Source organism: Anabas testudineus, chromosome 14 (genome assembly GCF_900324465.2).
Source record: "Anabas testudineus chromosome 14, fAnaTes1.2, whole genome shotgun sequence".
In the NCBI taxonomy this organism is placed as follows: domain Eukaryota; kingdom Metazoa; phylum Chordata; class Actinopteri; order Anabantiformes; family Anabantidae; genus Anabas; species Anabas testudineus.
In genome coordinates, this window is record NC_046623.1 from 14,283,857 (window position 1) to 14,538,659 (window position 254,803).

Below are 254,803 nucleotides of genomic sequence, written 5' to 3' on the forward strand. Positions count from 1 at the left end.
AAATGAACAGTAGAAATGTCTCAGATTTGTACTTAAGATGATAATTTTAATAAATACAGAGCTACTTAGCTACTTTCCACCACTATTAAATAATACAGCAGTGTGCAAGATCAGGAAACGAATAGCCCCGCTTTCTTATTCTGAAAAACCGGACCGGAAGTCCTACTTCCTCTTCCGTTCCCAGCTTACCGTTAGTGTCGAGGCAGGATGACAGCTGAGCGGATCGTCCAGGTTCGGCAGCGGAGTCGGAAACATTAACCACGATCATCACAAACTCCCCCCTTCTTCAAACAAGGACTTTATGTTTTTTTTTAACCGTGTGACGCCTGTTTACACCCAACAGTTCACCAGAGGACGGTAACCGATCCCCTTGCGGATATTTTGGTTTGTTCTTTTCCAGCGAGATCCGCGTCCGGATGTGCCAGCAGTGTTGGGTTTTCGCATGGCGTAGGCAGCTTCTCTAAAGCAGGATATTCTTGGTGTTTGGAGGGTCGGAGGAGACCCTCGGGTCAACAGCCTGATAACATTAACTGTACCTAAATCGACCGATTAGCAGTGGAACCGAAATGCTTGTGCAGTAGAGAGGAAGACGCGTCCCGACTACCTCAGCGGCACCGGGGGTGACTTGTGTTTTCATTTCCTGCTCCAAACCCCCGACAACGACGTGTTTTTCGCAGCCTGTGAGGGTTTCTACAGGGGGGAACCTAAAGAGGGAATATTTCCGTCGGTGTCTTGTGTGTGTGTGTGTGAGTGTGAGGACCGGGAAACAGCTCCGGGATGACGAGCAGCACCCCAGCGGACATGGTGAGACAAAACACCCCATTTCCACTTCCACTTGTTCCCGCAGACGCAGACCACAAAAAAGCGGATCAGGTCGCTTGTAGCGGTTCTGCTTCCTGGTTTCATTAGGTGGACTGAGAGCTGTGCAGGCCCAGTGTGTGGGGAACCTGACACTGAGTGTGTCCACTTTTCACTGGGTCCTCCACACTTTGCTTTATTATGAATGCACTTGCTTGTGTTCTGTAATCCAACACACTGACCCTCAGTATTTCATCTATAGCCTGTTCCAGATTCCTAAATGTAGGGACATGCAGCTTTTCTATTGTTTCTGTTCAAAACCCACCACTTTGACCCCACTTGCCTCTCAGATCTGTCACTAGTTTGACTTTTTGTGGCCCAGAAAGAGATTGGCGTCTAGGACGTGCTCCTTCTGTTGATTATGACTGATAATATTGCTGCTAAGCCCCTGTTGTGTTGATGTAGTCGTGCCTTAAGAAATAAAAAAGATAACCTACGACCTTTAATCTGTGCTCATTATCCAGTGACTTTACGAGCATGCCCCCACACCCTCTAAATATTCCCTTCACATGGCTTTTATTCTTCTTTTACACCAGCTTACTGACTGTGGGCTATATTATGAACTCCTATCGTAAAGATTTATGGCAGCCTCCCGTGGGTAGGCTATTCCACAAATTAAAAGGCGTATAAAATGCATTCTACCCAGTCATAGACATAATATGTCCCCTCTGTCTGGCAGTTTTATGTCTGTCATCTTTGCTGCTTGTGTGTGGTGGCTCTAAGAATACCTCCTGGTCCTGGTCTATGTATAGAGAGGATAAACCACGTAATGTGCCCCTCCATGTAGAGATCAGCTATCCCAGCTGTGCCTGTACTCTCGCCTGTCCGAGTTCAGCTGATCCCCTGAACAGCAGGTCTAATATGTTGGCAGGATGTTGGGAGTGTACTGTGAGGAAGTTAGAGGTGAGTCAGCTTCTATGGTCCCGTCAGAGCGAAAGCTTTCGAATGCAGCTCATTGTAAGGAATTTCCATGGATTATGGAGATAATCACAAGCCAGATCTTTCATTTTCTGCCCCGTTAATGACTTTTAGCTAAATCTTCATAGAACTCAACATCCGTATGATAGGATGAGGCTTCATAGGAACCTCAAGTGCAGTGTTAAGGGTCATTTTGTGGGTTGTGTTTCTATGCATATCGGAAAAATACCTGTATTTATATATCTGTATTTATATATCCGCAGCCAAACAAATCCCTTATGGGACCTTTCCGTCTTGTTTTCTATTCCGTCTGTTTCGCCTGTTTGTCTGATTCTACAGGCAGCTGCAAAATTCAAGCTTGATGAGGTAAACAAACACTGAGCACATAAAACTGAGTGATGCTGTGGCTGACAACAAATAATGGCGGACTGGCTTCGGCATCCTGAAGTCAATTAGACTATTTAAACGTGTGTGTTTTGTGAGACGGTAAACACAGCCTTGTTGAAAAATGAATTAACCGCTCAAAGTGTTGAAGTAAGAACCTGGGTTATTTTAATAACTTTGCTGATAAGCGTTTGGCCTCAGCTTTGCATCAGTATTAATTCATAGTCGTTGAATTATAAAGTAGAATTGATTTATTTATTTATTTTTTGGCTTTGTGTTGTTTTTGTCTTTAACTGCTGCAGTAAAATGAGTGACGTCATAGTCGATGAATGTTTCACAACATTGACAAAATATGTGAACATCCCTGAAGTCCTTCAGTTTAGGTTTGATTATTAATTACTGTAGTTTATTAATGTCACAGTCTTTCTTGTGTGGGAATATTTAACTACAGATGAAATTGGCACTGACGTTCAGTGATAAATAAAACAGCACCTTTGAGATCAAAGCTGTATTTATTTGATCAGATCCTATTAAACTCTAATGCATCAGTATCATAGCTGTAGATTTGGTCTCCCGAAGTTTCGTAAAGCGACTCACCGTATCCCTGTCAGCTGGTTTATAGCTCAGCCTGATCTGTTTTGTGAGAATTTCCCTGTGGGGGAAGTATCACATTATTATCGCATCATTTTCCACCAGTGTCAGTTAATTTCTCACCGAGTAAAATAATATTCTTTTGTTTCAAGTGGGTTTTATTCAGGACAGTCCTGCTATCTTCAGGCTCGTGTTATTAACATGCCATCAAACTAGCTCCTTGTGTTCCCCAAGGAAACTTAGGGAAATATCAGCTATCTGTATTTAACTCATCCCGTGTTGTTGAAATCAGCAGCAGATGCACAATCTCTTCTCATTTTTCCCCGTTTTCCCCCTCAACACTCTCTCAGCCTATGGAACGAGCAAGTGTATGGACACACACTTATAAAGGCTGTGCAGAGTAGGAGTAAGAGTAGGAGGAGAGGAGATTGCTGGTGCCAAACATTGTGGGTGAATGAATCTGAGAGAAAGAAAAGGAGAAGGAACAGTCATGCCTTTCGAGAATGGAGGATGGGATTTTTTTCACAAGGAGAAAAAGAGGTGGGGTGGAAGGATGGGGAGGGGGGCAAATTACTTTGCTTCAGGCATACCTCAGAAGTGCTGACAGGGTTGAAATGGTCCCCATAGAAACATTGGGACGCTTGGATCCGAGGTCAGGCTTGGGGGTGTGTGTGTGTGTGTGTGTGTGTGTGTGTGTGTGAGTGTGTAAAAGATTGTGTCGCTGCAGGTATATAACAGTATAAAGGTTTAGAGAGCACCTGAGGTTCAGATAAGCCCAACTGAATGAATAAACTCCAGACAAGATTTCCCAGAGAGTGAGTTTCAAACACGAACGCTTTCGATATGTCCCGGCGCAGCAGACAAGGCGAGGAGATCCAGCTAAGCACAATAACACATACAGAGGATGCCACTTTCTACTGTAGTAAGGGCTTCTTAGGAATAAGTAATGCTTATGTTTAATTCATGATATACTAGTGCTAGGTGAAAGGTGAGAAGGGCATAATAATACTTTTTCAAATCGTAGCTGGACGTCTAATAGATCTAACTAAATTGTTAATTGAAGTGTGTTTAATTCTTATTTTTAGCAGTTTAGTAATGATTGATAATATACAGACACATACACATTTGGTCCTGATGCACTATGAAGAATTAAACAGCGTTACCACATGTACACACTCACAAGCACTCAGTGGGAAGTATAAACACCCCATCATTTGTGTAGTAGTGAGTACGTGTTAACTTGAGTTGGAGGTGATGATCACAGCCCTGACTCAACCAGACCAGGAGGTACGACAGAACGTATTAACCCTTCAAGTGAAAGCGTTCATCTGTAATAATAGCAGTTTTGTCTTGATTGATATTTTTCATTTTGTACTACAAGTTATACTTTACTAAGGTAAATGTTTTTTACAAACCATGTATTAGCAAATGTTATAAACTGTGAGTATCTAACACCTGATCACCCAATTAATCTACAGATTATTAATTCCTATAATCAATCATTCTGTTTATAACTGTGTTTATAATGTGTTTATGTTTTACTGTAACACTGTTAGTTGGTAACCTTTGCTGAATTTATAGTTTATAGTTCATTCTTACATTGTTAAGAGTCCCTTGGGGCTCATAGAAACCCACACAAACACACACAAAGGAGTCAAAGGTTGAGGTCAGAGGTCAGTGGTGTGTTGGTCGTGGATGAAAGGACAATGGGTGGGGAATCCTAGCTGGTGAAAACAGCACTCTGTGTCCCTCTTCCCACCAGAGCTTAGCTCAGCATGTACGATAGAGAGAGAGGTCCGCAGGCGTTCTTCAGCCACAGGCAAGAGCTGCTGACAGGGACTTTGATTGACACGTTCAGAGGGAGAGAACACTACTGGGTCCTGACAGCACTGGTTGGATGAAGCATGTCTGTGAATATGTGTGGTACCGATGCCATGTACTGCGAGTCTGAGTCACAGATCAGGATTACATCACCCCCGCCCGGATGCAGGAGTTGATAAATCGACTATGACATTGTCACATGTAGACCTCGGAGCACCGCAGAAAGTTCTGACGGCGGTTCTGAAGGTGTAGGAACGTAGGAACAATGTGAATCAAACACTGAGAGTCAGACAGGTGCGATACATCTTTCTAGTGGTTCTACTGAAACCAGAACTGAAAACAAAGAACTGAGTCGTTGTGTGTTTGTTCTCAAAAGAAAGGTAAATACAGGTGCAGTGCTTCAGGATTGTGAGGCAGCTATTTATTCTTCCAGTTGCCTTCGTCAGTGGACTGTGTGTTCAGCCCTCTGTGATTGTGTTGAGGTAATTCTACTGTATTGATGCATGACTACAGCACCCACAGGAAATTGTGTTGAGGACCTCTCATTCATTGATCGCTTATGTAACTGTTTGTTGGTTTGCTCGGACGTCTGTGTGTGTGATCTTTTATTGCTGCATGTGTCTGTGCATGTGCATCCCGTGTGCTGTCCTTTATGAATAACGACTCCCTGTTGAACGGAACGACTTGTACATGAGGTCCAGAGTGTCAGTATTTGGACAGTTACACGTTCTTTGTTCTCTAGGCCTTGAGCTTCATGCCATTCATTCTGTGTGAAATAAAATAGCGCAGCAATGTGGGGAAAAGAAGCCCTTCTCCACTCTCTCTCACAGTTCTTTCAGTATTGATGTAAAGCTGCTCAAATTAAAGCGAGACTTGACATTTTAATGTAGTGTACAGATGAAATGGACTGAGGCACAGAGCCTGAAGGGCATAAAATATGAACTCATGGTCTGGACTATACAATGTCAACACTCCTGCGTTCCCCTTTTCCATTTCCCATGTCTGTTCCAGCTGACAAACAATTTATAATTTGCTCTAGCTTCATGTTTTCTATATTATAGCCATATAGTGCAGTCACTCAATATAATATAACCTCAGAACATGCGTAGTGCATTGACATGCAGGGTTGTGCTTGTTTCATAGTTGTAATATAACAACAGTAATAATAATGAAGCTACAATACTGTGCATGTCAACAGCTTAACCTGATTTATTTTGCTGTTCTGTGTGTGCTACAAAACTAACCGTGAACCAAGAGAACTTCAGTTCAAACTTACGTTAAGAGGGTTTCCTCAACTGTAATTCTCATGATCGTTTAGGCGAGATGAGAGAGATGTATTTTAAAATGCAAACGTCTACAACCACAGAGATGAAAAAACTTCCAAAGGAATCTAGTTATTACATTTCCTCAGTCATAGGGTTGAAAATAACACACTGTTTTTTTTTTTGTTTGTTTTTGCATTTCTGATTGGCCCAGCTGGAGGAATGAATAGTTGGGCGTCTGAGAAAAAGTGGCAATGTCTGCATGTGGATTAGTGGATAAGGAATTATTCTTCGGGAAACTCACTCTGTCTTTTCAGGATTCAGTGTTGGCAGGTGTGGCTTTGCTCTGGCGTAGGAATGTGTTGAACTACTTCACAGTTTTGGTCTAAAGTACTGATTCTGTAAAAGTAAGAAAAGTAATTGTATGTTCCTATTTTGCTGCTACCACACATTCACAGCACCAATTACCGATTCCTCGAGCACTTGCAAATTAGCAGGAGTCTCTAAAGTACATGCTGGACACTCAGCACCTCGGGACAGAAGTAAAGCGAGGAGGAGACTCTTCAGCTTTCATGCCAAGTGTTACAGAGTAAGAGCATGACACAAATGAGTGGGTGTGAGTAATTTGCAAACTCTCAGATGACGTTAACATAAAGTAATTCCTACCAGATTCTGCCTGCAGCTCCTATTGAGCAATGCGTCTGTGTATTTTGTATTTATGACTGCGCACACCAAACCAGCAAAAGCCCAACCTGTTCTTCCTGTTACGTGTGATGCGTTTGCTGTTTTTTCCAGTGGAGTAACACCCACTCCAGGTCACTTTGGCTCCAGATACCAGCACAAAGCTAAGCTGCACCTAAAGGCCGTTGTTTGCATGCAGTGTTGTTGTGCCTCTAGTCTTACCACTCAAACATCTGGCGTCTTGTGTCTGTCAAGAGTCGAGGTGGGGAAACAGCTGAAGACTAGCAAAGGTCAAACTGGCAAATCCCACAAGAGCCTACGTAGAAAAATGCAGGTAAAAACTTTGTAAAGCGACTTGAGAAACTGGAATCTTTCTCTGCAGACTGGCAGCATGGACTGAGCCAGACTGGCACTGGCTCAGTGATCTAGTTCCAACCAGTTGTCAAGATCCAAATTACATTCTCAATGGGCTGTCCAGCCAATACGTGTGTTTGCCAGCTTTTAGTTAGCAAGTTATTTTTTACAAATGGTATTTCTATCCTGATGTGATGCTGTCGAAAACCTGGATGGAAAGGATGCAAATTGTAAACAGTTTCCTTCATCGTTAGTCAGCAGCATTAACAATAGACAATAAGTGTTAGCGTCATATAGCTGAAGCTAAGGTTGACAGAAGAAAAGCAGAAAACCACTTTCTTCAGCAGCTCACATCTTTGAGACTCCCACAGTGAGCACAAAAGGCTGCTCTAATAATGAATAATCGGCAACATCCCTAGTGGAAATATAAATCTGATGTGTGTGGAGTTTTCCTTTGGGAAGTTTAAATGTGAATGTAGAATGTCATTTCTCCACATGTAATCAAAAGCTCCACATAACCAGACCCGACACCAACCACGTGACCTAGATGTCCTGACTGTAAATGACATGTAATAAGTGAAACAGCAGCTTCTTGCGTAAAAACAAAAAGACAATGAGTCACTACTTCCTGACACTGAAGAAATAAATTCATAGGATGCTGTGGGCTGGCTGAAATGAGAAGCTGCAAGGAGGAAGAGAAACTTTAAATGGTCACACAGAGGAAGATGAGCAGCCAGACAAAATGTCATTTTACTGCACTTTACCCATAAAAGTTCTCTTAGGGGGAAACCATGTGAAAAATTCTTAATCCCAGAGGCCACTGTGTGAAATGCCATATTAGCCTCATCAGATATTCTAGTCACAGAATCATTATTGCAGACAGCGAGTCCCTCACTTAGTGGCTTATGTTTCCTTTTAGATAATACATTTTCAGTGCAAATTCTGTATAATAATGTGCTCCATGGATGTGTTCAGTGCCTATGTGGTGTTGGTTTCAGTTGCACCACTCATTCATTGCATTGACAAACTCAGACTACATTCTGTTGTTTTCACTGTTATCAGCATTCAAGTGATGTAACAGGAGGGAAACTACAAGATATGCTGTTTTTCAGCTTTGCCACATGCGATTTAAATAGATGTAAAACAAAAACATAAGAGAAAAAAAAGACACAATTTCCTTGTACGACTCAATAAAAGGAGCCTTTCAGCTGCACTGAAATCAAATTCCAGCTGAGGGGACGTTTATATTATAGCTTTGTCGAGCCAGAACAGACTGTATGTGTGAGTGTGTGCTAGAGCTGTTAGCTATCAAGAATCAACTGTCGCTCCTTCTGATACATTTTTGGGACATGCTGCCATTTCTGAATCAGCGTTTAAATCTGTCCTGATATTTGAACGTTGTGTGCCATCACAGTCTGACAGACAGTACTTGCAGAGGGAGTTAGAGGGGCAGTGTGGAGTGTCTTTGGGTCTCAGACAGGTCAGACATGAGACACAGCAGTCATCCAAAGGTCAAGCCTCATCGACTGGATGTTCCAGCAGGATCAGCTGGCCTTTGTTTACATTTCAAACTGTAAATCATCCAACAGGCTTTTGTACTTGAACTCAACGTGGGTCTGGACACATTTTCACCATCTTTGTGGTGTAGTAGCTCACAGGGACTGCGACTAACAATTAATCGATTCATGCATTTGTTGTTTTTCTTCAATTGATTGATTATTTAGTCCTACAAAATGTCAAATTAAAGTGTTGAAGATGTATTGACATTTAGCAGGAAGGTTGCAGATTGTTACCATATAGGACCAACCTATAGGATAGTGTTTCTGTGTAAAGCAATGTTATAATATAAAAAAATAGTTTAAAGACAAATTCCAAATCGGATGACAGATCGGGGAAATCCACTTCCGGAGCCAGCAGCTCCTTGGCAACTCCTTAGCAAGTGTAGCAGGGCAGCGGTTGCTAGGTAACCACCTCAAAAGCTTGTGTGTCATATCTACTAAGCATCAACTAGAGCCTTAATCCTCAGCTGATAACCTGAGCCAGCTTCAATATGGAGGCCTTCAGGGGTCTGTCTCTGTTTAAACAATCTGAGGCAGCAGTAATTCTGCTCAGACACTACAAAAACCCACTGTGAGTGGTTTGTTGTGCACATGATCCTGATATAAATGTTGAACAGGATGTAACGCTACATGGATTTTGTATGTAGTAAGTGAATTGATGAGCTGTAACAGGGAATTTTGTTCATTGCTAAGAAGTTTTCAGGATATCAGAAGGAACAGGGAACAGGGAACAGGGAAATGGATGCTGAGGTCACAGAGGAGTTAAAGATAGAGCTCAACAGAGGGGGGAGGTGTGTGTGTGTGTGAATGGAGCATTGATGGAGCGTGGAGAGAGGGTATATTTGGCCTTCATGCTGTCTTGCACAAATTTGTCATTGCATGCATGTTGGATGCTATGGAACACTCTGACTATGAATATCTCTAATAATCCCAGCAGAGGGTGTGTGTGTGTGTGTGTGTGTGTGTGTGTGTGTGTGTGTGTGTGTGTGTGTGTGTGTGTGTGTGTGTGTGTGTGTGTGTTCTAATGTGACTGGGTAATGAAGTAGTAGTAGTAATGAAGCATTGGACCTTGGTCTGGAATGATTGAGGCCTTTTCATCTATTTTTTCCTCAGTTTCTTGTAATGAGGAAGCATTGGTTTGTGTTGAGGGAAGTTGCAGAACGTTGACTTACACGGACGACGTCGGACATTGACCTGTTATAGTTTAGTTTAGTCACACAGGTTTGTGAAGTGGCTTCTCTGAGCCATAGTTTGTTTGGCTAAATATACAGTTGAGATTGAAGCAGCGGCGTTCACGTGCTTCAGAATCAGTAATCTAGGCTAGTGGGTTTGAAAGCTCGGATGTTTGTGGGTGAACAAGGCTGGCACGTTCTAGCTAAGTTTAGCTGACTTCAGCCGACTTTAGCTTGGCACAGGATGGTCCAGTCAGCTTGTTTTTCAATCTGAAGGGTACAGTGTTGAATAAAGAAGGCTGCGTCTGTGAAGTCAAAGTGCTTCCTTTTTAACTTCATGAGAAGAAAAATCTATATTATAGTTCATGACTGTAAACATCTTAATTATGATCATAGCCACAGGCGGTACAAAGCCCCTAAACTGCACCCATTGGCTGATTATGTCAGCTGTCTTCGTATTGTTTTTTCTGTCAAGCCGTGGAACAATGTTTGCTAAAAGAGCTTGATTCAATTCACAGCCTGCTTCTCCTCCTCCTCGTCACTGCCCGGTTCCTTCTTGTAGCTTGTGTAACTCTTGTGTCTCCGCTGTCTCCCTTCTTTCTGTTGTGCACAATAGCAACATAACTGCGTGGCTCAGATCACTTACCTGACAACAATGGGAAAAAAACAACCACAATAGGTGCATGCCACAGTCTCACACAGTTTGTCTGTTACGATCATTTATTTTAAAGCTTTACTTACTAATAAATTGAGATAAAACTTCTTGGGTAGATGGTCTGGGTAGTTCAAAGTTCATTCTCTGTTGAAACAACTCCTAAATACTGAGAACATAGCTGTGTGTTGCTATACATCACTACATATCATTGAGGCAGGAGACTCCAGGTTAGCTTTAAAAACATTGTTATGTTTATTTTTGCACATTCCAACTTAAAAGTCAGATAAATTCCAATGGTTATACTAAAGCCTGCATCTACTCCTGTCACTACATGCTCCTCCATTCCTGAATAGAGCAACAGAATAGTGTGTGTATGGGAGTAATACCCCTGCTTGTTTCTTTTCAGTGCCATCTGGTTGCCGGCGGTCTCTGAGTGTGCCATCCCTTACCCCACTTACCCCCACCCACCCACACTCACATGTAGACACACATTTTCTCGCATCATGTGAGCTGTGACTGCAGAGCAGCGCTCTTTTCTGCAGGAGAAAAGAAAATGCAGCATTGTGGATGGAAGCGCTGTTTGTGAGCCTCCACCCTCCTCTCGCTAACGTTACATCAGTTTCTTCTTTAAATATGTGTACACAGACTTTGTGGAGCTCGAGTAGTGGGAGCAGAAGTATTTTACACAGGATCGTGACAGATGATAGAAATGATGTTACTGGTGTGTGAGACTGAGCTGCAGAGATGATTGAGAGACAAATTTATCACCACTTTCACTATTGAATAATCTGTTGATGATTGTTTTAATTAATTATTTAGCACTAGAAGCCAGAAAATAGTGATATCATCCCTCACATACTGTGAACACAAAACGACAACTCCTGCTTGCTAAGACTAAAGAATAAAAGTAGAATTAGAAACTAACCAGTGAGTGTTTTTGTGTAATGAGTGTCTGAAATGCAGAAATCAACAATCTGCGAGTTGACTTTGATTAATTAAGTAAATAAATCTGTAGAAATACTAAATGACCACATGATAAATGGCTTGTCTTTAAAAAGGACATCCTGAAAGGTTGCAAATCGAACTAATCCTGCCTGCAGAGCAGCAACTACACACCTCTGAGGAGACCACCTACTAAATGGGATGGGGATGGGTGTTTAGAGATGGAGGAAGAAAGAAGCAAAGAGGTCACCACAGAATATGTAGCTCTCTTGGGAAGGGGTGGGAGTGTGTGGTATCAGTGGGGATGCTTTACTTGACTCCAGGGCTTTCACATAGCAGGGGTCAGGAAAGCACAGAGGAGGGAGTCACATTGTTCAGACACTGTGATGGAAGCGAAGGAGAGAGGGAGGAGGAGTGGACAGACAGGCCCGTTGCAAAGCAAATGGCAGGACGAATGAGGCAAAGGACAGGAGGTCCTTTCATCAAAGCCATCGTCAGGGATCAGCAACCCTCTGTGTGGTCCCCTCACACCGGCAGCATGCCCACATGTGGCATGTTGGCCTTTGGGTTTGGGTGTTTGCTGGTAGCTGTTTTTTCCGAGTTCCTGAACAGACAGAAAATAGATGATGAGGTCCATTTTGGGAAACAGAGTCAGGAAAACAAAATATTTTCCAGTGCTAGTTCAAACTAGTAAAGGTTTATACAAATCTAAAACTCCAACTGTGTTTTTTTAGTTTTACTGTAAAGCAGTTAGGAAAGTTGAATTAAGGCCTTTTGTGGTATGTTTTGTCAGGACCTTAACCTTAGGGTACGGTCACTTTTTTAAATAGAGAGTATTGTGCAACAGCATGATTGACGCCCAAAGTGAAAATCATGAGGTTCCTCCAGGTATGTAGCTCTGCAACAAGCAGATCTTCACTCCTAAACATGTAGTCCATTTCTGGAGCTGGAACTGTGCAGAAAAAAAGGTTTTCAAACCAGCTGCTTTCACGTAGTTTGTATCTGGAGAGGCACAGTAATCTGTCCTTATCAGCTCCAGAGGTGCTCCCTCTGGCTATCTTTCTTTCACTGTTTAGCACCTCTATCTCATCTCCTGCCTGGTCTTTCACTGGGAGAGAGGGACAGACAGTCTAGACGCTGTCAGAGGGATAGAGACAGAGGAGAATCGATTGAAGCATACAAGAGCAATTTCACGTCTCGGGCCAAACAGCTTCAGAAAGCAGAGCCTCAGCAGCCCCTGCAGCAGGCATCTTGAGTGTGCATGCAAATATTTGTGCATTGATGCAAATGTGTGTGAATGTAAAACACCAAATAGTTAGTGGAAAGAACTTGGTGAACTCGAACTAAGTGGATTTCATTGCCTTGTTCACCTTCACGCTTCCGCCTCTTCCCGCCTCACTCTGACCTTCACCGTTCCCTCTTTGAATCCTCTGTGAGTCTCTCTGCGTTCTCTTTCCTCCCTTTGTCCCTCGGGCTTGTCTCAAGTGTCAGCGATTCCTCTGTTGTCCTACAGCAGCAGGCCGCGTCATCACCGTCATGGCGTCTACACAGCATCAGCACTTTGTTTGCGATGTGCGACACAGGACCCTGCACATCTTTTTCCTCTCTCTCTGTAGAGGTATTTACTGGGGTTTGTTTTCTCTCTAATGAGATGAGCACAGCAGAGCCTTCATTCTCTGAAGTCTAAACTGTACCAGATGTTTATAGACACTGAGAAGTGTCACGAGAAGAAACAAAAAACTGGGGAAAGTTTCAAGGGAAACAGCCATTGTTTCATGCTAAGCGACATTCCTTCTCTCTTTCCCACATGCATCCATCTTTCTTTCATTTCTGCAGTCACTTATAAAATGTTGTGACTCTTTGTGTGGATTTTGCAAAGATGTGGAAAATGTGAGACATTTTTCCTACAAACAAATGACCAGGAAGAGTTGAAGGTGCTGACACTGGTCTTAATCCGTCCTGACCGAAAGAGATTCGTGTCCCATGCTTCCAGTAACGTGTGTTGGGGGCGAATTTGTCATTTATCAGAGAAGCAAATGAATCATGGGAAATTAATTAGACTTTAGGCAGAGCATGGCAGTTGCATTCTTGAATAGCAAAGGCTGTATGTGTGTACATGTCTTGGTGAAAAGTGGCTGTTGTGGCTTCATATCTGTGGACAGTTTTGAGCCCACACAGGCCCACTGTACTATCCCACACCGCGTGTGATGTGTTTTAAATCTCACGGTGGACTGTCCTTTGGACCTGTGTTTGTAATTGTCCTAGCCTGTCGTCAGTCCTATTTCAGTTAGCGTGGACTGGGCGTGTTTGTATTTGTCTCAGTAATGTACAAAGGCTGGTAGTTACTCAGTAGCTGGAGATAAAGATCGGTAACTTGTCTTATCACTAACACACAGGTCTGATCTGTAATAAAGCAGCAAGAGGCAATCGGTTTTCACAGAAAAGCAAAAAACAGCCACGTATCTCGGCTCTGTCTAGAGTTAAAATTACACTTAGCAGCACTTCTAAAGCTTGTTAATTTCCCTGGTATATTCCATCATTATGTTAGGCTGAAGTAACTGGCTGCTCAACAGAGATAAGTGCTGTCAGTAATCTCGTCTCTCCTGACTAGAAAATGAATAAAGGTATCACCCAAACTGTCAAACAGTTTTTAAAAGCTGGTGCCACACCTGTGTATTCACATATCCTGCTCTCAGGTGTTTATTCGTGGTGTTTATTCCAGGAACCTTTCTCCACTTCTGCTCCTTTTGATTTCACATATTGCCTACAAACTGTAACCGGCTGACACATAGCTTGTACAGTAAAGCTCCCTTTTCTTCTGGTTTTACTTTGGGGAAAAATAAAGCTATGAGGCAAACAAGCAAAAAGCTTCTTGCTTTTGCGTAAATATTTATCCGGGCTTCAGCCGGCTAACTAATGCTGCAGCATGTAATATGGTCCATCATCTCTATAATGTTCCACAGTAATGGTGGATAAAGATCCCTTTGATCCTTCTGCTTCCAAATGGTATCCCATCAGTATGTGGGTTGCCAGTGGGCACGCTAGTTTACTTCAGTTTTGGCACGGTTCACGTTCGGCATGTTAATTCATTTGGCTCTTGGGTGTTGAACAGCCATTTTGAAGAAGCGAGACCTGAAGCCGAGGGGAAGGCAGGGGGCAGCCATGCGAGGTAGACCCACTTCAACCTCTCGTGACAGCTTTGATCACAGAGAGGAAGTGATTGGTAGCACGTCTGATCAAAGGAAGCCGCCAGGCAGCTGTGAGGAGTCAGTAACGGCGTGTGTGTTAGTTAAACAAGGTGAGTTTTCAGAGGCGACATTATGATGGAAGATGGACGAATTCTATGTCCAAAAGGTTACAATTTCTCAGTTTTTGTTGAAACTGTCAATAAGGGGATTATTCTACTGTATGTTTATTAATGAGGTCATAGTGGGTGGTGGAGTTGGCCTGGAGTGCGTTATATAAAGAGGTGTTTCTAATGCTTTGGCTGCTTTATTTACATAAATACAAAAAAAAAAAACTGAGGAATTATAACCTTGTAAAAGTAAAGTTCACGGAAAAGCTGATTTGGATTGCATTAGATTGTAGAGGTGTACAAAGGTGCCAGTTTTAAGACATTAAAGGGTCAGTTAAAAGATATTAAAATGCAAAAATCTTCCGTTCTGTGAAGAGTATTTATAGCATAAATTAGATACTTTTCATCTTTTCTTTTCTCTCGAGCTGTAAGTAGTGTGACTTACTTTGTGCAATTAATCTGCCACAGAATATTAGATGCTATTGTGAAGGAAAGAAATTTAACAACGCTCTTAGACCTGTAATGTACCCATTAGCTGCCTGTGCCACAGGATGTTAGAAGCTGCATCAGAAAGTGCATCTTAAGGTCTGTGGTATTGGCTTTTATGGTCTCTCTTACTGTAGGTACTCTAATGATTGATGGGCACAATCGAGTCCAACAGGAAGAGGGCCTGTGTTTGACACCCACTGAACAGGGTGCTCACCTTATACAGAAAGAGATGCAGATATGAAAACTCTACAGGACTTTGGTCTCAGGAAACATGTGGCTTCAAAAGATGTAAAGTTAATCATTCAAATAGTTGCTGTTTTATAGGCGTTAAACCTGAAATAACTTTTTTTTTTTGGCCATACTGTCACAGGAAACAAGTGTTTTCACAACACCAGCATCATCATTATAGTAGTGTGGTCATTTAGAGCTGGGTTTCTGTCCACCAGGTGAATCTAAGTCCTGTATGCCTTCCGCCTCAACCCTTGTTAAAGTAACACTTCTTTTAAGTAACGTTCATAATTCACGTATTGTCATAAATTACTGTATATCTATGAACGATCAACTCTAAGGCCATGGGATTCCTGTTAGTGACGTCCATTTTTTTTTTTTTTTTTTTTTTTTTTTGTTTTGTTTGTCTTTTAAGAAACAATGTACTATATGTCTCATTTTTAAGCACTAAACAACCAAGAATACACACTTGATAAAAGAAGAATGAGCAAATCTCAGGTGGTGAACGTCCCACTGGAACACTGTGTACAAGTCGTAAAATACAGTGTGTGATGTTAAGTCATTTAACTGCCTTTTTTTTGGATCAACAGACTTTTTGGCTGTGTATTGTGTGTAAATTTGAATTGCCTCTCATGTTTTGGACCAAGGAAAATCCGCTTTGGCTGAAAGTATTATTAGATTATCTTTGGTGCTGATGTTGACTGACAGAAACTTTAAACTTTAGATGAATGGACTTTGGCTGATTTAAAATATGAAATAAAAAGCACAGTACATATTTCTACCTGACAAAGCTCTTGTCTCGGAGAAAACTCTGCTCTTGGAAGTGTATTACTGATCAGTGAGATTGTAGCTGCACTAAGGCATGAGTCAAAAGTCTGTCGAGTCAACAGAGGACAGTAGACAATGGTTTTTATTTAGAACTACACTATCCATGTGCAGCACTTCATAAACTGAAGGAATCACATCATCTGCATAAAAGAGGAGTGTATTGTAGTGTAAATTTAAAACTGCACATAATCAACAGGGGTTTTTTCTCAAAAGTATGATGGTCTCCTCAACGGCATAAATATTGTAAGTGAACATGTCACACACACAAATCACACCTGTACGTGCCGTCATATTATTATTTTGTGCACAGATTAGATGAGCACTGTCTGAGTTGGCTTCCACGTCTTGTTCGTGCATAAAAACATGGCAAAACAGCACAGATGACTAACTGGCTCCCTGGTTACCACAAATGTGGGCATGGCAACCAGCATAGCATGATTGTAGGCATAATCAGCAGAGCTGGACTAAATCCTGACCATTCAGATTGCTTGGCTAGAGTGTAAAAGCGAATCAATACATCAATATATTCTAAGTTTAGAGAACACGACTTTTGTGGTGTTGTTGTGTTTACTGGTTATATATAATTACGTGGAATAAGTTTATATCACAGTTTAGATATATGTCAAATGATCTGTCTTCAACCTTTGTCCTCAGCTCTGTTCTTTTATTAACCAAATGATAGATAGTCTTTTGCAAGTGTGTGTGTGTGTTACAAGCTGTTGTTAAAGTAGGTCAAAACAAGCCATGACGTGATGTAAGTGCCCCATAATGATGATACAGTTAATAATAAACAAATTTGAACTGGGCCAAGGTCCTGCTGTTGGTTTCCAGACTGGAAATGCCAGTCTAGAAACGAGAAGACAAAGCTGCATCCCTGAGCAGATTCTACACACATGTGGTGTCTTAACATCCGAACGTTGCCTCAACTTTTAAAGTGGACATCCTGCTCCTTTATCATGTTGTTGTGGCTGTTAAATGGGGTTGTTGGTGTTGGCATATCACTCAGCACGAGTTAAAAACGCAGTAACTGAAGAGTTTGTTAACCACAAAAGCCTGGTTTTTGTCACTTTTGTTTTTTGTTTTTGACATGACAGCAGATAAAGGAAACGTGTGGGTATTGCATCCCCCACATGTTGCAAGAGCTTTGAAGTTTGGAAAGAAGAAACACAGAAAAACAGAAACACGGCTACATGTCGTGGTTGTCTTAGTATTAGCTTGTTATAAGTATTATTATTATAGTAGTAAGATCTTCTTCTGTCAAAGGTACTTTGTAACATCAATCAAACTTTCACTTCTTCTATTTCATCTATTACGATCTTGTCTTCGGCATATTCTATCACTCTGCTCTTCTCCCCGAACGAAAATAGTGAACTCTTACATTTATCTTCACCTAGTAATCTGTTAGGTCTTAAAAGAAAGTTAAAGAAAGCTCGCTTTGAGACAGGAAAGTAAAAAAAGCTAAAAAAAAAAAAAAAAAAAGTTTGATAGAGTGCTTAAAAAGTGGTGCCAGTAATGCACTACCCTCAACATACTCACAAAGACTCTGAGATTACAAATCCTTGCCTCAGGCTTTGTTTTTCAAATAACACTATTATCAGTCACTGTTATATAACCTCTCTCTCTCTCTCTCTCTCTCCCTCTGAGTATATGTACACAAAGGAAGAAACTTACAAAAACAAAAAAACTCTATTTATAATATTGTATTCAATGCGTCAAACTCAAATCGAGTCTATTTGACAAATCGGACGAGTTCATTTTCCTGTGCGTTTGCCCTTGTAACATCTGATGAAGTGAAGCTGCAGCTTTTCATACATGCATTCAAATTGTCATTCTATTATGTGCAGTGATCCTCTAAAACCCTTTACAGTGTGTTTTTAATTAAAGACAACAATGGCTCCTTGATAGAATGTGTATGCTAATAGAGGCTAATGACTGCAGTAACTTAGCATGCCTTTGCAAAATTACCAAGAGCTTGCAAACTGTTTAATGTACTCTGTTTTGACTAATTAAAAATAGAACGAGTGTCTTTCAGTTCAGGGTACTCTGTTTTATTTTGTCTTTGTCTTTTTAGGCAGAATGTGTTCACAGTTTGTCCAACAAGCTGCAACATCTCTTATTATGTCTCCTACTCATTCATTTAGACCTGACAGACAGCAGTGCCAGACAGAGAAGTGCTACAAGTTATTATCAATAAAATCAGCAACTGATGATTCATGTGGGATTCGAATTCTGCTGTGTAGCTACATTCTCAAGTTTACAGTCGAATTTTCTCCACATTTAATGGGCAAGTTAAAGCAAGTCGACTGCTGGATCCAGCTGACTTATTTTAGACAGACCGCGGTTGGGCTAATCACCCACCTCCTGTCTTAAATCCATTCATACAGTTTGGAATCCAGACAACGACGACTGCGCAGTCTTACATGGAAAGCTGCTCTAATATATTCCCACAGGAATGCTTCCCACTCTATAATGTGTTGACTTCTGCAGGGGTCTAAAGAGCAGCAATACTCTTTAATGCACTTAGAAACACAACCACACATAAACACACACACACACACACACACACACACACACTATTGCCTTGAGAAAGAGTTGAGAGCAGTACTCTGGCAGGAATAATTATAGACGGCGTTGAATTTCCTGCACTCCACCGTGTGCAAACAGTGTTTAGCTAAGAGGGTTTGCTTACTTCACATGTTTACACCATGGCACTAGTTGGCGGCAGGGTCACATTATTGTAGTGTGTCTGAATGTCTGGGCGGCAGTGGAGGCTTGACAAGCAGCGAGCTGTGTCACCAGTTTCATGCACAAGCAGCCTGTTTTTATTATGTTGTTATATTCAGAAGTAGCTGCTGCACAAGGATGTCTCAGCATTCGGATATGAGAACTAGCGCTTGCTTTCATATCCTCACTCTGGGGAAGTGTAACACTCGCTGTGTTACCTCTTTTATGCGTTCACCCCCACACTTAGAAAACTGGTGAAGCCTTCATTGTGAGCTCGAAGCAGTTGTAGACAAGTAGATGCAGTGTGGATGCCTCCAGTTATGTATATGTATGTATAGTTTATGCATGAATGCATGAAACACTGGCCCCCACATACCTGGAGCTGTTACAATTGTTACGGAGAATGTGTTGTAATTGAATATAAATCCCAGAGCTGGCTGTGAAACAACATTAGCATCCTCTTTGCAGAAGAGCATCTAGGGAGAAGGCACAGCGACCCTCAGGGAGAGAGGAGGGGGGAGGAAAAGCAGCAAGAGACACCTTGATTCAGTTAGGAAAACGAGGGAATAAGCAGCAAATTATTGGAGAAATGGTGCTGTGGTGTTGTCTCTCAACTCGCCTGAAGGAATGAACCTCATTCTTTGAGAAGGCACTTATTGTTTTGATGATGACGGAGAGTCTGGTTTCCTTTAGGTGTTTAGGCTTTATTCTATGCTACGCTTTAGAGCTGGCATCTGCCAAGGCCGTCAAACGGTTCAGGAAGCCTCGTATAGAAGTATCTGCATTTATCATCGCACATTCCTCTATTCAGGTTTCTCCCTTGATTTGTCAGTTTTCTCTGTGAAGAAAATAGAGAGAGTGAAAATGACCTGGGAGAGCACAGAAAGCAAAGAAGGATAGAAAGGAAGCAGATACACAGATTGAAAGTTGTGCAGGTTGAAAAGAGGAGAAAGGCTGAGTTTACCTTGTTTAATTGAAGCTAGCTCTGCGCCTCTTGTTATTCTGACCTTGTACATTCCTCCACTGAATCTTGTGCAGAGCCGAAGATTGACAGAGTGGGGGGGAGAGACAGAGCGAGACCGACAGGACGAGGGAGGGGATTGCTGCACGGAGTGGAAGACAATATGATGTGACAGTGGAAAATGGGCAGCAGGGAGATGGAGGAGGGGGGTAAAGCTATCTTGTAGGTGTTATCAGGTTAAGCCACCCACCGCTGGCTGTCGCTATGGTGACACCATGGTAACGACCAGGTGTTCAACCAGGAAGGAGCAAGACCTTGCTTTTGTGAAGGAGCTTCATCTGGATGTTTGTTCCTCATTATTTCTCTGTCCCTCTGTCTGCCAGGTATTGTTCGTCTCAAAGGTGTAGGGAAATAAGAACAACCCGCTGCAAGATCTGCATCCTGTCTTCATACGTCAGCGTTCAGTTTTTAAATTGAGACATGAATATGTGCACACATATATATCAGTATTTGTTTCTCTGACTCCCGTTGCCTGCTAACTGCTCGTGTTTGCATATGGTTTTTATGTTTTAAAGCCCAGAGTATTAATAAAATTAAAAACAAGCTCAGATCTATCAAGTTCATTTAATCTTCTACAAGCAGCTTTACCCGTGTTGAGTGTCTGCGTGGTCAGCACAGAGGCCAAATATGACTATGTTCATATAGTTTTATATATGTATGTCTCTTTATGGCTCTCGCATGCTTAAAGCTATAAGCTGATTTGATAACATGCTTACAGAGATGTCTGTTTCAATCCGATGGTGTTAGCTCTGTTACATCACTGCAGTCGGCTCTGTGTGTGAGCATGTGTGTAGACGGACTCGCATGTGTGTGTGTGTTTGTGTTGCTCGGCAGAGTGGGTTTTTGGTGGAGGGTGGGTGTAGAGGACTAACAGACGCTCGGCACATGGAAGCACAGTAGCAACAATGACACACACACGTGCTTGTGTCATGCGCACAATGCAGACCAAACACACAGATACAGTAGGCAAAGGCAAACACACAGCACAGACCTTTGCTCTGGCTTTTAAAGGCATACTGTGCCACAGTGAAACGCATCACACCAGTTAAAAGATTATCTCCGATCTGTATCCTAATGCAAGGCAATAGAATTCATATGCATATTAATGCTTTTAAATGCAAAACACGACACAGTTCAGTAAAAACCAACTCACTGTGATTGTTGAGTCAGTTATATTTATAATACGTTGGACAGATTGAGATCATTCACAGTATTTTAAATTTTGCCATATTCAATGAGAAAAACAATTGAGAGAATGTAAAAGAAAACAGCAAGGACTCTGTGAATAGTGCACTGTGCTGGAGTGAAAATATTGTTTGGCCAATTTCTCCAGAGTTAAAGGCTGTGTTGCTCTTCTTCATCTGCCCTTTCACCTAATATTAACATGTTCTGTGCAAAAAGTCAGAATAAATAAAATAAAAAAGGCAAACACTGTATATTTTGGCGCAGAGAATTTCAATGGAAAAAGATGGTGGGTCACCAAAATTAGCAGGAGTTGATATTAGCTGGAAATCATTAATCTCACAGATGATGGACTGTGATTAGTCCTAAGGTCAAAAGGTTGGGTTGAGGGAAAGATATTGGTCAAGGCAACAAAACCCAGAAGAGGTTCTTTAAAATAGTGTCTACGATGATGTCGTGCAGCTTTCCTGAACAAGACACAGATGCTCTGATGACTAGCTGATACACTCTGACCTCTGTAAAGGAGACTGTGGAAAGAGGAGGAGTTACCTACTGGGAACTAGAGTCTAACACTGTTAGACATTTATTTTTGGACTTGGCTTTCACCAGTCACTAGGGGGAATAAGCTGTTTAGGCAAGTTGCACATTTTCATTATTTCAGTAGCAGCATTTAGTTTTCCCAAAGCTTTTAATTGTTCCTGTTTTGTGGGCTGTTTATACGGCGAGAGCCAAGTTCAGCTGGTAAAATTACAGATACGTGATTCATGAATAATATCAGTCTGAACGGAGCTTGTGGTTGTAAGCTGTGTTGGTAATGTATTCCTAACCTTTATGCTAACCTGGAGAAAACCAGGCTTCTGATTTGCATCTTAATGTTGCACTGAGAAGATTCTGATTTAGTCTCATGTAGAATTTCACATAATGAAAATACTGTCAGCAGAAGGAAAAAGGCAAAAGGAAATGAAGGGGAGAACGTATCAGGCTGCCATTAAGCAGGACCCGAAGACAAAGAAACAAGGTTTCGAGAGAAGAGATGAAAAGTGAAGAGGAAGTTGGAGAGACAGATGTGAGTTGATCCTGCGGAAGTTCGCTCCTCGGGGTCCTCATATCCTTCTCCTGTTTCCTATTAAATTACTGAGCTTAAACCTGTGTGCTTCCTGACTCCACTGTGTTTAATTTGACGTATTGGACACTTGTTTGTGTTCTGTTTCATATGATGCATCCAATACGGTTTTCATATACAGTCTGTGCTTACCTCATCTTCTTCTGTCTTGCAGATAAACCTGCGCCTTATTTTAGTCAGCGGGAAGACGAAAGAGTTCCTGTTTTCTCCCAACGACTCGGCTGCAGACATCGCCAAACACGTCTACGACAACTGGCCGATGGGTGAGTAGCTCCACCCAGATGCCTCAGTGATTGTTCCTGGCCAGGGTAGCTGATAAAGAAGTAGCAGTAGTTAACATGTAGCTCACATTCAGGTAAAAGTCAACATTTTGAAGATTGTTTCAGTCTAATCTGGTTGATCATCTCGTCTCCAGATCACTCATCACTGCCCTATCCAAACAGTTAGTCTTTTACTGCCAGGTCCCCTCTCAGGTTTCTGTCTTTGTGTATGAGGATAATGACTACACAAACCATCAAGTCTCCGAGGTGATCTACTTTAAGTTAACATGTTGGTATTACTGGAATATTTGCTGTTTTTCCTACTTTCTGCATACTAAGCAGTATTTACTAAAAGTTAAGCTGCTAAGTGACTTAGAAACCAGATTTCACTTATGTGGGATTTAACTAGCTGTGTTTTGTTACGCCCAGAGTTCAGCTTCACCAGTGTAAAGGTTCATTTCATAGTGCCGTCCTCACACCACCTCCAGACGTGAACACACTGTGGCCCTTTCTGTTTCATTCAGTGAATGTCGCCCAGTTCACGAGAAGACAACAGTGCATGAAAACGATAAAAGTTGCTCATGAACTCTCCTCGACAACAGGAGTTTTCCTTTCTGTCCTGTCAGTTTTGGAGGAACTCACACTCCTCTCAGACAACAGATCTGAACCCCTAGACACCCAGAGCAGGCGCTCAGTCAGCACAGACACCCTCTGCTTAGCCTGAGATAAACATCTGGTGGCCAGACTGTGCTGCCTGTGCAACTCCCCCTGCTGTTTCCTCTCTCGTTGAAAAATGCCACCACTTTTTGTCTTTAGCTCTTCCTGACCCACACCTTGTGTTCTTCGCAGTCTTTCTCACGTTCCCCAGTGCATCCCACAAAGCCCACATATTATACATTCTGTAATGATCTAAAATAAAGGCCCTAAAGGTCTTAAAATATCCTCAATGTGGTTGTTGGTCATTTTTTCCAAAAAGCAATGACAGATTTCTTTTCGCTGTGCTGTAAATCTGAGATTGATACAAAACAAGGTTTGTACAGTAGTTGAAAATCCAAAGCTCTGCTCTGCTGAACCCAATCAAAGCCCTTTAATTGCTTTCCTTGTATGTTTTCTAGAGTCTGTGACCCTTTGTTAGCAAAGCTCAGTTGAGCGGACTTTACTTGTTGTTGTTTTTAAAGCAAATTAAGTTGTAGGTTAGAATAAAAATATTGTGAATGTGAGTTCACCTGCATGTGCTGAAGGTTATGTTTTACTGATTATACAGTGATTATTATGTGTCATGGCTACAATAACATTATTTAAGTCATAATAAAGAAAAATTGAAATGACATGAAGCATGTCATCTGCCTTTTTCCATGTTTTCATTTTTGTTTTTTTCTTAAACTCTCTCTTTCCATCTGGCTCGGCCCTTTTTCCCTTCAGACTGGGAGGAAGAGCAGGTCAGCAGTCCTAACATACTGAGGCTCATCTACCAGGGACGTTTTCTACACGGAAACGTAACACTAGGAGGTGAGAAAACACACCAAATGTACGTGTTCGTGGACATGCACACAAAATCACAGCAGTGTGTCGCTGGAAAGTTCTTTGCTGTTCTCATCTTTTTCCTGAGCCGCAGAACAGAGGTACCTCAGTGCTCTGGACAAGCCTGCTTTGATGGAGAGAGGGAGGAGAGAGGAAATACAGAAAAAAAGAGGGGAAAGAGGCTGGTCAGGAAAGGGGCAACACTGGCATTAGAGCAGAGCTCAGGCAGCACAAAGAAGAGACAGAAAGAGAGCGGGCACGAAAGTGAATGTCATAAGTGAAGAGCGATAGAGGACGTCTTCTGTAGAGGCAGTCCACTCCACTCCTCTCTGGCTTGTAGGCTTTTTGTCTACTTAACCCAATTTTGATTTGACTGGTGTTTTGTGTGGTTAATGGGGTTATGGCTGTTCCTAACGTTTTTACACTCATCCAATTACTGCCTCCCATCTGATAATTCCCTTATCGTTGGTTTAACATGTTTGCACGCCGACACAGAATCCGCTTGTGGATGAGCCAAAACTCACAGTGGTTTTGAAATGCAAACATGGACACCACACACATGTGTGAACGCACATATAACATAATTCACAAGCAGTTCTGGGGAGTAATAGAGCTATAGCAGCTGTTAAGATGCACATGTCTGTCAAATTGTACTAGCAGTACTAGTGTATCTTATATTACAAAGTCTGGCACATATTGATTTCCATTCGCTAATCTGAGTTTAAAAAGTCCTCACATCCTGCCCAGTTTGGCAAACGCTCTTTTACCACACAGCATATTATTGTGTAGTAGAGTTGAAAACAGGACAGAGAGCAAAACAAAAATAAATAAATAAATAAAAAAGGATCAATATATGTTGCAATATGTCAAATACATAAAAAGTCTCCTTTTGTTACTGTCCATTAGTAGAGCATCACATGAGCTTAGACTCTTTATGTGTGAAAAATTAAACTGTCAATAGCCCAATTTAGTCAATAGTCAAATATCTTGTTCACATAAAGATGTTGTTTTTTTTTACATGCAAGAGTTTGTTATTCTGCAATCAAATCACCCTGCAGTTCCACATGTTGACACCTTCAACCACAGCGGTTGTTCATGTTTCATGCAGCTGTTTCCTTTTTAATCATAACCGCTAATTTCCAGGGAACTGTAAATGGTGCTATGTCAGAGAGCAGGTGATGAGCCAGTTGATTCTGATGGTGAATAACTCAACTTTGTGTAGTGTAGCTCACTGAATAACCTCTTACTCTCTCTCTCCCCCCACTAGCTCTCAAACTGCCCTTGGGGAAGACCACAGTGATGCATTTAGTTGCCAGAGAGAATTTGCCTGAGCCAAATTCCCAAGGTAACCAGCTCTCCATCTCCCCTATTTCCTTTCACGAGGCCTTTCACACACTGAACAACTTTAAACATTCAGCTTCCAGCCCTTATTTATCTCTACACATGGCTTCTTTTTATAACAGCCACTGGTGCAAATAATTGGCTCCCTTAACTGTATCCCCACGATACAGCACATTGTGTAGAATACAGAGCTAATATAAATCATATTAGATGACAGGTGTCCTTGTGACTGTGCAGTAGTTGTATGTAGAGGCAGGTTCTGACTTTAGTGAGTGAAAGATTTAGATATCAGACATATTCTAGACTATGATCTGGCAACACTTGACATCAAACTGTTTTATGCATTATTGAGCAGCAGCAGTCCAGCAGTAGTAGGATTGGAGCGGGTCTTGAATGATGATGGATCTGAAGCCTTAAGTATTTTTCTTATCTAATAAAAGTAACCGTTCTGTCATCTGTACAAACATCTTCTTTGAAAGTTGTGGGATAACTATTTACTATTTAATCCAACACTCACGTCCCATATGGGACACGATTAAAAGGTAAATTCGCCACAGCTTCTCCAGGTTAGTGTCAGACATCATTTTATTCTGAAATTAGTCACCTGAGCAACAGAGACAGGTGAGCTGCAGGTTCTCAGGTGACCTCTGATGTTCAGGAGCTGAGTGAAAAACAACACTTAAAGATAATTTTTATCTTCACTGCAGCTTGAAACTCTATAATCATCAAACTGAAAGGGCAACAGAGTCTGATTTGAAAATGAGTTATAGCAGATAGCTGGTTCTCAGACGTTTATTTATTCTCGACCACATGTTCATCTTAAATATACATTTTTTCCCTCTGATTTATATTGATTAAAAAGCTTAACTGCACGAACAACAAATTTATTTTGGTTGGCCGACGTCTCTACCAAAGATATAAACCCTGCGCCCTTGAAGCAGACACACATCAAATCTTACTCTTGGCTTTAGTTATTGACTTCAGTGAGAATCATTTTATGTCTTATGCGTAATGAATCGTTCAGTTATAAAAAGATGAAATAGCATCAAATGGTTACCGTGGTCACTTGACATGTTTTACTCCATAACGTTTCTATTACACCACAAATACAGTTCTCCCTCTTGTTGCTGTTACAACATTTAGTGTTGGTGTCACTGGTTAAAACAAAACCATTCTGAGGTTGGCTGTAGGTTTGGTGGTAAACTAAATGTAAGAGATACTAAACGATCAGCCAACTTGCTCCTCTCACGTAGTGTGAAGAAAACTTAGTGTAGGAACCCTGAGGCTGGTAATAAAGGTAACTGCATCAAGAAGACCGAGTAGGAAAAGCACATGTACATAGTAAGATTTGACCTACGAGCATCAGACAGCTGGAATTCACGTCGTCTGGTTTGAGAAACGTTACAGCAAAAGGCCTTTACATCTCTTTCTGACCAGTTTTTGTTGTGAGACAACAGAACAAGTATGAAGTAATGATTTAACTACATCTCATAAAGATTATTTGTTAACTGTGGTGATAAAGTCTTTACTTTATGATCAAAACAACATCTGGCAAAATTAACATAAACTGAGACGGAGAGAAAAGATGTGTTTGCAAAAATCAAACTGCAGTTAAACATTTAATTACATTCAATGGTAAAAGCTTTTTATATTACTGTGTATTTTACAATTATAGACTTCGTTTGGTGCATTTCTTACTATGTTTGCCTTTGCTTCCAGGTCAGAGGAACAGAGAGAAGACCGGGGAGAGTAACTGCTGTGTCATTCTGTAAATACCCACCTCCGCTGACGGCCCGCCATCCTTCTCATCTATTCACCCTCAACGTCCTGGACCTAATGAGCTTGTCCCCTGTCCTGGAGCCTGTCCACAATGCGGATATGTGTACACACAACACATATTCTCTCTCTCTCTCACACACACACACACACACACACACACACACACAGACACACAGATAGAAAGACAGCAGGCTCGCGCTGATCCAGGACACAGAGCAGAAAATTGATTATCAATAGAGTTGATTCCTTTGTTGTACTTGATTTGTTGTCATTATTGAAAATTAGGGGAAGGAGCTGGATTTGCATGTTGTAGTTTTTTTTTCTTTCTTTCCTAATGCACACCTTTGTAAACCCTCTGACACACACACACACACACACACACACACAAACTAGCTACACACTCATTGTCTGGCCACCCTCAGCTGTCAGCTTCAAACTGGCTCCATGTTGTAGCCGGTTGTCATGGCAACGCCGTGTCCAGGTTTGAATGCGTGTGGCCTTGTTTTTCTTTCTCGTGCTCATGACCGCTGAGAACGAACCGCTAACAACCGACCAACATACATGTACAAACACACACGCCATGGAGTGTGACACCATGTCTGCACATCCCGACCACATGTGCTCGAGCGACCTCCCTCAGTGCAGCAGGCGAAGCGTAGATGTGCCTGACCAGAGAACTCAAACCAGGACACACACACACACCTGTGTCCTTTGTACTGCCCTCCTCTGCATGGGCCCGTAAAAGGTCACTCGAGAGAATCTTTTCCTTTTTGTCTGCAGAGCGCTGTACAGAGCGAACACAGTTGTCATATTTTTAGCCAAACAAAGCCTAGCAAACAAACAGCCAGTGTCGGCGGTCTTATCTCGATTGCTTGTTTGTCCACAACATATGTGACTGTGTTTTGACAGTCCATGAATTTACTGATCGACCAGTGTTCCCATAATAAATAGTAAAAAGTCACTTTTCTTCGCTCCTTGTTCGCGTGCTCCGATGAAAAGGCTCGTCGTGCTCCTTTTTTTAACAGTGTTGTGAAGGATCTCTCTCTAACAGTTGCTGTCCATGCAGGGAATGATAAGAGCTCCCTCCTTTGTCTTAATTTGCTTTTTACTCTCTCCTTAATTCTGCCATTGCATTAATAAGTCCAGTTTGCACATCTGAAGCATGTGCTCCTCCATCAGATTAATGACAATGTACAAAAAGTTTGTTTTATTTTATATTTTTCCAATGGAAGTAATGTTCCAAACTAAGGTAATGTGTAGAATATATTTAATATGAATCTTATATAGAACACGATGGCTCTAGATCTTGTTGATATACAGTATATTGGTGTTTAGTCTATGATTGTGTATACGGTTAGCTTCTAGCCAGTTCACAGTCACTCGCTGACAATGTCTTGTGCTTAACAGCAGCAAAACCTCCCTAATCATGGGCAGACTGTAGGTTTGTTTTCTTTCTGTGCTCTTTTATCATTTTTCATGTTTATAATTTAATGTAATCCTTTTTTCTTTGAGTTTTTTTTTTTTTTTGCTTTAAAAGAATCGCTTTGTAACAGCACTAGGTCTTAAAAAAATCTATTGTTTATATTGATCAGGGTTCAAATCTGTACAGAGATAAACGGTTTCAAACCAATTGTAAATAGCACTAATGCTCCCTGTCCCTCCTCCAAACTTCAAAATGGAAATACATCTGTAAACTAAATAAAAGTTATTGAAGTGCTCAGCGTTTTGTCTTGACTCACTGCACGGCCGTCAACAGATCTGAACTTCTGAATCACTCTGGCAGTTATGTGGAAATGAATTGTGAAGTATGTCTGTGGAAATTATGTTTGCTAGGCTGTTGGGAAACAGACATTAGGTTAGATTAAGCAATAACTTTGCTAAAGTTAAGATTAAGGCTGTGTTTAACAATCCTCCATCACATCCTGTATTCAAATATCCTTTTTACCACTGTTAAGCATTAAAATGCACTAAAGGAGTGTCGTCTTATTTACAACAGGAATAGTATTTATTACTTAATTACATTATGTTTTGGTTCTCATTTTATATTGGAACTACAATAATAAGTATATTTGATGCATCAGTAATAACTATAGGATGAATACATTTACACATTTAGCTGATTATACTTTATAACAAATTGTAATATACATGTAATAAATTGATATGTGTAAAGAACGTGAATATTTCCCACTGCTGTAACAACACTCGTTGTCAGATACACGTTTGTATATTGATTAACCCACTCAACTAAACTAAGTAGCACTTCAGAAAATGTACTCAGTGTGTGGAAATGTGTTAATTGGGAGTTGACAGTCAACTGGCTGTCACTTAACGAAGTCTGTTGATTAGTGCCTGTGATGCCCTTAAGACAAATCTTGTTGACAGTCAGCGTAGATTAAAGAGAAGCGGAGCTGAAGCATCGTTACTTTCTGCTGACTCAACATTCAAGCTGATAAAGTCTTAATGCAAAACAATAAAATTAAATAGCATCATTTCCTCCTTTTTTATCTCGTGTCCTGGTTTTAAGTCGCTATTCCAGTTTGCACAACAGTCACTGGGCCAAAGTGCAACAGGAAGAACACTGTGGAACATGGCGTACAGCTCCGCCGGCTGATCCCAGAGCAGCTATGTGAACGTGTTATACTCTGCTTCCATAAAAACAACTGATTATTCAGCTGTGAGGACAGTTTTAAATGAAAGAAATAAAGTAGGACACCTTTTGAACACGTTAAACACGATGACTCTACTTCTGTTGCCGTCACTGAACTTGTGTGTACTTCTTTCCTCTCCTCCTCCCTGTAGTCACGCTGTGTCCACCACACAGTGACGGTAATGTGGGCCAGACATTCAACACGAATACAACTGCTCTTTTGTTATTTACACACACACACACACACACACACACACACACACACACACACATATATATAGAAGTAGACTGGGAGCAGACAGAGAGGATTGTGGTAACAGTAGTTTCTCTCAGGTTCTGCTTGTGTGACATTAACTCAGAATAGCTGCTGCCCGCCCTCTGAACAACACAACAGTCTCCTCTAACCAGCAAATGATTGTTCCACAGGTAGCGAGAGTCTGCATGAGTAAACATTTGGCATGATCATTTAAATATATGTGACATTTACAACAGTGACATTTGCGGCTAGACTGCGTCTATGAACATTAATAAAACTGAAATGGTTTCATGCGTCTGGCTGCAACAAGAGGCCGTAAAAGGCACAGGCCTGGGAGGGCGGGCATGTATGGGCAACACATACATTATTCATGTTTGGATGGATTATGCTGGGCACAAATATAATTACGGGATAAGGTTCACCAAGCGTGAGCCATGAAGACATAATTTTCCTTGCTCAGCATGTGAGCCATTGCAGACTGCAGGAAAGTTTGAGGATGTTGCCATCTCGTGGCTAAATACGTACATAGCATCACAATAGAGGGATTTTAAATACAGACAGTAGAAGGTGAACTGGATAATGGAAATGGAAATCTACTAATTATCACACACAGACTGTTTTTACTCCCCTTTCTTGCAGTTGACTGCTTAAGGCAGTGCTTAATATATCTTTGTTTTCCTTTAAATTGAAGTTGTTTTATACATTTTATTGCTAAAGTTATATATTCACCTGCTGAATTCCACACATTTCTACTGAACATGATCAAATAGTATTGGAATAAACTTCGTGAGAACATATGTCTTCTTTAGATCTGATGAAAATCTCATTAGTGAGGTTGTGTGAGATTGTGACAGCTTCTATCACTTTAACATACAAATAAATCTTAATGAATTCATATAATTGCATCTCTAACATTTTATGTTCATTAAAGCTTGTGGATTATTTGTGAGTGCGATATGGCGACAGAAACAACATTCTGTATGTCTTTTCATTTCTTGACCCAGCGTCTGAGTATCATCTTGATCTCATTGGTTCTCAGACAGTAGATGAACGGGTTGATGAGTGGAGGAAAAAGACTGTAGAAGAGGGTGGTGGCTATTCGCGTGTCAGCGGTCATTTTCAGATTAGGGAAGAAAGGTGTAGAGTAGACAAAGAAACGTGGTATGTAGTAGATGGAGAGGATACAGCCCTGGGTGGCACAGGTAGAGAAAGCCTTGACTCTGCCCTGAGGAGAACAGCAGCTTTGATTCAAAAAGACTTGTAATAATAAAATGAAAAGAGTTTTGTTTTCTATTGTGACATTACACCATTATCTCACCTGTCCATTGGCCATACGCAAAATTGAAACGATGATAGAAATGTAAGAGAAGAGAATGAAGGCGAAAGGAACATAAAGAATCAACATGGCTCCAGCATATGCGCCTCTTATTTCTTGGCTGACGTCTGCACACACAAGAGCTGAGAGCGACATGTGGTCACAGAAGGCTTGTGTGATTTTGTTGGGCCCACAGAACACCATCGTGGTGAGTCTGATGGTGGTAACGCCGGGGAAGATGTTTGCCACCACCCAGCAGAAGAGAGTCAGACTCGTCATAGTCTGGATCGTCATTAACATCGAGTATCTGAGGAGAGAACGAAGGTTAAGAAGAGAAAGAGGGCAGATTTTAATTCCAGGGCTTAAACATGAGACTTTTCTTTTCACCTGAAAGGAAAACAGATGGCTAGATATCGGTCCAGGGCCATAGTGAATAAAATCAGGGAGTTCAAAGTTCCAAAATAGTGGATCATGTGTTCCTGGAAGAGGCAAGTGTGAAAACCAAGACTCCCATCGTTCCACCAGTAGCGAGCAATTAGCTTAGGTAAGGACACAGTGGAAAAGCCTACAGGACAAACAGGGGAAAGAGTAAAAATAATACATGTGATTTATTTTTACAAACCTATTGTCTCTTATCAAATTTAAAGGCACTAATTGAAATGGTTAGTTAAGTATAGTCTTCACAGGTTAATTATTGTTCCCCTCATGACGTGCGTTACTGAGTGCAACTTCAAATAGCCATATGATGATCGTTAGAAGTATACATTTTTATGAAAGCATGTAAGAAGCCACAACACAATTTACCAATGTCTGATAGAGCCAGGCTGACCATAGTGATGTACATGGGTTTTTGGAGGCTGTGCTCCAAAGCAAACACCACTATCAGCAGCAGGTTACCCACCGCTGTGGTCACATAGAGGAAGAAGAAGAACCAGCCCTACTAGATGAAAATACTCTGGCTGGAGACTTGGAAATCCCACAATAACAAACTCTAATACACGTGTGTGGTTCTCGTCCACCTGAAACATACTGAAGGGAGAGATAAGAAGATGAAACAATCAGTATCAGAAATGTTTCATACACTCAGGAGCATTTAAGATGCACATCAGTGCTTACCTCACCAGACTCACCAGCTTTGCTTTTGTGACAAACACAAGCAGCTGCTGCTCAGTTTTATAAAGATTTTATCACAGGCAGTTTAGTTAAAAATATGTTGATGCAACTTTGTCTCAGTGGAGGCAAAAAGAGTAGCACACTGAGGTAAACTTTCCATGACAATTGCATCATTGTTTTTTAAATCAGTAATTTAAATGTAACTCGAATACATCTGTGTTGTCCCACACAGGTAAAAATAATTTATTCAAATTCCTGCTTCAGTAAAGATAATAATAGCAAATTGTAGTTGAAGTATCAAAATAAAAAGTTCTGATTCCACAGATGAGATGTCTCTGGTACTTATATGTTATCTAACCTTATTTATACCAATATTTTTCATTCTAAGGGACCAATTTCTAAGTAGCTTGTGCATGTGTATGTTTTTTATTTTAGTTATTGGAGCCCTTTGGTCCAAATGTTCCCATTTGTTTTGAAACTAATCTTAAAAAACAAAAACAAAAAAACAATTAAAAAATTATTTTTTTTTCCAACGAGCCAATCACAGACCGCGCCGAGTTTATAAATATCCGGGTCAAACCGGGGTCACTTCCTTTTCATCTCAGCGCGACACGTTGTCCACAAGATGAACCTAAACCCTTTCTACAAGCTCGACTACCTTTCTGGGAGACTCAAATCCATCTATTAAGTAGGTGAATTACTTGTTCAACTTTCTGTTTGGATAATGTCAGTGTTTTTAGTCGGTCTTTCCATCGCTACTGTTTAGCAGCTGCCGCTAGCTAATTTTGTTACCCGCTAGCCTTCGTCATTAGCCTCCATTGCTAACTCCATACAAAACCCCACTGAGAAAGTGTTGAATTTAAGATGGTTATCGATGTGTGGTTTAGACGACGACCTCCATGCTCGCTGCGAGATCTGCCTCGGCCCCGAGCATGCAGAGCTAGCCCTCACTCCTCCCTGTTGAGCACGTCTGCCCCCTGGAGGAGAAGCAGCGGCGAATGGACAGCTGGGCTAAGGGAGTTAGCTTCCACATGCGAGAGTCTATCGACTGCCTGGACCCCCCCGGCCCAGTGGGCGAGCTCCATGTAGGGCCCTGACTCGGCTCCCTCCATTGTTGGCTCCCCTCCTGGTTCCCCCCTCTTCCTAGTGGATGACATGGTTGACGACATGACGGTTCAGCCAGCACGGCGGCACGCCGTCCCCTCTCTCCCGCCTGCCTGCGGTGCTCTTCTCCTGCACCTGCTCCCAGCGACATGGTCGGCGACATTTATCGCGGTTAGCAGGAGGCTAAACACCTTCAGCTACGGCCGATTTGACATGTAACCTCAAATAAAGGGAACGTGTACATCAGTGTCATCAGTTTAAAACATTACAGGTAAAGAAGTCTCTTGTATATAGTAACACTAATAGTAGAAATATAATAACACTATAAAGCAATAATGCATATGCAATTCATATATTTCTTAGAGGCTTTTCATTGGCTTATTTAACTTTCTCTTTCTACCATTTCAGAATGGATTTAAACATCACCACCTGGACGGAGCCAGAATCCCTGTATTCTAGGTATGGACAATACTGGACCAACTCTGTGTTGTCTTGAAGAAGTCACTAATAATGGTGCTAAACCAGCAGTAATAAAACTAAATGAAATGGCCATGTGACTGCAAAAGCGTCACAAAAATGACCCTTTATGAAGAGTTTGCTACTAAACCACTCCAGTCACCCTCCTGAGTGTGCAGCCACACGTAGCTTTATATCTGTGGAAGGGGAAGTTGTTGACGTAAGTTGATTCAAAGTCAACATACAAAATAACAATAATAATACAAAGAGCACAGACAGATAGTCTGATACAGATAGTTTAAACTTCAATTTATAGGTACCTGTTAGTAAATAAATTAGTTTTAGTGTAGTGAAGAGTTTCGTAGGCTAACTGCTCAATCTTCCTTGCTCGTCAGATGTGAAGAAAGTCCGGTCAGGAAAGAAAGCCATTCCTCTGAAAAATGATACAATACTACATAAAAATTATATTATTTCTAACAGAGTACAAAACGAGTAACCGTGTGCCCGTGGAGGCAGCTATGAAAGCTTTTCAGCTGGGGACCCAAATGAAGATGTCCCACTTAAAATGTGGGCGAAGCACCTATGGACTCCAGCTGTAGTCTACAACTTAAAGCAAGCTTGAGGTAAACTCTTTAACTAAAGCGACAGAACACACTAAGGATACTAAGTTTTGCCTACTATAAAAACATGATGATGTGGTTATATAAAGATTAATCCATTTAAGTATGTGGCTCGAACATGGGTTTACTTACATTGCCTAATAAAAAAAATAAGTGATGCAGATTTTATAGGGAACTATGGAGTTGCTGTGGTAGGTGTATGTCTGCATCTATTCAATCCTAGATTTTGACAAACAAAATCTAAGACTTAATGGATGCAGCTCCATACTTCATATAAAATCTGCATCATTTTTTTTTAGGCTATGTAATTAAACCCATGTTCCAGCCATATACTTAAAATTGAATTATTTAAAAGCACACAATCGTGTTTTTATAGTTTAATAATTGTACATTTTTCATATGTACTCTGTGACACACTGTTGAAATCGTTAGGGTGTTATATTGCTTTAAAGACGGCGGCTGGAGTCCGAAGGTGCTTTGGAAGAGTTTTTGAGTTTTCCAACATCACTGCTCTGCCCACTTGGGTAGCTGGTCAAGTGTGTTCAGTCATTTAGAAGCTTCTGATTGATTTAATGCACCTGATCCAGGTAAGCGGAGGTGGGCAGGGCTGTGGTTGTGATGTGTTTAAAAACAAGCAGGACAGGAGCCTGTGTAGACTGGAACTGGACAACCTTGGACTATACACCTAAAGGCTTGAACTTATGTAATATAGTTATAGTTTGTTAGTTATTTGAAATTGTTTTTAATTGTTTAAAAAACAGTGAGAACTTGTTTAATTATGGAGTGTTCCTTGTTGTTTAATTGTAGAGTTGTGAAGTTTGAGGTCAACTGTTTTAATAAATTTTCTAAAATGTTATTTTAATGTCTCACATGTTGAGTTACTCACACACACACACACACACAGACACACACGTCTTATATCGGAGAGATTTGGAGTTTATTTGCCATAACTTTAAGCATAACCAGTATTGAACTAACCCTAAAAAACCTGAACATTTTGATACCTGAATATTTTCTATAGCTGAAAATGGTTAAGTGCTTGAAAACATGAGGAAGAATGTTACAATGAAGATTTAAAAATACAGTGATTTATGTTTTGTGACCTTTACAGGTCAGAGTGGAGTATAAGTGAACTGAAACTGTCGATAAACGGAACAATTTTTTTATTTATTTTTTTTATATAAACCTAGTTGTTGAGGTCTGGGTCCCCTACAAAAGGTTTTCCGAAGCCAGAATTGTTGTAGACTTGCGCTGGTGTTTAGGGTCATTGTCCTGTTGTATCACCCAACTACTTTGAATTTCAGCTGTTGTACAGACATTCTCACATATTGAGATTTTCTTATACACTTGGGAATATATATATATATATATATATATATATATATATATATATAATATAATATATAATATAATATAAAAAACAGTTTTAATCAATTTGTCCATTAGTTTCACTACATAATAAATTAGTTCTAATGTTCTAAACAAGATGAGTTAATGTATTCTTGTGCCAGCAACAATTTGACTCTGCTTTGTCGGTGTGATGCCCTTTAGTTTCTGGAACCAGGATCTAAATATTGTCTTGATCTCACTGGTTCTCAGACAGTAGATGAACGGGTTGATCACTGGAGGTAAAAGACTGTAGAAGACAGTGGTAAGTATACGCATGTCAGCGGTCATTTTCAGGTTTGGAATGAAAGGTGCAGTGTAGACAAAGAAACGTGGTATGTAGTAGATGGAGAGGATACAGCCCTGGGTGGCACAGGTAGAGAAAGCCTTGATTCTGCCCTGAGGAGAACAATGGCTAAGGGTTAAAAGAAATTGTGAATAATAAAATGAATTGGTCAAAGAAGTAGTTGCTGAGCAGAATCTTAAATACTACAGTCCCATAGGCATTGGGGGGGGGGGGGGGGGGGGGATCTTAATGATTAAAAACAGCACACTGTCATATTTTTTATATTTAATTACAAGGTTATATATGTTACTGGTTTAATCTGACAAACGTACAACATATTACCTTACCTGTACACTGGCCATGCGCAATATTGAGATTATTATACAAATGTAAGAGAAGATGATGAAGGCTAATGGAACATAAAGAATGAACATTGCTATAGCATAAGCAATGCTGTATTCTCGGCTGGTGTCCCCACACACCAGAGCAGTGAGTGATGTGCGGTCACAGAACACTTGGATGATTTTGTTGGGCCCACAGAAGGGTAATACGGTAACATTGATGGTGCTGATGCCAGGGAAGATGTGTGCCACTACCCAGCAGAAGACATTCAGAGCTGCCATGATTTGGTTTGTCATCAACATTGGGTATCTGAGGATAGACAGACAGGAGAGAGAGGTGATGTCAAACAGAGACTGCAGTGATGGATGAAAGAAGAAAGGTTAGTTATAAATTAGAAAATGGTTATATGGTAGTCAAATTCCAGGACTTGGTGATGGTGTTATATTGCTTTTCACCTGAAAGGAAAACAGATGGCTAGATATCGGTCCAAGGCCATACTCAATAAAATCAAGGAGTTCAAGGAGCCGAAATAGTGGACCATGTGTTCTTGGAAGATGCAAGTGTAAAAGCCAAGACTCCCATCGTTCCACCAGTAACGAGCAATTATTTTAGGCAAGGCCACAGTGGAAAAGCCTACAGGCAAATGAGAGAAGGAAAAAAAAAAGGCAACGCAGATGAAATATAGTTGTTCTGTTTTTGATCTGACAGACTTATGTTCCCCTAAATATCTTAAATCCACTAATTTAAACTAATGATCAGACAGAGTAATGCTTCTCAGGATGCACTCATCATTTAATAGTTTAACACCAGTTAAGTTGTTTTTTTTCACTGCTGTTTTCCTCAAAAGCTCAAGGGGCTGTTGTTGACATTGCATTCAGCCTCTATCTTTATTCCCTTTGCTATATTCAAAGTAAACCCCACTCATTTGAACAGTCACTCACAACAGAGTAGGAGCAACATGTTATGGAAGCAGAAGACACATGATAGGTGACATTAACAACACAATATTTACCGATGTCTGATAGAGCCAGGCTGACCATAGTGATGTACATGGGCTTTTGGAGACTGGTCTCCAAAGCAAACACCACTATCAGCAGCAGGTTACCCACCACTGTGATCACATAGAGGAAGAAGAAGAACCATGCCACTAGTTCAAAATACTCTGACGGCAGACTTGGGAATCCCACGATAAAAAACTCTGATACACGCGTGTAGTTGTCGATCTGAAACATACTGAAGGCAGATAAAGACAGATGATACAACCAGTACAACGTGTTTGAAATGAAGGACATGTTTTAGAAATGAAGTAGAGTTCAGGTGTCATTGCTTACCTCTCCAGATGGTCTGGTAAATACAAGCGACTGACTCTGTCTTATAAAGATTTTATTCTGGGCAGGACATGGAAAACATGATGACACAACTTTGTCCCAGTGGAGGAAAAAAGTAGCACACCCATCTTAGATTTTCAGGGTGTCTTTGAATTCAGCCTCTGTAGGTTAATCCTTTTGTTTTCCATCAAACTATTAGGCATCCTTTTGTACATCCAGTCAACCAGGCCATATCAGTATAAATATCCAATAGGATGTTTTTGTCCCTTTAATATCTGATGTTTTGAAAGTGTTCTTTTAATTTTTTTTTATTATTCTTCATGATAATGTTTGTCCTATCTGTCGATATATGTATCTTGGTATAAGTCAAGTTTCAAGTTTCCCTTTTACTCCTGGGAAGTATATAATATATCAGCACAAAGATATTTCCATACATGCTTCATAGATTTCTAAAATGTTTTAGTTTAATGGAAAAATTCTTGATCTGCCATTTGCTGTTTGGTTTTGAATGGCTGTATCTGATATTTCTGTAGTTTCACTCGTGTTAAAACAGTGGTGGATGGAAGTATTGCCTTTTTGTTACAGTATGCCCCAGCATCTTACCAAATTATGATAAAAGTTGATTATTAGCACGTTAATGTCACTAAACTCAAGGCTCACATCCTTTCAGCTTGTTCCTAGCATGTTGGATTTATTGGCAATTGTTAAAATAAATACATATTTTTAGGGAGAGGACACAGATTTGGTGTTTTGTTTCTTTTAATATCTACAATTTGTATCTCAACATAATACCAAATTTCATTATTTTCATCAAAGAAGCATTCACATATCACTTCTGTGTGTCATTGTGACAGCAGCAATCTGGCCATGATTTGTAGGTGTGATGCTCTGTAATTTTTGTACCCAGCGTCTAAATATCATCTTGATCTCATTGGTTCTTAGACAGTAGATGAACGGGTTGATGAGTGGAGGAAATAGACTGTAGAACAGGCTGGTGGCTATGCGTATGTCAGTGGTCATATTTAGGCTAGGAATTAAAGGTGTGGAGTAGACAAAGAAACGTGGTATGTAGTAGATGGAGAGGATACAGCCCTGGGTGACACAGGTAGAGAAAGTCTTCATTCTGCCCTGAGGAGAACAGCAGCTTTGAGTTAAATATAAAAAATATCAACAAAGTAGCTGAGGGATGAATTTTAATTACGAAATATCAATAAAATATCTGGTATAGTCATACAACAAAATACCTTACCTGTCCATTTGCCATGCGTGATATTGAGATTATTATGCAAATGTAGGATAAGAGAATGAAGGCGAAAGGAACATAAAGAATAAACATTGCTACAGCGAATGCATCACTGAAATATTGTCCAGGGCCCCCACACAGTAGAGCTGAAAGTGACAGGCGTTCACAGAACACTTGTATGATTTTGTTGGGCCCACAAAATGACATCATGGTAACACTGATGGTGCTGATGCCGGGGAAGATGTGTGCCACTACCCAGCAGAAGAGAGTCAGCACTGCCATGGTTTGGTTTGTCATCAACATCAGGTATCTGAAGACAGATGATCTCAAGTAATATTACAGTCATGAGAAGGAAGTAAAAGAGGAATAATAGTCAAAACTCTTAGAAGTGACTAATTATATTGCACTTTTCACCTGAGAGGGAAACAGATGGCTAGATATCGATCAAAAGCCATACTCAGTAAAATCAGGGAATTCAAGGAGCCAAAGTAGTGGATCATATGTGCTTGAAAGAGGCAAGTGTAAAACCCAAGACTCCCATCATTCCACCAATAGCGTGCAATTATTTTAGGTAAGGCCACTGTGGTAAAGCCTGCAGGAAAGTGAACAACGTAAATGAAAGTGTCAAGTAAAATAGTTGTTTTTTGAACCTATAGTGTCTTAATTTACTTGCATGCATTAGTTAAAACTAACCAGCAGACAGATGAACACTTTTCAGTTAACACTTAACAGAGATGTAGAAAAACTGGAATGGCATATTTGATTCATTTTGTGACAAACTCATTACATAACAAGACAAATGATGATACGCAGTTGCACATTTACCGATGTCTGATAGAGCCAGGCTGACCATAGTGATGTACATGGGCTTTTGGAGGCTGTGCTCCAAAGCAAACACCACTATCAGCAGCAGGTTACCCATCACTGTTGTCACATAGAGGAAGAAGAAGAACCAGCCTACTAGGTGAAAATACTCTGGCTGCAGACTTGGGAATCCCACAATAACAAACTCTAATACACGCGTGTGGTTCACGTCCACCTGAAACATACTGAAGGCAGATAAAGACACATGATACAACCAGTACAGCATGTGTTTGAAATGCTTACGTTTATAATTCAAGGTTCACAGCAGGCCTTACCTCACCAGATGGTGTGACACATACATGCAGCATTCCCTCAGTTTTTATACAGATATTATGGTGCATGGTGGAACAACTTTGTCCCACTGGAGACAAAAAAGTAGCACACCCTGGGTTCCCATTGTCCAATTATATCAATATGATGTAGTGTATATGTAAATCTTGTTTTCTCTTTATTATATTGAATAAGAATTTGGTACTGATACTGTTCCATGATGAACAGTTTATATTTTGGTGGTCAAGGTCACAGTCACCTCATATTCATCACTGATCTTTTCTTTGGCCATTTTAGCCAGAGGCAGAGACGTGTTTTCAATTTTGCCATACATCTGTCCTATTCCCGTGAATATTTGAAGTCTTAGGAACCAAAAAACCAGCAAACATTATTTTTATATTGTAATTTAATGGAGGTTTTTAAATGTGTGCAGAGGTGGGTGGAGGAGGTGAATGTTATTTCATTAGCCATTTCTTTTTATGCAGCACATTGTGCACTGTGTTGTTAAATTGGTTTGTTTTCTCTTACTTTCTTGTACTTAGTTTATTTGCATGACATAATACAGACCAAAGACTAATCAACACACAATTATTTCTATTTAAAACTGCTTAATGAGATATTAATGTTTTTTTTTTCCTGTGAGCATCAATTATGTCCTGTATTCATTTTTTTTTCAGTCAAATCACAATTACATTTTACCATCTTCATCTTCTGTAGTTATGATATACAATCTTCTATTTTATGTCATTGAAAACAGCAAAACAAGGCAATGGATCACTTGTCAGTTTGACACTGTGACAGTAACTACTTGACCAGGCTTTTTAGGTGTGATGTCATTTTGTTTCTGAATCCAGCGTCTCAGTATCATCTTGATCTCACTGGTTCTCAGACAATAGATGAACGGGTTCAACAGTGGAGGCAAAAGACTGTAGAAGAGGCTGGTGGCTATACGCAGGTCAGGGGTCATTTTCAGGTTAGGAAATAAAGGTGCAGCATACACAAAGAAACGTGGTATGTAGTAGATGGAGAGGATACAGCCCTGAGTAACACAGGTAGAGAAAGTCTTCATTCTGCCCTGAGGAGAACAGCAGCTTAGAGTTAAAATAGTTTGAATAGAAGAATTAAATAATGACTCTAAACCTTAAGAAGTAGGTGGTTTATTCTGGCAAACATACAAAACATTATCTTACCTGTCCTCTGGACATGCGCACTATAGATATGATGATCCAAATGTAGGAAAAGACGATGAACGCTAGGGGAACATTAAGAATAAACATTGCTACGATAAAGCCGATGCTGAGTTGACGACTGGAGTCCCCACAAATTAGCAGTGAAACGGTCGTGTGGTCACAGAAGGCTTGTATGATTTGGTTGCTCCCACAGAACACCATCGTGGTGAGCCTGATGGTGGTAATGCCAGGGAAGATGTGTGCCACAACCCAGAGGGAGAGAGTCAGGCCGGTCATGACTCGGTTTGTCATTAACATTGGATATCTTAGGAGAGAAAAGGAAAATGGTTGAAACAGCAAGTTTTAAGGAAGATAGAAATATAATTAAAAGAATTAGTCATTTCTAGCCTAGTTTAAGAACTTAGAGGTTATAATATTTAAATAGTTTTTTTTCCACCTGAAAGGAAAACAGATGGCTAGATATCGGTCCAAAGCCATACTCAATAAAATCAAGGAGTTCAAGGAGCCAAAATAGTGAATCATGTGCTGTTGGAAGATGCAAGTGCGAAAACCAACACTCCCATCGTTCCACCAGTAACGAGCAATTAACTTAGGTATCGCCACAGTGGTAAAGCCTACAGGGCAAAGATGGAAAGAGATGAGAAAAACTGGCAAATACATTAAAATATTGTGTAATTGTGCTTATAATTATTTAAATCCAATACAAAATAGGATGCATCAAAATTTTAATATGATCAAGATCTAATTTATTTTTCAAACCTACAATCATGAATTATAGTAAAATAAATTAACTTAAACTAAAAGGCTGACAGATTTATAAAGCACAACCAGAAGAAGAACTGTGTAAGTACATTCTGAGTGATGTTTGATTAATTCTGACCTACATCTTTAGATTTCTTCTTCTGTTGTAGATTAAAAGTGGTTCTGTACAAGAGCACTGTAACACATAATGCACCATATTATTAAAGAAAATAAATGATAGGTGACATAAACAACACAACATTTACCAATGTCTGATAGAGCCAGGCTGACCATAGTGATGTACATGGGCTTTTGGAGGCTGTGCTCCAAAGCAAACACCACTATCAGCAGCAGGTTACCCATCACTGTTGTCACATAGAGGAAGAAGAAGAACCAGCCTACTAGGTGAAAATACTCTGGCTGCAGACTTGGGAATCCCACAATAACAAACTCGGTTACAAGTGTGTGGTTCACGTCCACCTGAAACATACTGAAGGCAGATAAAGACACATGATACAACCAGTACAACATGTGTTTGAAATGCTTACGTTTATAATTCAAGATTCACAGCAGGCCTTACCTCACCAGATGGTGTGACACATACATGCAGCATTCCCTCAGTTTTTATAAAGATATTATGGTGCATGGTGGAACAACTTTGTCCCACTGGAGACAAAAAAGTAGCACACCCTGGGTTCCCATTGTCCAATTATATCAATATGATGTAGTGTATATGTAAATCTTGTTTTCTCTTTATTATACTGAATAATAATTTGGTACTGATACTGTTCCATGATGAACAGTTTATATTTTGCTGGTCAAGGTCACAGTCAACTCATATTCATCACTGATCTTTTCTTTGGCCTTTTTTAGCCAGAGGCAGAGACGTGTTTTCAGTTTTGCCACATATTTGTCCCATTGTCATGAATATTTGAAGTCTTAGGAACCAATAAACCAGCAAACAACAACAACTACAAAAAAAAAAGAGCTTAGGGAAATTATATTTATACAAAATCTAATTTTTATGTCGTAATTTTATGGTGATTTTTTTAAATGTGTGCAGAGGTGGGTGGAGGAGGTGAATGTTATTTCATTAGCCATTTATTTTTATGCAGCACATTGTGCACTGTGTTTTGAAATTGGTTTATTTTCTCTTATTTGTTTGTACTTAGTTTATTTGCATGACATAATACACACCAAAACTATAATCAACACACAATTATCAATATTTAGAACTGCTTAATGAGATATTCATTTTTTTTCCTGTGAACATCAGTTATGTCCTATTTTGGCAGATCCTTCATTACATCTTCATGTATTTATTTTGTCAGGCAAATCATAATGGAGTTTTACTATCTTCATCTTCTGTAGTAATGATATACAGTCTTCTCTGTTAAGATACTTTTAAATCATTTTCTGAATAAATTGTATTTATTCATATGCTGATATAAAATATTTGAATTAAAAGCTGAGTTTGGAGCTTGAAAGCTTCCAATAACACGATATCAAATAGTATTAAATAGATGGAAAAATGTATTCACTTTTAACCCATCAATGTAAAAACTTAGCTAAGAGGTGTGATATTAAAGTTGCAAGACATGTAAGGACATCTATCCAGAGTGTTGCCCTAAACCAAAAACGGCTTGAAGAAAACTGACAACAATAAAATACATCTTTATTTTCATTTAAAGCGTTAATTTCTATTTCTAAAGAAAACATTAGTAATTCTGTCAATCAGCAAAACAAAGCAATGGATCACTTGTCAGTTTGACACTGTGACAGTAACTACTTGACCAGACTTTTTAGGTGTGATGTCATTTTGTTTCTGAATCCAGCGTCTGAGTATCATCTTGATCTCACTGGTTCTCAGACAGTAGATGAACGGGTTCAACAGTGGAGGCAAAAGACTGTAGAAGAGGCTGGTGGCTATACGCAGGTCAGGGGTCATTTTCAGGTTAGGAAATAAAGGTGCAGCATACACAAAGAAACGTGGTATGTAGTAGATGGAGAGGATACAGCCCTGAGTAACACAGGTAGAGAAAGTCTTCATTCTGCCCTGAGGAGAACAGCAGCTTAGAGTTAAAATAGTTTGAATAGAAGAATTAAATAATGACTCTAAACCTTAAGAAGTAGGTGGTTTATTCTGGCAAACATACAAAACATTATCTTACCTGTCCTCTGGACATGCGCACTATAGATATGATGATCCAAATGTAGGAAAAGACGATGAACGCTAGGGGAACATTAAGAATAAACATTGCTACGATAAAGCCGATGCTGAGTTGACGACTGGAGTCCCCACAGATTAGAAGTGGAAGGGACGTGTGGTCACAGAAGGCTTGTATGATTTGGTTGCTCCCACAGAACACCATCATGGTGAGCCTGATGGTGGCAATGCCAGGAAAGATGTGTGCCACAACCCAGAGGGAGAGAGTCAGGCTGGTCATGACTCGGTTTGTCATTAACATTGGATATCTTAGGAGAGAAAAGGAAAATGGTTGAAACAGCAAGTTTTAAGGAAGATAGAAATATAATTACAAGAATTAGTCATTTCTAGCCTAGTTTAAGAACTTAGAGGTTATAATATTTAAATAGTTTTTTCCACCTGAAAGGAAAACAGATGGCTAGATATCGGTCCAAGGACATACTCAATAAAATCAAGGAGTTCAAGGAGCCAAAATAGTGAATCATGTGCTGTTGGAAGATGCAAGTGTGAAAACCAACACTCCCATCGTTCCACCAGTAACGAGCAATTAACTTAGGTACAGCCACAGTGGTAAAGCCTGCAGGATGAAGATGGAAAGAGATGAGAAAAACTGGCAATGACATTAAAATATTGTAGTGTAATTGTGCTTATAATCATTTAAATCCAGTAAAAAAAAAACGATACCTATACTGAAACTGTAAATGTTCAAGATCTAATTTATTTTGCAAACCTTCGATCATGTGTTGTTGCACATTAAAAGTGAAAAAGGGATTTTTTAAAATACTAAATGCAGGTTGCCTTCACTATTCCCTTTTACTATGCTGAAGTTCAACAACACTAATATACAGTTTACTGATAGCGTCCACATTTGTCCAAGTTATAGGGGCACTGTAACACATAATGCGCCATATTGTTCAAGAAAATAAATGATAGGTGACATAAACAACACAATATTTACCGATGTCTGATAGAGCCAGGCTGACCATAGTGATGTACATGGGCTTTTGGAGGCTGTGCTCCAAAGCAAACACCACTATCAGCAGCAGGTTACCCATCACTGTTGTCACATAGAGGAAGAAGAAGAACCAGCCTACTAGGTGAAAATACTCTGGCTGCAGACTTGGGAATCCCACAATAACAAACTCGGTTACAAGCGTGTAGTTTACGTCCACCTGAAACATACTGAAGTCAGATAAAGACAGATGATACAACCAGTACAACACAGAACAATAGAAAGCACAGAACAGGGAGCGATCATGTTTGCAGTGCTTTATAAAAAGGGCTGAGTTGATATGCACATTATCATCTACCTCACTAGGAGGCTTTGAAAGTCTGACAAACACAAGCAGCAGCTTCTGAGTTTTAAAGGTTTTGTGACGAGCATATCGTGAAAAATGATGACACAAGTGTTTGTCCCAGTGGAAAAAACTCAGATTGTCCTATAGTAACCTTTCCAAAACATCTGTATCATTGTATAGCACTGTATAATAATGCTGTTTTTCTTTTATTTTTACACTTAATCCTAGTAAATATCGGAATATGCACATAACACTTTAGCATGGCTAATGAGACTTTTAATACTGAAGCACCAGTTTGTAATTAGTATTTTCTTTGTTGATAAGGGGGGGGCCTTCTCTGCCAGCCTATTTAGGCCCCACATATTTATTGAATGAAATCAGTAAGGTTGTTAGTAAATGTATTGAAGAAATAAGTTTGATATTGTCGATTTGTCAATATAAAAAGTAGCTTTATAAAGTAGCATTGTTTTGTAGCAGGTATATGTGAAGCTAATTATCACAGTTTTTTGTACTGCTTATTAACTTTTTGGTGAATCGGAATTATGTTAAGAAACCCAAATGTAAACCGGGTAAATAAAATAAAAGCAAATCCAATATAACTAATCTCATATTGGTATTTATTTTTTAAAATAGCCAATCAGATGGCTCCCATGAATATCCAGGTGAAAGTGGGCGTGAAACCCGAGTTATGAACTGAGCTCAACTGAATTTAGCAACTAGATCGACTGCCTTTTCACCAGTGAGTTAAAGAATATACTTTAATAAAACAAAATGAGAAAATTCTGTCTGTATTAATTCTTGCTAGATTAAATGATTAGCTGTCAACCTGCTAGCCTAATAATTAGCTGCTTAGTCATTACCGGGCTAACTCAATTCAGAATCCCGTTGGAAAAATGATCAATTTAAGCTAGTTAACAGTCCATGTTTTATTTATTTAACCAATTACCCAAACTATCTCACCTGCAGTGAGTAGGACAGAATTGAACTAAACTGAATTTAATTTAATTGGGTTTCTGAACTCATTAAACATGAAAAGCCTGTGTGTTACATTTATATTTTTTAGTTTTTGTATTTGAAGTTTATGATTTTAGCCATACTTAATATAATAAGTTCAGTTTCCAGTTTCTCTGATTAGCACATTAGGTTGAGAGGTGGGACAGTGTACAGTTAAATGTTGAGGCCTAGGTACATATACTTTGTGCCAGTCGCACTGAAAGGGGGAAAAATATTAAGTAGTTATCTGCACATGAGAACATAATATTGTTTTCCATATTGCACTTACGGCAGATCACTGTGCCGTATCACTAAAAATGTTTCTAACCTTTAACTAAACAGTTCTAACTAACTAACTAAACAGTTTACGTAGCCATTCGGCTTTACATCATTAAAGTATGACATTGTCATAAATAACTTATCATTGTGACATTGAGACATCAGTTACTTGGCAATGCTTCTTAGACATGATGCCCTTTCCTCTCTGGAGCCAGCGTTTGAATATCCTCTTGATCTCATTGGTTCTCAGGCAGTAGATGAACGGGTTGATCACTGGAGGAAAAAGACTGTAGAAGATGGTGGTGGCTGTACGCATGTCGGGGGTCATTATCAGGTTGGGAAATAAAGGTGTAGAGTAGACAAAGAAACGTGGTATGTAGTAGATGGAAATGATACAGCCCTGGGTTGCACAGGTAGAGAAAGTCTTAATTCTGCCCTGAGGAGAACAATGGCTAAGGGTTAAAGAGAGTTATCAATAATAATGAAAATATAATAAAGTACACCGTTATCTCACCTGTCCGTTGGCCATTCGCAAAATAGATATGATTATACAAATGTAAGAGATGATGATGAAGGCTAAAGGAACATAAAGAATAATCATTGCTGCAGCATAGGCAATGCTGAACTGTTTGCTGGTGTCTCCACACACCAGAGGTGCTAGTGACATGCCGTCACAGAACACTTGTATGATCTGGTTAGGCCCACAAAACGGCATCGTGGTAAAACTGATGGTGGCAGTGCCAGCGAAAATGTGTGCCACCACCCAGCACGAGAGAGTAATGCGTGTCATAGTTTGGTTAGTCATCAACACTGGGTATCTGGGCAGTGAAAGAGGTGAAAAGAGAGAAAAATTTAGCTGACTCTGTTTGGAGTAATGGGTGAAAGAAGAAAGGTTAGATGTAAACTAGAAAATAATTTTATAGTCTTCAAATTTCAGGCTAATCACATGATTTCTTTTCACCTCAAAGGAAAACAGATGGCTAGATATCGGTCTAGAGCCATGGTCAGTAAGACCAGGGAGTTCAAACAGCCAAAATAGTGAATCATGTGCTCTTGGAAGAGGCAACTGTGAAAACCAAGAATCCCATCGTTCCACCAGTAACGAGCAATTAGCTTAGGTACAGCAGCAGTGGTAAAGCCTACAGGAGAATAAGGAGAAAGAAACATAGATCATGTGTGTGGCAGTTTTTCTGTTTTTCATAATTTCTTTAAATTTATGGTTAAATATATTACATTAGATTCAATTTAGTCATTACACATGTAATACACAAGCCAACAAAATGCAGTTTAGTATCTAACCAGAAGTGCAATAAGCAGTAAAGGGCAGAATATACCTGTGTGTATGATTTGTACAAGATAAGCACTATTATAGAAACAATTTACAAGAGGAAGTACTTTGGGCACTATCTATAGAGATGCTGGGCCTGGCAATGTGATTTCACTGCCATCTTAGTAATCTTGTAAATATATATATATGTATTGTAAATGCAATTTTAACACATTTTTATCACAATTACCACATTATTTAAAACAAAGCACCTCTTTAAACTAAAGGCCAGATAATTGTGTCATTTTATACAGTGATATTTGCTTCACTCCGGCCTTTTTATTTTCTAATACTGAAATACTAAAACTTAAAATTAAATCTCCAAGTGATCTTTCTAAGGATTATCATTATTCTTGTTATTATTATTATTATTATTATTATTATTATATTCTTCTTATTATCAAACCAGCATAACACCTATTGCACCAGATCGTGAGAAAAGAGGACAAGTGGAAGGTGTTCTGATCGCTTCCATATTTACCGATGTCTGATAGAGCCAGACTGACCATTATGATGTACATGGGCTTTTGGAGACTTTGCTCCAAAGCAAACACCACTATCAGCAGGACGTTACCCACAACTATGGTTACATAGAGGAAGAAAAAGAACCATGCCACTAGTTGAAAATACTCCGTCTGGAGACTTATGAAGCCCATAATGACAAACTCTGTTATACGTGTGTAGTTCTCGTCCACCTGAAACATACTGAAGGAAGAGATACAGCGACAATACAACAAGTGAAATACAAGATTACATGAGATTGTGTTTGAAATGATGCATCTCAGTGCTCACCTCACAAGACACTGTGGACAATATGACAAACACGAGCAGTAGCCTCTTAATTTTATAAAGATTTTATGACATGTATGATGTAAAGAGTATGTTGACTCAACTGTGTCCCAGTGGAGGCAAAACAGTAGCACACTTAGGTTGTCCAAGTAATATTTCCATTACGATTGAATACACTATTAAATGTAATAGTAAAGTAAGTTTAACTTAAACATATGTGAGATGTACCACAGTGTAAGAATAACCGGTGGTGGAAGAAGATGATTTATAAAAGTAACACTGCAACACCAATGCACAGTCTTAGATTTTTGATAATTAATCAAGAATTATTAACTGTGTTTAATTTTATCAACCATTAGCTTCTGGGACAGTAAAACAACTAGTGTCTCTGATTGTGCAAATATAAAAGAGAACACTGTGCCCTAAAGTTTCAGAGTTTATTAATGTGACATATATTTGCACCACAACTAGTCTTTTTCAGTGTGAAACAATCATGCAGTCACATCATCACATGGTCACATCAACACAACCTCAGAACTACAAGCAAACAGTAATTTCTCATTGTCAGTGTAAAGGCCCTGTTAAGTCTCTGGTCCTCTGCTGAGGGCAAAGCCAAAAAAAAAGTATTTTTGCATGACTTGAATCATTAATTTGTAATTATTGTCGTTATTTTTTGTAATGAACAAAGTTTTCTCTGTGTTTTAGAAATACATACACAGGGGCCTGGATAAGCCTGGACATGTGTGAAGTTTGGAAAGGCCCTAGTGACTAATGCTTTGCATTATCCACTGGAGGGCACGCTTAACCATGAAATAATATCAAACAGAGTCAAATATTACATGATGATTGATCCAGAGTAAGAGAAAGGTTAAAGAAAATTGATTGACATATTTAAAAAAAGAGTTGAATGAAGAATTTTAAAGTAACTGTGTCAAATTCTGAACAAAATGTTTTGGAAATACTTAAATAAAAAATATAAAGCTCCCATCAAAGGCCCAGTGTCAGCCTGAAAACGGTGTTTAATGGTGTTAAACTAGAAATTCAACACCATCTGTGTTTAAACAATGGCTTAGTTTGTCTGTCTGTGTCTACAGTAAGCCTACCTTCACCGTCTATTTCTAACTTCTACTTGTTAATTCGACTTGATAATTTGAAGACATTTTTCGACGACTTGTTAGTTGAATTAAGATTGATTTGACAGACTTCTGCCACCACAGGGCGCTCACAGTATGATTTGGGCCTTTGAGACAGCATCACAACATCTTCTGAATTTATTCTTAGTACTGAAGTGTAAAGACAAATAACAGAAAATAAGTTTTAACATGAGCAACTCAAAAGTCATAGTCGTGGATTACTTTATAGGTGTGATACACTTTTTTCTCTGGACCCAGCGTCTGAGTATCATCTTGATCTCATTGGTTCTCAGACAGTAGATGAATGGGTTGATGAGTGAAGGTAAAAGACTGTAGAAGAGGGTAGTGGCTATACGGATGTCAGGGGTCATTTTCAGATTAGGGAAGAAAGGTGTGGAGTAGACAAAGAAACGTGGTATGTAGTAGATGGATATGATACAGCCTTGGGTTGCACAGGTAGAGAAAGTCTTAATTCTGCCCTGAGGAGGACAATGGCTAAGGGTTAAAGAGAGTTATGAATAATATTGAAAATATCTCAAACTTTACACACTAATATCTTACCTGTCCGTTGGCCATGCGCAAAATGGAGATGATGATACAAATGTAAGAGATGATAATGAAGGCTAAAGGAACATAAAGAATAAACATCGCTCCAGCATAGGCGGCGCCGAGTTGTTTGCTGGTGTCTCCGCACACCAGAGGTGTTAGTGACATGGTTTCACAGAAAGCGTGTATGATCTGGTTGGGCCCACAAAACGGCATCGTTGCAAAACCGATGGTGGCAATGCCGGGGAAGATGTGTGCCACCACCCAGCATGACAGAGTCAGGCCTGTCATAGTTTGGTTAGTCATCAATATTGGGTATCTGTGGAGATAAAGTTAGGGTAAAAGAAAAGAGAACAACTGACAGGGTAGGTGTGAGGAGGATAGTAAAATAATTATGATGTTTAGCTTTAATTTCTAATGATTAGCTTCTAACAATTCAGACTAGTCAAATCGCTTTTTTCACCTGAAAGGAAAACAGATGGCTAGATATCGGTCCAAAGCCATACTCAATAAAATCAGGGAGTTCAAGGAGCCAAAATAGTGGATCATGTGTTCTTGCAGAAGGCAAGTGTGAAAACCAAGACTCCCATCGTTCCACCAGTAACGAGCAATTAGCTTAGGTACGGCCACAGTGGTAAAGCCTGCAGGGCAAAGAGGAAGTAAAAAAAAATAAAAATACAATACTCTGATGAGACTGTTGTAGTGGTTTGTTTCAAATATAAAATAATTAATAATTAAAAATAATTGCTAGGATAAACATTTTTCATGAAAGCAATGTAACACAAAATACACCAAATCCTGTGAAAAGAAGGCACATGGCAAGGGAAAAACACTTCCATATTTACCAATGTCTGATAGAGCCAGACTGACCATTATGATGTACATGGGCTTTTGGAGACTGTGCTCCCAAGCAAACACCATGACAAGCAGCAGGTTACCCACCACCGTGGTCACATAGAAGAGGAAAAAGAACCACGCCACCAGTTGAAAATACTCCGGCTGGAGACTTGGGAAGCCCACAATAACAAACTCTGTTATACGTGTGTAGTTCTCGTCCACCTGAAACATACTGCAGACAGATAACACAACCAGTACAACACACTACAGAACAAAGTGGGATTGTGTTTGAGATATATTTCAGACCTTACCTCATCAGATGATCTTAGCCGTGTGACAAACACAAGCAAGGCCTCTAAGATTTATAAAGATTTTATGACAGTTTAGTTGAAAATATGTTGATGCAACTTTGTCTCAGTGGAGGTGAAATGTGGCACACTCAGGTTGTCAAAGTGACTTTTCAATAACAGTTGGATCTAGTGTGGATAAAGTAATAATGTATGACGATTGATTATAAACATACTGATCAGTACACTGCAAATATACATCCTGCTGGCACTGTTTAAATATATCTCAAAAGTTACTATTATGTTGATAACTTGGAAGGATTATCACAATAATGTCCAGATTTACCAATCTCTGTCTAATGTTTTCAGTTGGTGGGATTGTGATGTATTCACAGGCCAGTCGAGATCAGTTGACATGTTAATCTCTTGACGGTAAGTCAGTCTTGATCTGATGTACCGTCCTGGAATTGCTTTGTACCTAATGCGTAAGTTCTTCTGGCTTTATCCGCAAGGAGCTTCCCACAGCAGATCATGGTCCACACATTTATTTGGCACATGCTTTACATTGAGTGTCCTTCTGGACGTAGCTGGACAGCCCGGGGACACTTTAGGGGCTTTGGGCTGCAGACTGCTGATCCTGGAGTCAAAGCCGCCACCCCACCCCCCCAAACACCTTGTTTGTAAGTTGCTTTGGATAAAACCATCGACCAGATGACTAAATCTTAATGTAATGGAGGTTCTCTTGAGTTTGAACCTGGCCCTGTTTAAAATACATTTTAAGATCTGCAATCCTGAATCAATGGTGATTTCAAAGATGCTTGAGTGTAAAAGGAATATATTTGTTTGTTGATGTTGGACTGTGGGAAAATTTGAAATGATTGATGAATTCATTAATCTAGTAGATAAATGGGCAACTAATCAATGGAAAAAATTACTATTTGCAGTCATTTGAAGTGCTATGCTATAATTTTATGTGATTGTTGTAGTAAAAGTTAAACAGTTTGAAAATATAAAACGTTAGTCTCACTACTACGGAGAGCGCTAAAGGTTTTTTTCTGCTTTCCTTTTCAAAACTCTCCTTTTATTTTGCAATAGATCAGTGTAATCAATATGAACTTTCTTTTTATCCTATTATTTCCTGTTTCAGAAAGAAAACTAAAGAGAGTCACAATCCCTGTGGTGTACACTCGTGGATATTTGATATTACATGATACTTGAAAAAACAAATGAACTTGAACAATAACAAGTTGCAGCATCTTCGTGATAAATATTTGTGTGTACGTGTGCTTCTACGGGGAGACAGTGCCTGAAACCTCTCGGGATCAATTAGTCAGCTCGATCATAACACGTTTATGCAAGACTGTTCCTCTGGGAAACATCCTAGTATGAGGAAAAACAAGGTCTATCCTGAGGGCAAATGAGGATATACAGTGGCATTGTGGTGGGAATCCCCCGGGGTCATCCTACACGAGGGCTGACAGACTGGAAGGTCAAGTTAACTCTAAAATCCATTGTGATTATTTAGAGTCACTCTATTTGTGAAAGTGTTCGTAAAACTTTGAGATGTGAATTGCATCTCTAGGAAATGTTATGTGTCAACACCTCGTACTACTACTGCTTTGATTGCTTGACGACTGACAACATGACTACTTTTACTACCAGTATTATTACTTTTACTTTACTACAGTTAACTCTGCCATTTTTGGCCTCAGGACAACCAAATCGGTGTTCCCCTGAAGTCTGTCGACCTGCTACAACACTATTTCAACATAAATTACCAATAGATGCATTACTACTCCGAAACCTGCACTGTGCTGCATCTGTAGCTAGAATTAAAGTAGCCTCAATGTGCATTTTAACATGACTTAATAAATATTAATTGACTAGTAAACAGCAGTTTCAATGACAGAAAGGTAATATTAGTAATAATAATAATAATAATAATAATAAAATTGATACATGCTAATTTGGTTTATAAAATAAAAATACTAGTTATAGGTCTCCGGCTGTGGATTTGCATATTTTCTCTTCCTTTTGTAATATGAAATTTGTAAAAAACAAAACAAAAAAACAAAAAAAAACTCACGTCACCATAAAAGAATCATTTTTTTTTTATTGAACAAATTCAGGACATTCAGGACAAATGGATTGACAAAAACATAATTTCATCCCTGATGATTATGTTAGAAACAACGTCTAGTTGTGCTTTTCTGTAAAATCATATAACCAGAACAATGTTGTCAAATTAACAGTGGTTAATTCACCCAGGAGGTTAATTTGTGAACTCTCTTTCTGCAGAATTTTGTAGTGAAGTGCTCCCTGCAGGCCTAAAGGCAGTGGATGCATCCATCTTTTTATCCTCTGCTATTTATTTTCAGAGGACGTCTCTCTGTGGGAGAATTCAGACAGCTGTAACATACCTGGAGCTAATTTCATTAATTTGGACACACTACCTTAATAACAAATCCCTACAGATAATAAATGTGTTTGAGCGTAGACGTGTTGAGGCCCCAGAGCTTCAATAGTCTCTTGGGTAAGTTCTGATATTGTTTCAGACACATTGCACTGCGCTGAATTTAATTAATGAGGAACATGAATATATATGTCCCAGTTTTACAAAGTGAGAGATAGAGAGAGATATTATTTATTTCTAAATGTTTCATTGGTGCCACACACAAAAGAGATTCCTTTGTAGCTTTTGAGGAATATAAGTTCTCCTTCCAATTAAGGGAAAAATTTCCTTATCTGAGTATCCTACATCTACCCCCCCACTTATATTCATCTATCTATCAAAAATAAATATGTAATTTTAAATGTATTTATATACAATACAAACTGATGTACTACTAATATTAAATTATTGAGTAAAATAAAACACTTGACTTGAACTTGAACCTGACTAACTAAAAACTAACTAAGAAATGTTTTATGTCGTATAAAGTAAATCGGTTTACTTGAACCATTATCTAATTAGGTCCCTTATGAGACCTACTGATGTTATTCATCCTGAAAAGAAGTTGGAAAACAAACTCTAAGTAATGATGCAATATTTCTTCTTCTATTTTGTTATACTACTAGATTTTTCCAGAGTAATCTTTCTGTAACTATATAATTACGTTTGTCTGTAAGAGAAAATACAAATACCTGCCAGCATTGTAAAAAAAAAATATTTGTGGTTTTACTTGATTGAGGAAAACAAACGAGTAAGTTTATTTCCCCAAATCTGTTTCTTTCAGGTATAAAGCCAGTGACATTTAATTACATTGCTGGTTTAAACCAGCTGGATATTTTGATTTGAACAGTCACATGTGAACTTTCTATGCATTCCCAAAAAATGTGCAGTAGATTTTTCATATGGTAAAAATAAATAGAAATGTTAACGCTCACCAATTACTGATATTCCTCATATCCAGACCAATCAAAAGCAGACCGGTCATTTAGTTGGTGAAATCACAGCATAAAGATGCAGCTGAGTAAGTGCAGGATGTGGACAGGATCTGCAGACACAAAGTTTTTGGCTGCATGTGCACATCTGTAGAGAGTCTACCCTGATTGTCATGGCCTGGGGCACATAGGGGTGGTGGGGTTTGGTTGAAAAGGTAAAGACTATGCTGACCAGCATTAAATGCAACACGAGGCCCTTGTATTTTCATAATAAATTGAATTAATTAGTTTTTATTTATTAAAATGTTGTGTGAAACATTAATGCAGTGCAAGCTACTCGGTCTTGATGAAAACTAAAGTAGTTTTTTTCCTGCAGAACTGCTTTAGCTCTCTTATTTTCTTTGGACGTCTCATGTGTCATTCCATAGCATCTCTATTGAGTTGAGGTCTGGGTTCTGATGCGGATTTTTCTGAAGTCATTCTATTGTGGACTTGCTCCAGTGTTTTCGTTCATTGTCCTGTTGCATCAACAAACTTCTACAGGGTTGTTTCTTTACCTTATTGATGAGCGTTGCTCTTGGGGTCATTTTGACTTCTTGGTAGAGCAGCCACAGTCCCTAAGTGTCTCCATTTGTAGATTGTTTGTCTAACTGTAGACTGGTGAGTTTTTGAAAATCTTTGAAATCACTTTCTAACACTTTCCAGCTTTATATAAATCAACAATTCTTGACTGTAGGTCCTCTAAAAGCTTCTTTTGGTGAGGTATGACTCAGAAGTGGAGCGAACTCAAATGTTTGATTGGTTTTTGTCAGCAAAAATAGCTCTAGTCTACACCCTCAAAATAATATTTGTCCAGGTAACACTTGGTTCACATACTTTTTCCACTATGAGGTTTTTATGGTTGTTCTCAATAAAGACATTTTTGGTGTTATTCCATTATATTTGTCAATACTCTTGACTTAGATGAAGATCAGATCATATTTTATGGCAAAAAAAAGAAAAGGTTCACATATTTTTATCAGTCACAATAGAAACCAACATTTATTCTTTGCTCGTTCATCTAGTTAAAGTAATGCAGGTCGTAGAAAGTTTCGAGACTCGTGAGGCAATGTTGCTTGACAACTTACCCGTCATACCACCCACCCTCTTGACAATACCGTCTGGAACAAAGAGTTTACCTAATTGTTCTGGATGTGTCATCGTTCTACAATCTACAAGAGTAGTGTCAACAAACAAGTCATTAACAGTCTCATTAGGCAGAGCTGCCGGCTTTCAACAAGGGAGTAAAGAAGAGTTGTGAACTTGTTACTCACGAGGATGACAAGATGAACAACAATCAAACAATCATAGAACAAAAAGTAGCAGACGAAACAGTACAATATACCAACTAGCACAAACTAAATGACTCAAATGGAAAAAAATTATTCTTCAAGTTTACCTTAACTATGTAGCCTAGGCTTGCTTCTGCATATATGGCATAATTTCAGATGTATGATACATCAGTAGATCCCTGTCAGGGCCTCAGGCCTATAACTGCTTCATTCTGTCCTGTTTCTTTGCTGTCAGCCTTATTTGCCACAGCTTGTTTATCCTCAGTCATAGTCACAGGGATTCCACCTGATGCCAGCTACCAGTTTATTTCAAGCCAGTTCTACAGCACAAAGCAATCCATAGATCACAGTGTGACTGCTCCATCAAATCCTGGCAACTGATTTCAACTCCACAGGGTAGATCAGCAATGTCAGTATAGGGAACTGGTTGTTGTGACTATAGTTTGGCTTAAGCAATGGATATATCGAGGTAGGAGGCCAAAAACACATGTGGAAACCAAACACCAAGAGCTACAGTAATGACCTGGAACAATATCTGCAGCGATAAAGATGGACGACGTGACAGCTCCACAGAAATGAAGCCGTCCTAAATCATCTGAGAACATCTGAGTTTTTAACCTTGCATTTGTTTTCATGGTTTTATTTAAAATTAAATAAACACACGTCACTGTCACTGTTCTTTATTACAGTAGATCAATTGTTTCACCAACTTTAACAAACTACGGACGGCTAATAATCAAAAACCTAACATGGCTGTTAGGTAGTATTATATTAGTATTATATTACCTTATATAAATATTTTCAGAGCTGGCTCTTGGCATAGGCCATATGGGTGGTCGCCTAGGGGGCCATGTGCTGCACGAGGTACTGCTGAAAACAAACAAATAAATAAAAGAGAAAGAAATAACATTAAAATAATAGTAATAATTTGCATCTTGGCTACATGGCTCTAGATATATTGATGGAAAAAAAACACTGTCAGATAATATTTCACTGATATGATTAACATACTGTATAAATGACTTGCCATTAACATTATGCATTAACAGATCAGTCATTATAATAAGAGAAAATATAATCTAGTTGCAATTAAGCTCCCTGCAAGAGATGTACACCAAATACATGTGTTTCTGCCTTTTTAGTAACATTTTGAATTCACAAGAACAAATGTACTTGAGTTTGAATAGAAAAAAACTGGAAAAGGATATAGGAAAGTAATGAGAGAAAGACCATTGTCTTGTTGGATTTGGTATTTATATTTATGGGTCTACAGTCTTAAATAATTATTAAACAAATGTAAAAACAGTAGCAGCTCTATGAGTCAATAATTCCTATATGTATTCTCAAGGGGTTGATGCATTGACCTTGTTTGATATAAACGCAGAGCACGATAAAACAGTTACAGCTTGTCAGAGCGTCGTCATATCGTCGTCGTCATTAGAAAAAAGTGAGAGAGAGAAAGAACCGTCTGTTTAAAAAAGCACAGTGTTGATGTGTCAGACAGTCAGCCACTGCGATTAGGACACTTTACACAGGACAATGGACTTTTTCAACTCAGCGCTTGGGAAAAACATCACTTTTGTGCGTCCTGCATATTTTATAATAAGTGGATTTATTGGTATTCCTAATATAAATTATTATTATGTGTTTCTCTTTTTTGTTTATGTTGTTTCTGTGCTAGGAAACACAGCTGTGATGGCAGTAATATACTTGGATTATAATCTGAGAACTCCAAAGTATGTAGCAGTTTTTAACTTAGCATTTGTGGATCTGGTTGGTAGCTCTGCTTTGGTGCCCAAAGTTATCGACATATTTCTGTTTAACCACCCCTCCATCACCTACAACGACTGCCTGACATTCATGTTTTTCTGCTACACCTGTCTTTCAATGCAGGCTCTGACTCTGGTTGCACTCTCTTATGACAGACTTGTAGCCATCATCTTTCCACTGCGCTATCAAGTCAAAGTCACCCACAGGTTCATGTTTTCTTTGATTGCCTCTTTCTGGGTCTTTGTGGTCACTGTTGTGCTCATTGCAGTCGGTCTTATTACCAGACTTTCCTTTTGTAAGTCTGTTGTTATTAACAGCTATTTCTGTGACCACGGTCAGATGTACAAACTAGCATGCAATGAGAAAACACCCAACACTATAATTGGTAATTTGTTACCAGTTCTTATTCTCTGGCTTCCTCTGGTATTTATCTTGTTAAGCTATTTATGTATCTGTTATGCACTGTCTAAAATAGCCACTGTTCAGGAAAGAGTGAAGGCCTTAAAAACCTGCACAGCTCATCTTTCATTAGTAACAATCTACTTCATCCCAGTATTAATCACTTTTACAATGAGTGCAAATATACACCCCAATGCCAGAATCATAAACCTTTCTCTGACCTCTGTTTTTCCTCCCATGCTGAATCCAATTATTTATGTTCTGCAGACACAAGAAATCAAAATGTCATTGAAGAAAATACTAAAAATCAAAATGCATTCTGGGCTTACATTGAAGAGAGTCATCATACAATGACCATTTGTTTGTATTTGTGGTCTGTTTAGGAAGTCATATACTTTACCATAACAGTTGTAGTAAGCCGCTTGTAATGAACAAACATGATTATATTCAACAACAATTAATAACTAAAGTCTACTGTTAAACTTGGACACAACCACTAGTATTCTACTTTATACTTTCATTTGTTTGTGTGTGCTGCATTTACATAACAAGAATTCCCTGTAAACTATGGAATATGTAGTACTTTAAAATACAACGCTCCAGAAATTCAGAGAATTTAGATTTTCTAAGATGAAAATAATAAAACTGCCTGCATTTCTTGGCATTTGTACAAACAGGGAGACTTATCTTCAGGGACTGAGGTCAGATTCAGGCTGCTAATGTCAACTGTGTATATTTTTACTGTGTAACTACAACTTACTGTCATGGATATTATTATAGTTGTTGTGGAAGAAGTCATAAAGAAAACAGATTTTATATAACTCTTTATTTTTGTTGTAGTTTGTGTCTCTTTTTGTGTTAAACAGTTTTTTATAAAAGTACAGTACAATGTGATGTTATAATATACAATGTGGAAGATGCAGAACGTTGAGAACATTAAGCGCTGAACTCTGTAAGACCCAAAATAACTGATGTAAGATTATATAGAGTTACTGTAGTATACACTGACTATAAAACTACCTGGTGGTAGGTCTGCAGCCTCATACACCGCAAACTGAGATGCACTGTGTTGTGACACCTGTCAATCAAGACCAGTATTACAGTTTTCCCCTGCTGAGCCCTCTACATTACACCACAACATCCAAACCACCAGGTAGTTTTAATGCTGTGGCTGATCAGTGTATTAAACAAAGGAAGAACTATTGCAAAATTCATATTCATTCACTGCAAATGAAATTATCCATAATAAAAATATGTGACCATCTGTTTTTTTGTTGTTTCTGCCTCACATTTAGTGTCTCCCCTGAATTTGAACAGGTCTAATACAAAGTTAACTAGTTTGACTATAAAAATGATTTGAATTATGAAAATCAAACAGAAATGACATTTATAGTACAGATCAGTGGATAAATGGTAATATGTGTTGCATCATCTGTTTCCCTTTTCATGACGGTGCGTCCCTGCAGTAAACCAGAAGATGTGTATTATCAGTACTGTGTCGTCCAAAAAACCTAATTGGACCCCAGCAGCTACACGAATAGTGTGAAATTATTTAAAGGTAGCATGACAAAACAAAGGACTTTGGCAGAGAGGAAACAACAGGAGACAAGTGTTCGTAATGTGCTGTGTTTCTTACATTAAACATGGCTATTGAATGGGCTGATAACATCCCAATCAAGTAAAGAAAAGAGATTCAGAGGTTCATCATCAGAAAGTGAGTGAGAAAAAAGAACTTTTGCACAATGGACTTTTTCAACTCAGCTCTTGGAAAAAACATCACTTTTTTGCGTCCTGCATATTTTATAATAAGTGGATTTATTGGAATTCCTAATATAAATTATTATTATGTGTTTCTCTTTTTTGTTTATGTTGTTTCTGTGCTGGGAAACACAGCTGTGATGGCAGTAATATACTTGGATCCTAAGCTGAGAACTCCAAAATATGTAGCAGTTTTTAACTTAGCATTTGTGGATCTGGTTGGTAGCTCTGCTTTGGTGCCCAAAGTTATCGACATATTTCTGTTTAACCACCCCTCCATCCCCTACAGCGACTGTCTGACATTCATGTTTTTCTGCTACACCTGTCTTTGGATGCAGTCATTTAATCTTGTTGCACTCTCCTATGACAGACTTATAGCCATCATCTTTCCACTGCACTATCAAGTGAAAGTCACCCACAGGTTGATGTTTTCTTTGATTGCCTTTTTCTGGGTCTTTGTAGTCATTGCTGATCTCGTTATGATTGGCCTTATTACAAGACTGTCTTTCTGTGAATCTGTTGTTATTAACAGCTATTTCTGTGACCATGGTCAGATGTACCGTCTGGCCTGTAATGACAACACATCTAGCTCAGTCATGGCTAAGTTGGGACCAGTTATTACACTTTGGCTTCCTCTGGTATTTGTTTTATTGAGTTATTTATCTATTAGTTATGCACTGACTAAAATAGCCACTGTTCAGAAAAGAATGAAGGCTTTCAAAACCTGCACAGCTCATCTTTCCTTGATAGCAATCTACTTCATCCCAGTATTAATCACATTTACTATGAGTGCAAATATACACCCAAATGCCAGAATCATAAACCTTTCTCTGACCTCAGTTTTTCCTCCCATGTTGAATCCAATTATCTATGTTCTCCAGACACAAGAAATCAAAATGTCATTGAAAAAAATACTAAAAATAAGAAAGAAATCCAAAATTATAGTAAAGACCAAAATGATCAAATGAGCATTTAAGTACATTTTCGACCAAATATTTGCTTTTGAATAAAACCTGAAATAACTAAAAGTGTCTCTTTGACATCAGTTTTGAAAACCTACAGTAAAGATTAGGTCTATATAACTAAAATCAGTATATCATAATACTTCATATTTGAATTTACAGTACACAGAGCATGTTTTGTCTGCAATCAGTCTCTTTGATAATAATTTTTAACTAAATGAATGTTATGCTTGCAGTAATAACAAAACTATAAATACTATCCAATAATGAAGTAAAACCAATAACTCCATGTAGAAAATGAAAACACTGTAAAACTGACACATCCAAACAAAGAGATAAATAAATCAACCATGTTAAAAATGATAGCATATATATATATATATATATATATATATATATATATGTACAACAGTGGAGCACGTATCACATCCTAGTCAAATGACTAGCAAAGGAAAGCTTTCCATGATGTGCTCAGAACTAGCCTATTAGCTTGATGCTAATATGTAAAAGGCTTTCCTATTAACAGGCTAACGGAGATTAACATTAGTAGCGATGCCCCGTTTAGGATAAAATCCTAGAATCACCCCTGAGTTCCCACTAGCTTTTATACTGCAGCCAGACCAGGTGAGCTGAATCTCACACTGACGACCCAACTGCGTCTACTAGGATCCTGCAAAAAGAACGTTCTGTAAAAGTCAAAGAATCGTCACACACATGAAACCTTTGCAGCCATTTAATGACGTAATACATTTTATTATTAAGCAACTACAGCAGCTGCAAGAAGTGAGGTTCTTTTCTGGTCATATTGTGTGTTTAGATTTTAAGATTTTCTCAAATGAACAAAGCTGAACTGTTCACTCTGTTAGTCTTTTTTAAAGTTTTCTTCATTTCAACAAAAACTTTGTGTAAATCAATTGGTTACCTGTAATCAGAGATATCAGCAGATTTGGCTCTCCACCAATGATCCACCAATCACACACCTGGTGGCCATTTTGTCTCATCACCTCAATATTTATACCAACCATATTTTCATTTACTTTGCCAGTTTAAGTAATCTTGCTGCAATCACTCTGTCATTTTAATAACATCACACAATGGATGTTACAAGTTATCAGTATTTCCATAATTATTGATCAGTAGATGCCAACTGTATCTGTGGGACCACAAAGCTAGGTATAAAATGTGTGTCCACCAGAAAAACATAGATGGTGTCCAGCCGCCAATTAAACTATTAGAAACTACAATATGAATGAGATCTTATTTAATGAGCAACAAAGAAAAGGGGAGGTTGGGGTTGAAAGGTAGCATAACAAACATACTGTGGGAGAAAGGTATTTGTGCTTCATTAGGCTGTGTTTGTCATATTAGCCATGACAACGTATGATCACAGACTGCTGTTCTGACTTGAGGTGGAGTTGAGCTGTATTAACATCAGAAAGTGTGAAAGAAGAGCTAATTTCTGATTTGATGTGCCACCCTCAACTTTGACAATATACTAAATATACAGAACATTTTTACAATGGATTTGTTCAACTCAGCTCTTGGGAAAAACATCACTTTTGTGCGTCCTGCATATTTTATAATAAGTGGATTTATTGGTATTCCTAATATAAATTATTACTATGTGTTTCTCTTTTTTGTTTATGTTGTTTCTGTGCTGGGAAACACGGCTGTGATGGCACTAATATACTTGGATTATAATCTGAGAACTCCAAAGTATGTAGCAGTTTTTAACTTAGCATTTGTGGATCTGATTGGTAGCTCTGCTTTGGTGCCCAAAGTTATCGATATATTTCTGTTTAACCACCCCTCCATCCCCTACAGCGACTGCTTGACATTCCTCTTTACCTGCTCCACTTGTCTTTGGATGCAGTCATTTAATCTTGTTGCACTCTCCTATGACAGACTTGTAGCCATCATCTTTCCACTGCACTATCAAGTGAAAGTCACCCACAGGTTGATGTTTTCTTTGATTGCCTTTTTCTGGGTCTTAGCCATCACCATCACACTTATTGCAACTGGCTTTATTACCAGACTTTCCTTCTGTGAATCTGTTGTTATTAACAGTTATTACTGTGACCATGGTCAAATGTACCGTCTGGCCTGTAATGACAACACACCCAGCTTCGTTATGGCTAAGTTGGGACCAGTTCTTACTCTTTGGCTTCCTCTGGCATTCATCTTGTTAAGTTATTCTTATATTGGTTATGCACTGTCTAAAATAGCCACGGTTCAGGAAAGAGTGAAGGCCTTTAAAACCTGCACAGCTCATCTTTCTTTAGTAACAATCTATTTCATTCCAGTATTAATCACATTTACTATGAATGCAAATATACACCCAAATGCCAGAATCATAAACCTTTCTCTGACCTCTGTTTTTCCTCCCATGTTGAATCCAATTATTTATGTTCTGCAGACACAGGAAATCAAAATGTCATTGAAAAAAATACTAAAAATGAGGAAACAATCCAAAATTGCAGCAAAGAAAGTAATCATAAAATGATTTATTATACTTTGTGCTGTCTGTTTAGGATATTATGTACATTGCAGTAACCTGGAGTAACAACGATGTGTGTGTATAAAGTATTTATAGTTTTAAACATGAGACTTGTTGTCTATTTCTTTTCCTCACAATAATGTTTTCTAACTAAATACATTTCATATTGATAGGAAAGGCATTACTGTAAGTATCACTCCATCTGTAACAATCTGAAAAGCAACAAGCATGTAATTTACAAAAACCATATACATGTTTAATTATGTATGTGTATATGTATGTTATATTTTGCTCTGTTTAGAATATTATATCCTATTACAGTAAAACCTTGAGTAGCTAACAACTATGTTAAATACTAAAAACATTTTTTAACATAAAATTTTTAATCACACGGTGAAGATTACTAAAAAAGTATATAATTTTCCAAATGTTAATTTTTTCAGCTATTTTGTAGTCATGGTACTTTATAGTTGTAAACATGAGACTTCTTTTCCGCATAGTAATATTTTCTAGCTAAATACATTTCATACTTACAGCAATGGCATTACTGTAAGTATCACTCCATCTGCAACAACCTGAATGGCAACATGAATTGAATCTACAAAAACTTATTTTATTATCTATTTCTATTTGTGCCAAAAGTTATCTTGAACTTAACAACATTTAAAACATCAATACTGAAATAATGAATACTTTGAAGATAATCAACTACAGTCTACAATACGACATGTACAGCTTCATAACAACATTAGTATTCTGTTTGTTGCTGAAATGTGAACATATTTGTGTGTGATAACTGAAAATATATACTTTAAAGAAATTATTATGATCCAATAGTCACTGTTGATTAATTAATTTTTTCTTGTCAAGTCAATTGTATATCAAGGTGGTTTATTTGTATGTTTAGGTGCAAAGGTCACTGTAAAGAAAGGTGTTGTATACGTTCTTAGGGTAAAGAAGACAGCTCAAAACTTTTATTTCAATTCCAGGGAAATGTGGGTGATTTGGGATTGTGAACCCTATTATGCTATGTGTCTTAAATACTGACTGCAAACCCTTTATAACCTGACAGATGATGGCTAAAAACTGATCAATGAGACTTTTTTTTATTTTTCATTGAAAACTAGAGCTAACTGTTTTGAGCCATGAATGATATACAATGTTTAGATAAAGACACATTTTTAAAATTGTTTAGTTTAAAGTAGTAAATATTTTGGCTAATTTAAGGCTTATATTTTATTTTGGTGCTTAATTGATACAAGATCCTGTGTAGTGTGTAAAAACTGTTAAAAAGTGTATATCCATGTTATAATGTGAATTTAGGGTATAACTTTCTGGCCTTGATGGCGAAATGGATCTGTTGAGTTCCCCACCCTACATTGTCCTAAATGGCCAGCTGGTGTAAGGCTTCTAATGGCTGGACCATGCACAGCTGGAATACAGGGTGTAAACGTCACAGTTTTTTTGGCTAAGTGTAAGCTGGAGTTAGTATAACTGAATCTGGCCGCTCCTAATAATAAAGTATAGGACTTTGAAATTGGATACAAGTATTTGTGCTACATTATACTGTGTTTGTCATAACACCCATACTAATGCATGATCACAGGCTGATGATCTGACTTGAAGGTGGAGTTAAGCTCTATTAACCCACCTCTTTAGTGTTGATATCCACTGATAAGTGGCCATTGAATGGGCCGATATCATCCACATCAAGTGATGAGAACGTATTACATAGTGACCTTGTTGGACACAAAAGAGGACTAAAAAAACTGTTCAAATCTGACAGAACTTCATCATCAGAAAATTAGTGAGAAACATCAGCTCATCTCCATCTGATCTACTGTTTAATCAACAACTGTACTTTGGACATTATATGATGCAAAAAAATTCACAATGGACTTTTTCAACTCAGCTCTTGGGAAAAACATCACTTTTGTGCGTCCTGCATATTTTATAATAAGTGGATTTATTGGTATTCCTAATATAAATTATTACTATGTGTTTCTCTTTTTTGTTTATGTTGTTTCTGTGCTGGGAAACATGACTGTGATGGCAATAATATACTTGGATTATAATCTGAGAACTCCAAAATATGTAACAGTTTTTAACTTAGCATTTGTGGATCTGGTTGGTAGCTCTGCTTTGGTGCCCAAAGTTATCGACATCTTTCTGTTTAACCACCCCTCCATCCCCTACAGCGACTGTTTGGCATTCATGTTTTTCTGCTACACCTGTCTGCTGATGCAGTCATTTAATCTGGTTGCACTCTCCTATGACAGACTTGTAGCCATCATCTTTCCACTGCACTATCAAGTGAAAGTCACCCACAGGTTCATGTTTTCTTTGATTGCCTCTTTCTGGGTCATTGTGATCATTGCTCATCTCATTACAGTTGGTTATATTACCAGACTTTCCTTCTGTGAATCTGTTGTTATTAACAGCTATTTCTGTGACCACGGTCAGATGTACCGTCTGGCCTGTAATGACAACACACCCAGCTTGGTTATGGCTAAGTTATTACCAATTCTTGCTCTTTGGCTTCCTCTGGCATTCATCTTGTTAAGTTATTTTTATATTGGTTATGCACTGTCTAAAATAGCCTCGGTTCAGGAAAGAGTGAAAGGCCTTTAAAACCTGCACAGCTCATCTTTCTTTAGTAACAATCTATTTCATCCCAATATTAGTCACATTTACTATGAATGCAAATATACACCCAAACGCCAGAATCATAAACCTTTCTCTGACCTCAGTTTTTCCTCCCATGTTGAATCCAATTATTTATGTTCTGCAGACACAGGAAATCAAAATGTCATTGAAAAAAATACTAAAAATTAGAAAACAATCTAAAATTGCAGTGAAGAAAGTAATCATAAAATGATCTATTATAATTTGGGCTGTCTTTTTAGGATATTATGTACATTACAGTTAAACCTGGAGTCACAACGATGTCATGTCTATAAAGTATGTATAGTTTTAAACATGAGACTTGTTGTCTTTTTCTTTTCCTCACAATAATGTTTTCTAGCTAAATACATTTCATATTGATAGCAAAGGCATTACTGTAAGTATCACTCCATCTGAAAAAGCAACATGAATTGAATCTATACAAACTTATTTTACTATATTTTTTTATTTGTGCCAAACGTTATCTTGAACATAAAATTTAAAACATCAATGCTGAAATAATGAATAATTTGAAGATAATCAACTACAGTCTACACTACCACATGTACAACTTAATAAAAACACTAGTATTCTGTTTGTTAGTTTAATGTGAACACGTGTGTGATAAGTGAGAATATATACTCCAAAGAAATTCTTATAATCTAATAGTCACTATTTATTATTTAATTTTCTAATCAAGTCCATTGTATATCAAGGTGGTTTATTGATATGTTTTGGTACAAAATGTAACACTACGAAAGTTGTTCTGCCTCGGGAATGTCACTTTACTTTATAGTGTGGTTGCATTTCGAAAGGAACAAGTCTGTTCCATATTAATTTACTGTCTTCCATCTAAGTAGTACTTCACATTAAACTTTTCCAGCCATTCAGAGATTTGATAAATTTTGTTACAAAGCAACTAAAGCAGCTGCTGGAGGTGACGTTCTATTGTGATCATATTATGTGTTTCGAATTTTTAAGATTTTGCCAAATCAACAAAACAACTGTCCAAAAATTCTGCCTTCTTGAGTGTTCGATAGTCTGAGCTTTATCGATTTTACAACAAACATTTGTGTCAATCAAGTAGTTACCTGTTGTCAGAGATTTTGTCAGGTTTGGCTCTTTAATATGTTATAAGTCTCTTTAGAAGATCCATCGGCGAACCACCAATAACAGAAATTTACATACATTAACATAACTATATACTAATTATAAAAACTAAATTACACTTAATGCAATGAAACACATTGTTATGGGTTAAATGTTATATACAATCAGTACAGAAGACCACAACACACAAAAACGTTTGTGGTACATTGGAAAGTTCATTGTAGTGTAAGACAAAAGTCGGTGTAAAGAAAAGTGCTGTATAAGTTCTTAGAGTAAAGGAGACAGGTCAGATTTTTTATTTCAACTCCAGGAAAATGTGGGTGATTTGGGCTTGTGGACCCTATTATGTTATTTGTCTTAAATACTGACTGCAAACCCTTTATAACCTCACAGATGATGACTAAATAATTGACCTATAAGACTATTTTAACATTTAATCACTGGAAACTAGAGCTAGCTGTTTTGAGCCGTAAATGATATACAATGTTTAGATAAAGACACATTTTTAAAAATGTTTTAGTTTAAAGTGGTAAATATTTTGGCTAATTTAAGGCTTATATTTTATTTTGGTGCTTAATTGATACAAGATCCTGTGTAGTGTGTAATAACTGTTAAAAAGTGTATATCCATGTTATAATGTGAATTTAGGGTCTATTTATTTATCTATTTATGATCTATTATAATTTGGGCTGTCTGTTTAAGATATTATATACATTGCAATTAAACCTGGAGTCACAACGATGTTATGTCTATAATGTATATATAGTTTTAAACATGAGACTTGTTGTCTATTTCTTTTCCTCAAAATATTGTTTTCTAGCTAAATACATTTCATATTTATAGCAAAGGCATTACTGTAAGTATCACTCCATCTGTAACAATCTGAATAGCAACAAGCATTTAATCTACAAAAACTTATTTTATTATATTTTTCTATTTGTGCCAATAGTTATCTTGAACATAACATTTAAAATATCAATGCTGAAATAATGAATACTTTGAAGATAATCAACTACAGTCTACACTACCACATGTACAACTTAATAAAAACACTAGTATTCTGTTTGTTGTTTTAATGAGAACATATCTGTGTGTAAAAACTGAAAATATATACTCCAAAGAAACTCTTATGATCTAATAGAAACTGTTTATTTATTTATTTTTTCCTAATCAAGTCCATTGTATATATCAAGGCAGTTGTTTTCTGATTATTTGTATGTTCTGGTGCAAAATGTAACACCAAGAAATTTATTCTGCCTCTGGATGGTCACTGTACTTTATAGTGTGGTTGCACTTAAAGAGGAACAAGTCTGTTCTATATTCATTTACTGTCTTCCATCTAAGTAGTACTTCACATTAAACCTGTCCACCCATTCAGAGACTTGATCAGTTTTGCCACGAAGCCCCTAAAGCAGCTGCTGGAGGTGACGTTCTTTTGTGATCATATGCATCCTGTTTAATTGCAAAGCAATAGAGACAAACCAGTGCAGACAAACTTAAATATTCACAATGACATAGCTTAAACTCTGCTGAGCTTCAACATAGAACTGTCAATCAAGCTTAAGTATCATGGTTGCAGTCCTGGACCTGGTATTTCTGTCCAGTCTTCAGTCCAGTAGTCACTGCGATAATAACATAAACAGAAGCTATGTGTTGATTGTGACTTTATTCAAGAAGTATCAAAGTCTGTGTAGGGGAGAGGTTGGGGTGGATAAGTGGCATGACAAAGCATAGGACTTTGAAATTGAAAGTATTTGTGCTATATTATATTGTTTGTCATTTCAACCATGCAAATGCATGATCACAGGCTGTTGATCTGATTTGAAGGTGGAGTTAAACTCTATTATCCCACCTCTATAGTCTTGATATCCTCTTATAAGTGGCCATTGAATGGGCTGATATGTATAAAACTAAGTGATGAGAAGGAATCAAGGGATCATACAGTGACCTTGTGTGAAATAAACACAAAAGAGGACTGAAAAACTGTTGAAATCTGACAGAACTTCATCATCAGGAAGTGAGAAAAAAGAGCTCATCTCTATCAGAGACTGCAAAGAGTTTTACAATGGACTTTTTTAACTCGGCTCTTGGGAAAAACATCACTTTTTTGCGTCCTGCATATTTTATAATAAGTGGATTTATTGGTATTCCCTATATAAATTATTACTATGTGTTTCTCTTTATTGTTTATGTTGTTTCTGTGCTGGGAAACATGACTGTGATGGCACTAATATACTTGGATTATAATCTGAGAACTCCAAAGTATGTAGCAGTTTTTAACTTAGCATTTGTGGATCTGGTTGGTAGCTCTGCTTTGGTGCCCAAAGTTATCGACATATTTCTGTTTAACCACCCCTCCATCCCCTATAACGACTGCTTAACCTTCATGTTTTTCTGCTACACCTGTCTTTCAATGCAGTCATTTAATCTTGTTGCACTCTCCTATGACAGACTTGTAGCCATCATCTTTCCACTGCGCTATCATGTGAAAGTCACCCACAGGTTCATGTTTTCATTGATTGCCTCTTTCTGGGTCTTTGTGGTTATTGCTCATCTCATTACAGTTGGTTATATTACCAGACTGTCTTTCTGTGAATCTGTGGTTATTAACAGCTATTTCTGTGACCATGGTCAGATGTACCGTTTGGCCTGTAATGACAACACACCCAGCTTTGTTATGGCTAAGTTAATGCCATTCCTTACTCTTTGGCTTCCTCTGGTATTTGTTTTATTAAGTTATTTATGTATTGGCTATGCACTGTCTAAAATAGCCACTGTTCAGGAAAGAATGAAAGCTTTTAAAACCTGCACAGCTCATCTTTCCTTAGTAACAATCTACTTCATCCCAGTACTAATTACATTTACTATGAATACAAATATACACCCAAATGCCAGAATCGTAAACCTTTCTTTGACCTCTGCATTTCCTCCCATGTTGAATCCAATTATTTATGTTCTACAGACACAAGAAATCAAAATGTCATTGAAAAAAATACTAAAAATTCCAAAACAATGCAAAATCCCAGAAAAGAAAGTACTCATAAAATGATCTGTTATATTTTGGTCTGTTTATTTGGAATATTATATACATTATGGTAAAAGCTGGAGTAACTAACAACTATGTTAAATACTAAAAACGTTTTTAACATTAAATTGGAAATCACACAGTGAAGATAACTAAAATTAGCTTTTTTCTGCTATTTTTTTAGTCATGACACTTTCTAGTTGTAAACATGAGACTTCTTTTCCTCACAGTAATATTTTCTAGCTAAATACATTTCATATTTACAGCAATGGCATTACTGTAAGTATCACTCCATCTGCAACAACCTGAAAAGCAAAATGAATTGAATCTACAAAAACTTATTTTATGATGTTTTTTGTTATTTCAGTTATTTTTTAGTTCAGTTATCTTGAACTTAACAATATTTAAAACATCAATGCTGAAATGATGAATACCTTGAAGATAATCAACTACAGTCTACACTACCACATGTACAACTTAATAAAAACACTAGTATTCTGTATGTACTTTAAGTGAATATATTTGTGATAACTGAAAATATATACTCCAAAGAAATTCTTATGATCCAATAGTCACTGTTTATTAGTTATTTTTTTCCTAGTCACGTCCATTGTATACCAAGGAATTTATTCTGCCTCTGGATGGTCACTTTACTTTATAGTGTGGTTGCACTTAAAGAGGAACAAGTCTGTTCTATATTAATTTACTGTGTCTCCATCTAAGTAGTACTTCACATTAAACCTGTCCACCCATTCAGAGAGTTGATACATTTTGTCACGAAGCAACTAAAGCAGCTACTTGAGGTTACATTCTTTTGTTATCACATGCATCCTGTTTAATTGCAGAGCAATAGAGACAAACCAGTGCAGACAAATATAAATATTCACAATGATGTAGGCTACCAGCCTAAACTTTGCTCAGCTTCAACACAGAACTGTCAATCAGACTTAAGTATCATGGTTGCAGTCCTAGACCCTGGTATTTCTGTCCAATCTTATATTTAGAAAGATTTAGGTGGAATGGATTCGTAAACATACTGTAGAAAATAAACTGATCATTTCTATGAAGTCACACCATGGATGTTTTCCCAATACTCCCAAATCGTTATTGATCAGTAAACTACAGTACTACTAAGCTGGACGTTGTGCACTGTAAGTAGTGTGTGCTTCAGAAAAACGTACGTGGACTCCATTAGCCACAGCAATAATAACACAAGCAGATTATTCAAAGAGCATCAAAGTCTGTGTATGGGGGAGGTTGGGGTGGGCGCTGATAGGTGGAATGACAAAGTATAGGACGTTGACATTGGATCCAAATATTTGTGCTACATTATACTTTGTTTGTCATATCAGCCATGCCAATGCACGATCACAGGCTGCTGATCTGTTTTGAAGGTGGAGTTAAACTCTATTAACCCATCTCTTTAGTCTTAATATCCAATGATAAGTGGCTATTGAGTAGGCTGATATGTATAAAACCAAGTAATGAGAAGGGATCAACGAATCACACAGTGACCTTGTTTGACAAAAACACAAAAGAGGACTGAAAAACTGTTTAAATCTGACAGAGCTTCATCATCAGAAAGTGAGTGAGAAAAAAAGAGCTCATCTCTTTCAGAGACTGCAATACTTTTCATAATGGACTTTTTTAACTCGGCTCTTGGGAGAAACATCACTTTTGTGCGTCCTGCATATTTTATAATAAGTGGATTTATTGGTATTCCTAATATAAATTATTATTATGTGTTTCTCTTTGTTGTTTATGTTGTTTCTGTGCTAGGAAACATGACTGTGATGGCACTAATATACTTGGATTATAATCTGAGAACTCCAAAGTATGTAGCAGTTTTTAATCTAGCATTTGTAGACCTGTTTGGTAGCTCTGCTTTGGTGCCCAAAGTTATCGACATCTTCCTCTTTAACCACCCCTCCATCCCCTACAGCGACTGCTTGGTCTTCCTTTTTTTCTGCTACACCTGTCTTTGGATGCAGTCATTTAATCTTGTTGCACTCTCCTATGACAGACTTGTAGCCATCATCTTTCCACTGCACTATCAAGTGAAAGTCACCCACAGGTTCATGTTTTCTTTGATTGCCTCTTTCTGGGTCTTTGTGATCATTGCTAATCTCATTACAGTTGGTTATATTACCAGACTTTCCTTCTGTGAATCTGTTGTTATCAACAGCTATTTCTGTGACCATGGTCAGATGTACCGTCTGGCCTGTAATGACAACACACCCAGCTTCGTTATTGCTAAGTTAATACCATTCCTTACTCTTTGGCTTCCTCTGGCATTTATCTTGTTAAGTTATTCTTATATTGGTTATGCCCTGTATAAGAAAACCACATTCCAGGAAAGAGTGAAGGCCTTTAAAACCTGCACAGCTCATCTTTCATTAGTAACAATCTACTTTATTCCAGTATTAGTCACATTCACTATGAATGCAAATATACATCCAAATGCCAGAATCATAAACCTTTCTCTGACCTCTGTTTTTCCTCCCATGTTGAATCCAATTATTTATGTTCTGCAGACACAAGAAATCAAGACATCATTAAAGAGAATATTAAAAATCACAAAGCAATCCAGAATGACAGTGAAGAAAAACTGTGTCTCTTCTATGTAATTCTTTCTAAAACTCTTTCATTTATTTATTTCTGTTACGAATGGACTAACGGGACGAACGAGTGAGAACAAAAACATATATTTAGTAACAATAGGGTCAGGGGACACAGGGAATTAACACAAACTAACAAAGTATCAAACGAAAGAGACCCGAACACACGGTGGTAAGTACAAACAAAACCTAAACCCGACATACAAAGTAACAACACAAAACCTCACACTAATGTGGACAAAACGAACAGACAAAGCAGAAGCACAAAGTAACAAACCAAAATCATCTGCACAAGGCAGAAGAACATTATTAAACAGACGAACCAACAGTACAAAGTATCAACGAAAAACCACGCACTAAAGCGGACAAGAAACCAACAGACAAACTAGACGTACAAAGTAACAACAAAAAATATACTGCAAAAGGCAGGCCAAACAATTCAAACTAACAACAAACAGAGGTTCCTGATGGACAAACAAACGAACGAACAAACTGACCAGAATTGTGGAGCATGAACCAAACAGAGTGAGCAATGAATGAATGTCAATGAGCAAGTGGAAGTGACAAACCAGCACCGAACTGAGGACTGAGGGGTGCTTTTAAAATGGAGGGAGTCACAGGTGAATTGAGTCTGTAATCAGTCCAGAGTGTGGAGAGTGGGGGAAGAGGAAGTCCATATATGGGTGTGTGGCAGGAGAGTGAGACAGAACAAACAAAACCAAACCAAAAGATAGGGCCGGAGGGACGAACTGTAACAATTTCATGCTAATATAAGGTTTATACTTGAAATGACACAACATTCTAAAAATATTGTACTTGAAAATTAACATATATTTTTTAATTATATATTTTTTACCAAACATTTTCCTTAATAATTAATAAACATACAGTATCTTAAATATAATATGATTTAAAACAATACTAAAATAAAAAGAAGATTAACATATACTACCTATAATTTGACATGTACTACTTACTTCTTGTAACTCTACTATTTTTCTAGTTGCTTTAATGTATACTTTAAATTATAACCTTTTACCCCACATTTAAGTGAAAATAAGGTATATTAAAAGTTTTGTTTTTGCCTGATGCACTTTTCTGTATTCATTCACTGTGTTTTCTGTCTAAGCCCTAATTCACATTAAATCTGTCCGGCCTTTCAGAGATGCAATAAGTTATATTCGTAAACAGCTACGGGAACTGCTGGAGGTGACCTGCACTTTTGTTATCATACTGTGTGTTAAATTTAAGATTTTGATTAGAGAGAGAGGAGGTTCCCGCTGACATCTCAGGAAGGTCTCATTTGGTTTGCTCACAATTGCTGTATTTTTTTTTAATTGCTCACCTAAATTAAATGTTTGTTAAATTATTAAAACCTATGTCTTCATACTGTAGTACACAGTACTCACAGTACATTCATCATTAGCAATCAGCCACTGTGGATCTCTGACCATTAAACCATTGCTACTACCCCAAATTAATGATACATGTTCCGAATTCATGGCTTCACTCATCACACAAACCATGATCCACAGTTTACAGCGTGTTTTGGTATATTTCATTTTAGGCTGTTTGGGGTTTCTGTTAGCCTGATTTAGCTTCCGTCCTCGGGTGGAAGGTCGAACTGAGAGGTTCAATCAGGACTGATCGTACCCTTCAGTGCTCAGACCCTAGTAGGATTTGTACAAGAATATAAATAGTGGGCAAACAAGCCTCTTCCTTAGCCACCTGCCTACCAAGACAGAGGTTTTAGTTGTTGATGATGAATTAATTTTTTGGACCTCTCTACATATGAAAGGTCATTGATTGCAAAGAAGTCAGATTTTACTACTAGATCACTAAGTAAACTGAAACCTGTCATTTAGAGCAACATCAACTATGTGTAAGATTCAGTTTAAGCTCGATTGTGAATTATTTAAAGAGCAATGAATTCATGAAGGGCCAGGGATAGGTGCCTTGAGAAAGCATAGGACTTTGAAACTGAATTGCTTTTGCTGCGCTGTGTTTGTTATTTTAGACATGACAATGTATTATCACAAGGTACCGAATTGACTAGGAGGTGGAGTTGGTGGTAACCATTGATAATTGGTCATTGACTGGGCGGATAACATCCAAACCAAGTGAATAATAGGGATCAAGGGATCACACGCTGACCTTATTTGACATAAACATAGAAGTGGTCTAAAGCTTGACAGATCTTAACCATCAGAAAGCTTGTGAGAGAAAGCGAGAAGAACTCATTTCCACCTCTACGGTACAGTGAAGTACTCTACTTTAGACATTAAACTTGCGAAAAACATTCACAATGGACTTTTTCAACTCAGCTCTTGGGAAAAACATCACTTTTGTGCGTCCTGCATATTTTATAATAAGTGGATTTATTGGTATTCCTAATATAAATTATTACTATGTGTTTCTCTGTGTTGTTTATATTGTTTCTGTGCTGGGAAACACGGCTGTGATGGCTATAATATACTTGGATTATAATCTGAGAACTCCAAAGTATGTAGCAGTTTTTAACTTAGCATTTGTGGATCTGGTTGGTAGCTCTGCTTTGGTGCCCAAAGTTATCGACATTTTTCTCTTTAACCACCCCTCCATTCCCTACAGTGACTGCCTGATATTCATGTTTTTCTGCTACACCTGTCTGCTGATGCAGTCATTTAATCTTGTTGCACTCTCCTATGACAGACTTGTAGCCATCATCTTTCCACTGCACTATCAAGTCAAAGTCACCCACAGGTTCATGTTGTCTTTGATTGCCTCTTTCTGGGTCTTTGTGGTCATTGCTGTTCTCATTACAGTTGGCTATATTACCAGACTTTCTTTTTGTGAATCTGTTGTTATCAACAGCTATTTCTGTGACCATGGTCAGATGTACCGTCTGGCCTGTAATGACAACACACCCAGCTTCGTTATTGCTAAGTTAATACCTTTCCTTAGTCTTTGGCTTCCTCTGGTATTCATCTTGTTAAGTTATTCTTATATTGGTTATGCCCTGTATAAGAAAACCACATTCCAGGAAAGAGTGAAGGCCTTTAAAACCTGCACAGCTCATATTTCATTAGTAACAATCTACTTTATTCCAGTATTAGTCACATTTACTATGAATGCAAATATACACCCAAATGCTAGAATCATAAACCTTTCTCTGACCTCTGTTTTTCCTCCCATGTTGAATCCAATTATTTATGTTCTGCAGACACAAGAAATCAAGACATCATTAAAGAGAATATTAAAAATCACAAAGCAATCCAGAATGACAGTGAAGAAAACTGCAATTCTTTCTAAAACTCTTTCACTTTTTTGTTTCATGCTAATATAAGGTCTGCAATGACATTACATTCTGAAAATATTTTAACTTGAAAATGAACATATATTTAGTCTAAAAATATTTGTATTTTATGTATTATATATTTTTGTCAAACATTTATCTTAATAATTCATAGACATACTGTATCTTAAATATAACTTTAATTTAATATAAATTAAATTAAATTTAAAATAATACAAAAAAATAATAATACTTTGAAGATGGCTAATTATTGGTAGTCTATACTTTGACATGTACTACTTACTTCTTATAACACTACTATTTTTATTGTTGCTTTAATGTATACATATGTGCTTTAATTTTTAACCTTTGACCCAACATTTAACTCAAAATAAGTTACATTGAAAGTGTTGTTTTTGCCTGAAGCACTTTTCTGTATTAATTCACTGTTTTCTGCCTAAGCCATACTGCATATTAAATCTGTCCAGCCTGTCAGAGATGCAATAAATTATATTTGTGAACAGCTACAAAAGCTGCTGGAGTTGACCTGCTCTTCTGTGATCATACTGTGTGTTTAGTTTAAGATTTTGATAAGAGAGAGAGAGGAGGGTCCCGGTGATATCTCAGGAACGTTCCATTTGGTTTGCTCACAATTACTGTATTTTTTTTTTTATTGCTCTGCCTCAATTAAATGTTGTTAAATTATTCAAACTTATGTCTTCATACTGTAGTACACAGTACTTACAGTACATTTATAATCAGCAATCGGCCACTGTGGATCTCTGACTATTAAACCATTGCTGCTCTCAAATGATTAATTTAATCCTGTAAAATCTACCTGCTATCACACTATTTTCTCTGCAAAATGGTGGTGAATATTCCCAGTCATCCAGGTGAAGTCAAGTTGAGTCATGGCAACTGGACTTCCTTCTTTGTGGGCTAAAACATTTCATTACTCAACCAAGTACCTTCATCTAACCCTAACCCTCCCCCAGACCTCACAGAATATAACATACCAACTAGATAGAATTATGTAAAAACCCAACAGCAAGTTGTCCTTTCCAGAGAACTGGAAACCAGTGTAAAGGTGTCTGGGCTTTGCAAACATGATTCCAACCAGATTTTCCTCCAGCTGCAGACCAGATTCACTACTGCCCAACCTTAAATTTCAAACATTTGACATTGGGGACAGGGCGCTCTTGGCGGTAAAGTTAGTGCTGAAGGAGTGGCGGCACTGGCTGGATGAGGACTATCAATTCCTCATCCTAACTGATATAACTGATTGCAAGAACCTTGAGTTCCTCAGATTGGCTAAACGTTTAAACTCACGTAAAGCCTAGTGGGCACTGTTTTTCAACAGATTCAACTTTTGGAATCTGTTGAAAAACAGTGCCCACCATAACTTCTGAATTCATTCCTCTGTGTCTAGCCTGGAACTAACCAGGCTAGACACAGAGGAGGAGGAACTGAATGCCCCAAATAATGCTCTGGCTCCCTCATCTTTCCCTTACAACCATCTGTATGTCACTGATCATCTACGCTCCAGAGTCCTCCAGTGGTGCCCTCTTCCAGGTTGACCTACTACCCGGGAGTAGCATGCATCCAGTACTTTGTGTACTGGCACTTCTTGTGACCCAATATTATGAAGAACATTTGGGAGTTTGTGGCTGCCTATCTTTTCTGTACCCTGGCCAAGTCTTCTAAGGGACCTTCTGGTAGCCTTCTGCACCCTTTGCCTATCCCCATATGTGCCTGGTTTCATATGTCTTTGGATTTCATCCCAGGATCACTACTGAAGGCAACACCAACATTCTTACCATTGTCAACTACTACTTCTAAATTGGGTCATTTCATCCAACTACCAAAACTTCTCTCAGCCAAGGAGACCCCAAACTAATGATACAATACATGTTCCGAATTCATGGCTTCCCTCATGACACCGTGGCCCAGAGATTACAACGTGTTTTCCGGCTTCTACCCTCGAATGGTCTAACTGAGAGGTTTAATTGGGATTAATCACGCTCTTCAGTGGTCATGACCTAGTAGGATTTGTACAAGAATATGAATAGTGGGCAAACAAGCCTCTCCCTTAGGCTCCTGCCTACCAAGACAAACAGAGGTTGTGGTTGTTGATGATGGACAGGGAAGATTGCCTCTTTCTGGGTCTTTGTGGTCATTGCTGTTCTCATTACAGTTGGCTATATTACCAGACTTTCTTTTTGTGAATCTGTTGTTATCAACAGCTATTTCTGTGACCATGGTCAGATGTACCGTCTGGCCTGTAATGACAACACACCCAGCTTCGTTATTGCTAAGTTAATACCTTTCCTTAGTCTTTGGCTTCCTCTGGTATTCATCTTGTTAAGTTATTCTTATATTGGTTATGCCCTTTATAAGAAAACCACATTCCAGGAAAGAGTGAAGGCCTTTAAAACCTGCACAGCTCATATTTCATTAGTAACAATCTACTTTATTCCAGTATTAGTCACATTTACTATGAATGCAAATATACACCCAAATGCTAGAATCATAAACCTTTCTCTGACCTCTGTTTTTCCTCCCATGTTGAATCCAATTATTTATGTTCTGCAGACACAAGAAATCAAGACATCATTAAAGAGAATATTAAAAATCACAAAGCAATCCAGAATGACAGTGAAGAAAACTGCAATTCTTTCTAAAACTCTTTCACTTTTTTGTTTCATGCTAATATAAGGTCTGCAATGACATTACATTCTGAAAATATTTTAACTTGAAAATGAACATATATTTAGTCTAAAAATATTTGTATTTTATGTATTATATATTTTTGTCAAACATTTATCTTAATAATTCATAGACATACTGTATCTTAAATATAACTTTAATTTAATATAAATTAAATTAAATTTAAAATAATACAAAAAAATAATAATACTTTGAAGATGGCTAATTATTGGTAGTCTATACTTTGACATGTACTACTTATAACACTACTATTTTTATTGTTGCTTTAATGTATACATATGTGCTTTCATTTTTAACCTTTGACCCAACATTTAACTCAAAATAAGTTACATTGAAAGTGTTGTTTTTGCCTGAAGCACTTTTCTGTATTAATTCACTGTTTTCTGCCTAAGCCATACTGCATATTAAATCTGTCCAGCCTGTCAGAGATGCAATAAATTTTATTTGTGAACAGCTACAAAAGCTGCTGGAGTTGACCTGCTCTTCTGTGATCATACTGTGTGTTTAGTTTAAGATTTTGATAAGAGAGAGAGAGGAGGGTCCCGGTGATATCTCAGGAACGTTCCATTTGGTTTGCTCACAATTACTGTATTTTTTTTTATTGCTCTGCCTCAATTAAATGTTGTTAAATTATTCAAACTTATGTCTTCATACTGTAGTACACAGTACTTACAGTACATTTATAATCAGCAATCGGCCACTGTGGATCACTGACTGTTAAACCATTGCTGCTCTCAAATGATTAATTTAATCCTGTAAAATCTACCTGCTATCACACTATTTTCTCTGCAAAATGGTGGTGAATATTCCCAGTCATCCAGGTGAAGTCAAGTTGAGTCATGGCAACTGGACTTCCTTCTTTGTGGGCTGAAACATTTCATTACTCAACCAAGTACCTTCATCTAACCCTAACCCTCCCCCAGACCTCACAGAATATAACATACCAACTAGATAGAATTATGTAAAAACCCAACAGCAAGTTGTCCTTTCCAGAGAACTGGAAACCAATGTAAAGGTGTCTGGGCTTTGCAAACATGATTCCAACCAGATTTTCCTCCAGCTGAAGACCAGATTCACTACTGCCCAACCTTAAATTTCAAACATTTGACATTGGGGACAGGGCGCTCTTGGCGGTAAAGTTAGTGCTGAAGGAGTGGCGGCACTGGCTGGATGAGGACTATCAATTCCTCATCCTAACTGATATAACTGATTGCAAGAACCTTGAGTTCCTCAGATTGGCTAAACGTTTAAACTCACGTAAAGCCTAGTGGGCACTGTTTTTCAACAGATTCAACTTTTGGAATCTGTTGAAAAACAGTGCCCACCATAACTTCTGAATTCATTCCTCTGTGTCTAGCCTGGAACTAACCAGGCTAGACACAGAGGAGGAAGAACTGAATGCCCCAAATAATGCTCTGGCTCCCTCATCTTTCCCTTACAACCATCTGTATGCAACTGATCATCTACGCTCCAGAGTCCTCCAGTGGTGCCACTCTTCCAGGTTGACCTACTACCCGGGAGTAGCATGCATCCACTACTTTATGTACTGGCACTTCTTGTGACCCAATATCATGAAGAACATTTGGGAGTTTGTGGCTGCCTATCTTTTCTGTACCCTGGCCAAGTCTTCTAAGGGACCTTCTGGTAGCCTTCTGCACCCTTTGCCTATCCCCATATGTGCCTGGTTTCATATGTCTTTGGATTTCATCCCAGGATCACTACTGAAGGCAACACCAACATTCTTACCATTGTCAACTACTACTTCTAAATTGGGTCATTTCATCCAACTACCAAAACTTCTCTCAGCCAAGGAGACCCCAAACTAATGATACAATACATGTTCCGAATTCATGGCTTCCCTCATGACACCGTGGCCCAGAGATTACAACGTGTTTTCCGGCTTCTACCCTTGAATGGTCTAACTGAGAGGTTTAATTGGGATTAATCACGCTCTTCAGTGGTCATGACCTAGTAGGATTTGTACAAGAATATGAATAGTGGGCAAACAAGCCTCTCCCTTAGGCTCCTGCCTACCAAGACAAACAGAGGTTGTGGTTGTTGATGATGGACAGGGAACTGGGGCATGGATTTGTTGGACCTCTTCACATATTAAAGGTCATTAATTGCAAGGCAGTCAGATTGCACCACCAGATAACTAAGTAAACTGAAACCTGTCATTTAGAGCAACCTCAACCATGTGTAAGATTCAGCTTAAGCTTGATTGTGAATTATTTGAAGAGCAATGAATTCATGAAGGGGGGTGGATAGGTGCCTTGACAAAGCATATGACTTTAAACTGAATTGCTTGTGTTTGTTATTTTAGACCTGACAATGTATTATCACAGGGTACTGAACTGACTAGGAGGTGGAGTTGGTGGTAACCATTGATAATTGGTCATTGACTGGGCGGATAACATCTAAACCAAGTGAATAATAGGGATCAAGAGATCACACCTTATTTGACATAAACACAGAAGAGAACTGAAGCTTGACAGAACATAACCATCAGAAAGCTTAAGAGAGAAAGAGAGAAGAACTAATTTTCCCCTCTATGGTACAGTAAAGTACTTTACTTTGGACATTATACTTGAGAAAAACATTCACAATGGATTTTTTCAACTCAGCGCTTGGGAAAAACATCACTTTTTTGCGTCCTGCATATTTTATAATAAGTGGATTTATTGGTATTCCTAATATAAATTATTATTATGTGTTTCTCTGTGTTGTTTATGTTGTTTCTGTGCTGGGAAACATGACTGTGATGGCAGTAATATACTTAGATTATAATCTGAGAACTCCAAAATATGTAGCAGTTTTTAACTTAGCATTTGTGGATCTGGTTGGTAGCTCTGCTTTGGTGCCCAAAGTTATCGACATATTTCTGTTTAATCACCCCTTCATCCCCTACAACGACTGCTTAACCTTCATGTTTTTCTGCTACACCTGTCTTTCAATGCAGTCATTTAATCTTGTTGCACTCTCCTATGACAGACTTGTAGCCATCATCTTTCCACTGCACTATCAAGTCAAAGTTACCCACAGGTTCATGCTTTCTTTAACTTTCTTTTTCTGGGTCATTGTTATTATTGCTCATCTCATCACAGTTGGCCTGAATACCAGATTGTCTTTCTGTGAATCTGTGGTTATTAACAGCTATTTCTGTGACCATGGTCAGATGTACCGTCTGGCCTGTAATGACAACACACCCAGCTTTGTTATTGCCAAGTTGTTACAATGCCTTACTCTTTGGCTTCCTCTGGTATTTGTTTTATTAAGTTATTTATGTATTGGTTATGCACTGTCTAAAATAGCCACTGTTCAGGAAAGAATGAAGGCCTTTAAAACCTGTACAGCTCATCTTTCATTAGTAGCAATCTACTTCATCCCAGTATTAATCACTTTTACTATGAGTGCAAATATACACCCAAACGCCAGAATCATAAACCTTTCTCTGACCTCTGTTTTTCCTCCCATGCTGAATCCAATTATTTATGTTCTGCAAACACAAGAAATTAAAATGTCATTGAAAAAAATACTAAAAATTAGGAAACAATGCAAAAGTGCAGAAAAGAAAGTAATCATTAAATGATTTATTATATTTTGGTCTTTTGGTTTAGAGAATATTTTGTACATTACAGTAAAAACTGGAGTAACTAACAACTATGTTAAATACTAAAAACTTTTTTAAATTAAATTTGAAAACACACAGTGAAGATTACTAAAATAAGCTTAAAAAAGTATAATTTCTAATAATCAAATGTAAAATTTTTCAGTTTTTTTGTAGTCATGATACTTAATAGTTGTTAACGTCAGACTTCTTTTCCTCATAGTAATATTTTCTAGCTAAATACATTTCATACTTACAGCAATGGCATTACTGTAAGTATCACTCCCTCTGTAACAACCTGAAAAGCAACATGAATTGAATCTACAAAAACTTATTTGTGCCAATAGTTATCTTGAACATAACATTTAAAACATCAATGCTGAAATAATGAATACTTTGAAGATAATCAACTACAGTCTACACTATGACATGAACAACTTAATAAAAACACTAGTACTCTGTTTGTTGTTTTAATGAGAACATATCTGTTAGTAAAAACTGAAAATATATACTCCAAAGAAATTCTCATGATCCAGTAGTCTCTGTTTATTAATCTGTTTTTCTAATAAAGTCCATTGTATATCAAGGCAGTTGTTTTCTGATTATTTGTATGTTTTGGTGCAAAATGTAACACCCAGAAAATTGTTCTGCCTCTGGACGGTCACTGTACTTCATAGTGTGGTTGCACTTAAAGAGGAACAAGTCTGTTCTATATTAATTTACTGTGTCTTCCATCTAACTAGTACACCACATTAAACCTGTCGAGCCATTCAGAGATCTGATAAATTTTTTTATGAAGAAACTACAGCAGCTGCTGGAGGTGACGTTCTTCTGTGATCATATTATGTGTGAACAAAACAAAACTGTCCAAAAATTACGCCTTCTTGAGTGTGTGATAGTCTTTCTCTAGTAATTTTACAAGTTTCTTTAGAAGAACCATCAAATAACCACTACAAACAGAACTTTACATACATTAACACAACTATATACAAATTATAAAATCAAAATGACACCTAATGCAATTAAACACATTGTTAAGTGTTAAATATAATATACAATCAGTACAGAAGACCACAACACACAAAAACGTTTGTGGTACACTACAATGAAAACATCAGGTTAACAATTATAGGTCATTGCAGTGTAAGACAAAGGTCAGTGTAAAGAAAACTGTTGTATAAATTCTTAGAGGAAAAGAGACAAGTCCAAGTTCTTATTTTAATGTAAGCAAAATTTTGGTGATTTAGGATTGTGTGAACCGTATTATGTTATGTTATTTTTCAAGTTGTTATAATGTGTATTTAGGTTACCCCTTCCTCGCCTTGATGGTGAAATGGCTCATTTGAGCTCCTCCCCCACTCTACTATGTTCTCATTGGTCAGTTTGTGGAAGACTTCTGAAGGACTGGACCATGCACAGCTGGAACACAGGGTGTAAACAGCACTAGCTTTTTGGCTAAGTGTTAGTTACAGTTAGCATAACTGAATCTGGCCGCTCCTAATTCCAGTGCTGCTGCCTAGTGCTAAGGGCCGCCATGATGGCCATGAGCGGAGTGACTCTTGCTGGTTTGGGTGTTTGTGGGAACGTTGGTATTTCTTGACGGAGCTGCTACTTTTCAATATCAAGTAGCTTCAACTCCAACATGATTTGCTCAGTTTCACAATATGTTTCAGTTTCTCTTGTTAGCAGTGAACTTAAAAAAATTCTCCTCAGTTATGAAGAAGCTCAGCATAGTGCCACAGAATGCACACCACTGACTAGTGTTTTGGTGGTTTAATTGCAGTGCATTTCAGACAAACCAATGCAGACAAACATAACATTCACAATGACATAGGCCACTTACCTAAGCTCTGCATATCTTCAACACAGAACTGTCAATCAGACTTAAGTATCATGTTTGCGGTCCTGTCCCTGGTTTTTCGGTCCAGTCTTCTATGCAGAAAAATGTAGGTGGACTCCAGTAGCCACACTAATAGTATCATGAGCAGAAACTACACTTTGATTGTGACTTTATTAAAAGAGCATCAAAGTTTGTGTAGGGAGGAGGTTGGGGTGGATAGATGGCATGACAAAGCATTTGTGTTACATTAGACTGTGTTAGTCATATCAGCCATGCCAATGCATGATCACAAGGCTGCTGATTTGGAGGTGGAGTTGAGTTCTATTAACACCCACTTCTTCAGCCTAATATCCACTGATAAGTGGCCATTGAATGGGCTGATATCATCCACACCAAGTGATGAGAAGGGATCAAACAGTGACCTTGTTTGGCATAAACCCAAAAGAGGACTGAAAAACTGTAAAAATCTTACAGAGCTTCATCATCAGAAAGTGAGTGAAAAACCAGAGCTCATCTCCATCTGATGTGCTGTTCAGTCGACCACTGTACTTCGGACTTATACGCTGCAAATATTTTCATAATGGACTTTTTTAACTCAGCTCTTGGGAAAAACATCACTTTTTTGCGTCCTGCATATTTTATAATAAGTGGATTTATTGGTATTCCTAATATAAATTATTATTATGTATTTCTCTTTTTTGTTTATGTTGTTTCTGTGCTGGGAAACACGGCTGTGATGGCAGTAATATACTTGGATTATAATCTGAGAACTCCAAAGTATGTAGCAGTTTTTAATTTAGCATTTGTGGATCTGATTGGTAGCTCTGCTTTGGTGCCCAAAGTTATTGACACATTTCTGTTTAACCACCCCTCCATCCCCTACCGCGACTGCTTAACCTTCATGTTTTTCTGCTACACCTGTCTTTCAATGCAGTCATTTAATCTTGTTGCACTCTCCTATGACAGACTTGTAGCCATCATCTTTCCACTGCACTATCAAGTCAAAGTCACCCACAGGTTCATGTTTTCTTTGATTGCCTCTTTCTGGGTCATTGTTGTCATTGCTAATCTCATTACAGTTGGTTATATTACCAGACTTTCTTTCTGTGAATCTGTGGTTATTAACAGCTATTTCTGTGACCATGGTCAGATGTACCGTCTGGCCTGTAATGACAACACACCCAGCTTCGTCATTGCTAAGTTAATACCATTCCTTACTCTTTGGCTTCCTCTGGTATTTGTTTTATTAAGTTATTTTTATATTGGATATGCACTGTCTAAAATAGCAACAGTTCAGGAAAGATTGAAGGCCTTTAAAACCTGCACAGCTCATCTTTCCTTAGTAACAATCTACTTCATCCCAGTGTTAATTACATATACTATGAGTGCAAATATACATCCAAATGCCAGAATCGTAAACCTTTCTCTGACCTCTGTTTTTCCTCCCATGTTGAATCCAATTATTTATGTTCTGCAGACACAAGAAATCAAAATGTCATTGAAAAAAATACTAAAAATTACAAAACAATGCAAAATCACAGCGAAGAAAATAATTATAAAATGATCTATTATATTTTGTTCTGTTTGTTTAGAAATATATATACATTCCAGTAAAACCTTGAGTAGGTATGTTAAATACTAAAAACCTTTTTAACATTACATTTTAAATCACACAGTAAAGATTACTAAAATAAGCTTTAAAAAGTATATATTTTTCCAAATGTTAATTTTTTCTCCCATTTTGTAGTCATGGTACTTTATAGTTATAAACATGAGACTTCTTTTCCTCATAGTAATATTTTCTAGCTAAATACATTTCATATTTACAGCAAAGGCTTTACTGTCAGTATCACTCCCACTGTAACAACCTGAAAAGCAACATGAATTGAATCTACAAAAACTTATTTTATTATATTTTTCTATTTGTGTCAATAGTTATCTTGAACTTAACAACATTTAAAACATCAATACTGAAATAATGAATACTTTGAAGATAATCAACTACATACTACACTAAGACATGTACAACTTAATAAAAACATTAGTATTCTGTTTATTGCTTTATTGTGAACATATATGTGTGTGATAACTGAAAATATATACTCCAAAGAAATTCCTATCATCCAATAGTCTCTGTTTATTAATTATGTTTTTCTTGTCAAGTCCATTGTATATATTAAGGCAGTTGTTTTCTGATTATTTGTATTTTTTGGTGCAAAATGTTGAACACCAAAAACTTTATTCTGCCTCTGGATGGTCACTGTACTTTATAGTGTGGTTGCACTTCAAGAGGAACAAGTCTGTTCTATATTAATTTACTATGTCTTCCATCTAAGTAGTACTTCACATTAAACCTGTCCAGCCATTCAGAGACTTGATAAATTTTGTCACGAAGCAACTAAAGCAGCTGCTGGAGGTGACGTTCTTTTGTGATCAGATGCATCCAGTTTAATTGCAGAGCAATAGAGACAAACCAGTGCAGACAAATATAAATATTCACAATGATGCAGCCTACTTGCCTAAGCTCTGCATATCTTCAACACAGAACTGTCAATCAGTGTCACTGTATCATGGTTGCAGTCCCAGATCTGGTATTTCTGTCCAGTCTTCTATCCAGAAAGATTTAGGTGGAATGGATCGGTAAACATACTGTAGAAAACAAACTGATCATTTCTATAAAGTCACACCATGGATGTTTTGCCAATACTCCCAAATAATTATTGATCAGTAAACTACAGTACTACTAAGCTGGAGGTTGTGCACTATAAGTAGTGTGTCCTTCAGAAAAACGTATGTGGACTCCAGTAGCCACAGCAATAATAACATGAGCAGATTATTTAAAGAGTATCAAAGTCCGTGTATGGGGGAGGTTGGGGTGGCCGTCGATATGACAAAGTATAGGACTTTGACATTGGATCCAAAAATTTGTGCTATATTATACTCTGTTTGTCATATCAGCCATGCCAATGCATGATCACAGGCTGCTGATCTGACTTGAAGGTGGAGTTAAACTCTATTAACCCATCTCTTTAGTCTTAATATCCACTGATAAGTGGCCATTGAATGGGCCGTTATCATCCAGACATAGTGATGCGAAGGGATCAATGGATTACACAGTGACCATGTTTGACATAAACACAAAAGAGGACTGAAAAACTGTTAAAATCTAACAGAGTTTCATCATCAGATAGTGAATGAGTCTCACTGGACTTTTTTAACTCAGCTCTTGGGAAAAACTTTTTTGCATCCTGTATATTTTGTAATAACTAGATTTATTGGTATTCCTAATATAAAATATTATGTGTTTCTCTTTTTTGTTTATGTTGTTTCTGTGCTGGGAAACATGTCTGTGATGGCAGTAATATACAGGATGAATATGTTGTATCAAAGTCAGTGTAGGGGGGAGGGTAGGGTGGATAGGAGACAAGTGTTTGTACAATGTTGTGTTTGTTATAATAACCATGACAATGAATAATCACATGCTGCTGACCTGACTTGAAGGTGGAGTCAAGCCCTAATAACCCACCGCTATAGTCTTGATATCCACTGATCAACAGCCACTGAGTGGCCTGATCGCATCCACACGAAGTGAAGAAGAGAGATCAAGGAATCACAGGGTGGTCTTATTTCACATAAACACAAAAGAGGAATGAAAAACTGTTAAAAGACAGAGCTTCATCCTCAGTGTGGGAGAAGAGCTCATATCCATCTGATGTGCTGTTCACTCTACTTTGGACATTATATTTAAAAACATTTTCACAATGGACTTTTTCAACTCAGCTCTTGGGAAAAACATCACTTTTTTGCATCCTGCATATTTTATAATAAGTGGATTTATTGGTATTCCTAATATAAATTATTACTATGTGTTTCTCTTTTTTGTTTATGTTGTTTCTGTGCTGGGAAACATGACTGTGATGGCACTAATATACTTGGATTATAATCTGAGAACTCCAAAATATGTAGCAGTTTTTAACTTAGCATTTGTGGATCTGATTGGTAGCTCTGCTTTGGTGCCCAAAGTTATCGACATATTTCTCTTCAACCATCCTACTATTCCCTACAACGACTGCCTGGTATACCTTTTTTTCTGCTACACCTGTCTTTGGATGCAGTCATTTAATCTTGTTGCACTCTCCTATGACAGACTTGTAGCCATCATCTTTCCACTGCATTATCAAGTGAAAGTCACCCACAGGTTGATGTTTTCTTTGATTGCATTTTTCTGGGTCTGTGCCATCACTATTACACTCACTGCAACTGGCCTAATTACCAGACTTTCCTTCTGTGAATCTGTTGTTATTAACAGTTATTTCTGTGACCATGGTCAGATGTTTAGAATGGCCTGTAATGACAACACACCCAGCTTTGTCTTTTCTAATATGGGAACAGTTATTACTCTTTGGCTTCCTCTGGCATTTATTTTGTTAAGTTATTCTTATATTGGTTATGCACTGTCTAAAATAGCTACAGTTCAGGAAAGAGTGAAGGCCTTTAAAACCTGCACAGCTCATCTTTCTTTAGTAGCAATCTATTTCATCCCAGTATTAATCACTTTTACTATAGGTGCAAATATACACCAAAATGCCAGAATCATAAACCTTTCTCTGACCTCTGTTTTTCCTCCCATGTTGAATCCCATTATTTATGTTCTGCAGACACAAGAAATCAGAATTTCATTTAAAAAAATATTAAAATTTACAAAGCAATACAAAATTGCTGTGAAAAAAGTAATCATAAAATGACTAATTGTATTTTGGGCTGTCTGTTCAGAATATTTTGTACATTACTGTAAAACTTGGAGTAACTAACAATTATCTTAAGTACTAGTCCCAGACTTTAGTTTCCTACAAGTCTACCAGAACCTCCTATAAGACATTAACTGTTATACTGAACTGCCTGCTACCTAACACATAGCATTTGATCATCTATATGAGGATGTGTTCCCCAATGGTTCATCTCAAGGTTTCTTCCTGTTGCCTTCTCAGGGAGTTTTTCCTTGCCACCATCGCCCTCGGCTTGCTCATCAGGGACAATCAGATTATTATGATTCATACACATTCACTGTTCATATAAACTTCCATAGTTACTTTGGTTGTGTAAAGCTGCTTTTCGACAATGTCAATTGTAAAAAGCGCTATACAAATAAAATTGAATTTAATTGACTATTGTCACAGGGTACTGAACTGACTAGGAGGTGGAGTTGGTGGTAACCATTGATAATGGCCATTGACTGGGCGGATATCATCCAAACCAAGTGAATAATAGGGATCAAGGCATCATACGCTGACCTTATTTAACATAAACACAGAAGAGGACTGAACAAAACCATCAGAAAACTTGAGAGAGAAAGAGAGAAGAACTTATTTCCACCTCTATGGTATATTACTTGAGAAAATTTTTTCACAATGGACTTTTTTAACTCAGCTCTTGGGAAAAACATCACTTTTTTGCATCCTGCATATTTTATAATAAGTGGATTTATTGGTATTCCTAATATAAATTATTATTATGTGTTTCTCATTGTTGTTTATGTTGTTTCTGTGCTAGGAAACACGGCTGTGATGGCTCTAATATACTTGGATTATAATCTGAGAACTCCAAAGTATGTAGCAGTTTTTAACTTAGCATTTGTGGATCTGGTTGGTAGCTCTGCTTTGGTGCCCAAAGTTATCGACATCTTTCTGTTTAACCACCCCTCCATCCCCTACAACGACTGCTTGACATTCATGTTTTTCTACTACACCTGTCTTTCAATGCAGTCATTTAATCTTGTTGCACTCTCCTATGACAGACTTGTAGCCATCATCTTTCCACTGCACTATCAAGTGAAAGTCACCCACAGGTTCATGTTTTCTTTAACTTTCTTGTTCTGGGTCTTTGTTGTTATTGTTCAGCTCATCACAGTTGGCCTGAATACCAGATTGTCTTTCTGTGAATCTGTTGTTATTAACAGCTATTTCTGTGACCATGGTCAGATGTACCGTCTGGCATGTAATGACAACACACCCAGCTTTGTTATTGCCAAGTTGTTGCAATGTCTTACTCTTTGGCTTCCTCTGGTATTTGTTTTATTAAGTTATTTATGTATTGGTTATGCACTGTCTAAGATAGCCACTGTTCAAGAAAGAATGAAGGCCTTTAAAACCTGCACAGCTCATCTTTCATTAGTCGCAATCTACTTCATCCCAGCATTAATCACATTTACTATGAGTGCAAATATACACCCAAATGCCAGGATCATAAACCTTTCTCTGACCTCTGTTTTTCCTCCCATGCTGAATCCAATTATTTATGTTCTGCAGACACAAGAAATCAGAATTTCCGTAAAAAAAATTCTGAAGATCACAAAGCAATCCAAAAGTGCAATGCGGAAAAAATAACAGTCAAGTGATCATAATAGTAAATATGATTTATTGTTAGAGACCCTTCAGTAACTTACCACTATGTAAAATACTAAAAATCATTGAAATCACACAATGAAGATGAGGTTTATATTACTACAATCTTCATCTTCAGGAAACTTTCTAGTTGAACCTATAGTAAACACAAGATTTGTCTGCTCCTCTTTTCTGTAGTGATATTTGCACAGAACATGTCAGAAAATGGATTCTCAAGAGGGAACAATATGTGCTCCTTTGCTAAAAAAGATGTTTTAATGGACTCATCCTGCATGGCTTCACCACATGTTTATAAGTTTTACTTTTGATGCAAACAAATTCTGAATAACTACAGTACAAACATTAGAACACACTGACATGCAATTTGTATATATATAGATATTAGATATGTTAGATACTGCACAGGCCTCTGGCATTTCAGAATGGTAAGTAGGTATGATGAGTATCGGACCCTGACCCTTCTCAGAGTTTATTTTCTATAAACTCAGAGAAGGTGTGGTCTTCTTTATTAGCTGCTTTCACCACTGTTAAACTTGACAGAGCTTTGTCATTTTAAACAGAACACCAGAACACAGTCCACAGGCGGTGAAAACATCTATCAAAATGATTACCTGTGCTGTAGGCAGGAAAAGCTTGATAGGTTTTACAACGAATTTTGCACCCTGCATATTTCATAATAATTCTTTTCTGGCATGCCAAATATCATAGTTTATTAGTACGTCTTTCTTTTTTTTTTTATGTTATGTCAGTGCTGGTAAACTCAGCTGTGGTGGTAATAATATGCTTGGCTCATAACCTGAGAACTCCAAAATATATAGCTGTTTTTAATCTAGCATTTGTGGACCTGTTTGGTAGCTCTCTTTGGTGCCAAAGGTTCTTGACATCTTTCTATTTGACCACCCCCCACATCCACTACAGCAACTGCTTGGCATTCATGTTTATCTGCTTTACCTTTCTATCAATGCAGGCTCTGAATCTGGTTGCACTCTGCTAAAACAGACCAGTAGCCATCATCTTCTCACTGCACCATTAAGTGAAAGATACTAACAGAATCATGTTTTCTTTCATTGCCTCTTTCTGGGTCTGTGCCATCACTGTCACACTCATTGCAACTGGCCTTATTACCAGACTTTCCTTCTGAGAGTCTTGGGTTATTAACAGCTATTTATGTGACCATGGTCAAATATACCGACTGGCCTCTAATGACAACACACCCAGCTTGATCATAAGTTTTGTGTTACCAGCTGTTATTCTTTGGCTTCCACTGGTATTTATCTTGTTTACCTATTTATGTATTGGCTGTGCTTTAACAAGTGGCCAGTACATGAGAGAGTTAAGGCTTTTAAAACCTGAACAGCTCATCTTTCATTAGATGCAATCCATTTCCTTTCTATAATTATCACATTTACTTTGATGGAAAAAATACATCCAAATGCCAGAATCATAAACCTGTCTCTGACCTTGGTTGTGCCTCCAACATTGAATCCAATCATTTATGTTCTGCAAACACAAGACAATACAATTAAATTACAATAAAAAATTAACATTAAAATTATGTTTTGCTCAAGGCCTTTTATTGGCATAAATTGCATGATAGTAAATTAACTCTTTACAGATAGACTTCCTTTACATAATCATATAAATGTATAAAAATTAAATTGTTAATCATTCATTGTTATCTAGTAACAATAACTATAATGAAAACCATTTGAAATATAACATATAAAATTAACTGTAATACTAGTTTATACTTTTGTGAGAAAATTAATGCTTTATATTGCTGTAGCTATTTAGATTTCAAATAAGCTACAAAACACACAAAACTGTTGCTGTAATGTATGAATCAATAATCAATCAAACTGTTTAATAAAGGATTTATGCTGTGTGTGTGTGATCTTGTGTGCTTTTTCTCAGCATCACAAATAACCTGGAAAATAATTTAGCAATAATTTTATGACATATATTTTGCAATTATATTTGTTATTTCAACCATAAAAGGTGAAGCTGAAGGATTTACTTGTTATTTCCTCTCAGAGCTACTTTAGATAACAAAGCATTTTAACTTACATAGCATACTTTTCTGTTTGTGATCATTTTCAGTGTTTTATCTGTAAAACGCTGATTAGAAATCAGGTGCAAACCCAAAGTAACAATTAAAAAGTTGACTGTAATGTAGTGAAATATAAGCTGCTTTTACTTCACACCGCAGAAGTGATTTTACAGCTCTTTTAATAGGATTGTTTCTAGTTTTACTAGTGGTTGTTATTATGTGCTGGTCTTTAAATGACTTATTGTTTGTGGTTATGCAATGTCCTATTTTAATAATTAATTTTAGATGTTACAGACCATTTATGCCTCTCTGCACTTTGTCCTTGATGATGGAAACAACAATGTTTCTCTGCATCATAACCGTGTTCTTACGATTGTTGTGTGGACATATAGAAAACACAGTTGAATATATTTGACTTGTGTTTTTTAAACATTTTTTAAAGTTAATAATTTTGACTGGCATTGGCAGCCAATAACACTACAACTAGGGGGCATGTCCCGTAGAGTTTACCTGAATTTGAAAGTTAGTTCACCTCCAATTCTCTCTTTGGGCTTTACAGTGTGCCTTACCTGCCCTTCACCATCCAGAAAACCTTTTTTGTTTCTTCGATCTTTTGAACACAGATTGCACTGTTGATAAAAAAAAAGTGCAAGCTAATGTTTCCTGTCGATGTTTATTTGAATATAAGACCACATTTAGGGAATATATTGTAGTGATGACAGTATCTTAAATGATCTATTATTCTTTAAATATTTATATAAAAACTTTATCAAGAACTCCTACTATCACCTTGCAAAAACAGAACTAAACTTAACTCAAGAGATTGTTAGTTGTTAGTTGATTATAGAGGTTTTAAATTTTTTATATTTTATGTAAAAAAATTATTTTACAATTTTACAAAGTGACAAAACTACTGTACACAAGAGTGCTATAAGAGACAGTGTAAAACAAGAGCAAATATTCACATTATGATTTCCTTTTTAATTGTTACTTTGGATTTTCCACTGATTTTTAATAACCTTTTTACAGATTCTTTTATTTCTTGTGTCTGAAGAACATAAATAATCGGATTCAACATGGGAGGAATGAAAGAAGTCAGAGACAGATTAATAATTCTGGCATTTGGATGTAATTTTTCCATCAAGGTAAATGTGATTAAGAGAGGAATGAAATAGATTGTTACTAGTAAGAGATGGCCTATGCAGGTTTTAAAGGCCCTGAGTCCTTCTTTAATTGTGGCCACTTTAGCCAATGTGAAGCCAATATAAAGATAACTCAACAGGATAAAAACAAGTGGAAGCCAAAACATTAGAACTGGGTACAAACAGCTGAGAACATAGTTGGGAAAATTGTCATTACAGGCCAGTCGGTATATTTGACCATAATCACAGAAATAACTATTAATAACCACAGTTTCACAGAAGGAAAGCCTTGTAATAAGACCGACTGTAATTAGATTTGCAATGATAACAAAGGCCCAGAAAGAGGCAATCAAATATAACATTAACCTGTGGGTGACTTTTGTGTGATAGTGCAGTGGAAAGATGATGGCCACAAGTCTGTCATAGGCAAGTGCAACCAGATTAAATGACTGCATTGAAAGACAGATGTAGCAGAAAAAAAGAAATGTCAAGCAGTCGCTGTAGGGGATGGAGGGGTGGTTAAACAGAAAGATATCGATAACTTTGGGCACCAAAGCAGAGCTTCCAAAAAGGTCCTCAAATGCTAAGTTAAAAACCGCTACATACTTTGGAGTTCTCAGGTTATGATCCAAGTATATTACTGCCATCACAATGGTGTTTCCCAGCACTGCAATGATGTAAACAAAAAAGAGAAACACGTAGTAGTACTTGATATTAGGTATACCAATAAATCCACTTATTATGAAATATGAAGGATGAACAAAAGTGATATTTTTCCCAAGAGCTGAGTTGAATAATGACATAGTTGAGTCCAGAGCAGTGATTTAAGCAGAACAGTGTTCTTTTCTGAGTTTCAGCACAGTGTTGTCTTAGGTAGACAGAGGTGAGGGTTTACCTTTACCTTCTCTGAGAGAGTTGTCTACCAAGAGAAGCAGCCCTCCTCTGTATTTCTGTCTTATAAGATCAATGTCTGCTCCCCAGAGTTGCAGATGGCCGCCCACCCTGAGCCTCGTTCTGCTAGAGGTTTCTTTGTCTAAAGGGAGTTTTTCCTCTCCACTGTCGACTAGTTATGCTTAAGTGAGATTGTTGGGTTTTCTATATAATTCTGGCACTATACAATTAAAACTGAATTAAAATTTTTTATTTTACTTTTCAGCTGCACTCACAATCTAACATTATACCTTTATCAGAGAATAATTGGCAGGTGAAACTGCTAAGACGTATTCCCATGCTATGATTTGCTGAGAATTCATTTTTATCCCAAAAGGTGTGAGACTTAAAGTCTCTGTGCTTTGTAAAACCGAAATGGCCTAACATTACCACAAGAGCACAACCACTATACACAAGAATCTCACAGTAAAACATCTTGGGGCTCTGCAACCTAACAAAATCTTTTATCGTGTCTTAATCATTGCTTGGGAAATACATTCTAACAATTTCCTGGTCATTGTCCTTGTCTAACAGGCTCATTATTATAGGGATTTTACGTTATATGTGTATTTATGTAAAAACAAGTATTATAGTAATGGATCTGTACAGAAAACAACTTGAAAAGATATGCACCATAATACCATACCAGATATAAAAGTGTGATGTAGATGCTTTATAGATTTGTGATGTGCAGATTATGTGATTGTAGCTACAGTAGTAAGATGACTTATCTCATGCTTAGTGGCTCATACACAAGACTCTGGGGAGCAGACATTGATCTTATAAGTCAGAAATACAGAGGAGGGCTGCTTCTCTTGGTAGACACCTCTCTCAGAGAAGTTAAAGCCTGACAGATCTCTGTCTCACCTCTGTCTACATAAGACAACACTCAGAAGAGGAAACTGCTCTGCTTAAATCACTGCTCTGGACTCAACTATGTCATTATTCAACTCAGCTCTTGGGAAAAATATCACTTTTGTTCATCCTGCATATTTCATAATAAGTGGATTTATTGGTATTCCTAATATCAAGTATTACTATGTCTTTCTCTTGTTTGCTTACGTCATTGCAGTGCTGGGAAACACCATTGTGATGGCGGTAATATGCTTGGATCATAACCTGAGAACTCCAAAGTATGTAGCGGTTTTTAACTTAGCATTTGTGGATCTGTTTGGTAGCTCTGCTTTGGTGCCCAAAGTTATCGATATCTTTCTGTTTAACCACACCTCCATCCCCTACAGCGAGTGCTTGACATTTCTTTTTTTCTGCTACACCTCTCTTTCAATGCAGTCATTTAATCTGCTTGCACTTGCCTATGACAGACTTGTGGCCATCATCTTTCCACTGCACTATCAAGTGAAAATTACCCACAGGTTCATGTTTTCTATGATTGTCTCCTTCTGGGTTGTTGCTATCATTGCTGTTCTAACTGCAGTCGGTCTTATTACAAGACTTTCCTTCTGTGAATCTGTTGTTATTAATAGTTATTTCTGTGATCATGGTCAAATATACCGACTGGCCTGTAATGACAATTATCCTAATTATGTTCTCAGCTGTTTGTACCCAGTTCTAATTTTTTGGCTTCCGCTTATATTTATCCTGTTGAGTTATCTGTATATTGGCTGCACGTTGGCTAAAGTGGCCACAATTAAGGAAGGACTCAGGGCCTTTAAAACTTGTATAGGTCATCTCTTACTAGTAGCAATCTATTTCATTCCTCTCTTGATCACATTTACTTTGATGGAAAAAATACATCCAGATGCCAGAATCATAAACCTTTCTCTGACCTCTGTCATTCCTCCCATGTTGAATCCGATTATTTATGTTCTACAAACAGAAGAAATAAAAGAATCTGTGAAGAGATTGTTAAAAATCAGACGGAAACACAAAATAACAATTAAAAAGTTACCTATAATGTGATCGTTTGTTCAGGTTAGACTTTGTAACTTATTCATAATCAAGTAACTGATTATATAAAAGTCTCACAAAATACACAAAGAAGATATTTTGAGGAATAGAGGAATAACAATGGAAAAGGCGCTGTGTGTTATATTTAGTGGAAAAGTGTTCCACAAATGGAAATACCTTATTGCAAATGCTTTCTGGCCAGGGGATAATTTTGGGGAGATCAATGTTCTGTCTTAATCTGAGTTAATCTGTCCCCAACATTTCTATGTGATGCAAATGTGTTAAGTAGGGAGGTGCAAAACCAAATAATCTTTTCTTAGCAAAGGAGACCATATTTGGGGAATATATTATAAAGTTTATGGTATGTTATTCAGAAGCTTGTTTGTATACATATTGTACTGGCTTTACTATTATATCAGCTGGTGCTGCTATTTTCTTGTTTATTAATCTTATGATCAATTTTTAAATACAAGCTATTAGTTATGTTTTGATTAGTCAATAAATTGTTTGGTTGGAATCTGTGAAGAGGTTGTTAAAAATCAGATGGAAATCCAAAATAACAATAATAATGTGACTGTGGGTTTATGTTAATCAATGTCTCTTTTAGCGCTTTATGTACAGTAAGTTTGACCATGTGAATTATTAAATTATTATGGTGTTATTTCACACAAAAGTATAAAAATATTTCAAAACAATACTTGTTTGTTGTTTACATGGTGTCATAGATTTACTGTATTTTACTGTTACTGTAGCCATCAGCCATCTGCTGTGCAAGATACATCCAGCTATATGAATTGTGGTGATTGTTCACTTTTTAAGATAGAAAATACAGGATATTATTGCTATTAGTGCTTCTTTCCACAATGTTTTCATCAACACATAATTTTTTAGACACTGATATTGCCACTTTCCAACAAAAGAGTCTAAAAAGATGATCTGCACATTTTAGGAATCCCATCTAAAACAACAGTAATAAAAAATGAAATAATGTTTCTCTTTTGAAACAATAGTAAGACTGAAATATGTTCAAGAGTAAGGACAGCCTTTGTTGTGAGACAATGTGGGACATTTGACACCTTTACAGTTATAAGTGTTTTATTGCTGTAACAAACTGAATGACACTGTATGTTGTTGCTGTATGTACTGTCACAGGTATGTACTGAGTCTTCTTGGTTTTGCTATGTTAACAAACAACCAACTGTATAAATTAAAGCATTACAACGTTAAATAGTGGTATAAACCCACTGACTACAGTGTGACAAAGTTCAGCTTTTAGGCAGCTTTAGACTGGCACTTTTTCTCCTTAGACCTTAATGTGTTATTAGTTGTACAGTATGTGCTGCAACTGACCCATTGGGGGTTTTGAGGATGGCCTGATTTGAGTCTGTGCGATAGACAGCAGACTCGCAATCTAACTGTGAGTAATAATTATTTCAGGCGGCTAGCCAGTTGTTGAGATTTACTCTTGAAATTTTGTTTAAAAGACCAAATTGTTCATCTGTCATGTCATGTAAAGACAAAAATCCACCTTCAATGTTTTATTCTGCCCGACAAAATAATAACTAATTTAAAATGTCCAGATATTTATGGTGTGTGAAAATGAACTGGATCAACACTTTTTAAGTGCCGCAACAAAAATTATTTTTTACATTAATAATAAAAATTAAAAAAGTCTGTTTAAATAAAAACACATATCAGGGAACTGAGTAGTGGTACTCCAGTGCAGGAGCAGAGAGCTAGATTTTGAATTTATCTCATGCTGTTATCTGATATTAGACTTTGTTGCAAAGTATGCTTGATAATGGTAATGCATATAATCTATGTTTATTTCTTTATTTCTTTCTCAGCGGGTAAACTTAAATGCCCAGTAACTAATAATTCACACATTTTCTAAGAAATGAAATGAAAATTAGAAACTATGAGACAGTGGCACACTGAAGTACAGTAGATCAGTAACCAATTCACAGTCATGTGACACAGTCAGCTGGAATTCTTTTTTACAATGAGTGGGATACAATATAAATGAAATGTCTCTCACATCACACCTCACTGTAGGGAACTGCATACTTAGTACAGTCTGATGTTTGGTTGCAATAGTTTCCAGTGGTGTTAGCCTTATTATATATTGTATTATTTATAAATCTAGGGACACTGATATTTATGATGGGCCAAGAAGAAAGAACTTCTACCATAAGTAATACTACATTTGTTCGCCCTGCAACATTTTATATTAGTGGTTTTTCTAACATCCCTTATGATAAATATTACTATGTTTTCCTGTTTTTTGTCTATATCATGACTGTTCTTGGGAATGGTCTCCTTCTCTCAGTGATTTATCTGGTCAAGTCTCTTCATACTTCTAAATACATGATTGTTTTCAGCCTGGCTTTGACAGATTTGTGTGGGAGCACTGCTCTCATCCCCAAAGTCTTGGACACCTTTTTGTTTGACAGGAAATACATTGTCTATGAAGCTTGTTTAAGTTATATGTTCTTTGTTTGGTTCTTTGCAAGTGTGCAGTCATGGACACTTGTCACTATGTCTTATGACAGGTTCATTGCAATTTGCTTCCCCTTTAAGGTACCATAGAGTTGTGACAAAACCAGCTATAGCCGCAATGCTGCTGTTGACATGGGTTGTTTCATTGAGTCTCTTTGCACTTGCTGCTGGGCTACTTGATCGCCTCTCCTTCTGTGGATCTTTAGTGATACAAAGCTTTTTCTGTGATCATGGACCAATATATCGTCTGGCCTGTAATGACACAACTTTGAATTACATAATTGCATATGTTGGCTTAATCACAGTCATCTTTTGTCCTCTTATATTGATAGTATTGACATATGTTTGCATTGCCATAGCACTGAGCAGGATTGCATCAGGAGTGGAACGACTCAAAGCATTGAAAACTTGTACTTCTCACTTGATTCTTGTGGCTCTTTTCTTCTTGCCACCTGTGGGCACCAACTTAGCTGTAATGACCTCTTACATCCATCCTAATGCCAGGATCTTCAACTCTACATTGACACACACTGTACCAGCTCTACTCAATCCTATCATATATTCTCTAAAGACAGAAGAAGTGCTGATCTCTATCAGGAAACTTTTCAAAAACAACAGGCTTTGCAACCAAACATCATCCAAAAAGCTGATATTATTATGCCTTCTGCATTGACACACTAAAAGGTGTAAAAATATCACAAATTAATAAGGTTTGGGACATTGTAATTTGGGGTATGTGACACATTTACAGTAGAGATGTTTGTGCCGAGTCAAAAACTGAAGAATGGTCATTAAAAAAACTCAAAATGTTATCAGTTACTGTAGTTGCATTTTAAATTATAAAATTAAGTAAGTAAAGTAATATGTTTGTATAAACACCTGTTTCAGGACCTGAATGATTAACAGTTTAGAATAATTTAGCAACAGACTATAAAGAAGTTTGTAGAAGAGTTTTTGAGCTGATAAAAATGTGATTGATCTCCAAAATTTTACTGGGTAAATAACTGGTAGCTTATGAATTTATTCTTAAATGAAACTGAATTTTTGTGATTTGCACAACTATCTGGGAGCAATAAGACTGTTAATTAAATCACAAAATGAACACTTAGTTTGCATTTTTGATATTTGAATATCCATTCCTCTATATTTACCAAATGTTGTGGCCAACTATCTGATTACAGGGACTTCATTATATGAAGTAGCTCTCAAAGCCAGTTATAGTCATAATTCAGTCTGGCGATCAAAATTTTATGTTTAAAACAGTATAAATGAACATGTGACATAAATTAACATTTTTATGTCTGACATTCGAAGATTTTTTTTAATCATCCTGTATAACATAACAGACTCCCTTTAGAGAAAGAAACCTCTAGCAGAACCAGGCTCAGGGTGGGCGGCCATCTGCCTTGACCGGTTGGGGTGAGTGGAAGAAGGAGAGAGTAAATAACAGCAGACAACAAAAAACAACAACAAGCAGCAAAATGTGGTTGATGAATTATCTCCTGCTGAGTGGCTCACACACACACACACACACACACACACACACACACACACACACACACACACACACACACACACACACACACACACACACACACAACTCTGGGGAGCAGACATTGATCTTATAAGACAGAAATATAGAGGAGGGCTGCTTCTCTTGGAGAAGTTAAGCCTCACCTCTGTCTACATAAGACAACACTGTGCTGACACTCAGAAGAGGAAACTGTTCTGCTTAAATCACTGCTCTGGACTCAACTATGTCATTATTCAACTCAGCTCTTGGGAAAAACATCACTTTTGTTCATCCTGCATATTTCTTGATAAGTGGATTAACTGGTATTCCTGATATCAAGTATTACTACGTGTTTCTCTTTTTTGTTTACGTCATTGCAGTGCTGGGAAACACCATTGTGATGGCAGTAATATGCTTGGATCATAACCTGAGAACTCCAAAATATGTAGCAGTTTTTAACTTAGCATTTGTGGATCTGTTTGGTAGCTCTGCTTTGGTGCCCAAAGTTATCGATATCTTTCTGTTTAACCACACCTCCATCCCCTACAGCGAGTGTTTGACATTTCTTTTTTTCTGCTACATCTGTCTTTCAATGCAGTCATTTAATCTGGTTGCACTTGCCTATGACAGACTTGTGGCCATCATCTTTCCACTGCACTATCACATGAAAGTTACCCACAGGTTCATGTTATATTTGATTGCCTCTTTCTGGGCCTTTGTTATCATTGCAAATCTAATTACAGTCGGTCTTATTACAAGGCTTTCCATCTGTGAATCTGTGGTTATTAATAGTTATTTCTGTGATCATGGTCAAATATACCGACTGGCCTGTAATGACAATTTTCCCAACTATGTTCTCAGCTGTTTGTACCCAGTTCTAATGTTTTGGCTTCCACTTGTTTTTATCCTGTTGAGTTATCTTTATATTGGCTTCACATTGGCTAAAGTGGCCACAATTAAAGAAGGACTCAGGGCCTTTAAAACCTGCATAGGCCATCTCTTACTAGTAGCAATCTATTTCATTCCTCTCTTGATCACATTTACTTTGATGGAAAAAATACATCCAAATGCCAGAATTATTAATCTGTCTTTGACTTCTGTCATTCCTCCCATGTTGAATCCGATTATTTATGTTCTTCAGACACAAGAAATAAAAGAATCTTTAAAAAGGTTATTAAAAATCAGTGGAAAATCCAAAGTAACAATTAAAAAGGAAATCGTAATGTGAATATTTGCTCATGTTTTACACTCTCTCTTGTAGCAGGTTGTGTACAATAGTCTTGTCACTTTGTAGAATTGTAGAATCATTTTTTGACATAAAATACAAATTTGTGTGAAGTAAAGACAGGAAAGCAATAAAATATAATTCTCACATTATTATAATTTTACCATTTTTTTTCTTTGTGCTAGCTGTTATTAAAAACACTGATGCTGTCTAAAGAGATGTAAAATAAAAATAAAAATCTTAACACGAGAATTTCTTGTAAAGATATAAAATTGGAAGCAAACTTTGGAAGTTAAACCTTAAAAATGGTTTGTGTTCATTAGATTAGTAGCCAACAAATTTCTGTGTTTTAACTATTTCTCCTTTTACCTTAATTAAGCATGTATGCAAAAGTTTACTTTCTGTTCACTTTTACCATAATGCAAAACCATAATGTAAACAAGCTGAAGTTTGTATTTCTAAAATCAGCTGAACATGAATGACAACCATGTTGTTTTCTATGTTCTCAGACCTGTTCACCTCTTGGGACAATGAGTTGTGCACAAATGTTCTCATGGGGATTCAAGTGAGTAGGTGTGTTTGAGCACTGCTTATGGTGCCAGCAGCTTTGCAATGCTTTCTGGTTTGATAAATGATTTATCATCATAAATGATCACAAGTGAACTTTTTAAATTTTAGTATGCTCTTCAAATGTGGCACTAATTGTCACTTGACTTTGAAGATTTTAAGTCTGCATTTGTTCACTACGAGAAATTAATTAAAATAAAGCAATAAAATTAAATATAAGTAGACCTCCTTGCCCATTTTTCAGATGCTCTAAAGCCAAAATGATGTAACTGAAACAAACAACAACTGAGGCAATAATATCAAAATATACACTCTTGAGGAGGCAGGTGGGTCAAAGTCAAGGGATTACTTTTATGAATGTAAATACAGAGACTTCAAAGTAGAGTTCAAACCACTGGAAGCTCTCAAGGCCAGGAAGGCCAGATTTTACTTTGCCAGAAAACAAAACTATAAATGGTGTTCTGGGATACGATTCTTTGCACTGATGTACCAAAATAAAGGATGAATTATGGAGGAACAAAGGAACAACTAAGGACCTGAGGCATACTACTTCTTCTATGAAACATGGTGGAGGCAGCATCCTGATGATATTTTCATTTAGAAATTAAAAAACAAACATTACATTTGTTTGTTTCTTTGTTACTATGTTTCTTTGTCCGATTACCTTTGAGCCTCTAAAATTGGAGTGTGTATAACACTGGCTATAATTACTTCTTCCCTTTAAATTAAAGTTTTAAGGACAATCTGATCATTTAATTTCAAATTTATAGTATGTACAGCTACAAATGACAAATAATGTGTCACTCTCCAAATACTGTGCAGTCACTGCCAACTGGCAGATTATTATTTATTGTTTTTACTCTCTTTAGGACTTTAAAATAAACATTTACATAATGAAATACCATGCCAGATAGAAGAACACAGCGATATTGTACAGATGCTCTGGAGACTTGCTTAGAACATTACATGATTGCAGTCACTAAGGTGTCTCATGGTGAGTGGTTTACAGAAATTAGACTCTAGGGAAAATACATTGACCTTACTTGACAGAAATGGAAAAGAGGACTGCCTGTCTTCGTAGCTACCTCTCAAAAAAAGTTAAAGCTTCACAGAGCTCTGTGGCCAGAAATCAGAAGAGGTGCACACTTCATCTACATAAGACAGCACAGTGCTGACGCTCAAAAGAGGACACGCCACTACTAATACATAAATCACTGTGCTGTGGAGTCAACTATGTCATTATTCAACTCAGCTCTTGAGAAAAACATCACCTTTGTTCAGCCTGCGTATTTCATAATAAGTGGATTAAATGGTATTCCTAATATCAGGTATTACTATGTGTTTCTCTTGTTTGCCTATATAATTTCAGTGCTGGGAAACACCATTGTGATGGCAGTAATATGCTTGGATCGTAACCTGAGAACTCCCAAGTATGTAGCAGTTTTTAACTTAGCATTTGTGGATCTGTTTGGTAGCTCTGCATTAGTGCCCAAAGCCATCGACATCTTTCTGTTTAACCACCCCTCCATCCCCTACAGCGAGTGCTTGACATTTCTTTTTTTCTGCTACACCTGTCTTTCAATGCAGTCATTTAATCTTGTTGCTCTTGCTTATGATAGACTTGTAGCCATCATCTTTCCACTGCACTATAAAGTAAAAGTTACCCACAGGTTTATGTTTTCTTTGATTGTCTCTTTCTGGGTTTTTGTTATCCTTGGTAATTTCATTGCAGTCGGTCTTATTACAAGACTTTCCTTCTGTGAATCTGTGGTTATTAATAGTTATTTCTGTGATCATGGTCAAATATACCGACTGGCCTGTAATGACAATACACCCAGCTCAATCATTGGTCTTATGTTCCCAGTAGTCAATTTTTGGCTTCCACTGGTTTTTATCCTGTTAAGTTACTTATGTATTGGCTGCACGTTGGCTAAAGTGGCCACAATTCAACAAGGACTCAGGGCCTTTAAAACCTGTATAGGTCATCTTTCATTAGTAGCAATCTATTTTATCCCACTGTTAATGATATTTACGTTAAAGGAAAAAATTGATCCGGATGTCAGAATCATAAACCTTTCTCTGACCTCTGTCATTCCCCCCATGTTGAATCCAATTATTTATGTTCTGCAGACACAAGAAATAAAAGAATCTGTGAAGAAATTGTTAAAAATCAGATGGAAATCCAAAAAAACAATTAGAAAGAAAATCATAATGTGACTGTAGGTTTGTTAAACAATGTCTCTTTTAGCACTCTGTGTACAGTAAGTTTGACAATGTAAATTATAAAATTATTCTTTGTTATTTTACACAAAATATAAAATATTTTAAAACAATACTTCATTGTTGTTGACATGGTACTGTAGTCATCAGTGATCTGCTGTGCAAGATACATTCAGCTGTATGAATTGTTGTGATTGTCCACCTTTTAAGATAGAAAAGTTTTAAATTATTATATTTAAAAATAATAATCACAAAGACTGACACATTAAAACAAATATCTTAATACTGTACATGTTACAAAGTGTTACAGTAAACAGTCCATACTGAAAATACAGGATATTAGTGCTATTAGTGCTTCTTTCCACAAAAATGTTTTTTTGTCGACACATAATTGTTTAAACACTGATATTGCCACTTTTCAATAAAAGAGGATCAAAAGCACATTTTAGGAATCCCTCCTAAAACAACAGTAAGATTGAAAATATGTGTGAGAGGAAACCTACAGCTAAACTACAAAATAATATATATGCACAGTATGTAGTAATTTGTGTTTGTGTTTAATTAAGTAGTGACAAAATTAAAAGTTTAGAAAAAGTAAAAAATTTATTATACTGTAGGCATAATTAAAGTATACAGTATAATTATCTGTGTCATCACCCTGAGATGTGCATGGTTGCTGTCCCAGAATGAAAGGGATACATTATAAATGATAGGTCTCTCCCACTATCACCACTTGATAATGAGGAGAGTTTGATTACATTTGCCACCAGTTAGCTCCATCACCCTTAAATATATGATTTAGCTTTATAGATTCATAATGGGCACTGCAGACAGAACGTCTTCTACATTTAATGCCACATTTGTTCGCCCTGCACAGTTCTATATCAGTGGGTTTTCCAATATCCCTCATATCAAGTATTATTATGTATTCCTCTGCTTTGTTTATATCATGACTGTTCTCGGGAATGGACTTCTCCTCTCAGTGATTTACCTGGTCAAGACTCTTCATACTCCTAAATACATGGTTGTTTTCAGCCTGGCTTTGACAGATTTGTGTGGGAGCACTGCTCTCATCCCCAAAGTCTTGGACACCTTTTTATTTGACAGGAGATACATTGTCTATGAAGCTTGTTTAAGTTATATGTTCTTTGTTTATTTCTTTGGAGGTATGCAGTCGTTGACACTTGTCATTATGGCTTATGACAGGTTTGTAGCTATTTGCTTCCCTTTGAGATACCATAGAATTGTGACTAAACCAGCTATAGCTGCCCTACTGCTGTTTGTTTGGGTTTTGGTATTAATTGTAGCAGCCTGCACTATTGGGCTTATTGATCGCCTCTCCTTCTGTGGATCTCTGGTAATACAAAGCTTTTTCTGTGATCATGGACCAATATATCGTCTGGCTTGTAATGATGCATCTTTAAATTATATAATGGGAATTATTGTTGTTGTTATAGCCACAGTTATTCCTCTAGTATTGATTGCGCTGACATATGTTTGCATTGCCATGTCACTGAGCAGGATTGCATCAGGAGTAGAACGACTCAAAGCACTGAAAACTTGTACTTCTCACTTGATTCTTGTGGCTATTTTCTTCCTACCATTCCTAGGCACCAACATTGCTGCACTGACCTCCTACATCCATCCTAATGCCAGGATCATCAACTCTACATTATCACACACCATACCAGCTCTGCTCAATCCTATTATATATTCTTTAAAGACAGAAGAAGTGCTGAACCCTATCAGAAAACTTTTCAAAAACAATAGCTGTATCAACCTAGCCATTTAAAAAAAATTCATCAATATAACAGCTGTCCTGACAAATTAAGACGTGTTGAAATACTATAAATGTGTTTTGTGTGTTTTAAACCTTTACTGATTTTTTTTTAATGTGTGGAAGCTTTATTTATGTATAAAAATTCACAGAAAGTAGCCCTGCACTACTTGTTTTTTGTAAAATTAATTAAGGAATGGAAATTTCATAAACCACATGTAAACCACACAAGTATGAAAGCAATAGTTCTTCAAAGAAAATACTTGTGACCTTCTTGTGAGTTTTTGCAACACTGTTTCTACACTTTAGGTTTCTCCTTTGAAACAATAGTAAGACTGAAAATATGTTTAACAGTAAAGACAACTTTTGTTGTGAGACAATATGGGACATTTGACACCTTTACACTACAGTTACAAATGTTTTAGTGCAGTAACAGATTAAACGGCACTGTATGTTGAACCGGTGTTTTTAAAAGTTCCAAATTAGTTAAGTTCACACAGGTATGTACTGAGTTCAGACAAAAGTGTTCACCTTCCCTCTTCTTCTTGGTTTTGCTATGTTAACAAACAACCAACTGTATAAATTAAAGCATTACAATGTTAAATAGTGGTATAAACCCACTGACTACAGCGAGACAAAGTTTAGCTTTAGGCAGTGCAGTAGGATATCGACCGGCAGATTTTCTCCTTAGAGCTTACTGTGTTATTAGTTGTATGTGCTTCATCCGAGCTATTGGGGATTCTGAGGATGGCCTGATTTGAGTCTGTGTGATAAACAACACTCAGAATTTAACTGAAAGTAGACAGTGAGATTTGCTGTTAAAATTTTGTTAAAAGACCGAATTGTTCGTCGGTCATGTCTTGTAAATGTAACACAAGCATTGCAAAATTCCACCTTCAAGGTTATTTATTTGGCCCCACAAAATAATAGGCTTTATAAAATAGATAGATATAGATATTTATGTTGTTTTTGGATTGACTGGAAATTAACTAGACCAAAACTTTTTAAGTGGCAGAATTAAAAAAACAGTACAGTAACCAATTCACAGTCATGTGACACAGTCAGCTGCAATTCTTTTTTACAACGAGTGGGATACAATATAAATAAAATGTCTCTCACATCACACCTCACTGTAGGGAACTGCATACTTAGTACAGTCTGATGTTTGGTTGCAATAGTTTCCAGTGGTGTTAGCCTTATTATATATTGTATTATTTATAAATCTATGGACACTGATATTTATGATGGGCCAAGAAGAAAGAACTTATACGATAAGTAATACTACATTTGTTCGCCCTGCAACATTTTATATTAGTGGTTTTTCTAACATCCCTTATGATAAATATTACTATGTTTTCCTGTTTTTTGTCTATATCATGACTGTTCTTGGGAATGGTCTCCTTCTCTCAGTGATTTACCTGGTCAAGACTCTTCATACTCCTAAATACATGATTGTTTTCAGCCTGGCTTTGACAGATTTGTGTGGGAGCACTGCTCTCATCCCCAAAGTCTTGGACACCTTTTTGTTTGACAGGAGATACATTGTCTATGAAGCTTGTTTAAGTTATATGTTCTTTGTATGGTTCTTTGCAAGCTTGCAGTCATGGACACTTGTCACTATGTCTTATGACAGATTTATAGCAATTTGCTTCCCCTTAAGGTACCATAGAGTTGTGACAAAACCAGCTATAGCTGCAATGCTGCTGTTGACATGGGTTGTTTCATTGAGTCTCTTTGCACTTGCTGCTGGGCTACTTGATCGCCTCTCCTTCTGTGGATCCTTAGTGATACAAAGCTTTTTCTGTGATCATGGACCAATATATCGTCTGGCCTGTAATGACACATCTTTGAATTACATAATTGCATATGTTGGCTTAATCACAGTCATCTTCTGTCCTCTTATATTAATACTATTGACATATGTTTGCATTGCCATAGCCCTGAGCAGGATTGCATCAGGACTGGACCGACTCAAAGCATTGAAAACTTGTACTTCTCACTTGATTCTTGTGGCTCTTTTCTTCCTACCACTTGTGGGCATCAACTTAGCTGTAATGACCTCCTACATCCATCCTAATGCCAGGATCTTCAACTCTACATTGACACACACTGTACCAGCTCTGCTCAATCCGATTATATACTCTTTAAAGACAGAAGAAGTGCTGATCTCTATCAGGAAACTTTTCAAAAATAACAGGCTTTGCAACCAAACATCATCGAAAAAGCTGTTATCATTATGCTTTCTGTATTGAAACATGAAAAAGTGTTAAAATATCACTAATTATGGAGTTTGGAACATTTTAATTTGGGGTATGTGACACATTTATTGTAAAAATGTTTGTGCCGAGTCAGAAACTGAAGAATGATCATAAAAAACTCAAAATTATATTAGTTGCTTTTTGCATTTCAAATAATAAACATTAAGTAAGTAAATCCCTAAGTTTGCATAAGGACATAAGGATTTGAATGATTAACAGATTAAAAAGTTTGTAGAAGAGTTTGTGAGCTGATAAAGATGTAATAGATCTCCAGAACTTTACTTGATAAATTAATTAACTTAAAAGACATTAAATGTTATACTGGACTGCCTGCTGCCTACACAGCATGTAATCACCCATATGAGGATGGGTTCCCTGTTGAGTCTGGTTCCTCTCAAGGTTTCTTCCTGTTGCCTTCTCAGGGAGTTTTTCCTTGCCCCCGTCGCCCTCGGCTTGCTCATCAGGGACAATCTGATTATTATGATTTTTACACATTCACTGTTCATGTACTGTTCTTTGGTTGTGTAAAGCTGCTTTGTTACTATGTCAATTGTAAATAGCGCTTTACAAATAAAATTGAATTGAATTGATAAATTTACATTATCAGGAAAAACAATTATATTTAGTTTAATATAAACCACTATACTTGTGGTATGGTATAATGGTATTCAGAGCTAAAACAAATCTGGATGAAGAAAGTCACCAGGAGAGAAGGTTATTATTTTATTAGACAACTACTAACTTTAAATGTCTGTTCACCTTCTTACAAAAACATAATTGAATACAATAAGGTAATTTACACAACTTCAATCAGTTGGGTGAGTTGAACTGGGAGAAGTAAAAGATCAAAAGTACGACTAGCAACTGCACACTGTAAGAAACACAGTTAAATACCACATACCTGCAGAAAGATACAAGAGAGAGATGAGGAGCCAGACAGAAAGACAGGTCAGGGGAGATATATGAAAAGTGGAAACCATCACATAAAACAATGCCTACTGGTCAGTGAATCTGAGAACAGACCACAGCAACAGTCTTGAACAGGATCCTGTAACCATCACCATATCAGACATCTAAGAAAGAGTCCAGTGTGAAGAACTGGACAGCACATAAAAAGGAGCTATAGCTAAAGAAGCTAACTGTACTTGATGAGTACTTGGCAGCACAAATAACCCACCTTTCAATGGAAATATACATATGCACAGTGGAAATCCAAAATAACAATTAGAAACAAAATCATAATGTGACTGTGGGTTTATGTTAAACAATGTCTCTTTTAGCCCTTTTTGTACAATAAGTTTGATCATGTAAATTATAAAATTATTAAAATAAAAAATTATTGTGTTATTTTACACAAAAGTATAAAATATTTTAAAACAATACTTGCTTTTTATTTTCGTGATATCATAGATTTACTGTATTTTACTATTACTGTAGCCATCAGCGATCTGCTGTGCAAGATACATTCAGCTATATGAACTGTTGTGATTGTCCACTTTTTAAGATAGAAAAGTTTATGTTAAAATAATTCAACACAAAGTGTTACAGTAAACAGTCCATAATGAAAATACTGGATATTAGTGCTTTTAGTGCAAGTTATTCTGACTGGAAGAAGCTTAGTGCATGAAGTTTGGAACAGAAGAAACAAACAAACGGTTGCACTGAAAAATTAAATGTGCAAAAGAAAATAAAAGATTTCATTTTCATATGTTTTTGACAAACACCTACTCTTGTCTGTTTTTTTTACCTAGAGCTACACTACTAAATAATTTGTGTTTATAATTGAATAGTTTCAAAATTTGAAGTTTAGGAAAATTAAAAAATTAATTATACTGTAAGCATAATTAAAGTATACAGTATAATTATCTGTGTCATCACCATGAGATGTGCATGTTTGCTGTTATAGAATGAAAGGGATACATTATAAATGACAGGTCTCTCCCACTATCACCACTTGATAATGAGGAGAGTTTGATGACATTTGCCACCAGTTAGCTCCATCACCCTTAAATATATGATTTAGCTTTATAGATTCATAATGGGCACTGCAGACAGAACGTCTTCTACATTTAATGCCACATTTGTTCGCCCTGCACAGTTCTATATCAGTGGGTTTTCCAATATCCCTCATATCAAGTATTATTATGTATTCCTCTGCTTTGTTTATATCATGACTGTCTTCGGGAATGGACTTCTCCTCTCAGTGATTTACCTGGTCAAGACTCTTCATACTCCTAAATACATGATTGTTTTCAGCCTGGCTTTGACAGATTTGTGTGGGAGCACATCTCTCATCCCCAAAGTCTTGGACACCTTTTTATTTGACAGGAGATACATTGTCTATGAAGCTTGTTTAAGTTATATGTTCTTTGTTTATTTCTTTGGAGGTATGCAGTCGTTGACACTTGTCATTATGGCTTATGACAGGTTTGTAGCTATTTGCTTCCCTTTGAGATACCATAGAATTGTGACTAAACCAGCTATAGCTGCCCTACTGCTGTTTGTTTGGGTTTTGGTATTAATTGTAGCAGCCTGCACTATTGGGCTTATTGATCGCCTCTCCTTCTGTGGATCTCTGGTAATACAAAGCTTTTTCTGTGATTATGGACCATTATATCGTCTGGCTTGTAATGATGCATCTTTAAATTACATAATGGGGATTATTGTTGTTGTTATAGCCACAGGCATTCCTCTAGTATTGATTGCACTGACATATGTTTCTATTGCCATGTCACTGAGCAGGATTGCATCAGGAGTAGAGCGACTCAAAGCACTGAAAACTTGTACTTCTCACTTGATTCTTGTGGCTATTTTCTTCCTACCATTCCTAGGCACCAACATTGCTGCACTGACCTCCTACATCCATCCTAATGCCAGGATCATCAACTCTACTTTATCACACACCATACCAGCTCTGCTCAATCCTATTATATACTCTTTAAAGACAGAAGAAGTGCTGAACCCTATCAGAAAACTTTTCAAAAACAATAGGTGTAAAAACATAGCCATTTAAAAAAATTCATCAATATAACAGCTGTACTGACAAATTAAAAAGTCCAAATACTACAAATGTGTTTTGGTCCTTCACTGAGATTTTCTTTGTGTTTATTTATGTAAATAATAGACAAATTGTCTGTAGTTTGCTGTTAGGTAATAAAATGAAATAAGTAAGAAATGACAACTTCATAAACCACATAAGTTCATAACCTGCCTGATTTGATTGTGAGCCTAACATCCCTTATGATAAATATTACTATGTTTTCCTGTTTTTTATCTATATCATTATAATTCTTGGAAATGGTCTCCTTCTCTCTGTGATTTACCTGGTCAAGACTCTTCATACTCCTAAATACATGATTGTTTTCAGCCTGGCTTTGACAGATTTGTGTGGGAGCACTGCTCTCATCCCCAAAGTCTTAGACACCTTTTTATTTGACAGGAAATACATTGTCTATGAAGCTTGTTTGAGTTATATATTCTTTGTATGGTTCTTTGCAAGCTTGCAGTCATGGACACTTGTCACTATGTCTTATGACAGGTTTATTGCAATTTGCTTCCCTTTAAGGTACCATAGAGTTGTGACAAAACCAGCTATAGCTGCAATGCTGCTGTTGACATGGGTTGTTTCATTGAGTCTCTTTGCACTCTTTGCACTTGATCGCCTCTCCTTCTGTGGATCCTTAGTGATAACATTTTTTTCTGTGATCATGGACCAATATATTGTCTGGCCTGTAATGACACAACTTTAATTTACATAATTGCATATGTTGTCTTAATCACAGTCATCTTCTGTCCTCTTATATCGATATTATTGACATATGTTTGCATAGCTATAGCACTGAGCAGGATTGCATCAGGAATGGAACGACTCAAAGCATTGAAAACTTGATTCTTGTGGCTCTTTTCTTCTTGCCACTTGTGGGCACCAACTTAGCTGTAAGGACCTCCTACATCCATCCCAATGCCAGAATTTTTAACTCTACATTGACACACCCCATACCAGCTCTGCTCAATCCGATTATATACACTTTAAGAACAGAAGAAGTGTTGAATTATATTAGGAAACTTTTCAAAAACCAAAGACTTTGCAACAAAACTTTATCCAAAAAGCTGATACTGCATTGACACATAAAAAAGTAATAAAAATATCTCAATTGAATAAGTTTTGGGACATTTTACTTTGGGGTATGTGACACATTTACATTAAAAATGTTTGCGCTATAGTCAAAAGCTGAAGAATGGTCATTAAAACAACTCAAAATTGTATCAATAACTGTAGTTGCATTTTAAATAATAAACATTAAGTAAGTCACTCAATACGTTTGCATGAGCACATAAGTAGAGTAAGAGTAAAAAAGTTTGTAGAATATTTTGTGAGCTGAGACATATGTTAGTTATAAATGTGGTAGTTCATGAGTTTATTCTTTACTAAGGTTGAATTTATGTAAGTATAGGCAGAATATTTAAAATCATATTAAGCTGATAAAGTTTGGGGTGATCTGCAGAACTTTCTGGGAACAATAAGACTGTTTATGATAAGTCAATGAAATCGACCACACCACTTGGTAAATATAATGTAGCTCTCAAAGCCAGTTAATCATAATTCAGTCCTGCAACACAAATTTTTATGTTAACATTTAAAACTGTGTGGATGAATATGTGAGGCACAAATTAAGATTTTTGTGTCACACATTCAAAGAAGACATAAAGGGCTAGTTATCGGTTAACATGCAGTTTAAATCATTAAAAATAAAAAATAAAAAAACTATCCAGTTGCACCACAGTTAAACCACTATAAATGTGGTGTGGCGTAATGGTGATCAGGGCTAAAACAAATCTGGAAGAAGAAAGTGACTAGGAGAAAAGGCTATAATTGTTTTGACAGCTTCCAAGTTTATTTGATCTGAGAACAGGCAACAGCAACAGGATCCAGTAACCATCACAATATCAGACATCCAAGAAGATTGTCAAGTGTAAAGAGCTGGACAGCACCAGCCTCTAACATAAAAAAGGCACTAAATCTATAGAAGCTAACTGCACTAGAATACTTGGCAGCACAAATGAACCACCTTCTAATGGAAAGTCTTGATCCTAAAGGACCAGTCCCATCCAAATATCATCTTTAACCTGCCTCTGCACAACATAAAAGCTCCTGTCAGGCATCATAGAGGCTAAAATTAGTTGGGACATTGCTTAATACATGAGCAGAAAGGCATTGGTAGAAACATTAAAAGACCAAACACCAGCAACTGATCGATAGAGCAGTCACTCTAGACAGCAAGAGCAGACAGACCAACCTATACACCATCCTTATTGACTCCAAAAGGCCTACTACTCTATGCATCACACAGAGATCCTGGAATGCCTAAAACTCTACAATAATAGGGTTCTAATGGCCTTCACCAAGAACTCAATAGGGTTGTAGAAAACAACACTACAGGCCAACTTCAAACTAATTGTCTAAATTAGGTGCGGAATCTAGAAAGAAGTTGCTCTGTTCCCATAGCCTAAACCCCATCAAGCTACGGATACCATCCACTCAATGGAGCAATCCCCACCTCCACCACCTTTTTTGTGACTAATAGCTATGATGTAAACTAAATTTGTACAACAGATCACGAGACCCACACACTAATATAAGGCCACATGACACAGCTTCCTCCATTCCTGCTGCCCTACAATAAAAGGAATACCATAGAAAATGACAGGTCTCTCACAGTACAACTTTCTTTAAGGGAACTGAACAACTGCTATTGTCTAAGGTGAGTTTGGTAACATTATAATACTACATTAATGTACTGTTATAAATTAATTTTCTCTTGTTACATCTAGGGGGGAAGAGATTCACAATGGGCTTAGAAGAGAAAACTGCAATCAAATTAAATTCTACATTTGTTCGACCTGCAATGTTCTATGTTAATGGGTTTTCCAACATCCCTCATGCTAAGTATTACTATGTTTTCATGTGCTTCATCTATATCATGACAGTTCTTGGTAATAGCTTCCTTATCACATTGATTTACCTGGTCAAGACTCTTCATACTCCTAAATACATCATCGTGTTTAACCTGGCTTTGACAGATTTGTGTGGGAGCACTGCTCTCATCCCCAAAGTCTTAGACACATTCCTGTTTGACAGGAGATACATTGTCTATGAAGCTTGTTTAAGTTATATGTTCTTTGTTTGGTTCTTTGCATTTGTGCAGTCATGGACACTTGTCACTATGGCTTATGACAGGTTCATTTCAATTTGCTTCCCTTTAAGGTACCATAATATTGTAACTAATCCGGTTGTTGCTGCCAGTTTGCTCTTTGTCTGGGTTTTTTCATTGAGTTTTTTAGCACTTCTTGTTGGGCTAATTGATCGCCTTTCTTTCTGTGGATCTTTGGTGATACAAAGCTTTTTCTGTGATCATGGACCAGTATATTATCTGGCCTGTAATGATACATCTCTAAATACCATAATTGGAATTCTTGGCTTTATTATAATCATTTGCATTCCTCTAGTAGTAATAGCACTAACATATGTTTGCATTGCCATAGCGCTGAGCAGGATTGCGTCAGGAGTAGAACGACTCAAAGCATTGAAAACTTGTACTTCTCACTTGATTCTTGTGGCTATTTTCTTCCTACCACTTATTGGCACCAACTTAGTTGTAATGACCATCTACATCCATCCTAATGCCAGGATCATCAACTCTACTTTGACACACACCATACCAGCTCTGCTCAATCCAATCATATACTCTTTAAAGACAGAAGAAGTGCTGAACTCTATCAGAAAACTTTCTAAAAACAATAGGTTCAAGAACTTAGCCTTTTACCAAAAGATGCTCTTATTATGCCTGTTGCGTTAAAAAAGCAAAACAACATTTAATTAACTTGATTTATATAGCATGAATTCACAACAGAAACTTTCTCAATGTACTTTACATGGCAAGGTTAAGAACAATGTAGAATTGTAAAGATTTTATAGATAACCTTAAATAATCTTTTAGTGTTAAATAGTACAAAATGTGCTGTAGTATATTAAAACAAAATGCACTACAGCACTTTATTATTAGTATAGTTAGTATAGTTAGTATGAGACATTAGTTTTTCGCTGTTGTAGTAACCATTCACTGATTTATCTTGCAAAATAAAATAGAATTTAAATAGAATAGAATTGATTTGAATAGAACAGAAAATGTTACACAAGCTTTTACATTTTGACGGGACACTGCATTTTTATTTATATTTAATGACATTCTCTGTTTTGTGTGTTTCAGTGATTTGAGCAGCTTATGGACTACACAGGTATTGGAACAGTGTGGCTAGTTCCTTTATTTTTTTCTGTAGACTGAAAACATGTTGGGTTTAACATCAAAAGATGAACATGAGACAAAAGATTAACATTTCAGTTTTCATTTCCAATACTTTTGCTCACATGAAAAATGGGTGGGTCCAAACCAAAGGTGCTATCTTTGAAGTTGTTTTTCTGATCCGCACGTAAACACCTGGGAATGAAAGCTGAAATGTTGATCTGAAAAAAGTGTTCTGTAGTAACACTTTCCTTTTGTCCCTTTTTTTTTACTATCACTACCTAAAGTGCTTTTCTCACTTGAACTAAACCTGATATGTGACTCTGGACACAATATTGGATGTGCAGTTTGCCAATATAAATAAATCATATCAAATAACAATTATAATATGATTACATTTGTGACAAAACATTATTGTGTTTGCAGCTTAGTTGCATAGAAACAGGGTTGAACATGCTAAACTAAGATGGTAAACCTCTTAAACGTTGCACCTGATACTCTGCCCTCCTTTAACATTAGTGTCCAGTTTCTCTATGAAAATCAAGAGCTTGAAGTTTGGGCTTTTTATTATTTGCCTCCTAATGAAAACACTTTAAAACTGTACCATACAAAAAAGTAAAAAATAAAATAAATAAATACATACATACAAATTAAAAGTTTAAAATTTTGAAAAAACTGGGGTCAACTTGATCTTCATCATAACCTTATAAACACAACATAAATGTTCTACTGCAAAACAAGTTGGTTGCCATAAATGTCACATATTTTTCATATTCTTTTTCACAGTTACCACACATGTAACAAAGATCCCAAACTAGATAAACTGGAAATCAAAAGAGAAACACCTTTTTACAACTGATAGAAAGTACATGCATAATTATGAACCTCTGATCCATGCTCATAAAATTGTGAGTGTGGTTTCCTGAACCACTCTTTCACAATTTGATCCCAATAAATGCTGGCATTGTCATGTTGTAATATGCTCGTGTTATCAGGGAAGAAAAAAAATCCATTGATGGAATAACCTGGTCATTCAGTATATTCAGGTAGTCAGCTGACCTCATTCTTTTGGCAGATAATGTTGATAAACCTAGAACTGACCAACAACAATCTTCTTAGATTATTTTTGAGGCTTAATTTATGCCATTAATTTGACCCTTCTGGAAAAGATTACCATCTTTTCCTCAACCACAGGATGTGACTTCGGACATGGTTGTTTTAGAAATGAGAAGCTACTCACTGCATCATTTAGCGTTTAATGACTTGTTGCCACTGAAAAATAACAATCAGCAATTATATGATGGGAGGCTATTATCTATTTGCTTAGATAAATCTAGGTAGTGAGTAGGGTGGGCAATGTATTTGGTTTAATAGAACAGTGTCTACATTAGTGTTTTTGTTTCTACAGACTTTAAGCTTAATAAATATTATTTCAGTGAGAGATGAAATAAAAAAACAAACAAACTTGGATCTAAAGCTCAACAAACCCACCAAGGACCACGTCACAGAGCTTCCTGCATTTCTGCTGCCCCAGAATGAAAGAGACACAATATAAATAACAGGTCTCTCAGTACAACATGCTTTAGGGAACTGAACACTTATGAGGTGAGTTGTAACAACATATGAAATCACTCAGCTTTTGTTGGATTATTTTTCTGTGATATTTTCTCCTTTTACATTTTAGGAAACAGAGAGTTCTAATAGGCTCTGAAAGCAAAGTTGCTGCCATGTTGAATGTTACATTTGTTCGTCCTGCAATGTTCTATATTAATGGGTTTTCCAACATCCCTCATGCTAAGTATTACTATATTTTCTTGTGCTTCATATATATCACAACTGTTGTTGGGAATAGTTTTCTAATCACAGTGATTTACCTGGTCAAGACTCTTCATACTCCTAAATACATGATTGTTTTCAGCCTGGCTTTGACAGATTTGTGTGGGAGCACTGCTCTCATCCCCAAAGTCTTGGACACCTTTTTGTTTGACAGGAGGTACATTGTCTATGAAGCTTGTTTAAGTTATTTGTTCTTTGTTTGGTCTTTTGCATTGGTGCAGTCATGGACACTTGTTACTATGTCTTATGACAGATTTATAGCAATTTGCCTCCCTTTGAGGTACCATAATATCATAACTAAATCCGCTGTTGGTGCCATTCTGTTCTTTGTGTGGGTTTTTTCATTGAGTTTTTTAGCAATTGTTGTTTGGCAAATCAATCGCCTCTCCTTCTGTGGATCTGTGGTGATACAAAGCTTTTTCTGTGATCATGGACCACTATATCGCCTGGCCTGTAATGACACTACTATAAATAGCATACTTGTAAATGTTGCTATTGCTATAATCATGATTATTCCCCTAATAGTGATAGCATTGACATATGTTTGCATTGCCATAGCACTGAGCAGGATTGCATCAGGAGTAGAACGACTCAAAGCATTGAAGACTTGTACTTCTCACCTGATAGTTGTGGCTATTTTCTTCCTACCACTCGTGGGCACCAATTTAGCTGCAGTGACCTCCTACATCCATCCTAATGCCAGGATGTTTAACTCTACTATGACACACACCATACCGTCTCTGCTTAATCCAATTATATACTCTTTAAAGACAGAAGAAATGGTGAAGTCAATTAGGAAATTAAAACGGAGGTTTTACACAGAACACTGCAAAAACAAAAGGCTTAGGAACATATCCTCTTCCAACAAAATGCCCTCATTTTAACTTCTGTATTAACACATGAAAAAATTTTAAAATAGCATAAATGTGTTTAGCAACATTTTTTTTTAAGTTACAGGTACTATGGTATTAATTTGAAATTGTATCAGTTATTTAATCTGTAACTTGTCATTTACTATTTTTTGTTGCTGTAGCAGCATTTCAATGATTTCCCTATTGATAGCTAAAATAAATCAGATATATGTTATCATTGTACACAGCATATGCAACCTATGTTTTTCAACATTTTACCATAAATATGTACATGTTCAAAATGTTAACGTAATGAATCAAAATATTACAAAATTTTATATTAAACTGTTAAGAATGTGTGTTATAATTATTTTTGGTTTTATCATAACGATGTTATGGAACACTGGATTGCTATTTTGGTCAGTCCATGTCTTTGGTCTAGACTAATAAATGTATCTCTACATAATGTATAATAATATAAATATTTTTTTTTTCTAGAAGATGACATATAATGCATTACCTGACTGATCTTGTTCATCTAGCACCATCATGAGGTTATAATTTTAGTTCACGTTGTCAATGGTGCCCAAAGACTGATTCCCTTTTGTGCCCTGAGGCACCCTTGACTATATATCCACTGTTGTCATCAAATCAAAGTTGTACATTGTTCAATAGTATGATTTATAACAAAATACCTGCAAAACTAATCACAATATTTTCAGTCTTTGCTCTTCTTAGTGTTTTGGACAAATTACTAAATGTCTGGCTAACATCCTATACTGTGGTTCTAATTTACTATAGGTCAAAGCACTGTTAGTTTGACTTATAAGAATATTCATTTGTGTAAGTAGACTGTTTTAACAAAAAACATCATGTGGTGCAGGATCACTTGTACTTATTCAAATCAGGAGTGATCTGAATATAGCCAAATGAAATGTAAGTTCAGTCAGATGCCCGGTTAGTGTTGTGTGGTTTTATATCCAATGTGTGAGCTATATATCCAATCACAATGACCTTTTACAAAACATGACAATAGAGAAATCCAAATTACATTTCAGACACAAAAACATTTGAACAGTATGGAAAAGGTAGGGACTTGCTCTTGTTTCTGACAGAAACCAAGTCAGTTCTGAGTGATCAAGCTGTACTTCAGAGTATAAATGGGCTGCTTATAAATTAACTTTAACATAGCTCTTGCGCTATTATACTAACGTAGCCCACCCATACAATTATTTTTGTTGTTGTTTTAACACAGTGTCTCACACATTAAAACATGCACTCCTTTCACATGCTCAAGTGTCCTTGGGGAAGATAGTGAAGCCCAAGTTGCCCCCAGTGAGTCAGGTCAGCTGCATGGCAGCTCTGCCATCAGTGTGTGAGTGTGTATTTGCTTGTTTGTGTGAATAAGATGCAGTGTAAAAACGCTTTAAATACCAGTTAGGTAGAAAAGCGCTATAGAAGTGCATTTACCATTTACTACCATTTACTGCTGTGAACTCATTCAGGTTCCTAGGATCCACAATCTCCCAGGACATGAAGTGGTCCTCCCACATAGAAACAGTCCGCAAAAAGTCTCACCAGAGGCTGTACTTCCTGAGACTGCTCAGGAAGTTCAATCTGCCCCAGGAGCTGCTGAGCATGTTTTATACCGCCTTCATCCAGTCTGTCCTCTGCACCTCCATCACTGTGTGGTTTAGTTCAGCCACCAAGCAGGACAGGCACAGACTGCAGTCGGTGATCCGGCCAGCAGAGAAGATCATTAGGACTGAGCTTCCTTCCATTCAACACCTGTACCGGTCCAGACTCAGAAAATGGGCTGTCAGTATCACTGCTGACCCCACACACCCTGCACACAAACTGTTCAAGCTCCTCCCCTCTGGCAGGCGCCACAAAGCTATAGCCACCAGAACCACCAGACACAGAGTCAGCTTCTTCCCCCAAGCTGTCTCTGAGCTGAACTGTCCAATCCCATAATGCAAGGACTCAAGTGCAATAACCTCATGTAACATAGCAAACAGTGTATTATGTAAAATTGCAACTATGTATGTAAATGATTTTAATGTTTCGTGCAATCAGAGAGTACAAAAGACGGAGTCAGACCACATCCAATTCCTTGCTTGTCTTGTGCAAACTTAGCCTATAAAGCTGATTCTGATTTTGAATTTGTAAGACCTCACTCGTACTTAGACTGCTTTCCTGTAGATCATGCTGAGTTAATTTCCATCATTAATAAATCTAAACTATCAACATGTCCCTTAGACCCTTAGACCTACTATTTACCTTTGATCAGCATGTCCACACTAGAACAGATCAATCTGTCTATACTAACAGGCTACGTACCACAGGCTTTTAAGGTTTCTGTAGTGAAACCTTTACTCAAAAAGCCTATTCTTGACTAAAGGGTTTGTTTGTCGAAACTGTTCAGTCACTACTAGGGTGAACAGCCTTTTAAAGTCGCTCAGTCTTCTTGCACTTTACACCTCTTTTGCATCTGAAGAACATCATGTGGTGCTCTGATGTAGATCAGAACTCTAAGAACATGAAAGAAAACACTCAGTCTTACCAAGTATGGGTCTAGTGTGTTGTGGCTTTGTCAATACATTATTTACATTGAGATAAAAAGTACAGTGTGAAAGCAAGAAGGACCTGCATTTCACTACCAGTACAGACTTCAGAGTTAGTGAATATTTGCAATGTGTTAGATGACATAAACTAAAATTAATCTAAATATTGAGACACCCACACACTAATTAAGGTTCATATGATACAGCCTCCTGCATTTCGTCTATCCCACAATGAAAGAGATGGAATATAAATAACAGGTCTCTCATAGTGCCATTTTCTTCAGGGAACTGAACATTTGAGTACTGAGGTGAGTTTTGTAGGAACATATATAATAACTCAGACATGGTCTTCATTGTTATACACTGTGACTTTTTCTTCTTTTACATCTAGGAAAATAAATATTTGTAATGGGTCAACAAAACAAAGCTTCTACCATATTGAATGCTACATTTGTTCGACCTGCATCTTTTTATCTTAATGGGTTTTCAAACATCCCTCATGAAAAATATTATTATGTCTTTTTGTGCTTCATCTATATCATGACAGTTCTTGGGAATAGTTTCCTAATCACATTGATTTACCTGGTCAAGACTCTTCATACTCCTAAATACATGATTGTGTTTAACCTGGCTTTGACAGATTTGTGTGGGAGCACTGCTCTCATCCCCAAAGTCTTGGACACATTTTTGTTTGACAGGAGATACATTGTCTATGAAGCTTGTTTGAGTTATATGTTCTTTGTTTGGTTCTTTGCATTTGTGCAGTCATGGACACTTGTCACTATGGCTTATGACAGGATTATTGCAATTTGCTTTCCTTTGAGGTACCATAATATCATAACTAAATCAGCTGTTGCATCCATTCTTCTCTTTATGTGGGTTTTTTCATTGAGTCTCTTAGCAGCTGCTGTTGGGCTAATCGATCGCCTCTCCTTCTGTGGATCTTCAGTGGTACAAAGCTTTTTCTGTGATCATGGACCAGTATATTATCTGGCCTGTAATGACACATCTTTAAATGACACAATGGCATATATTGTTTTTGTGGTAATTATGATCATTCCACTAGTATTGATAGCACTGACATATGTTTCTATTGCCATATCACTGAGCAGGATTGCATCAGGAGTCGAACGACTCAAAGCATTGAAAACTTGTACTTCTCACTTGATTCTTGTGGCTATTTTCTTCCTACCACTTGTGGGCACTAACATAGCTGCAGTAATCTCCTACATCCATCCTAATGCCAGGATCTTTAACTCTACTTTAACACACACCATACCAGCTCTGCTCAATCCTATAATTTACTCTTTAAAGACAGAAGAAGTGCTGAACTCTATCAGAAAACTTTCTAAAAACCATAAAAAAAGGCTAAGGAATAAAACATTTTGTGAAAAGCTTCCCTCCTTATGATTTCGATATTGACACAATTAAATATGTTTTACATATTTTTAAAATAATATAGTACGTACTACAGTATTCAAATTGTGTTTAGTGTTATCTTGTCATTGATTGTGTTTTGTTATTGTAGCAGCTTTTCACTGATTGATCTGGTCAATGGAAATCAGAGATATATTGTAACTGTGCACAGCTTAAGACAGCATGTTTTGGGAATAATATATCTTTTTGCTCTAATAAATCTATCTATCTATCTATCTATCTATCTATCTATCTATCTATCTATCTATCTATCTATCTATCTATCTATCTATCCATCTATCTATCTATCTATCTATCTATCTATGATTTAAGTGTAAGTGTGATTAAAAAAATACAGAATGTTATATATGTTATATTTATTAATTCACAATGGATGTACAGTAATTCTGTTTTGTTTATATGCATTTCCAAATCTGGTAAATTGCACAATAATAACAAAATATAATTAAAATAATTATTGGAATAAAAATGCAATACATGTATACATACAGTTTGCATCTCTTTTCAGATCATGGCAATTGCTCAACAGCATACACTTACTAGTGATAGTTCTACTATATGTTTATATTCATTAAGTACCTGAAATTAGGGAAAAAAAATCATTGAAACTTTTTGCCCAGAAACTTGCAAGTTGTTGAATAATTTAAATTAATGTGCTTTTAAGAAGCTACAATTATCACAAATATTTGCATATACATTGAAAATTAACATATCACTTAAATGTACACACTCAGTGTATTTTGTGAACCAAAATATCTCTTCCACCAAAATGATCTAACCTTGCAGTACAACATTAAGATTTAGGCAGCTACAGAATTAGCTTATAATCAGTGTCTTAATAGAGAACATCTAATAATCATTTAAAACACAATCTCTGTATTTAAACCACAGTCTTCTCTGAAAATCACAAACTTTCTCAAAGTCTAACTATACAGATTTTCTTGCTGAACCCAAAAAACATGCACCACATCTCCCTCCTTGGAACTTCTTTTCTATTAACAAATGTAGTGTTTCTTTTATTCAAAATACATGTTGTATCACAACATAATTAATTAATAATATTAATACTTTGCTTAATAACCTTATTATAATGTGATTATGTTTATTACAAAATCACAGTTGTGGTTGCAGTTTTAGTTGCACAGAAATGTAATTTTCAGGTGGAACATGCTAAATTAAGATGATGAACCTGTTAAACTTTACAATTACTGAACATCAGTGGAGAATGTTGTTAGCATTTAGATCAAACTGTTCAGTCACTGTAGCTGTGTTGCATCAAAAAACATCATGTGATGTCCCACAATGAAAGAGATACAATATAAATAACAGGTCTCTCATAGTACAAATTTCTTCAGGGAACTGAACAACTGAGTTCTGAGGTGAGTTTAGTGTTTCTTATCAATCAACCATGTAACCCATTAGTATTTACTGTAATGTTTTTTTTCCATTTACTTCTTGGGAAACAGATATCCGTAATGGGCGAAGAAATCAAAGTTGCTAACAAAATAAATGCTACATTTGTTCGCCCTGCAACCTTCTATCTTAATGGGTTTTCAAACATCCCTTATACAAAGTTTTATTATGTCTTTTTGTGCTTCATCTATATTGTGACAGTTCTTGGTAATAGTTTCCTAATGTCAGTGATTTACTTGGTCAAGACTCTTCATACTCCTAAATACATGATTGTGTTTAACCTGGCTTTGACAGATTTGTGTGGGAGCACTGCTCTCATTCCCAAAGTCTTGGACACATTTTTGTTTGACAGGAGATACATTGTCTATGAAGCTTGTTTAAGTTATATGTTCTTTGTTTGGTTCTTTGCATTTGTGCAGTCATGGACACTTGTTACCATGTCTTATGACAGGTTGATAGCAATTTGCTTTCCCTTTGAGGTACCATAATATTGTAACTAAAACAGCCATTGCTGTTATTTTGCTTTTTGTGTGGGTTTTTTCATTGAGTCTCTTAGCAGCTGCTGTTGGGCTAATCGATCGCCTTTCTTTCTGTGGATCTTTGGTGGTACAAAGTTTTTTCTGTGATCATGGACCAGTATATTATCTGGCCTGTAATGATACATCTTTAAATGACACAATTGCCGATCTCGTCATTATTATAGTCATGTTTCTTCCTCCAGTATTGATTGTATTGACATATGTTTGCATTGCCATAGCACTGAGCAGGATTGCATCAGGAGTAGAACGACTCAAAGCATTGAAAACTTGTACTTCTCACTTGATTCTTGTGGCTCTTTTCTTTCTACCACTTGTGGGCACCAACATAGCTGTAATTATTTCCTACATCCATCCTAATGCCAGGATCTTCAACTCTACTTTAACACACACCATACCAGCTCTGCTCAATCCGATTATATACTCTTTAAAGACAGAAGAAGTGCTGAACTCTATCAGAAAACTTTCTAAAAACAATAGGTTTAAGAACATAACGTTTTGCAAAACAATTCTCTCATTATGATTGCTTCATTGACTCATTAAAAAGCCTTGAAATAGCATAAATGTGTTATACATCATTTACAACAATGTAGTATGTACTACAGTATTACATTTAAATTGTGATTATTTAGTGGAATCTCATCATTGATTGTGTTCTCTTGTTGTAGTTGCATTTCATTGGACGATTTATGCCAGTTGAAGTCAGAGCTAAATTGTAACTGTACTGTAATATGTATATGTTAATAATAAAAATGCAAAAGTAATAAAAATAGTATATAATACTATATTTAATAATTTATAATGGCTATAGAGTACACATGTTTTGTTTATATGCATTTCCAAATCTGAGAATTGCACACTGACCACTTTTGAATGCATTAAAACAGTACAAACTATCATTTAAACAACATTTGTAATTAAAATGCAATAAATAAATAAAATCATGGAAATTGCACATCAAGATACACTCACTGGCCACTTCATTAGGCACACCAGAAAATGTAATCTAATCTATTACAGAAGCTCAGCTGTGAAATCTACTTTTAAAAGGCTATAATTTCTCAGTTTTTGTTTAAACTCTCAAGAGGGTAATAATTGTACTAGAATAACAATTCTTCATTAGAGGTTAGGGGTATCATACAGAGAAGCACGCATTGTTCAATAATTTCAGTGTGTTTTAGAAGAAAAAAAATCTGCCATTTTTACACAGGTCTAACAACAGCTGTCCAGTTGTCCAGACCTTCCATAAGCCTCAGCTGGAGTTTTTGCAAAATACCATATGTTAGCATAATACCATGCTAACCCAGTATATCTGTATAGAAACTACACAGTTCAGTTGTGTAGAAAATGTACTTTTTCAGCAATCAGAAATGCTATGGGGAACATAATTAAAACTTATTGATTTTATTTTATTAACATGAGTATATAGTTACACAATTCACAATTAACATAAAAAGTTACAAATACATTTATAATTAACATATAAATACAATAAACACAAGCAGTGTTTTTCTGACTACCAAAATATCTGACCTACAACATCACATTTTTCTTTTCCACCAAAATGATCAAACTTTGCAGTACAACATCCAGGTTTGTGACTGGATTTAGAGAGTTACAGCATTAACTTAAGATCAGTGAAAATTTCTGGTCTGTGATCATAGAGAACATCAAATAGTCATTTGAAACACAACATTTGTATATAAAGCCCAATCTTTCTCTAATCCTGGCCAAACTGCTTTTCTTGCCAAACCCAAACAACATCCACCACAAGCACCCCTTTTGCATCTTCTTTTCTATTAATAAATGTATTGTTTCTATCATTAAAAAAATATTACAACATAATAAATTAATAATATTATTACTTTTAATGATAACCTGAATATAATATGATTAGCGTTGTTACAACAACACAGTCATGGTTGCAGTTTAGTTACATAGAAATGTAATTGTCAGGGTTGAACATGCCAAATAAGGATGGTGGACCTGTAAGACTTTACAATTGTTGAACATCAGCATACCATAGTCATTTAAATCAAACTGTTCAGGCACTGTTAGTGTGACTGATTAGACTTTCAGTCTTGTTGCCCTTTTCAGCACTATTACATCAAAATAACATCATGTCAAGCTCTGTATTTGGGTAGATCAGAATTCTGGTAACGAAGAAAGAAGCTCAGACTCAGATAGGTCTGAATAAGTCTGGATCAAGCTAGTGTGGAATTGATTTGTCAGTACATGAAACATTACATTAAGTTAAAGAAAGTACAGCGTGAAAGGGAACAGAACCTGCATTTGACTACCTCTATAGCCTTAGGGTTTGGTGAAAAGTTTCTGGTGACGTGGACGTAACCAAACCTTTTACAATTATCAAGACAACCACACACTAATTAATGGCCGTGTGTCACAACTTCCTGCATTTCTGCTGCCCCACAATGAAAGAGATATAATATAAATAGCAGGTCTCTCATAGTACAATTTTCTTCAGGGAACTGAACACTTGTGTTCTGAGGTGAGTTTGTTAACAACATGTCTTATCACTCAGCCATGTAATCCATTATTATTTACTGTAATGTTCTTTTCCTTTTACATTTAGGGAAACAAATATTTGCAATGGGCCCAGCTGAACCTGTACTGAATGCCACATTTGTTCGACCTGCATCTTTCTATCTTAATGGGTTTTCAAATATCCCTTATACTAAGTATTACTATGTTTTTTTGTGCTTCATCTATATCACAACTGTTGTTGGGAATGGTTTTCTAATGTCAGTGATTTACCTGGTCAAGACTCTTCATACTCCTAAATACATGATTGTTTTTAGCCTGGCTTTGACAGATTTGTGTGGGAGCACTGCTCTCATTCCCAAAGTCTTGGACACCTTTTTGTTTGACAGGAGGTACATTGTCTATGAAGCTTGTTTGAGTTATATGTTCTTTGTTTGGTTCTTTGCATTTGTGCAGTCATGGACACTTGTTACCATGTCTTATGACAGGTTTATTGCCATTTGCCTCCCTTTGAGGTACCATAATATTGTAACTAAAACAGCCATTGCTACTATTTTGCTTGTTGTGTGGGTTTTTTCATTGAGTCTCTTAACAGCTGCTGTTGGGCTACTTGATCGCCTCTCCTTCTGTGGATCTTTGGTGATACAAAGTTTTTTCTGTGATCATGGACCAGTATATTATCTGGCCTGTAATGACACATCTTTAAATACCACAATTGCAAGACTTATCATTATTGTAATCATGATCATTCCCCCAGTACTGATTGCACTGACTTATGTTGGCATTGCCATAGTGCTGAGCAGGATTGCATCAGGAGTAGAACGACTCAAAGCATTGAAAACCTGTACTTCTCACTTGATTCTTGTGGCTATTTTCTTCCTACCACTCCTGGGCACCAACTTAGCTGCGGTGACCTCCTATATCCATCCTAATGCCAGGATCATCAACTCTACTATGACACACACCATACCAGCTCTGCTCAATCCAATTATTTACTCTTTAAAGACAGAAGAAGTGCTGAACTCTATCAGAAAGCTTTCTAAAAACAATAGATGTAGCAGTTTACCCTTTTGGAGAAAGAAGACACTGTTATGATTGCTGTATTAACATATAAAAAAGTGTTAAAATAACATGACTGTGTTGTGGCAGATTTAACAATAAAGTAGTAAGTACTATAGTATTACTTTAAAATTGTTAATTACATGCTATCTTTTCCCTGACTCTATTTTTTGTTGTAGCAGCCTTTTACTGATTCACCTTTCAATTTGAAATGAGGTATATGTTGTAACTGGACACGATAAGACAAGATAATTTTCTTGCCTGGTACCAAACTTTTGATTAATGCATCTCCCAAATGACTAAAACTAAATGTAATATGAATGTTTTAGGTAAAAAGATACTGTTGTCTGCAACCATTGTTGTACAACACTTCATTAATCTATACATATAAATGAATAAAATATTACTAAATAGTATTATTTATCAGCTTAGAATGAGTCTACAGTACACACTTTTGTTTATGCATGTTTCCAATGCATATACTGTAAACACGTATACACTTAACGCTGCTTGGATGGTAGAAGCTCAGTGGCAGAGTTGTCTGTCGATTCTAGGGTTGGCGGTTCAAACCAGACTCCTACTGGCCACATGTTGAAATGTTACTGAACAAGACAGTGAAACTCGAAATTTCAGTTCCTTAAACACAGCTGCCTTTCCATGAGAATTTCCACAAAGGAAATAATAAAATATCAACTATTGAGTCTTGAAAATTTTACAATGACAAATTGGTGATGTTAATGGTGCTAATAGTTGATTTTTAGTAACCTTTACCAGTGCTTTTTCTGTACTATGATGTACTCTAAATCCTGACTGGTAATATTCATACAAATTATTCCTGCACAGGTGATCACATAATTGCTTAGTCTGAGGAGGCTTTTTGAGTAGAAATTTGACTCTAGCAACTTTAAAAGCCTGTGGTACGTTGCATGTTTGTAAAGATAGATTGATCTTTTCTGATATTGACGTGATGATCAAAGGTGAGGCATCTTTGAGGAGTTTTGTCAGAATAGGGTCTAAGAGATATAGTGATGGTTTAGATGAATTAGTTCCGGAAATTAATTCAGAATGGTCTATGGGGAGGAAATAGTGTAAGTATGAGTGTGGTCTTAGAAGTGAATATAGAGCTATTGCACATACAGGATCCATGCCATATGTAGGGAGGATTTAATCAATTTTTCTCTCATAGTTATGTTTTCATTTGTAAAGAATTTAATGAAATCATTGCTGCTGAGAGTTGAGGGGATACTAGGCTCAACAGAGCTATGACTCTTTGTCAGCCTGACTACAGTGCTGAAGAGGAACCTGGGGTTGTTCTTATTTACCTCTATTAATGGAGTAGTAATGTGGTTCTAGCTTTACTGAGGGCTTTTTTAGATAATATCAAGCTATCTTTCTAGCCTAGGCAAGATTCATCTAAATTAGGGGAACCCCGTCTCCTTTCCAGCTTAAGTGATCTGTGCTTTAAGCTAGGGATTTGTGAATTGTACCATGGAACTATCATCCTCTGATTCACTAGCTTCTTTTTCAGAGGAGCAGCAGTATTAAGTATAGTTGTGAGTGAGGCTGTGATACTATCAACAAGATAAAAGACTTGTGCTGGAGCAACGTTAACACTCCCCTGTGTTGACATGGCTCTGAAATAAAAGATGGAATCAGTTCCTTAAATTTGTCAACAGCATTTTCAGATGAAAATCTGCTGCAATGAATTTTATGCTTAGGTGAAGGAAAGTTTAGTATTGTAATTTCAAATGTAATTAAAAAATGATCAGTTAAAAGAGGGTTTTGGGGAAATATTATTAAATGATCACTTTCAACACTATATATCAGAAAAAGATCAGGGGGTATAATTAAAACATTTATTTACATTTGGGGTAAAACCAATGGAGTCTAATAGTGAATTAAATGCAGTTTTGAGGCAGTTATCATCAACTTCTACATGGATATTAAAGTCACCCACTAGACTTTATCTGCACTAAGAACTAAATCAGATAGAAAGTAAATTCAGGTGAAATTCAGAGTAAGGGACAGGAGGATGGTACACGATAACAAACTGTGTTTTTGTTTTCTTGTTTGTTTTTTATTTTTCCAGTTAGGATCAGACAGTCTAAGAATGAGGCTCTCAATTGAATTCAAATTCTGTTTAGGTCTGGGGTTGATTAGTAAGCTTGAGTGAAGGTTTGCTGCTACTCCTCCACCCCGAACCTGTGCTTCTAGGAACATAACAATTAATATGACTTGGGGGGGTTGACGCATTTAGACGGACATATTTATCCTGCTGCAACCAGGTTTCAGTAAGATAATATCGGTCTATTTTATAGTCACTTATACAATCATGTTGACAGGAGAGATCTGAAATTTAACAGTCCAAATTTGATTGTTTTCTTTTTATTTTGTTCTGTGAGAGTTGTCTTTAATTTTATGGGTTATAGGTTCTCATGAATCACTCCTCTTGGGTTGGTTTTTGATATGAATAATTTAGATGGTCAGGGAGCAGGCTCTGTCTCTTTGGGGTTTGGGTATTTTTTGGGGGGTGACTGCTGTAAGGAAGCTGCAGAGAGACGCGCAAGACTGTGTCTCTACATCCTGGGCTCCACTCTGAGATGTCAGGGTTTAGGTCTCCTAATAAATGTGCTTCTAATCAGCCCAGGTTTCTCCAAAATTTTCCAAGATTTCCAATTGTCCATGTAGCTCACGTCATTAACATCTATGATCCCCTGTTGTACAGAAGACGTAGACTAACTTAATCAACAGATCAAGAAGCCCACAGAGACACAGCTTCCTGCATTTCTGCTGCCCCACAATGAAAGAAATACAATATAAATAACAGGTCTCTCACAGTACAACTTTCTTTAGGGAACTGAACACTTGAGTCCTGAGGTGAGTTTAGTATTTCTTATCATTCAGCCATGTTATCTTTTATTATTTACTGTAATGTTTTATTCTTTTACATTTAGGAAAACAGATATTCATAATGGCTCAAGAAATCAAAGCTGCCAATATATTGAATGCCACATTTGTTCGCCCTGCAACCTTCTATCTTAATGGGTTTTCCAACATCCCTCATGCTAAGTATTACTATGTTTTTTTGTGCTTCATCTATATCATGACAGTTCTTGGGAATAGTTTCCTAATCACATTGATTTACCTGGTCAAGACACTTCATACTCCTAAATACATGATTGTGTTTAACCTGGCTTTGACAGATTTGTGTGGGAGCACTGCTCTCATTCCCAAAGTCTTAGACACCTTTTTGTTTGACAGGAGGTACATTGTCTATGAAGCTTGTTTAAGTTATATGTTCTTTGTTTGGTTCTTTGCATTTGTGCAGTCATGGACACTTGTCACCATGTCTTATGACAGGATTATTGCAATTTGCCTCCCTTTGAGGTACCATAATATCATAACTAAATCAGCTGTTGCATCCATTCTGCTCTTTGTGTGGGTTTTTTCATTGGCTTTTTTAGCAGTAGTTGTTGGGCTACTTAATCGCCTCTCCTTCTGTGGATCTTTGGTGGTAGAAAGCTTTTTCTGTGACCATGGACCTTTATATCATCTGGCTTGTAATGATACAACTGTAAATTATATAATTGCAAAACTTGTGATTATTATAATCATGTTTCTTCCTTTAATATTGATAGCATCTACATATGTTTGCATTGCCATAGCGCTGAGCAGGATTGCATCAGGAGTAGAACGACTCAAAGCATTGAAAACTTGTACTTCTCACTTGATTCTTGTGGCTCTTTTCTTCCTACCACTCGTGGGCACCAACATAGCTGCAATGACCTCCTACATCCATCCTAATGCCAGGATCTTCAACTCTACTATGACACACACCATACCAGCTCTGCTCAATCCGATTATATACTCTTTAAAAACAGAAGAAGTGCTGAAGTCTATCAGGAAACTCAATAAAAACAACAGGCTGAGGAAGAAAACATTTTGCACAAAGGTTTCCTCATTATAATTTCATGTACTGACACAATAAAAAGTGGTAAAATAGCACAAATGAGTCTGTATTTTACAATAAGTTCTAAGTACTACAGGATTATTTTTTTAAATGATGTTTATCATGCGGCATCTTATCATCCAACTATTTTTTGCTGTTTCACTATTCAACCTCAATGGGTGTGATTTATTAACCTCATATGAGATTGAGAGGAAGTAAAACTATAACAGGCTAAATAGGAGAGGCACCATTTTACTTCTTGTCAGTGCACAGGTGGAATGCCAGAATTCGTGATAGTGTGGGGGTACATTAGTTCACAGAGCATTGGTATTCTATATCTGTGAAAGGACATTAATGCTGAATCATATGTACAGGTTGTGGAGCAACATCTGCTGCCTCACAGACAACATCTTCTTCAGGGAAAACCTTGTTTGACCTTGCTGGAATGTTACAATGACAAAAAAAACACTTTTGTGGGGAATGTAACTGCATCTGATCTCACTTTCCATTAACAAATATAGTGCTTCTTCCATTCCATTCCATAAGCTAACATAGTGACATTAATGACTTTTAGTCTTGCTGCAATTAGACCACTGCTGCATCAAAGAACATCATGTGGTGCTCTATGTTAATATGGATCAGAAATCTGTTGAGTTAGTTTGGTGTGGCTTTATTGGTGCAGAGAATGGGGGGGAAGTATCTGTATATTATTTTTCTTTGTCTGTACAGACTTTAGGTGTGGTAAATATTTTCAGGTGACTAAAATTATGATGTGAACAAACATAAATAACAGATCAAGAAACCCACAGAGATATAGCTTCCTGCTGCCCCACGATGAAAGAGATACAATATAAATAACAGGTCTCTCACAGTACAACTTTCTTTAGGGAACTGAACACTTGAGTCCTGAGGTGAGTTTAGTATTTCTTATCATTCAGCCATGTTATCTTTTATTATTTACTGTGATGTTTTCTTCTTTCACGTTTAGGGAAACAGATATTCATAATGTCCCAAGAAAACAAAGCTTCCACCATATTGAATGCCACATTTGTTCGACCTGCATCTTTTTATCTTAATGGCTTTTCAAACATCCCTCATGAAAAATATTACTATGTTTTCTTGTGCTTCATTTATATGATGACAGTTCTTGGGAATAGTTTCCTAATGTCAGTGATTTACCTGGTCAAGACTCTTCATACTCCTAAATACATGATTGTGTTTAACCTGGCTTTGACAGATTTGTGTGGGAGCACTGCTCTCATCCCCAAAGTCTTGGACACCTTTTTGTTTGACAGGAGATACATTGTCTATGAAGCTTGTTTAAGTTATATGTTCTTTGTTTGGATCTTTGCATTTGTGCAGTCTTGGACAATTGTCACCATGTCTTATGACAGGTTTATTGCAATTTGCTTCCCTTTGAGGTACCATGATATCATAACTAAATCAGCTGTTGCATCCATTCTGCTTGTTGTGTGGGTTTTTTCATTGAGTCTCTTAGCAGCTGCTGCTGGGCTACTTGATCGCCTCTCCTTCTGTGGATCTTTGGTGATACAAAGCTTTTTCTGTGACCATGGACCTTTATATCGTCTGGCCTGTAATGACACATCTATAAATTACATGATTGCAATACTTGTTATAACTGTAATCATGATCATTCCTTTAGTAGTGATTGCACTGACATATGTTTGCATTGCCATAGCCCTGAGCAGGATTGCATCAGGAGTAGAACGACTCAAAGCATTGAAAACTTGTACTTCTCACCTGATTCTTGTGGCTCTTTTCTTTCTACCACTTGTGGGCACCAACGTAGCTGTGATTATCTCCTACATCCATCCTAATGCCAGAATCTTCAACTCTACTTTAACACACACCATACCAGCTCTGCTCAATCCTATAATTTACTCTTTAAAGACAGAAGAAGTGCTGAACTCTATCAGAAAACTCAATAAAAACAACAGGCTGAGGAACATAACCTTTTGCACAAAGATGTCCTCATTATAATTTCATGTACTGACACAATAAAAAATGTTAAAATAGCACAAATATATCTTTTTACAATAAAGTAGAAAGTACTACAGCCTTTTTTTAAATAATGTTTATCATTTGGCACCTTATCATTCACTGTTTTTTACTTTACAATTGCAAAAAACATTTTTGTGGGGAATGTAACTGCATTGTATCTCACTGTCCATTAATAAATATAGTGCTTCTTCCATTAAATAATATGTTGTATCGCAGTATAATTACAATATAATTACTTCTGTCGCAAAAGTTTAATAGTTGTTGCTACTTAGTTAAATAGAAACTTAGAATTCATTAGACAGAGCCAAACATGCTAAGATGGTGAACAAGTTAAACTTTACAACTGCTGAACATCAGTGAAACAGTTTTGTCATTCAGCACGGTAAAATGCTGCTGTTAGCATGAAAGTCAAGTTGCTGTTAGCGTAACTGTTGTTTTTTAGTCATGTTGCACTTTACACCTCTGCTCTATTAAAGAACACCATGTGATGCTCATATTATTATAGATCTAAAGAACAAGGGCACGATTTCAAAGCACTCACAGACTGAGTCTGACTCATGCAAGTTCTGTTTGGCTTTATTATATTAAACTTAGCAAAACATCAAACATGATGCAGAGTGAAAGGGAAAATCAGCTGCATTTGTCTGTTACATTTTTTGTCTTTATAGAATTCAGGCTTGGTGAGAATTTTATCGTGACGGTTGAAATAAACAAATTGGATGAAATGATCCAGAAAGCCATTAAGCACTAAATGACACTTATTGCATTTTTGCAGCCCACAATAAAAGAGATACAATTTAAATGACAGGACTCTCACAATACAACTTCCTTTAAAAAACTCAACATGTGAGGTCCTCTGCTTAGACTGCTGCCTTCTCAAGCCAGCCCCAAATAAGTGGGAGAAGATGGATAGATGAACGAATGTTTTGAAACACCCTGTTGTATAGTTTAATTGTCTTTGAATGTCTTAAGAGAACTAGTCTTAGGGACATCTGTGATTCCCTGTTGTACAGAAACCTGGTCCTTCGATGATCAGCCCTTTTGAGACTCCCGTGACTTCAGTAGCTCATTTTGATATTTGCAGTTTCAGTAAAATATTTTAATATTTATAGGATGATAGTCATGAAGGTTAGGAGACACACTGACACATTTGTGTTGATCCCATGACTTTTTCTCAACTGTTACCATCTAATTAAAATTGTACTTTGTCCAGCAGTATGATTTATGACCCAATGGAATTCCTTTCAGTTTCAGCTCTACTTTGTGTTTAGTGCATTACTAAACGTGTTCATGCTAACATAGTAAACTAAGGTAGTCAGAAAGACTGAACATAGCAAAACGAAATGTTGGATAGGTCATCATTGAGCTAGTTTGGTGTGGCTTTATTGGTGCAGAGAATGGATGTAAAGTATCTGTATTTGATGGTAAGATTGATTTATTTTGTTGTTTCTACAGACCTTAGGTGTGGTTAATATTTTCTGTTGACTAAAGACTATGATGTAAACAAACTTAATAAACAGCATAAGAAACCCACAGAGACACAGCTTCCTGCATTTCCACTGCCCCACAATGAAAGAGATACAATATAAATAACAGGTCTCTCACAGTACAATTTTCTTTAGGGAACTGAACACATGAGTCCTGAGGTGAGTTTAGTATTTCTTATCATTCAGCCATGTTATCTTTTATTATTTACTGTGATGTTTTCTTTTTTTACATTTAGGGAAACAAATATTCTTAATGGCCCAAGAAAACAAAGCTTCTACCATATTGAATGCCACATTTGTTCGACCTGCATCTTTTTATCTTAGTGGGTTTTCAAACATCCCTCATGAAAAATATTACTATGTCTTTTTGTGCTTCATCTATATCATGACAGTTCTTGGGAATAGTTTCCTAATGTCAGTGATTTACCTGGTCAAGTCTCTACATACTCCTAAATACATGATTGTGTTTAACCTGGCTTTGACGGATTTGTGTGGGAGCACTGCTCTCATTCCCAAAGTCTTGGACACCTTTTTGTTTGACAGGAGATACATTGTCTATGAAGCTTGTTTAAGTTATATGTTCTTTGTTTGGATCTTTGCATTTGTGCAGTCATGGACACTTGTCACCATGGCTTATGACAGGTTTATTGCAATTTGCTTTCCTTTGAGGTACCATAATATCATAACTAAATCAGCTGTTGCATCCATTCTGCTTGTTGTGTGGGTTTTTTCATTGAGTCTCTTAGCAGCTGCTGCTGGGCTACTTGATCGCCTCTCCTTCTGTGGATCTTTGGTGATACAAAGCTTTTTCTGTGACCATGGACCTTTATATCGTCTGGCCTGTAATGACACATCTATAAATTACATAATTGCAAATCTTGTCTTAACTGTAATCATGATCATTCCTCTGGTAGTGATTGCATTGACATATGTTTGCATTGCCATAGCCCTGAGCAGGATTGCATCAGGAGTCGAACGACTCAAAGCATTGAAAACTTGTACTTCTCACCTGATTCTTGTGGCTCTTTTCTTTCTACCACTTGTGGGCACCAACTTAGCTGTGATTATCTCCTACATCCATCCTAATGCCAGAATCTTCAACTCTACTTTAACACACACCATACCAGCTCTGCTCAATCCTATAATTTACTCTTTAAAGACAGAAGAAGTGCTGAACTCTATCAGAAAACTTAATAAAAACAACAGGCTGAGGAACATAACCTTTTGCACAAAGATGTCCTCATTATAATTCGATGTACTGACACAATAAAAAGTGTTAAAATAACACAAATGAGTCTTTAATCATTTAACAATAAAGTAGTAAGTACTACAACATAATTTTTACTTTACAATTGCAAAGAACATTTTTGTGGGGAATGTAGCTGCATTTGATCTCACTGTCCATTTATAAATATAGTGCTTCTTCCATTAAACAATATGTTGTATCACAGTATAATTACAATATAATTACCTCTGTTGCAAAAATGTAATGGTTGTTGCTACTTAGTTAAATAGAAACTTAGAATTCATTAGACAGAGCCAAACATGCTGCTGTTAGCATGAAGTTCAAGTTGCTGTTAGCGTAACTGTTGTTTTTTAGTCATGTTGCACTTTACACCTCTGCTCTATTAAAGAACACCATGTGATGCTCATATTATTATAGATCTAAAGAACAAGGGCACGATTTCAAAGCACTCAATGACTGAGTCTGACTCATGCAAGTGCTGTTTGGCCTTATTATATTAAACTTGGCAAAACATCAAACATGATGCAGAGTGAAAGGGAAAATCAGCTGCATTTGTCTGTTACATTTTTTGTCTTTATAGAATTCAGGCTTGGTGAGAATTTTCTGGTGACGAAACTTGCTGGATGAAATGATCCAGAAAGCCATTAAGGACCATATGACACACCTTCCTGCACCTCTGCAGGCCCACAATGAAAGAGATGCAATACAATTGACAGGACTCTCACAATACAACTTCCTTTAAAACTGAACACTTAAGGTCCTCTGCTTGGACTGCTGCCCCCACGAGCCCCAGATAAGCAGGTGAAGATGGATGGATGGTAACACCCATTACACGGATCATCATCACATCTATCACAACAGGCACCTTTCCCACCTTGTTCAAGCAGGCACCGATTACTCTACTTTTGAAAAAAACTTTTCTTGACCCCTCCCTTGTGAAGAACTACAAACCGGTCTCTCTTCTTCCATTTCTGGCCAAGACCTTGGAATGTGCAGTCTTCAATCAACTCTCAGACTATCTTTTCCAGAACAACCTCCTCGTTGTCCATCAGTCTGGCTTCAAGAGTGGGCGCTCCACAGAGACGGCACTTCTGATTGTTGGGGAATCCCTACGGATGGTATCAGCTGCAGGTAACTCTTCTGTCTTAATTATATTAGAACTATCTGCAGCCTTTGACACGGTGAACCATCAGATCCTTATGATTGCACTCTCTGACTTGGGGATCTTTGGATCAGCTCTAGTCTGGCTTCGATCTTACTTGTCTGGAAGAACCTTCAAGTTATCCTGGCAGGGGCATGATTCTGATTCTCTTAACCTTTCCACTGGTATACTGCAGGGCTCAGTCCTTGGTCATCTTCTTTTTCCATCTATACTTCTTCTCTAGGCTCTATCATCCATTCACATGGCTTTTCCTATCACTGCTTTGCAGAAGACACACAGCTCCTCCTGTCCTTTCCAAAGTATGACTCTACTGTCTTGTCACACATTTCTGCCTGTATCTCTGAGATCTCTGCTTTGATGGGAGGAACACATCTTCAGTTTAATATTTCCAAAACTGAAGTTCTAGTCTTACCTGCCAGACCTTCGACACAACACAACATCAAAATCAACATTGGATGATTGTCCCCGCTAAGACGGACAGAAATGTGGGGGCTATCATTGATGACCAACTGACCTTACGGGAACACATCACTTCAGTCTCTAGGGAATGTAGTTATACCTTCCACAACACCAGAAAGATCAGACCCTAGTGTCACATACGTTATATATGTATGTTATGGTATAATGCTGATAATTATCATTTACCGTAGGTCCAAACACGATGGGTTTGACTGACAAGACTGTTAGTCTTGCTGCAATTAGACCACTACTGTATCAAAGAACAGCATGTGGTGCTCAATGTTAATATGGATCAGAAATTTGTTGTCAGAAAGACTGAATGTAGCAAATGAATTGTTGGTTAAGTCACATTTCAGCTCAGTTTGGTGTGGCTTTATTGGTGCAGAGAATGGGGGGAAAGTATTTGTTTTTTATAATCTCTACAGACCTTAGGTGTGGTGAATATTTTCTAGACTATGATGCGAACGAACATTATCAACAGATCAAGAAGCCCACAGAGACACAGCTTCCTGCATTTCTGCTGCCCCACGATGAAAGAGATACAATATAAATAACAGGTCTCTCACAATACAATTTTCTTTAGGGAACTGAACACATGAGTCCTGAGGTGAGTTTAGTATTTCTTATCATTCAGCCATGTTATCTTTTATTATTTACTGTGCTGTTTTCTTCTTTCACATTTAGGGAAACAGATATTCATAATGTCCCAAGAAAACAAAGCTTCTATCATATTCAATGCCACATTTTTTCGACCTGCATCTTTTTATCTTAGTGGGTTTTCCAACATCCCTCATGAAAAATATTACTATGTTTTCTTGTGCTTCATCTATATCATGACAATTCTTGGGAATAGTTTCCTAATCACAGTGATTTACCTGGTCAAGACTCTTCATACTCCTAAATACATGATTGTGTTTAACCTGGCTTTGACAGATTTGTGTGGGAGCACTGCTCTCATTCCCAAAGTCTTAGACACCTTTTTGTTTGACAGGAGATACATTGTCTATGAAGCTTGTTTGAGTTATATGTTCTTTGTTTGGATCTTTGCATTTGTGCAGTCATGGACACTTGTCACCATGTCTTATGACAGGTTTATTGCAATTTGCTTCCCTTTGAGGTACCATAATATCATAACTAAATCAGCTGTTGCATCCATTCTGCTTGTTGTGTGGGTTTTTTCATTGAGTCTCTTAGCAGCTGCTGCTGGGCTAATCGATCGCCTCTCCTTCTGTGGATCTTTGGTTATAACAAGCTTTTTCTGTGACCATGGACCTTTATATCGTCTGGCCTGTAATGACACATCTATAAATTACGTAATTGCAATTCTTGTCTTAATTGTAATCATGATCATTCCTCTAGTATTGATAGCAGTGACATATGTTTGCATTGCCATATCACTCAGCAGGATTGCATCAGGAGTCGAACGACTCAAAGCATTGAAAACTTGTACTTCTCACTTGATTCTTGTGGCTATTTTCTTCCTACCACTTGTGGGCACCAACATAGCTGCACTGACCTCCTACATCCACCCTAATGCCAGGATCTTCAACTCTACTATGACACACACCATACCAGCTTTGCTCAATCCGATTATTTACTCTTTAAAAACAGAAGAAATATTGAAGTCAATTAGGAAACTCAGCAAAAACAAAAGGTTTAGAAACATCACATTTTGCAAAAAGAGGACCTTGTTGTGATTCATGTACGGACACAATAAAATGTGTTAATAATGCAAAAATGTGTTTTACATAATTTACAATAAAGTAGTTAGTACTCAAGTATTACTTTCAAATTGTGTCATAGGGCATCTTATCATCAACTGTGTTGTAGCAGCCATTAATGGATCAACCTTCAAAAATACAATTTAGACTACAATTACTGTATGTTTACTATGTTTACTACTAAGTTTTAGGGGAAAAAAGACACCATTGTCTGCAGCTATTAGTTAACAATACAAAAAAGAACAACACAACACTAAAAAGTTTAACAGATAAAATATTATACACTATCATTATGTTATTAATGTGTTTCCAAATCATTGAAATTGCCCTTAACAAAAACAATATAAATTCATAATTCAAAATGTATTTAAACATTAACAAATACATGTAATAGTTGAGGCTACAAATACAATAAATAATTAGATACACATTAAATATTTGTTTACATTAACCACTCCAACAGCTTTTTATATCAACATAATATACCCTGATATCATGGAACCGCTCAAGGATGAGTAGACAAGCTGATCATTTGTTTCCTTAAGCAATAAAAAATAAATCATTCAAAATATATTTAAATTCTATTTAAAAGTTTTGCTATTCTTTATGCCCACATTTATTTTAAAAGTGGTTTCAGAGAATGAGCTTTTGCCATTAAGGCAACCCACCAACATCTATAGTCTCTACTTTGAATCAGGCGTGATTAGGCATAGTGATGTTGCCCTGCAGTCACTGATCTTAGCAGCCTGTAACAGCCAAAGAGTGGTAGTTCACAAGGTGAGAGTGGAGATGGCTGAGTCTTCCTCGAAACACAACACGCATTGCTTTAATAATTGGAAATTGGACAGATTTATTACAGTGAAATGAAATGTCATTTTAGTGTGACTGATCTGTCACACTTTAGATAGATAAAACACAATGCACAGAAAACAGTATGCAATAATATAAATCACATGATACAAATCTGAATGATACTGAATGATACTGCACTTCTCCGGGCAGTCGAATCTGAATAAGTCCACAGAAATATACAAAAAAAGGAATAAGAAATGTGCAACATCAAGAAATAAAGTCTGTCATACTACATATAATCATACTTTTATAGCAGAGCTCTCAGAAAAGAGTCATTAAATAGAAGGATGACTGCCGTCAGGAATGACTTCCTGTTCCTGTCCTTATCATATGGAAGAAAAAATTGATTGCAGGGAAAAGTACCTGTATTTTTCTGTGTAAAATTGTGTCTGCATACTTTATGCAAAATGATGACTGGTGACTATAATGTAAATAAACTTGATCAGTAGCTGGAAAACTAAAAGTAAAATGTAGCACACAAAAACAGTCTATAATTAATGTCTTAAAGTGCTAAAGGATAAGTTGTCAAGATTCACCTCCCCATATGTAAGTATGTATGTATGTTCCTCATCTCTACTATTGAAAACCCCAACAAAATCCTTACTGTTTTTTGTCCAAAAATTTTTTTTATTATTTTAAAATGTGTCTTTTAAAAGTCTCTAGTACAGCAGCACAATTAAAATACCTAATTTTATCAATGACTTATTATGTTTCTGAATATTTTCTTTGTATTTGTTTTAGTTTTGTTTTGTTTATACACTGTGTCATTAAGGAATAGTGACGGAGTTGATTGCGTCAGCCACTCCATCAGAACAATATGACATAAGAAATGGATATAATATATATGACAGGACTCTCACAGCAAGACTCACTTCAGGGAACTGCATCCGACAGACGTGATATTGCCTGATGTCAGTTTAGCTACAATAGCAAGTGTGTAATCCTTATTATATACTGTGTTACTTTATCTTTTTACAAATAGAGAAACAGACATTTGCAATGGGCCAAGAAGAGAAAACTGCAAACATGTTGAATGCCACATTTGTTCGCCCTGCATCTTTCTTTCTTAATGGTCTTTCTAACATCCCACATGCTAAGTATTACTATGTTTTCTTGTGCTTCATCTATATCATGACTGTTCTTGGGAATGGACTTCTTCTCTCAATAATTTACCTGGTCAAGACTCTTCGCACTGCTAAATACATGATTGTGTTTAACCTGGCTTTGACAGATTTGTGTGGGAGCACAGCTCTCATTCCCAAAGTCTTAGACACCTTTTTGTTTGACAGGAGATACATTGTCTATGAAGCTTGTTTGAGTTATATGTTCTTTGTTTGGTTCTTTGCATTTGTGCAGTCATGGACACTTGTCACTATGGCTTATGACAGGTTTATTGCAATTTGTTTCCCTTTGAGATACCATAGAATTGTAACTAAAACAGCCATTGCTGCAATGCTGCTGTTTGTGTGGGTTCTTTCATTGAGTGTAGTAGCATGCATGACTGGGCTTATTGATCGCCTCTCCTTTTGTGGATCTTTGGTGATACAAAGCTTTTACTGTGACCATGGACCACTGTATCGTCTGGCCTGCAATGACACATCTTTGAACTACATAATGGCGTATGTAATCTTTATTATAATAATTTGTGTTCCTCTAGTATTGATTGCTTTTACATATGTTTGCATTGCCATAGCACTGAGCAGGATTGCATCAGGAGTAGAACGACTCAAAGCATTGAAAACTTGTACTTCTCATCTGATTCTTGTGGCTATTTTCTTTCTACCACTTCTTGGAACCAACTTAGCTGTATTGACCTCCTACATCCATCCTAATGCCAGAATATTAAACTCGACTTTGGCACACACCATACCATCTTTGCTAAATCCTATCATATACTCTTTAAAGACAGAAGAAGTTCTAAACTCTATTAGGAAACTTTGTAAAAATGAGTGGCTTCGAAACATAACCTCATTCAAAAAGATGCCCTCATTATAACTGCTGTATTGACAAAGTAATATATGCTAAATAGTACAGTAACTAATGTAGTGTTAGTAGTAACATAATCACAAATAATAAAAAAAAAATGCACAACTTAATCAGTGTGTATTTGTTTTTTAAAATATTTTAGACTGAAAATGTCAATGAGATATACAGAGACTTTTTTACTAAGGTTTCACATATCTGATGCCTCATGCATTGTCTGGCATATTCCCCTAACTGTGTTGACACTGTGTTGGTGTATCGCTTAATAGTAGCATCCGCTGGGTTTTTTGTTTAGTTTTCTTTAAGTTGGTTGGTCGGCTTATTTCTGGCATTTTAATCAGGTCCATTACACCGAAACTCTGACATTAGCACTGATTCAGAACCCAGAGTCAGGTTTGTGCCAGTCCCCCCACAAGTAGTAAAGCTAGCTTAAGAAATTAAAGAAAAAAAAAAAGTGACCTTCAGCAGGTTATTGGTGCGCATGCTTCCGACCAAACCCCATGAGGGTGACATACAGTAAGTGCCTGACATCCTCTGCTATGACCTGAGCTCACATTCCAAAATTGTGCTACTCAGTTGATTCTCCAGAGAATAGATTCAGACTGAGAACATGTGGCAGGCATGAAAGAGTTGAGACACCGATTTGGTCGGTTAGTGAAGGTCTGAAGATGTCTATCCTTAAAAGGTTGGACAGAACTGCAAGTCGTAGCCAACTGTACCCTGAGGGATGGGATTAAATCATTGAGTGGTTGTCAGACCTTACCCTAATGCAAGTCTGCATAAGCAGTTCCTGGACGACAAAGGCATGTATGCCACTAACAGGCCCTAACAATATTCAGGCCTAAATGTACAATATTTGAGCACTTAAGAGACATTATGCATTGGTGCATATGACAACACCAACTAGGAGCTCACTGAAGTCCTGATCCAGATCTGGGAGGAGATCCTGAAGGATACCATACACTGACCCATTAGAAGCATGCCCAGATGTTGTATGTATGTATAGTATGGTATGGTATATACAGTAGTAAATTGGAGTCTCCATACTCTCCTTTTTTACAGTCATGCTAATGGACGACACTTACACTCTCCATGTTCTCACAGCTGTTACCAGTTTTCTCATTAATTACACTACAAGTTAATTTAATTAAAACATTGTGGATTTGCATAATAAAATATCAAAACATGCATGAAATCTCTAAACATCTGATTTATCGGCAATATATGCAAATGAAATAGATCAATGCTCTTAGATGAAATTTAAATACAGAATATATGCACTAAAACTAAAAACAGCAAGATCTAATCTATAAACACCTGCTTTGTTACACCTGATATTTTTAATAATAAATTATGCATTATAATGTTTGGCATTTGTAATTATTTTTCAGTGGTTGTACACTGTTCAATGGAGTAATTTAATATCCTGTTGAGAATAGTTACCTGAGTAGAATGCGTTAGCACATCGATGACATAAACCATTACTGTCTAATTCATTGCAATGTGGCTCAGCCACTTGTACTGCTGCTGTCCCAGGAGGAAAGGGACAGCTATGGTATAAATGACTCTGACAGTACAACTCACTTTAGGACACTAAATACATATTGTCTGAGGTAAGTCTGGTTACAACCATTGCAGAGCTGACCAGTCGACTGTGTTGTCATGAGCCCAGAAGGGAAAGTTGCTACCATTTTAAACAGCACATTTGTTCGCCCTGCAGCGTTTTATATTAATGGGTTTTCCAACATCCCTCATGTCAAATATTACTATGTCTTTCTGTGTTTTGTTTATATAATGACAGTTCTTGGGAATGGTTTTGTTCTCTCAGTGATTTACCTGGTCAAGACTCTTCATACTCCTAAATACATGATTGTTTTCAGTCTGGCTTTGACAGATTTGTGTGGGAGCACTGCTCTCATCCCCAAAGTCTTAGACACCTTTTTGTTTGACAGGAGATACATTGTCTATGAAGCTTGTTTAAGTTATATGTTCTTTGTTTGGTTTTTTGGAGGTGTGCAGTCATGGACACTTGTCACTATGTCTTATGACAGATTTATAGCCATTTGTTTCCCTTTGAGGTACCACAGTATTGTGACAAAACCAGCTATAGCTGCAATGCTGCTAGTGACGTGGGTTGTTTTATTGGGTATCTTTGCCCTTGCTGCTGGGCTACTTGATCGCCTCTCCTTCTGTGGATCTTTAGTGATACAAAGCTTTTTCTGTGACCATGGACCAATATTTCGTCTGGCTTGTAATGACACATCTTTAAATAACATAATGGTCTATGTTGTCGTAACAATGGTCATTTGTATTCCTTTGATATTGATAGCATTGACATATGTTTGCATTGCCATATCACTGAGCAGGATTGCATCAGGAGTCGAACGACTCAAAGCATTGAAAACTTGTACTTCTCACTTGATTCTTGTGGCTGTTTTCTTCCTACCACTCCTGGGCACCAACATTGCTGTACTGACCTCCTACATCCATCCTAATGCCAGGATCATCAACTCTACTTTGACACACACCATACCAGCTCTGCTCAATCCTATAATTTACTCTTTAAAGACAGAAGAAGTGCTGATCTCTATTAGAAAACTTTACAAAAACAATAGATTTAAGCATTTCATTTTTGGCAAAAAGTTGGGTTCATTATCACGGTTGTATTAAAACAAATGATAACAGTTATAATATAAATGTGTGTATTCTGTTTTTGCAGTAGATGGTATTGTGCCCTTTTGTGAATATGTTTAAATTATGCACATGTTGGGAACAGTTTTGCAACTATTTCAAAATTCTTCATCATAAAAATGTATATATTAAAAATAAATACATATTCTTGGAAGCTGCAATTTATTATATTTTCAATGGCAGCGATGGCACAAAAACACCAACTTCATATTCAGACTAGTATGCAAAATGCAAATACTTGCTGAAAAACTGTTTTTTCAATAATTTAAAGTAGACATATTATAATAATACTGCACGTTTTATGTAAAATTCATTTTATCAGGAAACCCTCCTTGAAATTAAGAATCTCTTTTGCAAGAGTGTTCTGGCCAAGACAGGCACCAGCACAAAGGGTCAGACATCAAAGTAAAATATTAAATTCCTGATTACATTTAGAATAAAAGTAAAGTAAATATATTATTTAATTACTATAAAAATTGCAGAAGTATTCAAAATCACGCTGACAATCAAAGGGGAATGTTGAAATCAGAGGTTCATACAAGCTTCATGATAACTCATGATGTGACTCAATTGTGCAGATATTTAGTGCCTCCTGCACCAGAAGGAACCCAGAGTGGATTTGGAGCCACTTAGGTGGGTTAAACTTTATGAATTTTAAATAATAAGAGACAAAATATCCAGAGGTCGACACTTCAGCTATGACAAATATCTTGTGCTTAAGCCATAACATATTTAATGACGAGATTTCATCAATACATTATTGACATAAATTCTAAATAACACTAAGCAGGATTGCATCGAGGGTGGAGCGACTCAAAGCATTGAAAACTTGCACTAGCTGTTTTTTTTCCACCACTTGTGGGCACCAATATAGCTGTGATGACCTCCTACATTCATCCTAATGCCAGGATCATGAACTCTACTGTGACGCAAACCATACCATCAAGATACAAAAATGTCTATATTTTAGCACTGTCAAACGCATAATATTGCAATTATTATCAACACTGTATTAAATCGATAACACAAAATGACCACATAATCCCTTTCAGCTAATGCCAGCACAAACAATAACTAGATTATTGCTTTTTAAAGTATTTCACCATATATTCACAATAATGAATATATAGCAGTTTTAGAATATAAAACTCTACTGAACCTGTTTCTTTTTTATTCTGCCCTCCTGTTGTGGCATATTTAGTTTTACTGAATTTACACTTTACGATCAGTGTTTTTGTTTCAGAGCTTTCACTTTTTTATCTATTCTGCTTTCTGTTTCTCTCCAAATATTAGCCTGTAGAGACAAAAATACAACTTTCTTCTATCAGGACAGTGTGAGGGTACAGTGATACTATGCTTTTATACCATAATTTATTATACTTTTATCTCACTTAGTTTAGGTGAAATTTAACTTGGTAAACTAATGACTGAGAAGTTTCCATGATGTCAACAGTCTTGATCAAAAACACTGAAAGTAAATGTGAAACATGGAAGAATATCCAGTCGTGGAGCCTTGCACCATCTAGTGGTTTGTACTTGTAATCACTGACAACAGAATATCTTTTTGTGACTCAATGTATTCTGTGTTTCTATTTGTATTCACAGCTACATCAGGAGCTTGCAGCTACTGCTTTTTGTTAAATATATAATTCAATATAAAAAAGATACACTTCTCATGGCTCATTTACATTTTATTTATTTATTTCTCAATAATATAATAATATAAAATAAAAAATAAAAACATGACCTCATTGTAATTCAAACACAGATGAGTTAGACCGCTGGCTCATCAGCTGATTTTATTATTATATGTATTATTAAAAGGTGGCCGTTAGTCTGCACCTGACTCTGGCTTACACACACAGTTTTTTTTATGTTCATCGTGCATGCATGTAGCATGAGTAGTTTGACTAGCTAAAATCTTACTTTATAAGTTAAAAAAAAGTAAAGTTTAATATTTTTTATTATCATTATAGTTTGTTATAGTTGTAGTGGTGGTTTAATTATTTACTAAACACTAAATCTCAGAATTCATTTTCTACTTTACACTCTAAACAGACATTCAGGGTGAAAACATTTCAACATGTTATTTTATGTTGATTGAAGCTAATTACAATTTTTTTCTAACCATTGCCAGGGCTCTGGTTTTGATCTCTTTGGTTTTCAAAGAATACACAATAGGATTGACACAGGGTGGCATGCAAGAGGCCAGAGACAGACTGAGCACCCACTGTTCTGGGTCAATGTGCCACAGATAAAATTCAACAGTAAAAATAGTAAAAAGAGGAATGTAATATACAGCAACAAGAATCAGATGCTCAACACAAGTAGCCAAAGCTTTCACTCGACCGTCTAAAGATTTCATCCTGAACACAGTCACCAGGATGCTGACATAAGACAGAAAAATAAAAATTAAGGGTCCTCCAAGAATCAGGACACTAAGTGAAGAGGCCACAAACCAGTGCAGTGTGTTATCATTACAGGCGAGTCTAAATACAGGTGCATAGTCACAGAAATAACTGAACACATTGAGAGAACTGCAAAAAGACAGTTGAGTCATTATCCCTATTGCAAACGCGTTGATTCCAAGAGCAAAACTTGAAGTAAAGCCGACAATACAAGACATGCTCCGGAGAGTGTTGATTGAGTTCTGACGCATCGGAAAACATATAGCAATCAACCTGTCATAGGCAAGGATAGCAAGTGCAAATGACTCCAAAGTGCCAAAAGAATAGTAAAAATACATTTGTACCAAACACAAGTTGAAAGGAACAAAGTTGTCTTTAAAGAGGAATATTTTTATCATACCTGGAATAATAGATGTGCTTAGTATTACGTCTATTACTGCAAGATTTGCCACAGCCAGAAACTTTGGAGTGTGTAAAGAATGATTAGATGTAATTATATAAATTAACAAACTATTAAACAGCAGTGTAACCACATAGATAAATGCTAGAAATATAAAATAGACACTGATGAAGGAAAATGTCTGAAATGCAACAATATAAAATCCTGGAGGATGAATGATGACAGAGTTGTTCGGAACAGACCTCATTAAAGACATAATTGGACCCCACAGGCTGCTTGCTGGAGGACAGCACCTGTGTAAAATTTCTGAAGTCTGACCAAGAAGAAAGTCATATTATATTATGCACATCAAGGCTGCATATGGATAGTATTTATACCAATATGATGTTTACACTAAACCAGTGTATAAGACATTGTCATTAAGTTCAGTAAACATAAAGGCAATAAATTAATCTTGCATGATTAGCTGGATAAACTTTGCTGACTCCAAAAGCACCATTAGTCCTATACCATCGAAGACAAAGGCGATTAGATTAGATTTAAATCAAATCCTCACTAATTTCAAACATACACATTTGACATGATCACCATTGAAACGTGCTGACTCCTAAAGTAACATCACTGATATAAACTAAGATATACTTTCCGCATTCATCTCAAGAGATCATCCTTCCTACTGATACTGATATGTTTTAATGAGTTTAATTTGATCCATAGAGAGCAGGGTTGAATCTTATTGTGATTAAACTATTATTCTTCCAAAACAAACAACTAATTAATGTTTTTAATGATCATTTAGTGAGCCTGATTAACTCACATACCCTAAAAGATGATATGTACATGTAATATTATAAGTTCATCATACATTTACAGAACTGGAAAGAATACAAATACCAAAAATGTACTGTTATTTTGAAATTGCCACTGCTATAACCTTGACTGGTTTATTTTTTCCATTGTAAAAACTGTGAAAAGGCAGGTTTGAATTTTGGGTTATTGATTAATTTGGACCCTTCTTGTTAAAGTTTAAAGTTCAAAGAAGGTCCTGACTGATGTGGTGTCTTTGCTCTCAGGTGTCAAAGACACACACACACTAAACAATAATGCTGGTGTATGTCTGCTCTCATGCCTCAGTGCTCATGTTTAATCTTGTTATGTTTATTCTATTCATATGTCAACATACAGGATTTGGCATTTTGGAAATAAATTAATGTGTCCATATTATACCCCTTTTAATACAATACAGATCAAACAAAACATTTTAACATTTAGATCCTAGGTGTTATGTGATATATATGTGGTTCCATAAACTATTAGAATTTTAAGAATAATTTGGGGGTTTTATGAACATTTAGTTGGTGTTTTTCACTATTGTCTTCTGTAATTGGGTTCAAGGTGCTGCCAGATGGATGAAGCCGTAATTTATTTGACTTTTTACTCTAGCAGCCCTTCAGTGGCTTTAGTTTTAGGCTCAGCAGCTACAGGAATGTTGTAAAAAAGTTTTTTTTTTCATAACAAGTGAAACTGTCATTTATTCTAAATTCATTAGTGAAGCCAAGTGTATATCCCTGTCTAGTGCACTACACAGTGGAGTAGTACATGTGCAGAGTAGTAGACCATGTACAGCAGTGCATGCATTAAAATCACTAATAGTAGATGGTAGGTTGCACTGTAAACATGAACACACTAGGTGTCAGGCTCTCATCACAATACAATTTTCTTACCTATGTCCTTCCTTGTGAACAGGTTAAAGTACAGTATATAATGCATTTTTACCCTGTAACAAGGTACCTTGTATTTATCTCTGTAAATTTAAGTTTTGTTTCAATATAAACTAAACATGATAACAACAACATAAACAATTAAACAATACCTTAATTTCCTAAGGTATTGTTTTAACTCCTTTCCACTGTAGCATCATATTACTTTAAAATCAAACATTTAGATTTATTAGTTTATTTAAAAAGTAGAGGCTAAAATACTTTTGCTGCTTTACGCTCTAAACAAACATGCATAGTCAAAAATGCTCTCCTATGTTGGTCAATGTCAATTTTGTTTTTTCTAACCAGGGCCAAAGCTCTGGTTTTTATCTCTTTGGTTTTCAAAGAATACACAATAGGATTGACACAGGGTGGTATGCAAGAAGCCAGAGACAGACTGAGCACCCGCTGGTCTGGGTCAATGAGCCGCAGATAAAACTCAGTAGTAAAAATTGCGATAAGAGGAATGTAATATACAGCAACAATGATCAGATGCTCAACACAAGTTGCTAAAGTTTTCACTCGACTATCTAAAGATTTCATCCTGAACACAGTCACCAGGATGCTGACATATGACAGAAAAATAAAGATAAAAGGTCCTCCAAGAAGCAGAACAGTGAGCCAGGAGCCCACAGACCACTGCAGTGTGTAATCATTACAGGCGAGTCTAAATACAGGTGCATAGTCACAGAAATAACTGAACACACTTAGAGAACTGCAAAAAGACAGTTGAGTCATTATACCTATTGCAAAGGCACTGATTCCCAGAGAAAAACCCCAGATCAGGCTGACGATACAGGACATGCTCCGGAGAGTGTTAATTGAGTTCTGACGCAGGGGAAAACATATAGCAATCAACCTGTCATAGGCAAGTATAGCAAGTGCATGTGACTCCAAGGTTGTAACAGCAAAGAAAACATACATTTGTACCAAACATAAATTAAAAGGAATAAAGTTGTCTTTCAAGAGAAATATTTTTATCATGCTGGGAATTGTAGATGTGTTTAGTATTAAGTCAATTACTGCAAGATTGACCACAGCCAGAAACTTTGGAGTGTGTAAAGAACGATTAGATGCAATTATGTAAATCAACACAGTATTTGAGACTACTGTAACCACATAGACAAATGTTAAAAATATGAAATAGACACTGATCAATGGAAATGTCTGAAATCCGATGATATAAAAACCCGGAGGATGAATGATGACAGAGTCGTTCACAGCAGACTTGACGAAAGACATAGTTGGACTCCACAGGCTGCTTGTTGCAATTTCTCAAGTCCGGTAAACATTAAATCATATCATATTTGACACATAGACCTCTAAAGACTGAATACGTGCTGCATTTATGCTATTACAATGACCACATTCACACCATTTTATAATATTACGAAATGTGTAAATCTGCTAAAGTAAGTAAATTAAGCTTACATGATTATCTGATCAGACCTTGCTGACTCCAAAAGCAGCATGAAAATGGCTGCATGTCTGACTATTAAATAGTGGGAGATATACTTTTGTCATTGATCTCCAGAGATAAACCTTCCTACTAATACTGAGAAAGTCAAGACCTTTTAATTACTTTAATTTGATCCACAGAGAAAAGTAGTTTATTTTGATTAAACTTATTATTCATCTAAAACAACCATTTAGATTTTACTTTTTAGTTTGTGACAACAAATGTGTGCAGTTTAATCCTTGGTAGAAGTATTAGGCAAATATTAAATAAGTTAAGTCTAACTAACTGATTCAATTTAAAAATTTACAGTACTCACAATAACTGCATTGCACTATTAGGAAATTGTGTTATGATCTGTGAACCTCTTAAGTTTGTGTTGAGTCTTTATCTCTCTGTAATGAATGAATTGAATGGTATCGTGTTCCCTCATGACTACAGCTTTATCAAATTTAATTTACTTAGTCTCAGTCTAGTTGCATTTCCAGCTGTGTCTATAATCTTTATCTCACTGTAATGATTGAGTTTAATTACATCTTAAAGTGTCTATCTACAGCCATGATTTATTTAAAGTCAAACACTGACAGACAAAAGAGCAGTTTTGATTTCTGAGGATAAATTACTGATTTGCACATTTTATTATTTTATTGTTTTGGGCTTTTTGGTCACATGAAACTTACAGGAATCAAGTTAAATTATTAAATATGTTGTAATTTTGTTGTTTATTTACATGTAAATTTACTTTGCCACACATTGATGAGACACTATTTCAGAGACTTACCACACATTTTGAACATTTTGAGAATAATTAGATTTTCTTGCAAAGTGTTCCCTGAGGAGGCATTTATCATTAGACACACCACCAACTAAATGCTTCTAATGAGCCCAAGTTGTGAAGCATCACCAGAGAAATTTAGTTAATTACTTCATCTTTAACAAATAAACATTGTACAGTTTGAACTTCAGAATTAATCTCAGGTGTGAATATTAAGAATATTAATAACAACAGTTACAAACCTGAGGGAAATAGTGATTGTTCAGTACTGTTTCTGTGAGTCTTTACACTTTTTCAGTTACACTTAGTTTCCACAGACAGCAAAGGTTTTAATTTTATTATTATTCTTTATTTGTAATATTTTGCTCATCTATTGATGACAGGTGTTAAATGAAACTATTCTGGAGGATAAATCTGTTATTTCCAAACAACTTTCCTCAGACTGATGAAGCTACTTGGATGAGTAGTGAAACACTTCGACCTAAGAAGAAGGAAGTCCAGTTGCCATGAGTTATGAGTCAATTCTGCAGCATAACATCACATCTGATCGCTTTTAACAAAGCTAAACGTAACTGTAATCAATCTCAACTCTGCTCTCATTCAATTCATGTCAAAAACACGGCTTTCACACAGATAGTAGGGCAAACACCTCTTGCCTCTGACACTCAACCTGATGGTAGCTTTCATGTACGCTGGCTTGGTAAATTTCCCACAGCACAGCGAGGGGGAATATTGGCACAGTAAAACCACCTTGAAGAGGCAGTGCAAAATGGGCTAGCGTGGACCCTTTAGTGAAGAATGTAAATTGTGTAAATAAGCTAACATTCAAGAAGAGGAACATAATAATAACAATTATCATTATTAGAAAGTTTGTTATTATATGTTCTAATCTAAATGTATTATTTAGAATTGAAGTACTGTGTATGAGTCATTTGTGACATGAAAAGGAATGAATTAGGAATAATTAATGCAGGGAAATAAACATTTATGCTGTCTCCCACATTTTTAAGTACAGTGCAGAAATACAGGCAGGCCACCTGGGAGCCTCGTACCAGCAGGCAACATTGCACACAGGTCTGCTTCATATTCATCCATCCCTTTACTCAAAGCATTTCTGCACCCAGTGTCATTGTCAAGACAAAAAGGCCCATCAACAATTGTCTCCAATGACTGATTATGTTCAGAGTGCATCATTCATTTTTACATCAATGGCATTTTTATTCATTGTTAATGTTGAGGGGGTGTTTTCCTGTTTTGTACTGAGCTGTTCAGACCCAGGCAGAGCTGTTTGCTGTGTTGATCGACTGTGAGAATGCACCAGGCAGTTAGACTATATGGTGAACTAATATAAAGAGATGGCAACTGCTTGTTCACAACTACAAAAAATCTAAACTGTGAGTTCTTTAATGTAAAGTATCGGTCATCAGACAGCCCCCACAGCTATAAAAATGGTAGACCGACAGCTGTCATAAGAAACAGACGTCATGGTTGATGACAGTGATCTTTTCTTTGCATCGCCCGAAGCATCTTGAACAGGACAGACTACGTAGGTTTTCTTACAAGTGCCAGGGCTCTGGTTTTGATCTCTTTGGTTTTTAAAGAATACACAATAGGATTGACACAGGGTGGTATGCAAGAGGCCAGAGACAGACTGAGCACCCGCTGGTCTGGATCAATGAGCCGCAGATAAAACCCCACAGTAAAAATGGTAATAAGAGGAATGTAAAATACAGCAACAAGAATCAGATGCTCAACACAAGTTGCCAAAGCTTTCACTCGACTATCTAAAGATTTCATCCTGAACACAGTCACCAGGATGCTGACATATGACAGAAAAATAAAAGTAAAGGGTCCTCCAAGAAGCAGGAAAGTAAGAAATGTTGCCATGGCCCACTGCAGTGTGTTATCATTACAGGCGAGTCTGAATACAGGTGCATAGTCACAGAAATAACTGAACACATTGAGAGAACCGCAAAAAGACAGTCGAGTCATTATACCTATTGCAAACGCGTTTATGCCCAAACCAAAACATGAAGTCAAGCCGACAATGCAAGACATGCTCCAGAGAGTGTTGATTGAGTTCTGACGTAGGGGAAAACATATAGCAATCAACCTGTCATAGGCAAGTATAGCAAGTGCAAATGACTCCAAACTCACAAAAGAATAGTAAACATACATTTGTACAAAACATAAGTTGAATGGAACAAAGTTGTCTTTAAAGAGGAATATTTTTATCATACCTGGAATAATAGATGTGCTTAGTATTACGTCACTTACTGCAAGATTTGCCACAGCCAAAAATTTTGGAGTGTGTAAAGAATGATTAAATGCAATTACGCAAATCACCAAACTATTGAACAGCAGTGTAACCACATAGACAAACGCTAGAAATATGAAGTAGACAGTGATGAATGGAAATGTCTGAAATCCGATGATATAAAAACCTGGAGGATGAATGAGGACAGAGTCGTTCAGAACAGACCTGATTAAAGACATAATTGGCCTACACAGGCTGCTTGCTGGAGGACAGCGTCTGTGCAAAAGCTCTCAAGTCTGACAAAGACGAAAATCACACTATAAGGTACACATTACCTCTTGAAGCTGTATATGTATAGCATTTATGCCATTAAAGCTATTACGCAGGACATTGTATCACACTTTGTATTAAGATCAAATGTGTTAACTTGTCAAAGTCAGTAAATTAAGCTTACATGATTATCCGGATAAAACCTACATAGTCCAAAAGCAGCATGACTCTTAGACACTGGGAGATATACTTTCATGATTGATCTCAAGAGATAATCCTTTCTACTGATACACAGAATGTCTCTTAGTGATTTTAATTTGATCCGTGGAGAGCAGGGTTGTAGCTTATTGTGTGATTCTACTTCCAAAACAAACATCTAATTACTGTTGGTAATGACACTTTAATGATCTTAATTAGCTCAGCACATATTAGTTAATTTAGTCATGTAGCTGTAAATAAATGTACATTTCCAACACGTTCATGCGACAGAGAATAAAACTTTCAGAGCTTAGCAAACATTTTCAGAACTTCAGGAATAAAGATTTTCATGCACAGTGTTCCCTGAGGATACATTTACCATTAAGCCCAGTTTGTGATGCGATTGGAGAATTTGGGCAAATTACCTTGTGTCTAACATATAAACCTAATTAATATGATTAAAACCTCAGATTAACTGACCTTAGTTACACCCTTAAATAAAAACAATGACAAACTGAGGGAAAGTTTGAAGCATTGTTTCTGTGAAGCCTTATTTTATTTCTAGGTGCATTGATTTTCCAAATTTTTCCTCTTAATTTGTCATATATTTCAACACATACAGGTGACTGATATTTTATCATGCATTGCTTTCTGCAGGCATTCCTTACTGACAACACCCCCCTATAAAGATGACTTGTGTGTTGACCCTGACACATTACCAAGTGTTGTCCATTTTTATGGTGTTCCCAAACTTCTGTCTCAGTATGCCTGTGATAAGTAGTTAGGCTGACGTAGTGATCTTGTATTATATTGTATAACTACTACACACTAACAAAAAAAAACTCAGTTTAAATAGACATACATGAAACACGGCAGTAATCCTATGTACATAGTAAGCATACACAGCCAGTACTTATAAATAACATGAAATAACATTAAAGTTTCTGTCATTTTTCTTGACCATAACATCTATGCATAGGATGAAAATTTGTTTTTTCAAGAAACCATAATTTAAAATTCATAACCAGGAGTTTGTCATAAAATGTATTATATAGTTTTGTGGAGAACATATTTAAGAAGAGAAATAAAGTGTAAATAGGGATATTAACTCTACTGTACCGAAATAAACATGCAGCTAACAAATCAAAATAACCATCAGTGAGCTTAGAAAAAATTTATAAAATAAATGAGATCAAAACTCCAAGATATTCACTAATGTTGGTCTGTATAATTTATCTGTGCCTGTACGTTTTTCTAACTAGTGCCAGGGCTCTGGTTTTGATCTCTTTGGTTTTTAAAGAATACACAATAGGATTGACACAGGGTGGTATGCAAGAGGCCAGAGACAGACTGAGCACCCGCTGGTCTGGATCAATGAGCCGCAGATAAAACCCCACAGTAAAAATAGTAATAAGAGGAATGTAAAATACAGCAACAAGAATCAGATGCTCAACAGAAGTGGCCAAAGCTTTCACTCGACTGTCTAAAGATTTCATTTTGAACACAGTCACCAGGATGCTGACGTAAGAAAGAAAAATTAAAATTAGGGGTCCTCCAAGAATCAGGACACTAAGTGAAGAGCCCACAGACCACTGCAGTGTGTTATCATTACAGGCGAGTCTAAATACAGGTGCATAGTCACAGAAATAACTGAACACATTGAGAGAACCACAAAAAGACAGTTGAGTCATTATACCTATTGCAAACGCACTGATACCCAGACAAAAACACCAGGTCAGGCCGACAATACAAGACATGCTCCGGAGAGTGTTGATTGAGTTCTGACGCAGGGGAAAACATATAGCAATCAACCTATCATAGGCAAGAATAGCAAGTGCAAATGATTCTAAATCCATAAAAGTATAGTAAACATACATTTGTACCAAACATAAGTTGAATGGAACAAAGTTGTCTTTAAAGAGGAATATTTTTATCATGCCTGGAATAATAGATGTGCTTAGGGTTACATCAATCACTGCGAGATTTGTCACAGCGAAAAATTTAGGAGTGTGTAAAGAACGATTAGATGCAATTATGTAAATCACCAAACTATTGAACAGCAGTGTAACCACATAGACAAACAGTAGAAATATATAATAGACACTGATGAATGGAAATGTCTGAAATCCGATGATATAAAAACCTGGAGGATGAATGATGACAGAGTCGTTCAGAACAGTTCTAAGAAAAGACATGATTGAAAAATGTAAAAAATATCTCACGTCAGATAAAGAAAAAAATAATTTAACATTATATACATGGATCTTAAGTGTTGTCTATATACTGTATTTATGCAATTAAAATGACAGGATTCAAACAACTGTGTTTACAAGAAAATTGTCAGTAGGTTAAAATGTGCAGATTTGCTAAAAGTCAGTAAATTAAGTTTACACAATTGTCTGGTTTAAAGGTGCTGACTTCAAACACACCATGCAAATGGTGATGTCTGACTCTTACTGGGAAATATACATGTCTTATTGATCTCCAGAGGTAACCTCTGAAGTCAAAGTTTTTTTAATGACTTAACTTTAATCCATAGAGAGCGGAGGTGTAGCTTATTATGCACTGAAAAGCTTCTCTTTGTTTTCTTCAATGATTTTGCTCAACACAGCAATCTCATAGCAATAATAATATACAAGGAGATGATTATGTATGGCATCATAAGGGCATAGTTCACCTTGGCTGCCATGAGCCAAATACTAGGGCTCTGGTTTGGATCTCTTTTGTTTTCAAAGAATACACAATAGGATTGACAAAGCGTGGTATGAAAGAGGCTAGAGAGAGACTGAGCACCCAGTGCTCTGGGTCAATGTGCCACAGATAAAACTCAACATTAAAAGTAGTAATAAAAGGAATGTAATATGCAGCAACACCCATCAGAAGGTCAATTCAAGTGGTCAAAGCTTTCACTCAATTAATGGAAAGAATCAAGACCCAAAGTGAAGATCTCACAGACCAGAGCAGTGTGGAGTCATTACAGGCGAGTATAAACACAGGTAAATAGGTGTGTCATTATACCTATTACAAACATGTTGACTCCATGAGCAAGACATGAGGTCAAGCCGACAATACAAGAAATACTCTGGAGAGTGTCGATTGAGTTCTGATGCAGGGGAAAACATATAGCAATCAACCTGTCATAGGCAAGTATAGCAAGTCCACATAAAAGTTAGCTATGGAGCTCCACAGGGTTCTGTGCTTGGACCAATTCTTTTTACTCTATATATGTCCCCTTTAGGCAATATTATTAAGAAACACTAACAAATACCCCGCTATACTTATTTATGAAACTAAATTTAACAAACTTTAAGCATGCTTAAAAGACATAAAGGCCTGGATGTCCTCTAATTTCCTTATGCTAAATTTAAACAAGATAGAGGCTGTTTTGTTAAGTCCTCTAATCACATTCTTATCCTAGATAACTTAGTATTTACCTCAAGTAATACTGTAAGAAATCTTTTCTTTGACCAGGATATCATCTTTACTTCGTACGCAAAAGAAATCTCTACAACTGCCTTTTCCACCTGAGAAATTTTGCTAAAATAAGGCACATCCTGTCACAAATTGGTGCTGAAAAACTGGTCTATGCATTTGTTACTTCCAGATTGGACTATTGTAATTCATTATTAATAGTTTGTCCCAATAACTCATTAAAAAGCCTCCAGTTAATCCAAAATGTTGCAGCCAGAGTTCTGACTGGAAATGGCAAAAGAGAGATTATATTTCTCCTACGTTAGCTTATCTCAATTGGCTCCCTGTAAAATCCAGAAGACCTAAAGTTAAAGTTAAAGACCTCTTAGTTCCTTATTTTCCCCAGTAGAACATATTGTTCTCAGAGCATTCTGCAGCATTACTTGTGGTTCCCAGTGTTTTCAAATGTAGAATGGGAGACAAAGCCTTTAGCTATTAAGCACCTATCCTGTGAAACCAGCTCCCAGTTCTGGTTCAGGAGGCAGACACCCTGTTTACATTTAAGATTAGACTTCAAACTTTCCATTTTATAAAGCTTATAGTTAGAGATGGATCAGATGTATCTGAACCATTTCTTAGTTATGCTGCTATAGTTTAGTCTACTGAGGGACCTCAACTGATTCACTGAGCTCCTCTCCTCTATCCTCTTGCCTCTTTCCATTCAAATATTATCATTTCATGTCATTAACTTTGTATCTTTTCTCTCTGGTAGTTGTGCTTCCTTGTCTCTGTCTCTTTAATTTTCTGCTGGTATCCTCGGCCTGCAGCTGTGTATCTCAAGAATCCAGTTGACCTGCTCAATGTTTTTGCTGCTTGTTATTGTTTTTGTTGCCTGCTGTTCTTTTCCCTCTCCTCTTTCCACTCAACCCAACCGGTCGAGGCAGATGGCCGCCCACCCTGGTTGTGCTGGAGGTTTCTTCCTCTAAAGGGAGTTTTTTCTTTCTACTGTTGCCTAAAGCTTGCTCAGACGGAATTGTTGGGTTTTCTATGTAATTTTCTGCACAAATATAGTCTGTAAGGCCTTGCACTGTAAAGTGCCTTGAGATAACCTCTGTTGTGATTTTGCACTATACAAATAAAATTAAATAGAATTTAATTGAATTAATATCAATTAAATTGAATTGAATGTAGATTTGTTAAAACCAATTAATTAAGCTTACATGATTATCTGATTGAAAAGCTTTTCTGACTCATAGATAGTGGAACATATATTTTTTTCTTTGGTCTCAAGAAACAAACTTTCTTAATAATACTGAGAAATTCAAAACCTTTTACTGGCTTCAAATTAACCCACGGAGAGGAAATTTGATTAAATATATTTTTTCGCCTGAAACAAACAATTGTTTTATAAGTTTGATCATCATATAACTCACTTCAAAACTTTATATTATATAAACTTTATATATATTAGACATGAGGAACTTTTACATAGATTTACAAGAACTCAAGAACCGTTTTATTGTCAGTATCAACAATGGTTGAATTGTAGCATTAGAAAATTGCAAAATAGTATATCAACTAATTACATCTATGTTTGTGTCTCGTTCTCTCTATCTCTATCTAAAGCTAACGGAAGTAATTTTCAAAGTCAGACACAGTTGGTCATTTAAACTTTTGTGCCCGGCTTTTCTCAAGTTCACACTATATGCAATGTCATCACCAGAGAATTATGATTAATGACCTTTTGTTGAAGAAATAAACTTGTACTTTTGGAACAGACTAATTAATCTCAGTTGCACCTATTAAGAGTAAAAACAATTAAAAACATACAAGACATACAGTGGGTGTACATGCTCAGTAATGTTTTTTCTGACAGTGAGACTATTTACTTTCCAATGACTGCAAGAGTTGTGGCTTGATTAAAAGACTTTATTATGTATCGGTCCGACAGAGAATGTAAATCACGGCTTACCCAGCACTTCATAATCCAAGTCAAAATTATACAGAATGTAAAATGATCCAGTTTATACTTGTTATACATTATTTGGATAAAAAAAGAAATCACCTTTTAGATCGATCATACTGCATATTGAATAATAGTGTAACTTGACTGGGTTAAAGCCTTTTCCACGGAGAGTGCTTTTTTTTTCCTCTCCTCATGCAGAGGTCAAAACTGATTTACTGGTTTACATTCTGAAGAAGCAGTTAAAACCTAAACCTTTTAATATTTTCTTCTATGTTGGTCACTGTCACTTTTATTTTTTCTTATCAGTATCAAAGCTCTGGTTTTTATCTCTTTGGTTTTCAAAGAATACACAATAGGATTGACACAGGGTGGTATGCAAGAGGCCAGAGACAGACAGAGAACCCGCTGGTCTGGATCAATGAGCCGCAGATAAAACCCCACAGTAAAAATGGTAATAAGAGGAATGAAAAACACAGCAACTAGAATCAGATGCTCAACACAAGTGGCCAACGCTTTCACTCGACTATCTAAAGATTTCATCCTGAACACGGTCACCAGGATGCTGACGTAAGACAGAAAAATAAAAGTAAAGGGTCCTGCAAGAATCAGGACACTAAGTGAAGAGCCCACAGACCACTGCAGTGTGTTATCATTACAGGCGAGTCTAAATACAGGTGCATAGTCACAGAAATAACTGAACACATTGACGGAACTGCAAAAAGACAGTCGAGTCATTATACCTACTGGAAATGCAATGATACCCAAAGCAAAACATGAAGTCAAGCCGACAATACAGGACATGCTCCGGAGAGTGTTAATTGAGTTCTGACGCAGGGGGAAACATATAGCAATCAACCTGTCATAGGCAAGAATAGCAAGTGCAAATGACTCTAAAGTCCCAAAAGCATAGTAAACATACATTTGTACAAAACATAAGTTGAATGGAACAAAGTTGTTTTTAAAGAGGAATATTTTTATCATACCTGGAATAATAGATGTGCTTAGGATTACATCTATCACTGCGAGATTTGCCACAGCCAAAAATTTTGGAGTGTGTAAAGAATGATTAGATGCAATTATATAAATAACCAAACTATTGAACAGCAGTGTTACCACATAGATAAATGCTAGAAATATAAAATAGACACTGATAAATGGAAATGTCTGAAATCCGATGATATAAAAACCTGGATGAATGATGAATGATGAGTCGTTCAACACTGTTCCGATAAAAAACATGATTGAACTCCACAGTCTGTGTAAAAGTGTAAAAAATATCTCAAGTCTGATAAAGAACAAAATAATTTCACATTTTATACATGGATCTTAAGGGCTGCCTAAACACTGCAGTTATGCCATTACATTGATAAATTGTCAGTAGGTTAAAATGTGCAGATTTGCTAAAAGTCAGTAAATGAAGTTTACATGATTGTCTGGTTGAAACTTGCTGACTTTAAACACACCATGCAAATGGCTGCCTGTCTGACTCTTACTGGGAAATATACATGTCTTATTGATCTCCAGAGGTAACCTCTGAAGTCAAAGTTTTTTTATGACTTAACTTTAATCCACAGAGAGCGGAGCTGTAGCTTATTATGCACTGAAAAAGGTTCTTTTGTTTTCTTCAATGATGTTGCTCAACACAGCAATCTCATAGCAATAACAAGATACAAGGAGACGGTCATGTATGGCAGCCTGAGGGGATAGGCAAAGTTCAGCTAGGCTGCCAAGAGCCAAATACGGAAAATACTAGTGTTTTAAGTAGAAAGGTAAACTAACACTAATTGCAAATGGTTAATAGGATGTCATTTTTATAAAAACATAATCAGAATAGATTATTAAGAGGTCAGGATTTTAAGTCAGCTGTCTTTCTATAAAGTTATTTTATTGTTTCGGAGCACACTAGGAAGATATGTATATATGTGAAATAGCTAATAATTCTGCAGCACTGGAACAGACTAAGTTGCTCTGTATATTCAATGGCAGTCAGTGGGCCTGACAGAAATGAAAGAGTTAACCTAGTGACTATTGTGATTTCTGCTGTTTCAAACAGTAATAGACTTTATATCATAGTCAGAGATAAAGATCATTGATGGTGCTTGCACTGTAAACCCACTGGAGGGCAGGCACTCACCGCAATATTATTCTGTGGTTTGTGTCCTCCCTTGTGGACAGAGAAAAATAAAATTGAACGTACTTGTGCAGTTTGTCTTGTTTTCCAAGAGTTTATTTCACTACCAATATCATTACAACATTTTCTATAATAGAACCTTTACAGTCAATAACAGTAAATAGCTGTATAAGTTATTCTAATGGACAATACTATTATGAATCTAGTGATTTGTATCATTTTAAAAATCCAATAACTAAAGCATTTGATGATCCCATGCCATTAACATTATGGTTTCATAATGATAAAAGAAAGTTCTCAAACATATTACAGAATATACAAAAGAATAAGTCACGATAAGTGCAGAAAATGTTTCAAATGACATATTGATATTTCTATTTGTTTAGTCATTTTGCAGATACATTGATCCAAAGTGACTTACAAGTGAGGTACAATGTAAGGAAAACTGCTTAAAATATATTTGGTCGTTGTACTTCAAAAAACATAATCAAACTGATGCAGTGCAGAAACTAAATGAGTTATGACATGTAACACAATAAATATTACAAATAACCTTACACAAAAATTTTATAAGTGTATTTAAAATAGAGAATTAAAATTAAAATAATGTTATATTTCATTACACGTCACATTACAGTTAACAAATTAATTGGCTCCTACACTAAGGAGTTTGGCTTGTGCCTCATTAGTTGAAAGTCACCAGTTAGTCTGCACCTGACTCAGGCTCACACACACTGATTTTTATACGTAGTCATACTGTATGCAGAGTAGTTTGACTAGCTTAAGGTGTTTTCTTGGCATAGAAAACATCATTTTCCCTAATCATCAATGAAACACTAGAGCTAACTAACTAATCTTCAACTTTACACTTTAAACAAACATTTATGGTCCAACATTTTTTTCTATCTTGGTCATTGCCGATTTTATTTAGTCTTACCAGTGCCAGGGCTCTGGTTTTGATCTCTTTGGTTTTCAAAGAATATACAATAGGATTGACACAGGGTGGTATGCAAGAGGCCAGAGACAGACTGAGCACCCGTGGATCTGGCTCAGTGAGTTGCAAAAAATACTCAACTGTAAAAATAGTAATAAGAGGAATGTAATATACACCAACAACAATTAGATGCTCAACACAAGTGGCCAAAGCTTTCACTCTATTATCTAAAGATTTCATCCTGAACACAGTCACCAGGATGCTGACATAAGACAAGAAAATGAAAGTTAAGGGTCCTCCAAGAATCAGGACACTAAGTGAAGAGCCCACAGACCAGTGCATTGTATAGTCATTACAGGCAAGTATAAACACAGGTAAATAGTCACAGAAATAACTGAACACATTGAGAGAACCACAAAAAGACAGTTGAGTCATTATACCTATAGCAAACGCAATGATACCCAAAGCAAAACATGAGGTCAAGCCGACAATACAAGACATGCTCCGGAGAGTGTTGATTGAGTTCTGACGCAGGGGAAAACATATAGCAATCAACCTGTCGTAGGCAAGTATAGCAAGTGCAAATGACTCCAAAGTCCCAAAAGTATAGTAAAAATACATTTGTACCAAACATAAGTTAAATGGAACAAAGTTGTTTTTAAACATGAATATTTTTATCATACCTGGAATAATAGATGTGCTTAGGATTACATCAATACCTGCGAGATTTGCCACAGCCAGAAACTTTGGAGTGTGTAAAGAATGATTAGATGCAATTATGTAAATCAACAAACTATTAAACAGCAGTGTAACCACGTAGACAAACAGTAGAAATATAAAATAGACAGTGATGAATGGAAATGTCTGAAATCCGATGATATAAAAACCCTGGAGGATGAATGACGACAGATTCATTCAGAACGGATCTGAGAAAAGACATAATTTAACTCCACAGTCTGTGTAAAAATGTAAAAAATATCTAACCCTAAGAACAAAATCATTTCACATTACATACATGGATCTTAAGAGTTGCCTAAACACTTCATTTATGCTATTACAACGATAAATTGTCAGTATGTTAAAATGTGCAGATTTGCTAAAAGTCAGTAAATGAAGTTTACATGATTGTCTGGTTTTAACTTGCTGACTTCAAACACACCATGCAAATGGCTGCCTGTCTGACTCTTACTGGGAAATATACATGTCTTATTGATCTCCAGAGGTAACCTCTGGAGTCAAAGTTTTTTAATGACTTAACTTTAATCCACAGAGAACAGAGCTGTAGCTTATTATGCACTGAAAAGCTTCTCTTTGTTTTCTTCAATGATTTTGCTCAACACAGCAATCTCATAGCAATAACAACATACAAGGAGATGGTCATAAATGGCATCTTGAGGGGATAGACAAAGTTAATCTAGGTTGCCATGAGCCAAATACTTAAAAAACTAGTGTTTTAAGTAGAAAGGTAATTACAAGTAATTAATAGGATGTCATTTTTATAAAAACATAATCAGAATAGATTATTAAGAGGTCAGGATTTTAAGTTTACCAGCTGTCTTTCTATAAAGTTATTTTTTTGTTTCGTAGCACTAGGAAGATATGTATAAATTTGAAATTGGTATTTTAATTCTGCAGCACTGGAACAGACTAAGATGCTCTGTATATTTAGTGACAGTCTGTGGACCTGACAGAAATGAAAGAGTTAACCTAGTGACTATTGTGATTTCTGCTGTTTCAAACAGTAATAGACTTTATATCATAGTCAGAGATAAAGATCATTGATGGTGCTTGCACTGTAAACCCACTGGAGGGCAGGCACTCACCGCAATATTATTCTGTGGTTTGTGTCCTCCCTTTTGGACAGAGAAAAATAAAATTGAACGTACTTGTGCAGTTTGTCTTGTTTTCCAAGAGTTTATTTCACTACCAATATCATTACAACATTTTCTATAATAGAACCTTTACAGTCAATAACAGTAAATAGCTGCATAAGTTATTCTAATGCACAATACTATTATGAATCTAGTGATTTGTACCATCTTACAAATCCAATAACTAAAGCATTTGATGATCCCATGACATTAACATTATGGTTTCATAATGATAAAAGAAAGTTCTCAAACATATTACAGAATATACAAAAGAATAAGTCACAATAAGTGCAGAAAATGTTTCAAATGACATATTCATATTTCTATTTGTTTAGTCATTTTACAGATACATTGATCCAAAGATGCCAGCTGAACCCAGCTGAAAGTCATCAGTTAGTCTGCACCTGACTCGGGCTCACATACACTGATTTTTATATATATTCGTAATGCATGCAGAGTAGTTTGACTAGCTTTGTGTGTTTTCTTGATATAGAAAACATATTTTTCTCTAATCATCTATTAAATACTAGAGCTAACTAATTAATCTTCAACTTTACACTTTAAACAAACATTTATGGTCCAACATTTTTTTCTATCTTGGTCATTCCCGGTTTTATTTAGTCTTATCAGTGCCAGTGCTCTGGTTTTGATCTCTTTGGTTTTCAAAGAATATACAATAGGATTAACACAGGGTGGTATGCAAGAGGCCAGAGACAGACTGAGCACCCGTGGATCTTGCTCAAGGAGTTTTAAAAAATACTCAACTGTAAAAATAAGTAGAAGGGGAATGTAAAATACACCAACGACAATCAGATGCTCAACACAAGTGGCCAAAGCTTTCACTCGACTATCTAAAGATTTCATCCTGAACACAGTCACCAGGATGCTGACATAAGACAAGAAAATGAAAGTTAAGGGTCCTCCAAGAATCAGGACACTAAGTGAAGAGCCCACAGACCACTGCAGTGTGTTATCATTACAGGCAAGTATAAACACAGGTAAATAGTCACAGAAATAACTGAACACATTGAGAGAACTGCAAAAAGAAAGTCGAGTCATTATACCTATTGCAAACGCATTGATTCCAAGAGCAAAATATGAAGTCAAACCTACGATACAAGACATGCTCCGGAGAGTGTTGATTGAGTTCTGACGGAGGGGAAAACATATAGCAATCAACCTGTCATAGGCAAGTATAGCAAGTGCAAATGACTCCAGACCCATAAAAGTATAGTAAACATACATTTGTACCAAACATAAGTTGAAAGGAACAAAGTTGTCTTTAAAGAGGAATATTTTTATCATACCTGGAATAATAGATGTGCTTAGGGTTACATCAATCACCGCGAGATTTGCCACAGCGAAAAATTTTGGAGTGTGTAAAGAAGGAATTAGATGCAATTATGTAAATCAGCAAACTATTAAGCAGCAGTGTAACCACATAGATAAAGAGTAGAAAAATAAAATAGACAGTGATGAATGGAAATGTCTGAAATCCGATGATATAAAAACCTGGAGGATGAATGATGACAGAGTCGTTCAGAACAGATCTGAGAAAAGACATAGTTTAACTCCACAGGCTGCTTGTTGGAGGAAAGCCTCTGTGTAAAATCTCTGAAGTCTGACCAAAAAGAAAGTCATATTATATTGTGCACGTCAAGGCTTTCTTTTTATGCCATTACTATGATCCGATTCCAATTGATTTTAGAATACATTCTCAGTAAAGTCAAACGTAGATTTGTTAAAACCAGTGTACTACAGTAGGTTTACATGATTCTCTGGTTAAAATGCTTGTCTGACTCTTAGGCAGTGGAACATATACTTTTCTCATTGATCTCCAGGGACAAACCATCTTCATAATACTGAGAAAGTCAAAACTTTTTAATTACTTCAAATTAATCCATGGAGAGCAGGTTTGATTGAACTTATTTTTCATCTAAAACAAACAAATCATTGTTTTGAGTTTTGAATTTCATCGTATAACTCTTCAAAAGATTATGATATTGGACATGAGTAAGTTTTACATAGATTGGCAAGTACTCAAGTACATTTTTATTATCAGTACCATCAATAGTTAAAACCTTAACTAATTCAATCCACTCAGTCTCAATTATTGACATAAAAATAAAGCAGACTTGTTTTCTAAAGCTAACACAAGTATTTTTCAAAGTCAGACACACTTGGTCATTTAAACTTTTGTGCCCTGCTTATCTCAAGTTCACACTATGTGTGATGTCATCACCAGAGAATTATGATTAATGACCTTGTGTTGAAGAAATAAACTTGTACTTTTGGAACAGACTAATTAATCTCAGTTGCACCTATTAAGAGTAAAAACAATTAAAAACTTACAAGAGATACAGTGGTTGTACATGCTCAGTAATGTTTTTTTCTGACGGTAAGATAATTTACTTTCCAGTGACTGCAAGAGTTGTGGTTTGATTAAAATTATTTATTATGTATGGGTCAGAGACTGAAAGTGAATCATGTAATAACTTGATGCTCCATGTTCATGGTCATGCATTGAATTAAGTCTTTCAGCTACAGACAACTACTGTATAATCCCTAAATGTTCATTATGGCACATTGGGACTGTGCTGGATGCTGCAACTCAACCATGCTGACATTCACAACCAGAAGAAGCATGAAGACTTGTGGTGTGAGTCAGACCCAAAATGCACTTTTCAGTCAAAAATGGACTGATGAGTTCAGGTTTAAAGGTTTTGGATTCAAGTAAAGAACACACAGTACAGAGCTCAGATGCAGAGCTCTTGAAAAGATGATAGATACCTACCTAACACCCTGTCAATGAAGCATGGAGGTGAAAACATGCTGATCTGGGGCTGCTTTGATAAAGGAAGTAATGTATGTTTTGTGATATATTTACAACAATTTGATTAAATAAAATCAACAAAAGAGAGAGGATAGAAATGTATCAATGGTTGCACTGACTAAAATGTGATTGACAAAACACCTGATGTCTTAAAAGTACACATAATTGGTGGAAATATGTCACATAGTACAGTAGCAGACAATTTACAAGGAGCTAGTTATTTTATTCCCATTACTTCCCATTATGATCAACATCTTTCGGTCTTGAATTCACATCCTTGCAGTTTGCCAAGCATCTTCTCTGTTTATGATGTTGACTGATAAATATCTACAAAGTGACATGTTTACTTGAAGAAGAAATCTCTTACCCAACACGTCACAATCCAATTCAAAGTGTTACAGAATGTAAAATGATCTGGTTTATACTTGTATATAAAAAAATCACCTTTTAGACATCTATACTGCATAATGAATAATGATGTAATTTGATTAGGTTAAAGTCTAGAGAGCATTTCACTTATTTTCCTCATGTGGAGCTCAAAACAAATTCACTGGTTTTCTCTGTGAACAATCAAATAAAGTCTAAACCTTTCAATATTTTCTTCTCTGTTGGTCAATACCACTTTTATGTTTTCTTATCAGTATCAAAGCTCTGGTTTTGATCTCTTTGGTTTTCAAAGAATACACAATAGGATTGACACAGGGTGGTATGCAAGAGGCCAGAGACAGACTGAGCAAACACTGCTCTGGGTCAATGTGCCACAGATAAAACTCAACTGTAAAAATAGTAAAAAGAGGAATGTAATATACAGCAACAAGAATCAGATGCTCAACACAAGTAGCCAAAGCTTTCACTCTATTATCTAAAGATTTCATCCTGAACACAGTCACCAGGATGCTGACATATGACAGAAAAATAAAAGTAAAGGGTCCTCCAAGAACCAGGACACTAAGTGAAGAGGCCATAGACCAGTGCAGTGTGTTATCATTACAGGCGAGTCTAAATACAGGTGCATAGTCACAGAAATAACTGAACACATTGAGAGAACCACAAAAAGACAGTCGAGTCATTATCCCTACTGCAAACGCGTTGATTCCAAGAGCAAAAGATGAAGTTAAGCCGACAATACAAGACATGCTCCGGAGAGTGTTGATGGAATTCTGACGCAGGGGAAAACATATAGCAATCAACCTGTCATAGGCAAGAATAGCAAGTGCAAATGACTCCAAACTCACAAAAGCATAGTAAACATACATTTGTACAAAACATAGGTTAAATGGAATAAAGTTGTCTTTAAAGAGGAATATTTTTATCATGCTGGGAATAGTAGATGTGTTTAATGTTATGTCAATTACAGCAAGATTGACCACAGCCAGAAACTTTGGAGTGTGTAAAGAACGATTAGATGTAATTATATAAATTAACAAAATATTGAACAGCAGTGTAACCACATAGACAAATGCTAGAAAGATAAAATAGACAGTGATGAATGGAAATGTCTGAAATCCGATGATATAAAAACCTGGAGGATGAATGACGACAGAGTCGTTCAGAACAGTTCTGAGAAAAGACATAGTTGGTCTTCACAGGCTGCTTGTTAGAATTTCTAAAATCTGGTAAAAATTAAAAATCATATAACATTATATATACAGACCGCTGCATATACATTGCAATAATGGTATCACAAAGGTCACATTCAATCTGAATAAATTAACATTATGTTCAAACAAATAAGTCCATAAATGAAGCTTACCTGATTATCTAGTTACTATTAACTGATTCTAAAACCAGCATGCAAATGGATGCAATGTGTGACTCTGTGGAAGACAGTAAAATATATACTTGTCTCATTCATCTCCAGAGAGAAACTTTCCTGTTGATACTGGGAAAGTCAAAGTTTTTTCCACGACTTTAATTTGATCCATCGAGAAAACAGTTGTAGTTTATTTTGATTAAACCTACATTTTAAAACTTAAAACAAATGTCTAATTCTTGTTTTCAACAATACTTGTATCAATTACCCTCTAATGACTGCAAGAGTTGTGTTATGAATAAAAATCCTTACTCTCTATTGTTCAGAGGCTGTAGGTGAATCGCATAATCACTTAATTTTTTACTTATTTTCATGGTAATGCATTGATTTAAGTGTTTCAGCAACAGGCTATAAACTATAATCTCTAAAATCAGAAATTTTGGAATGAGTTTACAATGATTAAATGTAATTATGTAAACCCCCAAAATATTAAACAGCTCTGTAACCACACAGACCAGAAAGCAGGATCTGGGCTAAATTTGATTAATTGTATTATGCATCCAGAACAAACATGGAGCATTGCTTGGACTCGTGAGACTGTTTCTGTGTCTCATTATCAAGTTGTCTGGAACAGCAACGAAAAACAATAAAGTGTTGAGTCTGATGACATCTAGAGGAAGCAGTTATTACACAGTAACCAACAAAGATCAAACAAAGAAGTTTGTCAGACGAAGGTTAAGGTGAATAAGTGGCCTATATGTGCTTTAAACTTCGAATACTTGTTTGATACTGTATGTGAAATCTCATCAAAAGTCCTTCATCAATTGGAAAAGTACTCAGCCTACATTAACTTTAAATTAAGGGCACCAACACAAAATGTTTCTATGACTTTTCATCAGTGTTATTAGTTCTAAGCAGACTTTGTTTTGTTTTTTTCTTTTAGGAGACATGCGTAAGAAAGGCTGGGAATTATTGGTTTAATAAATAGCATTTACATTTTGGTAACATAAGTATTCAGCAGCTAAGCTTTTAATGCAACAGATTATTTAAATCGTCTGTGATGTCACAGAAGCATAATGCTCTGATTTATATTACATTTTACTTTGTTTAATTTAATCCACCCAAACTTTTCAAATCAAATAAGACTGTAACATTTGTTGAATGTTGCATTTAGTATGGTAAGCAGTACAGTGGGCAGTGGAATATGTACTTTAAACTATAGTTTGTAGAAGATAAGCAAATAGTCCAGTGTTTCCATTCTAATTAAAGAGGTTGTGATTCTAATGGACCCAATTTGTAGAATCATCACCAGAGAAAGCTACTTAATGACCTTTGCTGTAACAAACAAAGCTTTTACTGTTTCACCCGGAGACTAATTAATCTCTGTTGCACCTATTAACAAGTTTATCAATTAAAACCAGAGTTGCTTTTCAAAGTAAACTTCCTTCTCCACCAACTGCCCTCTGTCTACCTTTTGTTTAGTTACTGTTGCAGCTGGATAGTGTATGCATACCTTACACATGTCAATTTTAAGTTGCTTTGGATAAAAGTGTTCTAACGTTCTTTACATCTATTACATATATATGTGATTATTTATATATTCTTTCCTGTCCCAAGGTTTGTAATATTTGACCCTGTAGTCCTTTGAATCACTCATTTCCACTTTTGTTATTTTTGGTAATTCCTTAATTTCTTGCACCACAATCAACTGAGGCTTTACTTTTGTGATCTGTAAATGTATCAGCTTTTATTTGAAGTAGTGACATAAATTAATCACTGATTACATTTACTCAGTGACTATAGGCACTATACTCATTTTGTAAAAAAAAAAAAAAAGAAAAGTGAATAACTTTAACTCAGAAAAACATTTTGTCAGAACACCGCATATAAACCCCATTTTCATTACCCCCAAGTCATCCTGATCACACCCCAGTTACTGTGTGTACTTCAGCTGGGTGTGGGCTTTGTGGATGTTGACTGCTGTTTAATCAGCTGGTGTTTCCGGGCATTTTGGGACTTCATCATGCAGTCTTTGAAGCTCTGAACCTGGTTCTGGCAGGCTCGCCAGTCCTGGTGTTCAGCCATGCACTCCTGCACAGCATAATGAAGCTCGGCACAGCCGGTGCGGGATATCATCTGTTCGACGGGGTCATTCTCATCATCTTTCCGACTGCGGTCATGGGGGGAAGGGGACGCCATCCTGTTTCAAAGCACGATCCTGATTCAGGCAGAAAACAATGTTAATGCTGTTTTTAATGCAACCATTGATGTCATAGATTCTCTTCAGCATGTCTTAGCTGTTCAGCCCTCTTACAGCAGAAGTCTGCAGCTGTAAAATCTGTAATAACGTCACTCACATTGACTCTTTGGTTGCTGTGGTTTATAAGTCTTTGCTGTGACGGACAAGACAACATACACTATAGTGCTGCAGTCTCATCCAGCTGTCCTACTACAATATAGTAATTTAAGAGGCTGTAGCAGTGAGTTGTTTCTGTAACTTAGCCCAGTAGGGTACTATAAAAGTAGGGTGGACAATCACACAGTTTAATCCAAACCTCAAATAAAAACTGAGCATTACCTTCCTGGAAAGAGGATTTATTGTAGAACTGTATTAAACTGCTGGTTGTTGCTCATTAGTCCTACTGTCATTAACAACAGTGGTCATGACAGGTAGCTAACAACTGTAATATCAAACACTATTTAATGTTTACTAAAAGTTAGCTAACTAATTATCGAAAGCTCAGATCGCTGCATGTCTCTTCATCGCTTTTACCTGTTTGTTATTTAACCATCGACGTAATAAAATAAATCTTCAGTAACCTTCATAACTGAGAACTTTTCATAACAAAACACACGGTCAACACCGGAGGACACATTTGAGCGGAGGACCAACGTGTAGCCGTAAAATAGTTCCGCCGATGCAGACACTTCAGTTCCGCTGCATGGAGAAAATACTAATTTTCAACGAATTGAGTAAAAACACAGATAAAATATAAAATGTATTTAGTTAAGTGAGTAACAGCAAATTAGTCAAATGTACAATTATGATACAAAACAAACATTAAGATATAAATAATGCCAAATATTTGGCATGTCATGTTTAAAATATAACAAAATAGTAAAAAAAAAAAAAAAACATTATATGACAAGAAACTAGTAATATGACTATAAATATGTGTGAAAACAGACCATCCCTGCTTTTTCTGTTCCATAAATGTTAAATGAGCCCTTTTTGTCACTGTCTTGATGTTTCACTAACTTGTCAAGGATTTGTTTTCATTCTCCATGTCAGAGCCTGGACTCTAGTTTTGATTTCTTTAGTTTTCAAAGAATATACAACAGGATTAATGCACGGAGGGATGCAAGAGGCCAAAGACAGACTCAGCACACGTTGATCTGGTTCAATTGCTCCTATATATAACCCAATTAGGAATATGCTGAATATGGGAATGTAAAATATAGCAACAAGGATCAAGTGCTCAATGCAAGTGGTGAGAGCTTTTTTCTTACTGCCTACTGACTTCATCCTGAACACAGTGACTAGAATTATGATATAGGACAAAATAATAAAAGAAAAGGGAACCATCAGATTGATCATACTAGAAATTGAAGCCATTGTCCACTGCAGTGTGTAATCATCACAGGCGAGTCTAAACACAGGTGCATAGTCACAGAAATAACTGAAAACTCTGACAGAATTGCAAAAAGACAATTGAATGATTATCACGGTGCTGTATGCTACTCTTCCCAGACTGTAAACCCAAGTCACACTGACAATACAAGACATAACCAGCAGTGTGTTGAATCTGCTCTGATGCAGAGGGAAACATATTGCAATCAACCTGTCATAGGCAAGAATAGCAAGTGCATAGGACTCCAGAGAGGCAAAAACATAGTAAACATACATTTGTACAAAACATAAATTGAATGGAATAAAGTTGTCCTTAAAGAGGAATGTCTTAATCATGCTGGGAATAGTGCTTGTGTTTAAGATTACATCAATTACTGCCAGGTTGGCAATTGCAAGAAATTTCGGAGTGTGTAATCTGTGGTCAAAGGTAATTATGGAAATCAATAAACTATTGAACACTAATGTAACCACATAGACAAATAGTAGGAAGACCATGTAGACACCAATGTAGGGAAATGTCTGAAAGCCAATGATATAGAAGCCTGGAGGCCGAATGATGACAGAGTTGTTTAAAGTCCTGAGAAAAGACATTGTTGACATAGTTGAATTCCTCAGGTGTGTTGCAGGATGATCTTGGTGTAAATGCTCCTCAGTCTAAAGAACAGCAAAATCATTTCATATTTTACATCAGACCCTTGTAGGGGATATAAACCAGAATCAACGTGTTCATTTTGATTATTTAATCAAATTTAAAAACCTAAACTTAAAAAAAGAGAACAACACATTTTTCTACCTACACTATCTACATTTATGAAACCATTTTGTTTTATCCTGAGTGATGAATACATGTAATAATAACATTAAGTCAAACACAAAACAAAGTACAGTGCACTTTTAGCTCACCCAGTCTATTGATGATTGTTTGAATCTAGTGCCTGCATTTATATGATGTAGGCACCAATACTGTAGCATCCACTAACTGCCTCACCAGTGCACAGTGAAGAATATACTCACTTCAATGATCTCCAGAGATAACATCCACCCATCTTATAATTACATATGATTGGGTTAAAGCAAACTGTAATAAGCACTATCTAATTTGTGATATTAAAAGTTTATCCATGGAGAGTAGTGTGTTGTCCTCCAAATTATAGTATCTTACAGACAAAACAAGCATCTGGTGATAAGCAGCTCATACTGTAGGTGTCAGGCCTTTAACGCCAGGATAACAATAAATATAAATAATATTCATATTGCATATTCAATTCACCGTTTGACTCATAATGTCATCAATAATCCAAACATTGTCATTGTTTGTCGAACATATTGCTCATTTTAATCATGACGTGACAATAATGACAGTCCCCTGTTCAAAGAAGACATAAGAAGAAATACAGAACACATACAGAAGCCATCCTACAATGAAGGGCCTGGAAGCCAAATTTGACTTTGCAAAAAAGTACAGAGTTTAGAGAACGTTACCCAGGTACTGGAAGGGCAAAAGTGAAGAGGAAGAAACGATCTGCTCATGATCCAAACAATACAAGCTCCCCATGGTGTTAGTGCATGGTTGCTTCTGTCAGGTGGAGAGAAATATTTTATATTAGAGAGAAATGCATTGAAACTAATTAAGAGGAGCTTCATCATGCAGCGGGACGATCATCAAATTGGTGCTGGGCACCGGCTTTTGCTTAAGAGTGCCTCTTTTGATTGTATGTTCTTTAGACCACATTGTAGCACTTCCTTTGATTTTGTAGGGGCTTCAGTAAATCTTAAAATGCCTTAAGTGTACAAGTAAGTTGTTTATTGTCGTGATGGTACTAGATTCATATATATCATATACTGTTTCATAACCATCCTTTGACTCTCATATTTACCCATGACTAATAATAATATCTGATCCTGATTATACACTGCAGTAGAGGGAAACATATAGCGTGGTGAGTGGTCCACAAAATTAGACAAGGCTATTCCCACACAAGGTCACAATTTCACGAGTCACTTCAGGAACTTTCCGTCTTTGTTTAAGTATTGTTGTATCTAGTCACTTAACAACAAAACATTGACAATGAATATCATTCCCTCAGGGGGCTTTTAACACCAAACAGGACTCAGTGACCCCAGATTAAAGAATCCTTAGCTGGCTCTTGGGAACCCTGCTAATGAGCCCTATTTGTGATGTCACTACCAAAAGATGTTGGGTAATGACCTTGCCTAAGATAAACAAACCTTTTTACTGTTCACACTTAAGCCTAATTAATCTCATCTGGGTCCATTAGGAGGTTTTGCACTCTTGCAATTAAAACTGGAGTGTAATGAGAAAAGGTGCACAGTGATATTAATGAGTCATTAGTGTTCTTGAGAAGTGCAAGTAAACGCCATAATTGTCTAATAGTCACCTCTTCTCCGAAGCGCTTTGGAGAGTTGTCTGCAAAAGCAGCACTCTAATTAGTAGGCCAAGTGTGACAAACAACCGTTCACATTAAACCTTAAACAATGTTCACAGTCACTTGCTTTGTTAACACTGGACATAAACTACTACTATTACAGTGCTGACAGCTCACAAGACAGCAGACAATTTAAAAGACCTCTTAAAATGTTTAAACTGTACAAATGTGTCAAATTAGAAAAAGCACAAGCATTGATATGATACCAACTATTCAAGTAGATGTTTAGGACTCACCTCATGTCCAGATGTTTGTGTGATCAATTCACACTTTGGTGTTTGGGTTTGTGAGGACTAATAGGAATACATCATAAGACTCAATCAATTTTGATAGCTCAGTTCAAGATAAATAACAACGGCAAGTAGTAACCCAATAGATATGATTGAAAATAATGTATGCATCGCTGAGCTAGTGGGCCGCTGGGAGTAAATCAGTGTCAGCAGATACATAGATTTTTCTATGATGTTGAAAAAACTTTAATTAATGTGGATCTAGTCAGTGTTTTGACACTTTCTCTTCCACTTGTAATGAATAAGGAAGAGATCCATTAGGAGATTAGGTTCAGCAGGTGACAGTTTATTTACACACAAATCCAATAAGCGTTGTTTCCTGGTGATGATGTCACAACTGGGAGTCAGCAAAACCCTTTCATTTGAGCACCCAGTGTGATCAGTGTGATCCCTGATTATTTTCTTAAGTCTTAAGTCCCGGGCTTCTCTTTCAGCCGTGCCACCAGGTGGCCTCACTCTCCTTTCCTTATACACTTCCTATTTGCTCACCTGCTCCCAGTTTTCCCCACCTGACGTTGCCACACCTTCCTACACACCTGGACTCAATTCCATCCTCATTATCCAAGGTATATATACCTGCGAGTATCCACACATGGCTCCTAGATTGTAGATGTTGGCCTCTAGTCCTCAGAACAACCTGTTGGCCTACTGCACCTGCTGGTGTTTGGATACTGTGTCCCGTCTTCCTGCCTGTTGTTTAGGATACACGTTTGCACATGTGACAGTTAGAAGGTAGGAGATATTGCTTTGCTACGTGTTTTTGTGGTGTTGTAGTGTCCAACAGTGGTTCAGTTAATATTTATGCTGTTTGACAGCGCCACCATGTGGCAGAGTGGGTTGTCTTGTTGCAAACACCACACATGTCCATGATTTCTCCCATCCGTTTTCTCTGCAGATGTTCAGCATAGTCCTGTCAATCAAAGAAAAAAGGACACAGATTATTTAATGTCATTTATTGCACCAAAAATAAGACTGCAGACAGTAGTAAAGTCAGGGTCTGTTTTGTTTATTCTATTTAAATTACCTTCTTGACATTCACTATATAATATTTGAGTCAGACCTTAGAGACTGTAAAGCCTGATATTTGTGTGCTGGTGTTTTTATAATGTATGATCCAGAACAGTAAGAGACCAGAACAGAAAAAAATTTGTTTTGCTGTTTAGAACTTACCAGTAGAGAAGTAGAAGTATCAGTGACAACATTACAGTATTGGCTTTCAAAATCTGTGTATTTGATTATAATAACCGATGCTTTAAAGATAATCAGGTGATCAATGTTATGATTATGCTGTTCTGTATTATTAAATAGTGAGCAGTACCTAGTACCTGTAATTAACAAACACCTGCCAGCTGATTTGTTCAAATGCATTTTAGCCAAATGTCCACATGAGGGCAGTAGTTGACAGATTTTTAAGGCAAATGGGCTCAAAAAGGTTTGTCTCCTCATGTGCACAATGACAAATCTGACAAATGAATTTAGCTTATGAGCATGTACATACAACACCAAGAGTGCTCAGTGTCATTATTTTACAAAATTAGTTTAGTCTTGCTGTATTCTGCCGTCAGAAATGTTTGTGTGTAGTTAAACAGACTATTTGCAGAAGCTTTACAGGAATTAGTTGTTGTTGTTGAAGCATAAGTTGTCTTTAGTCTGTACTGAGGAAATGGTCTGAACTTGTGGACTGGATGCTGTTTCTTCTCAACTAATGGACCAGTGTTATGACCAGTCAGAGGATCAGCAACGTCTCTTGAGTGAAGGACAGCATGAAATATTCAAACTGCTGAGACTGCATGGTTTTTACAGCCTTTTGAATGGGGAGGGGGGGAGCTCAGCACATGCACACACTGCTCGAACAGAATTGGTGGCAGCTAATTAGCAGAGCTCCAGCTGATGGTGGCATGATTAATGGGAATGAGATTTAATGAGTGCTAAACACTTCAAAGTAATTACATTGAATAATTATAAAGCATCTAAATGCTCTTATATCAGTGTTTAAAAATGCTTTAGAGAGGGAAAGAAAATTATTTAAATGTATTAGTTTTATTGTAATTCTAATGATGCTACAGTCATGATTTTTCTCACATCTCTAACACCAAGTTAAGGCACAAAGTGGGTCATGTTAGCAGTTTATCTGAATAATATAAATCTATCAAATATCAATGTGTGTGTTTATCCGGTTTTCTAAACCGGTCAAATCTGTATCTGCAACTCAGTCATGAGTTGACTGTTCATCAGGGAAAATACAGCAGTTTCAGCTTCAGGGAGTAGAAATAACAATGGGATGTCATTTTTCATTATTTCCTGAAGTCCATTAGATTTTTGAAAATAATTGTCAGATGTGTTGATAATGAAAATATTTGGTTCAGTGATGAAATAAAACTACATTCTCTAAGGATTTAGTGTGTGTTAATTACTTGATGTAGCCTGAAGGGCCTGGAGAAGATTATTGAACTTCAGAATTACAGTAGTTTCTTCTTCAATTGACCAGTACTGATAAATGAAGGGCAGCTAACATGGTAGCTGCTTTCTGGTTGTATTTCTTAGTTGTTCTTGAGGAAGCTCCACCAGTGAAAGATTAATTAAAAGCCTTCTGGCGGTGAGGCAGCTGCTGAGGAGTACCCATGAGCAGCAACTTGTAAAAACTGCTGTTGGTGAGGCTTTTCTGAAATGACAGTGCTGTAAGGTCATCAGCAAGTGTGTCTGGGATGTATAGAGAAGCAGCCACTGTTGCCGAAACTCTGTGGTTCTGAAGCTGGAGGTAGTTTCTATTTGAAGGTGAAACTATTTTGAGATAAAAACCCCTCCCAATGATCGGGTCATAAAGGTATCTCAATGCGGATTGTTGGGTTTTCTAAATTCTTTACCTTCTTGTGCTTTAAGATGATCCTGTTGTGATTCAGTGCTGCACAAATAAAGTCAATTGATGGCTCCTGAATGCACCTGTCACACTTTCAATCATTCCGTTAGCCTGACACATGAAGGATGAGATGGTTAATCAAATCACCTAATTAAAAATGACCGCCTGTGCTCTTGCCAGAATTAATATGATTGAAATATGAATGTTTGTCCTACAGCTTCAGAACTCTGTATTTATCTCATCAACTCATTGAAAACCTCTGGAGAGAAGTAAACGGTAATGTCACATGATTCAGTCTTTGTAAATCTGCGTGAAATGTCCTTCACTGACTTCCTTGTTTCACAATTCATCAACAGCTGCTGTCTCCTCTTTACAACCATTTCTGTTAACAGTGAGTCAGGGCAGCAATGCAGGTCTCATTGCTGTGACACTTTATTAATGTTTTAGTGATGGACGATGGTATTATTAAAATGCAGGAAGTTCTGTTTGTGGTTTTGTGATAAAATTAATAGACAAGAAAAAAGAATTGCCCTCCATTCAGTAAAAGACTTCATCATTTCCTTCTAATGGAGAGGTCACTCTCTTTCCCTAATGTCATTAATCACATTATTATTATTATTATTATTATTATTATTAGTTTAACCCAAATAGTTTCAAACCTGCCAGATTTGCCTTCAGACACCTTTTTGCCCTCAGCACCTGTCCTCCTTCTCCTCTCCTATAATGCCAGAATCCCTTCTCTTATCTTGTGACAGCAGTGGAGACACATCCAGCAATCGATACCCAGAAATCCGCAGACCACAAACTATCATGAAAGTGTTATGTTCAGCATCTCAGGAGGATGTTAATTTCACCTGGGCAGGCAGTGAACATTTACTTTTATTGGGTTATGTGTGACGGCATTCACAGTGGCTTCACTGCACCACCTAGTGATGCATGTGTGGAGGTAATTATATTAGTCGGTCAGTGGTAGATGGGCCGTGAGATATTAGGCACTCAGACAACACATCATGTTGAAAGGGTTCCTGTGGAGGAAAAATGAAGACCATTTAAAAAGTGGCCGAAGTTCAGATGCACAGATGTGATTGAATTCCCTGACAGCAGCAAACCGTTCTACAATAAAGGTAATATTTCTCATTTCCCCTGTTTCCAAGTTGGACCTTGGCTTCCCAGATATTCATATATAGACCAAGACGATGACTCATCGCTTTGCATAAGGCAAGGACATTTGGTGCCCGGACTAAAAACCCTAATGAATCTTTTCTCCACCCTCCTTTTCTTTATCTTTATTTTGCCATTCTTGCCTTTTGCTGGGTTCAGCTTAAACCCTGCCCCTGCGTCCTTACAAAGTCACTCAACTGGATAAAGTCATTTACCTGAATGAAGAGGAGTGAGAGAGTGGGGATAGAGGAAAGGATGGTGGTGGTGGTGGTGGTGGTGGTGGTGTGGGGCAGAGAGGAAGTCTCAGGAAAATGCAACAGAACATTTTCTGTTGTTGCTGCCACTTTATTGTTTGGGACACTGGTAAAGAGACAAACGAGATGCAGTCAAAGAGAGGCTAAACACACATACATGCCAGTGACAGTTCTTCTGCAGTATTGCTTGCAAAAGACCACATAGAGAACACAGAGAACACCCTCTATTGTTTCATTGGTGCATATTTAATCATGACTTATTCTTACATTTACAGGTGAGCTTTCATCCAAACTACTGTAGCAGTGTTTATGGTATTTTTAGTTTGCCATTCACTCTACTACTTCTCTCAATTAGATAATTTGCAATGAGACATTGAGGGAGGATGAATCTTAATACTTTTGTAATCCTTTTAACTTTCCCCCTCCAACCATTATAAGGTTGATATTTGTGGTTTAAATAACTCAGTCCCTCAGCGTCAGCAGGTTAATATGCAGTTCAGCTATAGGTTGTTTAATCCTAATTGGCAAATATGCACATGCTGAACATTATGTTGTCATTATGTTGACGTTGGCATTTAGCTGAAAGCACTACTGTGTCACAGTCAGCACAGTCTGTGTTGTTTACAGTAGGAATAGACAGTATAGTAAGGATGTGATGTCAACGTGAGTCAAATCACCATACTTATCTTTGAACACTGCTGTCCATCTGATTAGCTTCATCTCCCCTGCACACACAAACAGCATGACAGTGTAGTATATGGAGGTAATGTGTGGTACATCACCCGATGTGACATTTAATGACACTTGAACGTCGTGTAAAGCAGCGTTTATTATGCCGACATAGCAAAATACTGACACCAAGATTTCACCAAGTAGAAATAAAAATGATGACTGTACATGTGTATAATTATTTACAGGACAAAACAATAAGTTTCTCAGCTGCTCTTCCTCATGTACAGTACATTCATTAGCATTCAATCTCCTGAGATTACTTGAGAGAACGGGCAAAGTGTTTGTCGTTTTCAATTGATGTATTTGGAAATGCATCAGCTGAACTCTGCTACTACAATTTGACATAGCAGGCTTAAATTAACGCTCACACCCTCACATACACTCTGTCCTGTTTTTCCAGCTTTTCATGTTTGACCTTGGCTCCAAAATCCTTTTGATCGTAACGTAGACTCTTAGTTAAGAGGCTTGATGAGCTCTGGGACATAGAGAGATACTGACTTCACAGGTCGATCGTTGTTCTCCATGGTTTATTAGTCACGGTGCTGATGAGAGTAACACTGCCGCGATTTTCTATTATATCTCTCCATGCAGACCTTCATTCTTTGGTGCTTTTGAAAAAAGGAACAAATTAGAGACTTTTCCAGTGTCGCTCTCTTTGTTTACACAAAATTACAACATTTGACTGGGAACCGTTTTCTGTGTTTGATGTCAAACACGGTGCTGCGTGAAGTCCACATTTCCTGACAGTGATGGTAAAATGCACTGACATAAAGAACACTGCTAAGTCGCCATTTTTGTTTGACCTTTTTATTAATGTTTTGGTTGGGTTTTCTGTGCCTATAAGAATCACATGCATCACTACATTCTGTCTGTTCCACCTTTTCCCCCTTTACTCATGAATTGATGTGGAGCCAAATGATGCAAATGTTGGATCCAAACTATTCAGAAAGCCAAGTTTAGTAACTTAACCAATGTGGGTAATGATGAAATATGGAAATTTACTCTAGCACTGCCTCTTTGCACAAACATGACACTTCAATGGACGTGTCACCTTTCTTGCGTCATATCCCTTTTCTTTCTTTCTCACACTTTGAAATGTGAGAGAGAGAAAAGAACAATGACCTCATTCTGCCTGTAGGGTTTCCTAAATGTTGTTGAATGTAGATTATTTAACCATTTGCAAAGCAATAACATTGATCAGGAATCTCTACCTTTACAGTATAACTGTCACTTGATTAATAAGATAACTAATACTAGGTCTGGCAAGCTGCTGTAGACTAGTAGTGTCAGAAGCATTCATCTCTTACAGTATAGACAATATGTACAATTCTAAGTGTTCAGTTGTGCAAGATGAACTACAGCCTATCATCATCTAACTGTCTTTGGCTCGGTGCATATCCCAATGTAAGATAAGGGATACGACAAAGTTTTTAGACCAGTTGCTGGAACTTATCAAACTGAACTGAAGCTGACTGTGGCGGAGCACAGGCCTCGGTCTTTTTCACAAGTGTCCTCTCACTGTGCAGCAAAGCTGTGACCTCTCAGCAGGTTAAACAGCCACGTTGGCCAGTCTCGGGTCTGAGTCCTGCTCGTAGCGGTAATGGTAGACCTCCATCTGGTCTCGACACGCCTCTCTTATGTTGTTGAGCCACCGTTTGATGCCGCCACGGTTGAGGTACAGCACCATTAGGAACACCACCCCGATCAGAGCCAACACGATGCCCAGGAACACGTACGAAACCGCCTCCAGGTTTTCGTTCATGCAGTCTACGCGGAGCTTCTCGACGGGACTCCCCCTCTTGTCCTCCGGCTCGCTGCACAGCAGACGTCCTGCATCCGGGCACTGGGATGAGTTCTTCAACCAGTAGTAAAATGCCTCCAGTTCGCAGTTGCACCGAAACGGGTTTAAAGACAAGTAGACGCGTATGCGCCTCTGCTGGTACAAATTGGTGACATTTTCCCTCCCAAGTGTCTCAATGGAGTTATTTACAAGGACTAACGCGTGCAGATTATAGATATCTAATCTCATCAGGGGTATAGACTTCAGTTGGTTTCCCGCTAACTCCAGTCTGTGAAGATTGCGCAAACTTCGTGCGCTGAGCGCATTTGAGAGCTGCGCCGCGACCGAAGGCAAAATTGAGTAATTTAGGTAAAGAGAGCGCAGCTCTGATAATCCATGGAAAGCCTCGGCTGAGATAGACTCCAGCTGATTGTGGCTCAAATCCAACAAATGCAATCGGGGGATCCCGAGGAAGGCGTCGGTCTCGATCGCCCGTATCCCGTTATAGGACAGTGAGAGTGTCATAATTTCCAACTCCGTGCCATTGGTCATGAACGCACCGCGCTGTAAAGTTGAAATGTTTTGCCCCTTGAGTATGAGGGTGGACGTCCACTTCGGTATGTCCCCCGGCACCTCAGTGTCCTCCCCATCACGGCAGGTCACCGTCCCCGACTCTCTGGCACAGATGCAGGACGCCGGACAGGCATCATTCGTCCTGACAGGGGCGAACAACAAACACGCAACTGCAGCACAATACAAACACTGTTTCCAAATGGAAAAAAGACACTTTGAATCATCGGCACTGTGAAACATCCACATCTTTCCCCTCATTTAGTCTCAAACCAGGTGTGTGCCGATGTATGCTGCAAACAAGGCGACCGACTAGTATCCTCTCAGACATGTAAACTCGAATCAATCCGACATCGTTTACTTTGAGCCATCAGAACAGGAGAGAGGCTCTGTCCACCGTCATCTCGGTGCTCCGCGTTGACGGCGCTGTCTGGAGGAAAGATGAGTTTCCGTTCAGATATTTACGCAGCGGAACGATGGACGAGTCTGACTGTGTGGAAATCTGCTGATCCGAGCTCCCTTGGTGGTATTTCTGACGCTTGTCACTGAGAGCGAGGGAGAGAGAGGGAGGGAGAGAGACAGACAGAGAGGGAGAGAGGGAGAGGGATGCACGCTGCATCACAAGTCCTTTAATTCATCACAACATAGTTTATCATGATTGTAGTAACGTTAAGTTGGTGTGATCTTACAGGAGCTCTTCTCAGTATCACAGGCCAAGTAACGACGCCTTTCTTAATCAGAAGAGTTCTCTGTTGTGTTAGATATAATTGTGAAACCAGATTCTTCCAGTTTGAACGATAAATGACCTCATTTATTAGGACTAGATTGTTTTAGGATAATCTCACTCCGAGACAGTTGGCTGTTTCCTTTCCACATCATGTTTCCATTATTACAGTCTTAATTTATGGCCTTTCACTGTATGTTTGCTGCAAATCAGCTGCTGTAATTACACACTGGCCTGGAGTGGAGTCTGTTTAATGGGATCTTGGTCAGTTCTTTCTGACTTATTCCCTATTGTAAAGAAAGAAAGCTGATTTATAATGCAGTATACTCGTGTATACACACGCTTCTCCCAGCACTGTTCTGGACTGATCATCATCTTTCTCTGTTCATTACTAAACGGGAAACAAAGGGAGGAAACAGGAGTTTTAAGTTTAAGCCTGGAGGTAATGAGGCTGAAGTAAATTATACTCTATTTAAGCAATAGAGCTGAGGGTTTTGTTATGATGGCGCCATGTTAAAGCGCACCACTGAAGTTCCTGAGTGGAAACCACCATGATAACATTTCCACCATTCTTCCTCCCACAATCTTAGTTCTGTGCATTACAGAGTGTCTCGAGGGACACATAAACAAGCCAGAAGCACAGACAGCTTATCAGTTTAATAAAGTATGTTAGTGGTCAGCGAGAGAGAGGTCTCATTTTAAGACTGAGAGTTAGAGGTTCAGCACCACGGATAGCTCCACAGATCACTTCCACACTTCAAAGTAACTCGATTTGTTGTTCAAGCCAACGAATGGGGAAGATGAAAGGAAGGAAGAAAAGAAAACAAATCTAACTTTAGCTGAGGAGCAAAGATCTGAAAGTAGGGTACAAGGAAAAAGTCAGACACAGCAAATATAATCAGAACTGTGGATAGCGTCAAATGGCAACACAGTGCAGCTAGTTCTGACTGTAGAGAGAAAGTAAGACAGAGACTCAGAGCCATGGGTAGCACAGAAGATAGTTTAAAGAAATGTGAAATGCATTATCCATTAGTAGATACTTATAGTAGATATTAGCTACAAAATACTTTTCACACTTGTCGCACTGAGCTAACCAAATTCCCATCAAATCCTTTGGGGTTCATACAACTGAGATTATGTAGTGCCAAGATGTCCTTATAGTCACATTGAGCACAGCTTTAAGAATATTTCACTCTGTCACACGTGTGCGTTTGCTGAGTTAGTGAGAACACACACATTATTTATATAGATGGAAATGTCTATGAAAATGTCATTCTCCTATTAATTGTTTGAGATCACAAACATGCCAGGCTAAGTTACATACAGTGCAAGTATAGTATGTAGCTAAACCTATGTGGATGCCTTAAACATTACACACATTAAGTGAATCCATAACATAACTCGCCTGAACCCTTTTTCTAAAACAATGTGAGCATTAATCTGCTGTTAAAAGAATCCCCGGTTTCCTGGGCTCAAGATTTTGGAACTTAGCTGCAGGGATTTGCACCAATTAGTAAACTGGCTGTGCTGGGGAGGCAGATTTGGTCCCAGAGACGGGAGGAGAATGAGAAACGGAGACAGACGAGACAGAAAGAGGGAGAGATGGAAAACAGCTGCAGATAAGCACAAAGACTCCTATTATTGTTGGGTTGTTTTGCCTATTAAGGTGTATAGGATAGTATTTCTTCCTCCTAACAAACAAGAGCGTCTCAGGACCCCTGTGTCTGCTCCGCGGGCGTCCGCTCTATCTGCAAGCGCAGGCAGCTGATTTAGTGTTTGCTGCTATTCACAGGCTGGTGCTGGGATATTGTTATGGTGCCCTCCTCGTGGCCTTCAACTTGACGCTGAACCTTGTAATTGATTTACTTCAGGCGGCCCATCTATATCTCCTGACTACAGTATGTGTGTGTGTGTGTGTGGTTTGTGGGTGATTTACCAGATTCCAATAACCTTGGCAGAGTTTCCCACTGTTATGCTCACGTGCATCTTTATTTCTGACAGCTCTGGTGCACATATTCGATTTGCAGCGTCAACTGCTAATGTATGATACATTTTTTTGTGAGCTCTGTGTGGAGTCATGTGTCCACTGCAAACTACTTCTGCATTACACCTCATTACTCATCATTCATTAACCTTGTAAATAGCCAACCTGGTCTTTACGTCATCCTACCTCCAGCTGACTCATGACTGACACATGCTGGACTTATTCATAATTTAATAGGATTCAATAAGACACATGTAAAAGAGGCAAGCACATAAACACCATAGAAACACTATGGAATCAGTGTTAAGTGCAAGTTTAGAGATTCCAGAAAGTTGATATTTCAGTACATGAAAGGATTAACTGCACTTTTATCATCTCTGTGATGCAACATCACGCTGAGAACACACTGCGAGAAGATACAACTCCCACAAAATAAATCTGTAGCTTGCTGATGTTTTAGTACCTTTTATTGACTGGACCTCCCTGAAATGAATCTATATTTGCTGCACATCTTTGACGCTTCTCAAAGGAGTGTGTATGTTTGAGTGCACTTTGACTTGCTGATTCTCTCTGTGAGATATTAATGCCTGAAACATGCAGGTTTTGGTTGGGATGATTTTAATGTGAATGTTAGATTATTCAAATAATGCTCGAAGCTTCAGTTGGAGGTGTTTTATTACACTACATTATATTCTAAGGCATAAACAAGTCTGTCCTTCAGATCTTCCTTTTCAAACTTCTCACATATGCAAAAACTCATTCTGCACTTGACATTTGGGAGATTAACATATTAAATGAAAATTGTTCAAATCTAAAGAATAAACTTTTCTGTATGTCTCTGTAGAGCTCATGAGACTTAGTAGCTCAGTAGCTCTATTCATTATAAAAGTGACCCAGTCAGCTTTTTACACAGATACCTTCTCATCCTATTGCTGCCCTCTAAGATGGGTAATATGGGACATTCTGTACTGCACTGGTGGCTCATGAGTAACTACAAATCCAAGTAAAATCTAAAACCTGAAGTCCATCTTGTAAAAACAGAATAGGGTTAAGAAGCTGAAGGACTGTGTGTGCTCTTGCTGCACTGTCCTCATAGGCAGGAGGAATTCAGGGATCATTTATTTTTTCCTCCAGAAAAACTCCTGCACAAGTCCAGTAACGATAGTAACACATCACGCAACTCACTTTTTCATACTTGCTCTCCTTCCCATCCCAAATGCAGCCTGCACCTCTACTTGTCTGGTTTACCCCTCTCTCAATCTGTCCATCTGTCTGTCCACAAACCTGCTCCTTAAACAGTACTCCTCCACCAGATGAATAAGACATGAGGGGATAAGGGAGGAGAGGACAGAGGTGAAGAAGAAGTGAAGAATTGCACTGGACTCCAGTCTTGTGGGGATGGGGGTGTAAATGTATCTTGAGGAGTCGGTGTCACCTGTCCCAGCACCATTAATTAGTCATTTAGACTTGTAATGGAGTGCGCCACAGTCAGACATACACAACTAGCCAAACAAAGTCAAATCACTCAGTCAGAAGATTTAGCTGTGGCTGCTGATCACTCGGTGTGCACAGTGTGCCACGAGTCATTGAGTCCATAACTTAACATGGCATATGATCAAACACATGTGGATGCACATAAGGGTGGAATATCTTCTCTTTATTGGATTCTTGGATTGAAGGATCATGTGTAGGATAATTTATGATTTAAAACCAGCAATATTATTTAAATAGCATTTTATCAGTGTGCAGAAAAATGGAATGCAAAAAGCAAGTTTGGGATGGAAATGGTGTAAAGAGATTACAAATCAAAGATGGCACATAAGACGAAGAATAATTTAAAACGATATCCACACTGTATACTGCACTGTATAGGCTATAAGTTTCTAACTTTATTATGGCCAACGCTCTTTATGTATCGCTGTAAAACCGTTTACATAAATAATCCAATGAGTGATATAATATTCCATTATTCATCTTACTCGCCCACCAAATATCCTGCATGTGATGAAAAGTTAATATTCTATTTCAAGGTTACAGATGAATGATGTTTTTTAACCTTATAGTCACAGTGATGCATAAATTCATCATTTTTCCTATTATAGTCTTGAATGGAGGTATGCACCTTTTGATGTGAGGTATCACATTCCCTTGGTATGCTGTAGTACTTACTGTACTTTAACTTTTGTAGTGTGGATGTCATATGATCTGAAAATCAATAGTTCAGAGGATCAGTGAAGATCACATTCAAAACCTTTCCTCTCTAAACAGATATGAGACTTGATAAATCTTTGTGTGCAGGTAGTCTAACTGCACAAATACAAGTCATACTTCTTTGATTATGATCCAAGAGGTGGTTTTTGTGTCCAGGAATTTTAAACGGTGTTGTTTAAAAGGTCTGATTTGTGCAGTAATGATCATATAACAATCAGGTGATGCGGATACTTGACCTGCTAAGACGAATAGAATGGATAGTATTACAAAGTGCCCAAGAGTGCCTCAAGGTTATGACACTACCTTGGTCATTAAATATTTTTGTAGCTACTGCACAATCATCTTGTTTATATCCTCTGAAATATACCCATAAGACACGAAGACTCAAATTCAGACCAATACAGTCTTGGAATTATGATTAATAATACACGTAAACAGTATTTATAACCCAAAAAAGTCATTTTATTGGTTTCACACAATGACGACAGGATTGGTTTACATCTCTTCCTGGTTTACAAAGAACATTAAGTCTCTAACAATCATGTATCAAACCAATGATATGGATACTTGGCTTGCAATGTCTCTGTTTAGATTGAATTACAAAACGGTTGATATCTGATGTTCAGGTGACCGCTGTTTGTCCTTCTGGCCGTCATTGACTGATGATACTGAGTCCCCCAATGGCAGTTAAGACACTCCTGCTGAAGGGTGAAGTGTATCAGTAACACCTTGGAAAGTGAACCAACAACTGCCTGAGTCGGGGAAGACGCTGGACTGCTGCCAGTCTTGTTAGAAGGGGTTAATCAGTCCCAGTGCTGGGCGATCCTGTTTTCAGTATACGGGTAAAATGCCATTTGTCTATTAGATAACTGATCCAAACATATTGCATTACATATTATCCTTCTTTGGCTGTTACAGAATGTCCTCAGTCAATCATTTGAGCTAGATAAGATTGTGTAGCTTGAACTGATGCACAGGGATGCTGTGATACTAAGTGCTTGACAGTGTCTAGTTTAAGTTTAAAACTGGAGTCAGGATTAACACGGATCAAGGTCAGACTGTGGATCTGCGTTTGGTTAAAGTCGGAGTCAAGAGTTTGAATTTCCAGACATTGTAAAGGTCATCAGATAATGTTGTTGAAACTTTGGTTAAAACATTTTGAGATGCCGAGACTGGGCTATCCAGAAATCTCTGGTAATTCAAAAGGTGTGTCCTCACCACTCCCTCAACACCTGCCCCGAAAACACTGAAGGGCAAAGCAAATGATGATTTTAATGTTTAGCAGGTGCTGGATATCAGATTATTAGCCTCCATCCAACAGCTCTTCACAGTCAGGGTGAGCTTTCTAGGGCAAACCACTGCTGTTCTGCTCTGCTTCCAGATGGACACTGTGGAGCTGGATGACCAGAGGCTAGAGTCGAGTGCTCTTGCATCTCATTTCTTTAATAATTAATGTATTTGTGGCTGCTGAGAGATGTGCAATCTCCATGACTGTGTGTGGTGGAAGAGAGTAGTTATGAAAAAATGTTAAATCTTAAATGGTTTCGTTTAAATACTGTTTAAAACTCAGACATTAAATTATCCAACATCAAAACAAACTTTTGATACTTGGCTAGCAAAATTGTTTGGATTTTTGGATTTTGAATGAACCAATCAGCTGACTTTGCTCATCAGGACTCAGTATTATGAATACATTTTTTTAAATCAAGCCCTCACAGGTGTTTGTTTTCTTGTGCTAACTTGTGAGTTTAAGCACAATTGCAGTAGGAAGACCAGGTTGAAAGACTAAATACCAGCAGGAAAGGCCAAGAATAATCCCTGCTGGTGTCCTTGAACACACCTCCAAATCCTTTACACATCTTTTGCAGTAAAAAGATAAAAGTAAATTTCCCTATGGAGTGTAATAAAGGGTCACATTACGGGGAGGGATAACTAATGAATGAGAAGCTTGCACACTCAAGGGAAAATGTCTTCATCATCCATCCATGTTTCACCACAGTGCTGAAAATACTTGTGCCATTACTGCTGAGAACAAAGAGAGACATCTGCTGAGGAAAGGAGGCGTGGATAGATGGACAGAAAGGAGATTATCTTACATTTATTATGGTGGAGCAAATGAAACGGTGGAGGTCATTATTTTTATCTGGTGATAAGAGAAAGGGGGACCTATTCTTAGCTTTTGGCTGGTCAGCAAGATAAATCTCCATTTTGTATGAGACTGTTTTAGAACCCCAAGTCTGACTTTCCCCAAACTGGTGCTTCATCGAATACACACAAAAGAAAAGGAAAATATATCTCTTTCTCCTCATATTGTTATTTGACTGTCAGAAAATAAACTTTTATAATAGTTATAAAAAAAAAAAAAAACATATTTAGTTCCCCAACGTTGACACCATAGAATATAAACCAAGTAAATAAATATATTACGCCAACAGTGACTTTCTCCTCAATAAATTTTATTTGCTTTCTGAGGTTCAAAGGATGTCACCCAGGTTATTGTTCCCTGGAGTGGGATGAATAATGTCAGCAATGTTCAGCTTTCATTGCTGAGAACATCATTACAGGCGTCGGGGGGTGAAGGAAAAGCAACAGCAGCTCATCATATTGTTAGATGAAAGTGCGATGACAGTGAAACCAAATTGATGTAAAATAAAAACCTCACTCTTGTATATATGAGCTAATTAAATTGTTGAAGATCTAACTGATAATAAAGCACAAACTTTGGTTCACAAGCTCAAAACTGAAGAAACAAGACAAAGCGGCTGCACAGTGCATGGTCACATCCATGATCTATAATGCTCATGCAACGCTAACGTGCTGATGCCAACCATACATAATCTTCACTATGATCATAGAAGTTCAGCACCTCAGCATGATGAATTAATGTTCTCAGCTCTGAAGGTACCTGGTCATTAACAAGTCTCAGACAGCTTGAGCTCCAACCTGATGATGGTTATAAAAAAAGTTAGTTATTACAGTTTTTCCTGAAGGGATCCTCACCTTGTCACTAAATGAAAAGTCAGGGGAGTGACCAGAGTCGTTAAGATTCATCACCTGTGCACCATTAATGTCTGTTCAAAATGTTGTGCCAATCAATCTAGTCATTGCTAAGCTATTTCCGAAAATGTGAAAACTTTGATCAAAGTCAGGAGATCACAGGAGTCGGTATGATCCAGTATGCAATATCTTCAAGAATCTCATGGCAATTTATCCTGCAAAAAAAAAAAAAAGGTTAAAACAGCAGAAGATTGGATGAAGTTTAAGCAGAGGGATGGCTGGTGGGTCTGCTGGCCTAGCTGACCCTCACCTTGTCACACATCTCTCATGCACACATAACAAATTTTGCAAACCCACTTCCACAGTCTAAATCATAGCAGTCCTCAGATAGCTATTTGTATTTCTAGCAACAATTTGGATTTTCAAATTGTAGCCTACAAACCTATAAAACTAATGAATGTTTCTATTTTTACTCTTAGAAATCAAGACCAAGCATTATTAAACTGTTTTAAATGCATCGCTGTATTTAAGATTCAGTTGTGAGTGACTATGATTTATAGTCAGTCATTTCCATAATAGTTGGTAATAACCTTCCCTGTGCGAGAGACTGATGGGGATTTTATTTTTACATGAGCAGCAACCACCATGGTGATGATGATCTGCATCATGTATCAGATGTCCTCTACTGTGGAGAGAGAGGCTGAAAGAGCAGAGAGGGAGACTGAGTAAAGGAACAACTGCACTTAAAGGCAGATGCAGACATTGGAGAGGTTGAGGGGGTCCGGGTTTGTGTGGAGTGAGGGGCTCATGTAACTGTCAGTGTGGAAGAAAACCAGCAAGAGGGAAAATTTGTTACAATAAAGCTGAACACGAGACCCTCCAAGGAGGTCTGCAGGGGAGAATCGTAGGTGCAGGTTGTTGAATGAGTGGTGAAAGCGAGGTTGTTAAGATTATTGCTTTGTAGGTAGAAAAGACACTGTCACAAATCAACAACAACATAAAAACTGTATAGGACGAAGAACTAAATGTGAACGTGACTGACCTACTTATTATTTGCGTCTATCTGAGTTTCTCTGTTTGACTTTTCTGTCTTTGGGACAAATAGTTTGGTACAAATGAATGAAATCGACTGATGGTCACACCTGCACATCTGTGCATTTCCCAGGAATAAACAATGACAACACAAGTCAGCTAAGCTATTATCTCTGTGAGGTTATCAACAGGCAGCATGCTAACATCCGCACAATGAAGAAGCTGACATCTGATGTTTAGCTGATATAATGTATACTTTGTTCACCGTGTCAGCTCGATTTTTTTATATGCCCACTAAAGCCAAAGTACAGCCGACTGATGGAGATGTTGTCACATTAGCAGGGTTTTGTTGGGACTGCTGTGCCTGAAGTTTCCAGGAGGACATTGCTTACTAAATAATGCTGTGATAGTGGGAAACACAGCATCAGAACTAAATGTCAGGAATCAAATTGGTATTCAGAGCTTTCTCTGTGTCAAATGACGGCTTGAGTGAAGGTTTTTAAGGGGGCAGTGACATGAAACTGAATCTGAAGCACGTTCAGGCAGACCAGATGTGACCACGCCATCAGAAGGAACAATAAATCAGGCTTTGTTCACCGAGAACACAAGACTCCAATCAGCAAAAGTGCTGTCAAGAGAAGGCTGTCCAGTGTTGGTCACTTTAGGGTGGGATAAGACATACCAGAATTTTACAGTGGTAAAAATCTGCTGATGAATCAAGTTTGAGATTCATGACAGTAATGAAGGGCGTATGTAATCGTAGTGCATCAAAACAGTGAGACGTGGTTGTGGGGATTTTCAGCTGGAGGTTTTTTTTTTTTTTTTTTTTGTTCGACTACAACCTGAACACTGCACACTTATTACCATGGTTTGAAGACAAATTCATGCTGCAACACGACGACTCCAAACGCACCTCACAGCTCCGTAAGAGTTACTTGAAAACCAAAGAAGCCAAGCAGTGCTGATTGTCAAGGACTTTCCTCCACGGTCACCTGACCTCAATCCCATCGAACATTTATGGAAGCACTTGAAGACTGAGAAAGCCGAGCATTTAGCTTCAAGCAGCTCTTGGCGAACGTTCTCAAATGGGCCATCAGGTTTTGCACACACTTACTGAGCCCACGTCAGCTCGAGTGCATGTTGTGATTAAAACACAGTATGATTAAAAAATATTCAGAATTCACACACGTTTTGAAAATTTAAACTTTTTTTGTAAAGTAGTAACATCAGTAACAACATATTTCAACACAGTTCTATTTCTACTTTTACATAAATAATGGATCAGAGTAGTTCCTCCACACTGCCTACAGGTATTAGCAAGTGTTTAAAAGATGCCAGGTGAGAACAGACGACGCCATGTGTTTTCTCTCACTGTTCATCCCAGCCACACCTTCAGGCTGAAGGTCAGAGTTTACCGTTAGTGCCACGGCTGTGTTTATAATTCATGCAGCAGGGTTGTTACATTGAGGGCCAGCAGCTTACAGGATACAAGCTGGTTCAGGCCAGCTCAGCTGTTAGTAACTCTGTCGGTCTGAGTTACCGATACTGACGCAGGCCTTGTTACAGAATACACACGTGACAGCTTTTTGTTTGCAGTCTGGCCAGTTTTGACTGCATTATGTATAGCAAGACATCTGATAAGCCACTGGAAATGGCCTCAAATGGCACTAGACAGTCAAATAAGGAAACTGTGATCTGATGCTGGAGCAGCGAGGAGATTTCTGCAGGCGCCTTTATACTTGGTGTGTTTCTCTTTTTCAGTTTCCTTGTCTCTTTCCAAATCACATCATCTTATTTTACTGATGTGACTATTTTGAGTAGACGCTCACATTTTCTCCTGACATAAATAGTCGCATCCCCTAGCTTATAAATACAGAGTGAAATGTATTGAATGAACAGAGGCATGGTGAGTCTAAACTCAACTACATTTGGAAAATGTAGATTTCTTTGTGGTTAAACTACTCACTTAAAGATCCAATGTAGATTTATTATCACTAGAATCTGTATATCCATACTATCTATATGTAAATAATATCACCTGTGGCTCTACGCTTTGGGTTTTAAGTGGGAGTGACTCTCCAACTAGGCTCTGGTTATTTTCACTCTGGTTTCAGTCATTTAATGTCTTTGTAGTTTGGTGTTTGTTTTGGTTCTTTTACATCTTCTCTGGATAATTGTGCGTCTCTTTTCTATTGTCTTGATAAAACTTTGGATAATATTGTATCTTCTCTAAACAGAGTTTTTTTTTTTTTTTTTTTTGTTCCTAGAACTTCAGTAACTTGTTACCACAACAATGAGCAGAAAAGCTGCCCCAAGGAGCCTTTGGGATTCAGTTACAATGCTCCTCAGCTAATTTCACCAACTGTCTGAATGTTTTCATCTTGACCTTGATTTTCTGTATACATGTATTAATGCCGGACAGACTGGCTGCCCTCCAGACACTGGTGCTTTCTAACAGACGAAAGCCTCAAGCGTTCCAGCTGTGATCGAGATTTTATTGTCTTTGCTTAACACAAGCTTTTTTCGAAGCCTTGCAGCATTTGTCCCTGTTTCCTAACCTACAGTACATGTTACATAAATAAACTGAGAGAGGTGGAAAAAAAAAAATCTCATAACCTTGACATGTTTTCACAGGACCGACTGTAAATGCTTTTAAACTGAAGGTGCACAGACCTTGGAGGATATGGGGTGTGTATTGTATGTTCAAAAGTCAGAGCTACAGCTTGCTTTCTGGTTGTCCAAGCATGAAATTGAAGTTGTCAGTGGATAACTGCTGCCACCTAAAGGTCAAAGGGCCACCTGTACTACACATGTAGTAGCTGGGGATATGTAAAGAATTTATACAGTAGATTTAAGCTGTTACAGTTAAAACGATTTGTTGTTGGGCATCAAACTAACATGAATAACATACATTTTTACTTCAGTTCCGTTTAAAGAAATATGTTTAACCTGGAAGTACCTGGTGGCAAAGTTGCCTCACGCTGCAAAACCATCAAAGCATGAAATGGAAATTATTGATGGATACATTGTGACACCAAGAGGTCAGAGTCGCACTGAACTGCATGTATAGCTGCGGATATTTGGAAGCTGTGCGGACTCGCATGTTGCCACTCAAGCTGTTCCTTACAATGTTACTTTAATGTTGGTAATGGTATTATTATAAAATCATAAAGGTATCTGTAAAAAAAAATATAATCACAAATAAACAGAAAAATAATAATAAAAAGGAAAAGCACACAATTGGATCATTTCCCATTTTTATTCTACGTACATTGCTGTAATTATACAGTGATTTTTAAGACCGCCCTCGTAGACAGTCCTCCATGGCTTGCAGCTCCTGTAATTCATGGCAGTGAGGGCCACAGTGAAGGCAGAGGAGCCGTCTGACCTTGGGAATGACAGATAGGGCCGGGCCTCTGGCACCACTGGGAGAAGGAGAGGAGAAAGACGTAGAGCTGTTATTTCTATTAATAATCTCAGTCAAAATTATAAAACTCAGTCCTCAGACTTTAATGTTGGACACTCCCGTATAACTTATCCTATTATAGTTGGTGTCTCCAATTCTCTAAAAATTTCCCTCACCGTCTTTCTCACCATACTCACCCATTGAAGTGAAGCTGAGCTAATTTGAAGAGCTGTCGAGCCAGTTCAATGCTGTCTTCCCCAAACTGCGAGCCAATAGCTACAGCACTTCGCTCCAAATAGGAAGCAGCATTATTCCAGTCTCCTACAGGAAGATGATTGGTAGATGTGTGTGAGGACTTAAGGGGCAGTCTGAGGAGGTTCATTCTCTTGTGTTTGCTCTGTCCATTAATGGTAAAAATCAGTTTAACTCTCATTACTGGTAAAAGCAGTATTGACTTATTTTCTGATGTTATTTAACATAAGTTGAATATTTATTGGAATAATATTCAGCTTATATTTATCAGTTTGATAAAACTAATGTTGTCTCATTACATATTTAATAAAAGGTACAGTATTGCATCGACAGAATTCTTGTGTAAGAATTTTGTGTTTTATTATTCTCTATTTTATTCTCTTCCTTTCTTTGCTTTGGATACAATATTTATTAATTTTATTTAATACAATTGTAAATAAATTGGCCATAAAAAGAGAGCCTGCCTACATGAACATTGTGAAACCCACCCTTTGTAGCATATGCTCTGGCCGTGGCATCAGCAAGTTCCCCTTGAAGAGGATGCGTCTCTGCAAGGATGAGTGGAGACTGACACTGAGCCCTTGTCAAGAATCTCAGAGCTTCATCTGAGGGAAGAAGTGGAACCAGAACAACATAAAGAAGTGAGAAAAGCTTACTGAACAAACGACAATGATAACTTCTAAATGAAATGCTGTGTTGTTGTCGTTTCTTACCTGGCCTCTCTCTCTCCATGAGGTCAACAGCTTTCTCCAGGTCAACCCTGATCTCCTGCAGTCTGTTGCTCACCTCAGATGAAGACACACGGCGACCACACGATGACTGACCTCCTGAACATATAAATCCTGTTCCTGTGTCCTCATTACTTTTCTGAAGAGGTCAACAAGGTAGAAATGTCAAGAGTTGTAGAGGGTAGAGAGTGAATCAATAAAAAGTCCAGTTAACTGTTTAACAATTAACAATACGAAATATTAAAACTTGCTTTGAGAAACCCTTGGCAGTTGCTACACAGAAGTCCACTCGAACACTGCTGTTTGGCCTCCTCCTGGTTCACAGTGCACGCCTTACACTGACACAGGAAATAATACTGTTCCTGCAGGAGACGCTGGCGCTCTTCAGTCACCATCCTACTGCTGTGAGGACCTGAAGGGTTGGTGAAGGGCAGCATTTGTTTGTTATACAGAAGTCAAAATGAACAATGTGACAGTGAGACAGTTATAGAAGTACACTGCAAACTGTATGCAATGACTGGATAATTCCAACAGAGGGTGCTGTAATGCTTCTTAAGCCCTTAGTTTTAATAGTATGACGATATTTTCGGGACAATCGTTTGTTCTTTGATAAAACTCTGCACAATTCTTACAAAGAAACAAATGGAAAGTAGAAACAAACGTATACAAACATCAGTTCATGTTTAGTCTACTTTAATATTGCATACCAATATTATAATTTCTGTTTTTATCTTAATCACTGTCTTTTTATCTTTTCTTTCGCTCTCACTCACTACAACGTTGTTCTTACCATAGCAGTGCAGAATCTCCTGTCCAGCAGAAATGTCTTTGGCTGCTCTGATGGTTACTGTGACTCCACACACTGTGCTTCTGCACTCTGCTTCACTCTCACTGAAGTCTGAAGACAGATCGACATTAGTTCCAGTGCTGAACACCAGGCTGGTGTTGGGACAGCAGGAGTGATTCAGAAGACTTAGAGTTGGAAATATTGCAGTAGCAATGCGGATTTCCCTGCTGGACTGCACTGGTGAGTTCACTGCTCCTGTGAGATGCAAGAATCGGACAGTAAATGTCAGTGTGTCGCTTAAGAATTCACAAATGAATTAAAATAATTCTTGTGGACCTAAGTTGCAGAGCAATTGAATTATGTTTAAACTTTATCAGCCATTTGTAAAACGTTTTAATTATTAATTTGCAGAGCTGGATAATACTTATTTTAAAATACAGTCACCTGTATCTTGCAGTGTCAGTATTGCCTGGGCGTTGCACCTAAGCTGCAGGACGTGCCTCAAAACTGTACTTCCGAGCCGCCACAGCTCCGAGCTCCCACCTGTGACACCTCCCTCGTCATCTGGTGATTGGCTGTTTGCCCCTGATGGTCTACTGAGGTCCCAACATGCAGGCGGCGGTCCTGCCTTGCTGAGCTTTAAGTAGAGTGTTGCTATGGTAACGGCATACAGGAAACGCAGACCGGGGCTGTGGCGATTAAGGTGGTGCAGCAAGTGAAACACACTCAGGTAAGAGTCACCATAGTATGACGTAGAAGGGTGGGCTTCATTATTATGACACTGATCAAACTCACTGGACTTTCTGTTTGGACAGCCCGGCTTTGACTTTGTGTACTTGTCTCTGATTGGCTGCCTGGCCATTTGGATATTTTTTAACCCCGCCTTTAGTGTCACCCTCAAAGCAAGGTGTGACATCACACCCATCACTCTCAGATCTGCTCCCAGTGGACACTCCCAGCGGTGATATTCCTCCCAGGCATCCTGCTGACAGCCCGTGGAACAGTACTGGCTGTAACAACATCCTTCACACGGGACCGCACACAGAGTTTCAGTAAAACACCTGTGACAGCGTCTGTGCTCTGTTCCAAACACTCCTCTCTCTGTGCCTAGCTCTCCTCCCTTCTCTAGCACCTCATCCACCCCTGGTATGAGAACACAACTGTATGGCCTGTCATTTAAGATCACCTCCCCTGTTGTGAGTCTCTCTGCAGCCACCAGGTGTCGACCTTTCTCCAGGCTGAAGCCGACAGAGGCTTTGGCACAAATTCCGAATGCGAGAGGTTGAACAGATGATGCTTTCACACCTGAACCTTTATGATTCTTTGAGGCAGGATTGTGATGATCTTCTTTTCCCTGTTGACCTACAGTAAGGTGGTTGACGCACTGTGTGCGACGGTCTTCTAGCTTGTGTAGAAGATGAGTGGGGTAGCCATTCATCAGAGCTCTGTCAATGTCATCAAGGCATTCCTGTCGAAAACAGAAGTAGTGGAGTCTGACACAAAAATTAGAATCTAAACCTAAACGAGGATATAGTGAACTGAGAAGGTTGAACAAGAAACAGTAAACGGATCAATGCAGTAAAGAAAAGTGTTACTACAGCAATTACAGAAAAACTAAAACTATTTGTGGCAGATTTTTAAAAAAACGGAGTCGATTGAGTGTTAAATTGAGCTTACATCTGTTCTTATTCTCACCTGCTTCTTATGCAATTTCGAGGAATATTCCTGACTCACCTTATTAGTGTTGAATAAATTAATTACTAAAACATGAGTGAGTCAATTAGTCACGCTTGAGGTCCCCTAGGTTTAAATTAAATAAAGACGATGAACTTCTGGTTTTAAATGTACATATCTCCAATTACCTCTTGATGATAGTTTGATAGGCACTTTTCAAAGTAATTGTGACTTTAGTATAATAACAAGTTAAGCATGTGAGGGTAAATTGATCGCACAATAATGACACAATCTTATTTTCTACCAACACATGAGAGGCTGAGCTGGTTTAAACAGGTTTTAATGACAGGTATGACACTGGCTCATTATTTAATTGTTGAACATGGCACCATCTCACCTGTTGGTGTTGCAGACGGTAAAGCGCTGCGGAGCGGTTGGCGTAGCACAGTGACAGCTGCTCTGAACTTTGGGGAGCAAAACATATGCCCTGTCATGACAGGAGACAGAGAAGCTGGATGTTAATGCATGCTGATCAGGACTGGGAGGAATACGTACTCCCAAATGCATTTTTTTAAATACAGCTGCTATTTACAGTGCATCTGATTTTAAAATCAGTTTATATCAATCTTATTTTGTGCATGTTTTATATTTAATAGCTAAAGCTATTAAAATATAATTTAACACAATTTTCTTGTGAATAGTGTGACTTTTACATTGTTTTGCAACTAATCGCACTACTAATACTGCATGAAATATTCTAAAATCCTAGACAGTTAAAAGGGGTAAAAACACCAAACATACAACAATAGTTCACCCCACTAGGCTTTAAACATGTTGTCTTCACCTGTGAATAGTGTAGAGCAGCTGCAGTGTAGTCTCTGCTCTTAAAGCTGGAGTTGCCCCTCTCCCTGCACCTGGCTGATTTCTCTGGGTCCTTCTGCACAGAGCATCCTGCAGAGATTGACTGCAGAAAATCCAAATCGTCTTGGCTGGGAAAACAGGATAATACCAAGCTCTAATTATTCAATAAACAGAGGTGTTGATCCAACAGATGCTTCCAGTGCTCTAATACTAAACTAACTTATAGTAGCATTAGTTGTAGCCACATGCTACTCACGTTGTCAGAGTCAGAGCGCATTTAAAAACATCATCTATGTCAAGCAGGGATGTAAAATGCTCCTTTGTCTCGGGGTCCAGCCCGGTCCATTTCTGTGAAACGTGGTGTTGCCACTGGAGGCACGGGAGGTCCATCTCGGAGGAGTTTCACGCCACTTTGGAGCCGCCACACCACCAGGGTCAAGTCAGCGCTGCTCCTAAAGAAGTGTTCCGACGACTTTCAAAATAAAACCCCTTTGCTCCCCAAAGTCATCACTGGGTTCCCTCTAAATGTAAGGGTTTAATAAAACTTTCTCTTTTCCAAGCCTAATCAACATACCCACTGGATCACTATTCACATTGCTGTCATTTATCGTCCTAATTGTTTGAAAACTGGAAAAATCCAGAGTATTATTTTAACATTTTAACACAAGTTACTTTTCACAATAACACTACGATGTCTTATATTTCTAATTGTAGTCGCAGGACCTATTTGTGGTGGGAGTAATAATAAAGTAGCAATTCTATGATGGCGCTATGTCATCACAGCTGCCTCACGATGTCTTTATCAGATCCACTTTTTTTAGTCACTTTATTTTGACACCATATCCGGTGTGGTTTACGTAGCATTGACGTCAGCTCACGGTCACAGCTGAAGTCTCGTTTCCGTCTCTTCTCGCGATATGTTCCGTAGCTTTGGACTGCGCATGAGCAAAACAGTGGTGCTTTAAAAACAACTTCTCACAGGAGCTATGGCTGTAAATCTCACACAGGGGGCAATTGAAGTAAATATAAATATATCTTAAACTGAATTATTGTTTTTTTTCTACCAAGTGACTCGATATTATTCAGTATCTTAGCTCTACTAGCCGTTTAATGCTAGCACTGTTAGTCAGCTAGGTGCTGATGTGTGAAGCCTCCTAGCTGCAGCTACATTAGCACAGTATAAATACTTAAATGTCCAATCGTGACTGTTTGTTTTTGATACAAGTGCAGGTTTGCTTTATTTATTCAAATGCCTTCTCAAAACTACGCTATTGGCCAACTGTTTGCAAAAATTTAGAAGTCAGAGAGCTGATGTGAGGGTTTCAATTCCCATTCTCAGTGTAAACAAATCTTTAGCTGTCGTTATAAAACATTAACAACTGCGTTTGTCTCCAGTAATATATGACGGTAACTTTGCATCTGCTGTATATCAATGAGATTGTCAATGTATTTTTCAGCCTCTACCACGTAATAGATGATAATAAGTCTTACTTTCCAGGCCCTGTTCGAAGACTCACCTGTGAACAATCCTGTCCTGCAGCTGCTGGTAAGTGGATTTAAAGAGTCCAACCAATCCAGCTAATTTAAGTTTAGTTTTTTTGTTTGTTTGTTTGGTTTTTTTAGTTATTCAGAAGTGTACATAGATTAAAATCTGTGTAGATTATGATATCACTAAACTGGGGATGTAGTGAATTGTATTGAGATACATATATATATAATCCCATATTTTTTAATCAGTCATTGATTCAACTATAACTATATAAATGATAACCTGCCTTTCTTTAAAAGTTATGATAAACTCTATGAATATATGGATCAGGGTGGGAGGTGAGCGAACACCTGGTATTGTATCTGTACTGTTACTATCAAATAGGTAAAGACAAGATCACAAAAAAATGTGCTGCAGGTATTATTTTACTTTTTATCTGTCTTTATTTATTTATTTCCATTATTATATTTAAAATTACATAAATAACCACTTATTGGACTTTCAAGCGTATTAAATATGACGATTCAGAGAATTTGTTGCTTTCCTCATTACACCTTTCCTCGTTTTGTATTTTTTAGAACATGCGTCAGGTCAGTAGTGCCTCAGGCCCTCCCAGGTTCCGGCTAATGATGAGTGATGGTCGGCACTCTTTGTCCTGTAAGTATCTTGCAGTATAAAGAAATCTTTCAGACATTGCAGTTTGCAGTTTGGTGTGTTGGCAGCAGACTGACAGACAAACCTTGGATCCAGTAAAGATAATATTGTGAATTACACAGTAAAACAGTAGTGCTAAGGAAAGTATGCAGTTCAGAGGTTTATCAAGTAAAGCTGTTTAATAACTTTTTCTGAGATATATTTTGGTTTGTGTGTTTGTAGGCTTCCTGCTGGCCACACAGTTGAACCATTTGCAAGAAGAGAACCTTCTGGAACCACACTGTGTATGTATGGTGAAGAAGACCGTCACCAGCAAGTTGCCAGATGGCAGGTATGTGTTTTTTCTTTGCTTTATTTCTTCCTCCCGTTTGTCAGCTGACTGTGATCCCCTTTGGCCTCACAGTTACTTTCTTTCACTTCTTATGTTCAAGGCGTGTGGTGATTGTGGTGGACATGGACATATTGCAGTCGGCTGAGGAAGCTGGAGGAAAGATCGGAAATCCTACTCCATATAATACAGGTGTTTTTGTTGTTTGTTTTTTTTTTAAGGTGTGCATTCATAAAATAAAAAACTTTAACTAAAAGCTTCTGAAGCTTGTGCAGGTGACGTATGCTTTTTATCCACTTTTCTAGGTAGGACTTCACCTACACAGAATTTGGTCTCAGCATCCCCTCCATCTGCTGCAGTACCTGGAACTTCCTATGCAAACAACAGCAGTGAGTGTCATATGTTATGTTTTTATGTCATAAGTTCGTCTTTTGTGTCTGTATATAGAAGCACACAAAGACCCTCATTAATTAAGATAAAATAAATAAATAAAATAAAATAGGGTGTACTAAATTGTGTTCTCACTCATTTTGTTTGTGGTTGTTTTACGAAAACTTTATGTAAAGACCCATTCTCCAGATTTGAGGATTTGGGACAACATGCATAAAAATCTACTTCAGGAGGTTGCAGCAGCTACAGTAGGCTGAAATGAGTCAGCTGCAAAGTAATGCATGTTGAGTCGTAATAATTAACAAGACAAATTAATACAGAATGGAATTTCTTAATGTTATTTCTTAATCATAATCACATAGCTAAATCGCTAAGCCTTAACATTCACACACATTCACTACTCTTGTTAGTTTGCTCAAAGCGAACAACTTCTCATCTAATTAATCGTTTAGCAGCCTTTGAAAAAATGGAATCTAATGTGGTTTTAGTGGTCGGATAGCCAAGGCACTGTTTAGGGTAGCAATTGATGTGATGCTTCCACCATGCACGTGTGCCGGAGTAGACTTCCTGTCTACCAAATGCTGCTACATTTCCATTCATGCTAGTGGCGCCATTGTGGTAGGCCACTTTTTATTTTATTTGGCACTCAGCTTTAGAAGAATAGCTGAAGAATATGTAGAATCTAATACCTATCTATCAAACAAATATCTGGATATTTGTATATTTGGGTCCAGCACTACTTTTCATATTAATAAGAGAAGTGCGCAATCCACAGCATCCACTATTTTGCTCATTTGAAAGACATAGTATTAATAGGTAATCAGTTTGTGCTGTTTTTTGCAGGTGATATCAATATGAACATGCAATTGATGCCAAACTGTGTTTTTTCCAAGCCACTGCAGGCAAGGCAGAGATGTGTAAATAAATTATATTTAAACACAACCGAACAATCCCTCAAGAAGCCCCCAGGCACTCTGGATATTACATGTCATTTAGATTAATACTGCTTATTTGGTGAGCAGATTACTGTAATTAAATACCTTACAAATACAAACCAGCAGTTGTTTCTTCAGTCGGCAGTTAGATATACTGATCATTATGTCTTTAATCTACCAAAATTCGCTTTAGGTTACTGGAAGTCACAGAATTTATTATGGAGTAATATAGAAACAGCCCATGAAGTGTAGTCCTTATAGAGGACCAAATGAAATTTTATGATTATTATGAGTAGGGATCATTTTCACTGGGCTTTCTTTTTGAATGAAATATTATTGTTTCTTTATTGAGGTATTGTTTAGTCTGTTATGAGTTTTGCCCCAGTTATTTTATAATTTGGCGTAAATAATATCACAAAATAATCTCACCAACAGAGGGAGCCATGTACCCTTTGAGAGAAGGGTGCTGATGAATGATTTTAAGTCTCCTGTTCTTTTTTCTGCTCAGGACTGGTGTTCTGCAGTCATGTCGTGTGACCAATATAGTCTTTATTGTTCAGTTTTCAGTCACATTTCATTCATTTATGCTATTCTTATACTATACTAGAATTATTAACTAAAAAGCAATTTGTCCTTTTCAGTTCTTTTCAGTCATAGCACAGCAATGTTCAAAGGATCCAGCCTGAGTGTGGGTTAAGAACTAGGTGAAACAGCATTTTAAAGTGCATGATTTTCAAACCAGTCTTAAGCAGCCAAAAGAAATTCTAGATTAAATAAAGACTGTAGTTTCTTCAGCTGAAGTGCCTTTTTACATCCCATTGTTCACCTTTATCATATTTAGTGCTCAGCTATCAGAGCAGGAAACTATCTTGTTGCCCACTGGCTACTGCAGCAGGTGGAATCCATAATTCACTTCTTTCAGCGTTTTACCTCCAATAACAGAACAGGACCCCCGAATGATGGTTGGTTTCCTGCCAAAATGGCTGGTGCCATGTATCACGCCTAAAGTAGCCCATGTTTTATTGAATCTTCTTTTATTAGCTTAGCCTTTGTTTCACTTGGATGTTTTATACCACCAACTGCTCTCAGCATCAACATTGATTTTTATGTGGCAGAAACATACCCAATAGTCCTCCTCAGTGGAGGATGTAGGTATGTGGGTGGATAATGAGTGCTTGATATATATTGTGTGTTTGTGCATGTGTAGGTGTGTGTCTTCGTGTGTGTGTGTAGTGACTGAGGGAGATTGTGTGGGCCGATGGCTTCTTCAGTTCATGGCTTCATGAATATTGTGTTGTGGACTGAATCCCCGTGTATCAGTGCACAGACAGAATGGAAACGAGAGAAAGTCAACTAATTTGACTCAGCAAAGACGCGGCTCTGCATTACATAGTTCATCAGACTATTTCCTCGTTATATCCTTTGATCCACGTTACCTCAGAGATCCTGCCAGATACACAAAACCCGCTGCTCTACTTAATTGTTCTGTTGATGAAATGGTCCTCCATTTCTCTGTAGAGCCAAAAACAAGCCTTATGCATAAACTCTAAAGTGTTTTCTCCAACTGAGTGCCTGTTTGATTACTTTCCAGTGTTTTTGTAATTTCCATTTTCAGTAAATCAATACATTTGTGTGCAGTCACACAATTGCTAAATGCTACAAATTAAGTTTTTCCAATATGCTGCGGACAAAGTAATGACTATGGAGACCGCTGTTTTATTAGTCTGGTTTCAAGCCTCTGTCAAGACATCAGTCCTTGAGCAACACATTGAATCCCCTGAGTGCTTTCATTTGGCTAACGTGGCTCGTTGCTTGCTCACTTCTCTTTCTTGTGTATTAGCTTCTCCAGGGATGTCAGAGAGCTCAAAAGAGCGAGAGGTGCAAAGATGTAGGAATTGTGCTTATGATATGTCCTCACCCACTCTAGCATCATTATCACAAGAAGACTGAGACAACAATCTAATAACAAGATAATTAAAATTACATTTCAAAGTAAATCATCTGATGCTTGGTGGATGCTATTTGAAGGTCAGTTATTCAGGAAATAAATAATATTGATAAATGATACTCCTCTGAATGACCCAAGACACAAGAAATTGATATTAATTAATATTAATTTTAAAATATTTTGCATTGTTAGCAATACTGCAAAAAATCTCTAACAGTATTATTAGAGTACTACTGTTTCGTCACAGCCAAACATCTTTCCATTTACATACCCACCAGATCTGCTGACCAGTCAATAAACAGATTCTCTTAGAACTAGTCTTATAGGATACAACTGTCGTTCTTTGCTCCTCTCTCCTTATTTCAATTTCCAGGTCACTGGATGGAGGAGTGAGGTCAGGAGGAAGTGTAATTAGCTGCATGGAAAGCAACTTCTGTCAACTCCAGATACTCTGTTCTGTAATGACTTCTGACATCCCCTGAGTGAGAATATGTGGTCAGGGAACATTTTTGCTCTGGTGTCAGCAGAGTTTGAAGAACTGCACACTTCAAAAAACATGTAAAATTGAGTCGCAACATTCATATTCTGAAATGATGTTAAAAAGTAGTCTATAAGCAGAAAGTGTAGAGTCAGAGGTCATCACACAGCAGTCACTGAGAGTTCTCTGTTACCATGTAATTATTCATCAGTAGATATCACTTAAAATAGGCTACCTTCAAACTGCTCTGCGTATGAGATTTAAATTCCAAAAGGAGATCTGCACTCAATGAAGTGCATTTAAAAAATATTCATTATTCATCACTAACTATTCTCTGCAGGTTTCCTTTATCGTACCATCTCACTCTCTCATGCTCTGTTCTCCATACTGTCTCTCATACATACAAACACCCTCTTGTCGTCTTCTCATTCTTTCTTTTTACAGTTTCTTCACCACAAAGCACTCTTCACAAACAGGGACTGCTGAAGACTTTATTTACATAAACATGTGAAGCCTGCACTGAAAATGAGGATTCATGATAAACTTCTGTGACCCTTTTAGCTCTGTTTTTACTCGCCACCACCACCGCCTATCATCTCCCTTTCTCCACTAATACTACTAGCCCTTTCCCTGTAACGCACCATCCAAATACCATGTCTATCAATGTTTATGTTAATAGCCGTTTGCTTGTGATTTGCCCAGGCGTGCTCAGATCTACTATACTACACACACACACACACACACACACACACACACACACACACACACACACACACACACACACACACACACACACACAAGTAAACACACACAAAGAAAAAGTGAGTATTAGTTGTGCTCCAGCACAGAAACTTTCATCAGAGGAGTGTTGTCTGTGGAATTGCGTCTTTTCATGCTCGATAGTTCTTCCCCCAAATGCTGCTCAATATGGCAGATCATTCATGCCAAAAGGAGGCATTGCATAAAATAATTTTGACATCAGCCAGCTAACTAACTAGCCTGAATCACTGCTGATGGGGCTGATGCTACTTTATTGTGGGAGGCCAGATAACACTTTGTGATTATGTGGGCTGTTGCAAACTGTTCAAGTTTCCTGGCATTTCTGGTAACAAAGAACATACAGAAAAAGCTGAACAGTTGTTTCAGGCACAAAGGGAACTTATTCTTAACTTTTTTTGTTTAGAGTTTTAGTAGTTATGTTGATTCAGTTGTATGTCTGATTTTTTTTTATTAGATCTGAGTTGTGCACACTTAACCATAACAGAAATTATATCACATCATAAGTTACAATTAAAAGTGGACTTTAACTGTCATTGAAGAGGGGAAATAAAGTATTGTTTATAATAGTCCTTAGGCAGGACCTCCATATGCTAAATGTGTACCTAAATGTAAATACTTTACTTTGTGTAACACGATTCAACTTGATATTTAAGAAACTTCTGCCAAGTAGAAGAAGCTAGTTAATAACACAATTGTGTTATCAAGGCATGACTGACATTAATAGAACATATGGTAATTAACTGTCATACTAAACAATAGGCATTCTGCTGTATTGAAGGGTTTAGGGCATCACCACATATTTTGTCTCTGCTCTGTGACATTCATTAACCCTATGCTGATAGAGGGAAAACATTGCCCTGCTGTAGAAACTAAGTAAAAATCACAATAATTTAAAATAAATAAATCATCACAAATAATTGTACTTCTCTGACATCAGTACAGATGGTCTGTTACAGCATGAAGTGGGTGTGAATGTTGGGTTTTCTGTTATGAAAAGTTAAACAAATGGTCTGCAACAGAAGCCTCAATAAGACACTGGATAGGTGTTCTCTGTGACTAAAACTAATGACCATGATGCCTGTGATTAACACTAGTATTCGTCTACAAGTACAGCTTTATATCTGGTGTCTTAGCTAAAAGAATGAAATTGATGAGACTAATCCTAATTATTTTTTTTTCTATGACTGAAAGGCATAAGTACAGTAATTATGAAATGAATGATTGTTTGCCAGTCTTACCCAAGAGGGAAAACAAAGTTTAATTTATTGGCAGAAATGGCTGTTAACAGAGAATTGAGTAAGTCTATAGAGAGGTCTCTAGGCAGGGTTTCAGGCAGTCTCAGGCATTTTATAATTTTGGCTGCTGCTCACATGATGACAGATAACAGTAGTACAACTAACGGATGAAATTAGCATCATATACTACAAAATATAAAATCTACAAGTTAGGAAAAAGATCTTTAACCCTTAAGCTTAAGCTGTAAGTATTCACCTTGTTTTCCAGCAGCCGGTTCTCCTACCCGAGGCCGTGGAAGAGGTTTTGTGGGAAAGTATCCCATGAAGGTGTCCCCCATGAAGGCGTCCCCCATGAAGGTGTCCCCCATGAAGGCGTCCCCCATGAAGGCGTCCCCCATGAAGGCGTCCCCCATGAAGGCGTCCCCCATGAAGGCGTCCCCCATGAAGGCGTCCCCCATGAAGGCGTCCCCCATGAAGTTTTCCACAAAAGCGATTCCTATTGCGAACCTCAACCCCTACCAAAGCAAGTAAGTGTCCATGCGTGTCCTTGCTTTCACATACCTAACACCTGCAGAAAACAGCAATAGCTTCAATTGTTACTTATAAACCTGTCAACATGTATGTTTATTTCTTCCCAAACTCAAAATACTCCTGCTCCTCCGGTTTCTCCTACTGCATATTGATCAACTGTGGTATTCGGAGCCCTAGATCAACTGGTCAACTCAAGGGTAGTCAGACTTGTCCAAAAGCCACTGCTGCATTCTCTTGACTGTAGGCTTCAGGTCTTTAGTATCTTTGTCATTAAGTTACTCAGTGCAATAGGTCATTTAAAGCTACGTTCTATCTGGGCAGCTCTTTGGAAATTGGTCTATATCTGTGCATATGCATGTAAGCATTCCTTTGTTTTTTTGTGTGACTGTGTGGATTTGTGTGCATGTTGGTCAGCCCATTTGCATGGAAATGAAATGACGTATCTTGCCTCGACGTTTTCACAACAGGTACTACTGGGTCTTTGTGGTCTGCTACTGAGGTTTTGATTCTGTTATTTGATCCAGTGGGGATTCAGCCAGCCTTATTTTTTCCTCTTCCTTCTTACAGTTTTCTTTACATTCTCCGGGGTTCCATTTCACTGCTGTTTCATTAGCCTTAAATCTCTGTTTCTGACCTTAGACTTAGCCACAAAAAGACAAGAACACAGTATAGCAAGATGTACATGGCCAGTTTGGACTAAAGGAATCTTGTCAACTCCGTCTCCATGTTTGTGCTCAGATAGCGTAGCCCTGTTTGAAATTGCAAGCTGTAAAGATAACTGCGCCTCTAGGTGTTGTAATAAACTGATGACTGTTCTAACTTTGAAGTTGGGGAGCACCTACAGTGAGTAAAACAGATGACTTCAGCAACTATGGTTCTTCCAAGTATGTTTGTGTGAAATGGAAGGTGCAAATATGTGACTGTGCATCTGTGTCTGACAGTGTTAACATACGGTATATTATGTAGCATACTGTGTGTGTGTGTGTGTGCACATTGTCTTTTATGGCCATTTGCTTTCTTATTCCATTCTGCTGGTGTTAAGTAATAGCATCTAGAGCAGAGTATAATTGGCTTTTGGCTGCCATAAACGTTGGTGTAGCAGTCTTATCCATACTGAGCAGAGAATGGGGTTCACTGTGGGCCAGCAGCTGCTCTCATGATAGGGGATTTAATTGCAGGCAAAAAGTTATGGTATGAATATCCTCCACTGCACAATTATCAACAAAGTCAAAAAGCTCACTGCTGCATAAACCGCCAAGCTTGGCTGGCTGTTGTTAAAAACAGAACAAGAAGCACATTTTAAATACATCCAGGAGTTGGCAGATGTACAACACCTAGTTCACCCTTTGAAAAGAAAGTTTCTGGATCTTTTTTTTTTTTTCTTTCATGGAACTTTAAAAAGACTAAAAAGACACTCATCCAATTTTCTTGGGAATTGCTCCTCTGCGCAGTTGTATTTCCTGTTAGTGACTGACTGATGTGAGCTGAGTTAGGATGCTCATTAACAAAAAGTAAGCTTTTTAAAGTGTCTCAGCTGCAATATTTTTTTGTTTGTGTTGACCTTTAGAATGCAACTCCTTTTATTAAGTTGTTCACAACTGTGTTGGTCAAAGAAAACTTTTTTTTAACAAGGATATGCTGAATATTAACTGTTCTGTTCCTATAAAGAGAGGAAGTAGTTTTTTTTTAGTAAAACATTTGTAAGCTTTGATTCTGGCCATTGGCATAATTTCTGTATCAGCAATTAAACAATTTAAGGTGAATTTTACTAAAATTAAATTTTTCCCTCCACAGTCACTTACAGCATATTTCCAATATACTGTACATTTGATTATAGGCTGTAAGTGTCGATTCTGTTTATATCCCTAGGTGGACTGTCAGAGCCAGAGTCACCAACAAGTCCAATATCCGCACCTGGAGTAATTCCAAAGGAGAGGGCAAGCTCTTCTCCTTTGAGATAGTGGATGAGAGTGTGAGTAGAGGAGTAGAGAGCTCTGAATATCTCTCTCTTGCATGTCAGTATATGTCATAGATTGCTGTTTTTCGTTTTATCCATGCATCAAAATACTGCTAAATGAAAATGTGCTGGTCAACAGGGAGAAATCAAGATCACAGCCTTCAACAAAGAAGTGGATAAGTTTTTCTCTCTAGTGGAGCAAGGCAAGGTGAGAAAATTTCACTCACTTATATCATCCACACTTGGAGTGATAAGAGCTTGTGGTAAATTTCACAGAAAAAACTAATGTTTGCATGTATTGCACATTGCCCAGGATGACTGAAAGGTGTAAGTAAATATTTGTACTCACGTTATTTCAAAAGGAACCTACAAAACATGTTCACCATTTACTTTCTTTAATGAAGTAAAACAAATTTCTACACAGCAAAATAAGGTCTTAAGCCTGTAACACATTCACAAACAACTTTATAATGACTCAAACAAAGGTATAATCTATCAAATGGTGTCTAATAAAATAATGGTCAATAAAAGATCTAGAGGCAAATATTTGAGAATTTTGTAGAAAGGATTTATTAAGTTAGATTTTACTGAAATAGATATCTGGGTGCATATATGAGGCTACGAATTTGAATATGAGTCCACTGCCGTTTAAAAAGCTGTTCAAATCTGAGGTATTGATGGTTTCCTTTTTTTTTTTTTTTTTTAGTATCATCATTATATCAGAAACTGTTTACCAGTTTTGCAGGCTGTGTTTGAAAATGAAGGATGCATATATACAGCTTTTCTTTCATATGTATGACTATATACTGGTTAACGTATTTCTTTCAACAATAATGGTTAGTTTGTGGGATTTACCTATCTCAACATGATACTCACATTCTCATATGCGTGTCGAGAGAATTACAGATTACTGTAATCATCCATCTTCTTACTGGCAACAAAACAGTTTTTTCATAGAGAGACTGTAGTAAAAGAAATTGCAGGACAAACACAATACTCCTCATTGTTTGCATGAATGGCGAGACTTCAGCTGTTGCAGTTAGATTATTATTTTTTGTGTGCAATCGTAATGAGATGACAGATCTCCTCCTCATAAGAGGAATGTGCCTGACTTTGTTGAGTCAAATATTACAGTGAAAAAATTAGTCACTCTGGAAGAACGTTGATAGCTGAGTGCATGCCACATGATGCACAACTGCAAAATCAGTAGTCCAGCTCCAGTTGTGTTCCTCTCTCTCTTTGCTTTTTTCCTGTTTTTCCAGGAAACAAGTGGAGGAAAATAAAGTGAAACGAAAAAAAAATGCTACATCTGCTATACTTCTGCTTTACTTACTGTCATTTAGGAACAAATGCAATGACACATGATTAAAATGTTCAGTGTAAGATGGGATCTACTGACGCTTGATGACAAAAAATGACGTTTTGTTTTCTAGAAAGAGAATTAGCAGGGACCGGCTAAAAATTACCAACATGCTGTTATTTATCCTAGAGCGAAACGTGATCTTATTAGCATGTTTGTACCAAAATTGGTGGCACTCAAGCTGAACACCCAGACCGTGCCCTTTGCATTTTCCTGTATTCCTATGCAATTACAGCCAGGTAAAACACATGCTAAAGCTTTTCCTCAACTGAGTCTGGCCCACAGAACTTAATAACTCAATTAACCCCAGCCATCATTTTGCTGGTCACACTGGCTCAGGTATCAGCTACTGGCAGTGACTCCCAACACAGCTCCAGATCCAATTTGTGCCCTGTGCCCTCCAAAGATAAATAAAGGAATGAATCCGTCTTCCCTTCGTGATCTGAGTATTGACAGAACAGTGAACAGTGAGTGGGTGTAACTGGCTCTGAGCGTCCAGAATGCTTATCACATTAGTTTCATGCTCATATCTCCGTTTGGGGTAAATCAGAGAGAGGGAGGAAGGAAAGGAGAGAAGTCATAAAGGAAACAGTGAGAAGCAAAGAGAGAGTGATATTGGAGAGCTGGGGAGTAAATGAAGAAGTGTGCCTCACAGATTGAATTTAAATTGTACTGTTTAGTAGACTCACTCTTAGCTGCTTCTTATTTTCTGGTGAATTAGAGAAGTGATGGGGCAGATATGACACCACATCTTAGTTAGACCTGAAGGTTTTCCATTTTTATTAAGAGGTTTTGGTGGAACAGAATCTGTATTGTATTATTAATTTCCTTGACAAGATCAAAAAAACAGTCACACATTTCGGTCAGTCCTTGTTTCTTCAAATTGACAGGAAATAACCAGTTTGATTAGATCTAGTGTCATATTACCAGCACACTTAGTTTGCCTGTTCTTTGTAGGTGTACTACATCTCCAAGGCTACACTGAAGGTGGCCAACAAACAATACACCACACTGAAGAACGACTATGAGATGACCCTTCACGCTAATTCATCCATTGTGCCATGTAATGACAGTGAAGGCATCCCCACAGTGCACTGTGACTTTGTGCCCATCGCAGAACTGGAAAACAGAGACAAGGACGCCATCATTGGTAAGTGAAGTTGTTCATCAATGGAAAACAGAATAAAGAAACGTTTCTAAGCAATGAAGAGTTTGCACTTTGTGCTTGTTCAAAGCAAAGGTAATTATTGTGCTGCTTTAACTAAACAGTTTTAAACTAAGCACAAAAACCTGTTCTTCCTTTTAGATTTCCATAATTCTCTTTGTAACAGTGCATTGAAGCAGTACAAACCAAAGCAAAATTCCTAATAATAACCATTTAAAAAATAAAATTTTAAAAAGTTTATAATATTTTATTATATGTTTCTAGTCAACCAATCGTACCAGAGCTGGGTCAACTAGACAACAGAACAACTTCTCACATTTCAGTCTTTTACCAATAAGAACAAGTTCAGTTGTGAAAATGGCAAAAAAAACTGGATACGTGAAAGCTTGTGCTGCATATCAGACGCTCAGTTTTTTTAATCAAGGCTCGGTATTATCAAAAATTGATAATCAACTGATCCAGATAGGTATGTGCCAAACAAATCAGCAGCCTGTGGTGAGTGTTCAGAAGATGGCATGACTCACAGCTTCTCCAGACTTTCTGATCAACTCCTGAAACAAGAAAATTAAGTGTGATTCAGCAACTGTGGCCCACTTTTCTTTTGCTGCAGATTCGTTCAAATATATAATTTTGTGCCGAGGAGAGATTTTACAGCACTCTGAAATGTGGTTAAAATTAGAAGCAAAGGCCAACAACAGCCCAGAGAGGCTACTTCAAAAGATGTATGCAATAAAAAGCCTAGTCACAACACACCAGGCTTCAAGTAAGAACATTTTTGTATTTTTATCCTGAATCTCTCACTTCCTACAGAGCCGACTACTTGTATGAGTTTACCAAGTTTACCAACTCTTCCAAGGTCACATGCTCCGTGCTACCTGATGAATGCTACGCATTGATGAGAAGGTGCACTTTGTAAGATCTCAAAAAAATAATTGCCATTTAAGGGCACTTGTTTCGCTGAGTTTCAATTTCAATCACAGAAATATTAATCGTACTGCAGAGCTTCATGCCCTGCTGTCACCAACTTTTACAGTTCCTTATAAAGAATAGTACAATTGGTATGTCATAATTGTATGTCATCATATGGCCACTAAAATAAATATAAAGAGTGATTTTTCTGATGTGAAGTTAGATTGTAATTAAATTAAATATCTTAGCAAAGCAAAGCAGTGTATGGTGGCTAAAGAGACATACACTCCCCTCCAAAAGTATTGGAACGGTGAGGTCAGTTCCTTGCTTGCTGTAGACCTAAAATGACAGAGGGTTAATTTTGAATTAAGTTTGCCTTGGTTCATTTTCTTACCTTTATTATATCACCAATTTAATTCAGATTAATGAAAGCTTATGGCTTAGATAACTATTCTGTAGATGACTAGTGTGACAGGTCTGGATCCTCTGTAAATTATATTTGTACCACTAAAAATTAAATATGAGAAAATTGTTAAATTAATTTTCATTCAAAGTACGCTCCTGTTGTCAAGATATGATATCTTATTGGAAAATGTAATATATATAATATATTACTATTATAATATATATAGTAAATATATATTTTGTTATATAAAGGAGTAAAAACCTGAGCTTTTAGACATGAATGTGCCAGTCAGTTGTGAACCAAATGTCATGGAAGAATACATAATGACAGGTTCATAAGAAGGTTAATTCAGGCATGCAGTAAAGAGGAGAGATAACAAGAGGATAATGTTCATTCCACTGTTTTTATGAAGGTTAGTTGAGTTGCTTGTGCCTGACAGAAATGTTTTATCTCTGTGACAGGTAAATTGGGATCGTCTAAATGTAGATTGGGGTTTAAATTAGTGATTCCACTGTGTGCTTGTATCGGTCTGCTCAGTATTATTAGTGAGAGGATGCACAGTTATTTTTTAGTAGTTTTTGTATTTATGGCAGAGATGATCTTATTTATTGAAATGGCTCTTGGTGTATGCTTAAATGTGTGGGTTAAATATGTTTTAAGTCAGAAACAAATAAATGAACCAAATTACAAGTCTAATGTAGGGTACTTCACTATTTCAAATCAAGCTGACCGCTGTTATAACGTGTTAGAGTAAGTAGCATAGTTAGCACAAAAGTCAGCCTGGGGGGAAATCACTGCTGTATTGAACTCTGTAGGATTAAAGTCTGTTCTAGTTCTCACTGCACCTGTAAGCACGGATCCACATGGTGTCTTGTAAGATCACACATCCAGATCTGAGTTTACAGTATTTACAGTACACAACAACAGTGAAGTGTTGTACTGCATAGGATCAAGATTATATCACTCACATATACAGTAAAACAAACTTAATGCTATAAGCAAAGAAGAAAAGTAAACCACATTGGGTAAGCTACTAATTGGGAGATTCATGTGGGTTTACATTCGGTGCAGTGATATTGACTACATGACTACATTAATCTAAACTACGAGCAGTGCACTGAGCAGTTTACCTGGAGGGATGTGTTTACGTTGGTCGCAGAGGGCCTGCCTTACATGTCCCGTGTGTCATCTGTTGTCTCTCCATTCACACTCTCCCTACTCTGTCTCTCTCCGTTCCTTTGTTAAATAGGGGATTATAACATGGTAATGAGAACTGTCAGCCTGTTCCTGTGGTGATAATGGAGTTCAGAGGTGGATGACACTGTCTCAGTTATAATGGAATTAAGGAGGGCTGAGAGAACGAGAGTGGAGTAGGAGGGTGAGAGAGAGGGAGTTTAGGAAAAGGGTAGCAGAGGTAGCAGACAGAACGATGAAGTTCAGAGAGTGACTGGTTTGCAAAGTCTGCGTTATAATTCTGTCCAGTCATTTTTATTTAATGCATTGGCATGTAATCCTCACACCATGGGGCAAATGACAGAAAATTAACCACCACAATGTGACCAGTTAAAGGTGCTCAGCACTAGTAGTGCTCAAACTCTGCTGCTTGTAACTTCTTAAATGTATCTGCTTTTCTCCTGTTTAATATGAATGAGGATAATAATCAGCTGATGGCCTTTTGGTTTTGTTTTATGTCCTTTTATAGGCTGGTTTAATTTGTTAAATTAAAATTGTACCTGTGCTATATCTAACCAAATACTGCTGTGCGTTTTTGTTTTGTTTTTTTAAGTTGCCTCCGCACTACTACTAAAATAATTTCTTTGTATAAATGCTGTTATATCAGTGACCAAAGAGCTGGTGGCAGTACCACATCTTTAATTCATAACAGCAATTCCAGCTAATTGTGATAAGTGTAATTAGCTTTTACACACATACAGGATATACGTTTTCTGCTTGTTCTGTGATGTACATATCTGAAACCTGCTGATTTTCTTCTTCTGTAAACACTATTTTCTTGTATTTTCTGCCTTGTTTTCTGTACCTGGCTTGCTCATATGTGCTCAGTAGGAGAAGAATTACCTGTTATTTTTCTCCCATTTTAATGGGGGCAGAGGTTGATGCACAAACAAGTTAAAACACCTGGTGTGGATGCACGTCGTTATCTGTAGCTGTCTTAATATAGATGTGCTTTTAATCAGCATTGGTTTCTTTTGTTTTCAGTAAAAACAAAGTTGTACAATAAGTATCTTCTAAATTAATTGGACCTGTTCTGATTTAGTTTTCTATATTAGTCATGGCATACAAGGCTCTTCACCTTTTTTAGAGCCCAGCAGTGACTGTTTCTCGGTGCAGTAATCCTGAATGAAGTGTTTAGGCCTTTAGCATGAATGAGGAATGAGTTTATTTGTGGTGATTCTGAATGTGGGTCTGGGTGTTAGCTAGCCTGTTATGACATTTATGTCAGTCTGCTGTGACTTGGCAATCTCAAGGGGGTGTTGACTCTCCGCTGGGTTGGATCTTTACTGCTTATGATGTGATATCACTTCACATTATGTAGAGCATATCCAGGGGGCACTTTTACACTTTATACCATGTAGAGACTTTATAAACAGAATTTTTCACATAACGCAATATTGCTTCATTTTTCTTGTATCCGTGTAAGTTTATTTGTCTACCTGTATCCAGGAGCTATCTGTAGATGATAATGTAAACGTATTCTCTCTGCCTGTAGATGTGATTGGAGTGTGTAAGAGTGCGGAGGATGTGTCCCGTATCACCACTAAGACCAGCAGAGAAGTATCCAAGAGGGCCCTCAACCTAATAGACACAACTGGAAAAGTGGTGACAGTCACACTGTGGGGAGAGGAGGTAATAACTATAATATCCCTCTCTCTCTCTCTCCTCTACATCCTGGGATGGATTTGCAGTATAACATAAAAACAGACTGTTATTAATCATGCTTTTATGAAGGTGTCATCAGTGTATGTGTGTATGTATCTGTGTCGGTGCACATAACTTATCTGTGTGCGTGCTCTTGCCTACGGGGCAGTTTGATTGGCTTTTCTATGCTGTAAAATGTGGATCGGTCAAATCATCCCTGTGACCTTCAGGAGTGTTTTGGACCAGAGTCCCTGATTTGAGACGGAAGGCTAAATAATTCTTGAATGTGCATGAAATGGCACTATTCTTCTCTAAGCTTATTCAATCTGCAAGTGCTAATCCCTCCTCTTTGCCAAAATCCAAAAATGACTTTCATATTAACTTGTAGGGTGTCCAATTATTAAAGCATGCTATACCACATATTACTTTCTGGTCTCTCCAAGCTGCAGGCACACACTTAACATGTAGCAGACAAAAACAGCTGCTTTTGCTGTCTATTGTTTTTCATCTTTCTCTCCTTAATTACTGTGTTCGACACTGTTTGTTTTCTTTTTACAGGCGGAGAAGTTTGACGGTTCTAGGCAGCCTGTAGTCGCCATTAAAGGAGCACGCTTGTCTGATTTTGGGGGCAGGTCTCTCTCCGCTTTGTTCAGCTCAACAATCATGGTGAATCCAGACATACCGGAGGCCTTTAGACTGAGGGCCTGGTGAGACACACTCATGATCATTTTGGAGCCCATAGTTTGTACTGCGATAAAATAGTACTGCATTGTACAAAGAGTCGTTTCTGCTATTTAGCCTAGCCCCACTTCTTATATGGGTCTGACAAAATAATAGAAACACTTGTCACTATAATGCAGTAAATTACTGATGAATAAACCTGGATGCATCACGTGTCCTGAGACTGGTGGCATGTGCCTCCGCAGTCCCAGCAGGACTCTAGACAGGATGTAGACAGGATTGGAGGGGGGGGAGCACAGAGCAGCAGAACACAGATATTTCTGGAATTTAACTCTGAACCACTAATGCACGTGCGCAGAAAGATGAGCACACGGTAAGCTGCATCAAACTATTCGTATTTGCAGTTCCTGCAGGGATTTTGAATTATGACTCATTCACTCGTTAAGGCTGTTCCCATGTCTGGCCACGGCTGAAATACAAATGCATATTTTTTTTTAATTCTGCTGTGTACATGGCAATGCTTCAGTGTGCTTATGATTATCTCTGTGTTATACTGAAAGCTATTCTTAGGCAGAAAATTGCATCTAACAGCACGCTCACAGCTTCAAAGTGTGAATACCGTAAATAAAGGGGCACGTTTTTTGGTACCTGTGAACATTGTTCTGCTCACTTTTTCAGTGGTTAATTTCTGGTTTATAAATTTAGCTAATTGATCCATGAACAGTGTCTGTGTTTGTGCCTGTGTTGTATTTGTTAGAACTATTGTAGCTGTGTGTGCGTGTGTGTGTTGGAGAGGAAGAGGATAGGGGCAGCTCCATTGCTCCAGCTTTAATCTTGTTCTTATTAGTCTCTGGTCAATACACCATCTCATCCTGACGTTCGAAGGCCTAAATAACTAAAAAAATGGTATCCCTCATTCCTTTCCTCCTATCCTCTCTAGTCCCAGGCGTTTCCCCGCTGATCTGTTCTGCTGTTTGGTCCTCACAACAATTTACATGCCGACAGCAGTGAACGACTGACAATGAATATTTTTCAAGGAGCAGTCAGTGTGTTTTCTTTTTTTTTTTTTTTTTTCACTCCTTTTTAATATTTGGGTCTGCGCTTTACAAAGACAAAGAGTGTCTGTCTGACTTGAGCTCCTGTGGCGTTGTGGGTGTTTTGCGGGATTGCTCTGACCTGCCTTGCTTGCATAATTGTAGGAAACTGATGAATGTGAATGATGCCTTGATTAGATTGTTCTGCTCAGCTAGAATACAAAGCAGAAGTCACGCTGGTGCATTAAGATTTTAAAGGGAGTGTTAAAAAGGTAGATAAATGAATAGATTTGGTGGGTAGACGAGAAGAAAGATAGGAAAGCTTTTTTTTTTTTTTTTCCTCTGTGGAAAGAAACACCTATATTCCCAATATGTATGTAGATCTGCTGTAGCCTATTGATTGATGTATTTGTCCATGATAGACAGCCATGAGGCAGATTAAAGTGTTTGCAGGATACAGGTTTAGTGGCTATGTTAGATAAGATATTAAGGAAGAAATGCAGTCAAGGCTGAAGATAGCTTCTTTGGATTATAGGAGATACAGTGCACACCTCAGGATTTTCACAGGAAATATCAAAATGCGTTAATGCAACACATTCTTACATAGAAGCACACATGCTGTCACACCCCGTTTTCCACAAGATAAATTCACTCCTGCACATTTTCACAGATGACTAATGGTAATGGTGTATCATTCTCAAGAATGATCTGTGAATGTGTTTGTGTGTCTTTGACTTTGTTCAGCACTCGCCTTCGTTTTGTTTTAATATCCAGGTATGACCAGGAAGGCTATGCACTCCACACCCAATCCTTGACAGAAACGAGGTCTGTGGGCGCTGGAGGAACAATGAGCTGGAAAACATTGAGCGATGTCAAGAGTGAACACATGGGACAAGGAGAGAAGGTGCAGTGCACACATGGTTACTTACTGTACAAACTGTAAGCAAGCACAGTTACATATCACAGGATTCAGAAAAAAAGGCCATAGGTAAACACTGTTAAGAATGACAGAGAAAAGTAAATCTTTAAAGGTTTTGTTCACCCAAAATAACCCAGACAACACTACAGACGCTTATACTTTATAGTTTCTGACTGATAACTATTCTTAATCATGGTGATTTCTGTCTTAGTCATCTCTTCCTATTTTTTTTGGTTAATTTATTGTTGGGCTTCTGGTCTATAAAATCATAAAACATGGTCAAAAGTGCTTTTAGTAGCGTATTCTCTTCAGATAGGAATGCACTGATACCACTTTTTAGTACTTACATTTGAGTACTTTCACATACCGTGTAGCAGAAAACCAGCAAACCCTCTCAACCAAAAGGCCAACATATGGAAATGTGCAGAATTTTTATGTTAATTTTCGACTTGATGCAGCTCTACAGTGAAACCATGGCGAAATCTGATCAAACAACATATGTACTCGTTAATTCACATAAGTGAAGATTTAATGATTCAGTGCATCCACACTATAGGACCAAAATGTAAGAACTATATACACAAGCAGCTGTGGCACTAAGGGTGTTTATTATTCTGTGTGAAGTTTTGATTTTTGAGTATAGATTGAGTCATTCTCTCACAATAAAGAGAGAAGAGGCGGCAGGTGGAGCCAATAAAAATGAAACCCACACCATGTGCAGCAGCAAAATCATGTTGTTTATGCTGCAGTTTTAGTTAATCTCTGAGCTGGTTCTTGAAAACTTGGAAGCAGATTGATGTGAGTTATAAAAATCTTTGTCTCACTCTGGCAACTGTTTGAAGCAAAATGAAAGAAACTCCAAAAGAAGACATAGCATTAGTATAGCTACAGTACAAGAGTTTGATAACAGAAAATCTTTTTGTGTTGTTAGACATGCACAGTAAACACTGGGTTTTGGTGTCAGTCCCTGAGAATCAAAGACTAGAAGCTTTACTGTTTTGCACTAAGGTTTTGAGTCACACAGGGACAAATCCATCATGTTGAAGGACTTTGACGTCAAGAACACAACTCTGTGTTGTCTTGACTTCATTCACTCACTTGCTCTTACTACCTGATCACTATGGCTCATGTTTTACCCACAGTATTTCTACGCACCGTATAACCCACAGCTGAATTCAGCTCAATCACCTGTTAACAGAGTATTGTCAAAATGCATTAAAGTGACACCTGGCATGCTAAAAGCAACTCCTACACCAGGAACAGGATATGGAAAATGTTTTTATTTTTCTGCTTTTTGTTGGTACAAGTTCTTTTTTGTTCAGCCATATAGAGATTATACTGGAGGCCTCTTATTTTAACTATCATAAATCATTTTCTGTGAACTGACAAGGATTTAGTGGTTTTTAAAACAGTCCTTCTCCCTGTAATTTAAATGAAGCATTTAGGCAAAAACAAATCCAGTCAGTCTTCTATTCATTGTAAATAGAGCAGCTCTAGGCTCTACCTTGCTATGACTTCATGGATTAGAGTCGTGGTTCTCTTGTTTTCGCTGTGGGAGTGAGATAGCGATGCTTACATATTAGCAATACTCTTTGAACTGCTATGCAGCACTTGTGAGAACTCACAATCGAAGCGTGTGCTATTTTGAAAGCGCCATCACACATAGTTATCGTGCTTACAGTTAAATGCAGAGTGAATGTAAGCAGAATGTGCCACTCAAAAATTATTTTATCCTATTAATTGTTATCTTTGACTAGTTTGCCTCATCCCTCACGTTTAATTAGATGTCACTTAAGGATAGTTTCAAGGCTGGTGTGGTTTCTAATAAAGTTCTCTAATTATGTAAAGCCTATAGGGCATACTGTTACAAGAAGGGGAGACAAGTGTGGCTGTGAATGTGGAAAGGTGAGAGACGGGTAAGAAAAGCCAAGCAGAGCCACTTTTTGTCACTTACAAAACTGCATTGAAGGATAGAAAGGAACAAGGCCACAGGTGAGGAGTGACTAGCATGGTGACATAGAGAGAGAAGTGACAAGTGGCATTGAGATAAGGACACAGACACAAACAGTTAACTGACAGATGTGGGGAGATGATTTGAAAGGTGAGAATGTGTTAAAGAAAAGCTGATTTTTGTTTTTCTCCTATTTTTGTTTTTTTTTCCCACACTCATCTCCTATTTCTTCTCCTTTGCCTCTCTTGTGTGTATCCCCCAACTGTTTCTGTAATTGAACAGCTTTAAGGAGACTGTCTATCGCATACTCTGAGGCTGCAGCTTTGGTTATAATAATGAAATCCGAGTTATAAGCTTATAGTTTGAAGGAATCTAATTTGACATTCTACCTGTTTGCCTCCATAAATGTACAAGACTCTTGTTTGTGTGTGTGTATGGAAGTGCACAAGCCATTTCTAATTAATGTAGCTGTGTGTGTGTGTGTGTGTGTTGAGGTTTTGGGACAAGCATTAAACTTGGCATGTGCAGCCACGTCAATTATGTGAAGTAGATTTTCACTTGGTTGCCCTTCCACATACACTTTATTTATTTTAATTGCATTTAGGTGCCAGAAGGTGACACAGGGGTTTAGTTGTGATAAGAATGAAAACAGTTTTCAGGATGTCGGGTGTGCATGACTGGATTTATATGTGCATATGTATGAATCTTTAGGTGAGGCTGTACATGTTTGTGTGTCTGTGAGCACTTTGGTGGATATGTTTTTGTTTGCAGCGTTTGTCATGCTGCTTCTAGGTTCTCCTCAGTGTGCTTAAGGTTAAGACTTTGCCCCAAGGCTTCTGTGTACATACCAGAATACAGAGGGACAGAGGGGGAAAATAACACAACAGGAGAGAAGGAGCAATGATGGCAAATGCATGGGGATTTGTTTAGACTGGTTGAGTTGTGATGGAATCACTATGGTCCAGATCTTAGCTGACCTCTATCCTCAAATTCTCAGTAGCATCTGCCAACATCATGAGCCTCCAACAAGCCCCCAAAGAAAGCATCCTGTCCTTTTAATACCACCACGTCCACCCTCCTACCACATTCCCCACCCATTGCCTTCCCACCTCACCAGCCTCGAAGCGCTCCAATCTGCCCAAGCCTGTAAAATGTGATGAGGCAGGCACGCGGGCGGAAACATGGGAGTGGAGTGTCGAGGAGGAGAGGGCTGTTGCTAACGGGAAAAATTCTCCTAATTAAAAAAAAAAAAAAAAAAACTTCTTAGTAAGTGTTTCGAAGGGGTTCTTGCTGTGTGGCATGGGCACTGGGCAGATGGATGGGTGGACAGATAATGTGGTTGGGAGTCAGTGTTAGCTAGCGGGAAGAAAGTGTCAGAGAGCTCTAAGTCTGACTGACAGTATCTGTAGAGGTCGTGGGGACACAGGACAGCATCAGTCAACTCACAAGGGATTCAGAGAACACACTGGTCTTTTCACATTCATTGCTCTTATGGAACACTTTACAGAAAGTGTGGGCTGTATAACAGCAGAACAGCAATGCCCAGTCAGTGTGTGCGCGAATTTGGCCAGTATCCTAGAGAGAGTCTTTGATAGACTCATTTAGGCCAACATTAGTAATGAGTCTGGCCCAGCTCTAGCTTGTAGTTGTTGTTGTTCAGAGTGCATTTTAACGCATTTCATTTGGAATTCTGGCTGTAATTCCAACGTCTTGTTTAAAACCTGCTCTCCTGGTAAAAGAAAAACCCCCTGGTGAAGTATTTTCTTGTGGTTTCTTACATGTGCTTGTGCGTGACATTTATTGCCTCCTGCTTATAGTTTTGTGTCTCTTCGTATTCACGTGCATGTTTGCATGTAGTTGCAAGCGTGCATGTGTGCAACTCTTCCCAAAGAGACACAGTTCATCTGTTGTGTGCATTCTTTATATTTATATTTATGGAAATCAAATGCTCTTGCTTCTCCACAGGATGAGAGAATAGCCTTTTCCCACCAGAATTAGCATTTCCTTCCATTTTAGCTGTTGATTTTAGCAGTGTGAGTTCTACTGCCTTAGGTGCTAATATCTGTTTAAATTACTTTAACATCACTGCATTTTAATTTGATTCTGTTTGACTGTGTACTGTTTCATTTAAATTCAGAACTGAGAGTTCAGCGCATTGTATCTGTATTGCAAATGTGTAAGTTTAGGTCTTTGCATATAACCTCTCATGTTAGTCATGTGTATGTGTCAGTTTGTGTGTGTGTGTGTTTGTGTGTTTGTGTGTGTACATTAGCACAATTTATGTATTAGCGAGGGAGAGAGAGATTCGTCTCATCTTGCATCTATTATGCATAGAATTCTCAAACTCCCACCGCTCTCTTTTTAAACTGTTCCAAGATTGTTTGGAAGTCAAATAGAGATGTGTAAACAGCGTGCATCTACCAGCTGGACTGACTTGTTGGCAACTGTTTTACTACTGATGCCAAGTTTGATCTGAGTTTATTTTTATTTTATTTAATGTTTCTCTTTTCACCCTAAGCAGCTTATTTGCATTCTTAAAACTATTGAAGGGTGTCCTGCCTGCAATAAAAGGAGCACTTCTAGTTCCCTTACTTCATCTCTTACATGTTTTTTTTCTTGCTTCAGTTTAGTTCTTCACTTTAATGACATTATGATTTAACAAAAAACTATAATTATAATACAAGAAAATGCCAAAAGAATATTGATACCATTTGGATGCGAACAGAGAGCAATTTAATGGCACTGATGTTGCAGTGATTGCTCGGCACTTAAGGTAACAGTCTTTTAAAGATACATGATTTTCGTGAATAGACAAATAAATAATGGCATAATCAATTATCTTTTAATGGTTTGAAGCATGTTTTAGGTTTTTTGGTGGGCAGACTATATCTAACCTTTCAGGTAATTGGCAGTAAGAGTTGGAGGCTTTGCATATTCTGAAATTGGTTCTTCTACCCCACCACTATGTTGTGATTTTAACTCTTTTTCTGTGCACTAGTGATTACTCATTTTGTTCTTATGGCCTGAACCACCTGGCATCTTGTTCATTTACCAAGATGCAGCCTCCTCCTACATAACAAACACTTTGATGAGGCGGTTTGTTCTGGTTCATTTGTTGTACACCTTTTAACAATGGTGCTTTTGAAATGCGTAGCAGCAGTTATGCTTACACATTTTTTCAGAGCAGGCCGATGGTGTCTAAACTAGTAATGTAAGGACATGTAAACATAGAGAGGATCCACCTCTTTTCAGGTGTGGAGTTCAGACTCAAAATGAGATAAAGATCTCAGCAAGGACTTACTAAATCTTTATGTACTTTTGACAGATGTGCCAGGTTCTGAGCAGATGTTCTCAAAGAAAAGTGACAGATTGTTTAAAAGTAAACACTAACAGGGTTCTGTCTTCATAAATAATAGATTCAGACATTCATACATAATGGATGGATGGTAGTTTATTAATCCCAGAGGGAAATTCCAGTTTTGCAACAACCACTATGCAAAGCACAAAGATGAACAAGCTGAACAGTCCAATAAAGTTTAACTTCTGAGTAGATTGAAAAAGATGTCCATAGACTATAACCTCAGATAGAGTAGAGATTACTATACACAGTGTAATGTTGATAGTAAAATAATAATCAAAGCCAACTGTAAATGTAGTCAAAAATGTAGGCCTCACATGTAAAACCTCAACTGAGAAGCATTTTTATGTGGTTTAATTCTCCATAAAATGTACTTTTGTCACGGTTTCAATCAAGACTCCAAAGGTTAGATGAATAAGAATTTCCAAATATGCCAAGGACAGCTCTAGACCCATGTTTTTAACATCTGCCAATAATACAGGCAGCACATTCAAATGAAAAAACTACCAGGTAAAAGCAATATAGATGATCTATAACAGTCATATACTGACTTTTCGTCTGTCATCGCTTCATTCCACCTACAGCAGCTGTCCTGTATTCTGTCAATTTTCCACATTCTCTGTGACTTGAATTATGCTTTTGAGGACCATGTTTAATTAGCTTTAGCGTTTTTCCTTCCATCAGTGGGAGTGATTTTGCTGTTGCACTTCTTGTTGTAAGAGTGAGTTAATACAAATACAAAACTCTTGAAATATGCATGATTAGGATTGGGTTAAGGTAGCATGACATTTCACCAGACAGCCACCATCACTTTCTCTAAGCAGCAGCAGCCATGTTTCAGTAAGCACAAACTAAAATATTCAAATTGCAGTACAAACATTTTCTGTAATTAAATGATAGTGTTTAAGGTTCATTTGGTTAGGAATATGTTCCCAGTATATAATTTGTTTTGCAGGTTAGATTTCTCCTCAGCACAATATTGTGAAAGGGGGCAGAACCTGCAAATTAACTGCAGACTCGTAGACGTTTAAATTGCAGCAGTTTGATGTGATTTTGTGTTTTTTATTGATCTTGCTGCTCTAGTCCCATAATTAGATTTCTTCCTTTCCCATTTTTGCTCTCTCTTTTCAGGCGGACTATTTCAGCTGTGTGGCAACAGTGCTGTATGCTCGGAAGGAGAATTGTCTGTATCAGGCCTGTCCATCTGCAGATTGCAACAAGAAAGTCATAGACCAACATAACGGGCTTTACCGCTGTGAGAAGTGTAACAGAGAGTTCCCCAACTTTAAATATAGACTACTACTTTCTGTAAGTATATATGTCTTTTTGTCACTCATACAGTGATAAAAATACAATAGAAATCGACTCATTTTGACTACTACAGGCCGCCTTGTTTGAATTGTTACATATGGCTAAACTAGTTTGTTAGTTTTTTGTTTTTTTTTACTAAAAAAAAAAACTATTAGAATAATAATATTTTAAAAATAAACTGAAATGTTTTTTATTTCTAGTTTTACTCAGAGTTTTAGGTGGACTATGATCAACAAAATAGCTCAGTGTAAAGATTCAGCCTTTCATACTGCTCCTTTGCATATCTGCAGACTTTTACTCTTGTAAACGGCCAATTAGAAACTTAGTTATGCTTTTACATATCAGAAATCTGTTGTCAAAATCAGGGTTCCAAATTCCTTATCTCAATTAGAGATACCAGGTTTTCTTGTTTGTAAAAGCTGACTGTAGCCTCGTTACTTTAGTTCGTGTAAACACACTGAGTGATGCTGACTTTGAGGATTCTTACAACTTCATGTAATCACACACACACACAAATAATCTCTTGCCCCTTTGTCATCTCTGTCTGTCCAACTCTCAGGCCAACTTGGCAGACTTCGGGGATAACCAGTGGGTGACATGCTTCCAGGAGACAGCAGAGGTCCTGTTAGGTCACAGTGCAGAAACACTGGGACTGCTCAGAGACACAGTGAGACACACACACTTATACACATATTGTTCTGCTTAAAGTAGTTTTGTTCACATCTGACAAGAAAATTGCCTTCTAACTTCAAAGATTGTTGCCTGTAAATCACTGGTTTGACTTTGCCTTGTATTTACCTTGTTTTGTGTGTGTCTCTTTCTAAGAATGAGGCTGCATTTGATGAAGTCTTTCAGAGACTCAACTTCACAACTCACGTCTTTAAAAACAGAGTCAAGCTGGAGACGTACAATGTAAGTAGCTATAAACAGGAGCACAACAGAATTTCATACAATGCAATGCAGTTTAGTCTTGGGCATAAAAGTGTTGAATATAATGACACACAATGGTGCTCATCATTGTGCTGCAAGCTGCAAGAATTTCTTCAGTGATCTCTGCCTTGCAGGAATACTCAGCCCTGATTGACTAGGGCACGTCGCTTATAAACAGCGGTCTTATCATTGTTGTGAACAAATACACCAGCAGGCATTTTATTTCTTCCCATACACTAATAATGGTTCTAGGAAAATGGACTTTCAAAATAACCAGGATTGCAAACAAGTGGCATTGTTGTAAAAACAGTAAATGATCTCATTTAGGGTCCATTTCACAAACAAACCAGCTGCAGTATATAAAACTGTGGTTTTCTGTGTGTGAGCGTTTGTGTGTAAAAGCAGTGACCACCTTTTAGTTGTAAAATTGTAATCAGAATTTCCAGCATTGACTATCCATCAACCCGACAACCACTTAGGATTCTGCTTTTGACAGATCTATGTAGCGATAACACAAGAAGCAAGTGCTGTTCACAGATTCTGCATTTTGATTAGTATTTACTCATCAGTAGTGACCTTCAGTAAGAGTTGGTAGCAGGCAGAGGTGTTTGGGATGTTTTTCAAATAATGCACAGCATAATGAAGCCTGCTTGACTGGAAATTTGACAGTGAATCCAACAAAAATGTCACTGTTTATAGTATACAGTATAAACGGAGCTTATTGTGTTGGATACCTTGTTGTTGAAGCGTCATACATTGCGAGCGGCACTTTTAATTAATTAGCTCTATGCCGTATGTGTCTTTATTATCACCGAACGTGTCATTAGTTATTATCTTCAGCTGAACTCCGGTCCCAAGCATGTAAAGGCACAAAATCAGGAGTGTAAAGTGCCTTATAATCACAACACACTGTTAGTCACACAACATGAATCCAAAATCATTTCAATTAGTATCACAGTGACAAGGGGGTTGTTATGTAGCCAGTGCACATTGGATAGCAGAAAACAAATACAGCTGTGGATTCATTTCTCTTAATTAGGCACTAATTAGCATTTAGCTATTGTCTGTCTAAGCCTAATTAGCTTAATTATTCAGAGTCTAATTTGCTATTGGGGGCACATACCGAAAGTCTGTGTGGAATGATTGAGAAGTAGGATGAGCTCTGACTGGTTGTGTCCTGACCTCTAGAAAACAAATGGATCACCATGCAGGGTTCATAAAGCATTTTTATAGTCAGGGAGATCGTTTGAAACCTTTTGATGAGAAATTACACAACATTTCTTAACTACTCTTTATACACATATATACATTTAATGTAGCTGCAAACTAATTGTACAAACAGATGATATTTATTGCAGTTCACTTTTGAGGTTGAAGTGGTGTTGACTGTATGTTTACATTACATTTCAGCAAACCACTGCAACTATTACCAAAAAAGCATGAAGAGCCTCTAGCAGCAACAAATTATGTAATTTTCCCACTTTTGCATTCAACTGTTAAGTGTCCTAATTAATTCAGCTGTAATAAATATAAATCACTGCGAATTAACAATTCATATAGAAAAACTCACTTGTTCATCATCTCTAAAGGTTAAACTGCACCTTTTGGAAGGGAGAGCAGTTTTGTAGAGACACATACAAAATCATGTGTGTATATAATCATGACTGTTTCGGTGTCTGGTAAATAATTTATTATTATTCATTGTATTGTTGAAAGTGGAAAGAATTGATCTAAACCCAGCAGGAACAATGTAAAATTGATGATTTCAGTATTCCATTATTAGAGATAATGAAAACTGAGCAGATATGTCTTCTACACCAGTCTGATCAATGTGTGCAGAATTTATTTTCAGTGGTTGTTAGTTAAAGTTTACTGTTTGTATATCAAAGCTTATTATTCACAAAGATGAACAGAAAACAGAGTCAGTGATTCTCTTCTTCAGAGCATCTTTCTATCACAGCATCATTTTGTTCCCATACACTTATGTGATACAACACAAAAAGACCTGACTTGTACCACAGGGTTTTCATAAAAATAGAACGATGTAATGAAACGTCTTACAAAATTTGTGCTTTGTCATTTTTCATAACAAGGACACAAAAAGAAAGAACATCGGTGTATGGGTCTCAATTGTAAGTTAGAATTTCTCTTGCACATAAGTTATTTTAGATTGGAGCAGAGATGATAAACTACTGATCTTTACACTTAACAAACACAAACTCAAATTCCTTAAAATAACAATAAGAAACATTGATAATGTGATTCAACATAAAAGCCTGAACTGAAATTCATGTTTATGTGCAAAAAAACAAAACAAATAGGGCAAAATTAGAATGACATTCAAAAGGTTGTATTAAATTCAATATTTAGGTCATATGCATGGTTATAGGTGTTCAGTAGAACAGTACTGTGCTAAAAGTAAAGTGACAATGCTAATGTCATGATTTCATTTATCATTAATCAATCATTTATAACATAATAAAACTAAATGGCTTCAAATGGCTGGAATGAGAATCATCAGTGGAGGAGTTTAAGTGTCTCTTATTCACGAGTGAGGGAAGAATGGAGCGAGAGATCGGTGCAGCAGCAGCAATGCGGTCGATGTACAGGTCTGTTGTGGTGAAGAAGGAGCTGAGCTGAAAGGCAAAGCTCTTGATTTACTGGTCAATCTATGCCTCCCAGGGGAGGTGTTCCAGATATGTCCCACCGGGAGGAGGCCCTAAGGAAGACCCAGGATACGGAGGGACTATGTCCCTCAACTGGCCTGGGAACGTCTTGGTATTCCCCTGGAAGAGCTGGAGGAGGTGTCTAGGATAGATTAGTGGGAAGCTCGCCGCCCTCCATGTGGGAGACCAGGGGTTTGAATCCCAGCTGTGGTCTACCTCCAGTAGTGGTCTTTAGACAAGATCTCTTTACGCTTACCCTACCTTTGCCTTGTACCTTGTATCTCATGTGTAAGTCGCTTTTGGATAAAAGTGTCTGCTAAATGACTAAATGTAAAAGAAGTCTGGGTATCTCTGCCCCTGAGACCTGGCCTCAGGTAAAAGGAAGAGGATGGATGGATAAAACTAAATGGAAGTTGCCTTTAAAACAGGTAGCTACTTAGGCACACATTTTTTTACTCTCTTAGCAGGTAGGTAGGTTGATCCTTGCATCTTGGAGATGTTGCCACAGTTCTTCTACAGATTTTTGCTGTATCTTCGTCTCTTCGTGTAATCTCAGGCTAACGGAGATCAGTGCTCAGTGGACCTTGTACATTTTGGCTACTGTGGTTGGAATAGTAAATGTAGAATATATAAAATATACAGACTTGTGATATACTCCTCATACTGTGTAACTGTTAATTTTCCTCCATAGACATAATGTACAAATTATCTTAGGAAAGTCATCATCATATTGTATTTAAATAAAATGCCAGTCGTGTTTCATTAGGGTGGATTCCTGCAGAGGCAGAGGAGTGTGCAGTGTATCATACTTCTGCTGTGTAGTAAAGGCCATTTCCTTCTGCTACAGGTAGAGCTAATAGAATCCAAATGATGGTGAAGATCAGGTTTGCCCCACAGGATTAGATTTACTGAGCACAGATGAGTGCATTTTTCACATAAACATCTAATTTGCATTTGCAAGACAATCCAATTATTGCTGCACTTAGAATTTGGAAAAGTGGATCTGATTTCCAGCCATTAGATAGATACAATATAGTCAGTCCAAGTCTTTAAATCTGTTCCAGCCTATCTGTGATACAATACACTATTAGTAATTTATGTGTAGGAATAAACAGACCTGTGTGCAGGAGGGTCTCCGGCATTTGTGTATGAGGGTGAGTGCATCTGTCTGTCTGAAGCGCTTGAATTGATTTTGTCTCAATGAATACATTACTGTCAGAGTGTCTAGTTTTTCCTGGCTCATGTTGACAGACAGGCCACACACATACACTTAACCCACTTCCTTTATAATAAACAAACCACTTAGCAGGCCTTGTCAATGTCACATTCGCATCTTTTCATTGGAAAAAGGTCAAAGAAGTTTCTTATATGGCTGAAGGTGAACACTTAAATAAAAACATGCCAAAAAGCAGTCCCTTCAAGTAAATTACATGGAGTTTGGTTGATAAGTAGTTCTTTTACTTCTTTTTAAATTAATATTTTTTATAATAAGCACCTCTGAGTGAGAGGGTGGACACATTAACAGGAATCCTGCACTATACATTTAATGAAGCGGTTGGTGCTTTTCATGTAAATTGAACTTGAGGGAAAGTGGTTTGTGCTGTTAAGGCTAATAAGAAACTAGAACGGCTACACTTAATGAGTTAATCAGTGCTATTTCCATATTTAACATGTTACCATGCAGACTTTAGATAATTTCATGCAACTCTGTGAACTCCAGACAAATGAGGATTTTCAGTGTTTCTGTGATTTTTTTTCTGTGTTGGACCAACTTTCAGACATTGCTATCCATGTAGAGTCATGCTACTAACATGACTAAAAGCATCACCACCAATCAGTATTATTTACAGCTTCATTATCCACGTTTCTCCACAGGGATCCTCAGTTTTATGCAATTGGATTGTTCAGAACGAACAGTATCTAATTGTTTCTCTGCTGTTGTGGCATCAATAAGAGATGTGTGTCGGCTATTTTGTGCCAGCACACATCACTTCAAAGCACATTCACAGCTGTGTGGTGTGTGTGTGTGTTTGTTTGTGTGCGTGCATGTTTTGTCAGTGTGCCAGCATCTAAAGTTGTGCTGTTAATTCTCCGGGGTAAAGCCCACCTCACCCCACCATCTGAAGAGGAGTTAGAGAACAGGGGTGAATATTAGGACACTGAGTAATTGTTTTCTCCTCATGTGATTCGAGTATTAGTTTATTTAATTAACAAGCTTCCTTTTTTGTAACCTATCCTTCCCTCTGAAAGACTTTATTTAATTTCATTTATTAATAATTTGTCACCTTTTGTCAAGTGCAACCTTTGTTTTGACGGCCCCCCATATTGTTTAATTTTCCTGCTATTCTCAGGTGGATGCAAATTGAAAACACTAATAGAGGTGTTGAGTCACATACTGTATGAGATAATGGGGAAATGTTAAATCCATGATGCTTGTTATGCTTGCTGAATTGCTAATTGATTAATGAATTGTCTCGGGATTTATCCCTATAGTGGGTGTGATTGTTATGGTAATGAGTTTTAGGCTTTATGTTTTAACACTGCTTTCATTGATGGTAAATAATATGAAATATATCTCTCTGCTGATGGTGGTCTTAGCTTTCTCATTAGAAATCTGCATGCATATATAATTTCTATATGTATCTGTATGTTTAATGCATAACATCCCATAATGAATAATAAATCAATTTAGGACACATTTTCCCACTACTTATCTTGTTAATTAAAAAGCTGAACTGATCATCCTGAAAACAACAAGCTTAAATCAGTCATTTTATTTCATGGTTTAATTGCCGTAACTTTCTGAAAATGTTTTACAGCATTAAAAGCAATTAGGCTACACCTACATTCTCAAACAGACAAACAAAAAAAGAACTAAACAATACAACTCAACATTAACATAATAAAAACACTGTTAATATGCAGTTATGCCCAGGCTAACATGATGCTGATGATTAAGGTGCTCCTGAAAAGTGTGCAGTCAGAAATATCATCATTAGATGAAACATCTGAACTGTGTTAGTTTAAAAATAACTCAAAGAAATGCTAATACACTCTGAGATGACCAAGGATGTCAGACGAACTGGAAATAGCCTGCACATCGAAACCTACTTGTCTTACAGTTACATTTGGGAAAACGATACAAAGCACATTGTTGTGATATATTGCGTTCGGAGTGGTATTCCCAATTACATCAAGTGTGTGAGCTGGGTCTCTCATCCGTGATATAAATGGAGCAACAAGAAAAAGGATTTGCCTGTCAGTGGAGTCAGACCTATGGGTTTCATTAGATTAGGGCATAGGACTGGGGACCACTGAGTTGTAGAAAGTCGTGTCAGCTGACACCAAAGACTCACTAATAGCAGGCGTTTCAGTCCTCCATCATTAGACACTGACTTTACACAGACTTGTGCTCACAGTTTGGTTACAATTGAAAGCTGTTCACTGATCAAGCCCGATGACTTCAGTAAATTAATTGTTACAAGAATCTGTTCCTAAATGCTGCTGGATGTTAAAGTTGGGAATGTCTACTTTAAATCAATACTTATTTTCTTCTCTCTTCAGGATGAGAGTCGAGTGAAGGTAACTGTAATGGACGTCCAACCACTGGACCACAGGGAATACAGCAGGAGACTGCTCAGTAACATCCACAAATTGGCCAGCTGAACTTGGTCCCAGTCATCCAAATGATTGGTTGTGATTACATGTGGTGTGCGACTGGTGTCCGATGTTTTCCACCAACGAGATAACAGCATATCTGACATAGGCGATAGAGGGGCGGTCGGTGATTCATCTAAATGGCAGCCAAACAAAGGACTGATATTTAGCTCACTTCCTTCAACACACCAGTTGTGAAACTCTGACTTTTACTTTTAATTTAATGACATTTGAACAAGACGTTTGGCTGTTTGATTACACAGAGCCGTGTTTTAGACCTGCTTCCATGTCTTTTATGTAACATATACGCACTAAGATCATGGTTTCTCTCTTTTATATAAGTTGCCCATCTCTTTTACTCAAAATGTGTGTGTGTGTGTGGTTATGCTTGGTGTTCATTGAATGAGACACAGATGAGTCAAATTTATTTAAATTTTATTGTTTTGTTGTAAAAATTAAGGCGTGGTGAAAGTGCGTGGGAGGTGCATGCGTTTGCAGTATTTTAATGTTATTCATAGTGCGTAGTGCTTGTCAAAATGATTTCTTGTTTTAGTTTTAAAAAAAGTGTGGTTTAGTGCCTGGGCCTCCAAAAATACTCCAAAAGGGAAAACTGTAAAACATTAAAAAAATGTTGAGATAAGTTGTTTTCAGTTTGTTTTTTTACCTGTAAGTCTTAAAAAGTCTTCAAAAGCATTAAATTTAGTTTTAGTAGTTTCATTACAACTGTAATTCCTAAGAAACAAACAGTATTTTACCACGTAACTCAGTTGTCAGCTTCTTTAAACATTGTGAAATCCTCAACACCCACAAGTCACATCTTTTGTATTTAACACATGTAGAATAAGAAAACAAGACATTACAGTTAAACAAGCCTACGATTTGGAGGGATTTACTAGCTTAGCCTCAGTGACTGCTCACAGTTCTCCAGTTGCCACCTCAAGCACAGTTGCACACTCTCCAACTCCAAAACAAAAGCAGCTATTGAAGGTATGCAAAGTAATTTTCTGCATTGTAGATTACTCCTAAAGACACCAAAGCCATAACAAAACTTGTCGTAGGTGCATGTACTGTACTAAGCAAAACAAAAAGATAAGATATTTGCTCTATACCAATTTCCTTCTGTAGCAAAACACAACTAAAGTACTGATAATTATATTTAAACCAAGCACATCTGTTAACTCAACCACATTCTCTATAATGTACAAGTGTGTTTGTTTACCATGAGCATCAGGTTAAGAAGAGAGGCAGGTGAAGTGATGCACCCATCATGTCTACTGCCTAATGTACAAGCCTGTGGGGGCAGTGCTATGATCTGGGGTTGCTGCAGTAGGTCAGTTATGTGCCCAAAGAATGAGACCAGCTGACTACCTGAATATACTGACCAGACCATAACCACAACCACATTGAGAATCTTTAGGATGTGCTGGAGGAGACTTTGTGCAGCAGTTTGACTCTCCCGTCATCAATACAAGATCTTGGTGAACAACTAATGCAACTCTGGACGGTAATAAATGTTGCGACATTATCGTAAGGATGCCACAAGGAATGTGTGTAATCAAAGCGAAAGGTAGCCTGACAAATTATGAGTGAGGGACATTATTGCTTTTTGTATGTGCAAACATATAACTTAACCAGTAGAATTGATTGTGATACAGAAGACGATGAGATAAATACGTTAGGCCATACTCGTCATACATTCATATTTGGTACAACCTAGGAAGATAAATAGACATTAAAGTGTGTTAAACACAGAATTTGGAAAACCACTTTCAAATGAAATGCATTTATCAATATTTCAAATTGCTTCATGTTCACTGGATACACATCCAGACACAGGAAAGAAAGCACAGGGCTTCAGTGGCATGTCTTTCTAAAAAGGTGTGGCTCAAGGGCACGACACTGATTTATGCTGGCAGCAAGCCGGCTGCTCCCTTCACTCCGAGCACCATCAGTACCGTCTCCTGCCTGCTGTCTGCCATGCTGTGTGGAGGTCTGGGAGATTAAACACACACACACTGATCTTTTCATCCCAGTGTCGCCTTTCCTTTAACTTTTTTTCCGTTTTGCTCTCTTTTGCTGATGTAGTCTTTAATTATCCTGTCGTTTCAATAACAAAACAATCCGACTTCATGCATTTGAACAGTCAGTGATAGAGACAGCATTTTGAAACCCAAAGTGAAAAGTATGAAAGGAATTAAGAGAATGATTAAAGGTTGCTTTTGTTTCGTGTGTCACTTTTAAAATGACACCTACTGTACTTTTGAGGTTCACTTACTTTTCGTCAAAAATCAAATCATTATTTTTTTAATTTGCTGGCATAAGCAGGTGAGTGTATGTCAAATCTAAAACTGAGTCCACAAGATCAAAAAGTCATTTCCACCTTAAATCCTTGCTGTCGGTTGAGGCTTAAGATGGAGACACATCATCCTGCAGCCTCAAGGTATTATGGGACAGAGGAGGACATAGTGAAGAGATTGAGAGAAATACTTTTTTTTTTTTTTTTGTATTATCCTTCAAGAACTTTATCTGAATGTGACGTGCTGAGCAGTAGCGAACTGAATTTCTGGCAAGGTTGTCATATCTTCATTCTGGGAATGTGGGACCTTCAGTCTGGTGAATCTGCAGTTCGTCTCTATCTGCGGGATGTGTGTGAGGCTACAAGGACGGGAGATAGAAATGAACTGCGGTTATCACAGAGGTCGGAGCCCTGATCACAGTCTATCGGTCCACAGTCTTATCTTTAAACAAACTGCAGTTCAGCCCAGCCAGTGTGTGTGTGTGTGTGTGTGTGTGTGTGAGAAAGAGAGACCAACAGCCCCAAGAACCAGTAGGCTACGATATGTCAGCACTGAGACCTAGAACCAGCTGTTTTTACACGTTTACACTGAAGACAGTCTATTTTTCATCAAGGTGTATTTTATGTTTTGGTCATTTTATAACTGTTTGTGTTCATCTTGTGTCTTTTTACTCACTTGTATCTATATCAAGTCATTTTTTTATCTGTTTTGGTTCATTTTATTGTCTCTGTGATCATTTTACATCTCTTTGAGGTCATGTTGTGTCTTTTAACAGAGTTTCACACTAGAACTATTAACCAAAAAGGAAAAACGCGCCCACAGTCATCTTTATCTGATTGGATATTTTTAACCCTCAAATAGCTCCAGTGGTTGTGAGGGAGGAAGCCACAAGAGTTTTTGTTTTGAATTATTCTGTTCTTTCATTAACAGAGACTTTATAAAGTAGCCCCCCCTGGCCTTTCCTGCCCAGTAGGTCCAATCGGTAAGCCATCCTTGCCTACATTACTGTTTTTTCAAAAAAAAAAGAAGCCTATTAACACCAGTTATTTATTGGATGAGGTGTGCTGCAGGTCCCTGGCTGCAAGGAAACAAAACAAATGCACACTGATTTACAAAGCATAGAAACTAAAAGAAGGAGATAGAAAAAAAGTTTGTAGTATAAAATCAAGTCAATAGTGAATACAATTGGATTTCTACAAGTCAAGACTAGAAAATCTAAAAACGTCCATGTTTGTCTATAGGCTAAGGCTGTGCTGGGAAAGTAAAGCACAATAAAAAAGCAAGTTGAGAGGGTCTTAATGAAAAGGTGAAAACTTCAAATGTATGCTTCTTTCTTTCTTTCTTTTTAAGGGCTAATCATCTCTTTATATTTAGTTTTTAGATCTGAAAAGTCTCACAAATATATGAGCATAAAAGCGCTCCAGGAAAGTTGTGAAAAGACTGAATTCATCCAGCAAGCAGCATCCCATCAGCTATGTTCATGTTGTGCTTTGATGTGCAAAACTTAAAACAATGTTTTATGTACAATATATACATATATATATATATATATATATATATATATATATATATATATATATATATATATATATATATATATATATATATATATATATATATATATATATATATATATATATATACACACACACACACACACTGTATGTACCTCATAGTTATGCTGCTATAGATTAGTCTGCTGGGGGACTTCTACTGATACACCGAGCTCTACTCTACTCTACTCTACTACTGCTACCACTGCACATCAATAACTTTGTCTTCTCTCTCCCATAGTTGTGTTTCCTCCTCTATGCTTCCCTCTATCTGTTCTCACCTGCAGGTATCCTCATTTCAAGTTGTTGTGTCTTCTATATAATTCTGTATACAGGTATATTTTGTAAGGTCTTAAACCTTAAATACTGTTGTGCCTTGAGATGACTTCTACACAAATAAAATTGCATTAAATTAAATCGAAAATACTAGCAGGAGAAAGATGTGGTGTATGTCTAAAGCTCTGTGAGAATTCTGCTCATCTGTTTTCCAACTTCATCTCTGCTGACTGTGTGTTTCTCATCATGGACACTCTCTCCTGAGGCTCCAGAGGCAGTGGCAGCATCTCTGGTCATTTTGTTGCATGTTTGTTGCAGGTACAGTAGCTGCTAAAACTTCCTTTTTGTCAGTCCCTCTTGCCTCTTTCCATTCTCTACATAAATTACCCAGTCCCCCCTTGATGCCCTACTCACCAGATTTTTCTCCTCATCCGTCTTTTTCTCAGCCTTCCTGTCCACCTACTGTATCTGTTGTCTTTCATACAGCTTCCACACCAATATCATCACTTCTCTTTGAGCTCCTCATTGATTTCTTTTCCCACCCCGCACTTCCTCTTATCTTCTTCTGTCTTTGTTTTTCTCCTGCCCACCACCAGTTAAATAAACCTTCCCTCTTGCCCTCTGCCTCTCCCATCATAAACACATTTGGCCTGAGGGCATTTATGTACGTTTCTTTCTGGTCCACTTTGAGGGCCAGAGGCCATGCCAACACAAGGGCCAGTGTGTACAGTGCACGTTTTGTACCTGTACTTATGCATGGTAACTCCTTAGAGATGTAATGATTTTAGATTATGTGAACATTCACAATATGAATGAAGATGCGATGGATTGTAATGGTGACATTATTGGATATATTAATAACACATAATGTTTTAGACTCATATTAATGGTCTTTCCCAGTAGGTAAAGTATAAACAGAAGACTCAACTAACACTGGCATGTTTACATGACATGCATACCTTCAGTAAGTGGATGATTAAATTAAAGAACACTCCCTGGAAAGCTATAAATATGTCAGAGGGAGCATTACATTAAATGTCGCAGTGGCACAGACTTCAGTTAAAATTAAAGCGTACACTGTGGTTATTTCATCTAGTGCTTTAATGCCACAGATTAATCTATCAGGTTTCATTTGATCCTAATTTACTGTCACATACAGCGAATGGGGCGATAGAAGCCCAAATGCAGACAGAAGCCACAGACATGCAGTGATGTTGCTTTAGTAAGAATAAAAATCACCCGACCCTACAGATGTATACAGACAGGTGGGCACAGGTGAGGTCAGTAAGATCAGGATTAAAATCAAATCAGGTAACAAACTGGAGACAAGAGAAACGGTGGGGCAATTTGTGTCTGTCCCACTACTACTAATCTTTAACTGTGATCCACTTTTGTGCTACACACAAACTGTGTTCTTACTACGATTTCATAGTAATACAGGATATTTTTCTGTATTTGAGAGCTCCAAGTTCTCTGGTGAATCAAGTCAAGGTTGATCATTATCTGGCAAGGACTTCCTTACACCCTGCCTTTACACTGTCAGTGTAAAAAGGGAAGACCCTCTGCTGACTTGCAGTAGTTAACAGAAAGGAAACACATACAATCCAGTATTTTCATTCAACCTTAACTTTGTTTCTGCCTTGAAGCACTTTTCTGTGCACTAAATCCCATCTGTGTCATTTACCTCGCACACTCATTGCCTTCAGCACTTTATTATTATCTATGCCATTTGCATTACGAATTCCTCCATTCAATAGAGGCAAGTATGTAAGTAAGTAGTTTCCACTTAGTTCCAACATGATGCATTGGACCCAATACAGTAGGTTCACTCCCCACTGTAACCAAAACATACTATAAATATTCCAACATATAAATATATTTGACAGGGTTTCAGATAAATGTGCAATGGAGGTTTCACCTGTTAAGCTGAATGTGAAAACAGACTTCCAGTGTCAAAGTCTGAACACACAGTAAATCATTCTTCAGTGAAGGTCAAATATCCAAATGATGCTGGGAAAATTCATTTTAGTGGAAATGCCAACATGCACATTAAAATCTCCACCTGAAATCTTTCTCTAATGAAAACCAAGTGTTTTATTTTCGTAACCAGGACTCTGACGTGTACCCTTAACTTTAACAAACTAGTATTTATCTTTACTAAATCAATGTTTCTCTAACCCTAACCACAATCATAGTAATAGAATTAAAGGCTATAGGTTGAGCTCGGCTTTATTTTGTCTTTTACTTTGGAGCATGTTTCCTTTTTTATTATCACAGCACAACATGATAAAATACAGTCCTTTCATTCACTTCTTACATTCTTAACAACTTGACAAAATCATTTGCTCACTGTATTGGTGTATTGCCTAATTTAACAATGCGTTAATAGAGTTAAATTGGGATGTGGTTACATGATTGCTTCCCCTTCAGTTAATGGTTTATCAGTTCAGCACCTCTCAGAGATGAGAGGATGAGAACTTGGTGCACTTAACCGGTGAAGAGAGCCAATCATGACATTATCCAGCGAGCAGTGGAACTGTAAATTTAAGAGCAACAAAATGAGGAGAAGTGAGAACAGCAGGAATTACTCAGTGCACTGTATTGTGTTTGGTCTATTGTGGCTGCTGTCAGCAGACAAATTGGAGTCTCTGAGCTCAATTCTGAAGAATCAGTGGTACGGTGAGTGTTGCACTCACACTGTGGCAGCCGATTTTGGGATATTTCATTGCTTGGGGCATGTGGCACAATTAAAGTGCTGTTGAAAACAGCGTGTGATTATGAGAAATTTATTAAGTGGATGTGGAAGGAGCTTGTGTCAGTCATCATCAATCAAATCAGCTTTTTCTTTTTTTACTTTCAAAAGGATTGCTCTCTGCTTAATGCCGGGAAAGGTCCAGTGCAGATTCTCTTGAATGCTTAAATCTACTCTTAAGAGGAAACTGATGTTCTTTTGTGGGGAGTGCAGATTTTCTTGTGAGTGAATATGTGGCACCATGAATTAAATTAACTGCATGCATGGCTCTTGGACATCTGCTATAGATATCTCGTATATTCTGCACTTTACTGCTTATTGCACTCCTGGTTAGATGCTAAACTGCATTTTGTTGTTTTGTACTTGTATATGTGTAATGACAGTAAAGTTGAATCTAATCTATCTAATCTAATTTAAAATGGTTTGAGCATGAAATGATGTGTACCACCAGGCTCTTCACCAAAACCATTGACATCATCAACATGGAATGATGAAATATATTTTGGGATTATTGTGCTCATCCCTTCAATAAAATACAGAGTTGATTCATCGGTCTAAAGGTTGTTTGCTGCTCTTTCTTTATATTTTCTCTATCTGTAAGTCCATGTGTACATTAGTTGGAAAAAGCTCAAATTGGCAGAGAAAATAAACAATCTATATTTGGTCTGTGGTAGATGGGCGTCATAAGCACAAATACCTGTGGTACCTGGCAGCCAAATTGCTCTGTATGCTATGATTGCTCTTGCCACAGTTATTCATCCATCTCTTCCCTCTTAAGGTACAGTTCACAGCGATTCAACAAAATGTCAGTGGGTGGGGAAACAACCTGTGTACAGCCAAACAAAATGTCACTTTACCGGCTTTGATGGATATTTCCCCCCCACATATATGTGTAGAAGGAATGTTGATTTTAAAATATCCAGACATGCTGTGTCTAACCGCTTAGACAGAAAAATCAAACAGCCACAAAACAACAAAACTGACACTGAAACTGTTTCAAATGCATGTTTTTCTCTTTAAGATTTGTTATAATGGTTACATGGATGTGCTGTGCATGAATGTGGAACACAGTAGTTCTCTGTAGTGCTCTAAATTAAATTAAATTAAATTAAATTAAATTAAATTAAATTAAATTAAATTAAATTAAATTAAATTAAATTAAATTAAATTAAATTAAATTAAATTGGAATAACAGTATGCATGAAGCAAATTAATAAAGGTTTAGGGTTAGATGTTGAAAACATCTTTTCTAGTGACTTATATCACTAGCAAGTAGTTCAAGTACAACTAATTAACAAATATGAGAGACTTCCATCAAGCCTGCAAGCACCTCATATGATCACTTTAATAACCTTTATTTAATCAGGTACATCCCACTGAGACTGAGACCTCATTTCACGCACACTCAAGTACATGTAAACAAGACAAACTTGCAGACATTTTAGCAGCTCTGTGAGTCGCGGAGGCACCTCCAACTAAATGCCAACTTCTGTACGCTAACATGCTCATGGTGATGATGTGATCACGCTGACGTATCGCAGGTTTAATTTGATGAATACCAAAGCTGTCACCACTTAAAAGAAAGAAAGCATGAACATCCTTTCACCTCCATCGTGTTAGGGAGCAGACAAACATCTGAGCACATGAACCTGAACTATCTGCTAGGCTACGACAGGATGATGTTTATTTCTTCTTTTTTAGAAAATCCTGGGTGACAGTGTTGCCCACGTGTCCGCGAGGTTCCCTCAGCTTTCCCACCTCTGCACACCTGTCGCTGATTCTCTTGTTAGCTCGTGTGACCTGCTGTCTGCTTCACCTGCTGCACCTCATTTCACCATTAGTGTCTGCATATGTAGAGCTGACATTTGGCCTGCTGGCTGTTGTCAGCTTGTCCCGGGCTGCCTTGTTATCTTTTTTGAACACCCACCAATCAAGTTCTCTCCAATACCTAGGTTTCTAACCTGAAAAGGTCCAAAAATGCAATATATTATTAAAACCCCATTATGTGTAAAGAGTGTTTGTGTGTGTGTGTGTGTGTGTGTGTGGGAGGTTGATGTGTTGACACGAAGGAATATTTCAAAATGTAATTTGTGAACCAGTAGATGAGTGTCTTAAGCCTCCATCTTCATAACCTCTAATCTGATCGCAAAGAGAGATAGAACTGTGATATCGCCCCTTGTTTGTTTTGCTTATCTGCAGGATTAGCTCGATTTTTCCATGAGCAGGTAGTTGTCTTTCTTTCTCTTGTCCTTCACACTTGTCCCTTTTAAAGAATACCCAATTAACTCCAAGAAACCAAAACAAAGATGGAGACAGGGTGAATGTTTGACTTTCATCAGCTGAAAACATTGAATGAATGCTAATGTGTAAGTAGGTGTGCGTTAATTAAACAAAGTTTAACATTAGCTCTGTACATCAGCAACAGAAAAATCAGCAACAAAGGAACATATACTAACAAAGGAACATATACTATGTGTAAACTCTCAATTGAACAGTGCCAGAATGATGATTGTACGTAACACTTACAGTATAGATGGTTCTCGTTATGCTGGCATGTGTTTTTGTAATGATTAGTTCAGAAATCGTATTATGCTGCTATGGAATCAGAGTCAGCAGATGCGGTGATGTTTCTGTTTGTTGCTTTCCTCGCTCCTCTCCATGTCTCCAGCTGAGAGCTAAGTGGAGACACGGCTAATTACCCAGTTTACACTACAAACGTAATTACACCCCTATGGGAAGTTACACACTGAATGTGCAGTAGGTACTGAATGTGAGGAAGTGGAGGCTCTGTCCTCTATACGTGTGTGTGTTGTCACAAAATCATTATCACAGGAGAATATTCCACTGAATTTAATAATGAATTAAACATTAGTTTAAACAGCATTAACGAAAAAAGAAGCATTTGAAAACTCTGTCATCATAGAAAGTCTGTCTTACTTGGAGCTTTCAATTTCATGTGACTTCAAATGAAACAATGCAGCCTGAAGCTCATAAATCTGTTTCCCACAGGGCTGTGGCTAATCACAGATGAACCACATGTCTGAAGCGGAGTTATTTAACCAGATTATCAGTGCAGGAGGTAGCAACCAACAATGCTCCAGACCACATTCCTAAACACACAACCTCAGGAGGTGGTGATTGCTGAAACATTTCTGACCTTGTATTAAATTAGATTTCAAAGAAAAAAGGAGAAAGCTTATATTAAATGGGGGATTGGAGAGTAAAGGCTGTCAGAGTGGAGTTAATGTGTAAAAATGGTCTTTTCTTGCTTGTGCTATTACATCAACCAGCTCAAAAAATATTCTTTCTTGTGGATTGAACCCACATGCACATACAACATGCGAGCAAAAGACAGCCACTAATCAATCAGACTCTAGAAATGACAATTATTTCAGCTCGCTTATCATCTTTTTTCATCATCATGGCCTCGAGTCTCCTTTTTGCCTGCAGACGTCCTCATGAATTTTGCACAAACACACAGGATGAGATGAAAAACAGAGAAATACAAAGTGGAGTCACAGTGGTAGCCCCTATGAAAAACCTATTAGCATTTCACATAAGGTGTAAAATCTCTCAGTTGTATTTAGGGCTTCTGAACTGCAGTGGCACTTGTGAAATCATATTAGAAAGACGAATCAGATGAGAGCAATATTTAACAGCTTTGTAGGAAAATCCACTAAGTATTCTTAGTAAGTAAATTTACCAAGAGGCAACTACATGCAGCTCGGTGTGAAGTAAAATGCTTTTAGGAAGACGTAGACTCACCGTGCATTGTGTCCTCATGTCATGGTGGCATGAAACAACAGTTCTGCTGATTGCACATTGAGATTCAGTCCCCTAATGCAATGTAGAAGATGAAAGTTTCAAAATGCATGTTTAAAAACATACCGGGAAAAAGGCTTCGCTAGTGTTTCATTGTGTATGAAGTGCATTAATCATGTCTGCAAGGCATTATTAATACCCTCAATGCAACAGTGGGCATTTAGAAAACCAAAGGGTGTATTTTCCCCGCTGATCCCAGAGGACTCTCAATGTTATCATCTCAAAATGTGATGATAACATTTCTGGATGGAGTTGTGTAATATTTGACCAGCTTTTTGTAGGTTTAACTCCATTAAATGTCTTTAGCCTATAAAGTGGATTACACCTTCGTAATCCTCGTGTAATGCCTGTTTAGTGATAACATGTTGATTAATCGCTGTGGCACAATAAAACAATGAGAACTTTAATCTGTCCTGATATGATTAAGTCCTAATGGACAGTCCTCCGTACTTTTTCACCTCCTCCTCTTCCAGACTCCTTGGCAGAAGACAAGTGGTTCTGCAGACAAAAGCTTTTTTTTTTTAGCATCTTCTGTAGGCATTATGGATGCCACTGCCCCTGACAAGTGATGGAGGAAGAATAAAAGGTGGGCGAGCACAGCTAAACTATCAGTACACTACACTTCCTCTGTGAAGCTGTTACTTGTTCAACTCAACCACCACTTTACCTCCATTATACTGTGACCACTTTGCAGCTCTTTTCCTCTGTCTGTGGATGCCGAGGTGCTACTGTCTTAAAAGTGCACCTGTGATATTTTCTTTGTCTTTTATGGAAAAAGAGAAGACAACAGATTTATTTATCTCTAAACTCCAGAGTCACAGTAAATATTATTCTTTTTGTTCATTTGTTTCAAAATGAACAAGCCTGCGGTGTACTGCGTGTCGTCCTAATTACAGCACATAGTCAAAGATAATTATGAAACATGGCTGGACACACATGGAGCCTTGTACTAGATATACTATATGTTGCATATGTCCTCCATCATTTACGCTATATGACCTCTATCTTCCTCAGCAGGCGCTCAGTAGAAACATGCTCCACATCGATGTTTTTACTGAAATATTCATCAGTTCTCACATACTGCAACGCTTGAAAGTTGTGGCAAAAGTGGCAAAAGAAAACTGGGATCAAATGAGATATGAAAATGAAAAATAAAGCAGGAGTAGAGTTTGATGTGCGTCTGTTGAGGCATTTATTCCATACCTCAGTAGTACTTCCCTTATTAATCTTTGATAAGTGAGCATCTCACGTACCTTTTTCTTTTTTTTATTACATACATATAACCCTTTTTTAATAACATAACAGAGTTCCTCTCTGGTCGTTTTGCCTTCAGTCTAATTAGAGACACTCTCTCCTCTGTTCTTTGCCTTCCCATTTATCCTGCACCTTCTGCTAATGAGTTGGGCTTAATCGGGCATTCCATTTCACTTAGAAACTAATGAAATGTTGAGATCATCCACAAGGAGTTTTCTTTTTATATATATATATATATATATATATATATATTTCTTTCTTTTTTTTTCTGCTGTCTGTTCTCTTTGCGCCTGCTCAAGAGTCACAGTAGATTACTTTAACACAAAGAGCTCCCTTTTGCAGCATGTTTCTGGAGCACAGATGTAATTGGAGGAAATGTTATCGTACTGTAGAAGGCAAACTGAGGAATAATAACATATTTCATTATGAATAGTCTTGTGCGTTCAGGGGGAATAGTGACATATTGTGTCTCGTCTTAAGACTGTAGGATGACATTGTTCATGAATGCAATTGTTCATTCCTCCGGCCCCTTTAGACTTAGATTCTGATGACGAGAAAGCTAAAACAGAGGAAACAATGTTTAGTTCGTTGTGTGCTGCATTCAGGAGCTGCTAAGACTGGTCCTCAATGTCGCTGCTGAATGATGAACTAATTTATGGATGTGTGATGTTTACAAATGCAGTGACTCTAAAGGCAACATGCGGAGAGAAGGCTGATTCAATTGGTTAAAGAATTTGGTCTTTTTAAGGTACAGAGTGGTAAAGAAAGAGACACATGCAGCACTTCTGTACAACCAGAAGAAGAACTGTGCTGAAATTGGCTCATAATGCCATAATCCTCTATTCCTACACGATATATATTATATCAAAGCTAATGAACCAATTCATGAACTTAATAGCAGTCAACGGCTGAAAGGTATGTTTGGATAATCCATCGCCGTTACTCTACTTTTTATTAAGTGCTCATGAAGAGTCCACTGAGTTTCAGGTGATGCTCAGGGCAGTTGAGATGCTCAGTGTCTATGTGGAGCTAAATGAGCACTAACAATAATACATTTGCAAACACGCTGCAGATTTTAGAATTCATACACTTTAGTAATTTCTGAAACAGGCTCATTAAATCCATTATTCTTTAATTATTGTTTTTTTTTGTTGTTGTTTTTTTTTGTTTGTCTTTAATTATTGTCAACACCTGAAAGGCTGTAACATAAATAAGAAAAGATTTACCAATAACTTAAACTCATTAAGACAAAATATACGGTAAAATAAACCTAAGGTGGTTTTAAAAAGAGTCAAATAAAAGATTAAAGGAACCTGAATAAAACTAAAAAATACACTTCAGTTACAGAACAGTGTAAGATGTGGATGACTAGTCTCAAATTAACTTTAATAAAATGCAACGCTAAATGAAAAGTTTAAGCCTTGATTTAAAAGAACTGGCAGTTGGAGCAAGTTTTTAGGGCGTTTGTTCCAAATGCAAAGTAAAAAAAACTGAACACTGCTTCTCCATGTTAAGGAAGTGTGCCTCTGCGAACAGAAAGCAAACCAGATGTAATTGAAGTCTACCTTCATGATGTAGCTGCAGAGAAGAAATGTGTAAGGATTGTTTTGTGTGTGGACTCGTCGACTTTTGTCTGTTTAAGTAGTCGAGTCTGTTAAAGATGTGAAGCTGAAGCCACCAGAGCCACTTTTTAGTAGCTTTCCTAATGTGAAAGAATTGATGTCACAGTGTATAATAATAATAATATAAATGTGTGTGTGTGTGTGTGTGTGTGTGTGTGTGTGTTTTCGCATTCTCAACACACAAGGCTTTTGCAGACCACCAGGTAGAACTAGGACGTGCATACAATGTAGGTTAGCACTACCTGTCTGGGACAATTCACCAGAGAGTGTGTGTGTACGACTGGTGTATGCAAGTGTATATGCACAACCTACGGAGTGATACCTGAGAGGCATTTTTATATGTGTGGGTGTGTATGTGTGTGTTTTCCTGCTACCCAGACGTCCTGAGAGAAAACATGAGCAAAAGTTCCCTGGCCTGTGGAGTAAGTTATAGTTGTCATCAGTAAATAGCTGCCTGTGTGGTACTGGGCCAGTGGGCAGACAGAAATAATGAGGACTGAGGATGGAGCCAGATGGAGCTTCACTTCACACAGCATGCTTCAGCTCGACTTTTAATGGACAACGTTTTGTTATGTGAAAGAAAAACTGAGGGCTTGGGTCAGTTTCCTGTCAGTTGTCTCTAGTGCCAAGAAAATAGCACAGTTTTTATTAGCATTGAAAATGCTGATCTGAAAATAGTGATGGCCTGATCAAGAGGATGTTTGAAACATGCACATGGCTCAACAGTCAGCACATGGGAGCAGTTCTGGAGTCTTTTTATATATATTATAAGTATTTTAATCTTAAGGATAAAATAATACTGTAGTTGGTGATTAAATGAAACAATGACGTCTAATTATAAAAGCCAAACAGCTAAATGGGCTGTAGATTCTAACAATGTGAGCCTATTGTACTGTAACATATTAACAGTTCTTTGCTCATTCAACTGGAAAATATCGTTTTTTTAAGGATTTTAATTTTACTGAAAGATGTTGTGTAAGTGAGCATGACTGGGATGGACTTTTTTAACAGAACTTGGTGCTGCAGTAAATGCACGTCTTCACACACGTGAGCATTTGTCTCTTTTTGTGTCGGGAGCATTGACATGCATGTTAGCAGAGCAAATGCTTTAGTAGTATACAAGCAGAGCCAGCTGTATTTGTGTGCTGTAAGCCCCTCCACCGCCCTCAATCTGGTATCAGCAGAGCACATTGTCTGAGTCATCCTGTGTGTGTTTGCATGTGTGTGTGTGTGTGTGTGTGACTTAAGCCTGAACTCGTTGTGAATTGTAGGAAATTGAAAAGCAAATGTGCTGTTTTTTTTCTCTAAGCTCTCTTTTAATTGTGAACAACAACCATGCAGCCGTCACATAGCACGAGGTGACTCGGGGAAAGTTGGATGCGGTTATTGAACGCTGTAATATGTTGCCTACAGTGAGGCCAAATATTTCATCCGGCTGAATTGCTTAAATAACAAAGACTAGTGAGTTAGTGAGAACTATTTTAACTCAGAAAAGAAACATCCTTCAGGCAATCCTGGGCAGGGAAAGGAGAAGAGATAGCTTAAAAGGCTTTGTTTATTTGGGAATAATGGTTTAAAATCCACCTCTGTTTCTACCTCACAGGGTCTTCATCACATTGATTACTAGTAGGTCTACTCTATATAGAATAAACAGTACTGGAATTGACATGAGTCCATTAAACATGAAACACTCAACACAATTACCGTGTATTAAAATACACAAACATGAACCCGTCAGATTTATGCACACAGATTCTTTAAGGACCTTCAGACACCTTATTATTAATTACGTATATGATTAACATTAGATAACAATTACTGACCTGCACATTTAGTTTAAACTCCTACTTACTAACTTTAAGTTACAATATATTTAAAATGGTGCTCTGCTTCACTCCTTACACTCCGCCATGCTCTTCACAACCCTTCAGGTAGTCGTTATGAAATTACAATAAATAAAAATACTACAAACCTCACAAATCTAGGAGAAATCCTTATTATATAGAGGAAATACGCTTAAAAACATTTAGAAGCAAATATTTCAACACCACTGCCAGACTGTTCTGTCAGCCTGTGTCACAGGAGGCTCTGACACATTGAGATAAGTTATGGGGAATATTATTACAATAAAGTAGCAGACTTTAGTTTTTAATGAAAATTTGTTTAGCTGTCTCTGTATTTTCCTTGAAAACGTTTCCTACAAGCTCATTAGTTGTCTTGTTTTATTTATCTTTGTATTTTATTATGAGCACCATAACCATCAACCATATTTACCCTTCACTGCCACCTATAATATGATTAGAGACATAATACATTAAAAATAAATTAAATAACAAGTAGCAGTTTAAGCAGAAGTATTATATTATATTAATATAATATATTATGTGCACATATGTACAGGTCAGACAGACACATTTCCTAGTGGCAGAGGGATGCCTTCGAGTAGTCCCATGTAAGATTGTTGTCGTTAAGCTTTTATTTCACAAGTTGGAAGTTCATTTGTACTTTACACCTTATAAGACACAGAACATGGATTGTTTCTGCGTTTATCCACAGTGTTCTGACACAAACAAGCTAAAAGCATTTCATAGATTTCCCCTGAGAAATCCTGAGTTGGCCAAGTTGGCAGTCAAAACGTACATAAATACACTGTTTGGGAAGCTAAGAGCTCACTGTGGAGCCCATTTCTCAAAAGACGCTTACCGCAGTGGGGGAACTGCTGCGAGGAAAAAGAGCATGGCCGTGCCATCACCACCTGAGCTAAGAGTGGCTCATAGACAGAGGGTGAGTGCAAATAAATAAACACCAAGAACCAAACAAAACATCCATGAAGAAGTTCTGTAGGATAGGTTTAAGGAGGAAGTAACTGTAACCATGTGTGCAGCTATTTTTACAGTATACTGTGTTATTTATTCTGTTTACAATACATAGTCCTGGAAAAAAACAATCTGCACACATTTTTAGAAGGTATCCTTCCACCACTGCAAAGCAAGGAATCAGGAACGAGGTTTAGTGGCGAGTAGAAGAGTATTGGACTCATTCTTAAACACACATGAGCATAAACTTTAGGACTGACTTGAAAAATCCCCTTTATTGCATTATTTAGCTGTATGCTGAAAACTCAACTTGTTTGTTTCGGTCTACCACTGATCCATTTACACTATATTGCAACTCGAGAGCTTTCTGCTGAGGCCACCGTGAGAAGATGCCGAAGCAACTTTGTCAAAGCAGAACAGGCCTCACAGAGAACCAAGAGAGGCAGTGGGTGATTTTGTTGACAAGGATGGAGGAAGTGATGGATCTCAGAGAGCTGCTGTAGAAGAAAATATGGGAGGAACCCACACAGAGGGATGAAGAGGGAGTGACAGCGTGACATGGATGGATGTTTCACCCTCCTCCTATTCTATTGGTCTTACAGTGATGAAAGTGTCAGCAGAGAAGACAGTTATCTAAGAGGCACAGGAGGGGGGAGAAAAACAGTGAGAGAAGAAGAAGGAACGAGGAGGGGAGAGGAAAGAGGGTAGAGGGGTGGTGGTGTGTGTGCAAGGATGAGGTAAGAATGTGAGGGTGGGAGGAAGGAGATGAACAGCAGGAGGTATAAACACTTCCAATGTGAATCATAGGCATCTGGCAGCAAAGGAAGGGGAGGGGGGGGCTAAGATGTGAGACATAAGGAGAGGTGACAGAGTTAGAGAGTGGGTGAGTGAGACAAAAGTAGACAGAATGATGGAGAGAATTAGAAGCAGAGCATTTGATGGAGCGAAGCTAAGAGCAAGGCAGCGATGATGAGTCGAGAAAAAGAGGCAAATCAAGTGTAATACAAATAAATCTGCATGTTTATCCTCGTGTCCGTCTTCATAGCTCTTCCTATTTATTTGGTTAGAGCTTGTAAGGGTGATGGGCTTTCCCTGTTTGGATGTGTCAGTGTGCATGTGTGTGAGAGCAGGAGGGAGGGAGGAAGAGAGTGAAAACTGACAAATCTTGTCAACTCGCTGTCCTCCCACATAATCTGCTGACAGCTTTTCTGTCCAGTAAAAGAGAGAGAGAAGAGAGATTTCAATTTCATCACTTTTTTTTTTTTCTTTTTCAGATATTCATGGGCTCCCGAACAGGGAGCTGAGAAAGGCTTTCGAGAGAAACGGCGAGTGACAACGATTGTTGAATCACTCTTCACTCCGGGGAGTTATTCGCAGAGAATAAGCAATTCGCAGCGTCCTTGTGTTCATCATGAAGCAGCAAGCTACGAACAGATTCCCTTAATTTCTGGAGCATTAGTTCTTTACGTTTCAGTCAGCGTTTTGCATACAATGGGAAATGTGGAGGCATGTTGTGACAGCTGTGCATGAGTCACATTCAATCTCACACACGCACTTAAGTTCGAATGTGACTCGTGCACTGTCTGTGATTTTAGGAGCAAGAACACAGTGGGGCTTAGACTACAAGGCGTCCCCTGCAGGTTCTGCTTCTGACATGGTGTCTGTTTAAACACAGGTTGAATTAAAGTTCAGCTTCATTATTCGACTGTCAAATATCAGATTTTCATTGAACTTATAACCCCAGACTTTTTATTTGGAGTACTGGGTGCTGCCCTTTGACACTGACTAGAAAAAACATGTTTACTTGGTGATTTTCATGTCATATGTTCATCATTTTGTACATTTTTAACAGCACATTGGCCTCGTTCGGTCCATTTGATTTTGTTTTGGCTGATCTGAGCACATACAGCCCTAAACAAAAGGTTTTTGCCATGCTGGTAACTGACAGCATGTCCTCCTTACAAAGTGTCAAGCGGTGTTGATGTGTGTATTCAGCATGTTTCTGGTTTCACTGTGTCTGAGATAATTACCAGGGTTATGAGCCAGTTGTGTAGTGGTTTTGTGCTGTATAACAACTTTTCCCTCACAGGAATATTTACCTGCAGAGCATGAACCCAAATCCATTTAACCAATGAACAGAAAAGACTTTGATTCTGTTTTTGGTTCACGTAGATTTTTTTACGTATGAAAGGAAATGGGTGGAGGTTCTACTGTATATTCGCACCGCTGCAGTAGTGATATCACTGTGAGACATGGAGGGGTCAGCTGAATGGGTCTAATGAGTACAGGCCCACAGCCTCTGTCTGAACCGACTGCTCATATTCTCAGTTAAAAGACACAACACATTGACAAGGAGACGCAAAAACCTTTTACCTGTCTGTGCTCCGTGGGCCACTATCAACTGATCCACTATCAACGTAGTTGGTATTCCAACCTATTACAGCTCACTTTTCATATGGTCGAGTGACAAAATGATTTCAACTCATGAGCCACTCACTCAAGCTCAGTCTCAACTCAGTGTCGACCATAAATTGAGGTTATCTTGTCACATATATTACCACCCATATAAAAATGATATTTCTGTTAAGGAATTCTTTCAAACCTAAAAGCAAAGTGCCTCCAGCATTTCCCTCTATAACTGCTAGAAGCATCGCTAGAAGAAAAAAAAATCACCAGTGGCGATCACAGGTTTTAATAATGTATTTGATTGATTTTGTTATTCCTGCTTATATCCAGCAGTTCCTTATCTGTTCTCTGCTGGTCCACGTGTAAGCTGCCCACCAAACAAAATTCTTATCTGTAATGATGATAAATACTTTGGCAACAGCCCAGCAAAGGATTTGTCAATAAATACCATGGCAACATGTAGGATTGGTTCCTTGTGGATTTACATGAATGCCACATCAGCCGCAGTCTCTAAGGACACACTGAGAAGTCTTGTGACCTGGAATTGAGGATAACCAAATAAACACTGCGCTCTTTGTTGTAACCAGCACCGCCTTCCCACCCTAACACACACACACACACACACACACACACACACAAGGCTTAGGGAGGCTCATAAACACAGATTAAACTGTGATGGATCAGGGATTCTGCTACACAAGTCCGATACACAGGGTGAGGTAATGAAGAGGAGAGGAAGATAAGGACGAGAATGACATGAAGCTCTTTCTTCTTTTTCTCCTTTTCATTTTCTGTTCCCGTTCTCCTTCCTTTCCCTGCCATGTTGTGAACGCTAAAACGCACACTCACGCATACAAAGCTCAAGATACAAGCCTCCCACA

General features: G+C 37.5%; 42 protein-coding genes, 1 long non-coding RNA gene and 8 pseudogenes across 45 annotated transcripts; 33 read left to right on the forward strand and 18 right to left on the reverse strand.

Annotated features, from left to right (window-relative positions):
• Positions 1 to 210: 210 nt before the first annotated feature.
• Positions 211 to 28,708, forward strand: ubl3a (ubiquitin-like 3a). Its single transcript, XM_026372880.1, has 5 exons — positions 211 to 804; positions 22,242 to 22,350; positions 23,770 to 23,856; positions 25,136 to 25,213; positions 26,929 to 28,708. The coding sequence occupies exons 1-5, from the start codon at positions 778 to 780 to the stop codon at positions 26,979 to 26,981; spliced, it is 354 nt and encodes a 117-aa protein (XP_026228665.1). The 5' UTR covers positions 211 to 777; the 3' UTR covers positions 26,982 to 28,708.
• Positions 28,709 to 30,882: 2,174 nt separating this feature from the next.
• LOC113171047 lies at positions 30,883 to 32,237 on the reverse strand (annotated as a pseudogene).
• Positions 32,238 to 32,889: 652 nt separating this feature from the next.
• Positions 32,890 to 34,688, forward strand: LOC113170385. The gene is made up of 3 exons (XR_003299634.1): positions 32,890 to 33,010; positions 33,210 to 33,697; positions 33,835 to 34,688. It is a non-coding gene; the product is annotated as an uncharacterized LOC113170385 (long non-coding RNA).
• Positions 34,689 to 35,993: 1,305 nt separating this feature from the next.
• Positions 35,994 to 37,748, reverse strand: LOC113171050 (olfactory receptor 1-like). Its single transcript, XM_026373422.1, has 4 exons — positions 37,529 to 37,748; positions 36,972 to 37,149; positions 36,522 to 36,825; positions 35,994 to 36,287 (listed from the first exon to the last, which is right to left on the reverse strand). Exons 1-4 carry the CDS (start codon positions 37,746 to 37,748, stop codon positions 35,994 to 35,996), a joined length of 996 nt encoding a protein of 331 aa, XP_026229207.1.
• Positions 37,749 to 38,666: 918 nt separating this feature from the next.
• On the reverse strand, positions 38,667 to 42,758 carry LOC113171054 (olfactory receptor 2T1-like). The gene is made up of 9 exons (XM_026373427.1): positions 42,733 to 42,758; positions 42,413 to 42,642; positions 41,848 to 42,025; positions 41,412 to 41,715; positions 41,030 to 41,296; positions 39,913 to 40,126; positions 39,502 to 39,679; positions 39,094 to 39,397; positions 38,667 to 38,972 (listed from the first exon to the last, which is right to left on the reverse strand). The coding sequence occupies exons 1-9, from the start codon at positions 42,756 to 42,758 to the stop codon at positions 38,667 to 38,669; spliced, it is 2,007 nt and encodes a 668-aa protein (XP_026229212.1).
• Positions 42,759 to 43,914: 1,156 nt separating this feature from the next.
• Positions 43,915 to 45,539, reverse strand: LOC113171057 (olfactory receptor 1-like). The gene is made up of 4 exons (XM_026373429.1): positions 45,317 to 45,539; positions 44,758 to 44,935; positions 44,324 to 44,627; positions 43,915 to 44,208 (listed from the first exon to the last, which is right to left on the reverse strand). The coding sequence occupies exons 1-4, from the start codon at positions 45,537 to 45,539 to the stop codon at positions 43,915 to 43,917; spliced, it is 999 nt and encodes a 332-aa protein (XP_026229214.1).
• A 1,531-nt stretch (positions 45,540 to 47,070) lies between these two features.
• Positions 47,071 to 48,959, reverse strand: LOC113171059 (olfactory receptor 2A12-like). The gene is made up of 4 exons (XM_026373431.1): positions 48,737 to 48,959; positions 47,890 to 48,067; positions 47,443 to 47,746; positions 47,071 to 47,364 (listed from the first exon to the last, which is right to left on the reverse strand). Exons 1-4 carry the CDS (start codon positions 48,957 to 48,959, stop codon positions 47,071 to 47,073), a joined length of 999 nt encoding a protein of 332 aa, XP_026229216.1.
• A 1,436-nt stretch (positions 48,960 to 50,395) lies between these two features.
• LOC113171062 (olfactory receptor 2A12-like) lies at positions 50,396 to 56,431 on the reverse strand. Its single transcript, XM_026373433.1, has 6 exons — positions 56,359 to 56,431; positions 51,872 to 51,915; positions 51,569 to 51,782; positions 51,187 to 51,364; positions 50,739 to 51,042; positions 50,396 to 50,656 (listed from the first exon to the last, which is right to left on the reverse strand). The coding sequence occupies exons 1-6, from the start codon at positions 56,429 to 56,431 to the stop codon at positions 50,396 to 50,398; spliced, it is 1,074 nt and encodes a 357-aa protein (XP_026229218.1).
• Positions 56,432 to 58,101: 1,670 nt separating this feature from the next.
• LOC113171064 (olfactory receptor 1500-like) lies at positions 58,102 to 59,085 on the forward strand. The gene has a single exon (XM_026373439.1). It carries the CDS (start codon positions 58,102 to 58,104, stop codon positions 59,083 to 59,085), a length of 984 nt encoding a protein of 327 aa, XP_026229224.1.
• Positions 59,086 to 60,473: 1,388 nt separating this feature from the next.
• On the forward strand, positions 60,474 to 61,457 carry LOC113171067 (olfactory receptor 1-like). Its single transcript, XM_026373442.1, has one exon. It carries the CDS (start codon positions 60,474 to 60,476, stop codon positions 61,455 to 61,457), a length of 984 nt encoding a protein of 327 aa, XP_026229227.1.
• Positions 61,458 to 62,970: 1,513 nt separating this feature from the next.
• Positions 62,971 to 63,954, forward strand: LOC113171070 (olfactory receptor 1-like). Its single transcript, XM_026373444.1, has one exon. It carries the CDS (start codon positions 62,971 to 62,973, stop codon positions 63,952 to 63,954), a length of 984 nt encoding a protein of 327 aa, XP_026229229.1.
• A 1,887-nt stretch (positions 63,955 to 65,841) lies between these two features.
• LOC113171074 lies at positions 65,842 to 66,826 on the forward strand (annotated as a pseudogene).
• A 2,961-nt stretch (positions 66,827 to 69,787) lies between these two features.
• Positions 69,788 to 70,771, forward strand: LOC113171083 (olfactory receptor 1500-like). The gene has a single exon (XM_026373459.1). It carries the CDS (start codon positions 69,788 to 69,790, stop codon positions 70,769 to 70,771), a length of 984 nt encoding a protein of 327 aa, XP_026229244.1.
• Positions 70,772 to 72,384: 1,613 nt separating this feature from the next.
• On the forward strand, positions 72,385 to 73,374 carry LOC113171085 (olfactory receptor 1-like). The gene has a single exon (XM_026373460.1). It carries the CDS (start codon positions 72,385 to 72,387, stop codon positions 73,372 to 73,374), a length of 990 nt encoding a protein of 329 aa, XP_026229245.1.
• A 2,296-nt stretch (positions 73,375 to 75,670) lies between these two features.
• LOC113171087 (olfactory receptor 1-like) lies at positions 75,671 to 76,690 on the forward strand. The gene has a single exon (XM_026373462.1). It carries the CDS (start codon positions 75,671 to 75,673, stop codon positions 76,688 to 76,690), a length of 1,020 nt encoding a protein of 339 aa, XP_026229247.1.
• Positions 76,691 to 81,971: 5,281 nt separating this feature from the next.
• On the forward strand, positions 81,972 to 82,955 carry LOC113171093 (olfactory receptor 1-like). Its single transcript, XM_026373468.1, has one exon. It carries the CDS (start codon positions 81,972 to 81,974, stop codon positions 82,953 to 82,955), a length of 984 nt encoding a protein of 327 aa, XP_026229253.1.
• A 2,438-nt stretch (positions 82,956 to 85,393) lies between these two features.
• Positions 85,394 to 86,377, forward strand: LOC113171094 (olfactory receptor 1-like). The gene has a single exon (XM_026373469.1). The coding sequence runs from the start codon at positions 85,394 to 85,396 to the stop codon at positions 86,375 to 86,377; it is 984 nt and encodes a 327-aa protein (XP_026229254.1).
• A 2,197-nt stretch (positions 86,378 to 88,574) lies between these two features.
• On the forward strand, positions 88,575 to 89,558 carry LOC113171098 (olfactory receptor 1-like). Its single transcript, XM_026373474.1, has one exon. The coding sequence runs from the start codon at positions 88,575 to 88,577 to the stop codon at positions 89,556 to 89,558; it is 984 nt and encodes a 327-aa protein (XP_026229259.1).
• Positions 89,559 to 90,221: 663 nt separating this feature from the next.
• LOC113171100 (olfactory receptor 1-like) lies at positions 90,222 to 91,196 on the forward strand. The gene has a single exon (XM_026373476.1). It carries the CDS (start codon positions 90,222 to 90,224, stop codon positions 91,194 to 91,196), a length of 975 nt encoding a protein of 324 aa, XP_026229261.1.
• Positions 91,197 to 91,601: 405 nt separating this feature from the next.
• Positions 91,602 to 92,750, forward strand: LOC113171101 (annotated as a pseudogene).
• A 1,475-nt stretch (positions 92,751 to 94,225) lies between these two features.
• Positions 94,226 to 95,209, reverse strand: LOC113171105 (olfactory receptor 1-like). The gene has a single exon (XM_026373483.1). The coding sequence runs from the start codon at positions 95,207 to 95,209 to the stop codon at positions 94,226 to 94,228; it is 984 nt and encodes a 327-aa protein (XP_026229268.1).
• A 1,063-nt stretch (positions 95,210 to 96,272) lies between these two features.
• LOC113171107 (olfactory receptor 1361-like) lies at positions 96,273 to 97,256 on the forward strand. Its single transcript, XM_026373485.1, has one exon. The coding sequence runs from the start codon at positions 96,273 to 96,275 to the stop codon at positions 97,254 to 97,256; it is 984 nt and encodes a 327-aa protein (XP_026229270.1).
• A 2,148-nt stretch (positions 97,257 to 99,404) lies between these two features.
• On the forward strand, positions 99,405 to 100,416 carry LOC113171108 (annotated as a pseudogene).
• Positions 100,417 to 101,500: 1,084 nt separating this feature from the next.
• LOC113171116 (olfactory receptor 1-like) lies at positions 101,501 to 102,484 on the forward strand. The gene has a single exon (XM_026373497.1). It carries the CDS (start codon positions 101,501 to 101,503, stop codon positions 102,482 to 102,484), a length of 984 nt encoding a protein of 327 aa, XP_026229282.1.
• A 1,797-nt stretch (positions 102,485 to 104,281) lies between these two features.
• On the forward strand, positions 104,282 to 105,265 carry LOC113171122 (olfactory receptor 1-like). Its single transcript, XM_026373505.1, has one exon. The coding sequence runs from the start codon at positions 104,282 to 104,284 to the stop codon at positions 105,263 to 105,265; it is 984 nt and encodes a 327-aa protein (XP_026229290.1).
• Positions 105,266 to 106,085: 820 nt separating this feature from the next.
• Positions 106,086 to 107,060, forward strand: LOC113171125 (olfactory receptor 1-like). Its single transcript, XM_026373507.1, has one exon. It carries the CDS (start codon positions 106,086 to 106,088, stop codon positions 107,058 to 107,060), a length of 975 nt encoding a protein of 324 aa, XP_026229292.1.
• Positions 107,061 to 108,289: 1,229 nt separating this feature from the next.
• LOC113171126 (olfactory receptor 3-like) lies at positions 108,290 to 109,297 on the forward strand. The gene has a single exon (XM_026373509.1). The coding sequence runs from the start codon at positions 108,290 to 108,292 to the stop codon at positions 109,295 to 109,297; it is 1,008 nt and encodes a 335-aa protein (XP_026229294.1).
• Positions 109,298 to 111,473: 2,176 nt separating this feature from the next.
• Positions 111,474 to 113,428, forward strand: LOC113171127 (annotated as a pseudogene).
• Positions 113,429 to 115,152: 1,724 nt separating this feature from the next.
• LOC113171130 (olfactory receptor 51F2-like) lies at positions 115,153 to 116,160 on the forward strand. The gene has a single exon (XM_026373511.1). The coding sequence runs from the start codon at positions 115,153 to 115,155 to the stop codon at positions 116,158 to 116,160; it is 1,008 nt and encodes a 335-aa protein (XP_026229296.1).
• A 2,044-nt stretch (positions 116,161 to 118,204) lies between these two features.
• Positions 118,205 to 119,324, forward strand: LOC113171133 (olfactory receptor 1M1-like). The gene is made up of 2 exons (XM_026373516.1): positions 118,205 to 118,209; positions 118,289 to 119,324. Exons 1-2 carry the CDS (start codon positions 118,205 to 118,207, stop codon positions 119,322 to 119,324), a joined length of 1,041 nt encoding a protein of 346 aa, XP_026229301.1.
• A 2,939-nt stretch (positions 119,325 to 122,263) lies between these two features.
• LOC113171136 (olfactory receptor 1-like) lies at positions 122,264 to 123,265 on the forward strand. The gene has a single exon (XM_026373520.1). It carries the CDS (start codon positions 122,264 to 122,266, stop codon positions 123,263 to 123,265), a length of 1,002 nt encoding a protein of 333 aa, XP_026229305.1.
• A 1,502-nt stretch (positions 123,266 to 124,767) lies between these two features.
• On the forward strand, positions 124,768 to 125,764 carry LOC113171137 (annotated as a pseudogene).
• A 2,087-nt stretch (positions 125,765 to 127,851) lies between these two features.
• On the forward strand, positions 127,852 to 129,889 carry LOC113171141 (olfactory receptor 146-like). The gene is made up of 2 exons (XM_026373523.1): positions 127,852 to 128,758; positions 129,774 to 129,889. Exons 1-2 carry the CDS (start codon positions 127,852 to 127,854, stop codon positions 129,887 to 129,889), a joined length of 1,023 nt encoding a protein of 340 aa, XP_026229308.1.
• Positions 129,890 to 131,773: 1,884 nt separating this feature from the next.
• Positions 131,774 to 132,769, forward strand: LOC113171143 (olfactory receptor 146-like). Its single transcript, XM_026373526.1, has one exon. The coding sequence runs from the start codon at positions 131,774 to 131,776 to the stop codon at positions 132,767 to 132,769; it is 996 nt and encodes a 331-aa protein (XP_026229311.1).
• A 987-nt stretch (positions 132,770 to 133,756) lies between these two features.
• LOC113171144 (olfactory receptor 1-like) lies at positions 133,757 to 134,752 on the forward strand. Its single transcript, XM_026373527.1, has one exon. It carries the CDS (start codon positions 133,757 to 133,759, stop codon positions 134,750 to 134,752), a length of 996 nt encoding a protein of 331 aa, XP_026229312.1.
• A 1,761-nt stretch (positions 134,753 to 136,513) lies between these two features.
• Positions 136,514 to 137,509, forward strand: LOC113171146 (olfactory receptor 1-like). Its single transcript, XM_026373531.1, has one exon. The coding sequence runs from the start codon at positions 136,514 to 136,516 to the stop codon at positions 137,507 to 137,509; it is 996 nt and encodes a 331-aa protein (XP_026229316.1).
• Positions 137,510 to 139,828: 2,319 nt separating this feature from the next.
• On the forward strand, positions 139,829 to 140,824 carry LOC113171149 (olfactory receptor 1468-like). The gene has a single exon (XM_026373533.1). The coding sequence runs from the start codon at positions 139,829 to 139,831 to the stop codon at positions 140,822 to 140,824; it is 996 nt and encodes a 331-aa protein (XP_026229318.1).
• A 1,875-nt stretch (positions 140,825 to 142,699) lies between these two features.
• On the forward strand, positions 142,700 to 143,695 carry LOC113171150 (olfactory receptor 1-like). Its single transcript, XM_026373534.1, has one exon. The coding sequence runs from the start codon at positions 142,700 to 142,702 to the stop codon at positions 143,693 to 143,695; it is 996 nt and encodes a 331-aa protein (XP_026229319.1).
• A 1,650-nt stretch (positions 143,696 to 145,345) lies between these two features.
• On the forward strand, positions 145,346 to 148,730 carry LOC113171154 (olfactory receptor 1-like). The gene is made up of 2 exons (XM_026373539.1): positions 145,346 to 146,295; positions 148,613 to 148,730. Exons 1-2 carry the CDS (start codon positions 145,346 to 145,348, stop codon positions 148,728 to 148,730), a joined length of 1,068 nt encoding a protein of 355 aa, XP_026229324.1.
• Positions 148,731 to 151,155: 2,425 nt separating this feature from the next.
• Positions 151,156 to 152,184, reverse strand: LOC113171159 (olfactory receptor 2AT4-like). Its single transcript, XM_026373545.1, has one exon. It carries the CDS (start codon positions 152,182 to 152,184, stop codon positions 151,156 to 151,158), a length of 1,029 nt encoding a protein of 342 aa, XP_026229330.1.
• Positions 152,185 to 154,715: 2,531 nt separating this feature from the next.
• Positions 154,716 to 155,740, reverse strand: LOC113171161 (olfactory receptor 2AT4-like). The gene has a single exon (XM_026373547.1). The coding sequence runs from the start codon at positions 155,667 to 155,669 to the stop codon at positions 154,716 to 154,718; it is 954 nt and encodes a 317-aa protein (XP_026229332.1). The 5' UTR covers positions 155,670 to 155,740.
• Positions 155,741 to 157,130: 1,390 nt separating this feature from the next.
• LOC113171162 (olfactory receptor 2AT4-like) lies at positions 157,131 to 158,093 on the reverse strand. The gene has a single exon (XM_026373549.1). The coding sequence runs from the start codon at positions 158,091 to 158,093 to the stop codon at positions 157,131 to 157,133; it is 963 nt and encodes a 320-aa protein (XP_026229334.1).
• Positions 158,094 to 161,530: 3,437 nt separating this feature from the next.
• On the reverse strand, positions 161,531 to 162,514 carry LOC113171164 (olfactory receptor 51E2-like). Its single transcript, XM_026373551.1, has one exon. The coding sequence runs from the start codon at positions 162,512 to 162,514 to the stop codon at positions 161,531 to 161,533; it is 984 nt and encodes a 327-aa protein (XP_026229336.1).
• A 1,742-nt stretch (positions 162,515 to 164,256) lies between these two features.
• Positions 164,257 to 165,280, reverse strand: LOC113171166 (annotated as a pseudogene).
• Positions 165,281 to 166,751: 1,471 nt separating this feature from the next.
• On the reverse strand, positions 166,752 to 167,775 carry LOC113171170 (annotated as a pseudogene).
• Positions 167,776 to 169,424: 1,649 nt separating this feature from the next.
• Positions 169,425 to 172,341, reverse strand: LOC113168827 (olfactory receptor 2AT4-like). The gene has a single exon (XM_026369852.1). It carries the CDS (start codon positions 170,616 to 170,618, stop codon positions 169,635 to 169,637), a length of 984 nt encoding a protein of 327 aa, XP_026225637.1. The 5' UTR covers positions 170,619 to 172,341; the 3' UTR covers positions 169,425 to 169,634.
• Positions 172,342 to 172,621: 280 nt separating this feature from the next.
• LOC113168828 (cytochrome c oxidase assembly factor 4 homolog, mitochondrial) lies at positions 172,622 to 173,688 on the reverse strand. 2 transcript variants are annotated; one of them, XM_026369853.1, is made up of 2 exons: positions 173,571 to 173,688; positions 172,622 to 173,015 (listed from the first exon to the last, which is right to left on the reverse strand). In XM_026369853.1, exon 2 carries the CDS (start codon positions 172,994 to 172,996, stop codon positions 172,745 to 172,747), a length of 252 nt encoding a protein of 83 aa, XP_026225638.1. In that variant the 5' UTR covers positions 172,997 to 173,015; positions 173,571 to 173,688; the 3' UTR covers positions 172,622 to 172,744. The 2 variants fall into 2 exon arrangements, with proteins under 2 accessions (XP_026225638.1, XP_026225639.1); XM_026369854.1 differs by lacking the exon at positions 173,571 to 173,688 and adding an exon at positions 173,376 to 173,562.
• Positions 173,689 to 174,059: 371 nt separating this feature from the next.
• LOC113168785 (olfactory receptor 24-like) lies at positions 174,060 to 175,102 on the reverse strand. The gene has a single exon (XM_026369789.1). The coding sequence runs from the start codon at positions 175,026 to 175,028 to the stop codon at positions 174,060 to 174,062; it is 969 nt and encodes a 322-aa protein (XP_026225574.1). The 5' UTR covers positions 175,029 to 175,102.
• A 7,039-nt stretch (positions 175,103 to 182,141) lies between these two features.
• waif2 (Wnt-activated inhibitory factor 2) lies at positions 182,142 to 185,028 on the reverse strand. Its single transcript, XM_026370370.1, has 2 exons — positions 182,668 to 185,028; positions 182,142 to 182,162 (listed from the first exon to the last, which is right to left on the reverse strand). Exon 1 carries the CDS (start codon positions 184,778 to 184,780, stop codon positions 183,719 to 183,721), a length of 1,062 nt encoding a protein of 353 aa, XP_026226155.1. The 5' UTR covers positions 184,781 to 185,028; the 3' UTR covers positions 182,142 to 182,162; positions 182,668 to 183,718.
• An 11,682-nt stretch (positions 185,029 to 196,710) lies between these two features.
• On the reverse strand, positions 196,711 to 201,615 carry smyd4 (SET and MYND domain containing 4). Its single transcript, XM_026370025.2, has 10 exons — positions 201,432 to 201,615; positions 201,159 to 201,303; positions 200,712 to 200,801; positions 199,085 to 200,108; positions 198,644 to 198,895; positions 198,105 to 198,265; positions 197,839 to 197,992; positions 197,614 to 197,730; positions 197,071 to 197,194; positions 196,711 to 196,892 (listed from the first exon to the last, which is right to left on the reverse strand). Exons 1-10 carry the CDS (start codon positions 201,563 to 201,565, stop codon positions 196,763 to 196,765), a joined length of 2,331 nt encoding a protein of 776 aa, XP_026225810.1. The 5' UTR covers positions 201,566 to 201,615; the 3' UTR covers positions 196,711 to 196,762.
• Positions 201,616 to 202,109: 494 nt separating this feature from the next.
• On the forward strand, positions 202,110 to 235,681 carry LOC113169702 (replication protein A 70 kDa DNA-binding subunit-like). Of its 2 annotated transcripts, none has more exons than XM_026371313.1 (17): positions 202,110 to 202,194; positions 202,674 to 202,721; positions 203,243 to 203,321; positions 203,541 to 203,649; positions 203,750 to 203,838; positions 203,952 to 204,035; positions 209,681 to 209,939; positions 211,813 to 211,915; positions 212,040 to 212,108; positions 214,218 to 214,410; positions 218,469 to 218,605; positions 219,176 to 219,324; positions 221,107 to 221,236; positions 227,692 to 227,868; positions 228,431 to 228,538; positions 228,697 to 228,783; positions 235,032 to 235,681. In XM_026371313.1, the coding sequence occupies exons 1-17, from the start codon at positions 202,162 to 202,164 to the stop codon at positions 235,131 to 235,133; spliced, it is 1,956 nt and encodes a 651-aa protein (XP_026227098.1). In that variant the 5' UTR covers positions 202,110 to 202,161; the 3' UTR covers positions 235,134 to 235,681. The 2 variants fall into 2 exon arrangements, with proteins under 2 accessions (XP_026227098.1, XP_026227099.1); XM_026371314.1 differs by having other exon boundaries at positions 209,684 to 209,939.
• The last annotated feature ends 19,122 nt before the right edge of the window (positions 235,682 to 254,803 follow it).

Excerpts from the sequence above, each read along its gene's own strand:
- ubl3a (XM_026372880.1), top strand. The coding sequence starts at position 778 with ATGACGAGCAGCACCCCAGCGGACATG. Across the intron at positions 22,351-23,769 it reads CTACGACAACTGGCCGATGG|ACTGGGAGGAAGAGCAGGTC; the intron begins GTGAGTAGCTCC and ends TTTTCCCTTCAG. Across the intron at positions 23,857-25,135 it reads CGGAAACGTAACACTAGGAG|CTCTCAAACTGCCCTTGGGG; the intron begins GTGAGAAAACAC and ends TCCCCCCACTAG.
- LOC113171050 (XM_026373422.1), bottom strand. The coding sequence starts at position 37,748 with ATGTTTCAGATCGACAACTACACGCGTGTATCAGAGTTTTTTATCGTG. Across the intron at positions 37,150-37,528 it reads CCTGGCTCTATCAGACATCG|GCTTTTCCACTGTGGCCTTG; the intron begins GTAAATATTGTG and ends ATTTGCCTGTAG. Across the intron at positions 36,826-36,971 it reads GCCATCTGTTTTCCTTTCAG|ATACCCAATGTTGATGACAA; the intron begins GTGAAAAGCAAT and ends GTCTATCCTCAG.
- LOC113171054 (XM_026373427.1), bottom strand. The coding sequence starts at position 42,758 with ATGTATGTGTCACACCATCTGGTGAG. Across the intron at positions 42,026-42,412 it reads TCTATCAGACATTGGTAAAT|GCTTTACCACTGTGGCGATA; the intron begins GTTGTGTTGTTT and ends TTTGCCCTGTAG. Across the intron at positions 39,680-39,912 it reads CCTGGCTCTATCAGACATCG|GCTTTACCACAGTGGCCTTA; the intron begins GTAAATGTGCAA and ends ACTTTCCTGCAG.
- LOC113171057 (XM_026373429.1), bottom strand. The coding sequence starts at position 45,539 with ATGTTTCAGGTGGACGTAAACTACACGCTTGTAACCGAGTTTGTTATT. Across the intron at positions 44,628-44,757 it reads GCCATCTGTTTTCCTTTCAG|ATATCCAATGTTAATGACAA; the intron begins GTGGAAAAAACT and ends TTCTCTCCTAAG. Across the intron at positions 44,209-44,323 it reads TGCGCATGTCCAGAGGACAG|GGCAGAATGAAGACTTTCTC; the intron begins GTAAGATAATGT and ends TGTTCTCCTCAG.
- LOC113171059 (XM_026373431.1), bottom strand. The coding sequence starts at position 48,959 with ATGTTTCAGGTGGACGAGAACTACACACGTATAACAGAGTTTGTCATT. Across the intron at positions 47,747-47,889 it reads GCCATCTGTTTTCCTTTGAG|ATACCCAGTGTTGATGACTA; the intron begins GTGAAAAGAAAT and ends TTCACTGCCCAG. Across the intron at positions 47,365-47,442 it reads TGCGAATGGCCAACGGACAG|GGCAGAATTAAGACTTTCTC; the intron begins GTGAGATAACGG and ends TGTTCTCCTCAG.
- LOC113171062 (XM_026373433.1), bottom strand. The coding sequence starts at position 56,431 with ATGACACATCCAGAACAATTAGGTAAACTCTTTGTTCCAGACGGTATT. Across the intron at positions 51,916-56,358 it reads GAGGGTGGGTGGTATGACGG|AGGCCTTGCTTGTGTTTGTC; the intron begins GTAAGTTGTCAA and ends TATAAATCTTAG. Across the intron at positions 51,783-51,871 it reads GGCTAAGATCATCTGATGAG|GTGGACGAGAACTACACACG; the intron begins GTAAGGTCTGAA and ends AGTATGTTTCAG.
- LOC113171064 (XM_026373439.1), top strand. The coding sequence starts at position 58,102 with ATGGACTTTTTCAACTCAGCGCTTGGGAAAAACATCACTTTTGTGCGT.
- LOC113171067 (XM_026373442.1), top strand. The coding sequence starts at position 60,474 with ATGGACTTTTTCAACTCAGCTCTTGGAAAAAACATCACTTTTTTGCGT.
- LOC113171070 (XM_026373444.1), top strand. The coding sequence starts at position 62,971 with ATGGATTTGTTCAACTCAGCTCTTGGGAAAAACATCACTTTTGTGCGT.
- LOC113171083 (XM_026373459.1), top strand. The coding sequence starts at position 69,788 with ATGGACTTTTTTAACTCGGCTCTTGGGAAAAACATCACTTTTTTGCGT.
- LOC113171085 (XM_026373460.1), top strand. The coding sequence starts at position 72,385 with ATGGACTTTTTTAACTCGGCTCTTGGGAGAAACATCACTTTTGTGCGT.
- LOC113171087 (XM_026373462.1), top strand. The coding sequence starts at position 75,671 with ATGGACTTTTTCAACTCAGCTCTTGGGAAAAACATCACTTTTGTGCGT.
- LOC113171093 (XM_026373468.1), top strand. The coding sequence starts at position 81,972 with ATGGATTTTTTCAACTCAGCGCTTGGGAAAAACATCACTTTTTTGCGT.
- LOC113171094 (XM_026373469.1), top strand. The coding sequence starts at position 85,394 with ATGGACTTTTTTAACTCAGCTCTTGGGAAAAACATCACTTTTTTGCGT.
- LOC113171098 (XM_026373474.1), top strand. The coding sequence starts at position 88,575 with ATGGACTTTTTCAACTCAGCTCTTGGGAAAAACATCACTTTTTTGCAT.
- LOC113171100 (XM_026373476.1), top strand. The coding sequence starts at position 90,222 with ATGGACTTTTTTAACTCAGCTCTTGGGAAAAACATCACTTTTTTGCAT.
- LOC113171105 (XM_026373483.1), bottom strand. The coding sequence starts at position 95,209 with ATGTCATTATTCAACTCAGCTCTTGGGAAAAATATCACTTTTGTTCAT.
- LOC113171107 (XM_026373485.1), top strand. The coding sequence starts at position 96,273 with ATGTCATTATTCAACTCAGCTCTTGGGAAAAATATCACTTTTGTTCAT.
- LOC113171116 (XM_026373497.1), top strand. The coding sequence starts at position 101,501 with ATGTCATTATTCAACTCAGCTCTTGGGAAAAACATCACTTTTGTTCAT.
- LOC113171122 (XM_026373505.1), top strand. The coding sequence starts at position 104,282 with ATGTCATTATTCAACTCAGCTCTTGAGAAAAACATCACCTTTGTTCAG.
- LOC113171125 (XM_026373507.1), top strand. The coding sequence starts at position 106,086 with ATGGGCACTGCAGACAGAACGTCTTCTACATTTAATGCCACATTTGTT.
- LOC113171126 (XM_026373509.1), top strand. The coding sequence starts at position 108,290 with ATGGGCCAAGAAGAAAGAACTTATACGATAAGTAATACTACATTTGTT.
- LOC113171130 (XM_026373511.1), top strand. The coding sequence starts at position 115,153 with ATGGGCTTAGAAGAGAAAACTGCAATCAAATTAAATTCTACATTTGTT.
- LOC113171136 (XM_026373520.1), top strand. The coding sequence starts at position 122,264 with ATGGGTCAACAAAACAAAGCTTCTACCATATTGAATGCTACATTTGTT.
- LOC113171141 (XM_026373523.1), top strand. The coding sequence starts at position 127,852 with ATGGGCCCAGCTGAACCTGTACTGAATGCCACATTTGTTCGACCTGCA. Across the intron at positions 128,759-129,773 it reads CTCTTTAAAGACAGAAGAAG|TCAAAGGTGAGGCATCTTTG; the intron begins TGCTGAACTCTA and ends TTGACGTGATGA.
- LOC113171143 (XM_026373526.1), top strand. The coding sequence starts at position 131,774 with ATGGCTCAAGAAATCAAAGCTGCCAATATATTGAATGCCACATTTGTT.
- LOC113171144 (XM_026373527.1), top strand. The coding sequence starts at position 133,757 with ATGTCCCAAGAAAACAAAGCTTCCACCATATTGAATGCCACATTTGTT.
- LOC113171146 (XM_026373531.1), top strand. The coding sequence starts at position 136,514 with ATGGCCCAAGAAAACAAAGCTTCTACCATATTGAATGCCACATTTGTT.
- LOC113171149 (XM_026373533.1), top strand. The coding sequence starts at position 139,829 with ATGTCCCAAGAAAACAAAGCTTCTATCATATTCAATGCCACATTTTTT.
- LOC113171150 (XM_026373534.1), top strand. The coding sequence starts at position 142,700 with ATGGGCCAAGAAGAGAAAACTGCAAACATGTTGAATGCCACATTTGTT.
- LOC113171154 (XM_026373539.1), top strand. The coding sequence starts at position 145,346 with ATGAGCCCAGAAGGGAAAGTTGCTACCATTTTAAACAGCACATTTGTT. Across the intron at positions 146,296-148,612 it reads AGAAAACTTTACAAAAACAA|GGTCAATGTGCCACAGATAA; the intron begins TAGATTTAAGCA and ends CCCACTGTTCTG.
- LOC113171159 (XM_026373545.1), bottom strand. The coding sequence starts at position 152,184 with ATGTCTTTCGTCAAGTCTGCTGTGAACGACTCTGTCATCATTCATCCT.
- LOC113171161 (XM_026373547.1), bottom strand. The coding sequence starts at position 155,669 with ATGTCTTTAATCAGGTCTGTTCTGAACGACTCTGTCCTCATTCATCCT.
- LOC113171162 (XM_026373549.1), bottom strand. The coding sequence starts at position 158,093 with ATGTCTTTTCTTAGAACTGTTCTGAACGACTCTGTCATCATTCATCCT.
- LOC113171164 (XM_026373551.1), bottom strand. The coding sequence starts at position 162,514 with ATGTTTTTTATCGGAACAGTGTTGAACGACTCATCATTCATCATTCAT.
- LOC113168827 (XM_026369852.1), bottom strand. The coding sequence starts at position 170,618 with ATGTCTTTTCTCAGAACTGTTCTGAACGACTCTGTCGTCATTCATCCT.
- LOC113168828 (XM_026369853.1), bottom strand. The coding sequence starts at position 172,996 with ATGGCGTCCCCTTCCCCCCATGACCGCAGTCGGAAAGATGATGAGAAT.
- LOC113168785 (XM_026369789.1), bottom strand. The coding sequence starts at position 175,028 with ATGTCAACAATGTCTTTTCTCAGGACTTTAAACAACTCTGTCATCATT.
- waif2 (XM_026370370.1), bottom strand. The coding sequence starts at position 184,780 with ATGAGGGGAAAGATGTGGATGTTTCACAGTGCCGATGATTCAAAGTGT.
- smyd4 (XM_026370025.2), bottom strand. The coding sequence starts at position 201,565 with ATGGACCTCCCGTGCCTCCAGTGGCAACACCACGTTTCACAGAAATGG. Across the intron at positions 198,896-199,084 it reads ACTGACACTGCAAGATACAG|GAGCAGTGAACTCACCAGTG; the intron begins GTGACTGTATTT and ends TGCATCTCACAG. Across the intron at positions 197,731-197,838 it reads CATGGAGAGAGAGAGGCCAG|ATGAAGCTCTGAGATTCTTG; the intron begins GTAAGAAACGAC and ends TTCTTCCCTCAG.
- LOC113169702 (XM_026371313.1), top strand. The coding sequence starts at position 202,162 with ATGGCTGTAAATCTCACACAGGGGGCAATTGAA. Across the intron at positions 203,650-203,749 it reads AGCAAGTTGCCAGATGGCAG|GCGTGTGGTGATTGTGGTGG; the intron begins GTATGTGTTTTT and ends CTTATGTTCAAG. Across the intron at positions 218,606-219,175 it reads TCACACTGTGGGGAGAGGAG|GCGGAGAAGTTTGACGGTTC; the intron begins GTAATAACTATA and ends TTCTTTTTACAG.